General features: G+C 47.9%; 27 protein-coding genes and 3 long non-coding RNA genes across 62 annotated transcripts; 15 read left to right on the plus strand and 15 right to left on the minus strand.

Annotated features, from left to right (window-relative positions):
• The first annotated feature begins 5287 nt into the window (after nt 1-5287).
• On the plus strand, nt 5288-12565 carry zbtb38 (zinc finger and BTB domain containing 38). 2 transcript variants are annotated; one of them, XM_048980140.1, is made up of 2 exons: nt 5288-5504; nt 7617-12565. In XM_048980140.1, the coding sequence occupies exon 2, from the start codon at nt 7655-7657 to the stop codon at nt 11315-11317; it is 3663 nt and encodes a 1220-aa protein (XP_048836097.1). In that variant the 5' UTR covers nt 5288-5504; nt 7617-7654; the 3' UTR covers nt 11318-12565. The 2 variants fall into 2 exon arrangements, with proteins under 2 accessions (XP_048836097.1, XP_048836096.1); XM_048980139.1 differs by having other exon boundaries at nt 7655-12565.
• A 2342-nt stretch (nt 12566-14907) lies between these two features.
• Nucleotides 14908-38355, plus strand: rasa2 (RAS p21 protein activator 2). 2 transcript variants are annotated; one of them, XM_048980146.1, is made up of 24 exons: nt 14908-15038; nt 18473-18596; nt 19479-19582; nt 19680-19774; nt 20242-20318; nt 20526-20609; nt 20696-20768; nt 24797-24873; nt 25764-25862; nt 26569-26722; nt 26820-26968; nt 28870-28984; nt 29071-29145; nt 29289-29412; nt 31626-31732; nt 31820-31906; nt 32073-32150; nt 32255-32328; nt 32518-32621; nt 34366-34448; nt 34527-34732; nt 35277-35380; nt 35526-35712; nt 35834-38355. In XM_048980146.1, the coding sequence occupies exons 1-24, from the start codon at nt 14981-14983 to the stop codon at nt 35862-35864; spliced, it is 2469 nt and encodes an 822-aa protein (XP_048836103.1). In that variant the 5' UTR covers nt 14908-14980; the 3' UTR covers nt 35865-38355. The 2 variants fall into 2 exon arrangements, with proteins under 2 accessions (XP_048836103.1, XP_048836101.1); XM_048980144.1 differs by having other exon boundaries at nt 34366-34732.
• Nucleotides 38356-38507: 152 nt separating this feature from the next.
• LOC125711350 (uncharacterized) lies at nt 38508-43851 on the minus strand. Its single transcript, XR_007383001.1, has 3 exons — nt 43724-43851; nt 43025-43088; nt 38508-41096 (listed from the first exon to the last, which is right to left on the minus strand). It is a non-coding gene; the product is annotated as an uncharacterized LOC125711350 (long non-coding RNA).
• A 4253-nt stretch (nt 43852-48104) lies between these two features.
• On the minus strand, nt 48105-55987 carry atp1b3b (ATPase Na+/K+ transporting subunit beta 3b). Of its 2 annotated transcripts, none has more exons than XM_048980155.1 (7): nt 55604-55987; nt 51371-51499; nt 51184-51282; nt 50560-50747; nt 49881-49931; nt 48836-48922; nt 48105-48736 (listed from the first exon to the last, which is right to left on the minus strand). In XM_048980155.1, the coding sequence occupies exons 2-7, from the start codon at nt 51450-51452 to the stop codon at nt 48569-48571; spliced, it is 675 nt and encodes a 224-aa protein (XP_048836112.1). In that variant the 5' UTR covers nt 51453-51499; nt 55604-55987; the 3' UTR covers nt 48105-48568. The 2 variants fall into 2 exon arrangements, with proteins under 2 accessions (XP_048836112.1, XP_048836111.1); XM_048980154.1 differs by lacking the exon at nt 55604-55987 and adding an exon at nt 54512-55398.
• Nucleotides 55988-63676: 7689 nt separating this feature from the next.
• ece2b (endothelin converting enzyme 2b) lies at nt 63677-78696 on the plus strand. Of its 5 annotated transcripts, none has more exons than XM_048980147.1 (19): nt 63677-63922; nt 69577-69665; nt 71115-71257; nt 71336-71551; nt 72140-72264; nt 72453-72599; nt 72980-73045; nt 73129-73317; nt 73678-73820; nt 73911-74025; nt 74216-74326; nt 75362-75460; nt 76036-76113; nt 76236-76339; nt 76506-76616; nt 76711-76778; nt 76877-77067; nt 77155-77250; nt 77346-78696. In XM_048980147.1, the coding sequence occupies exons 1-19, from the start codon at nt 63890-63892 to the stop codon at nt 77520-77522; spliced, it is 2301 nt and encodes a 766-aa protein (XP_048836104.1). In that variant the 5' UTR covers nt 63677-63889; the 3' UTR covers nt 77523-78696. The 5 variants fall into 5 exon arrangements, with proteins under 5 accessions (XP_048836104.1, XP_048836106.1, XP_048836105.1 ...); XM_048980149.1 differs by lacking the exon at nt 63677-63922 and adding an exon at nt 64004-64025; XM_048980148.1 differs by lacking the exon at nt 63677-63922 and adding an exon at nt 67393-67524.
• Nucleotides 78697-79850: 1154 nt separating this feature from the next.
• Nucleotides 79851-93407, plus strand: ano7 (anoctamin 7). 3 transcript variants are annotated; one of them, XM_048980143.1, is made up of 24 exons: nt 79851-80096; nt 80904-81016; nt 81386-81440; nt 81529-81674; nt 82605-82712; nt 83027-83163; nt 83756-83813; nt 85421-85555; nt 85697-85862; nt 86017-86107; nt 86367-86463; nt 86550-86693; nt 87328-87465; nt 87635-87733; nt 87839-87941; nt 88146-88257; nt 88608-88662; nt 88777-88874; nt 90287-90444; nt 90970-91175; nt 91284-91423; nt 91590-91680; nt 91809-91928; nt 92344-93407. In XM_048980143.1, the coding sequence occupies exons 2-24, from the start codon at nt 80927-80929 to the stop codon at nt 92476-92478; spliced, it is 2682 nt and encodes an 893-aa protein (XP_048836100.1). In that variant the 5' UTR covers nt 79851-80096; nt 80904-80926; the 3' UTR covers nt 92479-93407. The 3 variants fall into 3 exon arrangements, with proteins under 3 accessions (XP_048836100.1, XP_048836098.1, XP_048836099.1); XM_048980141.1 differs by lacking the exon at nt 79851-80096 and having other exon boundaries at nt 80482-81016; XM_048980142.1 differs by lacking the exon at nt 79851-80096 and having other exon boundaries at nt 80482-81016; nt 85445-85555.
• Nucleotides 93408-94376: 969 nt separating this feature from the next.
• On the plus strand, nt 94377-97370 carry rnf168 (ring finger protein 168). Of its 2 annotated transcripts, none has more exons than XM_048980152.1 (7): nt 94377-94536; nt 94922-95281; nt 95500-95576; nt 96014-96199; nt 96274-96365; nt 96459-96510; nt 96610-97370. In XM_048980152.1, the coding sequence occupies exons 2-7, from the start codon at nt 94963-94965 to the stop codon at nt 97228-97230; spliced, it is 1347 nt and encodes a 448-aa protein (XP_048836109.1). In that variant the 5' UTR covers nt 94377-94536; nt 94922-94962; the 3' UTR covers nt 97231-97370. The 2 variants fall into 2 exon arrangements, with proteins under 2 accessions (XP_048836109.1, XP_048836110.1); XM_048980153.1 differs by having other exon boundaries at nt 96014-96184.
• Nucleotides 97371-97522: 152 nt separating this feature from the next.
• On the plus strand, nt 97523-103257 carry LOC125711349 (transmembrane 4 L6 family member 1). Of its 2 annotated transcripts, XM_048980157.1 has the most exons (6): nt 97523-98927; nt 99582-99760; nt 99912-99980; nt 100086-100240; nt 100357-100549; nt 101135-103256. In XM_048980157.1, the coding sequence occupies exons 2-6, from the start codon at nt 99584-99586 to the stop codon at nt 101147-101149; spliced, it is 609 nt and encodes a 202-aa protein (XP_048836114.1). In that variant the 5' UTR covers nt 97523-98927; nt 99582-99583; the 3' UTR covers nt 101150-103256. The 2 variants fall into 2 exon arrangements, with proteins under 2 accessions (XP_048836114.1, XP_048836113.1); XM_048980156.1 differs by lacking the exon at nt 97523-98927 and having other exon boundaries at nt 99492-99760; nt 101135-103257.
• Nucleotides 103258-104250: 993 nt separating this feature from the next.
• LOC125712362 (P2Y purinoceptor 14-like) lies at nt 104251-109043 on the plus strand. 7 transcript variants are annotated; one of them, XM_048982309.1, is made up of 3 exons: nt 105378-106451; nt 106816-106902; nt 107697-109043. In XM_048982309.1, exons 2-3 carry the CDS (start codon nt 106890-106892, stop codon nt 108680-108682), a joined length of 999 nt encoding a protein of 332 aa, XP_048838266.1. In that variant the 5' UTR covers nt 105378-106451; nt 106816-106889; the 3' UTR covers nt 108683-109043. The 7 variants fall into 7 exon arrangements, with proteins under 7 accessions (XP_048838269.1, XP_048838267.1, XP_048838272.1 ...); XM_048982312.1 differs by lacking the exons at nt 105378-106451; nt 106816-106902 and adding an exon at nt 104251-104628; XM_048982310.1 differs by lacking the exons at nt 105378-106451; nt 106816-106902 and adding an exon at nt 104251-104628 and having other exon boundaries at nt 107700-109043.
• A 3664-nt stretch (nt 109044-112707) lies between these two features.
• Nucleotides 112708-115308, plus strand: gpr171 (G protein-coupled receptor 171). Its single transcript, XM_048981768.1, has 2 exons — nt 112708-113026; nt 114025-115308. The coding sequence occupies exon 2, from the start codon at nt 114062-114064 to the stop codon at nt 115058-115060; it is 999 nt and encodes a 332-aa protein (XP_048837725.1). The 5' UTR covers nt 112708-113026; nt 114025-114061; the 3' UTR covers nt 115061-115308.
• A 1689-nt stretch (nt 115309-116997) lies between these two features.
• On the plus strand, nt 116998-120395 carry clrn1 (clarin 1). 2 transcript variants are annotated; one of them, XM_048981769.1, is made up of 3 exons: nt 116998-117677; nt 118724-118903; nt 119130-120395. In XM_048981769.1, exons 1-3 carry the CDS (start codon nt 117425-117427, stop codon nt 119393-119395), a joined length of 699 nt encoding a protein of 232 aa, XP_048837726.1. In that variant the 5' UTR covers nt 116998-117424; the 3' UTR covers nt 119396-120395. The 2 variants fall into 2 exon arrangements, with proteins under 2 accessions (XP_048837726.1, XP_048837727.1); XM_048981770.1 differs by having other exon boundaries at nt 118724-118900; nt 119106-120395.
• A 644-nt stretch (nt 120396-121039) lies between these two features.
• Nucleotides 121040-127480, plus strand: mindy4b (MINDY family member 4B). 2 transcript variants are annotated; one of them, XM_048981767.1, is made up of 13 exons: nt 121040-121084; nt 121452-121561; nt 121843-121870; nt 122664-122834; nt 123313-123432; nt 123617-123714; nt 123796-123952; nt 124260-124325; nt 124559-124629; nt 124846-124918; nt 125824-126000; nt 126275-126455; nt 126793-127480. In XM_048981767.1, exons 2-13 carry the CDS (start codon nt 121452-121454, stop codon nt 126933-126935), a joined length of 1395 nt encoding a protein of 464 aa, XP_048837724.1. In that variant the 5' UTR covers nt 121040-121084; the 3' UTR covers nt 126936-127480. The 2 variants fall into 2 exon arrangements, with proteins under 2 accessions (XP_048837724.1, XP_048837723.1); XM_048981766.1 differs by having other exon boundaries at nt 121040-121080.
• Nucleotides 127481-127611: 131 nt separating this feature from the next.
• On the plus strand, nt 127612-129458 carry LOC125711647 (E3 ubiquitin-protein ligase SIAH2-like). The gene is made up of 2 exons (XM_048980807.1): nt 127612-128292; nt 128782-129458. The coding sequence occupies exons 1-2, from the start codon at nt 127945-127947 to the stop codon at nt 129337-129339; spliced, it is 906 nt and encodes a 301-aa protein (XP_048836764.1). The 5' UTR covers nt 127612-127944; the 3' UTR covers nt 129340-129458.
• tsen34 (TSEN34 tRNA splicing endonuclease subunit) lies at nt 129427-131356 on the minus strand. 2 transcript variants are annotated; one of them, XM_048980808.1, is made up of 5 exons: nt 131245-131356; nt 130791-131083; nt 130572-130707; nt 129796-130068; nt 129427-129710 (listed from the first exon to the last, which is right to left on the minus strand). In XM_048980808.1, exons 2-5 carry the CDS (start codon nt 131064-131066, stop codon nt 129520-129522), a joined length of 876 nt encoding a protein of 291 aa, XP_048836765.1. In that variant the 5' UTR covers nt 131067-131083; nt 131245-131356; the 3' UTR covers nt 129427-129519. The 2 variants fall into 2 exon arrangements, with proteins under 2 accessions (XP_048836765.1, XP_048836767.1); XM_048980810.1 differs by having other exon boundaries at nt 131222-131355.
• Nucleotides 131357-131774: 418 nt separating this feature from the next.
• Nucleotides 131775-135150, minus strand: LOC125711649 (thioredoxin reductase-like selenoprotein T). The gene is made up of 6 exons (XM_048980811.1): nt 134963-135150; nt 133674-133784; nt 133241-133367; nt 132792-132879; nt 132294-132455; nt 131775-132175 (listed from the first exon to the last, which is right to left on the minus strand). The coding sequence occupies exons 1-5, from the start codon at nt 135097-135099 to the stop codon at nt 132331-132333; spliced, it is 588 nt and encodes a 195-aa protein (XP_048836768.1). The 5' UTR covers nt 135100-135150; the 3' UTR covers nt 131775-132175; nt 132294-132330.
• A 527-nt stretch (nt 135151-135677) lies between these two features.
• Nucleotides 135678-140757, minus strand: eif2a (eukaryotic translation initiation factor 2A). The gene is made up of 14 exons (XM_048980805.1): nt 140612-140757; nt 140066-140135; nt 139863-139934; nt 139626-139744; nt 139416-139515; nt 138889-138971; nt 138705-138778; nt 138468-138612; nt 138115-138231; nt 136857-137431; nt 136647-136760; nt 136435-136557; nt 136286-136351; nt 135678-136169 (listed from the first exon to the last, which is right to left on the minus strand). The coding sequence occupies exons 1-14, from the start codon at nt 140637-140639 to the stop codon at nt 136104-136106; spliced, it is 1752 nt and encodes a 583-aa protein (XP_048836762.1). The 5' UTR covers nt 140640-140757; the 3' UTR covers nt 135678-136103.
• LOC125711651 (uncharacterized) lies at nt 140350-142003 on the plus strand. Its single transcript, XR_007383082.1, has 3 exons — nt 140350-140465; nt 140915-141123; nt 141305-142003. It is a non-coding gene; the product is annotated as an uncharacterized LOC125711651 (long non-coding RNA).
• On the minus strand, nt 142003-149169 carry mmp23bb (matrix metallopeptidase 23bb). Its single transcript, XM_048980806.1, has 8 exons — nt 146430-149169; nt 145886-145992; nt 145418-145557; nt 145006-145173; nt 144482-144646; nt 144293-144403; nt 143943-144069; nt 142003-143811 (listed from the first exon to the last, which is right to left on the minus strand). The coding sequence occupies exons 1-8, from the start codon at nt 146544-146546 to the stop codon at nt 143616-143618; spliced, it is 1131 nt and encodes a 376-aa protein (XP_048836763.1). The 5' UTR covers nt 146547-149169; the 3' UTR covers nt 142003-143615.
• A 138-nt stretch (nt 149170-149307) lies between these two features.
• Nucleotides 149308-155820, minus strand: ap2m1b (adaptor related protein complex 2 subunit mu 1b). Its single transcript, XM_048980812.1, has 13 exons — nt 155668-155820; nt 154418-154531; nt 152909-153174; nt 152430-152512; nt 152300-152305; nt 152055-152190; nt 151806-151950; nt 151569-151583; nt 151175-151297; nt 150964-151099; nt 150784-150881; nt 150599-150710; nt 149308-150525 (listed from the first exon to the last, which is right to left on the minus strand). The coding sequence occupies exons 2-13, from the start codon at nt 154489-154491 to the stop codon at nt 150391-150393; spliced, it is 1329 nt and encodes a 442-aa protein (XP_048836769.1). The 5' UTR covers nt 154492-154531; nt 155668-155820; the 3' UTR covers nt 149308-150390.
• A 447-nt stretch (nt 155821-156267) lies between these two features.
• On the minus strand, nt 156268-166716 carry LOC125711642 (segment polarity protein dishevelled homolog DVL-3). 2 transcript variants are annotated; one of them, XM_048980801.1, is made up of 15 exons: nt 165698-166716; nt 162568-162637; nt 161636-161757; nt 160343-160446; nt 159866-159992; nt 159692-159785; nt 159532-159601; nt 159227-159366; nt 159047-159123; nt 158894-158961; nt 158620-158769; nt 158400-158531; nt 158140-158307; nt 157790-158002; nt 156268-157656 (listed from the first exon to the last, which is right to left on the minus strand). In XM_048980801.1, the coding sequence occupies exons 1-15, from the start codon at nt 165856-165858 to the stop codon at nt 157289-157291; spliced, it is 2064 nt and encodes a 687-aa protein (XP_048836758.1). In that variant the 5' UTR covers nt 165859-166716; the 3' UTR covers nt 156268-157288. The 2 variants fall into 2 exon arrangements, with proteins under 2 accessions (XP_048836758.1, XP_048836759.1); XM_048980802.1 differs by lacking the exon at nt 165698-166716 and adding an exon at nt 161341-161443 and having other exon boundaries at nt 162568-162588.
• A 422-nt stretch (nt 166717-167138) lies between these two features.
• rnpepl1 (arginyl aminopeptidase like 1) lies at nt 167139-175833 on the minus strand. 2 transcript variants are annotated; one of them, XM_048980804.1, is made up of 11 exons: nt 174522-175833; nt 173971-174111; nt 173496-173647; nt 173161-173277; nt 170050-170285; nt 169861-169974; nt 169501-169613; nt 169324-169417; nt 169019-169243; nt 168711-168850; nt 167139-168456 (listed from the first exon to the last, which is right to left on the minus strand). In XM_048980804.1, exons 1-11 carry the CDS (start codon nt 174969-174971, stop codon nt 168187-168189), a joined length of 2052 nt encoding a protein of 683 aa, XP_048836761.1. In that variant the 5' UTR covers nt 174972-175833; the 3' UTR covers nt 167139-168186. The 2 variants fall into 2 exon arrangements, with proteins under 2 accessions (XP_048836761.1, XP_048836760.1); XM_048980803.1 differs by having other exon boundaries at nt 168711-168853; nt 174522-175832.
• Nucleotides 175834-176041: 208 nt separating this feature from the next.
• On the minus strand, nt 176042-190102 carry abcc5 (ATP-binding cassette, sub-family C (CFTR/MRP), member 5). Of its 9 annotated transcripts, none has more exons than XM_048980794.1 (30): nt 189956-190102; nt 189225-189315; nt 188811-188994; nt 187599-187750; nt 187322-187477; nt 187088-187232; nt 184263-184496; nt 183845-184018; nt 183230-183377; nt 182993-183141; nt 182795-182902; nt 182320-182652; nt 182117-182188; nt 181876-182000; nt 181722-181794; nt 181430-181633; nt 181200-181343; nt 181026-181119; nt 180465-180649; nt 180230-180376; nt 179966-180095; nt 179594-179876; nt 179140-179326; nt 178963-179052; nt 178680-178869; nt 178379-178538; nt 178225-178303; nt 177762-177875; nt 177367-177531; nt 176042-177280 (listed from the first exon to the last, which is right to left on the minus strand). In XM_048980794.1, exons 3-30 carry the CDS (start codon nt 188928-188930, stop codon nt 177179-177181), a joined length of 4263 nt encoding a protein of 1420 aa, XP_048836751.1. In that variant the 5' UTR covers nt 188931-188994; nt 189225-189315; nt 189956-190102; the 3' UTR covers nt 176042-177178. The 9 variants fall into 9 exon arrangements, with proteins under 9 accessions (XP_048836751.1, XP_048836747.1, XP_048836749.1 ...); XM_048980790.1 differs by having other exon boundaries at nt 189160-189315; XM_048980792.1 differs by having other exon boundaries at nt 189150-189315.
• Nucleotides 190103-191625: 1523 nt separating this feature from the next.
• Nucleotides 191626-194380, minus strand: rpl35a (ribosomal protein L35a). Its single transcript, XM_048980299.1, has 5 exons — nt 194319-194380; nt 193786-193825; nt 192622-192774; nt 191977-192121; nt 191626-191687 (listed from the first exon to the last, which is right to left on the minus strand). The coding sequence occupies exons 2-5, from the start codon at nt 193794-193796 to the stop codon at nt 191664-191666; spliced, it is 333 nt and encodes a 110-aa protein (XP_048836256.1). The 5' UTR covers nt 193797-193825; nt 194319-194380; the 3' UTR covers nt 191626-191663.
• LOC125711422 (dynein regulatory complex protein 9-like) lies at nt 193687-197756 on the plus strand. 2 transcript variants are annotated; one of them, XM_048980297.1, is made up of 10 exons: nt 193687-193709; nt 194887-195010; nt 195151-195248; nt 195372-195500; nt 195580-195661; nt 195777-195938; nt 196144-196218; nt 196487-196618; nt 196696-196797; nt 196923-197756. In XM_048980297.1, the coding sequence occupies exons 2-10, from the start codon at nt 194888-194890 to the stop codon at nt 197022-197024; spliced, it is 1005 nt and encodes a 334-aa protein (XP_048836254.1). In that variant the 5' UTR covers nt 193687-193709; nt 194887; the 3' UTR covers nt 197025-197756. The 2 variants fall into 2 exon arrangements, with proteins under 2 accessions (XP_048836254.1, XP_048836253.1); XM_048980296.1 differs by lacking the exon at nt 193687-193709 and adding an exon at nt 194452-194723.
• A 1349-nt stretch (nt 197757-199105) lies between these two features.
• On the minus strand, nt 199106-206356 carry lrch3 (leucine-rich repeats and calponin homology (CH) domain containing 3). The gene is made up of 18 exons (XM_048980293.1): nt 206049-206356; nt 203806-203950; nt 203571-203697; nt 203343-203448; nt 202906-203042; nt 202712-202821; nt 202162-202255; nt 201755-201875; nt 201534-201664; nt 201276-201416; nt 201128-201175; nt 200982-201035; nt 200748-200781; nt 200499-200666; nt 200316-200407; nt 200095-200232; nt 199936-200013; nt 199106-199745 (listed from the first exon to the last, which is right to left on the minus strand). Exons 1-18 carry the CDS (start codon nt 206287-206289, stop codon nt 199551-199553), a joined length of 2160 nt encoding a protein of 719 aa, XP_048836250.1. The 5' UTR covers nt 206290-206356; the 3' UTR covers nt 199106-199550.
• Nucleotides 206357-207521: 1165 nt separating this feature from the next.
• abcf3 (ATP-binding cassette, sub-family F (GCN20), member 3) lies at nt 207522-214862 on the plus strand. 2 transcript variants are annotated; one of them, XM_048980295.1, is made up of 22 exons: nt 207539-207669; nt 207931-207998; nt 208101-208248; nt 208394-208470; nt 208637-208692; nt 208767-208864; nt 208956-209078; nt 209533-209799; nt 210082-210162; nt 210309-210368; nt 210456-210512; nt 210615-210637; nt 211388-211443; nt 211532-211732; nt 212390-212466; nt 212571-212615; nt 213013-213145; nt 213281-213369; nt 213455-213546; nt 213743-213875; nt 213984-214071; nt 214167-214862. In XM_048980295.1, the coding sequence occupies exons 2-22, from the start codon at nt 207959-207961 to the stop codon at nt 214323-214325; spliced, it is 2103 nt and encodes a 700-aa protein (XP_048836252.1). In that variant the 5' UTR covers nt 207539-207669; nt 207931-207958; the 3' UTR covers nt 214326-214862. The 2 variants fall into 2 exon arrangements, with proteins under 2 accessions (XP_048836251.1, XP_048836252.1); XM_048980294.1 differs by lacking the exon at nt 207931-207998 and having other exon boundaries at nt 207522-207669.
• A 789-nt stretch (nt 214863-215651) lies between these two features.
• On the minus strand, nt 215652-218407 carry LOC125711423 (uncharacterized). Its single transcript, XM_048980298.1, has 2 exons — nt 218271-218407; nt 215652-217564 (listed from the first exon to the last, which is right to left on the minus strand). The coding sequence occupies exon 2, from the start codon at nt 217525-217527 to the stop codon at nt 216526-216528; it is 1002 nt and encodes a 333-aa protein (XP_048836255.1). The 5' UTR covers nt 217528-217564; nt 218271-218407; the 3' UTR covers nt 215652-216525.
• Nucleotides 218408-218481: 74 nt separating this feature from the next.
• On the plus strand, nt 218482-223056 carry LOC125711425 (uncharacterized). The gene is made up of 4 exons (XR_007383015.1): nt 218482-218677; nt 218897-218943; nt 221975-222083; nt 222415-223056. It is a non-coding gene; the product is annotated as an uncharacterized LOC125711425 (long non-coding RNA).
• Nucleotides 219374-238262, minus strand: LOC125711418 (endothelin-converting enzyme-like 1). The gene is made up of 18 exons (XM_048980292.1): nt 238115-238262; nt 232343-233362; nt 231873-231941; nt 231593-231703; nt 229851-229943; nt 229396-229520; nt 224613-224835; nt 224179-224277; nt 224002-224076; nt 223548-223651; nt 223368-223426; nt 222380-222431; nt 222139-222206; nt 221915-222039; nt 221765-221830; nt 221553-221648; nt 221052-221128; nt 219374-220871 (listed from the first exon to the last, which is right to left on the minus strand). The coding sequence occupies exons 2-18, from the start codon at nt 233159-233161 to the stop codon at nt 220772-220774; spliced, it is 2361 nt and encodes a 786-aa protein (XP_048836249.1). The 5' UTR covers nt 233162-233362; nt 238115-238262; the 3' UTR covers nt 219374-220771.
• Nucleotides 238263-255211: 16949 nt separating this feature from the next.
• Nucleotides 255212-267443, minus strand: zgc:153039 (uncharacterized protein LOC767698 homolog). The gene is made up of 13 exons (XM_048980935.1): nt 266839-267443; nt 265951-266085; nt 265487-265624; nt 265108-265404; nt 264638-264745; nt 264434-264545; nt 261392-261549; nt 261232-261314; nt 260332-260456; nt 257715-257907; nt 257097-257271; nt 256870-257016; nt 255212-256790 (listed from the first exon to the last, which is right to left on the minus strand). The coding sequence occupies exons 1-13, from the start codon at nt 267053-267055 to the stop codon at nt 255937-255939; spliced, it is 2742 nt and encodes a 913-aa protein (XP_048836892.1). The 5' UTR covers nt 267056-267443; the 3' UTR covers nt 255212-255936.
• Nucleotides 267444-276269: the final 8826 nt, after the last annotated feature.

Consider the following 276269-nt stretch of genomic DNA (forward strand, 5'->3'; position numbering starts at 1 on the left):
TAGATACAGTAGAGGGTGGGTTACTGCTCTGGGGTAGAAGCTGTTCTTCAAGCTGCTCATGCTGCCATACAGGTCTCTACAACTTTTTCCTAAGGTTTCATAGCCCTATTATATTAATACTGCTATAATTAACCTCAATATAATGGATATATTGAGTTTCCTGTACAGTTTTCCGCATTTGAGATGACTTTCTCTAGGATCTTTGATTAATATTCTGTTCACAGATATATGAAGTGTAAAGGCAGCTGTGGTGATGCCTCATGACAGGATGTGACCGTCACGCGTTTTCAAGACTGCATGTGCTTTTGGTTGGGACCTAGTTGTGCAATTCCAGACAGTTTTGGAAGCAGATGGCTGGAGATCCCAGTGAAATCTTCAAGCTTGAGATGGAGGCCCCAGCAAACCTGGATGTCTGGGAGGTGTTCTTCACTAATAAGTGGCGGGTGTAGTAGGAGGGCAGTCAGGGATGCAGTCAGCAGAAGTAGCCATTAATAGCCTGGGTCAGACTGGGAAGGGACATTATAGCCATTAATAAATCATCTGCAAATGCACATCATATGATGCCTAAGATTCATTTTTAGATCTTAATGCCTAAACAGTTACATTTTCCATAGTCTATCTTAGAAGAGCAATAAGACAAGCAAGGCTAGTTTAAGTTCTTTGTTCCTTTATTCTTGGCTGGAGGTGCACAGACACTTCAGACAGCCCCCCACCCACCCTCCACCCCCCGTTGGGAGGGAATCCTCCCTTTCTGATACGCTAGCTGCCTGTTTTATCAGTGACCTTGCTCATACTCCTTTCCTACCTCATCTCTTGGTTATTTTCTCATCAGAGAGTTCTACCTCTGCTTCCTCTAATCTGATAGATTTATTACTGCCTGTCTGACTTTTTGATTTATTCCGGATCTTATAGTCAGAGCATGAGAGACTTCAAGGAGTCGTGTGTCTTTTCTCAAATCTAACAAACTACTTAATCCAAGCTCTGCTAAATCCATTTTCTCTCTTAGAGGCAGTTCTCTCTCTAAGGGCCAACTGCATGCTGTATCCTGTGCTCATTAAAGAAAGAAACCAATCCAGACTGAGTACAGATGATGCTCCCTTTGATCCCATTATGTAATTTTGCAGGTTTGAGTGTCTAGTGTCCCAAGGTCCCACAGGACAAACCTGCCACTCACAGTCCTTATACTATAAACATTTAATATTTTGTAGCATGTGGCAACTTTAAGCAGATACCATTTTCCTTCCCACAAGCCTCATATTAAACGCTGCATCACAATGAGTGTGGACCGTATCCCAATGACCTGATGCTAGCCTTTCACAGGACACACACTCACACAAAATTACACACTAAGTTTATCTTACACACACATAAACAATAATCTGCGGTTAAATTTTTACACTACATCACGGTCAGCATCGCGAGGGGGAGGGTGGGGGCATTCGCAGGCCAGACCACCACCACCCCTCCCCACATGAGTCATTGTGAGTTTATTGATGATTTTTCCTGTATGTATTCTTGCAACATTGTTTCAAGTTCCAGCTATCAAGCTTTACATTTCCTGAACAAAATCCAGAGAAGTTGAGATATTTGAGATCATTAAAATTCAAGTGAATCGAATCTGATGTTACAAGGGACCAAACAAGGGAGCTTTATACAAATGACCATATCATAAGAAGCAAATGTTCTGTAAGCAAAATACTTTAATCATGAGTTTTTGCAAATTCCATCACTTTTCAGATCAACGACAGAACCTAAACTTAAAAGACTTTTGTTTTTGTTAAACAGGCTGTCAGACCTCTAGGGAGCATGGACTCCGATTAGATCAACACTCCACACATGATTTGAAATAACTAAATTAGGAATAAATAAAACGTACTGACATTTTACTTTCTCTGCTAGTATAAGTACAGTTGTGTGTGAATGTACACCCTCTGCTGGAAGTGAAAGGCACTGCATTCTTGCGTTCACTCCATTTTGGAGGACGTCAACTTATACGCAACATGTTTTTTTTTTTTTATTGAATTCTTCCCCAGGGGAGATTAACTCCAGCTTAATGTAATAATAAAAAAAAACTCAGCAATCGTATTTGTCATGAGATCATTTTAATTATTTTTTTTTATTATGTGTTTTCTACATTGTATATTCATTGGGAAGTTTGACAGTTTATATAATTTACCTATTCCTGCAGTCCATCACAGACCATGTACATGTACTGCAGACCTCTAATATGTACTTTTTCTTAGATATAATGTTGAATTTTTGCAATGAATTATGCAATGTTGATATTATGTAGCATCATATTCATATACCCTCACTGGCCACTTTATTAGGTACACCTTGCTAGTACGGCGTTGGATCCCTAATTCAATAAGGTGCTTGAAACATCCCTTAGACTTTGGTGAATGTTGACATGATAGCAGCATGAAGTTGCTGCAGATTTGTCAGCTGCACCTTCATGATGCAGATCTCCCATTCCACCACATCCCATAGGTGCTCAATTGGATCAGGTAAGATCTGGTGACTGTGGAGGCCTTTTGAATATGGTGAATTCATGCTGGGATGAGCTCTGCATTACCCTGCTGGAAGTAAAAATTCAAGGTGCTAGGTACTGGGCGAAGCTAGTACACTGTGGTCACATGGTCAGGAACAGTACTCACGTAGGTTGTAGCTTTTAAACAATGCTCCTTTGGTACTAAGGGGCCAAACGTGTGCCAAGAAAATATCCTCCACACCATTACACCACCAGTAGCAGCCTGAATTGATACAAGGCAGGATGGATCCATGCTTTCATGTAGTTTACGCCAAATTCTCACCCTACCATTTGAATGTGGCAGCAAAAATCAAGACTCATTTCACCGGGCAAAATTTTTCCAATGTTCCATTGTCCAGTTTTGTGAGCCTGTACCCACTATAGCCTCAGTTTCCTGTTCTTAGCTGACAGGAGTGACACTGGGCGTGATCTTCTACTGCTATAGCTTCGGCTTCAAGGTTCAAAACATCGTGTGTTCAGAAATGCTATTCTACATACCTTGCGTGTAACATGTTGTTACTTCTTTGGGGAAGATGGTGGTGAATTTTTCAGCATCCAGATGGTTCCTTTTGACCCTATCAAAGTGTCCTTGAGCAATCACTGAACCCCAAATTGCTCCCGGTGAGCAGGTTGGCACCTTGCATGGCAGCCTCCGCCACCGGTGTGTGAATGAGTGTGTGGATGGGTGAATGTGAGGCATGAAATGAAAAGCGCTTTGAGTACTCGTAAGAGTAGAAAAGCGCTATAATGAATGCAGTCCATGTACTTGAATTACACTTTCGTTTCATTCAGCTTGAACCAAGATGGCCACTCTTCTCTGACCTCTGCCATCAACAAGGCATTTTCGCCCAGAGAACTGCCGCTCACTGGATCTTTTTCTTATTCAGCCCATTCTCTGTAAACCTCAGTGAACCTCTTTTATTTGAAAATTCTATTATATCAGCTATAGATAGATATTGGCTGATTAGATGTTTGTTTCAATGAGTAGTTGAACAGGTGTAGCTAATAAAGGTGGTAGATTTTGCAGTTTGGTGACAGTGTACTGACAGTTTCTAATTCTGCTTCCTTAATTTCACTGTAGAGTCAATGCCTAAATGTCATTAACCCAGAAAAAGCAGTCAGTCCCGTTAATAGTCTAACAACCAGGCCTCTGCTCTTCTTCCCCTATAGTTAAGTGGACAAAGGACACAGCTGGACTAACAGAGGTCAAACTAGAAAAGCAGGTTGAGCAGGAATGAAAACAGTAGGTTACAGCTGCTGGCAGGTAGTGTGTGTGGGTTATGTATATATTACATTGTGGGGACCAAGTTTCCCAACCATGTGACAAAGACCTGTTATTTTGACGTTGTAGGGACCATTTTTCTCCACAAAGGGAAACTAATTTTTACAAAAATGTTTGACTACAATAAAAAAAAAACTAAAAATGTCAAAACACTTGTATTTTGTTTGGTTACTTGTGGGTAAGATTAGGGCTAGGTGGAGGGTTAAGGTTGTCATTGATGGGATTAGGGTTTTGCCCAAATAAATGAATGGACAGTCCCCACAAAGATATAAATACAAACATGTGTGAGTGTGTGTTCGTGATAAATGTGTATCTGTGAGAGATGGAGACTACCATCATGACTGGTCATTAAGATGTCTTGAGTTAGTCATGAAATACTGAAAAGTACTTGGACTGTCCCACGTCTTTTTACCAGTAGTGGCGGGGCTGCCTGTGCCATTTCATCCTCAGTTAATCCTCTGCTCATACTCACAGAGCCATACATGGCTATTGTGCGTAAGGCTATTAAAAAGGCAAGCTGGGAGATCAGCCCTGCCCTATGACCCAGGGCACAAATGACCAATTTTATGTGTCAGTGGCAATCAGTTACTCTCTTACGTCTCTCCAAGTCTTCTACCCTTTTCCCCAGAACCAAAGTCAGATCTGTGACAATTTGTGATGTGCAGTTTTGTATGCAGTAATCTACATCAGTTGCTATGGTGACTGCTAAGTCATGGACTTGTGCTTTATGGTTTTGGCTGCAGAGTAACATTTGCTGGGTGGTTCCTGTGTTTAGGGGTGCAGATTAAAAATTTCCAAGTTGTCTCAGCGTTTGGGGCTGCAGTGCAACGTTTGCTGAATTGTTCATGCGTCTGAGGCTGCGGAGTAACATTTGGCGAATCGTTTCTGCAATTCCGACTGCAGAGTAATATCTACTGTGTCATCTATGTGTTTGAGGCTGCAGAGAAATGTTTGCTGAGTCATTTCTCCATGTATGGCTGCATGCAGAGTAATGCTTCCTAAGTCGTTTCTGTTTATATGACTGCAGAGTAATATTTACTTCGTTGTCTATGCGTTTGAGGCTGCAGAGTAACATTTGCCGAGTCGTTTATGCGTTTGAGGCTGCAGAGTAACATTTGCCGAGTCGTTTATGCGCTTGAGGCTGCAGAGTAATGTTTGCCAAGTCATTTCTGTTTCTGTGGTTCTGAGGAGCTCTGACGCCGCCGCTGCTGCATGATACCGCGTAACCTTCTCCCCACACGGCGCTGATGTGATGGAGAAGCGAATCACTCGCTTTGCGTGCAGCAGTGCATCATAAAGCTCTCACTTCCGGCTCAGCTGCAGGCAGGCTGAACACTCCATGCTGCTATTTTTACCTGTCCTCTGGCACAGCCTTCGCACTGGAGCAGCAAGCGGGCAGCAAGCGGGCAGCACGCAGGGAGCAGGGCACCGGGTAGCTTTAGGATTGGAGAGAGAGTGGAAGGAGGCTGAAACAAGAATGCTGGAGAGAGAGGGAGAGAGAGAGAAGGTCTGCATCTAACAGTACCACAGAGCAACAGCAAGTCCTGTCAAAAAAGCCTTCCACTTCTCGCAGTTTACAAACTGTTTATTTTTTAAGGTAGAGAACATAAAGTGTAGCAGAGGGACCCAGCATGATCTCTTTCTTAATTTTTGCTCTACGGCGTCGTTTTCACTGATTTTATTTCTTTGCAGGTATGTTTTGCATGTTTTTTTTCACAATGAACTGTTTTCAAGCCAAAAGTGCCAATGGCAGCTGCAGATGATGTGAATGGATTTATCCATGTGCTCTTCACTTAGCAATCGATTAACGATGTCTCCGCTGATTATGTGACTGATTATATCATACCGTGCCGTTTGTTACACTTTGCTGTGGAATGCAAAAGGGGAATTTCAATGTTCCTTTGAGTTATTGCTATTTTAAGGCGCGATATAGGGTGTGGCCAATAGCATTTGATGATGAAAAATCAGAAATTTCTGTTAAACAAAAGGACGGTTGCATGCGCAGGCAAAAATAAGGCGCATAGTTTTCTAAACAACCAACGATGCCTGGTGTATGAATACTGCGGGTGGAATATTATGTTCGAAAAAAGGCAGAAAGCAGAAAGATGAACATGGATGAAGCCAAGCACGGTTGGCGTGAGTGGCGAGCTCAGCTGCGGTCGGACTGTCTCGCTTTTCACGCAGCGCACAGACACACGCGTGCAGACAAAGCCGTCCCTCCACGGCGGGCAGGTGGACCTCCTCGTTCCCACTCACCTCAGGCTGCAGCGGCTGGCTTCCCGCAGCAGCGAATGGGAACAGATCCCCGGACAGCCGAAGCCGCTACTGCGATTCAGCCGCGGCCGAATAAGTGCTGCGCCACAGCATGTTGCCTTGGCAACCAGGCCTGTCGCAAGCAGTCAGAGCTCTAAGGTTTATCAGCAATCAGCTGGGTGGCAGCACTGACTCAACATAACACTGATTAATAATTATACGAAGAAAAAGAAGAAACTGGTTTCGAAATGAGCCCCATTATAAGGCGCGTATGAGTCTGAGCGTCGGTTTCATACACAGGGGTTTGCCTGTATCGTTAGACGCTAACACTGAGTCCACAGTAGCAGCGTCGACCATATTAGGCTGCTCAGAGCCCATTGGGTGGAGGCTAAGTGGAAATTCTTGTTTACGGTTTTCTATATAATTCATCCAGAGCTTCTTAGCATAATCTTATTTTAAGCAGAGGAACATCTGAGTAAAAATGAGATGCGGTTTTGACTGCTTGGAACGGAAAGATATCGTAAGCGGGCGGGCAGGGCTCTTCGAATATTACCAGACAAAAAGCCTCCTCCCCGGAGTCCATCTTGCCGTCTCCCCGCTCTGTGAACATGTGGGTAAAATGGCTGCCATGCTCTTGGGCGAAGGGCTTGCAGCAGCCCCTGTAGCAGAACAGCGCCCCGCGTATTTATCGAGACCGTCCGCGGTTACCGTTCGAGTCACAGATGCAGCTCACGGCCGAGACCATTTCATTAACCATTATGACGTCTGTTTTCGTGTAAAACATGACTTGCATTACTAATACCAAATAGTAAACATACTAGAAAATATTATATTTGCATACATAGATCGTGAATCTGGCAGGAACTCTGACCCAGTTGTATTTTTCGCCATAAGCGAGACACAGGAAGTGCCTTTTTAACATTTCTGCTTGCTTACTATGATGCACTAATGGGAAATGCACAAGCGGACGCATGTTACCGTAAGCAAATGTGCAAATATTTATGGGTATTCATGTAAATTCGTAGCATTACACAGATATTTGCCTTTACATAAACAAACGTGCCCAGATAGAACAGGCCCTTTCATGTAGCCTATGCATGTATTCATGTATTGAGAGAATCACAGACAAAAAAAAGTGCCTTTGGGGGCCGTATTGTGTGCTCACAGATGATATCACAGAAAGAAACTAGCTTAGAGGTGTGTGTGTGTGTGTGCGTGTGTGTGTGTGTGTAATAAAATTGTGCTTTAATGTCAGTGTCTATCCACAAGAGGGGGACAAAAATGATCAGAATAAATAGCAGAATAAGAAGATCTATACATTAGAAAATGCATTAAAATCAACAATATTCAAATGTTAAATGTTAGAAAGCTCTATTAAACTATAGTTATACCTACAGTGAATTATATCTAATTATAACAATATATATGTACAGTGATTGGTAGATGAACTGCACTTTGTGATGGTTCCGATACCTTGTGTAAAGTATTGTCCTTCATTACCAGTTGCCTACACAACGTACATAGACAATACTTCCTCTTTCTGATTTGCAGCCTTCTTACTAACACAGCTCGTGCTGCCCTCCCTGCAGATGACGGTGGTGTCGGTCAACACCAAAGACCTGATGGACAGTGTCCACGCCCATGCGATTCTCAGCTCGCTGAACGAGCAGCGCACAAGCGGCTTGTTCTGCGACGTAACCATCGTGGTCGAGGACATCAAATTCAAGGCTCACCGCAATGTTCTGGCTGCCTCAAGCGGATACTTCCGGAGCACCTTCTCCACTCCCGAGCCTGGTTCATCGAGCCAGGTGCTGGAGCTGGTGGATCTCAGGTCCGAGGTTTTCGCCTGTATCCTTAACTTCATCTACAGCTCCAAAGTGGCTCCTACGGGTGTTGAGGATATCAGGCTGCTGGTGGCCGCAGGAAAAAGGCTTGGCATCCCCTTTCTGGAGAACATGGTGGAACAAGAGAAGCGAGGCCCCAGTGTGCCCGCCTGCCAATCCCGGCAGCCAATCAAAGCAGCCAGTCCAAGCAATACCCCTACGTCCATCAATCCTCAACTGCTGAAGAACGAGACAGCCCGGGCCGAAGAGGTGGAAGGTGCCAGTGGTCCCCGGATCACCAATGCTTTCTCCATAACAGAGGCAGGAGCTCCCTTGGGCCTGCGGGGCGAGGGGAGACGACCTGCCGAGCCGGACCTCCTCCTCACCCAAAACTCCGCCCCCGCATTATGCGAGTCTGTGCACAATCTCTCCGAACACTCATATGCTGTGAGCCAGGGAGGTGAGAAGGAAGGCGTGGCTCCCTCTCTGGCATTGCCCAAATCAAAAATATACCAGAGCTCAGGGCCACTAAAGAAACGGCACAGGCCTGCCACACTCGCCCTTGGCACTCCTGTGCCGGCCAGCGGCGACTGCCAGATTTCAACTGCCGCTATGGCCACCCCTACAGCATCCACCCTGACATCCATATCCTCAGATACCAGCGATCAGGTAAGCAGCACAACAGAGCTACCTGTGAGCGAGCATGCCTCAGCACGAGTGACAAGCCCTCCGTGTCCATCGCTGCTGTCCTCCCGCTGCCATTCCTCCCCAGAGACACTCGGCAACAGAGCAACTCCCAGCAGACACTCACAAATCCCCAAGAAGAGGTTTGCAAGGTATTTGTTTTGCAAGTTCTGTTGCAGAAAATTCATGCACCTGAAACGACTGCGCAACCATGAGCAGGTGTGCAACAAAGACCAGACGACTGAAACCGAGTGCGGCCTCAGGGGTACAGAGGACATAGATAGGTCTTCTGAAGGTGATGAACAAAGTACAGTTGAGAGGGAGATCTCACTGCAGCCATCTTTCTGCTCAAACGACCTCTCGACTTCTAAGGGGTCGACTGAGGAACCGCAGGAGTTGGATGGAAGAACCAGGAAGGTGAAAGACAAGAGGGTGTACACATGTGTTGTATGTAAACGGGCCTACGTGACCCTGTCCAGCCTGAGGAGACACGAAAACGTGCACTCCTGGCACAGGGCTTACCCGTGTCACTACTGTGACAAGGTGTTCGCCCTGGCCGAGTACCGCACCAAGCACGAGGTCTGGCACACAGGGGAACGCCGCTATCAGTGCATCTTCTGTCTGGAGACCTTCATGACCTACTACATCCTGAAGAACCATCAGAAATCCTACCACGGGATTGACCCCCGGATGGTCGTCAACAGGAAATCGGCCAACGGCAGTTTCAAGGGCAGTATTTATCCCATTAAGCTCTACAGGCTTCTACCGATGAAGTATCGAAAGAAGCGGTACACATACAGTCACACCTTCCCTGAGGAATCCCCCAACAAGACCTTCTCCCTGGGTTGCAGCTCACCCACGGTCTCTTTCGATGAGAATGGCACAAATGTTGTCTGTTCGAGTGATTCTTTGTTCAATACGCCTGTAACATTCATGGCAACACCTAAAGTGATCGCATCTGTGACTCCCCACATCACTTTTGATCAGCCTTGTGACCAAGATGTAGTTCAGCCCTTGTCTTCCGAAGGAGTACCTTCACTGAGACCAAGGCCTTCAGTGTCTTCCATGAAGGAGGTGTGCACCAACTTCACTTATGATGACAACAGTGGCCCATCAGTCATCAGATATGGTTGCATGCCTTCCCTTGCATCAAATCCAGCTAATAAAGTTTCTTCTGTGATTAGGCAAGGCGATGATAATTCCCCAGCAGCACTGAAGATTTTCCAAAATGACAAACCCTTCCTAGATCAAAACCATGATAGATCTCTTAACTTAGAGAACCGGCTGGAGACCCTCACTGGTGCTTCCCATCATACTGAAACTATGGCTGATTATCTTCTTGGGAGGGATCAGAGGAAAACCGAAACTTACATTGCCAAGCCTGCATGTCCAGGACCATCAGAGGGCAGTCGGGTTCTTCCTCTCTGCCAGATCACAGTAAAGATTGGTGAAGAGGCCCTCGTCTGCAGGAGGATAAGAGGTTCTAAGCTTTTTTCAAGAAGAAGGAAGAAGAGCCATTGTCAAGCGGACAAGGAAGACCTGAAGAACAACATAGAAAGGAGTGGCCATTGCCCAGACCTACGTCTAAGAACTGGGGTCACTTCGCGCGGGGAAACAGAAGCATACGATGATGCCACTGACCATGACACGGCAGACCAACTTTGGCGTCCATACTATTCCTACAAACCTAAGAAAAAACCAAAGAAGTTGAGATGTAAGAGAAGACGGAGTCATAGCAGACATGTGAAGGGAGGCATGAAGGTCCTAGAACCCAAGACTCGGGGGAGCTGCGTGGATATGGGCTACAGCCTAAACGACACGACCTCATCAGACAAAGCGGAGACTAGAAGCCAGTCGAAGACCAGTGGTGACAAGATGACTTATACGTGTGACACCTGCAGTGCCGTGTTTTTCACCTTGTCCTCGCTGCAGACACATGTGATTTCTTGCCGCCCCTGTTTCTGCCGGGTTTGTGGTAAGCTGTGCACCTCTAGGGACAGCTTCGATGGCCCCGAGGAAGACAAGGACCTCGTCTGCAAATCCTGTGTGGAGAACGGCACCTGCTTCGAGAATACCACCAGGGCTGTGAGCACGGAGAAGCGTTATCATTGTGCCTTCTGCCCTCAGCGCTTCCTGTATCTCGCCACCAAGAGGAGCCACGAGAAAAAGCATATAGAGAAACACAGCAAGGGCTACAGCTGCTACTACTGCCCCAAAATCTGCAAAACGACCATTGCTCTCAGTATACACCAAAAACGGCACTTAATTAAAGCTGAGTTTGGAGATGGTGATAGCAAGTCACCACCAAGGACTACATACGCTATACCCGGAGCAAAGCGAGCTCCGAAACAAGAGGCTTGGGAGCTGAACGTAGATTCATCTGTAGCCCTTAAGCTAGAGGAGCAGGAGCGGGTTAACAGCAATGACTGTTATCAAGAAGTCAAACAAGCCCGAGAAAAAATGCTGAGATCGTTTCGCGACAGCCCCGTGCTCCCGTACCCTGCCGAAGAGGCCGTAACCAAGGACAGAGTGAACGAAGTCGGTCCAGAGAACCTACAAAGCCAGGCCTGTGTCTATGAGAGGGACCTTAAGGATGGGCTCAGCTACAACAAGAAAAGCATCAAACCTCCCATGGGAACAGATCACAAAGCTGGACTTCAGTTCCTCTGCAAGGAGGAAACATCTTTCCACCATGACCCTATGATATGGCCAAAGGATCCCAGCAGAAATGGACCCCTGGGTTAGGTGGCAAACCACGCATTTACCGACTCCCTACTTCTGCATCTATTGATGATTTAATTCCCTACCTGAATATGATAATGTACACCTATGTAGATTTTTTAAATAAAAATATTTATGTAAATATAATATATTTTTCTTCACTCTAAAAATAATTGGTAGTTTTTCATTTTTTTAAAAGATGTTATTTTTATTTTTATATTTTTAAATTTCCTTTTTGGGAATAGCTAACAAATAACTTCCTCCTGCTTTGTGGTAGAATCAGTATCCATCATTTCATTTCTTATTGCGAAAAATAGCTGCTAAGCGACGGTAGTTTCTCTATGTTTAACGCCTTTAAAAGCTTTCAGTATGTTTGCATTAATACGAGATCTATGTATTAGTATGCTTTTAGAAGTGCCATTATTTTCATCATACGGCTGATTAAAGTTTCCACATTCATACAATATTTAAAGTGTAACATATGATGATTTAATTCTTCCACATTTCTACCATGTATAATTCCACAGTAAACTGCAACGTCGTAACAAACCTATGTCACCATACGAGTGCTTCACACGTAACTGTCGTTAAACACAGTAATTAAGGAAATGAATAAGAAGGGATCAACAAACAGAAGGCATGCATATATTGTGTGATTATGGGGTAAATCTCTGGTGAAGAGGGGGGAGAAGTATATAAAAGGCTGGACTCAGAGCCACCTCTAATGGGGTTCCTTTATTCACCGTGGGACACAAGGACAACCCCGTATCACCGCAGACATTACCATGCTTCAGATTTACAGACTGCAGCCATTTGTGTCACACAGTCAGGCAATTAAAAATCCATTGTTTTTGCTAAGGTTGACCTAGAAGATGGGCAACCTTATAATACCAACCACTAGTACCCTATAATAGATTTTGATGACCCGGGAGAGAGGGCTTGGTAATTTTTCGCCAACCAGGGCTTGAGACAAATTTTGAGGGGGGGTTCACTGGTCATTTTACTAACTGGTCATGTGCCTGATCGGTGACAAAAGATTGCGGGGGCTAGGCGGTTAAACCTATTATCAAACTACATGGGCTATGTATCTGAAATGGGCTATTTTTATTTTGCTTTCTCTCCCATTAACATTGTTTCTATTTATTTTATCTGATGGGATTTGATTATTTGGATCATTTTAATCTATTACTTTGTCAGTCACCTTCCAATCAACACCCTGACACAAGTTCCTGCTATGAAAACATAAATAAATTCAACAATTTGTCGCTCTTACACCTATTTGCCTTTTTTTTGTTCGGAATAATATTCTTGGTCACAAAGCTTTACAGGTTACATTAATCTCACATCCACTTGGATAATGAAATTAAACCTCATACATCTTCCTGCATTCATCACTGTGGAGAAAAAACGCAGTAGTAGAGCTGTAGTCTCTACACGTCTGTAAAAGCCAAAGTACACGCCCCCTTCTCGTTCGCTCGGATTTGCATTGTATACCTGATCCTGAAGGGGGCAGTGTTGCATTCTCATCAACGTGGGACCGCGTTCCAAGTTTCTCTGGAACATTGACACAGCAATGAGCCATAAAGTGAAGATTGCCAAATCAAGTAGTAATAACTCTTCAGCGAGATATTTAACCTGAATGCCTTCAGGATAAAATATTCAGCGGTATAAAATATAAAATTTAAGTGATATAGGTATATACAAGTAACAAAAAATACCTTGACATAAAGAAATATGTGTTTAAAATATAATATGTTCATGAGAAGTGGTTGGAAGATAGAATGATGAATGAAGATCATAAAAATGTTCAATTATACTTCTACAATTTGCACTGTGGAAATATATTCAAGGTAATAGATTCAAGTGGCCACGTGAAAAATACGGTTATTGAGGTTTCTTAGAAAACGAAGCTGCCCCTAATCTGCTCTGAAGAAGGATTCAGTAAAATCTGCATTTGTTGACATCCTCCAAAATGGAGTGAAATCATGAATGCAGTGCCTTTCACTTCCAGCAGAGGGTGTACATTCACGCATATCAATGCTAAACAAAATTTAGCTGAGAAAATTAAAAAAATGTAATAAATAAATTTTATCTGTCCCTAATGTAGCCATTTCAAACTGTCTGTAGACTCGGTCTAATGATAGTCCAAATATGTGCGAAACATCTATCTATTTTTTTTTTTCAATTATAAAACCACTTTACACACACACACACACACACACACACACACACACAGGGGCGGCATGGTGGTGCAGTGGTTACCTGTGACCCAGGTTCCAGTCTCTGCCTGGGTCACATGTGTGTGGAGTTTGCAAGTTCTCCCAATGTCATCGTGGGGTTTCCTCCGTGTACTCCGGTTTCTCCCCACAGTCCAAAAACATGCTGAGGCTAATACACACACACACACACACACACACACACACAAACACCAACTGTTGCTCATTAACCCATGTCATCGCTTTAGGTACAGCTCAATATTTCAGGTGGTACAAACATAATTTTGACACCATACACTAATGCTTACAGTTGGACTGAGATTTTACGTACATCGCACTTTTATTTAAACTCATTATGCTACATCTCATAGTAAAAAAAATACGTAACGTCCCCTGAAGGTAAGTTTGAAATCCTATTTCTTTTACAAATCCTTTGCTTTAAGTTTAGCCTGCTGTTGGTCTGAAAGGTGATGAAATTCACGATTCATGATTCACACTAAAAGTATTTTGTTTACAGACCCTACGCATCTCCTCACAGTCAATCGTATAAAGTTCCCTGTGCATAAAAGATCACCAGATTCACATGAAATTTAATTAGCTCAAATATCTAAGCTCCCATGCATTATATTGTGGATGGATACATTAAAGTACTCAGGTTAGGCAGCCAAACATTCATCCATCCATTTTATGTAACCGCTTATCCCATTCAGGGTCGCAAAGGGTCCGGAGTCTATCACGGTGGCTACAGACGCAAGGCAGGAAACCACCCAGGATGGGGTACCAACCCATCGCAGGGTACACTCACACACCAGTTACTCACAAATGCACACCTACGGGCCATTTGGCAATGGTAGCCCAACAGCTCCTGTTATATAGCACAGCTTCAAATTGAAACCTGTCCTCTAGATTATAAACGATTATACCCAGTGTAGCGACGCCGGAGGCCACCTGCTGGATATAGGATGTCACAGTTCGCTACTTTAAAATTCAGCGGTTATGAATTTCAGGCAAATCTTAACTACTTCATTCCACGGCAAGCATAAACTTGAGAAAAATCTTTGACTACTAAAATGTTACTTTCCAGTGCTTGCCTGCCTGTGTGTATATTCATCAGCATTGCCGATTATGTGTGTTAGTGTTTATTCGTATGTCTGTCTTCCATGCCTATTCTTTTTATGTTTTCTACCTGGTAAACCGTTCTGCAGCCTTCCGCACGCAGCCATGCGTCCCCTTCCCTCCCAGGCAGATCGCCACCGATCCGGCCCGGTGTCGCGGCGCGGCGCGGCGCGGCGCGTTACGTTTGCGCGCTCCAGTGCTCTCCACCAGGCGTGTCCCCGCGGGCCGATTCACACGGAGTTCGCGGTGTGACGTCAGCGCGCTCGGCCAATCGCAGGGCCGGCCCTGCACTCGCCTTTTAAACGGATGTCAGAAGTAGTGAACCTACTGTACGGCCGTGCCTACCGCTCGGACCATGGCGGAAGACGACGACACGAAAATTCGGGTTTTGCAAAGTCTCCGGGGGAAGATCTGTAAGTGTGGGGCGCCAGCCCGGGGCCGCATTTAAGCGCCAGGAGCGGAAAAGCTCCGGACGCGGAAAGGGGCGCGGTGCGATCGGTGTTAACAGGCTAATGAAACGGGCACGGGGGGGGATCGCGCTTTGTTAGGGTGAATGGATGTTGCCCCGGGCCCCGCCAACTCACGGCTCCCCTTCTGCACAATTTGCTCCCCCGGTACCGGGGAGTTTCGGAGCGCGGCGGTGGTCCCGGGCGACGCGGTGAAGGGGACGCGCATCGTGCGGAAAGCGCAGCCCGGAGCGGGCGCACCGACAGCCATGTCACACGGTGCCATGTTCCACGGCCAGCCGCAAACTCTCCCGCATCATTTCGGTGCGCTTTCCAGGGAGTAAATTCACAAGTGGCCGCACACTTTGCGAAAGAGCAGACGGCTAACAGCAGCCGTGGGAGAGGAGGCTTAAGGAACCGCGATGTCCCGAAATGTTATAATATCACTTCTCCGTTGAAGTGAACTTGCGAAATGCTGCTGGCAGGAAGTTGTCGCTCGGCGTAGAGTAACTCCAGCAAAGTGACTCCTGTCCGGCTTTAAAGCACTTTGCAGGCGGCCCTGGTCACTCCGCTCCGGCTTCAAAGTGCCGTAGGAATCCCCAGAAGGCCTGGTGTCCATGATCCCGGCCGACATGGTTTTCTAATGGAAACGGGTGAGAATTCAGTCATCCAGGTTGCTGTTTTTTAGGACTGAATTAATTTGCTCACTTAGAGAAGGATAGAAATGACCAGTTTTTGGTCTCCAGCTTGATTGCATATCACCTACATGCACATTTTTCATGTATTTTATTTTGGATACACGCTGAAAACAAAATGTTCTGATCGCCTCAAGAGCTCTTGCGGTTAAAAGCAGTTAATTAAATTCCCTGACAGGCGCTGTAAGTTTACATTGGTTTAATTGTTTCCGATGTACCATAATAGATTTAACCAGTCTCACCATGTTTACACTTTAGTGACATTTCCTTAATAAGATGATTTATTGAATGATCCTTCATTTGACTTGTGACTTGTTGATTATGCAAATGCATGCGCACTTCCCTCGTGATTATAGGTGATGTTTTCTTTAATATCATGGACGTTGGCTTGCTTTCCCTTTAATTATTTAGTTATGTCTGGTTTGTACACATGTAATTATACATTAAAGGAGAACATGACTGTGGGTCTGTGTTACACACCTGCACAGGCAGATTCTGCGAGTCTCTGGCAGATAATACCGCTCATCGGGGTGGCGGGGGCGTTTAATAGGTTTCTCCGTATATAGGTGCCGGTGATCGTTGTGAGGCCGCGATACTCGGATGCCTGGGTGGTCATGCTTAAGTCGTGTTTGTTTGTGTGCATCGCAGCTGCTTGAGCCTCGTCCGATTCCCTTGATCGGCATCTCGGATCCCCGTAGGCAGGATGGGACACTAACCTGCAGTGGGGCGGTGCATGTGCCCTGCTCGCGTTACCCGCGTTCGATGAAGATGCATTAAACCATAGATCCCTGCAGGTGGACGGGGGCGCGATGTGGGGAAGCGCCTGTCAACAGCTGAGTAAAAGTGCACTGGTCTGCTGTCTAAAAAGCGCACTTATGCCCCGTGTACCACCACACTTGATCAGAATCTCTCCTTCTTCCAGGAAGTAAGCCAGACAGTATTTGGTTTTATTTTTTAATTTAGTGTGTGTTTTTATTTTGTTGCTGTAGCCGAGAAAATATACATTGAAGGAGTTCAAATGATATATTTCTAATGTGATATTATCTGAACTGCAAGGAGTTAATGGGTATTATCCTACTGTGAGCCGATGATTAGATTGATTTATGCGTGCAAGTTTCTTATTTTTCTGGGGGAAAATATATTATCAGCTGATATTTATATAAAATCGCTAATATCACTTCTGAAGTCTGGGTGGAGTTTTGAAGATGAATTATACCTTTTTAAGTATTAATGTTGCATTAATTGGAATGTAATTATAACGTATTTGTCTGGTTACCTGACCTGCTGAAAAGTGAAATTATCGTGGTTATACTTGGGCCTTAAAATTGGTTGGCGCTGGGGCCAGTTCATGAATGAGACGGCGGTGCTGAGGATGATGACGACAACAAATAGGCTATACAGTTAGAAAATACAGTAGAAATGCAGCATAATTCTTTTTGTATAATGAAAATTTTAATGGGTTTTTCTGGTGTTTTAAGATGAAGTTTCTTGGATAGCATCTTGATTTATTGTTTGTTTTTACGTTTAATAGTGGGGAAGATGATCTGCAGGTGCTAATTAAACAGACTCTTTAACTGTCAAGTGTAAAATGTCTTTTTCTTTTAGTAATAGTTTAATGCTGCTGCTGTTCAGTCAGAGCCTATGATCAGTTATTTTTTTTTGTGTATGTTTTGTGCGATTATACTAGATGTAATTCGAGATACAGAGCGAAGCCAGTGGACCGTGGCGGGATATGATGTACTCTGGTTCCGGGGTCCACACTGGCTGGGCAGGTTCTGTCTGACTGTCTGATCGTGGGTCAGCAGGGCTCTCTACTCCGCGATGTGACACATTTCCGTTTTGGTGGACCCTGCTGCCCCGCTGCAGCAGAAGTCCTACAGGTGGCGCTACAGAGCAGCCTTTCTCTGGAAGTCTTGCTCTGCTGGATGCTACTAGAATTTGAACGAGCGGTAAAAATCTGACGAAGTTCTTGTGTTTTTTTTCCCTTTTTTTCTGAAGCACGAAGCGTCGACATGAAATCAAAATGAGCCTAAGACCTTAAAGTTTAAGATTTGCATAGAATCGCATTTTTTAAATGAATTGTTTAAAATAATTATTTGAAAAAGCTCTTTATGAGGGCCTGACTCCAGAATTCAAGAAGCTTTTTTTTTTTTTTGTATTGAGGTTTTCTATTCTAGACTGAATGAAATGGATAGACTAAGTTTCGGAATAACTGTTTCATAAAAGTTATTTAACCAGGTCTCACATCAAAGTTCAAGTGATGAGTTCCTTAGGGCGGGCCGGGGGTGTGAGTATGTGTGTGTGCCTGTGTGCAGCTTCTTCATTGATTGAGTAAAAGCGTGTTGGGAAACGGCTTGGTGCTGCTCTGTGAATCAGCGCTCTACAGGAAGGCCAAAGCATGCTGGGAGGAAGCTGACACTGCATGCTTGTAACCACATCTTATGTACATCTCCTCTCACCCTCGCCACATCCGCTGATCAATGCCAGGACCCCACACTGGACTCACACATAACATAACGAAAGATCACAGAAAAAAATAATTCAGAAGACAAAATTCAAGATATGTTATTTAAAAAAATATATATCTTTTTTTTTTTTTGAGATTTCTGTATTGCCCCTTTCATCTTTATTTGTTGTGTTGAGCTCAATGGGTCGCTTAGGCTGAGCGATGTGTGACTGCTGTTGTCGTTGTGGTTTGACTGACAGGTGAAGCGAAGAATCTGGGTTCCTGTTCCGGGCCGAACTGGCTCCGGGATGGCTGCACCTTCTGCACCATCAGCCTGGATCAGGAGGAGGTGTACCGCACCAAAGTGTTTGAGAAAAATCTCAGGTAATGGGGCATGCTTTCACTTTCCCCCTCTGCCTCTCGATAAGCCTGTCAGCCTGTATGGGTGATGCGATTGGCTCGTCAGGGGTCACCTGATTGAGCCGTCATTGGTCCTGCAGTGTGGATTTTTTTTCCATCTCCCTTTATCAGGTTTTACTGACGTAGTAAATCTGCCAATTCTGTTTCACCTGATGAGAGATGGGCTCATGACTGTTCTTCATGCTCATAGACCTTGCTGTTCCCCAGTTGTACAGACTTTTAAATTTTTTTAATTTTTTTTAGTGTGTGTGTGTGTGTGTGTGTGTGTTTGCGTTTCAGCCGTTCAGATTGTCAAAGAAAGCGCACCCAACCGCATGCCATTATTTGTCTGTAAATACATAGTCATCCCTTGCATTCTCTCATACCTCTTCCTGTCCCCCACCCATTTGCTGCCCATCCCCTCGTCACTCTGCTTATCAGATCGGCCTATGGCCATTCACAATCTTTCATGTAATGGCTGAAGGTAGTGAAAAAGCCAAATGCTTTTAATATCCTCCATTCAGACGTGGTGTTTTTTTATCATCTTTCCTTCTGGCAGGAGTCTTACCTAAATAACATAAAAAAAAAAAAAAAATCCCTCTTCTGACATTGCTTTGGCTGTGGTGCGTGGCTCATGGAGTGACCGGAAGGTCGCTGGTTCAAATCCCGTGGTCGGTAGAGTGATTTTATTGTTGTGCCCTTGAACCAGGCCGCTAACCCCCAGTTGCTTCAGGACCTGCCGGACCCTGTTGTCACTATTGTGTGTCGCTTCAGATAAGAGCGTCTGCTGAAAAAAAAAGTAAAGTATAAACAAAAACAGGCGAGGGATTGATGGGTAACTGTTTTGTCCCCTGCTGTGTTTTCCAGTCCTTTCTATGGAGAAGACTTCTATTTTGAAATCCCGCGGGCGTTTCAGTATTTGTCTTTCTACGTTTATGCGAAGACTGTTTTCCAGAGGGACCTCCCTGTAGGTAAGTCTGCACGTACAGTCGTGCACCCACCGGCATGCCTGTTAACATCTGGCTCCTTGTGAATCCTGGTCTTGTGTGTCTGCGCGTGTTCCTCCAGGAAAAGTGGCGATTCGCAAAGAGGATTTGAGTAAGTACAGCGGGAAGGAGCACTGGTTCGGCCTGCAACCTGTGGATGCTAACTCCGAGGTCCAGGTATGCGGCCCCTTTTGCATGCGTGTGTTTAATTTTAACACTAATTCACAAGGCGCTGGACTCGTTAACACCCGTTTAATAGCTCAGGTGTGATACAGAGATCAGCAGCAAGGGTAGCTGATGGAGGGAAAGAACTGGCATTGTCATCTCATTAGCATAATTACTTGGCAGTTCGTTACCGGCAGTACTGTGTCTGTCTGAAGCCAGCATGCTACGGGGTGTTTTGGGCACGGACAGAAAACCGCTCCCGGTAATTAAGCGATTGGGTCCTGGAGCTCGGCAGTCACGTATTTTCCTTGGATGACAATGACAAAATAATAGGGCATAATAAGTAACGTGTAGACAATGCAAGAGTATAATGTGCTCCAGAGTGAGTTTTGCTTTTGACGCCATCTCTTCAACCTGATTGGCCCCCCTGATTGGGTCACATGATGAGCATCCTTCCTCCTCTGCCCCGCCCCCTTCAGGGAAAGGTCCATCTGGAGATGCGGCTAAATGAAGTCATCACGGATAACGGATCTGTGTGTCAGCAGCTGGTGGTCCGGTAAGTGGACGGGGATCAGGGGCTGGCGGGTTGGGGGGGTTGTGCACGGGGTGGGGGGTGGCTGTCATCCTGCAGGAAGGAGTCCAGCTCCCGTCCGCTCCACAATGTTTATGTCTGTTCTATTAAGAACTTAAGCAGGAAATGTAATTTGATGGTTCCCTTGCATCGCACAGAACGTTCTGCTTCATTAACGTTGTCTTCCTGCAGCATCATTGAGTGTCAGGGTCTCCCCTTGGTCAACGGGCAGAGCTGTGACCCCTACGCTATGGTGTCCCTCATGGGACCTGCCAGGTGAGCTGGAGGCCCTCGCCCTGCCATGCGTGTAGCGTGCGGAAAAGCCCACGTCTGGGTCCTTCACCCTCCACTGTAATTCTCAGATCTGACCATAAGAAGACCAAAGTGAAGAAGAAAACCAGCAACCCCCAGTTTGGAGAGACCTTCTACTTTGAGGTACAGACTGAAGCTTTGGGGTATTACTGAGAGGTGGTAGGCTAGGCTATACATGCACTCATCTGTGTTAGTATATATACCAAGAGAAGTTAAGTGTATATACCCAGTATGGTATATAAACCAAATTCTGGCAAAAAAATTGATATACATAAATGCTGACCCAAAATGCTGAATGCTTTGAAACTTAGATTAAATTTGAATATAATTTTCTCTGATTTATTTTACGGCCTTATACAAAAACTTTTATTAAATAAAATGTTTCCATCGGGCCCGGACATAGGCATGGGCAAGGTGGGGCAATGCCCCCCTAAATGCTGTGACTGCCCCCCCAAACGTGAAGGCATGCAAAATTCCGAATTTCATAAAAACTTTAAGTAAAAGGGTCAGAGCGCTCTCTGCTCGCTTTCAAACTAGCTACTGATTGGTAGATGTAGGGAGGGAGTGGCTACTCACTTCATTTGCTTGCTCGTCTCACTTGCTCACAGTCACGGCACGACAGAGCTCAAAACTCAAAAAAAAAGACATCGTTCTAAATCTTTTCTTTCGCGGTCTCTCACCGGAATTATTTAATTACTATAACTCTGTTCTTCTTCTCTATCTTCTCTCTCTTTCTCCTCACTCATTTACAATTTGTTGAAGTGAATCAAGTAACGAGTCGACAATGCACAGATTTCTGGTTGCTAAAGCTAAACCTAGCAGTAGCAGCGGAGCTGCCAGCAGCAGTGCTACGGATTTAGCAGCAGTGGAGACAGAATCATTACCCGGTCCCGGCTCATCGGGTAGTACTGCTTGTGGACTCGCCACAAACCATTGTGCCCGGTCCAGTACCAGTACAAGTTTTTCTAGCTGCACAAGCACCACAGCCCCCGCTGCCCCCACCGTTCGCAGTCCAGTGGCCGCTGCGGATGATGTAGACATAGGCTTGAACACCATAGCACCGTCACAACCCATAGCTCTTGTTTTCCCCAAGCGTAATTTTGGTAAAAATGCACGCTCATTCTGCCCAGGCTGGTATCGCGGGAGACCATGGCTCGAATATTCAGCAAAGCTTGATGCGTGCTTTTGTTTCCCATGTCGTAAATTTGGCGGGAACAATGACTGGGATTTGGTTTTTACAAAACAAGGATTTAATAATTGGAAAACGGCATTGGAAAAGAACAAGGGACTCACAAAGCATGCATCAAGTCAATGCCACATAAAAAATGCAAAAGCATGGTCTGAAATGTCCCAAAGAGAGGCCACAGGGGAAACTATTGGTAATTTATTAGGGCCAACACAAATGGAAAAAAATAGATATTATATAAAAACAATTGGAGAAGTAGTTCAGTTCCTAGCAGTAAATGAACTTCCACTTCGTGGCAGTGTGGAGAGCTCAAATGAAGATGATTTCTCTGCAGGACTGTTCTTAAAAATGGTTGACTACACACTAGCAAAGGACCCCAAATTTAATGAAATAAACAAACATATCCCACTAAATGCAAAATACACCTCTCACAACATACAAAACGAAATTATTGATACTCTGGCCAAAATGGTATTGAAAAAGATCAAAGATAATTATGACAACGCAGATTACGCTGGGTTTTGCATTAAAAGTGATGGAACTAGGGACAGATGCAATGTGGAGAATCTGTCCGTCATGGTTAGATTTGTCTCTAAAGGCATTCCAGAGGAACACCTGATTGGTCTGCTTGACCTCAGTCAGTTAAATGCTGAATTTATTACCACCCAAATTCTTGAGCATCTTTCTGACTCGGGCTATAGAGCAGCTGAAATTATCAGTCAGTGCTATGATGGAGCTGCTGTCATGAGTGGAGTCAGGGGTGGGGTTCAGGCCTTATTGCAAAAGAAGGTAGGAAAGGATATTCCTTATATCCACTGCTATAACCACCAGCTGCACTTGGCAGTGGTCCATGCAATGCAAGCAGAGCCATGTGCAAAAACCTTTTTTGATCTATCAGGATCACTGCACTCATTTTTTCACCGTCATTATGTGTCACAGAACTATAATGTTCCCTCCCTTAAACGACTGTTGGAGATCAGGTGGACAAGCCATCATGATGTGACCAAGTGCCTTGTGGAGAATCAGGATGCTATTATGAGTATCCTGTCAGAAGTTACAGAGGACAGAGCCGCTGCTATTGATATCTGTACAGAAGCATCAGGGTTATTGATAATGTTAAGGAGGCATAATTTCTTTGAAATAGGAAAATTTCTCCTAAAAGTTCTGGGTTCGTTGACGTCTGCAAATGTTATGCTGCAGGCTCATTCTGTTGACCTGTGCTGTGCTTCAGAAGTAGTCAGTGCATCTCTACGGGCTTTGAAGCAGATGAGAGATGAGGAGAGCGAGGCATTAACCAGCATGCCTGCACCAGGTGCTAAAAGAAAGAGAACAATGAGCTCACTGCTCACAGATAGTGTCACTATGTCCACTGTAGGCCATGCAGACGACTCCATGACTCCTTGCCAGGCTCTGAAGAGAGCTCTTCTCAACATTTTGGACATAGCCATTGTAGAGATGGAGACAAGATTCTCCAAAAGTAATCTTGATCTCATGAAAGCAGTTAATTGCCTTCAACCTCAATCTCCCTCTTTTCTGGATGTTGCCATGTTAAGTCCTCTGCAAAAAATGGCGGGAAGTGACAGTGACAAACTTTCCAATGAGATTCTTGTAGCAAAAATAATGTTGGAAAAAGAATTTAAAAAGACTGATGATTATGGCAATGTAGAGTTTGTAGACCTCTCTACCGTTTGCAAATATCTACACGGTTATAAGAATGCCTTTCCTCAGCTCCATCGCATGTATGTGACCGCCCTTGTGATTGGAATATCATCTGCATCATGCGAGAGCTCTTTCTCCACTTTGTCTCGTGTTCTTACTCCCTTCCGCCGCACTATGCTACATGAAAGAAAAAGAAATTTAGTTATTCTGGCTCACGAGAAGGCCATAACCACAGGCCTAGATATGGATGCATTTGTTAGTCTTTTTGCACAGAAAAGCAGACGACTGATGCTTTAATGATTGTTAAGCCATGCTGTGTACAGAACTAAGAAATAAAAACGACAAAAAATACACAAGAAAATAAAGAAATAAAAAAATATATAAATTAAATAAAAGACAAAAAAATGAAAGGAGAGATAGATAGACAGACAGACAATCAGACAAAAGCAGACAGACAGACACATTTAAAAAGTAAAAAAAAAAAAAAAAAATCCAAAAAATAAATGTAAAAAAAAAAAGAAAGAAAACACAAATGCAGCCTCAAAAGGGTGCAATGATTGCACCCTTTTTGTGCCAGTCCCAAGCCTGGGTAAATGCAGAGGGTAGAGCATCAAACATAAAACCTGTAAGGCAAATCAAATGAGAAGATAGAGATATGGATAGGGGGACTGATATGACGACAGCATAGTTAGTATAGTTTTCTTTGCATAGATGATTAGAGAAGCTCACACTCGCCCCCCCCAATATTTTACATGCACCCCCTACTGGGGCTGGCTAAATCCGGCCCTGGTTTCCATGTTTATGCACATAGTAAGGAAGCAAGTCCTGATTTACTGGTGTTCAAATTCCTGCCTGTATTTCCCATCAGAATCCCAGGCAGTCCCTGGTTGAGCCGAAGTAACATAGAAGCAGATCTTACATTCAATCCGTTTTTATTATTATTTTACCCATGAAGATTTAAGATTTTGTAATATGTGAGAGATCAGCCCAGGAGTGTGTTTGTAGCGTGTTGGTGTGACGATGACTTTGACAGGCCGATCAGAGGAGCTGTGTGGGTGGGATTCGTACTGACTCAGTGTCGTGTGTGTTTAGTCAAATACTTTGGCAGATGCAGTGGCTGGCTGACATCACTGCCTGTTTTTACAGTTAAATGAGAAAAAACAATAAGCGTGGCATGCAGGTTAGACGGGCACCAAACCAGGAGTAAGATAACGGGTCACCAAGATGGACCAGTTACTGGTTACTAAGCGCGTGATGGCGGATTGGTTGTTTTTTCCTGTGTCACATGACCCGCTGTTGTTGGCAGGTGACCCGGTCCAGCAGCTATACTAAGAAGTCTCACTTCCAGGTGGAAGAGGAAGACATCGACAAGCTGGAGATTAAGTGAGTCACTCCTCTTTGGAGGGAGATGCTGTAGAGACATCTGTCCACCGGCATGCGGCTGGGGCTGAACCGAAGCTGGGTTTTTGGCAACCATTTAACACTGTCGGTTTGGGCCTCGTCTGCATCAGTGACTTGAGACTTTTCTCCCAGAGGGTGGAAGTGAGACAACCCACCCAGTCATCCATCCAGATAAATAAACTTGTAAAATAAAAAATAGGAAATGTGTCTACGATAAATGATTGTACATGAACCACATTTTCAAATATAGCTGCAACATAGTTAAGTTTTATGGAACTTTAGGTTCAAATAGCTTTTCCATCTGACCAGTAGGGGGTGCACTTGTGCCTCTGGTAAAACCACCTACACATAAGCGTCTTCAGAGAATGTTGTAGTACGAGCAGCGTGTAGCAGACGTGGAGAGGCGGTCCTTGGGGTGGAGCTACAGTAAACGTCACGCTACGATTGAGAATGAAGTGGTTCTGTCCGAATGCCAGTCGGCCGCAGGCTTCGTCTTACAGTGAAAGCGACGGTTCTGTCGTGGTTAGTAGAGCGCGAGGCTTCAAGTAGTCATCAAGCACCTCTATTAACGATGTATTTTTAATTGTTTTGTTTGCACGCTGGTTTTTCAGCAAGGTAGGACTAGCCTGGTGGACAAGGTAACACCGTGGAGGTCTCCAAAGGTTTCGCATGTACACTTTGGATGGGTGGAGATGTCTTGAACTTTTTTTTTTTTTTTGTATTTTTGAAGACCTGCTGTGTTTGCTGTTCTGCTTGAGACCTGTGTGGACTGTCTCTTCTGCTGCTGTAGTCGTAGTTTTTCCAACTTAAAGTTCTGTTTGTGTGATTTGCATTGTTGGCCTTTTGCTCTCTCTCCCCCCCCCCCCCCGCAGGGTCGACCTGTGGAACAACAGCTTGGCCCAGGATGTTTTCCTCGGAGAGACTAGAGTTTCAGTTAAGATTCTGCGCAGAAACTCTATTCACCAGGCCTGGTGAGGATAAGACCCCCCCCCCCACCTGACGCAGATGTGTTTGTATTCGTATCTTTGTGGGGACCATCCATTCGTTCCTATGGGGAAGACTCTAATCCCAACATGGCAACCTTAACCCCTACCCAGCCCTAACCTTAACCATAAATAAACAAAATACAGATAACTTTAGCATTTTTATTTTTCTGATTGCAGCCACAGATTTTTATGAAACTGAGTTTCATAAAAAATTGTCCCCACAATGTCAAAAGGTTTTTATCACATTGTGGGGACATAATACACATACACACATGTATGCATAACACACACGCACACACACCCCGTAAGAGCTTGTCACCATGGAAGGTGGTGGGAGCTGTTAGTGAGATTTATCATTTAACATATTTCAGCCGATTTTTCTTAAAATTCAAGACGCCAGCGGCAGTCTGTGTTAGTCTAGGTCTATATTTTCGGCAGATATTTAAACTTCAGTCAGTATTCAGACTTGACACCAGGGCTAAAGATACAACTGCTAAAATAATGATTTAAATCGGACAATCGGGCATTTTTTTCATAATGGGTCATTTCTACATCAGTGCAGCAGTAGTGACCTCTGTTGCTGGTCTCAGGACTTGCCTTAATGTCACGTCTGCCTGTGTGGGGGATGTAGCGGCCTCTCTAGTTGTTTTATACCTGTGCGGGACCTAACGGGGATCTTTTTTGGTTTCAGGTACTTATTACAACCGAAGGGCAACTGCAAGACATCAAAGGTGGACGAGCTTGGATCCCTACGCCTGAACGTGACCTACATCGAGGACACGGTGCTGCAATCAGCCTGCTACGAGCGGCTCCGTGCGCTGATGCTCAAGTCCCCGGATGTGAAGGTACCCAACGGGCCACATCTTGGCCTGCGCCTCGCCTCAGCCATCCCAGCCCGCTCCATGCCGGCGCTGACGCTCATCCCTCGTCTCCTTCCTCCAGCCCATCTCTGCATCGGCAGCCCACATCCTGGGGGACCTGTGCCGAGAGCGCTACGAGGCCGTGCTGCCCATGGTGCGCCTGCTGCTGCACCACAACAACCTGGTGCCTTTTGTGACGGCCGTGGCGGCACTGGAGCTGGAGAACACGCAGTGAGTGCAGTGCAGCGCCGCGGCTGGCCACTACGTGCTAAGGAGCTAAAATGCTAACACCGCTCTGATTTCCAGCCACGCTAAATCAGTTGCAGAGGGGACTGAGAAAACGTCGCACGTCAGTCTTTCAGACCCATGCAGCCTAGAGCTCTTGGGATCTGGTGGCACCATTAAGCTTTTTGGTTTATTTTATTTTCTTGTTTTTTTTCCCTTAGCAGCCCATGCTAAGTTTATGCTAATCATGCTAATAATGATAGCGGCCCTCCGAAATCCTCATTTCCCCACCGGTACATTATTCAGGTCGATGGTGTTTTCCGTCCTCGGGGCGTGTAGGATTAGACCCTAATTCACAGGTAAGACCCAGCTGAGAATTTCTGAGATTCATTAGCAGTCGGAGAGCTGCGTTCTCCTGTCAACTAGTCATTAGCCGGCAGTGTTGCAGAACTCGGATCCCATCATGGATTTGAAACCGGTGTTGACCATTGTTTTTTTACTTACTCTGTCTTCTCTCTGAATGAAAAGCATTTCTGCTCAGTGCTGAATCGGTCTTTGACTGCAGCTTCTATGGTTCAGGCTCATAAAATTGCCCATTATTCAGAATTATTGTATTGGTTGCATAATGCAGTTATTTTATTTACTTTTGAAAAAACTGTCCCAGAAAGCGCTACCTTGGAAATCCCTTCATAACAGGCGAGATGTTAGTTTCAGTTGTTGTTCTGTTTGGCTACGTGAGTCTCAAAACTGATGCAAGCGCACTTTTCTGTACAGCGAGCTTTGACCTGCTCAGTCTAATGGACATTATTAGAGTCAGAATGAGCATGATCACCACCTGCGTTTCACATGGTTAGTTCTCCCCAGAAACTCTCGCAAGTTTTGTAGATATTTATGTTAATGGTTTTCGTGCCGTTCTTTGATGGCTGGGCCCCCAGCTAGTGCATTCCCTCGTAAGCCTCGTCCGGGATCCGCGAGGACAGATTTGGAATACATCGCACGAGTGGGAAAAGCAGGCATACTCAGATGTGTCACATCTTTTCTCGCCCTTTGTTTCTCCACCCTGACTCGTCTAAAACATTACAGAGCTTATAAAGTTGAATGGGGGGGGGCTCTTCTGTTCCGAATGGTTACCATGGAATCATCCCTTATTAAATAATGAAATGCCGCCTCACTTTTTGAACCAACGCGATTTGTCGCATACGAAGATATTGTCGGAGCACGTGGTCAATCCCACTTCTTCCTAATGACAGTTTCTGGTGTTTATGTTCTTCTACATCTCAAATGAACAGGCAGTATAACCAATGAACTTGCTTTGACTTATTTGTACTAGATCTGGCATGTCTCTCACCCTGAAAAGTGGCTCACGCGAAAATTTGATAAGCAGTGGTATGGTGTTGGCTATTTGACATCAAAGAATTGCTTAATAATAAAATTTTACTTTTAAACATTAGCAGTGACGATGATAAAAGCAAATAAGGATAAAATCATGGATATAAAATCATGAACTTTTTTTTTTTCCAGGTCTCAGGCTTGACTAGGTCTCATTACTCCCACAGTTTTGGTCTCGACTGAGACGTGCTATAGGTGGTCACGTCCCCATCACTGTTGGCTGGAATGAATAGCCACTAGCCAAAAGAATCCACAGGGTAATCTGGCCAAATGCGATAGCTGCTATTCAAAGCCACCTCCCATAATAGCAATACCGAAAAGCAACCGATCAAAATCTGATCATAAATAATCAATTAAATCCTCAGCTAACATTTTATTAATGTGCTTTTTGTGTTCAGTTTAAACGATCTCTTTAAGCAAAAAGGTTACTTCCCCATTACCTTCACGGCTTATCGATGACTGGATAAGTGTCACCTACTATCTGAATCTCTCGACTGCTCTGATGTTTCTTCATCCAGGGAAGCAAACACCATATTTCGAGGCAACTCGCTGGCGACGCGCTGCATCGACGACATGATGAAGGTAGTGGGCCGAAGTTACCTGACCATGACCCTCAAGCCTGTCTTGGAGGAGGTGAACCTCACATTCACATCAGACATCAAGATCATCAGAATCTCTCCTGACCTGTAGAATTCAAGATCAATTATTGTTTTCCATAGATCTGCGACTCCAACAAATCATGTGAAATTGATCCGTTAAAACAAAAAGATGGAGACAATCCAGATGCCAACAAGGTAGGTCTGTCTGTCTCGGTCTGTCTGTCTCGGTCTGTCGCTTGCTCTTTCTCCCTGTCTGTCTGTCTGTCTGTCTCTCTTTGCTTTTCTTTGCCTGTTTGCTTGAGCCTGTCTGCTAATGTTGATGGTGTGTCTTTTTGCAGGAGAATCTGCAGCAGTTCGTGCAGAAGGTCTTCTCCTCCATCACGCAGTCCAGCGTCAGCTGCCCGCCCATCATGTCTGATGTCTTTCGCTCCCTAAGACAACTGGCTACTAAGCGTTTTCCCGGTGAGTCTGGCTCTTTTGACCCGGTGCATTTGTCCTGTCGAGTATTGACTTCAGCCATACAAAAACAGCACAAAAATTGACCGAAAGTTTTGTACATGGAAAAGGGGGGAGAGTCTTGAGCATTTATTTTAATATCCTCTTTAATATATTACTGTAGGTTCTGGTTGCACATTGGTCATAAATGGTTTTTCCATTGTAATTTGGTCCACTATGCATAATCATCTACAGAAGTAAATCGAGCTAAATATCTAACTAATTCAAGAAATACAAGCTTAAATTGCATGTGAGGATCATCTAGTTATGCCTTAATCTATGACGTTCATGGAAAACATAAAGCAAGTGAGCATGGATAAAAAGTAGTAAAATCACACTGGGGGGGGGGGGCACTTTCAGTCTTACAGCCTTCAAAAGGAGGACAATGGAGACAAGTAATTTGCATATTTCATCACAGGGCTGGGTTGATGGTGATAAAACATTATATTGAAATTTTGAATATTCATATTGTCGTCATTTTGAATATCTATATGATATATAATAAAAGTGTATGTATGACACATGTTGCATGATTAATGATGATAATTAATTATTTTTAAACAAATTCCATCAAGGTATGAGTCATTGATCATTATGCTTGTTACTTCCTACATAACGGTTTGTAAAACGATTTGTTCATCATAATCGGATAAAACTCAATAGAGTGAACATTTTACTGTTGTCTACATATGAATTTTAGAATATTTAAAATAAATCTTGATATTGCGAAAATCTCCGAAAGTATCATGATATAATTTCAGGGCGTATAGCCCCATCCCATCATCACACAGTGAATCTGAAAACTGCTTTCATGAATGAAACCACTGCAGTATATCTGCACTCGCTCACAGTTTGTGCACGTTTGTCATAGGAGTTTAACTCGGCACATTGTTTTTAGATTCAGTTTCTGCTTCTAACCTCTTGATTCCTCTTTCTGTGGTTTGTCATATTCTGCATGCGCTCTGATTAGTGCCGTCGTCATTTTGAAAGTAAAATCAATAGACTGTTCAGGCAAGTCTCAGAAAGCAGACCGTCACTAACTACTGCAGTTTGCATTTCTGTCCGGCTCACATCCCTAAGTAACTAGTATCTCTCGAAATGACATTTTACTTTTCAAAGAAATAAAAATTGTATCACAAACGTTTTGTTTTGGACTTTTGGCACTCGGATGGAAAGTCAGTGTTTGGCTTAGCATCTGGTGCGGCGTTAACATGGATAACAGGATAAGAGGTCTGGTGTCTATAGAGAATAAGGTGTTTAATGGAAAAGTAAGTGGCTGGGTACCTGAGAAGTGGGACCAGCAATTTAAGGGTAATGACAAATCCTGACCTGGATTTTAATTAAAATTTTTTTTTTTAAAGAACTTGTAAGTGGACTGGATTTGTCCAGCAATGCAGAGAAAACCACACATGTGTAGTGTGCCCCCCCTCCCCCCAAAAAAAGTCCATACTTTTAAAAAAGGGGGTTGGCCAGCTCCCTCTGCCCCTTATACTTCCTATGACCATGTTTCTGTCGTCTTTGAAAAAGCTAAAACAACAGCGCTGGAGAGTTTGCAAGCTAAGCTATTACACAGTGGCTGCCATGCCAGGGGGGGCCGGTGGGCTTCGTATGAAGACACTGCATCACCAGAGCATCACTCACAGGCCGTTGCTAGGGAACGGTTAATCGTTTGCCACCTTCAGCTACCGAAAGCTAATTTTTAATGAATCTGTCGCTCAAGTCTGAGCAGCCAATTACATCTTGAACTGAAGTCAAGTCAAGAAAGTAATCCAAAGCAGAATGTGGAGGAGAGGCAAACATGCTCTGTCGGCCTTTCTAAACATGTTTTGGGTGCTTGTTGACCACAAGGGGGCGGCAAAGTCTCAGTACACGGGTTTGGGTTGCTTTGGACAGCAGTGACCTCTGTCTCTAACTCCAGGTTACCAATTCAAAACTTTGAAGTAGTTTAGTAAAAATGATGATTTCTTTAGCAGGTTGCATTTAGTTACTCCATCTCTGAGGAAGGTGCTGCAGTGCTCATTTTTTCATTGTATGTAGCTGACAGAGACATTTCAGTAAGTTCTAATAAATATTTTTCAGGTACTGTATCACAGTACCTTTCCTGTCTTGCAGTGTGCCTACAGCCTTGTGAGGGTGTGATAGGATTGTTTTTAGAACCCGTGTTCCTCTGTCCCTCACAGACGATCCGCATGTCCAGTATTCGGCGGTCAGCAGCTTCGTGTTCCTGCGCTTCTTCGCCGTCGCTGTTCTGTCCCCGCACACCTACCAGCTCCGCCCTCACCACCCGGTACGCCTTCCCGCTCTCTACCGCTCTGCAGTGGCTCCGGCCTGGTTTCTCTGTGTGCCGTTTCGGGAGTGACGTCGTCTTTTTCAGGACAATGAGCTGACCCGCACCCTGACCCTCATCTCCAAAACCATCCAGACTCTCGGCAGCTGGGGCAGCTTGTCGAGGAATAAGCTGGTATGGATTCCAGTCTCCTTGGTCGCTCATCAGACACTTGCATTCAAATCCTTCACTGTATATATGCTGAATTTATAACTGTAAATCTAAATTAAAGAGCCTTTATCATGTTTTGTGTTGTTCAGTGCATTTGTGTCTAATTTCCTCTTTTTCTCCTGCAATGCAGTCCAGTTTTAAGGAGTCCTACATGTATGAATTCTTCAAATCATTCCAAGAAGAGAAATATGTTGAAGAAGTTAAGAAGGTATTTAACGTTGATGGACCTTGTGCTTGTGTGTCTTTATCTTGGACCTTATGTAAGGCTTATTTCCGATACTGCGTTTGTGCTGAATTCCTGCTGCTCCCCAGTTCTTAGATGAGATTTCCTCCAACGTGAGTAAGGGCTCCGTCGGGGTGGAGGACGCCTTGGTGCTGAGAGAAGGGTGAGTCTGTCGTCCCATCATGAAATGAACGGAGCTGAATGCTGGAGTACATGGGGTATGCAACCAGACGGCTGCTTCCTGGCCACGTTTTGAGCTCGATTTCGGTGTCCTTCCAATGTTCTACGTCCGCAGTGGGTTCCAAGACTGATGCTAGTTCTGGTCTCTCTACCCCCCCGCCCCCCCCAACAGGGAGGTACAGAAACGAGCACAGGGCAGGAAGCGGATTGGCAAGAACTTCAAGAAGCGTTGGCTTCGTGTGACCAATCGGGAGCTGTCTTACCACAAACATAAGGGTGAGATGGGCGTCACCACTCTGGGGCTGTGTGGTCGTGGGCACTCTCAGAACTTGGCGTGGCACATGGCAGGCATCTAAGGTCTGACCCCTGGGGCACTCGGCTGGTTTAACGCCAAGGTGGGGGCAGGGGGGATTTGGGTGGTGAAATATTTTATTTATCCAAAGCGGCATGCTTTTTTTCAGAAAGCAGGGAGGTCCTTGCTCAGGGGCCCAATGGTGACATCACTCTGCCGACTCTGGGATTTGAACCAACGACCTTCCAGTCGCTGGCACAGTGTCCAAACATGCTGAGCCACACTGCACCCCCGACAGCTCAGATGTCAGACCACAGGCACCCAGCTGTCGTGATTCATCATAGTTTCTCTCCTTCAGTTTACTTAACCCCCAAAGCAAAATAAAGTCCCCATTGAGTCCCAGGTTCCAGTATGGGGGGCGGTTTGTGACTCAGTGAGTTAAGAATCTGTGCCTGAGATCGGAAGGTTGCCATGACTGTTAGAGTGATGTCACTGTGGGGCCTTTAAGCGAGGCCCTTAACCCCCCCGTGGCTCCAGGAACTGACCCTGCCTTCTCAAAAATGCATGCTGCTCTGGATAAAACCATTTACTAAATAAATGTATGCACATGTATCACTTGGGTCTGTCTGCCATCCTCTTAAAAACAGCCCTTCCAAACTAGCTGCTTATTTTCTCAGTTACACGCCTGTCCTTTTGGGAAGTGTAAGCCTTTGATAAGGACTTTGCTGCTGTCCTCACTGGCAGAACCCTCTTTCCTGTAAATACTGTTTTGCGCCCATTTTCCCTCCCCATCAGCATTTTTGTCGGTCCACCCTTGTGCGACATCTGCCTGATGTAACACGTTGGGCGCCGTGTCTCCCAGCACTGGGATGCTGTAATACCTGATGTGCTTCTTCATGGAGATCATAACAATGTTTGACCTGCAAAATACGGGCAAAATGTTACCGGTGCCTATGCCAGGGGTGCGAAAAGCGGTTTTATTGGTGCTTCTGAGTAGCCTGGCTCCAGTTTTTTTGTTTTTAATGCTGCTAGTAAAAATGTTTTGCTTTAGAAGAACTTTATGTGCTGAAGAGAGAGAGCCATCAACAGCGAGCTCCAGTAGGTGGCAGAACTTCAGCTAAACTTTATGGTCTCATTAGACACGAAATCTTTGAGGTTTTCACACAATGTAAAGTACTAGTCATCAAAGTATACAATGATCGTCTGAGAGTTTTACCCGTTTTTCTGAATTTAGAGTTTTTTCAAAATGATAGCCTACATGACAGAATGATAAATTTCTGGAACATACTTTCCCCAATTGTGTGTCTGTATAGTTATATTATTATTGCGCAAGTCTTGTTAATTTTTGTAAATATCCCAATGGCATTAAATAAGAATTTTTCAGTGCAGATTTCAGCTGGGCTTTATTAATCTCACCCGTGTGCCATGTGTCAAATCTGTATGCATTTGTATTTTAATGTTGTGTTACAGAAGGTAGCTGTTATGTGAAGCTTGTCTGTCTCTGTCCCGTCTGTCTGTCTCTGTCCCGTCTGTCTGTCTCTTTCTTTCTTTCTTGTCCTGAAGTACAGAATACTGCAGAGAAAGGCTTTGACCCCAGATTGAACAGATAGCTGTGTCTCTGGTCCTCCCTTGGCTTATGCTCCAGGGAATCTCGGTCTTCCTGGTCAGAGCAGGCCTCTCTGGCTCAGGATGGCTCCCCATAGCTCTGAAAATATTCCCGCTTTGCAGGAAAGGAGCCTCTGTGTGTCATTCCAGTGGAGGACATCCTGGGGGTGGAGAAAGTGGATGACAACGCTTTCAGTCGGAAGAACGTGAGTGTCGCCCGACCCCCGCGGCAGAACGGCGGGGTGTGGAGTCTCCGGGTGTGTGATGGCCTGTTCTCCTCCCAGATGTTCCAGGTGATGCTCTCAGAGAGGCCTCTCTACATCCAGGCCAGTAATTGCGTGGAGGTCTGCGAGTGGCTGGAGGTGCTGGGCCAGGTGAGCCGCTGTAACCCGGGGCGACGGAGTCACCACCATCCCTCTGCCTACGTGTCCGGGGCTTGGCTCTGCTGCCGCGCCCTGAATGAAAGCCACCCCGGCTGCAAGCCTTGCACGTAAGCCCACCCCTCCCCCCCCCCCCCCCCCCGCTTGAAGGCACTCCCTCATGCTGAGGCTGAATACGCCAGCTGATATGGTTCCTATGGGGTGAATCTCAATTCAGAGACCATAGACTCTACTTGTGGTCTTGGCAAGACCGGCCTCGCTAACTTGCCTCCCAAGAACCAACTTGGGACGCAACGAATCATGGGATTGATCTTATTGGGCAAGGATGCGACCAATGCATGCTTGATATTTGGGGTGGAGCATGACCAACATCCAGGGACTATTACCATCCTCTGTATTCTGTTCTTAGTACTGGAACTGGTCTTCAGCAATGGGAGATGACGTAAGACCAGTACACAAGAACGCAAATACGGTCAAGTACGCATATTGAGATTCACCCATCTTTTTTACCCCCATTAGCTACCTACTGAACAATGGAAGGACTGACATCTTTGTGGATAAGCAGCCAATCAGCATTGACCGTTTGGGGAAAAATGTCTCTGCATGGTAAAATTTGACGATCGTAGAGGTTTTTCTTCTCCTTCTCCTCCCCAGTCCCAGCCTAGCCAGCCTTCAGCTAGAGATCGACTGTGACCGAGAAACCGAAAGGATCTTCTCCCTCTTTTCTGCCAACTATTCTAAGCTGCAGAAAATGGAAGGTAAGCCGGTTGCCTGAATGACTTTAACTGTAGATTCCGTTGCTTTTAGCAAAGCCGTACCGAGTGTTTGGCAAGTGATTTAGCAATGATATCTTAGTTTGGAAGGTGCGCTGAAGTCCTGTGTCGTGTTTGCGTGTCCTGACAGATGCCTGTGCCAGCATTGCTGTGTACCAGGGTCCTCAGAAGGAGCAAGAGGAATACTCTCTATTCACCATCCAGGACCCCAAAGAGACCTTCCGCACCATCCAGGAGATCCGTGCAGTCCTGCAGGACTTAAGGGAGCAGCATGAGGCCACTAGGAACGCCCTAGGAACTGCCAAGTACGGCAGTCAGTAAGTGTTCGCTTCCATTGTAGCGTTTCCTGATCTAAAAAAAATATATATAAATAAAAATTTGTGTGTATTTTTTCCTCCTATCTAGTAATCTTTAATTTTTGTTTGTTTGTCTTTTAAGGGAAAACCCCATAGTTGGAAAAGGTTGTTAGCACATGGCCAAGACTGCGATCAGCCATTGCGATCAGCCATGCGATCAGCGTGACAGTCGCAAGTTTAACACTGGAGCAACACGGAATCAGAACGTACACTGGGAATGCTGCTCGCCGGGGATGGAGAAATGGCCACACCTGATTTCGAGATGTAGACAGAAAGGTGGGACCAGGAAGGCAGACGTGATGTTTGCCTGGTTTCTTATTGGTTTTTTTCTCCAAAGCCAGTCCGGAAGCTGTTTTGTGTTTCTCTTTCCTCTTCAATCGGTTCTTTTCCAGTTTTTTGAGGGAAGTCTTTCAGGAATCCTTTAGGTATGAGTTGCCGCTGAAGTTGAAATATGTTTTGTGGTTTCTTTAGCTGTGAAAGCAGAACGTGATTTCTGTAAATAGTCAAAATGCTTTCTTGGAAATTTTTGATTTTTGTCGTTCTTGGTCAGTCGGCCGCGGTCTTCCCGCGCCTTTCTGTTGTGCCGTCTCTGACGTTCAGACTAGATATCTATCAACACCTAGGAACGTCTTGGTGGAGGGAACATTCTGCATGTCTTCTAACATACTTTCATTTGAGTGATTAACGGGCGTTTCCTTGTTTCCTTTTATTTATAGATGTACATAACTTTTTTTCCTTTTGTCATTTGTGGGGGAGAAATGTTTGAAGCACTTTATATTTGGAATATTCCAGATTGAATTATTTCGATACTTAGTATCATCTTACTCTGTATTGATCAGTTAAATGATCACACCAGATTTTTGTAATTCTTGTGCAGTGAGGATTTTTTTTATATTTTCTGACACCAAAGAACTCGAGGTCAACTTGAAAAGGAAAACCGTATATTTTGGACGGACATTTTAAAAAGTGGAAAAAAAAAAATCTGTTATGCTGTTTTCACTGTGTGTTGTATGTGTGTTGTATGTGTGTGTCTACCCAAACACTCCTGTTTTTCACATTTTGTCACCTTTCTCTCTGACCCATGGCTGCAGGTCACCGTTAATATCATGATTGTGTCCAGTCTTAGCCTTTTGTTTATACGACCCCAGGTTGAAGGGACCCGCTTGTGCCTCATTTTGTGCCTGGGGCCATTCGCTACACTGCTGATGCTTATGAGACATTTGCCTCACCTCCAACTCCCCCCTCCCCCCAAGATGTTAATCAGACGATGTTTACGTAGTCATGTCATCGCTCTAATATTGGTTTTACCCATAATTTGAATTAAATAATATTAACGGCGGATATAAACTTGAACTTCAGCAAAAAGTGAAACATTTTGTCTCTGGAGATGTTAGCAATCGGTCTGTAGGATTGTATTTCTAACGCGTTGTATTTTTAATTGTGCAAATCGGTACTTTGGATTTTACTCTTCAAACGAAGGTACTTCAGATGGTTGCAGTAAGTGAGCGTGTTGCTTGTTTGTCGAATAATGCTACTGTACTGAATTGTGTGAGGGGTTGAGATGTGTGTGAGGGTGGTTCATACCGTTGCCTTGTGGTACTTTTTAAACAGACTGAACCGTACAATATTTTATTCATCTGCCAATCCAGCCATACTCACCGTACGGTACTATTGTATGACTATACCGTATGTTACTGCGCGCTTTTTCCAATTTTATTGCACTGTACTTCACTCCCATGCCAGTTTAAACAGTCTAGTACTGTTTACTATACAGTACTCATACCCTGTAAGAAAGTGCTGTGCGGTACTGTATTTAAATTCCATAATCTCTCCAAGTTTATGTTCCTGTCACATGGCCTTTCAGTTTGTTTGCTTCTACACGTGTTTAAATCATGAAGAATTCTTAATATCGTGGGTTCAATCTTAATGTTTGTCCACTGATTATTTTTTTAGTTTTTTTTTTTTTGTTCGTTTTGTGTTTTTCCTCATAAACGAGGGCGGAGATTTCAATGACGGAAAATTCGATCACTGAATATTCTAGGGAAGTCAGTCATGTCGAAGGCCTTGTTGACTTGTCATGGGCAGCTTTCAGCATACGCTCCAGTCTGGTATTCATTGTCGTTTTACACATCTAAGTTACCATATACTACTCTGCTAGATGGCGCCCTCTGTATCCCAGTGTGGCGAGCTCACTGCCAGTACCAGAGGATACATTAGGCACAACCTTTGAGATCAGCTCCCTGGCACTTTTGAGTAATGAATCAAGATACTGCCCCTCAGATCTGCATGACTTAATGCAGTTCTTTCAGATCTGTGACCTCTGACAGCAAAATGGTATAGTTCAGCCAGCGCTGTGACCACAGGATGATGCGTTTCGGAAAGTACCATTAGATTAACGATGGGGGTGGCGATGCTTCTCTGCCCTCTCCACTCTTTCTAATCGTTTCCCTAATCACAGGAAGAAAAAAAACTAGTTGACTATACTAAATATATTGGAATGTTTTTGTTTTATTTAAACTTTTATAGTTTTTTAAAACAAATTAATATTCTTTTTATTGTTGCTGGAAATATTTTACAATAAAAAAAAAAATGTTGTCGGCTCTACTGCTAGCTGGAGTCTCATTGTTTGGCCGTTATTTTTAAAGGGAATCAACGCTAAGAACCTTGTGGTCTTACAGCCTTGCATCTTGTTCTCTACCCACATCGCACACATGCTACACCGATACATCCAGACAGGGCATCTCTCTGTCACAGTTCTGTCCTACATGAGAAGACCCTGCTAAAGGCATTATGGGAAATGTCAGCGGAATGTGGAAGATGCATCTCCCATGTGTGGATCTGCAAGTGATCGGAAGGTTGCCAGTTTGAATCCCACAGCTGAAACAGTGACCGCTGTTAGGCCATGAGCAAGGGCCTGAATATATGGGTCAAGTGCTAGATATACTCAGTGTAGGGAGAAAATAGCTTCTGGTTTAAGTACAGTCTACATCTGAAATCGAACGTATCCATATATAATAAAACTTGTTACAGAAAGGTAAATATGATGCATTTGGGTCTACATGGGACTGGTATACGCTTGGCCAGTCACCTTTTGTCTGGGCGCGCTTTCTTATTAAACGTAATTTGGAAAGGCGGACAACATATACAGCAGAAAAGCTTCAGGACGGAGGTTTGCTGAGAACATGGAGGTGGGTTCTCCACTGTAGGGGTTTCTGGCCCACGGTTCGGAGAACCTTGGGAGAGTGTGGTGTTCTTCGGAAGACTCCAAAGACCAGACAAAAACCCAGTAATCTTTTAGTATTGACATTGGCTGTGACCGATTTGGTTATGGTTTTCCTGGGATTCAGTCCGTACCACCAAGAACTCAGAACAAAGGCAGACTGGTAGCGCTGGTGTGTGGATAAGCAGGTGGAGACTATAGGCGAACCCCACAGTAGTCGCAGACGATCCTGAGTTACATATTTAACCATTAAATCTCGGAGGATGGGAAGACGCCCCAAGAGTGATTTGTCGTTCTTTGGTTGCTCATTCCTGGGATTTGGCAGACATGTTCTAGCTGAAATGTGGCCAAGGCTGTCCCAGCGCTCTGCTCCAGGAAAAACAGTCCGGCGTGGGAGAGGTGAGAGGCAGGTGTTGGTATGAACATGTTGTCATCGGCAACACTCGACATCCATTTTTTTATGCTACAAAGCTGAAATTACAGTAAAGCACAGTATGACGGTGAGTAGCACTACTTATATCCTCTTGTTCAGTACATCCCGTAATGCGTTTCTTACTGATTTCATTCTGAATGAATGTATGTTGCATTTATATAGCACTTTTCAAGATACCCAAAGTCCTTCACAGAACCAATGGGGAGCCACTTCAACCCCCACCACTGTGCAGCCCCCACCTGGATGATGCAGCGGCAGCCATTCTGCACCAGTACACTCACCACACAGTAACTAAGGTGGTGAAAGGGCAGGAGAGAACTCACCAATGAGATACAGGGCATGATTAGGAGGCCGGATTTGAAATGGCCACAGTGGGTGGTTTTAGCCAGAACATCAGGGTACCAGCCTTACGCCTTCTAAAGACGCACAGGGGTCTTAGAGAGTCAGGACCTCGGGTTTACACGTCATCCAGAAGGACAGCACCATTTCTACAGCACAGTGTCCCCATCACTGCACTGGGGCATTGGGATCCACACAAAGAGCAGGGTGGGCTAATCTGTTAGCCACACCAGCATCTCTTCTAGCAGCATCCTAATCAGAGAGACGTCTTTAACTGCTGGCAGTTGCGAGCCGGTGATGTTTTGGGCCATCTTAGCCCAAAGATGCAGTGGGGGAGATGGAGTCCATGGTGTCGGGGGGGGTACAGGTGAGATGGCTGCCTGCGTGGACCCCGTATGACGAAACGGTCTTTCCGAGAGAGACAGAGAGCGAGAAAAACAGAACCGCCATGTCTATTCTGACTGCATGTACGGAAGGAAGTCTTACTATGGGAAGTTTGAGAACATATCTACTGTCGAAGAAGAACTGACCACTCGTGACTTCCTGATCCCCAGCATGCGACTCATATTCCCCGCCTGATCCGTATCACGTGACTTGCCATCCCCTCCTGGACCTCATCAGCTGAATCACTTCCTTTACCTGGTCCTTGACGCTTCCCAGAATCGCAGCAGTGAGCCCTCCCAGGTCAGCTCTGCTCACCCACTAACTGGTAGTGATGCTTCAGATACCCACCACTGACACAAAAACTAGGAGCTTTGAGCTCCTAGCCTCTGACAGACATCACTTAATTTAACTACCAATGGCACAACATTGGCATTTAAGCACCTACAGCACCAACTACTGCAAATGAAGTCAGTTTTTAATTTTTTTTTTAACTCTTATACTGGGTGATACAAGTAGTATTGTAAGATGCCTGTAACCAAGAAGTCTGGTAAGGGTATTACTCTGACCTTTGACCTATGACCCCACTCACTTGGCGCAGTTGTACAGGTCACAGCAGTAGCAGGTACCACTCCGCACACTCGTGTGGCGTGACTGCATCAGGCCCTGACATGGCACCTGCTGATGAGGGGGGAACCAACTGGTGCAGCATCACTGCACACAAAAAGTTACACAGCATCTGACCTAGAACACAAGAGACCCCAGGAGACAGTCCGTAAGTACAAAGTGGGTGATAATGGAATCAACACTAATGTCTAATGACATATGCCCACCATCATCATTTATACATGCAACTTAGATAAGTATTCGACAGTACTATAGCTGCCACTTGGCAGGGCTTCCAGAATGTTCCACCAGACTGCTCAACTGCAAGCACAACACGAGCAGTCTGCAGGTGCAGCAAATCCAATTCTAAGATGAAAAAAATGCAATATTAAGTAGCAGGAAAATACAGTACTCATTCATCAGCCCACCTGTTGATTCATATCAATCCATAGATTTAATTGGAATCAAACAGATACATACTGGAATCGCAACTGGAAAATAGATAAATTACTGAGAGAAGTATCAAGTACAATTTAATGGCCAATAGCCAAAACTATCTATCTTAAGCACATGTGACATGCATTGACCTCTTACATATAAGAACCTCCTGTTAGAAAATGTCACACCTGATAAAGTACCAACAAGTCTACTGAGATATAGTACGTTTCATAGATGTAATCATTTCCACAGATACAGAACTTGCACCACCCAGCCATGAGGGGGCACATATCCTATAGAAAGAATGTATATCTTTGTATGGTTACTATGGCACAGCCTGGGAACTGAGCCAGTAGCTTTCGATTTATAAATCCGTGTCCTTAACCACTATAGATGAATATGTGTAATAACCAAATATACAGAAACAGTCACATGCACACTGTGAAGATTACCTACTGTATATATGCATGCAATTTTCTAGCTAAACGTAATTCTAAGCACAGCAATCCAGCTTGCAGGGTACTCGCAAAGCTCAAATCACCAGAAAGAGAAGGGAGACAGTCGAGGCAACAAGCTGGAAGACACCATGAAGACACCATGAAGTTTTGCTCCGGAGCTCCCACAGTCGCCTACATTGGCCAAGTTGATGTTCCTATGAAGTTAATTCCATTTCATTTGTTGTTATTTACTTGACAGGGAACTGGCATGGAACTAGGGCTCCAATAAATCTGATGTGTTTTGATTTTGTAGCAAATACCTTTTCTACAAGAGCGTGTTGCAAAAATGTTGTTACCTATTCTATATGAGTGTGTTGACTGTTCTGCATGTGTAGTGCATGGTCAGTCCAACAGCTCCTGAATTCCAGTAGCCCAAGCTACAACGCGGCCTTTAGTATCTCTCTGTCGTGTTGGAAGGATCTAAACAGATCATGGAGATTATGCTGGATGTACTCAGCACACATTCTCCCGTAACAACGCACGACGTCCTACAGCTGAAATACGTCATCTGTCCTTCAAATTAGAATCTCGTCAATTGATATGTATGTATTCAGCGTCTCTCCCTGAAAGCCAGCCCTGTCTATCACAATTAGCACCCCTGATTTTATTATGACACATTTTTGCCAATTTAAAACTCCTTGTTCTCTTTCCAAGCCTACCAGCCAGTGGGTGGCGCCCTGAGCCCTCTTATTGTAATTCCCTAATGTGCTATCCAGCTCTTAATAATGCACTCAAACATGGTGAAATCTTTTTGAAAGGCATATAAACTTTTATTTGTCTTGAAATTTGGAAAATCTTGCACGCAACAAAAACCATTGTAAAAATGTTTTCTGCCAAGACCTAGGCACAAGAAGCCTGTGAACAATTGCCAAAAAACAAAATGTTCAACTTCATCTGTCTTTATACTCCATTTTCGACATATATTTCACATTTTTGTTTATTAAAAGAACATCTCATATTTAACTGCTAACTGCTTTGTGAAGTCAACGGGCAAAGCAGTTACTGCATCATCCAAGCTGTCCTCCAAAAGTATGGACTACAGTACCCATACTGCACTTCCTCCTGAGGACTACGGGGATAATGTGACCTTTAACCTCCCAAAGCAGACACATTTTCTGCCATGGTAGCATCAGAAACATCTCCTGATGATTTCTGGGTTGAAGTCATTTACCATTGGCCAAAAAAAAAGATGGTAATGAAGGACAATTATTCACAGTAAAACAGAAATGGGGCACTGAGGAAAAGTTTGGAGCCAAATTAGGCCAGAACTGAGCCCAAAGTACGGTGCTACAGTCATACTCCCTGATTTATTTGCTGCTACAAACAGACCTACATTACAGTCCTACTCCTTGCACTTACCAACTGTTTGTGATTTTTCCTGAAGGAAGAGTCCCAAAACGCCTAAGAAAGATCCAAACGAGAGCTGGAAAAGACACACAGGTAAGACCCAACGCAAGTAACTACAAGTGCTGCTTATGATGGAAAGAAATTGTTTGTCAAACCATCCACTGATCCATCCATCCATCTATCCATCCACTTATCCAGCGTATGTGGGTAGTGGTGGCTTAATGGTCAAGGAAGTGCACTCATGATTCAAAGATTGCAGGTTCGAATCCCTGACCAGCAAGGCACCATCACATTGTCGCCTATAGCTTAAATGCATAGAACACATTTCATTGTTGTGCACCAACGTGACAACTAAATTCTATAGGGTGAAACCCGGAGCTTATGCTCCAGAACATGAAACAAGAGATCCCTGGAGGACATGCCAACATGTTCCGTACATCAAAGACAGACATCACTTGTACTTTGTTCATTGTAACTTAAATTTGTCTCACTGAAAGCCTTTCCATTCATAGACTTGTGCTGCATGCTGATTTTCCGTTTCATTGTCACAACATTTTTTTGTGATTTAATATGAATAGGGTGCATTTCATGTGGATATTAGAAAAGTAAATATTAGGTGGATCCTGGTCTGTGAAGGAGACGTGGGTTTGTGTAGACATTTAAACACATACAGACGTGATTTATATAGATACAGGCGTAAATCCCACTCACAACGACTTCTGGAATGTAGCCAGCGATGCTGATGTTCTCTATGCGGGTTGCACTGTAGACCCCCAGGGTAACAATGATCAAGAACAGGCTGAACATGGCCAGCACCAACCCTCGCGCCTGTCTCTTCCTGTTCTCCATCAGAACTGGGCACACGGGATAAACTTTGTGTTATGACGTTAGCGTCTTCTCTGACAATCTATTACCAAGATTGACACAGATATGTTTTATATCAATTGTCAGGTTTCATAAAGACCGGAATTAATTTTCTGGAACCGAATACAAACATCTCATTATTATTAGCTAGATTAATAGTCATAGTAAGTTTGTAAATGATATTCTTGTTTTGTATAAGGTTATGCTTATAAATGGTGTTCATATAATTGCACAGAATAATCATGAAAATATCTCGAGATGTTCAGCTTCTCTTAAGATTAAAAATTCCAATCATTTAATGAAATGGGGAAATTCTAGTCATCTCTGAATTCTTTAGAGGAAGGTATACAAGTATATTTAACTAATTTAAACGTAACGAAAAATGTCACGCATGATTCTTCTCTATTAACATACTGCATCACGGTTTAGGCTATTTATAAATATTGTTTAATCAAGGGCATTATGTCAATTAAAAGCGTAAGTGTGTGTTATTTGATACAAGCATCGACGAGAGAATGTATTCAATGTGCATTTCCTTAACCACAAAGAAATATGTTATAGACTTGCAATATTTGTATCTTAAAGGCTCTCGACCGCAGAACTAACATAAACTGTATAAAAACCCTAACCTTCCTGCTTTTCCAAAAAACGACATCAGTGCGCGATTACTTACTTGAAATGCTGCTTCTCGGCGCTGTCCGTGGTCGGTCCTGTGCGTGCGGCGCGCGCTGCGCTCAGGCGGGGCTCCCTGTATCTCTACGTGACCTTACCGGGGACTCCGGCATTTTATGCTGTGCTCGTTTGTTCCGTGTATTTCCAAAGACATAACTATTCATACATGATGCATTCATGCCGTGTTTGTGTGTGCATAGTATTTTCTAGTTTTGTCATTTGTCACAGTTGCAATTTGATTGCAAAATCATTGCAAGCTATCTAAATACAGATGTTTCTATAATTTATGGAAATGTCATGTTTCCTATAAGGTGCATACCTGTGTGTGTGTGTTGTATGTGCGTGTGTGTGTGTGTGTGTGTGTGTGTGTGTGTGTGTGTGTGTCTGTGTGTGTGTGTGTGTCTGTGTGTGTGTGTTCCCTGCAATATGCTGACATCAGAATTGTGCCATGCTTATGATTCTAAACACTAAATGCAACTCGTTGAAAATTAAACTACAATAAAAATACAATGGAATAGTGAACAAGAAGGATTCAAAATAAAAACCAAAATATACCACTTGAAGGTAAGGTTTTCCAGTCCTTTGTAAACATGGACTGCATGCACAAAACCGACTGTATGTTCTAATCAGTGGAGGTTTCTTTAAGACATTCGAAAAAGAAAAAGTATCATTCATATCACAAAAATCTTCTAATGCCAATATATAATCACAGCGATTACAAACTAAAAAAGTGAGACCGGTTCAAAAATATCTGACAAAGTACTGTGCGAAATAGCACCGTCAACTTGAAAAGGGGAAGCAAAAAATTTCAGTGAAGCAAAACATTATCAGTCTCACTAAGCTAATAGACTTCGACATATTTCTTATCAACATCTATTTAGCAATTGATTGGTTAGTTAGAGTCCATACGAGCTGGCGTTGTTAAGAAAGTTGACAACAAAGAATGCTATGTCCGCCGGGAGTTGGCCTTCCATCGGTTTTACTTGTATTTCTATACTGCCTCTATTTCAGAAAAGGATGCACCAGCATCGCACTGTAAGCATCGGCTCACCGGGCTAATAATCACGTAAGTTTCGGAAATCAGACTAAACAGTCGGGCTACACTGGACTGAAATTAGTAACCAAAGGAAAATGTTTAGGACTATAGTGCACTGAATATTTTAATATTTACTATAATGAACTGTCAGAAAAAGTACTAATTTGTACCTTTGAGGGTACAGTTACTTGTCACGGGTTGTACCCTCAAGGGTCTGCCAGTTGTACCTTTTAAGGTACATTTACTCTGATTAACGTTTTTTGTATAATTGGGGGTACATTAATGTTACTTGTACCATCAGGTACAAAACTATACCAGAGCTATTCTGTTCTTTATAACATTTATGATCAGGTCAGAAATTATACGGGGAGGGGGCGGGGTTGCTTCAGAAATTCTGGTCACCAGCTGTCATTGGTTCTAATGTTTTTAATGCGAACTCCTGCTCATCTGTAACATGCAGCCTATAGTCAAACTGGTGGTTTTCAGATGGCTGCAGCAAGGTTGTGTTCGATATATGATGTGAGAAGCAGAGGATGAGAAGGCATGTTTATGACTGTCCGAGCTGCAGCTCAGTAGTTCCACTTTATCCGGTGCCTGGGGAGTAACATGAATGTGCTGAGTAACTGCAGGGAGGTGCGTGCACACCTGACCCCTTTCACCTGAACGACTGAAAGTGCCCACCTTTTATGGTTCTGGGTACCCCTTTTTCGACAACCGACGATCAAGCAAAATTTTCCGAGGAAACTCGAAAACATTCACCAAGTGGGTGTTCTCCCCCACAAGGGCCACGCCCCTCTCCGTTCGAGTACCCACCCCCTTATGGGCGTGGTTTGGCGAGGGGGCGGAGAAAGGCAATGCCTCCCCAGTCGCCAGCATCGAGCTGTGTTCTATGCGTGTACTTTGCACCTTTGTATTAGCGGTTTGTTGATTCCCCATAGGTAGACAAAATAATAGGTTATGTGTGCATCAGCGACGTGCGTTAACATATAAAGTAAGCAGGATGTGGTTTTTTGCCCCTCCCTTCAAAGTACAAACATCGAACTCCGCCTATGCTACCCTTCTATGCACAGCATTGAACGTATGCATACATTACTTCCATGTTACTACAGAAAGTCATTCAGAGAGTTTGCTCCCAGCGCCTATCCAACACCCCCTGCTGCGAGGTGTTTAAGCATGAAACTGGATGAGATTTTCTGTATCTGCATATATTGTAGTACTTGGTCAATTTGTTTGTTATTTTATTAACTAATGACTGATGATTTACTAGTAAATGTATTACCACTGGACATATTACGGAACGAAACTCGATCTTTATATTTTTCCAGATAATGAGCCTAAGCTCAAGTAAATCTATGAGTTCCCTACAGTACAGTGGTGAACCAGACAAGATGTGTGTTACGTTCAAAGGATGCGGAATATGAACATTAAATTGACACGCATTTTGTTTCAGGGACTTGGGCGTCTTTGCACTAACGCTGCGCAAATGTGCCAGTTCTGAATCATTTGAAGGTTTGATGCCACCCTGTGTTGGACTGGTGGTACTACACATGGTCCACGGGTCCGTCCATTTTGATTCAGCTGTTTCATCGACATGGCGGAGGTGGATGAGAGAGACCATCAAACACAGAACACAGAAAGTCAAGTTTTTTCCCCACACAGCGTTTTTTTTCACAGTTATATTCGGAAACTACACGTTTTTGTTTAATGAATGCAATGTGATGTCAGTGCGGCGTTGGTTAACCTGCAGTGTTACTGGATGGAAGTCATGTTATAACATACAATAAAACGCAAAATTTACTAGATAAAGTCGGTGTGTTGCCAGGTAGGTACGGTAGTTTCCGTTAGTTATCCTGTAATATAAAATCACATCTAGCAGCACCACGTTAAATGATCAGTAGTCTTTACTTAGATAGTCAGATGTCCTGGAGTAACATTTCAAGAACCACGTTACAACTTAGTTCAGTAATTATGAGTTCCAATTATTAATCAAACAAGTATGTGTAATTCTGCATACTTGTAATTAATCTGTGAATAAATATTCAGCATCTATGTCAACATCTACACATCAAAACAGGATGGGGTAATATCTCTTGCCATCTTTAACATTTCCGGTAACGCTTTGAAAAATAAACTGAAGATCCACAATAAATTGCTTTAATGTGATTTTAAAGCATTTAGAACTCAAAACAGCAGAACACGCGCGGTGTTCAAGTATGAGATTAAAACGCCCTTCGGTTTTGTGTCTATGATTCATGTCGTGTGCGTGTGATATGAAATGAGTTGTCATACGTTGTCAGAGTGAATAATGTTAACGATAATGCAAATATATGAAAAGCAGTTCAATAACAGCAACGTTACATTAATATGTAAGAATCTTCTTCGTGTTTGTGCGGGTGAAGAATACGAACCGCAGGCAGCAGGAACAGCGATGCGTGCCTGTCTGCCCCCTGTCTGTACCACCGCAGACCAAACGGCGTGCGCTTTATCACTAGAGGTGATTGCAAAAGACACATAACTTGCTTTTATTAAAATGGATATTTTTTTTATTTCACAAGTTCTATTTCCATACAGGTCTTAAGGCATCTGCACAAACCACATTTTGCAGAAGTTAAAAAATCATTTTCTTCTGATGGCAGCCCAGTATAACTGTTTTTTAAAGTTCTTTCTCTCTTTAAATAATTCATATTGTTGCTTAATTTCTTCCTAAGATTTATTCCAATGGTCAGAAATATCGATTAAATATGTACATAGATAAACACCACTGATACAACAGGTCGCACATCACAAAATTGTAAAGATCACAGCGAATGGCAGCACCAGACACCTATATACAGGGTCCCTAAAGTGGCACGCCATCCTGATGAGGATTTTGGCCTTGTTCAGGTGGCTAGGAGGGAATAGGACTGTTCTCTGGCAGTGTGTGAATATGCGAGTGTGTGTGTGTGTGTGTGTGTGTGTGTGTGTGTACCTCCCGGTGGTGGGTTCTACTCTAGGACCTTCACACGGAATGTCACGCGGCCCAGGAACTTGTCGCGGTCGTCGTTGTTGCGCAGGTCGCTACCTTCCACCTTGCACTCCACCACCAGCTCCGTGTTGAACTCCTGCTTGGTCAGGAGCAGCTTCACCGCCACCAGGGGCTGGACATATTTTGGCTGTGGGGGGAGGGGGGGTTACACGGACACTCAGCTCACCCACGTCACAAGCTCCTCCTGGGCGTGGCTAAAAAAAAATCGCGGAAGAGAGCTACTTACGTGAGCCTTCTTGCCATAGTAGGGAAAGTACATCTTGTCGAACCTGCCCTCTCCGGGAAAATACTGCATTTGCACTTCGGAGTCTCTCTGTGGAGGAGAAGGGGTAAGAGCAGAGGGCCCATCTGACACGTCCAAAAGCAGTTTGGAAGCGATTCAATCATAGAGAGCCTTAGGAACGCAGATCCCAACCATCTTTGCTGAGATCACAGATTCCTAGAATGATACTACTTCAGTTTGATGGTATTATATACATTGACGTGCAGATAGGGCGTTTAATATCAAAATATCTACAGAACTGCAGAATAAGAATCGGAAGAGGGTGGAAATTAAATTATTTAGATGTGGACAGCTATGTGGTAGAAGGGCAGCTCTTTACTGCCGGTGCTTTCAGCTAGGTTTGGAGGTTAAAGGTCGTGTGTGTGTGTGTGTGTGTGTGTGTGTGTGTGTGGATTAGGTTTCTATTACACTGTGGGGGGCCAACTGTCCCCCACAATGTAGTAAAAACTTGTTATTTTGACATTGTGGGGACCATTTCTTTGGACCCCCGCAAAGATATGTGAACGCAATCAAAAAAGTAAAAATGCCAAAGGTCTCATAATTTGTTTGCTTACATATGGTTAAGGTTAGGGCCGGGTGGGGGTTAAGGTCGCCATGTTGGGATTAGAGTTTTCCCCTTAGAAATGAATGGAGAGTCCCCACAAAGATATAATTAGAACCTGTGTGTGTGTGTGTGTGTGTGTGTGTGTGTGTGTGTGTGTGTGTGTGTGTGTGTGTGTGTGTGTGTGTGTGTGTGTGTACACCCAGTAGCAGGGTTGACAAATAAAAATTTAGACATGCAAGCGAAGAACAAACCAGACTTTACACACACATCAAAATACCAGACAGGACAACAGCGAACATCTCACATCCATGTCCCAAAAGGAAATGTGTTATGTATTACCATACATAAGTGTAATTACTGAGTACATCCACACATTTGCTAGTGGGAGAGGGGCGTGAGTCTTTGGTACAGAGCGTGTGTGTGCACGTGCGTCATCCTGCTTACCTTTGCAGTGCAGTTGATGTACGGATCACCTCGTGGCTTCAAACCAATGATCTGCAGAGAGAGAAAATTGCAGAGATATTTCTAGTTGTAGCAGCAGGACAGACAAGGCAGGCAATGGCCTGGGGCCCCGGGCTGAAAGGGGGCCCCCGAGGGTAGCCATTTACATGGCACATTGCAATGACAAATCTGCTGTATTTGTGTATTCTGTTTTTAGCAAATAAAAATAAATGATGTGTGTTTAATTTAGACTTGATGCTAAAATAATAGTGATATATTTTACTATATCGGGGGAGGGAGAGTTAAAGGGCCCCATGGAGTTTGTTTTTTAGGGCCCCCGAGTCCCTGGTAACAGTGCTTTGTGTGTAGAATGAGCAGGTGTTTCACTGTTGGAGGCCAGTTCACTGATAATGAAGTTCTCCTCCACAAAGGTCCCTCAAGGAGCTCCAAAGCCCTGACACTGCATCTGACTGCATGCCGGACTGCTGCCATGTCCCACGTTCCCCAACAAGCCTGATCTCATGACTCCTCTGATGAATGAAGCGGAACAGAGAGGGCCACAGCTAGCGGTGACCATGCGAACAGGTGCTCTGAGACCTGCATGACCCCCAGCAGATCCAGTGGCTGGGGAAGAACCGCAGATATACACTAAACAGAGCTGGAAACTAGAGGAAGGACTTACCCTATTCATCTTCACCAGAATGCAGGGTTTCCCCTCAGCGTAGCCGAAGCTGGGGTCCGACAGGCCCGAGCACTGTCTCAACGTGCTCCGTCTGAACAGGCAGACCTTCTTCTCCTCTTCGGCGTCCTGCTCGAAGTACGTACCAGACGGGCACGCCACGTTCTTCTCCTGCTCTGTGTCGTTGTACTCTGGGGGAGGGAGGTACACAGGAGCAGAGAGAGAGAGACGTGCCCGTCACGCACGCAGTGTGTCGGCCAGAGACGTGCATTCACCGTCACATACAGAGAAGCTCACCCTCACGTGCCCTGGTGAAATATGTCTGGATAGTGAATACCTACCTCAGAAACCAGCATGCAGAACTGCACTGGATGCCTGTGCCCAGACTTGGGTAAGATGGAGGTTCTTTGCTGAAGTGTCTGCGATGCAGTGGAGAGTCAGTGATGCAGTGGAGAGTCGGTGCTTGGGTATCTGCGATGCAGTGAGTATTCTCTGCTAGAGTGTCTAGGATACAGTGGGGGTTCTGTACTGAAGTGTCTGTGATGCAGTGGAGGGGGTATGCTGGGGTGTCTGTGCTGCAGTGTCTGTGGTGCAGAGGGAGGGTGTCAACGTCACGGAAGGGCTTACGCTGCAAGAAAGACTCCAGATTATTGACATACTGATTGTAGCTGCTCTGGACTGTCCGGTTGAAGACGATCTCCATGGATTTGGGCCGGATCACCAGCCCTGGGAGGCAGAGAAAGTCCCAGCAGAGGTTTACAGATGTGATTCGTTTCACCCTCCTATCAATCTTTTCTGCAAGCCATTACTCTACCTGGATTGGCCACTCTGTCCCGGTACCGTGGAGTGTAGTCATCCAGTGTCTGCAGCATGATCCACATCGTGAGACTGAACATCCCAGCCAGGAAGCCATAGAAGACCAGGTAGAACAGGAGGATGAGAGCTGGAGAGCAGATGAGAGAGCTAACGCATCATCTCGGAACGCTTCCTTATTCCTGGATGACAAACAAAAACTTACTGCAGGCTGATCACCTAGTTCTTTTGGGTACCACCTTGTAGATTAAGCTAGATACAAAAACTGAAAAGAGGAAAGAAATTACAGAATCATTGGCCAAAAGTTTCCTCCAAGCTGGCCAACAAATCATTCATTATTCACCTTCCTAGCCAGCCAATCATGTGACCTAGCAGAGGCCATAATACCACCAACTAGCCAATCAGCACTCAAGAGACAAATGAGTTGTGAATATTCCTCAGCCAAACACATACACACCCTGCGTAATCCATTGTCAGTCAAATACATACACCACATTCGAATTTGATGTGCACCAAACACACACTCCATCGCTGTCAAACACACCGACTCAACCCATCTAATCAATTTCAATCAAATCCACACACACCCCCATCTAATCCATTGTCAATGGAATACACACATTCCTGTCCAATCTACTGTCAATCAAACACAGAAAGACTCAATGGCCAAAACGCAACATGATTCTGCTTTTCCCCTCCACTTTAAAGCAGGCGCCTGCAGCCATTTTATATGCCTCTAAAGAGAAGCATGGTCACACGTGTTCCGGAGAGGCCATGCAGGATCCGCATGCTAGAAGGCTTCTTGAATATGTCAAGCATTCTGGAAATGCAGCTGATCTGAGGACTGACACGTCTGATCCCGCTCTTGCAGCAGATCTCATTAGTGCTCGGGTACATAGAAAGACGACTCAGCCCATCAAGAAGAGAACGAGATCAGCCACTTCCCATGTCAATGCGAGAGATCAATCAAAACCACAAGGTTTCATGAGACTCACGGTTTCGCCATCAGTACTTTCGTCAGAGAATCACTGTGTACTTGTCACACCAGGAGCAATTAAGCTGGGAGCACAAGAGAGGCCATAATTGATACGGAAGGGCCAAGCTTATCACTAACCAATGATATGCTTTGAATCAGCAAGTGACAAGAGAGGAGGCCTTTCAGAGACCAATCAGCTTTCAGCTGGGGCCAGTGCCTCTGTAGCCCCGCCCCTGTATACATCCCAGGGTCACACACACTTGCCTCGGGGGTGAGTGAAGACAGCAACATTAGCAATGATTTTACTTCACTATGGTACCAAAAGCCATGACACAGTAGCACATGAGCGATGCCCGGGGGGGGGCAGAAAAACCTCCTCCCTGGGTCCATTTAACATGAGATCATACACATGTGTAAAAACTACGAGACTTGTAAGTTACACATAAGTTGCTTATGTGTAACTTTCTCACAACACCTGTATGAACAAATAACTCCCCCACCTAATATTAATTACTCATCTTATGTTTATTACTAACATGTGTTTACCTACAGCCCATCGCACTAAATTTTGTTTCTTCCCTGGAGAAGAAAATAATGTCTAAAATGACCTTCTCCGTTTCACCAGTACATAACACTATGTGCATCTCAGGCAGTATTTCATTACTACGTTTCCCATAAAGCGTCTGCGCTCTCTGGGAAAACCCGTTTGACCTTGAGATGGCGCCGCGCCTCGCTGCTCCAACTTTACGCTAATTAATCGTTTCGGCGGTGGATTGCTTCATATTACAGTGTAATGTTATATCAATATTGTATGGGCGGAGTACCTCCACCGAAGATAATAAATCTTCCAAGGCTTCTTACAAGTCAGTTTTTAATAATGCATTTCCGTTGATTATCTGCAATCCAATATCGATTAACGTCCTATTGATATGAGAAAAATGGGCATTATTTTGACAGATGCCTTCCGTCACATTTCGCGTGTGTTGCACGTTTGATATAAAGATTGGGGGTAGTGGGGAATCGGCAGATTTATGCACATTATAGATGGACGTGGAGTCCGTCACTGGGGACACGGATGCTGCAGTCCGGTACAGTCAGACCGCTATAGCTCCATACACCTCGCGAAACATTTCGCTACCAAGCTTTGCTAGTTATTTATGAAAACTTAGCATCCACCACGAAATCTGTGGTTTCCAATCAATGCCATGAAACCCACATCTTGGATGCGGATGCCAAAGATAATCGGTCAGGAAGTTACATGCGCATTCGCATATATGACATTTCGCCCGACGGTGCCTTGGTGGTGTCACTAAGCAGGCATGATGACATTAAATATCGCCGCACGTCCAGCCCCGTCCCCTTCATGCGGGTCCTCCTCTCAAGACGAGCCTGCTTAACACGAGTGACTCAAAAGCACATTTAACTGCACTGCGGTGACACTGCTCGTTATATCTACCCCCCACCCCCAAGCAACATCTGAGTCTCACCCTCTTTGATGCTATCAGCTCTTGACATGGAAATGCCGTATAAATATTGCTGCGTTTCGTCCATCGGTGTGTCATGATGAATCTCATTATTAATCTGATCATTATTCGATTTAAAAACCTGCGAGAATGTGGCGCGATGGAAGCGCCCGTCTGATCACGCTTCGCTACAGCTGTGTACGGAACGGCATTAATGCCTTGGCCATTCGGTCCAAAGGAGTCGAACCATTCAGCAGCGCTTCTGTCTCATTTATCTCTTTGCAACGCGTTCGAAGCAAGAAACAATTTACAGAAGAAAATAATGAGTGAGGCTGCTCTGTTTTCTGGGTTAAATGTCTCATTTTAACATATAATTGCAAAAAGACCGCAAGATTTTCAGATATGAGGAAGCGATTTAGATGTAGTCCCCTATATAGCTAGCCCAAGGAAAGCAGTTTATTAAAAAATATCCTTATAAATAGCCCAAAGACATCTCCCTAAACGGATTAAGAGAAATATTTTTTCTGTTTTATTTTTTGCATTGTACTGCATTTAAAAAGCAAAAGGTTAAATGAATGAAATCGGCACGTTTCTATATATTTCAACTAATTCCATGTCGGGTTTCTTGCCATATAAACCATGTCCGTATCGCTGCCCTTCTATTTCATGACTACATCTTTCTTCACATGAACCGGCATCTTACCCCAGCTGCTGGCTGTCCGACCCATGAACTCTCCATTCCGCGGATTATAGAAAAAATCTTTCCAGCTGGACTGGTTCTGTTCTTCGGTTTTCTCCTCCTTGTTCGACATGGCTTCACTCGTGTTTGGCTAAAAGGCGTGCGGCTGACAATTAAGAATAAGGTTTGTCAGGTGCCAGTGCGGCTGCAGTGTTTAATGGAGAAATCAGGCAGGTCCCCAGCGGCGTCGCTTCTGAGCGCACCGAACCGCACCGGACCGCAACGCAACGCAGCGCAGCGCAGCTCAGAGTCGGCGAGTCCGAAGGAGGGTATATGAACAAGCGCAAGCGCAGTGTGTCCATCCCCTACCCCTGCTCTCTTTAAGTCATTGGATTAAAAATATTATCGATGTAATTTCAGCATCCTTCAAACTGGGAGGCAACAATTGTGTTTCTGCCTGCACTTTTTGCTTTCTACATTGGGGGTTTCCGAATACCAGTCTATTTGGCTATTTAACTCGATCAAAGTTTTCCAGATTTTCAGCTGGACTCATCAATCCATCCTATATTAGTAACCTTATACCAAAACAGGGCTGCAGTGAACCACAGTTAGATAGATGCCAGCACTGGTCACCACATAGAGCTGTTTGCTGATTTACAGACAGTATTTAGATTATTACTGTTGATCTAAATGACATTCATCCAACCACCTATCTTCTAACCACTGGTCAGGTTCATGTGGGATTAATTATGTCATGCAAATACACTCTCAGAAAGAACGGTACCAATTTGTACCTTTGCTGTCACTGGGGCTGTACCCTCAAGGGTGAATGTACCAGAAATGGAATCCGAGGAACATTTTTGTACCACTGGGGGTAAATGAATGTTGTTTGTACATTGGGGATGTTCCTCGGAATCCATTTCTCCTTAAAAATAACCTACAGCTAAGGGTGCAATTGTCAGACCCTTGAGGGTACAGCCCCATCGACAAGCAAAGGTATAAACCGGTACCCTTTTTACGGACAGTGAATGTTTGCTTTCCATCAAAGACATTCAATTCATTTGAGCAAATAGACCGGAACGCAGAGGAGAATTCTGCCCTACTGATCACACATACCTACTTGTGACTCACCCCTCAGGAATCAATTTTGCATAATCAGCAAACAGCAGTTCCCTCTGGATTGAGCTTAATGTGAATGTCGGCGAGATAATGGATTTGAAACGTGCGGAATGGAAAATCCCTCGTCTATATGAAGAAGATGAGAGGATGCTCGCAGGTCTGTCTACTTTACCAGGCAGAATTTCTCATGTCCTTTAACAGAACATATTTCTCTTATTTCATCTGACTCGTCTGCCGCAGATTATGTGAAGAACTTTCATATACACATACTCAGTCCCCTGGTCATTCCTGTAGGACCTTCTGTAAACTCCATATTCATTCCAGACATTGTACCCTGGCAGCCACTGCATCTACTCATATTATTAGAGAATACATGCATCATACTGTCATGCCACATTTCCATTCTCAGTGCACTGAATCCTTTCTGGTCATGAAGGAGTCCAGCACACAGCTCTCACCTTCAAACCAAAACCCTAACAGTTTTAATAAGTTACATTTTTACTGTGGACAAACATGGTGAAATGTTTGGTTTGATGATGCGTGGGATGTGCATTGCCTCGAAATACCCTTTCCACCTGCAAATGGACGAGATCCCTAATACAACAGCTCTGCGCTTGCTGTCCTGACTATACTTGCAAACGCCCTTCAGCTGTGACCATTCGCGTGTCTTATCGGCTGTGTGCATTTATTAACAGCTGTTACATCACACCATCTAACCGTAGGCCTTAATAATTTACATTTAAGCACAACTCTGTTTTTCGTACAAGGAAATACAAATGTTATATCAAACGGTAATGTGACTTTTATATATTTTACTGAAAGAGTGCGGAATGTATGAACTGGAATTCAACACCAGCAATTTTAGTATCTGAAGGGGTTTTTGAAGTCTTCTATTTTTTCCTAAGCAGAAATGTGAACAATCTGTGGGGAACGCAGTTCCTAAAAGCTATCTTTGATTTGCCTGCCGTATATTGTCATGCACACACAAGGCTATGGATCGCCAAACGGCACCGTGCATTGAGCTGATCGTGGAAATATGATGGGCCACAGGGGTTGAACTTGCTATGTTCTTCAGCAATTATCCACTTTAGAAAGAGAGTCGTATGTAACACGTAAAATAATCCTGATGCAGAAGAGAGCGAAACAGAAAGACCAAGCTGAAGGAACCCGCGTGAATGTGTGACCGGAATCGCAGTGATTCTCACACGTAACGTTGAATAAGCCACATGAACCCGGATTCAGCGGCTGGGTGGAATTCCTGACCGGCAGGAGCCTGCAGGTCCTTCAGTGCCGCAATTAGGCTGCGTCAGCAATTTGAGCTGAACAGAGCCAGCAGCTGAGCCACAGTAGATGAGAAGCGGCGTGAATCTTTATTGATTTTTTAAAAGTTTGCTTCCATTTGTTACTGTAGCCGGCACCAAGCTGTCTGCATTCCCACAGCACTACTCTCAGTGAAAACTCTGCACTGGAAATGTAAAAAGCTTTTACAACAGGCTGGTTCTGAGGTTTGTAACTGAGGGCTGCACACCGGCCTCCATATCTCTACCCATTACCCTGTTGCAATTTGAATAAATCTGCTTGCCAGGCTGGGGCAACCATCCCTGCACAAAAAGGGGGAGCCGGTTATTACGCTCTTAGCGATCACAACACACATGCTGATGCTAATGGTATCCTGGCCCGCGGTGTATTAACACACATGCTAATGGTATCCTGGCCGGCGGTGTATTAACACACATGCTGATGCTAATGGTATCCTGGCCGGCGGTGTATTAACACACATGCTGATGCTAATGGTATCCTGGCCGGCGGTGTATTAACACACATGCTAATGGTATCCTGGCCGGCGGTGTATTAACACACATACTGATGCTAATGGTATCCTGGCCGGCGGTGTATTAACACACATGCTAATGGTATCCTGGCCGGCGGTGTATTAACACACATGTTGATGCTAATGGTATCCTGGCCGGCGGTGTATTAACACACATGCTAATGGTATCCTGGCCCGCGGTGTATTAACACACATGCTGATGCTAATGGTATCCTGGCCGGCGGTGTATTAACACACATGCTGATGCTAATGGTATCCTGGCCCGCGGTGTATTAACACACATGCTGATGTTAATGGTATCCTGGCCCGCGGTGTATTAACACACATGCTAATGCTAATGGTATCCTGGCCCGCGGTGTATTAACACACATGCTAATGGTATCCTGGCCGGCGGTGTAGGCTTATCGCTTTCTTGCTAACACTGATCATGGCAATGCTCCTACATTCACATGTATTTAGCAGGCCCTTTATTCGACGGCAAAATAAAATTGTGAAAACATGCTTGTCCACTCCCTGGAGCAACCGGGGTTAAGTGTGAGCCATGTCCTGCCCAGTACAGGACAGGAACTGGTGGCGCTCCAACACTTTACCTCACAGCATTCTTGCCAGGATTGCCATATTTGGTGAGACGAAAAAGAGAGAACACTGTCACTCACAGAATGTGACTAAAATATAATGCCAGCTGCTATAGTTGTAAAGTACGAACAATTTATAGTAAAAAAAGGAGGAAAATTTGTATTTTTAAAAGCTACAAAACACTAAGCGAAGGCCTGCTAATCTTTCAGCAAGCGTCTCGATTCACTTCACACGACTATGAAGAAGAGTGTCAGTGGTATCTGGAAGTTGACGTCATTTGTGAGCAGTGGGACATGCAGGGGTATGCATACCAAAAAAGGGGCGTGCATATCATTTGATTTCTGAAGTAAATGCGTGCGCAAGCCTTGCCGACGCCGCGGGATGAGCCTGAGCGGCTGCTGTATATTGAAAATTGACGCCTTTTTCCTCCTTGCAGCACTAAACCCAGACAAACCGCCGATTTTTGAAAACCGCCTGGATACGCGGGCAGGGACCTAAATAGAGGGTGTGTCTGGTGAAAGACTATTCTTATTAATCTAGTCACACTAATTCATAGCACGCATGGCTACTAACGTTATCATGGTCCTCATGTTCTCTAAATTCATTTAAAGTGATTAATTGCCACAGAAATGGGCAGTCAGGCCAAATTCTGTAACCACACAACATCTCTGCTACACTGATACATTAACTTGTGGATTGTGCATTGAGGATTCCAAAGGTCCACATTTTGTGCACTTTTTGTCGCTTCATGTTGCACTTGGTTCATAAAAGGTAATAAAAACATGCAGAATTCCACTATAATGTACTGCATGAAACATGCAGCCATGCTTCAGGGGAAATTTTCCATCAAATAATAATAATTGTCTCATTTTATGTACTTCAGTACATAAGCAAATAAAACTGGACAGTCTCTGCCACCAAAATATCAACAGTCACGTTGCCGCAGTCCAAAGGACACGGCACTGCAGGATGCAGCCAAGAGGCTTTTGGGGAAGCTGACCGGATCGACAGCTTTGGGAAAAGGTGCGAAAAGAGGGACCCAGCTGCCGGACGTGAAAGCAAGCAGAACAGAGGACCAGGGAACAGAAGCTGGAAGAAAAAGCAAGAAAACGAAAATGAAAGCCTAGTAGAAAATGTCGCCTGAACTAAACTGCGAATCTGAAAACAAGACACCGGAAAACAAAACTGCGAAGCCGGAAACAGGCGAGACAAGACGCAACCTAAATGAAACCACGAAGCCGGAGACGAACTGCCAGTATACAAAACCACAAACTCGTAGGAGACTCGGGACTCCGGCAGCCGAGATGCAAGCTCCCTAAAGAGGACAAGCAGACAAAATGCTGAGCAATGCCTGAGAAATGTGAACTGCTTTCATGGGAAAAACTCTTGTTTTGGGAAACAGTATCAGCCAGCTGATAAGAAGTGATCAAGGTGCACAACATCTGCGGTGTAGATTTACACAGCACACTGGATTCGTGAAAGTTTTGTGAATATTAACAGTGAAACACATCCTACCTACATTTGTGACAAAGCACTTATTTTTGGCAAGCACTGACATAACATACAGACCCAAGAAGTAGAGGATATATTCAGAAACCAGCACTGTCTAACCCTGTTTGCTCAGTCCCATGTCACTTTGAATAAAAGCAGTTGCTAAATAAATTAAATGAGACTGAATCTCCACAGCATGGACTCCAAACCTCTATCCCATGTATGTCGTGCCAAAGACCTTCTCCATACCTAGGACTGTACCAGGTGTCCCTAGATGGACGGATAAGATCGAAGACTGGCACCTGGCTATTTAGGAGCTGCCTTTTAACTGTGGCATCCCGGAGCCTGTCTTTGTTCTGTCACTCTTTGCTTGGAAACTTGACACCCTGCCAGGTATCACTGGCCGAGCACAGAGGCCGTCCTGCGGCTAAGCCAAACAGTGGATGAAAGCGGGGCCTCGTTTATAAAGCGCAGTCCCACTTTTCCCCAAGTGCCCCAAGACAGGGCTTGCCTTTCAAAAACATGCCCAGTAGCTTGAGCAGAAGTTGTCCTAAAGCAGAGTGCATGGCAAACGGGCATTCGCTTTGCTCCAGCGACTTGTCAGCGTAGTATGAAACTCCTGAAAACAAGTGCATGGCTATACAGTGGGCTAGACGAAAAATAGTCAGGCAATTTATGAACTAATTCATATTCTAGAACAATGGTGCCATTCATCTTCAGATACAACTCTATCAAGGAGCTTTGATATCTCCACAGCAGGGCTGCATAAAGGGGCGGGGCCACAGAGCGGCTGAAAGCTGATTGGCCCCCGGAATGCCTCCCCCCGTCACTCATACATTTAAAATGTATCATTGGTTAATGATAAGATTAACCGCTCTGTAAAAAATGATGCCCCCCCCCCGCCAATTTGGAACGATGCTGTGTCGCCAGGCGTTGAATTTCACTGTAATACTGTTTTCATCCGCACGGTGGTGATAAAAGCAGCAACAGGAATTGACAAACATTTCGCCGGTGAAAGCAATGCGCGTGGATCTCCGCGTTGGACTACAGCGTGTTGTGCATGAACAACATTTAAAATTTAGTTATAACAAATACATTTATTGTGATATCTTCTAACCTGATTAAACAGTAAACAAGCCATACTTAAAAATAAGACCACATTGCATTAACAACTACTGCAAAGTTGCAGCATGAAATGGGACGCAGGGTTAACACAATTCATGGAAGCACCGTATTACAAATAGACTCAAATACTCAAATACATGTAATATAGGAGCACATTAATAGTCTGGGTGAAAATGCCAACAGAAGACAATAGAAAATGAAAAGCAAGGCTGTCTGACCCCCAGGCATTGTGAGCAAGTACAATTCAAAATAAAGCATCAATTTGAGTTATTTTAATAGTGTGAAAGTTTGGGCACTGAGTTTTTTTGGACTGCTTAGAATGATTTCTCAAGCAATTACTTTTTACTATGCTAATGACAAAAAAACAGGGTTCAAATCCTACACAGCATCATCAGATAGACCACAACAGTACACAACGTGGCCATTTGGAAAAAAAGGACACACATGACCCAGAAAATACAATTTTTACATAATAAAGGAATTTAGGGCATTATGGAGGGCAAGAATCTTTCCTGAATTGGTATTTTGCTATACAGTTTAGATAAACAGTTTGCCAGAAAATTTCCCAAAAAGATATTTGTACAATCAAAATGTTGGCATCGAATTTGATGTATGTACAGTAATTTCAAACACACACATGCAGCCCCAACTGCTTGTGTAGCAAATACAGGATAAAATGCAAAAAGAAAACAACTTGACAAATCTGCAGCTGGGCATTTAGTACCTCCTCTTCATCCTCATTATTCACCATGAACCTCCACCCTCCTCTAATCTCTGGAGTGGCCTTCGTAGTGCTGGAGACAGTTGCTATGGAAATACTATGACAACGCCTCTGCTCATTTCTTTGGTGATGTCAGGACCATAACATAAGACAAGCATTCCTGGAAGACAGGAAGAGGCCAATTCTACATTTATGTGTGTGCATGCATGTGTGTGTGTGTGTGTGTATGTGTGCGTGCGCGTGTGTGCACCGCATAAAAAAGAATATGTTTGATGGAGAGAGTAAAATGATGCCCATAATGCAAGCAGATAGCATGAACCTTCCTGCTCCTGGACCTTACTGCTCCTGAACCTTACTGCTCCTGAACCTTCCTGCTCCTGGACCTTAGAATAGAATAGAATAGAATAAACCTTTATTATCCCACGAATGAGAAATTTAGGTGTTACAGAGCTCTTGCACAAAAACGTAATATAGAACAATAGGAGCAGGTAGATACACAAAGATATAAATACAAATGTACAAAAAGTTTTGGAATAAATAAAGATGTACAGAGATATGTACAAAATGTACAGAGATATGTACACAAGTGCGGGGGTGGGGTGGGGTGTGAATGATCCTGGTTACAGCATGTGATATGTCAGTTAAACATATATGAGTAAAAAATACTCACGCTAAACTGTTATAATGTCTGACAGCCGCTGGTAGGAATGACCTGCGGTAGCGCTCCTTCCTACACTGTGGGTGTAGTAGTCTAAGTAGCCCAGCTTACTGCTCCTGAACCTTACTGCTCCTGAACTTTACTGCTCCTGAACTTTACTGCTCCTGAACCTTACTGCTCCTGAACCTTCCTGCTCCTGGACCTTACTGCTCCTGAACCTTACTGCTCCTGGACCTTACTGCTCCTGGACCTTACTGCTCCTGAACCTTCCTGCTCCTGGACCTTACTGCTCCTGAACCTTCCTGCTCCTGAACCTTCCTGCTCCTGAACCTTCCTGCTCATGATCACTGTGTCACATGCTGGCTGTCTGCTGACATCCTCTTTGCTTCTTCGGTATGAAAAATTGAGGTAGGCGTCTCATGGTAAATTAAAAAAGAGAATAAACCTCCTGAAAACTACTGCATGTATAAGAGTGGAGTGATAGTGGTGGAATATAGTCTTCAAATACAGCTCTGCTTATATGATAACAGAATATAAACATTTACAAGGATTTAGCTAATGATGTCACCTATTGCTGCCCCTCCCCCCCGCCTTCCTATGATTGATACCCAGTCTAGGTCCATTGTTTGTTTTTGGTCTTTCAGACATTTGTGTTCTTTTGCTTTGTTTGTTGCACAGCCCTGAGTCTCCCCGGACCATAGAGTATTTTCATTAGCTGGCAGTTGGTGGGGGGGGCTGTAGGGCATTTGGCTGAGAGGGGGTCAGCCAGGGAACTGCCACACGTTCCCCGAGGGTCCGCGTCTGCTTAGTCTCCATTTTGATGCCACTTGGTGTCTGTACACAGTTTGTGGCGTCACTCAGTGCTGCTGCTGCTGCTGCTCTTTGTTTATTAAGTGCAAATAAAGTATGAATCACACAAACGATGCAATTTTGACATTTATACAACACAGACTGCACTACTGTCAGCCAGGCATACATACTGGACTTTTACGCCAAGAGCACAACCTCCCGATAGCTGACGTCCGTGCTAGTCCGCGTGTCCGTGTCTCAGCTGAAAATCGATCAGTGTGTACGTTTCCTGAAAAAACATCTGTCAGTACATCTGTGTCTTGAACATATTTACTTGTGTCATTATATTATATTACAGTCGAAGCCGATGTAGAGCCCTAGGCAAATTTAACCGCTGGGGCGCCGGCAAACATCACCGCCCAGTTTCACTTTGGCAGCCGATCGGTAGTTCAGCGGCCCCTCAGAAGATGGCGCTCTAGGCGTTCGCCTTTGTTGCGTAAAGAATTGACTGGCCCTATTATATTATATTATATTATATTATATTATATTATATTATATTATATTATATTATATTATAAACGATGCAAGAAGAAGCAAGATTTCCACACGCACCTCAGTCAAGGTTAAGTATCAGTTATTTGAATTTGGCAAAAAAAAAAATAATCTCAGAGCTTCTAAACCTCATCATGAAAAGTCGTTTTTCAAATTTAAATATTATAATATTTTTAATTACACTTGAAAATAAACCGAAAGTACTCTCTAAAGGAACCGTGCGTGTTATTCAGTGTCATATACACATTGTTTACTCGAAACCAGGCGTCCTTTTGCTTTGCGACTAGCCCACTAATGTTTCCTGATGTAGCCCATCCCGTCAAACACAATGCATCTGCCGATGCCCCCTCCCCCAACGTGTCCACACCTGACGCCAGGCGAGCAGACGCACGGAGGTCTGTCCACTGCCTCGTTTTGCGCTTCTCTTTAATGGTCGCTTTTCGCTCGCTCTGCTTGAAGGAGCAGAATGAGGCATCTGATCGCTGCTGATGAGGCGGAGGAGACTCCGGCGGCCGTACAGTGACCGGAGCCGGGCGCACGATGAGCGTGGCGCTGCAGGACCTGCGGAACGAGGTGAGATCATCCCGGGATGAGATGGGGTCCGCATCGCTCCGGGGTGACATGGGGGTCCTGCCTGCTCCCCGCGTGCATGACGCTGGAGACAAGGAGATGACAGGTTAGCTGTAAACGTGCTGCCCACGTAGCTGTTTTGCAAGGTTTTGTTACCGTCTGTTATTTTTTCTGGGGGGGGGTAAACGGCCTTTTCTGCGTGTTAGTGAAACGTGTTGCGCTTAAAAAATATTTTTTATTTAAATGCATAAGCTACAACTAACCTGGCTCGTGGGATCATGCAGGTATTTTATCATTTCATCTTGAGCATTTGAATGTGACTAATGTGACGTCCTAAGGGTTTTTGTTAAAAAAAAAAAAAACGGAACTTAATTCAGATGAAAATAACCACAAACATAACAATCGAACACACACACATACGCGTGCGTACATATATATATACTCACACACACTCATATGTGGCCATTTTCCTAATCATTGTGAAAATAGGTTCGTATCTGATGTGTTATAAACCTGTAGTCTGTGGTATTAGTTTTCTTTATACATTACAAAGTTAATATTTCATAAACGATTGTTAATGATGAGTTGCTTAATACACAGTTAAATTAGCCGCAGTCTAACATGGACATTTTTTTCTCTGTCCGAATGAGCATCTTCGCGTCGTACTAGCCCGTTTTTTCATCTGTTTTCAGCGGCATTTGCATGTATTGCGATTCATGCGTCCTGTAGGATTTCTGTGTACTCGGTCATCCATATTTGCATTAAATTTGGGTGGGGTGTCGTAAAGCTCCCCCAGGTCTTTTATTCTTTAATATTATTTGTATCGGTACCTCCATCACAGCGTCGTGTTTCTGCTGCGTAGTAACATAGGCTGAAGCAGTCATCGTTCTGGAGCATGGGGTTTCCATGGTAACGCCTGGGCGGGGGGGGGGGGGGGGGGGGGGACGACACATGTCCGTTGACGCTGATAGTCTCCCTTTAAATGGACTAAGCTGTCATTTCACTCATGCACTGGGAAGACTGGACTTTTGTCATCAGTTTTTCAGGATAAGCAGGAACAGACCAGGGTTCATGATCAGCTATGTGGTGAATTTACCAGGAAAGATAATTATGGCATTGTGATAAAAAGCTTTCTGTTGCATCGAAGCCCCCTAGTGAGCAGCCCTGCAGTCTGCCTGCTATTTATGTTGGCCTTTTATTAATGTCATTCTAATATTTAATAATCTGCTATGAGTGATGGTATGACGTTGTTCTAAACCTGTGTTTTGGTCAAGCATATTATGGTGTGCATAAGCACAGCAACAGGACAGGCAGGGCAGGCAATGGCCTGGGGCACCAGCTGGGAGGGCGCCCCCCAAGGGCGGTCGATCACATAGCACATTATAGCAACAAATCGGTGTATTCTGCTTTCACAAAAGTGAAAATAAAGGTCTTGTGTTTATTACATTCTCTTTGCTGACATTATTCATTTACACTTCACAGTAAAATAAAGGTAATTCATTTTGCCATGTCAGGAGAGGGGGGCCCATGGAGTGTTTTGTCTAGGGCCCCCAGAGTCCCTAGAATGTCCTCTAATGGTGTGTTAACTGAATGTCGTGAGTAGATGGTTGCAGTGTGAGTAAATGCAGACTCTGCTCCGTATGGCGACTGTCTGGACCTCTCCTGAAGTTTGGGTGCTGCCTCAACACGAGGTGGCATGACCTGCGAGATCCACGAGGAGAAACTCAGGACGAGGTGCAGCTGTGTCACTGCAGTGAGACGGGGCGAGTGACAGAATCTGTGACAGACACAAGCAGCTGGCAGCTGGCCGGGCCTGTCCAGCACGTAGCCGCCAACGGCACTCCAGCGGGGATCTGCTCGGTGCCCCTGACCCCACGTCTTTCGGGTCTTTAACATTCTGCCAACTCCGCACTGCAGTGGCCAGGAGGCGGAGGAGAGAGGGAGATGGGAGGAAAGGATGGAGCGGAGGAGAAAGAGGGACAGAGGAGTAGCGCGAGAGGCGGACCGAACGACGGGAGGCAAAGTTCAGCAGGTGTCGCGTTCGTGTCGGCTTGTTGGTATATCTGTTTGTAACAGTCGATTTGTTTCCAAAGATTTGCTCACCTTGTTAGGAGAAATGGCGATTTGAGAAAGCAGGCCGGAAGGAGCCCACAGCCGGGCGATCTGCTTTGCTGGGAGGATACAGGATAGAGGGAGGGCAACTTTTGTGCCAGGCGCATTAGAGAATGAGCCGCATGAATGTGTAAGGAGTGTGCAGCACACATAACAATGCTTATTTCTGATTATTAATAATCAAGCCTATTTCGATTATTCTCTTCACCTGTCTCATCGCAGTTTTCTGGCATCTCCTTTTCAGAACATTCAGACCCCCTCTGTTCTTCATCTTCAGTCTTCCTCCGCTTCTCCCCCCTGCCCTTTCTTCCCGTGTCCCCCTGGCTCCTCCACACCCCCCCCCCGCCTTCTCTCAGGCGCCCCCCTCCCTCCTGTTCCACTCCTTTTCCCTCCTGTCCCACGCCTCCTCCCTGCACTCCCACGCCTCCTCCCTGCGCTCCCACGCCTCCTCCCGTCTATTTCCTTGGCGTCTCTCACCCTCACCCTCTCATCCTCTGCACATCCTTCCTCCATCTCACCCCGGTCAGGTTTGCTGGGGGGGCCTGGAGCCCATCCCAGACAGCTCTCTCTCACTCTGCAGTTTTGCTTATTTATGACGTAAGTCGGGGGGGGGGGGGGGGGTTGCTATGGGAGGAGGGAGAGGGAGAGACTATTAATGAGCACTTTGTTCTGAGCTCAGTGATGTCATTTCTGTCACCTTCAGAGAACATTCTCTGTCACACACAGATTGATAATCTCAAACGAGGACTGCACACACACACACACACACACACACACACACACTTTGAGAATATCTTCCACAATCGTCCTCATGTAAAGAGCTGTCTGTACAGCAGTTTGTCACTCTGATGATGAAGGGACAGCAGGCCTGGTCATTCACAGCCGGCCACTCTCTCGTTTATCCGTTCTAGTGGCTAGAACATCACTCCAACAGAGAATAGAACGTTCTCTTCATGTTGCGTAGCATTTGGCAAGGGAGGATGCCCCCTAGTGGCTACCCTTGAAACTCCACATTTATTATTGCCTGCATGTTTTTACGGGTAAGATCCTTCTGCAGTGGAACGGCATCGTTTTGTTCACCTTGACTGCGGCTCTCTTTAATCACAGACCTGAAGATGGCAGTGTTATATTGCTGCATGAGTGAAAAATATGATTTCATTCGAAGCTTTTACTGACGTCATTGCACACTCTGAATTTGTGGCCAAAGGTTATTGCTGTTTTAAATAAACGGTGACCCCTTCTTCCCTCCTTTGCCTTCCCTCTCGCTCTCTCTCTCTTGCTCTCATTTTCTCTAAGGAACAGGGAAGAGGGTTGGGTGTTTCCTCTTCTGGTCTGTATTGTAAAACACTCACAAGTGTGCCCCTCCTCCCCTATTATAACATACAGGGTTGAGTATGTGGTCTTTAAAGGAGTAGACTCTACCACGTCCAAGCAGCTCCATCCTTCTTGCAGTCCATTTCACTGTTGCTGTGCCTCCACTCTCCTTTGCGCCTGTAAGTTCTCGTCCCTCAGTAGCCGTGCGCTTTGTCTGTTGCCCTCTATCCTGTCCACTTACTGTCCCTATGGACTCCCCACTATCTCTCAGAGGGTGGTGTAGGGGAGCCCTGTTCTTTGCAGCTACTTCTGTTCTTCCTTCTCTGTGATGTGCAGTGAACCTCCCTCATTGTTTACAGTCACTGCCCGACGACTGTAGCACATGGAGAGGGAAGCCCGATATCTAAGCCAATGTGTAGGTCTTTAAGGTAGGTGAGTAATATCCAACCTGCCTATCAGCAGCTCTCAAGGTCAAGCGTGTGTCGTATTCTTAGTTCATTATTAGTTATTCTCACAGCTAAACAATTGCATTTGTCTGTTGTTTAATGGATCCATTTCTGTAATATTATGTCTTGCTTTGGGAGTAACTGAAATGCTGCTCCAGTCCAAGCACTTCGGAGGCGATCAGTGTATTTCGTTAAATGTAGGTGTGTAGATGTGCATTTGTGGGACCCCGCGAGTGTGCCGCATGTCTGAAGAGATCAGGGCTGCGACGCATGATCTCAGATCAGTAAATATCTCCAGTGGGAGACTTTTGTTTACTGATCAGAGATAGGTCTGACTGAAAGAAGCGCAGAGCTTCCATTTAGCAGTGGATCTGTATTTTGCCAGATTCACTGACCACTCTTTTCCATAATTCATCCTCAACAAACACCCTTCAGAATCTTTCCGGTTTCATGGTACATGTTACATGTCCACTTTTGTACAACTGCAGACAGAGTGTATAATGGACAACCACAATGTCCTGGAACATTGTTCACCGACGGTGTGGAAAGGAAAACACCTCTTGCACAAAAATGTTATTTAAGCTTTTTTTTCCTGTATTTCAAAAAGAATCTGTGACAGCAATGTAATGACAGTGTAACTGTGGGGGTAGCAGGAGGCTCAGTGAGCCAAGCCTGTGTCTGTGATCTGAAGGTTGCTGGTTCGAGCCTGGTTTCAGCGTATTTGTGGGTCATTGAGCAAGACTCATAACCCCCCAGCTCCCTGGGTGCTGCTGTGGGTGGCTGCCCTTCACAGCCAGCTTGCTCTCACCTACAGAGAGCAAGTTGGGGGGGGGGGGGGGGAGCATAAAAAGTATTCCCCCACAGGGATCAATAAAGTACCTATTATTTTTATTATGATTTCCTGCCCCTTCCTCCTCTGGGGTTAGACTTAAGTTTTCCCACAAATGTTCCGTTTCATTTTATGATCTGTGATGGACTAGAATACCTGTGAGATGACTGACGTCCAGAACACCAAGTCCACTAAAAGCTTTGCTGCATTATCACGCGTGTGGAGATGCTTGTGTGCCGGGACTGTGTGTGAAAGGAAATGCGCACGTCTGCCACACACATCCCTCCTCAGAGCGTCGCCGTCAGCTTGGGGATCGGGGTTTCGTCTCCCCATGCCAGGCAGAACACAAAATGCTGTTTCCTTCCAATAACACTCAGCAGGAAAGCATTTCAAACAGACACATTCCACGCAGGGAGAGTTTCAGCTGTCGGGAAAACCGCTCCCTTCCTCTCGTCACCCTGCAGAGGGACTTACAGACACAGCGCGGTCACACCCTTACCAGCATCTTGGGTTATTGTCAGTGTGGCAGAGCTGCTATTAAAGCATGCTTGTGTGTAGTCTGCTGGAACAAGCATGATAATCTGGGAAGTCCCACGAGGGCCCAGATGCATTCTGGGATACCTCTGCCCAGGGCAGCTCACAGGACAGTGGCTGGCTATCTTTGACACATGGGTGTCCCCCAACGAGCCTGGGGTGTTTCTGGGCTCCAGGCCAGTCCGACCAGCCGCCTGAATGCGTCACAGCTTACACTCCTCCTCTTCCTCAGTTATCGTCCCTTAAGTAATACAGCAACTGCACACTGAGGCTGAAATGTTATGGCAGGATAGTCCAGATACTGGTCAGTACAGCACGGTGTGCATTTGCAGGCTGCGCCTTGCTGAAGGTTGTACCTTCTATGCTTCTCTCCGCTCCTCCCTCTCCATGTTATCCTGTTCACTCTCCCCTTCACTCTGCAGATGTCAAACTACAAACGAGCAACGTTTGAGGAAGACGACGTTGCAGATTTCCCGACTGATGGGGCAATCTCTCCAGACTGCGTGGAGGTCAGTGTTACAATCTGCACATACACAATCCACACCGATCATGAACACAGACAGTGAAATAAAGTCCTGAATACAAGATCCCGTATCCGCAATCTGTGGTTATCAGTTGTCTAAACTAATTAGAGGCAGTGTCAACTTCTCGTATTTCTTACTGTGGCTTTTTTGCTTGCTGGAGAGTCCAATTACGTTCTTAAATATAGTAAGTCGGTCTGTGCATTAAACGAAAGAAAGATATTGTCAACCTTGGATTCTGATTTCTTCTGACAAACTTTAACCCCCTAATCAAACCTTATAAATCAACATTATCATCTTCAGTCCTGATCGCAGACCCTCCCCCCTTAATTACGCTCTCTGGTTCAAAATCGTTAATTAACAGCTTAGTCGGGAAGCGTCGGCGCCTCCGAACTGGTCTCTGAAATAAGCCTCATCCATAATGTTGGTAAGAACTTACTCTTATTCAGTTGAACGAAATATTCCTTAAGCTTAGAGTATTTGTTTTGCACTTTGCATTTTCTCCGTTTTCGCTCTTTAACAGCAAGGTCGCTGGTGAACTTAATATCCTGGTTAATCCTCCGATGTATGCCGTTTGATTTAACGTAAAGACGGTCTGTAAAGAGCTCCCTAAATTAAGTTAATTGGATATCTGCTCTTCAAACTGTGTCATCTGCTCGTAACACAGCGGAGTAAACCCCAATTTGCTTGCTGCAAGTAGAGTTTTGTTAAGAGAAAGTTAACAGTTGCACTAAATGAGTTGCAAATCATTGTAATTTTATCTTCGTTTTTGTACACGTTTTTTTTAAAATATATATATAATCTGCCAATGTTGTCCTGTAATATTCTGTTGGAATAAAGCAATGCCTCACGTAATTGCGTAATCGCCGTATACTTGGGCTCGGAAAATGTAATACATCGTAGAGAAGGCAAACTGTTCTATAGAATGATTGTCTAATAAGCCATTTGTAGGTGCTTGGTAACTCTGTACCAATGTAACAGTGTATGTGTGTCAGCGAGTGTATTCAAGCATTAGCCCAAATCATGCCAGATGCCTCATCAACCACGGCTGGATGAGCTTGAAAGTTGCTTTTGCTCGCGGAATCCTCCTCTTTCATCACGTTCATCAGAATAAACTAAACCGCGGAGGCAGGAGTTAAATAGTAAAGTAGTATGTGAACATGGGGTTTGTACAGCCAGTCATGGCGAAATGGCGACCGGCAGTTTTGCACACTGAAAGGGGGGGGGATCATTAATTTATTGATCTCCGCGTAGAAGTTCTCTTTATGCCTCCCCCAACTTGCTATCTGTATAGGTGAGAGCAAGTGCGTCTGCAAATGAAAATGAGCCCATGGTGCATGGCCAAGGCTAGATAATAATAGATTGAGAAAACTGGTGGTCAGGCTGCTATGTGATATGCAGAAGAATATGTGAAACTTTGCTTCCTTCCACAACAGGTGGGGGTTCAGGAAAGGGGGGGTCCAGTTCCTGGGTCCACTGGGCCGGAGGACGCAGCTGGAGGTGATTCTGTTGGGTTCGTTGCTGGTGGCTGCTTTAGCCCTTTTTGGCTGTGTGGTAGCCCTAGGGCTCCAGTACAGCACAGGTGAGCGTCTGCCACGGGCCGCTCTCGCGTCTGACGGCCGCCGGAGTGGAAAGTAACCGTATTGCCCTTGTCCCGCAGAGCCCAGCCGCACCCTGTGCCTGTCCGAAGCCTGCGTAATCGTGGCCAGTAAGATCGCGGAAGCCCTCGACCGGCAGGTCGATCCTTGCCAGGACTTCTATCGGTATGCTTGTGGGGGCTGGATCCGCAAGAATCCTCTGCCCGACGGAAGGTCACGCTGGAGTACCTTCAACAGTATCTGGGACCAGAACCAGGCCGTGCTGAAGCACTTGCTGGGTGGGTGACTGCGGTGGTGCTGCTGGAGTTGCCGCATTGCCCTTAAAAACAAATCTGCACCCCTGACGTTAGATGTGAAGCTCGAATCCTGCGTTTGGTTGGCAGTACTTCAGTGTCATTGTTGCCGTTACATAAGTCAGTAGGCAAGAAGCATTGTATTATGCGACTTCTGGCTTGCCTTTCTGATAGGACGGTTCCCCCGCGTGGGAAGGCAGCGCTGTAATCCGTTATCCATACTGCTGTTTTTGCCCTCAAGGAACCTGCTATAATACATTCTACCAGCAGAGGGAGCTGAGTGGGAAAACTTGTAAAGCAGACCAGTAGCTATTGTAATAGGCAGTTTTTCTACGTGTGAACTGTCCCTCTGGGCTCATGTGTGCTGGGCACATGTGGTACCTTTTTCCTTTTTGTAATAAATATACAGATATGTAAGAAATGATTGCAGCTTGGCAAGGGGTGTTGGTTTGGTGATTTGTGCTGACTGTTTGATGCCGATTGTGCATCTTCCTATAAATTAGATGTATTGCCCTATGTGACACTGTCCTTTCCTCCCCCCCCCCCCCCCCCCCCCCCAAAAAAAAAAAAAAGAGAACGGCACGTTCAACTCGAGCAGTGAGGCTGAGAGAAAGACTCGTCAATACTATCTGTCATGCCTGAATGAGCAGCGTATCCAGGAGCTGGGGGCTCAGCCTCTGATTGATCTCATCAGCAGGGTGGGTTGTGTGTCGTGTGCATCATGGCTGCCCTTCTTTCAATGTGTACTGTTGACCTTCAGCATGGATATGCTGTTTTGACCACATGGGTGACAGTCATGCAGACTCGTCAGATTTTTCCGTTTGGAGGGAAGTGCATTGTGGGGTTTGGGGACACCTGGTGACGTCTTCATCTGGGCCCCGTGCAGATAGGTGGCTGGAACATCTCTGGCCCTTGGGACAAAGACAACTTCATGGAGGTTCTGAAGACTGTGTCTGGCCCATACAGGGCCCAGCCCTTCTTCAGCGTCGGAGTCAGTGTGGATCCCAAAAACTCCAACAGTAATGTGATCCAGGTCAGGTCGACCTACAACGATGACAAACTGGGTTGCCGTCCTTGTGTATGTTCTCCAAAAGTGTAACTGCAATCATGGTTAGTTGGAACTATGTGACTAAATGGTCCCAATTATATTGGGCGCTTCTGGGAAACGAACCCCTTGTTGGGGCCAAATGAATGTTAATGATGAGGGTGTGGTTGTTCTATTATCATGTAGCATCATTGTGCTGTTCTCAGTCTTTTGGACCAGTACTTTCTGGGGGCTCTGTTATCCATTCTTTTGATCCAGCCTGTCGTAAGCATGGATGAGCCTCAGCTTGTAGGTAGATTTGGGGAAGTAGTCATAAGATGAGTAGTCATCCAGCTGTTAATTAAATGGAGCCATGTATAACCTTTCAGGTGGACCAATCGGGGCTCTTCCTGCCGTCCCGTGACTATTACCTGAACAAGACAGCCAATGAGAAGGTGAGTTGTGTGTTTGTGTATGGGCACACATTCCTATATCTGTGTGCACATATGTTTTGTCATTGTTTGCATGTGCTGCTCAGGTACTGAAAGCATACCTGGACTACATGGTGGAGCTGGGCTGCCTGTTGGGTGGTGACCGGAACTCCACCCAGGCCCAGATGCAGCAGATCCTGGAATTGGAGACTGCCATCGCAAACATCACTGTCCCTCAGGATGAGCGTCGTGATGAAGAGAAGATCTACCACAAGCTGACAATCGCTGACCTGCAGGTGCACCTGCGTGCGACGTCTATAGAGCTTAAAGCCTGTCTGCAGGGTGACCTTCATCTCCATCAGCTGTATCTCAGGGCATCCTGTGGAAAGCCTGTAGCTGTTCTGCTCTCTATCCCTCTCATCCTCAAACCTCCTACACTATTTATTTTCCAGCTGAATTCATGCACTAAGACTTCCGTTTCTGGTCGGCCTTTATTACCATTTCCCCAAGCTTGCTCAAGAACAGGTTTTTTCCACTCTTGTGGTGACAGATTGAGACACTGGTTGGTTCTGGGAGGGGGGGGGATTAAGCTTCCTGTAGGTCAGGTGTGTATTTCCATGTGTCTGCACACATGTGACCTTTGAACCCTCCCCCAGACCCTGGCCCCTGCAATCGAATGGCTCGACTACCTGTCGGCAGCACTGTCCCCGCTGGAGCTTAATGAGACTGAGCCTGTAGTCATCTACGCCAAGGAGTACCTTCAGCAGGTGTCCGACCTCATCAACAAGACGAGTCACAGGTGAGGTGGCTTTAGATCTGCTGCTGCATCTCTGTGCTTCTTGTGTGAGACTTTTTACACCCCCTCCCCCCCCCCCCCCCCCCCCCCCAGCCTGCTCAACAACTACATGATATGGAACCTGGTTCAGAAGGGAGTGTCCAGCCTAGACCAGCGCTTTGAGAACGCCCAGGATAAGCTGCTTGAGAGTCTCTACGGGACGAAGAAGGTGCGCGTCTGCCCTGTGAGCGAGTCTGTGAGGGTGCCCGGTGGCTGTGTGAGCGAGTCGTCTGTGAGGGTGCCCGTCTGCCCTGTGAGCGAGTCGTCTGTGAGGGTGCCCGTCTGCCCTGTGAGCGCGTCGTCTGTGAGGGTGCCCGTTGGCTGTGTGCTTGTCCTCACTCAGCTCATCCCCTCCTCAGTCCTGCACGCCCCGCTGGCAGACCTGCATCGGCAACACCGACGACACTCTGGGCTTCGCCCTTGGGGCACTCTTCGTCAAGGCAACCTTCGATAAGCACAGCAAGCAGATTGTAAGTAAATGCAGCTCCGCAGAGGCTGCAGGCATCACCTGCGTCGTCAGATGTCAAACATCCAGTTAATGCAAAGAATATTCAAATTTAGTTGAGTCAGACCCCTCATGTAACAGGTTGCGAACAACATGCTCCTATCATGGGGACCTTCTCTTCTGTGTGGGCGTGGCTTGTTTGCCTGCTCTCCTTGCCATATGATGGTCTGTATGAAGGGTATGCATTGGCAACACCTTCCTGCTGGAACACGCCCCTTCAGACGGACTGAGTGGCAGAACATGCTGCAACGTGGCAGATTTTAGTCTGGGAAACTGCAAAACGAATGATCACCTGCTTAAATTGCAGGCAGTTGAACTCAACAGGCATCTGTACAACTTCAAAAAGCACCAGAGGACCATAAGCATTGACATGTGGCCAGGAATCAGGTTTCCTGACAACATATAGTTTGTCAAAACTTTTTAAAGTGATCTGTCCATTTGCCTGCCTGTCTGTTCAACCATGTCGTAATTTTTCCTTAATGTCTGATGTAATGACACACCTGTGTATTACATTATTACATTAATGGTAGTACATTATTGGCTGCTACAGCTCATATAAGGAAAACAGTGTTAGCTATCCAAGATAAACCCAATCTCAATATCCCCCATATAAGGCTCAGCAGGGATGTTTAATAAATGTTAGCAAAACATTGTGTAACTAATGTAAATGAATGATGCTAAATGTTTTATATGTAATCAGTACAGTATATAATTTAAGAGATTTTACCCAAAAATCTAATAACTGACATGAAACGACAACTGCAAATCCACTTCTTGCTGTAGATTGCAACTTATTTGTTTCAGTCTGTAAAAGAGAGAGAGCGAGCTCCGATTTCTTGTTAAATCGATTTGCACAATCAGTTGCACATCTGCACTTTCCCGTTTTTGAATATTTTTGAGGCGTCTGAGCCAAACGCTAACTCGGTCTTTGTGCCGCCCAGTGGGTATAACGGCAGGTACTTCCGCCAGTTGTGACGTTATGCGCTTACCTTCTGTACAGGCTGAAGGGATGATCAATGAGATCCGTACAGCTTTCAAGGATGCCCTGGATGAGCTCTCCTGGATGGACTCCCACACCCGACAAGCGGCCAAGGACAAGGTGGGTGTGTGTGTGTAACTTGCACCCTTTATACCAGTGGTTCTCATTTTTTGCACCGCAACCCAATTTTTACCAAGTCAGCTGGGTCACGACCCTCTATCAAGTATAGGTGTAAATTAACGCTAAGATCAAGCACACAGTGCACTCTGCAATTTACGCCAATCAATGCCTATCGCACAAATGATTCAATGTGCCAGTGAAATTTTAAATTAAGCATCTGTGGTTTGGCTTCTTGGATTGGTTGACTGTTCGCTAGTTATGCGCTAAGCAGCTGCAGACCCAAGACCTGTTTATTTAGGTTAATTCTAGGATTGGGGCTGGGAAATCCTGATCGTGGATCAGCATAGGAGCTTTCTGGTTTTAAAATGCGTGCGTTTCCAACTCTGCCTCGTGACACTTTCAGAACTTGTTGCGATGCATGTGTTGAAAATCGCTCCTTTATTCTGCGTTAAGATCAAAGCATTGAGGGTAATTAATGACTAAAACAGGAATTTGTTGGACGTTCCCACTAACGTAGCTCTGTGTGGTTCTTGTTTGGCCTGCTGATTGTTGACCTGTTTCTTCCTCAATTACAGGCAGATGCAATCTATGACATGATTGGATTCCCAGACTTCATTCTGGAGAACAAGGAGCTAGATGATGTTTACGATGGCGTGAGTAAAAGGGGTGTGGCTTATCCCACGCACACTACATACTGCCATGTCTTTGTATAAATGCTGCACTCGCCGCCTGTATTTGTTGCATAAGGTTAAAATGTCCTTGTCGCCTTCTGCAGTATGAAGTCTCGGAGGACAATTTCTTCCAGAACACACTGAATTTTTACAACTTCTCTGCCAAAGTGATGTCTGACCAGCTGCGCAAACCCCCCAACAGAGACCAGTGAGTCCTTCCCCTGTCGTCGTCCTCCTGCATCAGTCAGGTGTTCCTCATCAAAGCTGCAATGGGAATTTGGGTCTGGTTTCCAGAATTGGGTGTCCATGAGTCAGAGGAGGATCTGAAACATTCGGGTCATGTGGAAGGTTGTGGTCTTGCACTTTCCTCTCAGGTGGAGCATGACGCCTCCTACAGTCAATGCCTACTACATGCCCACGAAGAATGGGATCGTCTTCCCTGCCGGAATCCTGCAGGCACCGTTTTATGCGCGGGATCATCCCAAGTGAGTGACCTCCACTCTGCTGATTTGTAGCGATTTCTAGCCCCCTGGCCTTGATAGCCCCAGACCACTGGCACTTTCTTCTTTCTCCCTGCAGGGCATTAAACTTTGGGGGAATTGGGGTAGTAATGGGCCATGAACTCACCCATGCCTTTGATGACCAGGGTAAGACACTGACTGACGTCTCTTCCCCATCGGCCGCAGGAGGTGAGCGTGGTAAAGATGTAACTGTACCTCACTGGATGTGCTCCTATTGCCCGCAGGAAGGGAGTACGACAAGGATGGAACCCTTCGTCCCTGGTGGCAGAACAGTTCAGTAGAAGCTTTTAAGAACCGCACGGAGTGTATGGTGGACCAGTACTCCCAGTATGCCATCAACGGGGAGCACATCAATGGACGGCAGACACTGGGAGAGAACATGGCAGACAATGGTGGGCTGAAGGCTGCCTATCATGTAAGCGGGGTGGTTGTATAGATGCTACGCAACAATCTGAGGAACCCGGTGGGGCTTGTCGTCATGGCAACTTGATCATCTCCACAGGCCTATAAATCGTGGGTACGGTCCAATGGGGAAGAGAAGAGGCTGCCAGCCCTCGATATGACGAATGACCAACTCTTCTTTGTGGGATTTGCCCAGGTGAGGTATCTTGCATGCGTCTGGGTGTAGTGCCGCCCGCCCCGGTGTGATCGTTTGTGTGTGTGTGTGCCGTTAACCTCTCCCCCTCTCCCCAGGTGTGGTGTTCAGTGCGCACCCCAGAGAGCGCCCACGAGGGACTCATGACTGACCCCCACAGCCCTCCACGTTTTCGTGTCATTGGCACGCTTTCCAACTCCCCCGATTTCGCCGAGCACTTCAACTGCCCTGTCGGCTCCTCCATGAACCCCGGGCAGCGCTGTGAGGTGTGGTAGAGGACGAGGAAGAGGAGGGCAGCCAAATCCAGGGCTTCAAGAGTCTGCCTCTGACAATGGCTTTCTGTGTTTGAACTCCTTTAGGGAGCAGCTCAGGGGGATGGAGTCACCTCTCCTCCCTCTTCTGCTTCTGTGTCTCCTGAGTGCCCTGTTTACAACCTCTGCTTTCTGCAGCAGAGGAAAACCACTGTGAAATCACAGGAAGTGACCTCACAGGAAGTGCTTGTCTGGACTGCCCACCACTTTTTTTTTGTTTTGTTAGAATCTCTCATTTTCACTGCTTTTTGCCAAAGAAAAGTTCATTTCTGGTGTTTTTAGTATTTATAAGAGATGCTTTTCACAGAGTTATGCCAGTCAACCAGCCCATAAGACGGTGTGCAATTGTCTAGATGAGGAGTGGGTGATGAGTAGAGAGCTGCCTTCCTAAGGAGGCTGAACGTTTTCTAGCTGAGACTTGCCAGTTCAGTCCTGCTGGATTTGCTTTGGGAAAACTACCTGTTAATATCACTCCATTTTGCTGGCTGTATTTCACTCAAGTTATATTTTAGTCATTTCCCATGTTGCAAGTACCTTCCGAATGTAACGTGATCCATGAGAGTTAAAATTTGCATTTGCAAATGCGTTGGAGGTTTCTCAGCACGAAAGAGTAGTGCACTCGCATTATGCCTTGATCGTCTTGTGCCTCTAAGGAGCCTGGTGACTGCAGGCATCTGTCTGACGCGCGTGTCCAGGATGAAACTCCGGCATCAGATTACGTAGATCTTGGAGTTGGGCTCGGACGGTGACGTATTAAATGGCCAGCTTGAAACGTTCTTTCTTGGGCGCCGGTTTCGCTTCGTCGACGCATCCAGCTCACATTCTCTCTTCCCGTTCTTGCTGTCCTGCTGCCCACAGAGCAAGTAACCAGCCAATGACAAGTGCTTATTTCCCAGGCCAAGCGTGTGTGGGTGTGTGTGTGAGGGGGGTCCTCTGTAAGCACCATTCCTCCTCTTACTCAGCGTGCATCACTCCTCTTGATCTGCTTCTGCCTTCCTTTGAATTGTGTGTTTATTTTCTCTCTCTCCTGCTCTTCAGTGTGTTTTTGTATCCTTTTGGATTCTGCCTGTATGGTAATAACTGGCTCTGGGAGGCATTTCAATGTAGATTATACCCAGAAATAAAGTGTGTATATCCACCTGTTGGTCATTGTGTCACATGCTCTTCCTCTCTGCTGCCTTAAGCTGCACGACTTCATGGGTGTGTGGTGGAGTAAGTAGGACAAGGGTGGGTAACCCTGGTCCTGGAGAGCCGGTCAGTACCTAGCGGGTTTTTCATCCTACTTCGGTTTCTGATGAAGCTCACCAGATCTTGGGCAGAAAACAACTCATCAGGCAGGATAGCAAAGCTGCTGGGGTCTGGATGTCCAGGATCAGGGTTAGCCCTGACGTAGAAGGGCAGAGGCCGGGTTCCTGAAGCTGTTCTGGGACTTCATTTGTCATTTTAAATGGAATTTAAGACGTGTACAATAGAAACTGATGCTCGGCAAAATCGTAGCCCCCTACAACAGCTAGTGCTGCATTATATTCAGCTTTGATAATCGCTTTTCCAGATATTGATAATTTGGGAGGGGGGGGTTTGAATTGGTATTCAATGAAAATTAAGTTCTGTTAAGATCTGCCCTCTTTCCGCTAAATGTTCTGCAGACTTCTACACACATTTAAGGGGCATCAGTAAAGGTCAATTTTTTTTAATTATTAAAAAAAATGGGATAAGCTATTACCCCCCCCCCCCCCCCCCCCCCAGTTTTAGAACTTAAGCCGAGTACCTTAACTCGTTTAACGTCTAAGATGCAGCTAAGCTAATAACCAGAGGCTATTGCTCTGTCAACAATTAGCCATTTCTGAAAAGATTTCCTGGCAGAACAGCAGAGGGGAGTATTGTACCCACTTAATTGATGCTTTCACAGAGTTAGTCTCTTATACTGAATGCGTATTATAGGTATATGCAGTCGCTGTGCACTGCTTTTGGAGTGATTACTTCATAATCAGCCATGGACACAGCTTGTCAGTGAAACAGAAGTACGAGCATGCAGTCGTTTCCCTTTTCCTCTTGCATATACGACGGAGGACTGCGCAGACATGGTTATGCCTTAACGCAGGAGGTCTGGCTGCACCCGTAAGAAGGCCTTACCTCTGTCTCTGGACATGACAGGTGGTTGTTTTGGCCTGGAATGGGTCAGGAGCCAAGATCTCCACGAGACCTGCCGTATGTGCCTATTAACTGAAAGGGTGGAGCGAAGGAGAGACTGAACTCCACCTCTGCAAATATGTGCTCTCTCCCTCTCCTCCCCCTCTTTCTCGCTGGAATGCTCCTGTAAGGAAGTCCTGTAACTCTGCTTGTCCTCACTGGAGCAGATGAGGGGCTGTGGGCGCTTTCCGAAACAGCCGTTGAAACTTCTGGGTCCGGTCCGGGTCCGGTCCAGGACCGGAATCAGGTGGCTCATTCTTAGCGCTTGTTTTTTTGGGGGTTCGGGACACTGGATGGTGAGAGTGTGAAGTCACAATCAAGAAAATCCTCTGGGGAGGAAAAAGTCAGGTAGGTGGGGGGGGGATAAAGCAGCACCATGTCAAACAAGGCTGCTGCAAGTGAGCCTCACACATCAAATAAATGGGAGCTTGCTAAAAGATGAGAGAAACTCGAACAATGTATATGCCAAGAATATATAGGCGTAAATAATACGGAAAATGATTTGGTTGACATATCGTGCAATATATAAATATTTCTGTTATATAATAGTGTAAGTGCATACTGTATCTTTAATATTAAAAGTTTTATATATATATATATATATATATATGATCTATGCATCTCAGCTCAGTCAGAAACAAGCCTCTTGAATGTTAGCTGTCTTGTTACTTGTTTATGTTGAATCTCACGTTCCTTGCCGTACATTTTCAGCTTTTCCATGCCATTACTTTTGCATTTGTAAGGTAGCGTAGCCTTCCCATTGCTTCTGAAAGTGTTCCTGTGATGACTGACACAAGAACTGGAACTGCAAGATAAGCTTCACAGTGTGGTGCTGTTTGTTTTGAAATTTGTAATAAATAAACTGATGCTGTCGGTCAAGCAAGCAGAACGATATGGGCTGACGTTGGGGAGGGAAGGGTTATTGACATTTGCAGGGATCTTTTGCCGTTAATCGTCACAGATGTGAAGAGGTGACTGTACTCTTAACCAGTTTATATACTTGGCCGTAATAGTGGGATGAAGGTGGTATGTTCAGTAGACAGGAAGGTAAGGTCTGGGGGGGCGTGAAAACTCGAGGCTCTTCTGTGGAGATGGACACCCCCAAACTGCTGGCACAGGGCTGGCGCACAGCCTCACCACCCCGTGTGTCACCAGGACAACTTCCGCAAGGAACCAGGATGAAGAAAAGGAGGGTAGAAGAGGACAACCACACCCTCATCGCTATGGAGATGCCAGCAGAGCAGAGCTATGGCAGCATGGAAGCTGGGGTGAGTTCACCCATCTGCCACTGGCATCCTGTTTGCAGAGGTGAAGGACGAGAAATCCATTAGGGCCATGATTAAAGGCGGCATGAGCGATGACAAGTTAACAGTCACTCCCTTGAAGTTCTCACCAGAATGTGACCTTTCTCTCACCCCTCAGACTGCATCTCAGAATGAAAATATAGCATTTTCCTGCAACATCAATCCTGGCCACTACGATTAACATGATCATTGCCAGTCTGGTTCAGCAATTTGTAGTTTCACCAATGTGGGAAAATTGACTGGTGTATCTATGCCAGATATACAAAATGTCAGCATGTCAATTTTCAGGCACCTAACAGCGGTGCTTATCAATGTGTCCATCTCCCTTTCCAGGGCCGGTCCAGTCCTACACACAGCAACACATTCAGCGATGGCACCACCCCAGTCGGTGAGCACTACTGCCTGCACTCCAATGAGCTTCCTGTAGCCCCCATTGCCTCTTTAAGCTGGAAGATGTGACAGCTCTATGTTTACAGACTTTGTGTTGGTGTGGGAGGAGCACCGGACACAGCTAACAGATGGACTGGCAGACAGGAAGAGTCCCCAAATCTCAGACTCCGATGGCCAATCACGCGAGAACTTCCTGTCTAGACTACAGGCGTCGGGGATTCTTCAAGAAAAGGTAGAGAGTGCTTATGGGTAGGAGGGCATGGGTCAAGGGTCAATCGCTATTTAATGCTCATCATGCCTCTGTTCAGGATATCTGAAGTAACATAACTATGTAAATATTTGAACAGTATTGACTCCAATGAGTAGGGTTGTCCATGACATGTATTAGTGTTAACTTTAAGTTTAGGGTAATAGTTGTTCACAACCACTTAGACTCACTGAATGTCAGAACTTTACATTGTACTTGTGTTTATAATTACTGAAAAACAGTAATTATGGAGCTTTTGCACTGCCACCTGGAACCGAGCCATACCCAGCCCATTCTGCGAACTGACAGTTTTCCACTGCGAAATATGACAGTAATACCCGACCCGTACCCATGCAGTAAGCAGGGCGGAATGTGTGCCTAAACCAAGCTGGACAGGTGACCACCATCTCATTCGTCAAAACGCACGGAGACAGCATGGATTACCTTTAGGACCGGACTGCGTATTCTATATATTATTCATTATCACTAATATCACACATCGAGATGTATTAATACATTCCCGATAACTCTACATTCCGTCTTTAAAAAGTATGACACACAGTGAAATAACAGTATAATAATTGTACTTGCTGATAGTAAATCATGATGTGAACCGTGAATAAGTGGCTCTCGGGTTTTACGTCGCTGTCGCTCCCCAAACCCGACGACGCCTTCACTGAGCCCCCCCATCTGCAGTGGAAAACAGAAGTGAGCTGGAACCAGCTGTAACTAGGCTGTCTTCGCGGTACAGCTCGGGCATACGTCACTTCCAGCATGTCAGTGGAAAAACACCATTAGATGATAACATAATGAAAAATAATCGTATTGCTGAGAATAATAACAATTGTTTTAATTAAGTCGTATCTGTGCCATATCTGGCTACCTGTCTCACCTATGCATCCTTCTGCCTTTTAGAGGGTCGTGGACCAGGAACAGACACAAATCACCTATTTGCTTCTCAGCGCCCCTTGGAGTGTCTTATGCTATTATGCAGAGGAAATTAGCCTTAGGGTGCCCCTAGAGGTCAGTCTGTTGTATGACACTCCTTACAAAACTGACCCAGAAACACCCACTAAAAATTACTGTACTGTATTTTTCATACAGCAGTCACATGACTTTGTTTTTTTGTGGCACTGTAACATGATATATTATAATTATGTTTTGTTAAAATGCATGAAAATAGTCCCTATGTCTCCGACCAGGATAGGCAATTTCAGTATGGACAGTTTAAAAATGGTATCACTTGTGTAGATTTTCAGCCATGATTGGCTTAGAAAAATATGTTTAGATATAAATATGACAGACATATTCATGCCAAAGTGATGGGTCTTATGCAGGACGTCTCACACACAAGCCTGCACGGATCAGAAAAGATCTTAAAGAAGCTGTCTATCCCAAACCTCATGATTGAGGAGGTTCCCAGCCCACCAAGACATTTCTACACCTGTCAGTTTCGCACCAACAAGCTCAAGAGGTGAAGTGTGTGCACTGTATCTAAGTGCGTGTGCTGTAAGTGTGCACTGTATCTAAGTGCGTTTGCTGTAAGTGTGCACTGTATCTAAGTGCGTGTGCTGTAAGTGTGCACTGTATCTAAGTGCGTGTGCTGTAAGTGTGCACTGTATCTAAGTGCGAGTGCTGTACGTGTGCATGATTTGTGTGTATGATATGTGTTTGCACTGCATGTGTGTAAAAATTGTGTGTACATACTTGCATTGTATGTGTACCTACTGCAAGTGTGTATGTACTGTTTTGTTAGTGCAGAGTAAGTATCTACACACTGTATGAGTGTGAGTCTGAGTGTGAATACGGCATTCCCTCTTTATGGTGAACTGTGACCGCTGTGTCAGACAGAACGCACCTGTGTTTGCAGTCAAGGTGTTGTCAGGAACCGGGGCAACTGGCAAACATGCCACACTGCCATATACGCACTGGCCCATACTGGGAAGGATTCACGCACATGTGATAATGAGTCATTCCTGGAGTTCCACGTTACAGTTTTCTTTGTTTTGTCTCAGCAATCCATATCATTATGCACAGTGTCAACGTGAATTTGAACCTTTCTGCAGGTTTCTGGGGAGTGACAACAAAGAGACCTTCTTCAAGGCGACCCAGAGACACCAGATTGTGAGTCTGCTTCTCTCTGATGGCCTGCTTTTCTCTCCATCTGACTGCCTGCTTTTGTCTACTCCTCTTTTTGTCTGTTTGCCTGTGTCCTTCTGTCTGTTTGTCTGTCTGTCTGTCTGTCCATCCTTCTGTCTGTCTGTCTGTCTGCCTGCCTGCCTGCCTGCCTGCCTTTCTTGATGGTCTGCCTGCCTTTGTCCTTTTTTCTGTCTGCCTATCTGCAGCCCCTTTCAGACGTGAAATTTTCTAGACAGAAAAGGAGCTATATGTGTGAAGGTAAATCCGAATCAGTACCCGACTGTTTTGGTAAACCTGTCTACAACTATGGCTAAACATACAAACTGTTTAAGAGTACAGGTACCCCTTGTCATTAGCGAAGATCCCCGCAAATGTGAGGATCCCCGCAAACGGAGCTAATCGGTAAACAAAATATTCATATAACTTTAAAATTGTATAACAATGCTTCAGAATGTTAATCAGCGAGTTTTCTCACACACACGATAGACTGCGATTGCTCTATCACAGAGGAATGCACAAATACACAGCACACGCATCAGTGTGATTGCTTGTCATCTAGAACTGAATGAGCGCAGTGGGTGGTTCTACGACTAATTGCTTGCTATTGCTACTCACTGGAGGTTTCTCAAACGATAGATGTTAGAGAAAGAGCAGACAGGACTAGTAAAGTCAGACTGCTTGTACAGTTCAATATACTATTTATTATTTATTTTCTTCTTGCAACGTCAGTAATAAATTTATCGAGATGATAAGACTTGAACTCTGTCATCATTTTTCAAAGTTTCCTCAGAACGAGGACAAAATTAACTGGTCTTGGGCATAAAACTTCCAGCCTGAAAATGAGTCACACTTTGAGGCTGCACCTATGTGAAAGGGCGGCTCCAGGAGATGTGCGGACCTGATTCTCCAGACAATGCCAATAGAGTTTGAGACAGGTCACATGGACAGGTCACATGGACAGGTCACACTCCATCCCAGTAATATTACATGCTGCATGGGCAAACTAAAGATTATACTCATGCGTGATCCCCTAAAACAGGATAAGAACACTGATATTTTCATTAAGTTTAGTACTTAGTACTGTTTATATTGCTAATTTTGACACACAGTGTATTCTGCATAACTGCCACACTGCGAAACTGTACTTCATAGCTTAGCATGTCATACCAAAGCTCAGCTTTTGTTACATGCTGCACCTTACATAACCGCTTAGAGATCTCACTATTTAATGCACTGTCTCACTTTGGTTACAACTAGTTTGTCTCGACAACTAGAACATATATATTTCCGATTTGCAGTATTTCAGTAGAGTTTTGTTTATTACCCGATACCTGTATTTTCTTTTATGTTTACTTTATCTAATTATTTAATGTTTATTGTCTTGTTTGTACTGGAGAGAAACGTCAAGACAAATTCCTTGTGTCACCTTACTTGGCCTATAAAACTAATTCTGATTTCTGATGTGGGAAAATGGCTTGTGTCTCTCTGTCTGTCTGTCTCTCCGTCTGTCTGTCTCTCCGTCTGTCTGTCTCTCTGTCTGTCTGTGTCTATCTGTTTTTTTGTCTGTCTGTCTCTCTGTCACATCAATAAAGTTCTCTCTCCCACTATATGTGAAGCTGTATGAGATTCTGGCTCGGACCCCATATGGGTTGATAAACAGAGGAGAAGTGGGGGTCGACAGGTTGGTCAGCGAGAAGGTCTTTACTGCTGCATACCCCCTGCATGAGGTGAGACCCCCGCCCAAGATAATCTTTATAACACATAGGCAATTTACAGCATCTCCCCCCACCGTCAAACCTTACATCCATCTGGTCTGCTGGGGAACATGGACCTGCTGAAAGTCTCTCTGTTGCACTGCCGCGCTTCAGGGTCCATTTGAGGTGGCAGGAGAGCCAATGGTGCCACAGTCACTGGGCCTGAGGCAGATTCTGTACCAATACTGGGCCCGCTGGGCTTGCTGGAGACGCTATCAGCCCCTCGACCATGTCCGCGAGTACTTTGGAGAGAAGATTGCTCTCTACTTCGCCTGGTTGGGTATGGAACTTATGCCCTCCTCTGTGACTCCCTGCAGTATAGACACTTAAGAGCACATTTCTGAAAAAATGATTTTCAACTGGATCTTCATGTGAGGAATACTGTGTGGGGGGTATTTGCTGTCATTGAGGTCCTTGCCGTTCCTCCGCTGCAGGATTCTACACGAGTTGGCTGCTGCCTGCTGCTGTTGTGGGATTACTCATCTTCCTGTTCGGGATCTGGCTGATGAGCGTAGATGTGCCAGTGTGAGTGGGCAGGGGTCAGCTTTGCTAACACTGTTAAAACTTTGCAGACGCCCGCTGGCAGTGATACAGAAGAATTCACAGGAGCAACACAAAGCCCTTATTCAGAACTATTTACAGGGTATACGGAAGATGGTGTCTCCAGGAAAAGTACACAGAGAAAAACCACGTCACAGCCTTTAGTACACATGGGCTGCAGTTCTCAGTGAGAGGCCAGTGCTTCTGTATTCTTGTGCCTGACATGGCTTCCTGTGCCTTGCAGAATGGAGGTCTGTGGCAGTGGGGATACCTACGTTATGTGTCCACTTTGCAACATCTGCTCCCAATGGAACCTGTCCAGCATCTGTGTCACCTTCAAGGTTAGTGCACGACTTCTCTGTTCATGAGCATGAGGCACACGCTGGCCTGTCCAATCTCAGACTGACTGTGTCTCTACTCCCTGAAGTTGGGCATACTCTTTGACCATGGTGGCACGGTGTTCTTCAGCATCTTCATGTCCCTGTGGGCCATCACCTTCCTGGAGTACTGGAAACGCACGAGCGCAGTGTTGGCCCATCGCTGGGACTGCTCTGAGTTTGAGGAGATTGAGGTAATGAGAAGAAGAGAAAGAGGGAAGCAGGACTTCAGCGCACGCAGAAAGAGGGAAGCAGGACTTCAGCGCATGCAGAAAGAGGGAAGCAGGACTTCAGCGCATGCAGAAAGAGGGAAGCAGGACTTTAGCGCATGCAGAAAGAGGGAAGCAGGACTTCAGCGCATGCAGAAAGAGGGAAGCAGGACTTCAGCGCATGCAAAAAAAGGGAAGCAGGAATTCAGCGCATGCAAAAAGAGGGAAGCAGGACTTTAGCACATGCAGAAAGAGGGAAGCAGGGCTTTAGCGCATGCAGAAAGAGGGAAGCAGGGCTTTAGTGAATGCATAAAGAGGGAAGCAGGACTTTAGCGCATGCAGAAAGCTGCTGTAGACTGATGCCTGGTACCCTGTTGGGTGGGTGCATGTAATAGGAAACTGTGGACCTCACCCAACTGCAGGAAAAATTCTTTGTTCTAGCTAAGCTTTACTTGAGATGGGAAAATTGCAGCAACTCTTCTGTCAACCCATTTTATCTAGCATGATCTAAAAGCATGATGAGAATTGTGTGGATTTATCATCATTACTTAGGAGTCAAAACACTGGACGCCATGAGATTCCTGAGGACCACAAATCTCTTTACTTTTTTACGAGCCAGGAACGCCCAAGGCCAGAATTCACCGCTATGGCGCCCATGACCATACGCAATCCCATTACAGGCGCCGAGGAGCCCTACTTTCCAGAGAGGCGCCGGTTCAACCGCACAATAACAAGCTGCATGGTCATCATTGTTATGGTGAGATGCTGTTTGTGCGACATCATCACTGTGGTAAAATGGCTACCAAGGGCAGAGGCAGTCTCAATTGTGTCAGTGGCTAACAGACCCTCCTTTGATATGCTTCATGGCTGCCAGGTCACACTGTGCTCTCCCAGGGCTCACCACGGTCACTTTTTGTCCCTCTCAGTTGGCTATAGTCCTGATTTTCCTGATGGCCATAATCCTGTACAGGACCATAGTCAGCATCATCATCTATGGGTCCAGTAATCCCTTCTTCATCTTCGCTGTGAGTTATCCAGCCTTCCTAAGTCTAATTGATCTAATTGAGTCTAATCGAGTCCTTTGAAAATCCAACCCTTGCCGTGGTTCTCGTTATGTGCTCCCCCTACAGGCCGGGAGGATAGCGAGTCTCACTGGCTCTGTGCTCAACTTGGCAGTGATCCTGCTGTTATCCAGGCTCTACACTTACCTGGCCCAAGTTCTGACTCGTTGGGGTGCGAAGAACAAACTCCAGAAATTCTGCTTATTTTGGCATCAAACCTATAAATTCTTAATAGATTTTTTTGGTGTCGATGGAAACACTTCTCTGGTTATATAGTTTAATATTTTTGTTCCTGGTTGTTTACGTACATGGGCTGAATGTGCAGCTCCTGGTTTCCTTTTCTGCTTCAACACATTTATCTTTTTTTCCATATTAGAGATGCACCGCACTCAGACTGAGTATGAAGATGCATTCATTCTGAAGGTCTTCATTTTCCAGTTTGTCAACTTCTACTCTTCACCCATCTACATTGCTTTTTTCAAGGGCAGGTCAGTCCACCACACTAGGACATGGCCGACTTATGGTCTCCTCCGGATATTTGACCCAGTCCGACCAGCATGTTAGTCCGGTCAAGATATCTCCCAGCTTCCTATGACTGATTTATCCATTGAATATGGACAACCACAGAGTACAGCAAGAAGGACGTTGAGTCCTGTCATCCCCCTTGTAGACTTCACCGGGCTGCAAATTTCCAGACACACCAACGCCTGTATAATGTCCTGAGTGTCACATTGAAAGCTAAACAGTTGTGTGAAATTTTGGAGACCTTTCTCACACCAGTGATTATAGCGAGGGACAAAATAAGCACGACTCTCACAAAGTTTCCTCTCATTCACAGGTTTGTTGGTTATCCTGGCAACTACTACACATTCCTGGGATTTCGTAATGAGGACGTGAGCTCCGACTTCTATCTGTTCCATGTTCAGTGTGCAAGATTTGTGTGACTGTATATTTGTGACTCTCATGACTAGCGTGCTTAGGCCATGTGATTCCCATACTGTCTGCAGTGCGGTGCAGGAGGCTGCCTTATTGAGCTGGCCCAGGAGTTGTTGGTTATAATGGTGGGCAAGCAGGTCATCAACAATATCCAGGAGTTTCTTCTTCCGTGAGTACTGTCTCCTCGGCCAACAGCTAAACCACCTCCACCCACACCACCCACCTCCACCCACACCACCCGCCTCCACACACCGTTAACAGCCGTGCCGTTAGTTTTGTTATCTGTTTTACACATTTCCAATTACACACTATGTGGACAAAAACATTGGAACGCATGCCCATTCCACTTACAAGAATTTGCATGACATCCCACTCTAAATCCATAGGCGTCAGTATGGAGTTGGTCCCCCCTTTTGCAGCTATAACAGGTGCCACTCTTCTGGGAAGCCTTTCCACGAGATTTTGGAGTGTGTCTGTGGGGATTTTTGCCAATTCATCCAGAAGAGCATTTGTGAGGTCAGGCGCTGCTGTTGGACGTGAAGGCCTGACTCGCTGTTTCCGTTCTAGCTCATCCCAAAGGTGGGGTTGAGGTCAGGGCTCAGTGTGGGTCAGTCAAGTTCTTCCACACCAAAATCTCCCAACCATGCCTTCATGGACAATGGTTTGGGTACTGGGGCACAGTCATGCTGGAACAGAAAAGGGCCTTCCCCAAATCGTTCCCACAAAGTTGGAAGCATTGAATTGTCCAAATTAAGAGTGCCCTTCACTGGAACTAAGGCGTCTAGCCCAACCCATGAAAAACAACCTCATACTATTATCCCTCCTCCACCAAACTTTTCAGTCAGCACAATGCAGTCAGGCGGGTAATGCTCTCCTGGCATCCACCAAACCCAGACTCGTCCATCAGACTGCAAGAAAGAGAAGCATGATTTGTCACTCCACAGAACACATTTCCACTGCTCCAGAGTCCAGTGGCAGTGTGCTTTACGCCACTCCGTCCAACATTTGGCATCACGCTTGGCAATGTGAGGCTTGCATGCAGCTGCTCGGCCATGGAAGCCCATTCCGTGAAGGTCCCGGTACATGGTTTTTGTACAGGGATTAATGCCAGAGAAAGTTTGGAACTTTGCCGTTATTGAGTCAACGGAATGTGAGCAACTTTTACACACTATGCGCCTCAGCACTCGGTGACCCTGCTCTGTTACTTTACGTGGTCTGACACTTTGTGGCTCTGTTTGTCTTTCCTAAATGCTTCTACTTGGCGATAATACCACTAACAGTTCACAATGCAATATCTAGCAGGAAGAAAATTTCACACACTGACTTATTGCAAAGGTGGCATCCTATGACAATACTGTGCTTGAATTCACTCAGCTCTTCAGAATGACCCATTCTTTCATAAATGTTTGTCAACCTGACTGCATGGCCAGCTGGTCCATTTTATACACCTCTGGCAATGGGTCTGAATGAAGCCCATGAATTCAATGATTCAGAAGTGTGTCCCAATACTGTTGACCGGATAGTGTACATTCACACGGCTTCTGTTTTGTGCTTTATCTACGGTCCCTTAACTCTGTGTAGAAAGCTGCAGACCTGGTGGCAAAACCGGAAGCTCCATCACCATGGAGAAAATGATATGGAGGGCGAGAGGAGCCTGAATAAAGAAATACCTACACCGTGGGAAAAAGACTACCAGCTATTGGTGTGCGAGGGATTGTTCGAAGAGTATCTGGAGATGGGTGAGTGGCAGTCTGAAATAATGTAGGAAAGTGTACTGCAGTGAATCTGTGTGACGCAGATTGACATTATGATGCAATGAGACATCATGATGTATTGTGACATGGATAATGTGACGCAGTTAGTTAATGATGCAGTGAAATGTTGCAATATAGTATGGCATGAACAGCGTGATACAGAGAAACGATGCAGTGTGGCATGGACAGCATGATGCTGTGAGGTGTCATGTTGTTGTGAAATGTGAAGCAGTGTGATATATAGTGTTCTGCAATAAGACATCGTGATGCAGTAAAATGTGAGGCAGTGTGACCTGGACAGTGCAATGCAGTGAGCCGTAATGTTGTGAAATGTGAGGCAGTGCAACATGGACAGTGTGATTCAGTTGGACGTTTTAGGGAATGGAAGACGGTTTGATGCTGTGACATGTGATGTAGTGAGACGTCAAAATGCAGTAAATTATGAAGCAGTGTGACTTGGACAGTGTGACTCAGTGAGACGGTGATGGAGTGTCTGTCTGACTCTTGCAGTGCTTCAATTTGGCTTCATCACCATATTTGTGGCCGCCTGCCCTCTGGCTCCCCTCTTTGCATTGCTGAACAACTGGGTGGAGGTGCGTCTGGATGCACAGAAGTTTGTGTGTGAGTACCGGCGGCCAGTGGTGGAGCGTGCCCAGGACATCGGGATCTGGTTCACCATCCTGCACATCATCTGCCACCTGGCAGTCATCAGCAACGTGAGACACTGTCGCACGTCTACTTGCCGCTGTGGGCTTCGTGCTGCTTTTTACAGTAGAGGGGAATTGTTGCCATGGTAACGGCTGTTTCCATTGTTTCCACGGCAGGCCTTCCTTATCGCTTTCACATCCGACTTCCTGCCACGCCTGTACTACAGATACACCAATGATGGGAGCTTAGAGGGCTACATCAACTCCACTCTGGCTATAGCTCCGCTGAGCTACACCCAGAACCAAACTCTGTGCAGGTAGACTGCACCCCCCCCCCCCTTTCCCAGCATAAAATGTCAGGCTTTGTGTCAGCAGAGACTCCACACCTACTGACCAGTATTACCAGTGCTACAGCATCAGCTGCTGCTGCTCTCCAGTGCCTGCACATTTCTAAGAACTCTCTCTGGTTTCTAAAACACCCAGGTACCGAGGCTATAGGGACTCCCAAGGACATTTCCTGCCTGAATACTTCCACCTTCTGGCCATACGTCTGGGTTTTGTCATCATTTTTGAAGTCAGTTTAATTTTGATAAAAAGCAATCGAATGTACCACTGGTGTTAGATTATGTTGTTCTGTGGAAATGCAGCATCTATCTTTCTAAAGACTAGTAAAGCGAGTCTCCCCACCTCTTTCTTCCACAGCATGTTGTATTCTTTGTTGCCCGTTTGATCGACATGATGGTTCCAGACATTCCAGAGGAGGTGGAGGTCAAAATAAAAAGGGAGCACTACATGGCCAAAGAGGCGCTGGCTGAGAACCAGGTGAGACGGGCACTCCCACACGATACCCACATCACTCCCACACGATACCCGCATCACTCCCACGCGATACCCGCATCACTCCCACGCGATACCCGCATCACTCCCACGCGATACCCGCATCACTCCCACGCGATACCCGCATCACTCCCACATAATGCCCATGCCACACCCAAACAATGCCCATACCACACCCATACGTTGTCCGTACCATACCTGCACAATGCCCATTCCTCACCCATATGATGCCCGCATCACACCCACACGATGCCCTCACAATACCCTTCTTTCCCCCATGCATTCTTGTACTGTTTTCTTGTCTTCTGTTGCCCATGTGAGGAACAAAGATGTATAGCAAACTGTCAAAAGCCTAAAATTGCTCCTTTCTCTCTATCCTCTTTTCTCTCTCATTCTGTAGTCCCTGGGCAAGAAATTAGTCTCAGAGGAGATGCAAGAACTAGCACAGACCTTGAGGCACCGATGTAAGGACTATGAGCCCTCCTCAGCCACGCTGCCCTCTGCTTCCGAAGATCATGGCCAACCTTCTATCTGACTTCTAACCCCAGGTTCTCAATCGATCAATACATATTTGAACTTCGAAGGCGATCCCCGCAGAGTCAAATCAAAGGTCACTTTCTGTGGATATGCAAACAAAACTTTTTTCAGGACCTGCCAAGAAGGACCCCCTGCCGCCCAGCTGGGGCATGTATATTATGTGGTGGGACCTCACTGGCTTAACAGCACCCCCTAGAATTATTACAGAGGCAAGCTTTGTTATGATTCATTGGGTCCTGTTTACGTTTTGGCTGACGGTATCTTCCCACGCACCCTGTTCAGGTTTACATCAAGCCTGAATTTTTGATGTAAGGTTTACATCAGACCTGAGAAGAATGTTAGTTTATACTAAGGGCACTTAATCTTAAAAAGTAATATTGATCATCTAATATACACGCCATATTTATAATATATATTATAATATATATTAATCTGCCTTTGCTTCTGTCTTAGTTATTTTGTACCCATGGCACAAAAGTTTAAAAATAATTCTTTATTACATGTGAAAGTTTTCCATCCATTTCTCACCAGCATGAGCTGTTCTTGTCTGGGGTTTCCTGTTCATTTTGGTACCTGGGTGCAGATCACTGGACTTCTCACCTCGGGACCGTAGGTGAAGGAAGACAGGTTTTCATCGTTAGATAAGAATGAGGACACAGTACCGCAGGCTCATCACTTGAGGCCTGTCATTATAGAAATATTACAACAAGTTAATCAACTGTTTCATTTCAGAAGTTTAGGCTACACCCATACAGAAATAATAAATGTACTTTTTAAAAGTCAGTTATGGTTAAATTGTTATTCACAATTCATACAATTCACAATTGTTATTCATCTACTCATATGCTATGAATCTGCATTTGTATGAGCTTCTACAATTTTTTTTAATCCAATTTTGTTTTTAGCCAATAAACTGTTTGCGCTTCACGTTTGACTTGCTTATCGTTCATTCACACAGAATAAATATTTTGATAAAGGTTCACAGTAACACTGAGCATTATTATTATTTAGAAACGAATAAAAACGAAGCAAATATTTTTAGAAAATCAAATGATGTGTCCAGTGGAGTCTGACATTTGCGGGACCGATTTTAAAATAATCTCGCAATAATAAAGATGTAATCATTTTCAGTAAGACATATCCATGTATGAAAATAATGTAAATGTCCATCCATCCATTTTCCAAACCGCTTATCCTACTGGGTCGCGGGGGGTCCGGAGCCTATCCCGGAAGCAATGGGCACGAGGCAGGGAACAACCCAGGACGGGGGGCCAGCCCATCACAGGGCACACTCACACACCATTCAGTCACACAAGCACACCTATGGGCAATTTAGCAACACCAATCAGCCTCAGCATGTTTTTGGACTGTGGGGGGAAACCGGAGTACCCGGAGGAAACCCCACGACGACATGGGGAGAACATGCAAACTCCACACACATGTGACCCAGGCGGAGACTCGAACCCGGGTCCCAGAGGTGTGAGGCAACAGTGCTAACCACTGCACCACCATGCCGCCCCCTAATGTAAATGTAAATAAGACAAATCCATGCATTTCCATGTTTAGATTACAGTTTCACAAAAACATTAAATATAACTGATTCATGATAAAATATTTATCTGATAAAGGACTACAGTCTTTATATCTATTTAATATTGCCGATATCGCGCGCCCACCCCCATCCCCCTTATTTCAGACGCCCCTGGCTGTGTTTAGTGTCATTCGCCTGAACAAATCATACATGCATTCTTTATCCGATTCACTTAATCAAGTCGGAAGTCAAATAATATGTGTATCTTGTTTGCTGGACACTTATTATATTGAAACCAATTATTCAAAAGTATTATTTCATAACACTTCCCGTGTGTCATCCCTGCGCGACACAGGGTGCGCACGCGCGGGAATCCTGAGCGCCAGAGCGCGCACATGCGCGTATTTACGGCGGAGCTCCGTAGGGTAAGAGGCTGTGTTTCGGATTAGAGTTAGGGAACTACTTGTTGTTTATTTTGTAGACGCCGAATTTAATTTTACTTCATTCGATGGGATATCGCATGCGGTGAGTCGTCTTGTTGTTGTCAGGTAGTTAGTTCACAGATTTGCGGTGAATAGGCAACTTCGGAGTAGAGAGGCTTTAGCCGGACCGATTCGGGGCGGGTCGACGTTCTCTATTCAGCCAGTAGATAAGGCGCCTTTATTAGCACCTATAAATTTGCAGTCGGTTGTTATGATTATTTCATAATGTGTCACCAGTACGTATAATCTGCCGTCTCTCTTTGTAATTATACGTATACCCTTTAAAATCACCGTCACGCTTAGCTCCCCAAAGGTACAACAGCGCAGCTTTCCTGTGGGCCGAGTCGTCGGCCTGCGCAGAAAGACTGTGTTTCTACCAGGCAGTCGAGTGAGCGCCGTTTTACGGTTCTGTGTCGTGTCCCTGACAGTTTGAGTACTGGCTTCTGGACGACGAACTAGCCGGGCAGGGATGCCCCCGGTGGCGGAGGCCGAGGGGAGGCCGGGGGGGCTGTCGCGGGCCGACTGCCTGTGCCCCATCTGCCTGGATATCTTCCTGGAGCCGGTGACGCTGCCCTGCAGCCACACCTTCTGCAAGCCCTGCTTCCTTGAGACGGTGGACAAAGCCAACCTGAGCTGTCCCCTGTGCCGTAAACGCGTGTCCAGCTGGGCGCGTCTGCACAGCCGCAACAAGACGCTGGTCAACGCGGAGCTGTGGAGCCGTGTGCAGGAGGCCTTCCCCGCACAGTGTGAGCAGCGGCTCAGTGGCGGGGACGCGGGGGATATGGCAGGTGCGGCCCCCCTGGCACTGGCACATCAGCGGCATCAAAATGCTTACTGTTAGACTGACTGACATCCATATTTTTCCACATGATAAAGTGACTCAAGCCTTTGCCTAAAACCTGCATCCATACCTGCATCCATTCACACTTGTGCTGTTATTTATGGTAACACTGTAGTTAAATGAACTGAATGTATAACTGTCCGGTTTGCTGTCCTGTTGGTGTAGCACCAGCCGTCAGTAGCAAACCAAGAGTGAGCCAGCCTGGAGAACTGCGTAAGGAGTATGAAGACCAGATGAGCCGGGTGAGGGGTGTGCGTGTGTGCGTAAGTGTGAGGGAGAGGGAGAGAGAGAGAGAGAGAGAGAGAGAGAGAAAAAGTCTTGTGAATGGCTCCAGACTTTTAGGAGTTGACAAACACCATCCAATCATGCCTGAAAGCATACTTCAGGTGTAGATGAAACATTAAAGTTAATTTAAGCTTCTGAGGTTCAACAAGTACAGCACAGTGCTAATGATACAAAGGTTGTGGGTTTGAATCCCAGGGGACATGCACAAATGGTAACCTTTCCTTCTATTACAAGTCGCATTAGATAAACATGTCGGGTACTTGATGATGACATTATTTGAATAGTAAGTGTCAGGTGTTAATCGGCCAGTGCTTGTTCTACTTGAAAGACATGAGTTTCCCTGTGGGTAACTTGCATAGTGAGCAGAGTTTCCACCCTACCTGCTACGACCTAGCTGGCTGCAGAGAAGCAGGCACTAGAGGAGGCGGAGCAGGCGGCCAGCGAGCAGTACATCCAGCGACTTCTGGCCGAGGACGAGGAGCATTCGGCAGAGGAGTGGAGAAGGCAGGAGGAGAAACAGCTGGAGGATGACGAGAAGCTGGCCAGGATGCTGAGCATGGAGCTGGTAGCTGGGGTGGGGGTGCGTTGGGACAGGTTTGGCGCGGCTTGTAAAATCTTCGTTTGCCTAAATACACGGGGGGGGGGTGTCTTCAGAATTCCAGCCCAGAACCTGAAGCTCAAAAACAGGTGCGGTCAACGAGGAAGATATCGGCCAAGAAAATTACAAACACAGGAGACATAGAGAGGTGAGGCCATGTAGATTGTGTATGTGTGTGAGACACACACACAGTGTGAATGCATGACTGTTTATGTCTTAGGTTCTGATGTCTGATTTGTAGGTTTTTGCAGCCACTTGCACAGATGGGTCCCATCAGCAGTTCTGCTAAAATGGTAGGTTACATTCTGATTTCAGTCCTGAACACTGTGCCTTAGAGCTTTCTGCATGTGTGGCTGCTTGATGTGTCGGAAATGTCTCATTGTGGTACAAAGGAGCGATCTAGGCTGGATGTGTATGGGTGGAATGAGGCTGAGAGGGGAGAACCAGACACTCGAGTCTCCCGGCCGGAACAGAACGACAGCACTGCAGCAGCTTCCTGGATGGAGCAAGACGGAGACTCGGGAGATCCTGGGATCATGTGGGTAAGAGAGCAGCCCCCTGGCAAAAGAAAGAGCGCCGAGGTCGGACCTGAGGCTGCAGACAGCCTTGCCAGAAAGAGGCCCTGCCACCCCAACTTTCTGGTGGACCTGGAGGAGAAGCTGCAGAGCCAGCAGCAACAAGAGGAGGAAGATTGGCAGCTGGCCTTGAGACTGCAGCAGCAGCTGGACCGCGAAGAGGCCCTCCGGGTTGTGAACCGGCGCAAGGGCTCCCCCGACCAGTACCAGCTCCGTCAGCGTCCCAGCAATGTCCCAGCGGACCCCGCCAGCAGAGGGCGCTCTCATTCTGTACCGGAACAGAAGCAGGAGAAGCCGAGAGTGAGGCAGCGAGGATCTAGCTGTGGGCCCCCCCGGGCCCAGAGGGGGGAGCATGCCTCGGAGTCCCCCCTCCCTGTAGTACACAAGGCCTGCAAACAGAGCACCCTGACTGAGATGTTCCCTCCCCTGAACAGTTGAGCCCCGAGAAGCCCTGACTCTGCAGTGTCATGCTGTTCATACCCTTTTGCCTATTGATTTCTTAGTATAACCTTTTTTTTTAAAAAACAAAAAAATGAATGTAATATTGCAGTTGTTAAATAAAAGGAAGTATTGGTTTATTTTGCGCCATGTGTGTAATGTTGACTGCGCCATGTGTCTAACATGTCCAAATTATTTTTTGGTTTTGCTGTGGGATATCTTTTATTTAGGTTTCTGTTGTCCTGTAGAGGGCGCTGCTAATTTTTTTTGTACTTAGTCTCAGTCCGTGTTTGCAGGACATCTGTGGTGCGTCATACTGATTTGCTGGCAGCCAGTGCTGACTGTGTTTTCTATTGATTTTAGCTCTGACCCTCATATAAAACAATTCATTTAGTGCATTGTCCTGACACTTTCTTGGTTAGAGTATGGTCACTAATTCATCTGTTGTTCAGTAAGGTTGTGCTGCTTTTTGCATTAAAGGCTGTATGATGTGTCGTGGCATCAATGTCAGCTGAAGGAAGCACTATGCCGCATTGTGACTAGTTTGCCCCAAAAGTGGCCTGTGGAGGATTTGTAGTTTTTCCCAGTTAGGTTAAGACTCATAGGCTGAAGCAGTGTGACTTGTGGTTCTCTGAATAAGCACATGGGCTGCGATGCTGCGTCTTCCTCGTGTCATTGTCCCTTGTGCCTGGTCACAGTTTCCCCACCCTGCCCACGTCCTCGGTATGGATGCTAATATTATCTCGTGAAGGAAATATGGAAATGAAACAGACTATTTTTGCTGCCGTGTACCCCCTCTCCCAGAGAAACAGAGGAAATATTAATGGTAGTGCGCTGATGATTACACTCCCTAAGGGGGAAGTAGGACATTCTAGAAAATCTGCCTGTTTGTGCCAACAACTGGCCTGTGCATCTGTCATCACTGTTGTGGTTTGTGCATTTTCTGTGTGATTTAGTTTGACAGCAGCCCGGGAGGGTCACATGTAATAACCAAAACAGCCATATTTGGTCAAGTGTCCAGTGTAGCTTTCCATTTTTTCTCACATTCTGGTGACATATGACTTGGTCATGTGATAGCCTCTTCCTGCTAGCTTTTTCTCATGCAGTCGAAAGAAATGCTGTTAACAGAAAGGGATAAATCATGAGCTATTTCCTTGTAACAGTTTTCTGGGAAGGCATCTGGTATTTGCTGTGATTGTTTCACAAACACTTTTCTCAAGGTGGCGCAGCTGTCCATGATGGCCTATGTAAGGAGTTTGATGCAGTAATAAAATTGAATTAGCGTTACAGGGCTCATACACTGGCCACCAGCAAAGCTTAATACTGAAGTGGGGGCTGGAGTGTGTGTCCCATGCATTTTACAGATGTACAGACCCTGTGTGGTTCCTCTTCTCAGTCCCAAAATAATCCTAAAAGCACCCTGTCAGAAGAGGAATTATCCTGCCGCTCATTTCCAACGAATACTCATAGAACATGAAAAACATTTCGTAATCTTGTGTTTTACTTTTTGGATCCTTAAAGATGTAGTGGAATGAGTTGATCAGAAATGCGATTGGAGGCAAGCTGTGTGTGTGGGGGAGTGTGTGTGTGTGGGGGAGTGTGTGTGGACAGTATTTAGGATCAGAAGCTTCCTCATCCCTCTCAGTACACACACTTCGTCAGACACCGCAAAGCGATTCTGCCCATTTTCTGTTCAGGTAGGTGCTTTTACACTTCATCTTTGTAATGCCTTTTAAGATAATTTATTCGGCATTGCGTATCACTTTTATACAGTACTGTTCAAAGGTCGTAGACAGTCAAAAATGTTTAAAGCTATTTATGTGAGTATTAAGTGCACATTTGTGCACAGAACAAAAAAATCAATTTAACATAAGTAATGTGCATATTAAGACTTGACACGATAAAAACGAATAAGAATTTTTTTCTCATCCAAAAAGTCACTGATATCGAGTTGGATGGCTAGATGAACATCGCTTCAGTTCTCAAACCTCTCCTCAGTGGCACCTCAGCCATTCCATATATTTATTAAACTCCACCACCAGCTCACTTAATTAATTTCTTAAATTAGTTTAAGGAAAGCCAGTAGGATATTGATTAGCTATGCGAAGGGTTGCTGGTTGTCGAGTCAAAAAACACATGGGCTGTTTTGATTGGTTGCGGCAAATTCTGGGGTGAATTGGGTTGAAGTATTGGAATAGCTAAGCTGACACACTTTGACAGGCATAACATCATAGTTTTACACCAACATGAAGATCAGTTAAACATCATTTTGAAGTTTGACATGAAGTACAGTTATGTCGGGTATGAAGTGTGCCCAAGTGGGAAGTTTACTCCATCCCTGCTTCTTGCAGGAATGTGCGTCGGCCGCTGCTCCAGGATTGTGGGCTGGTCCCTGGTTCCCATGTCAGTCTTGTCTATGCTGATCAACACCCTGCTGCTGTTCCCTGACCTAAAGGCACGGTTCCTGCTGGAGGGTCATGTGACTCCTGAGGCGACCTGGAGTACAGGCATCTGGGCATCTGGGTTCCTGGTGAGGGCCTGCTGTGTGTGTTTGTGTGATTTAATCTTAATGTGTTTGCTTCTATAGGATTAATGGTCTCTTTCCCTGTCTCTTTTGTCCTGCGTATGTAAGTCTCTTGCTGTATCTCACTGTGTGTGTGCCTGTGTGTCTCTTCCCAAAGGTTCTTGTTGCGGCTAGAAGCTTCATATCCAACAGTCTACAGAGGAGTTGCTGTGGTTTCAGAATAGAGGTTAGCTGATCTCATGACATTCGGGCCCTGCTGGTAGTGTGTGTGTGTGTGTGTGTGTGTGTGTGTGTTTTGGTAATCTCTGCGTGTTATTACACATCTGTGCAGATGATGTGGCAGATTGGGACATCCGCCATAGCAGTGGTTGCAGCAGGAATCTGCTTCCTGATCAGCAGCGCAGGACTGGCATGTGGTCCCCTCTGTCTTCACAATAGCACTGAGGGGCTGACCTGGGATCAGCCACTGAAGAAACTGATACGCAGGTGTGCGCTGCCTTCTCTCCCACACACAAACACACTCAGTAACCACAAACCGGATTAGCTAGGGATGTCTTTGCAGATGTGTATGTGTATAAATCTGTGTGTGTGTGTGTGTGTAGGGGCAGCCCTTACTTCCCCATCCAGGCGTGGCAAACACTGACCTGCGAGGAGCCCAGCGGCGTGGTCCCATGGAACGCAGTGCTCTTCTCAGTTCTCATGGCAACCAGTGGCATCCAGGTGCTGCTGTGCGCCACACAAACACTCAACGCTCTACTGGGCATGCTCTGTGGACAAGGCTTTTGCAGGAACAAGGTATGATGGGCATGCCCATGTGTGTCTGTAGGAAGGTGACTCAATGTGGGACACCCCCTCCCCCCACTGCTGGATGGCATGAGTTGGTGTGAGGCTGCGCTGTAATGTGACATTATTCTGAGAATTGCTTATTAAAATTGCTCTGTTGATGTCCAATCAAACATAGCTTTTCAAATGTCTGTGAAGATTCTCAGTCTTCCTGGCGAATCTGTCCAGTGATTGAGTCATGCAACTGGACTTCTCTCTTGAAAGGTAGAAATGTTTGTTGGATGAGCGGTGAAACGTTTCTACCTTTCAAGACAGAAGTCCAGTCGCATGACTCAGCCACCCAGCTTTTAAAATGTTTTACCTTCGAATCATCGTAAAGAATTGAGCATTGAGTTCACTTGATTGGGCAATTAATAAAAGTAAAGAAATGTGATTGGCTACCAGTGAGTATCATTCATCAGTTAGTCTCCCCTCTGTTGTGGTAACAAGAACAGACTTTTGCCCAACTCTCCACACCAGAAAATCCTCACTCTTTTTCACCCTTGATCTGAGTGCTAATACCAGGGTCTGTAAACAAAAGCTTCTCTCCTACTACAGGTTAGCCCAGCCTGAGGACAGAGTTGGGGGAAGGGAGCCAAGCTTCTGCATCAGCATGGAACAGCTAAGCAGCAGCACATGCCATGAACGGGGACTTTCTGAGGTGGAAAAGAGGAACAGGAAGTGCAGACTAGTTAGTGAATAGAAAGAGCGCCATCTAGTGACTGGTGAGATAAGTGTCATTCTGCGGTATGTATTTCTGGACTCCACTGGTTCCTTCTTCCCGGAGATCTGCAGCTCACGTTCTTCATCTTTGGACATTTCCGTTAAGTTTTCTGAGGTCACTTTTCTCTTTAAATTATATATTTTCAAGATTTTTGTAGTCCTTCTCCTGTGGTCAGCACAGAAGTTATTAGGAAATAATTATATATTTATCCTTCTTATTATGAAATATTTATTATTCTTATTGTGATATATTAAACATTAAGTGATTTTGCTTCCCTTGTTTTTCAGCTGTTTATCTGCAATGAATGCAATGTTGCTGTATTCACTTTGTATTTCACTATATTACGTCTTGCTTCTCCATCACTCTCTTACATGAGAGAAATGCATTATGCTGCTGATGCTTCTCACTGGTGATCTTGTGCGGCTGTGGAGCTAAACTAAGTAATGACAGTGATAGTATGGAAGTCATGGGAAATGTGGCTGCGATGCAGTTGGCCTGTGGAAAGTTGGCTGTTCCTGAATGCAGCAGTCGGTGTTCGGATGCTAACAGAATGACTGAACATGGCAGAGCAGCCTCGAGGTTCCCCTGAACCTATGACCAGCGTAACAGATTTGAAGATGGGTGGATGGATCTCTTTCCACGACCCAAATACTCTTTCGTTTCCTCTTCCCTTGTGCTAATACCAGTTGCCACAGTAAAACGCACCTCCACTCCCGGTCCCAAATAAGGCAGCTGCTACTTCCGCCCATCTCCAGGTCATGGAATCTTCCGATGGCTGATCCATCATAGTCCATGATTCGCAAGAAATGATGACCACCTACTGCAAGATAAAACCTTATGGTTTTCCTTCCTTTGCCCCAGACCGCACAGCTCAGCAGAGGGAGGCAGGTTCAGCCAGACGCATCAGCAAGGCTGCACTGCCCTCCCTGCAGGACGTTTACTAACGAGAGTGCAGAAACAGAGCTGTAAAAAGACACATTACCCATTCAGCCACACTGAGTCACAAAGAGAGTAAGGACAGTGTAGGACAATATACACTGTTCAAAATAGTACAGATAGTTCAAAATAGTCTCGCAACACTCACGAGAGATGCAACCCGCCAAACAACTACCTCTTCAGCAGGCTGAGGTCTGAAAAGCACTTCTGCTGTCTCTCACTGAGAACTGAGAGGCTCGGAAGGAGCTTCTAGCATCCAGCCATCAGATTATTCAATACGCCTGCAACACTGATGATTTAGCACTCGCTCTCTGCATATGCACGATGCACTTTATTTCAGCCATCCTCCTTATCTCTGATCTTTTTTTCTTTTATTTTTCTGCATAACGTTTGGTTCCTTATTCATATTTATTGTCATCATTATTGTTTCACTGTTTTATTTCTATTACTTGTTTTTATTATGGAAGAGCTGATGGCTTTCCATCTCACTGCAGCACATAGTCTCACTGTATACCTTGAATATGACAAATAAAAAAATCCTTGAATACAAAACTTTAGATGGAGCATCATGACCCCCCCTCCCCCATTATCCTTATTTTGAGGGGGGGGGTGTCCAGTGCATGCAGAATCAGCATTTTTGATCCCCAGACCCATTTCAAGAGCATCTTAAGGACAACACCCCAGACCCGCTTAATTAACCTCGGACATCTGGTTGCCATGACGACAGGCCCCCTCCCCAGTAGCTTGATGTCATTTCTATGCACTGGGAACATGCTGGCTTAAACATTGCATCAAATACACGATGACCAATGCCACACAAAAGTCGCTAAATAAATGTCTGCGTGGGTAATTTCCTTGAACCGTTATCTTTGGAATCTAGATAAACTGTGATGTTAAACATGTGAAACGACAACAGAAGATCAATAACCAGCACCCAGCATCCGGTATTTCTGACTTGGAAGACAGATATAAGCTGGGTCCTGCAACAGCTTGCACTGAATAAGCAGGTGGTGTTTTCTTTAGACAAATATGGATTTCCTTTTTGTTCCCCGGGAGACAGTTTTATGTTCAATAAACAAAATGTATTTTTAGAATGTTATTTCCTTCTTTTTGTCCCATTTCTTTCTTTTAGATGTAAACATCCATTATTAACAGATTCAAGATGCAATTTCAGGTTCTGCTTCAGTGCTAACTAATAACTGCATGAATGTGATGACTATCATTATCAAGAATTGCCCTGCAGTGGGTCCTACTGTACTTTTGTGCTGTCATCCATCATTGGGGGTGTCATTACCGCTCTTGTTCCATGTGTATTGAGTTGCCCTGTTTCTCCCCCAGTCCAAAGACTTGCAATTAAGCAAACTGGAATCCCTACAGGTGGGAAAGGTAGAGTGATTCCTAAAACATTCAGAACATAACTGGATTGGTCTGGGTTGGGGCCCCAATGTGATATGCTTTCGTCAGGCCCATAATCTCTACCAGCACCCCAGACATTGTCCACGGTGTGTGATGTGTGTGTCCTGTGGAGGACTGCCATCTCGTCCAGGGTGTCCTGCTTTGCTTTCTGCGTCATTATGCCTGTATCAGAGCATCACGGCAAAGCGACTACAGAAGACAACCTGACTTCTCAGTCAGTGTGCTGAGCCCAAGACCATCATGCTAATGTGGCCGAATGTGCTGCTTTGTGGCACAGTGCCAGCCCAGCTTTGCAGTAGAGTTCTGAAGGAAAACCATTAGAAGCCACAATGAAGTAGAGACAGTAACCCAGGTGCTAAGGGGGCCACATCCTTAGTGCATGTTCACGCTCATTTAGGTGAGTAAGTAAACTGTTCCAACTTTTAGGTGCCAAGCAGCCAAATAAGCTGATTGTGTGTAGAGGACATCATTTCCTCCATGGGGCACTGTGGAGGACCATCACGCCATACTTCCTGCAGAGGAGCAGCAGTTTTTGCTGACACTGATGAGTTGAGACCTTCGCCCACATCTGGTTCCCCAAAGTTCTTCTGAACACAGAAGAACTTGAAAGACCAGAGGAGCCTCATCTCCCTCGGCGGAGCAGCAACTGAGCAGAGGAACTCTGCTACCCTGTTTCTTCAAGAAAAGCACTTGATCGCACAAAGGGCAGTAATGTATATTGTAAATATACACGGACATTTTTACAACAGAAAAAAGTTTCACAGTGTTGGTTCGTGTGTATATGTGTGCATGCGTGTGTGTGTGTGTGTGAGAGAGAGAGAGAGAGAGAGAGAGAGAGAGAGAGAGAGAGAGAGACATGCGGATGTGGTTATTTCCAACTGTGTTAATGTGACACACGCACAGACCCTGTAAGGGACACTGACGAGCAGCCGGACCCCCAGCTCAGAACATTTTTGGGAGAAGCACCTTCTTCAAGGTTAGTGATATATGGAAATCTTCGTACCCAGCAGTGGCTCGAATCACATGACTCAGTTTTTATAACTTGAGACTGTTTCCAACTTATGGAAAAGACTCCACTTCTATTTGGATATTGCTGACTACAAATTTGACTTAGACTTATCATAAATGACTCAAATTATAACACCGCAGTTAATATTACTTTCCATCTCCATTTTTACCATTGTCACCAACTCCACGATTGTGTTTTTAACTGCTCTTATCTTAATCTCTTAATCTGTGCTTCTTGTTCCCATAACTTACAGCATCCACAAGGTGGGCGATGAATTATTTGTTGATGGCAGGAAGCAACCGTGGCAGATTGGTACCTAAAATTCTAAACTTTGGTTACTGAAATTTTTACGAAACAGCTGACACACTGACGACAATAAGCAAAGTACAACAGTATGCAAAACGTGGGACAAAATATTTGACACTGACGACAACTTAAAATTTCATTCATTATTTCAAGACCCATAAACAGAGGATGGTAAACCAGCAATAACTTATCAGACGTGTAACTGGCAGCTTACTTTAATGTTAAATGTCCTAGTCCTTTTGTTTGTATTACATTAGTGATGTTGCATTTTTTTTTTTAGATTTCCTAACAGTGTTACAGGACGCTGGGGTTACGGTTACGGTCTTGAGGCTAAACTTTGCAGTGCTGGTTTAAAGTCTTGTACCCTTACAAAATTACTGTTCGGGATTTTTCATGCGTTCATATAGATTTTCCGATTGTCAACTGTCTGGTCTTTGATTTGTGGAAGATATTAGTGGTGTAATGGTATGTCCACACACGAAATTCAAGGTTCGGTGAAAATCTCGGTTTTGGGATCACGGTTCAGTTAATTAGAACTGCAAACAAACACAATTAGGAACGGTTGCAAACCAAAGGCAATGTGTCTGTATACGTGTTTGAATAACAAAATCAAAGAGATGGCCACGTGCACATTGTAAAAATAAATATGGGATTTTGTTTTTATCAAAAATATAATACCATAACAATATGGTGACCAAAGTCCAATGTACTGTTACCGAGAATGGTCCCATATCTGTTGTGAGTAACACCCTGTGGTCTACATTTCCTGGCAAATCGCTTTACTATAAGTATCAAAGGGAGAATTACTTGCAGCGGCTGTTCCTGCCTTGTTCTGGCTGTACCCACACTCGGATAATCTCAATGTTTGATCATTCAACCAACATATCCGATTTCGGTATAACAGATTCGATAAAGAATCTTAGTTGTTAGCAACTCTCTCCAGTGCACAGTAATTACTAGGAAACCAAATGTTCTTGAACTGCCGATTATGACCTACCAGCCGTAACATTTTACAGCCAAAATGAGAACCATTATGCTACTTGTGAACTTATTCGTTTACTTGCGCTTACTGAAACGAAAATGATTAACCGAACGATATACAACGAATACGTTACAGCCGTAAAAGACATGCACATATTTTGTCTTACGAAGTTGTGCTTAACCTTTACATCGTTTGTGTATTTAATTTTTGCTTGTTTTTTGTACAGTAATTCTGATGCGTGCAGTTATGTATAAGGGTTAAATTTGGTCAGCTGGCTTGCGTGAGATTTTCGGGTCGAGATAACCGGTTTACTGTATTACCTTGCAAATATCCTGTAGGGTTTGCAAATTACGACGTGAGAGCAAATTAGCAGATGCGTGAGAGCTGACAAACCTGACTTACTCCTAGTTAACAGATCTGGTGTATGGGGTTACTAAATTCACGACTTATTTAGTGTTACAATATCACTTGGAATACTACTGTAATATAACTTGAAATCCAGGTAATTTGGTGGCATATTAATTATTGTATGACGTAATTGGGAATGAACTTTCCCTAACTAAAACTAGTGTGTGAAATGATTTTGTAAAGCGACAGGAACTTTGTCATTAGTTTGTGGGGAGCAGCAGGATTTCGTGGTTTATCTTGTTTTAATCCATGCATTACGTCATTAGCACTACTGAAGTATATGACTTGTACCCTTATTTGTGTCCTTATTTTTAAAGTTGTCTGTATGTATTTTCTTTAGAATTGCGTTAGATGTGAATTGCTGAGTACCGTTAAAACGCAGTGGCAAATGTGCATAATTTAGGGTAAAAAAGAAATCAAAATATTTAATGTCTACTTATTTGAATCGTTTACTACAGAAACTCTTTCCTGATGGAGATGAAAATATTAGCACACGAAATGATTAGCTTTGAACTGACCACTTTTTAAATGAATGACTATTAAAGGTATTACATTATTATTCAATTAACCGCTACTACATTATCATAGTTACTGATGGTGAAATTGACGTTACTAATTTGACTTTCTTATGGCTGAGAAGCATGACTTGCTGACTGATGGTTAGCACTTCTGAATTCCTTGTGACTTTTGCATATGTGACTTAGTCTCACGTCTGTTTGCACCTCTGCATACAGAGGAGCTGGTGATATGTCCATGTTAAGTGAGATCTCACTTTACACTTTTTTTTTACGCAGATGGTGAGTGCATGTATGTTTGTGCATTGCAGTGAATGATGTGTTTTTGGGATACATGCACTTCTTTAGAATTATGACAAATCACTTTAATTAAGATGCATACTAAGTTTTTATGACATAGTATTTTATCTAAAACATCCTGTGTACTAGTCTTTAACAAAGACCAGCAGTGTGCTCGTTTTAGACTAAGACACACACAATGTGTGCTGGTTTTAATCTAAGACACATACCATATGTACTGGTTTTACTCCAATACGCATATGGTGTGTACTGGTTTTAAGATATGATACATACAATGTGTACTGGTTTTAATCTAAGACTCATACCATATGTACTGGTTTTACTCCAATACGCATATGGTGTGTACTGGTTTTAAGCTAAGACACTTGCACTGTGTACTGGTTTTCATCTAAGACACATACAATGTGTACTGGTTTTACTCTAATATACATATGGTGTGTATTCGGTTTAAACTAAGAGTTTGTGCAATTTGTTGTATTGGTTTCAGATTAAGACAATGAATACTGAGCAAATTCTCTCTTCAGCAGAACCAGTAAACATGAACTCCAGTAACACAAGCCACCTGTCCAATGAGACCGACCTGAGCAGCGTCTTCACCCGTGAGATTCGGCCTGCGCTCTACCTCCTGGTGTTCGGCGTGGGTCTGGTGCTCAACATCCTGGCCGCCTGGATCTTTTTCAGGGAGCTGGGAGGCTCAGGCTTGGTCGTCTACCTGAAGAACATGGTGGTGGCAGACCTGCTGATGCTTCTCGCCATTCCCTTTCTTGTTGCTGGTCAGCTGGGCATCGGTCAGTGGTTCGTGTGCCGGTACGGTGCTGTGCTCTTCTATGGCAGTATGTATGTCAGCATCGTCTTCCTGGGACTCATTGGCCTGGACCGCTATGTAAAGGTGGTGTGTTCCACCACTGGCCCTAATCGTTTCCAGGGGGTGACGTTTGCACATGTTGCGTCTGTACTCACTTGGGTACTGCTGGCTGTAATAACGCTACCTAACAGCATGCTGAGCAGCAACAACATAGCGCGTCTGGGCGGCACTGCAGACTGCATGCGCTTGAAGACCCCACTGGGAATCCGCTGGCACAATGCCTCTTCCATCACGTGTGTCTGCATCTTCTGGGTGGTCCTACTGCTGCTGATCTTCTGCTATGTCGCCATCGCCCGCCGCGTATCGCAATCGCACCAAGGAGAAGCCCGCAGAAAGTCCATGCGTAGCATCATCAGTATCCTGCTGGTGTTCTGCATCTGTTTCGTCCCATATCACGCATGCCGTGTGCCCTACACGCTCAGCCAGGGCTCCTCCACTTTCTACAGCCTATACACTCGCTACGTGCTCTCCCAGCTGAAGGAAGCCACACTTCTCCTGTCGGCCTGCAACGTCTGCTTGGACCCTGTGATCTACTTCCTCATGTGCTCAACCTTCCGGAAGGCATTGATCAGGAAGCTGTCATACAGAACTTCTCCAGTCAACAGCAGAGCCGTAACAAGTGCTCCAAGTGTCAGCAAAGTATAAAGGGGTCTCGGAGGCGGTGTGGGGAGAGGTATTGTGCTTCAGCCTGCGTATAACAGGACATGTGCCTCATGTTACCATAACCAGATAACAACAGACAGGCCCTCCTGCCTCTAAAGATTCCATCATTTAAGGAAGATGCAGGAAATGGACTCAGTAAGGGCGCTGTGTCCAGGGGAGACACAGGAAGTAGCTCTGACAGAAGGCTTCACAACAGGAAGCCGAGCAGGTGCTTGACAGGGACTTAAGCACGTTCACCCAAATGCCTTTTATCTACTTCCTCATCCCATCTAGCGGTTTTATCTCTGCTTGGGGTGAGAATATAAACAGAGCTGAGCAAACAGCACCTGTATCATGTCTATATCTGACATTGCTAAAAATGTCTTACATTCCAGTTCCGATGATTTCTGCTGAGCTGAGTTTCTTTTAATTCTGTTATTCTGAATAGGCAGTAGTTTCACAAAACTTTTTTTTCAGTAGTTTTTTTTTTTTTTTTTTTTTTTTTTAAATATATATATATATATACACTCTATTATTTTGTATAAAGATAAATATTATTTCAGATACTTGTGGGTCTGGTCATTATTGTGAATAGCAGGTATCTCCAACTGAAGCGGTACTGTGACTTTTACTCTCACCTTTAATGTGTTTTATAACAGACCAACTGCCAATTTTCTCTGACTTCTTTTTCAAGGAAGCAAGGTTCTCGAGGCTGGGGGCACTAGATAGGATGCCAGTCAGGTCTGTCTTTCAGCCTGGTCACATGATGCACCCTAATAGAGGGGAGGGGTTTGGACAGGGGGGTTCTTCCCATGAAAAAGCTGCTGAACAGTATAACCCCGTACTTACTGCAGCTATTGTGTGCAGTTCACAGAAATGTCCAGCATCACTAGACTGTTCATCAGGGGACAAAAGAATCCATTGGACATTGGAGTTTGGGACATTTCAATCTTCTCTCCCTTCCCAATATTATCCATTAGAGCAGAGTTTCCCAATTCCAGTCCTGGAGGCCAGAATCCAGCACAGTTTGCAGATTTCCCTGTTCAAACACACGCACTAAACCTAGTCATTAGCTGATTAAGTGTTTGAGCAGGGAAATCTGGCATCCCGGAGCGCTGGATTAGACAGCTCATACAGTGATGACCAAACTCCCTGGCTAGCGTAGTTGGTAAAACAGAAGAGGACGTCTTGTCACTCTCAAAATGTGACAGATATACAACATTTGAACTGACATCACCCGAGAGCAGTGTGACACGTAGTTAAGCGCATGTTATCTAAGTTTTTCCGTAAACGTGTACATGAGCCTTGCAAACGCTGTGTGATGACACTGAGCTGCTTGACAATCGGTGCCTTTTCCTTTGCTTGGTGCACCCCTGTAACTTGCAACACTGAGTCATGGGGGTTGCAGTACTATACCCAGATAAAGCGCCGATTTTTGAAAAACTGCCTGATTACCTGGACAGGCGTCCAAAAGGAGGACGTGTCTGGGAGACGTCGGGTAATTGGATGGTAGCCCTATACCTGGCAAACTGTCACAACTCCTGGGGGAACCAATGTCAATTAACCTGTTCCAACCCCAAAACATCTGATACACAGAGAAATCAACTGAAAATCTGTAACCTCAAGGAAGGCTATTAAATAAAGCCCTATCATATCTTAAAATATCACTCTTCACATTTAGTTAGTGGTCTCTGCAACCTCGCTTATCATCACATCAGACATAGACAAACGTATTAGGACACCTGGCCATTACACCTACAGGAAATTTTATAACATTCCATTCTAAATCCATAAGCATCAGTATAAAGCTGGTCTCCCCTATGAAGGTATAACAGCTGCCGGTCCTCTGGGAAGGCCTTCCATAAGATGTTGGAGTGTGTTTGGGGAGGGAATTTTTGCCCATTCATCCAGAAGAGCATTTGTGAGGTCAGGCACTGATGTTGGGCGTGAAGGCATGGCTCACAACCTCCTTTGTAGTTCAACCCCAAGGTGTTCAGTGGGGTTGAGGTCAGAGCTTTGTGTGGGCCAGTAAAGTTCTTCCACACCAAACTCATCCAACCATGTTTTTATGGACCTTGCTTTGTGCAATGGGGCACAGTCATGCTGGAACCTCCCCAAACTGTTCCCACAAAGCTTACCATAGCATAGAATTGTCCAAAATGTCTTGGTATGCAGAAGCATTAAAAGTTCCCTTCACTGAAACCTCACCAAACCCGTGGAAAAAAACCCCCCACACCATTATCCCTCCTCCACCAAACCTTACAGTTGGCATGACGCAGTCGGGCAGGTAACGTTCTCCTGGCATCCGGTGCACCCAGACTCGTCTGTCAGGCTGTGAGACATAAGAGGATGATTCGTCTCTCCACAAAACACGTTTCAACTGCTCCAGTGTCCAGTGCAGCTGCTCGGCCATGGAAGCCCATTCCACCAAGCTCCCAGTGCACAGTTGTTGTGTTGGGGTTAATGCCAGAGGAAGTGTGGAATTACGCAGTTGCTGAGTCAACAGAGCGTTGGCAACTTTTACGCACTATGCACCTCAGCATTCAGCCCGCTCTGATACGTGGTCTGTCACTTAGTGGTTGACTTTCCGTTGTTCTTAAATGCTTACAGTTTGAAATAAAACCACTTACAGTTTACCATAGAATATCTAGCAAGGAAGAAATTCCAGGAACTGACTCATTGCAAAGGGAGCATCATATGAGAGCACTAGGCTTGAATTCAATGGGCTCTTCAGAACAACCCATTCTTTCATTAATGTTTGTAAACCTGACTGCATGGCTAGGTGCTTGATTTTATATACCTGTGATGATGGATCTGATTGAAACACTTGAATTTAAGCATCTAGAGGCGTGTCCCAATACTTTTGTCCATACAGTGTACATAAGACTGCATGAGAATTATGAGATGATTATAACCATGAGTGATTATATCTTCACACTGAACAGGAAGTCTACATACAGCACACATTATCCAAAGATCTCTCAGTTTGCCTCAATCATAATGACATTTCATGATTTAAATTTTGTGCAGCATGCAACTTGCTTCTGTATCTACATCCTGTCACTGTGCAGGGTCCCCACTTGCACCTTTTTCTAAATCCCTGCTCTTTTCTTCATTAACTGTGCTGGTTTAGAACGGCTGAAGTGCGAAAACCGAGCTGGTCAGCTAGTAATAACTATGGGGAGATTTTCACGCCATGTGCTAATAATCTTCACCACTAAATTAAAGCCAAACATTCTCACGGCCCCCTTTCTGTGACTTTGCTCCATTATTCAATAGCATTTTGCTATATCTCTCCCCAGTCCGTTTTTCTTTTCATTTCTTCCCTTCTTTGCACCACCTCTATCCTTCTTCTTCTTCTTGCTGTCATTGTCCTTAATTTTTTTGTAACACATTTCTGCCAGTTAAGTTCATACCTGTTATATATTGTTAGCTGCAATTCAAGGCAAAGCAGGACTGTACCACTTGGGGTGGGGGGTGCTTGTTTACTTCCCCGAATTACTGTAAACAGGCTTGATTGTTGTCATGGATTGATGCAGTGGCTTTATGTGTGTGTTTTGGCTCTATGTGGGAGACGTCAAGGGTACGCGATTGTTCGTCTCTTAGCCGATCAGATGACACAGCAATCCGCTTCATATTAAACAAGAAAGTCCATATTGTTAGCAGACAGTAATCAACCTGAACTGGGAAATCTGATTACTACACTAACATTGAACAGACAATCACAGACACAATCACTCACTACAGGCAACTTACAAACAGCAATTCACCCAACAGTCTCCTGCTTGTTTTGCTTTACTTGTTTGTCCTGCATTAAATGTCTTGCCGCTGCCTAAGAAGCAATCATGGGCAGCTAAAATGCTTGAACATAAAGAGCAATTTCACGACGACATTTTCAGTAAGACCAGATCACTCACACCATATATGTCACTTTGTTTCCTATAAGTTTGGAAATGCAGACTGAGTCATTTCTCACTCTGGTGATTAATAGCTAACGTGGTTGTCTAGGGGAGGATAAGGAAGTGGCAGAACACATGCTCCGAAACATACTCACGCAACTAAAAAGCCGCTCGTTAAGTGTTGCTCTTCTGACGCCATGGCGTTCACATCGCATGAAATCCCATAACAATGAAACAGCAACAGAACAGTGCGGACATGTGATTGGTCTCTTTGAACACGAGTCCGATAATCTCTCTGTGACATCAATGCGATCAACTTAAGGAAGGAGACATCGCTTCACTGAAGAGACAGGCAGAGGTAGTAGTGGTTTACACAGGGGGGTTCATTTCCTGTCTTTCACGCTCGCCCGTGAAAATCCATATTTTCCTGCAAAACTCCAAGGACGAGGTGAGTGCCATTATTTTGGACCGTGTGATCTTCTCTCATCTCTTGACCATTTCTTCCTCTTGACGTTGCCGTGATCATACTCCACTTGTGGTTTGCTTACAGCAAAGCATATGTATGTAGTAAGAACATCATTTTTGGGTTGACTTGTCTGCCTAAAAATTCACTTTAACTGCAGTTATGTCTGTTTGAGTTTTGTTTGAAAATCTGGAGAGAGTCCAAGCACAGAACTACAGATCAATAGCTGTGACCTTTAAAACAGAAATTTGATTTATACCCAATCTGTAAGTCTAAACATTTACACGGTGCCTGTGATGTTTGACATGTACGTTTTAAAGTTAAATAATTATTCTGCAGTATTGTTGTAGAGAATATTTATACCTTTGTTTAGTTGGCCACTTCACAAAAGTGTTTGTGTTTGTGCGCTAAAAGGGAACAGAGAAACGCTTTTTTCTCAGATCTGAACCTGCAACATTTTAGGATAGAAGTTTTGTTCAAAACCTGCATTTGTCTTTTGTCTGATGTTTAATAGTAGTAATTTGCAGTATGATTATATCCAGGAGATGGGATTTCCCATGAGTCAAAGAGTGCTATATAACAGGCCCTCTGCCTGTCCACATGTCAGTCAAAGTAATGATATTGACTCATAAAACATGATGAAGAGGACAGCTTAGGGAAATTCTCTCTCAGCAAAAGGCAACACGTCAGAAGCAAAATAAGAACAGGAGCAACTCAAAACTGCAGTATGTAACAGGGATCTGGGCTCCTGAACTTGTTTCCCAGAGCCTGATACTCCTCGTCCCCATTCAGTTTCATTTCCTAAATCTGTCACACAATTTCCCTTAAAAACAAAAGGCTGTCATCTTTAATCCTTCATCAGACAGGCGTGTACTACAAATGCGTTGTCTTTTTTCCCTACAGAACAGTGAAAATAAAGACTTTAAAAAAATCAGTGTTACTATTTTTGCAGTATAACAGTAGGCTTCACTTATTTTTTGCAGGTTTTGATGGGCTTCTTCTACAATCTGATTCACCACCATGACACCGACCTCAGGTCAACTGCCCCACACAGATGGCAGCAACACCTCCGAAGACTGCAGGGTCAATGACCAGATGCTGCCCTTTACCTTCTTCTACTCCCTCATCTTCCTGATAGGCATTGTGGGCAGTATGCTGGCCCTCTGGGTGTTTTGCTACAGTCGCGACGCCAAGAAATGCATCAACGTCTACTTGATCAACCTTCTCACCGCCAACTTCCTGTTGATGCTGGCTCTGCCCTTCAAGATCACCATCGACCTGGGCGCGGCTACCTGGAATCTCAAGATATTTCACTGCCAGGTGTCTGCTGTGCTCATATACATCAACATGTATGCCTCCATCATCTTCCTGGCCTTCGTCAGCGCTGACCGCTATCTACAGATAGCCAAGAGCTCACGTTTCTTCCGTATCCAGGATGTGGGATTCGCAAGGATGATGTCGCTGGTGGTGTGGGCACTTGTGCTGTTCATCATGGTACCTAACATGGCCATTCCCATTAAGACTATTCCAGAGAAGCCCCATGTCACCTGCGCCGAGTTTAAGCAGGTGGTTGGCCTCCACTGGCACACGCTCACCAACTTCCTATGCATGGCCGTCTTCCTGAATGCCTCTGCAGTTGTACTGCTGTCCAATGGATTTGTGCTGAAGCGGCTCTGGGCCGGAAGAAGAGGGAATCCGGAAGAACAAGATGGAGCCCGACGTGCCACTAGGAGCATCGGCACAGTGACTCTGGCCTACATCATTTGCTTCGTACCCTACCACCTGGTCAGGACACCGTACACATTCACCCAGAACCAGGTTCTGAGCGGCTGCTCGCTCAAACGGCAACTCTTCCTGGCCAAGGAGTCCACGCTGCTACTGGCCGTCATGCACATCTGTTTGGACCCCATCGTCTGCTTCTACCTGTCCCACTCCTTCAGGCAGAAGATCACTGAGGCTTTTCAGGCAGGGAGGACTAGCTTCCCACAGTATTTCCTTTCCAGGAATGGATCCCCTTAAAACAAGACGGAGAAAAAATGGCCAGCTAACAGGTTGTTTCCAAAACGACACAAAGAGGACATTCTCCTTAATTCATCACGCGACCACCCATTCGCAGAATTAGTTCTATTAAAATGAATATATATATGCTTTTTGAATGAGGGCTTGATATAAGTAACTATATAAATCTACTTATTTTGCTAGGTTTCAAAGTACAAAGGTTTTACTGCTATGTTAAAATGCATTAAAAATTATTGCTTTGGTTAAAACCACCTGTTCCTCTTCCTGAAAACGAGAACATGCACAGAGTTACTGAATCGTGCGTCTAAGAAGCTAGACCACAAATAATGACGAGAACCAAGCCCCATGTCACCGCTGGTCACATGGTTCCTAAAGCACAACCGCTCAGAGTTTAGCTTCTCATAACCACTCACCGCCGAGCCGCAGCTCATAACCTGCAGTAGAAACATTTAAGGACGTATCAAGAACTCCCTCAACTCAGAGTTACTGCCATCTGCGTGTACTGAGCCCACCACAAAATTTTACTGCATCGGGCATGTTTACTGCTCTCAGTACTGGTGTAGGAAATAGATGAACTTTGAAAGTTACTCAGGTAAACAAATTTGAATGAACCTGCTGACAAAAAGAACTGAATACTGATCCCCCTATTGACACCTTGAGGAACTGCAGCCAAATGTCATTCTCAATATCAGTTTTTTTTGCTTTTCTTAAAGTAGGGTGTATAATTTAAGCAATTACTTACTAGAAGGAGTGCAGTTGTACTTAAATATGTCACAGTTATAATCCTGTTGCAGCCTCAGACTTTTATACGAGAGTTTATCGAGTAGCATATATAAGGTAACGGTAAATTTTGTTTATTTATTTAAACACTTATACAGTCTTGTAGACCTTGGCTATTCCAGATGCCAGTTTATTGAGGTAATGGGATGATATTTCACCCAGTGCTTCCTGAACCATCTCCCACAGGTTGGATTGGCTTGACAAGCTGCTCCCAAAACAGCTCAGCAAAGCTGAGACCCAGTGATCCATCATGCACAGAATACCAGCCGACTGCTTCTTCCCTAAATAGTCCTTGCATAGTTTGGAGCTGTGTTTGGGTAGTTGTCCTGTTGTAGGACGAAATTGGCTCCAATTAAACGCCATCTACAGAGTATGGCATGGCATTGCAGAATGGAGTGATAGCCTTCCTTCTTCAAGATCCCTTTCACCCTGTACAAATCTCCCACTTTAGCATCAGGTAGCAGCCCCAGACCATCACATTGCCTCCACCATGCTTGACAGAAGTCATCGAGCACTCCTCCAGAGTCTTTTCATTTAAGTTACATCTCACAAATGTTGTGATCCGAACACCTCAAACTTAGATTCGTCTATCCGTAGCACTTCTTCTGTCCAGTGTCTGTGTCCATTTGCCCATCTCAGTCTTTTCTTTTTCCTGGCCATTCTGAGATACGTCTCTTTCTTTACAATCCTGCCCAGAGGACAGGCATCCCCAAGTTGCCTCTTCACTGTTGGTGTTAACGCTGCTCTTTTGCGGGTACTGCTTAAGGATGTTAAAGACCTATTAGGCGTCTGTTTCTCAAGCTACACACTCTAATATATTTATCTTCTCGCTCGGTTGTGCACTGGGGCCTCCCTATCCTCTTTCTATTGCGGTTAGTGCCAGTTTGCGCTGCTCTGTGAAGGGAGTACTACAAAGCATTGTGCAAGACCTTCAGTTTCCTGGTAATTTCTCACACAGAAGCAGTCACCCGCGCACGTCTTGTACATGACACGGTGAATATTTGTAGTCCATATGGTCGAATGAATACGTTTACGGGAAAAAAAAAGAAATTATTACGAAACCTTTCCTTTTTAAAAAGGTCACTTTAATTCAAATGCAATAAAGTGCATTTATGCCTAAACGTATCGAACTGCAGTTCTCATTTTTTCCACTTCAATTACGATCAGCTAAATTGCGGCATAGGTCAAAACATGACATCTCTTTTCTTCCACGTAAAGAAACGACCCCGTGTGGCTGTATTAAACCCAGTGCTCCCATCTGTCCAATGAGGCTGGAGTGCCCTCCACGAGCGCGCCATCGGCGCGCGCTCCCAGTCCCGAGTTGCTTGGAAACGAAGTCCGCTGCAAGACAACGTCGTAACTTAAGACGATGCATTTAGATCCGTAACAGCGCTCATGTAGCTCGTCGGCAATGAAAGCATGTCACTTTGTGCATTAGGTGTAATGCTCTGATGCTGGCTTTTTAAAAATGCTGCAATATTCCATGCACTTGGGGTAAATTGGGATACTTAAGTACGGACAATGGTCCAGTTTTATATACACTGCTGAACGACTAGTGTACGGCCATCTGAAATCGGACCCAATATGTCAAATCGTCAAAAGAAATTCATATTTTGCGTAGGTGGAGTACTGAGTTTTGCTTGCGTCCTAGTGGTGGCGGCTGCAATGGGTACTCAGTTCTGGTTGAAAGGGACCGTCCTGTGCAAGACCGGCGCCCAGCTGGTGAACGCGACCGGACCCGAACTGGAGAAGTTCATGGGGCGGATCAGCTACGGTCTATTCCACGGACAGAGGCTGAAGCAATGCGGGCTGGGAGGGAGACCCCTGCGCTTTTCCTGTGAGTAAATGTGAGAGGACAGGGTAACAGTACATTTATTATTTAAAGGATACGTATTCTCCTACTATTAATTATTGAATAAGTCTAATTGTCTATTAAAAATAAAACTTGGAGTTGCAATGTGGACTTATACAAAACATCTATATCTGATACTGTTGATTAATACTTCTCTATTTTGAACTGATTGCCAGTGTGATTAAAGGCTACAGGAGAATTGTTTGCGAAATTGACGTTTGCAGCAGATGTGACCAGGCATGCATGGATGGGCTGTCCATTCTGCAACACGAGTCTCAGGGGAGCTCAAGGCGAATTATATAGCATTTTTGTCACATAAAGCTGTACCTCCAGGCCTGACTTATGTAGCCAATTTCCCGAAGAGTCGATGGGATCGTGGGTCGGCAAAATTCATCGTGTAGCCCCCCTACCTACATCGGTGCTCGGCAAAATTTATCGCCGGTGACCCAAAAGCCCAGCCCTGCCTGTGTCCGCAGTCTTTTCGCTCGTTAATACTCTTAACTGACAGACTTAATGAAAATGCACTCGCGTAATCAAACCCGCCCGGCCGTCTAATTAACAACTCATTAGGAGTTCATCATTATCGCACAGTATACGCCGCTGTCTAAGAATGGTGAAAGTAGACAGTCCGGGGTTCTGTTTTGCCTTAATGAGTGCTGGACATGATTCAAAGTGAAAATGTTTTCTGCCTGACTTGTGTCTGACAACGTGCTGTAGATAAGGATGGGGCGTTCTTATCAATGAGCGACTCATAACGGCGTCGGGACTCCCGACACTGAGGCGTTGGAGCAATATGTTCTGGTAGAACTTTTATACAGTTAAAAAATAATGATCAATTAATGCTGTGTATTGTGCAAATATTTAAATGGGTGTTGGTACTTGCCAATAGTTTTATGAGTGGTTCATATCTGTCCAGCCGATCCCTTATTGGAAATTCCTGTTTTGTAGTTATTAAGCTGGCTTCTTCCTACTGCAAACTGGGCTCTTCCTGATCTATTCTTCCTCACTCTGTGTTTTCTGTCTCCTGACAGTTTTTCCAGATCTCATAGGTGCCATCCCCATTGTCCTTCACGGCAGTGTACTGTTCTTCTGCGCTGTGCTCATAGTCTTCTCATCGGTGGCTTCAGCATTCTTCCTGTTCAATGCCTTCAGCAGACCCTATGAGACCCTGCATGGACCTCTGGGCTTGTACCTGTGGAACTTCATATGCTGTGAGTAGACCCCCCTATGCATGTGCAGGAACACGCAAAGATGTATGCATAATTACATACACATGCGTGCACGCATGTACACATACATTGTCAGAAATACTATCAACCGTCTGCATGTCGAAAAATGCATGTAATTGATATGTTCTCTTCAAAATCCTCCTATTTATTTTTCTAAACATAAACAAATATGTGAGAAACAAAGCTTACCCAGAATGCCGTGGAACAGGTATCTGCAGCAGCCTGGTCATGATACTTTTCGCCTCGGAGGTGAGACTCCATCGCTTGTCAGAGAAGATCGCCAACTACAGCGAAAGCAGCTTCGTCTATAAGACACACAGTGAGCAGTTCGATTACTCTTACTGGCTCATCCTCTTCACCTTCCTCACCCACCTGCTCAACATCCTTCTCATCCGCCTCGCCGGAATACAGTTCCCCTTCCAGGAAGCTAAACAGCCAGATGTGAGCAGTGGAGCCTCAGATCTTATGTACTGAGCATGCTCCGTGACGTTCATGCCCTGATTTCATATCATGTGACTGTGTTTGGTACTAAAAGAGCATTACCTTTACCTTTGAAACGAATATAGTCCTTTGTTAGAGAAACTGTGCCGATTTAAACCACCAACCTTCGAATAAAACAACCATTAACCACTTGGTAGCAATTTATGATGCTGACATTACAATGGCACCTTAACTGTTGGAGGAACGATATTAGTAAAAATCTATGGGCGTCCGACAGCTGCTTCCATATAACTTTACCTGATGAGCAATTAACACTATAACATGAGAGCAGCAACTGCACAGAAAAGTCCAAACCACTCTGACTGTTTTATATGGGTCGTGTCTTTCTGTTTAGCGTTCCTAATGCACACCTGTTAAAGCAGTAATTAGCACTGCTGATCTTACCAATTATCGCATTTTTATCGTCCATTATTGTGACTGATAGTGACAGATGACGTTTTGATATTGCGTGGATGGTAGATTTTAACAGGAAAACAGGAATGTGTCATGGAAACTTACTAACTGAATCTGCCTGCTTAGAAGTGTTCATTTAATGTGCCAAGTGTTAACTGGTGAAGAGAGTAGAACCGACCAGTTTCTTTACATTTTCAGTAAATATATTCCGTTTTAAAAGCAATTTAAGTTGTTAAGGACCTTTACAGACCAAGTAGCAAATCAGTGATAACCACAATTAAGGTAGCAGCCTCCGGGGTATTACAGACAAATGGTGTAAGATAACCTGGATATAGGTTACCCATATGTTTACCCAACATCTGTCCTGAAGACTGCCGCTGTACTTTACTGATGTGCTTTCATGATCTGGGAGGCCTTCAACCCTGTCCAAGGTCAGTGGTAGGCAGATGGAAGAATGGATCGTTAAATAAAGAGGTATCTGTGATTGTTGTTATGCGATAACTAACTCCGCTTGCATGGAATTTCATTAACCCGGTCAGAAAGCCACAATATTTATTTCAGCAATAAACAGTTCAATGGTTACATTTTCTCCTGGTTGTTTGTGAACTTCCTTAAAACGAAACCTCACTGCGAAGTCACCTAACCGCGCACCATTCCTAAACAGTACACATATATAAGTGCTGATAGACACTTCATTTGCAGTTTCAGCGTTACCAAAGGCTGCACACACCTGTCAGTCTATACCACACTTGACATTGCACGAACCTGTCGTGTGTGACAATAAACCGGAGGTGCCGATATAGCAAAATACGCGGTCCCTGCATAAAAACAATAGCTTGGTTTAACTACTAAAAAGGTTATAAACAGAGCAGAAAGGAACAGATGCAGAGGAACACGAAGTATGAGGAAGTCAGTGAAACACAGATGATATAAAGGCTGGTAAACAATTAATTTATCAACACTGAGAGCCACTTTACGGTCGCTTAAATCGTTAGAATAGATCAGAGAAGTAGCTGTATTTGTCAACATGGCGTTTGACCAAACACGTTGAAATAAAGAGTCGCCGGATGCAGGTTGTTTGTTCAGTAAGATCACTGGGTCGATATACAGTAGGGCTATTTAATTATGGCAAAACGCCTGTTAATTTTTAATAGCCTCGGGCGGAGCCCCCGCCTCCCCGCTTGTAGTCGCACCTGAGTCTGCGCTTCGTCCGAGCGCAGGACGAGGAAGAGGACGAGGAAGAGGACGAAGACGCTTTACTTTTGGTCTGTAAGTCTTAGACTATCTGTATTTTTGTTCTTCCCGAACGGAGTCAGATTAGAAAACTTTACGTATTGCTATAAGGTTATAAGGGATGTCATCTTTGCTCTTTTGAGCAACATAACTATGAAACGGAATAAAGCCGCATATCCTTGGATACAAATAAATATGAAACTGCCTGCAAACAAGTGCATTTTCAATATCAGAATAGGAAAGCGACCCGCTTCCCCCCCACTTTATGATCCCTCGTAATGATAAAAAAAAAATCACCGAGGTGCTTCAGGGGCGCTCCGGCATCATCTACACTGTAAAAAATGCTGTTAAGTGGTTTTTTAAGAGTTCACCTGAAGGAATCGTACTGGTTCTATGCACTCAGATGGAAGACTGCGCCGAGAATCGGTTTCAGCATGACAGTGAGGAAATGCACGACATCCTCAGGCAGATATCCGAGCTTGTCAAGTGGAGAAAAATCTTCGATGACCGCGGGTAAATGACAATTACATTAGTTACATTTAAAATACTCCACGATGTGGGAGTTTCTATGACTATACAGCACGAAGTGCCCACTAAAGCAGCCTTATGGATGAAATATGAATGACGCGTAATCGCTTGTTTCAGAGCCAGCCCCTAGGATAAGGTTTACAGCAGGCGCAAGAATCTGCAAAGTAAATTATTCAGACAGTCTGATTACTATCGTGTCTTGTAAAGGAAAACATAACCGTATCTCTTCCTTTCCAACGGCCCATCGACCTCCGATTGTGGTTCAGGATGGAACTGCGGAATTGTATCACAAAGGTAAGACTTTGTCATCAGTGCATTCAGACTTTTCTTTCCCGTAATCATGCACGCGCAAATTAAATGTCCCTTTCTTGTGTCCACGGACATTTAGATTTTAATTACTTGTAATTCTTAAAATTTTAATTTAAGAAATGACCAGTTCATTTTTTAAATTAACTCCCAAACGGGCAGCCAAACTACTACAGCATTATGTAGTATATAGATTCGGATGCCCTTTAACATAGAACAACCTTCTGATTTACAACTACTTTCCATTAAGGTCAGTAATTTGGTTAACATATAACAAACGTGGTAGACCGCCAGGCACGGAGACTCACATCCCTCCTCTGTGTGTGCAGTGTGTGGTTTTCTTGTTGCACTCGAAAGACATTCAGCTTGGTTAACTAGCATGTATAAAGTACACATAGTGCGTGATTCTACTTGCGAACGAGCTCTGCGATGGACTTGCATCCCGTCCACGGTGACCCCAACCTTGTGCCCTGGGACAGGCTGCTCGTGACCAGAATAGTGATTAATGGTTCAAAGATCGATAGATGTACGTATCGGCAGATGTGCTGCAGAGCGCCCCTGCTGGCTATGCGTGTACAGCCTCTCGTAACTGAACTTGATCTCCTGCTCATTGCCCCAAGTATTCGGTTGCGTTAATCACGCTATTCACCTCGTGTGTCAGGGTGTGTTTGTATGTGCGTGCCCTGGAAGCTGTTGAGCTCTCTGCAGTTGCGTGAATCCAGTGCGAGGTACAAAGTCAGCTGTAAATGACCTGCTGACTCCAGCTTGACTCTCCAACCAGACGCTTTCTGAGAGGGCTGCACTGGAAGGTGATGGAGAAGATGCAGCAGGCAGACATACTTACTGCACTCAGCGCCACTGCACCCTGCACTCCCTGCCCTGCCTGGTCCCACAAACCTTAGCTGCTTCCCCCAGTTTGGGGGGAGTCCCTGCCAGCCCAGAGCAGGTCATGGTGAGTCCTTGACATGAGCCCATAATCTGTCACTCCCCCCCCGACCCGTTCCTCACACAAAGCCCACTAACAGACACCCTCATTTATTCATGAGCTATCTACATGAGAAAGAGGTTCACACACTGTGAAGTGTGTGTTCGTGTGTGTGCGTGTGTGTGTGTGCTCGTATGTGTGTGTGCGTGTGTGTGTTCGTGTGTGTATGTGTGTCTGTGTGTGTGTGTGTGTGTGTGTGTGTGTGTGTGTGTGTGCACTTTTAACAAAGCATAAGCTGCTCAATCATTACTTTCTACACACTATATATGGCACTTGAGATCAACAAAAAACATTGTCCACTAAAATGTATAAACTTACAGGCATATAAATGGTTTCAACTTATATATAGACATTAAACTGATTTAATTATCGTATTGCTGAATGCCTTGCAGCTAAAAAATATTCATGGTTAATTTCTCCAAATTGTTAAATGTTCTCCTTTCAGAACCTCAGGAAGATTTTATTTGGGAATACCTTTAATTTCTTCAACTATGAGTGGAAGAAATCGGTTTTCCGGTTCAGGGATCCGCGCTCTGAGCTCTCCTACGCACTGCAAGCGGAAAGGGTGAGTCGGCCAGTCTGTGAGACTGCTGTTGAGGCCAGGGTGGGGCGCTATTGAGTCGAATGTTCAGTATTGATGCAATGTTGTCTCTAACACATGTTCCATGCAACAATCTGGAAATAAGTAACAGTAAAAGAAGGACATACCTGATGATGATACCTTAGCAACCAGTACTAACTACTTGCAGGGTGGACCTGGAGCCGTCCAGATGGTGGTCCAGGCCAATATCATCAAGTTCCTGCTGTTCACCTGCCAAAGTCAATGCAATAGCAACCAGCTGCACAGGTGAGGAATAGGCTGGGTGTGCTGGTCATAACAGCAAGAAGCACACCTGAGTCACGCCACAGTGTGTATGTGTCAAAACAGTCTGGGGGACAAGGAGCAGGAAGAAGCCTTGGCGTCTGCGCTGTCCGACATCCTGTGGATGGCAGGAGAGGAGCAGGCCGCCACTGTTACCCTGGTTACCTCCAAGCCCAGCTTTTTCACCCTGCCAGGACATCAGCTGGACAGCATCACTGAGAGGGCAAGTATGCCACACTCATGGGGCAAGGGCTAGGTACACACTTTGCCGACAGAGGTTACCGTAGGTATAGGTTATGCCCACAGAGCTCGCTGTAGGTACACGCTATACACACACAGCTGACAGTAGGTACAGGCTACACCCACAGAGCTGACCATAGGTACATGCTGCGCCCACAGACCTGACAGTAGGTACAGTTAATGCCACACAGTAGGTTCTTTTTTACAATTCATTAACAAGATAATTGATTTGACGTGGTTTGTAAAAAATATTTCTGTCATAGTAAATATATTTTATATTGTATTTTCAGTTGCACATTTTTAGCTTCGTCAGAAAAGAGGACATGTGGAAGTTCATCTACGAGCACATGCAGTGTGTGAGTACAGAGATAAACAGCACAGAAGACTTCATTGTACCTGACAGTACTTTTTGGTTTGCATCGATAGTCTTTATTGCGTTGACAGTAGTTTACTTATGGATATTATTGACTCATTGCCTCATAAACATACATGTACAGTGTAAACATGTGCTTTGAAGGTGCCTGTTCTCCTCCACTTTATACACAGCTATGTTCATGGTGTTAATCTTATTCTGGTTACCTATATCTAGTTTCAGGAGGAGGGCAGCCATGGTGTCATCCTGTTCCTCTATAGTCTTGTCTTCTCCAGGACCATTCACAGGTAGCCGCCGCCCCCTTCCCAAATCGGCCTATGGAAATGAGCGACGGGCGGGGCAATGACTGCCCAGTTACAAGTTGTACATGAGTATCTGCAGTACTGGGACCAGTGATTCTACTCCAGGCGTTACCAGCCTGCACTTTAGAATTCACCTTGGTACAAGAATGAGCAGCTAGCTGAAACAGCTAACAATTTTTATTTTTTTTTTTTTCCTTAAAGGTTAAAAGATGATCTTGATTCGACCACCTCACACCTCTTACATCTCAGTCAGGGAAACTTTGTGTGTCACCAGGTAAGCAGGCAGTAGCCAGCTGCTCATTGGCTGCTCATATTCCACAGTAACCAGGGCAACCACTGATGTAATAGATGTGGTCTGGCCGTTGCAGCAGAGGTTCATGGGAGTTTTCTTGAGAGAAACATTTCGATGCAAATTGTCACATTAGACTTGGCTGTTTGATGGGGCACTGAAAGTGCGTGGAATGTATCTCTTGGACTCCGCTTGTACGGAAGAAGTTAAACCAACACAAAATGTAGCGTTATGGTGAAATACCTGCAAATTATATCTGGGTGGCAACCTGTGTGTGTGTGTGTGTGTATGTGTGTGTGTGTGTGTGTGTGTGTGTGTGTGTGTGTATGTATGTCTCTCTCTGAGCTGCCTCGCTCCTCCTCTCCTTCCTATGTGACATCATAGTAAAAGTGAACCAGTGAGTCCTTTTCAAAACTTTTCATACTGTTGTCTCCTCTTACAGAACTGAAGATGACATTTTTGGGCTCTGTGCTTCAAAAATAAACCCGTATAATATTTTAACTCCAATATCATTGCTTTCTGCTACTGCACACTTCCTCGTTCAGAAGACCTCGTTACAATCATTTGTATTACCAAAGCACTGTAGCATTAAAACACCTCCCTGTTCCTGAAACACTGAGGTTCCGACCTGTTAATGCCACACAGGTCTTTACCTCACCAAGGGGGTCAAACCCATTGGCTAAAATTGTGGTGGACAAAAATGTCTTTCTAACATCTAACAGCAGAGAGAAGCATGTTGATTACTGCACTGTGAATGCTGCTGGTGTTCCAGCGCTGTGCTTCCTGAGAGGAACGGTGCCTACTTGCTTTATTGACACCCGTATTTATAAAAACCAGTTTTCACAAACTGCTTCACATCAAAGATAGAGCTTTCTCTCACTGTGTCCCAGGCCCTACTGAATCTCCTGCTTACGGGCCGGGCGAGTCCCAATGTGTTTAATGGCACTGTGCAGTTTGATGAGGCTGGGGCACCACTGCCGCAACCCCTACGGGGGGTGCTGGCACGCAGCGACATTGGATATCTCCAATGGAGTTGGGAACAGGGGCCACAAACCCCCCTACCTCAGGTACAGAGCTGCACCCCGTATACCTGAACATTAAGCTAGCAAGGCTAACAGCCAACATCAGCCAGCCCACATTTTTGCTCCCTCTGAGCTCCCTGCCAGACAGTCCACATTTTTGCTCCCTTCCAGCTCCCTGCCAGACAGTCCACATTTGAGCTGGGAGGGAGCAAAATTGTGGACTGTCTGTAAGTCCCTGAGGACCAATCAGGAAACACTGCACTAAAAAAAATCCTTCATGAAGCTTAGGATGTGTGGTGCTCTGGTCCTTCTCACCTAGGTGGGTAGCATGCTGAAGACCCCCAAGTTGCCTGTGTGGGTCTGCTGCATCAACGGCACCTACGGCATCCTCTTCAGCCCCAACCGAACGCTGCTCTCCAACTGGAGAACGGAGCACCTATTCGAGCTGCATTTCTACAACGGGCAGCCTACTCAAAGGAGAACCGCGGTTCTGACCATAGGTACGGGGACACGCCTGTCTGCACCTCCCATGATTCCCCTGCTCCAGGGTTGCCAGCTCTCACGCATGTGTCGTGACTCTCACGCTTTCAGACTCTCCCGCTCGCACAAGAAATTTTACAGGAAATCTATATTATTCGATTATATAGCCCAAATTAGCTACATTAAAAGTGCTGAGGTGGTTTGCAAACCCTACCATTTACAAGGTAAGAAACTGTTACATACATGTAAAATAGTGTGCAAACTCATCTCGAACTGAAAATCTCACTTCGGTCGGCTGACCAAACTTGGCAACCCTGCTGCTCATGCATCGCTGACCCTCCACCCTCACCATTTCAGACACACACTCACATCACTGGGAACCTCGGACCACGGATACCCAGGGGGACCTCGAAAAGAAGTTCCCATCAGTGGACATGACCATCCGGACCAAGTGGGAAGGGGCTGTTATTGACTGGAATGGGGTGGTTCCTTTTTTCTGATCTCTAGTATGTAATACATCTTACAGTATCACGTGCAATGTTGGGCATTTCAGGTTCAGGAACCACAAATCCAGAGCAATTGTTTCTACCAACCAGTTCAGCATAAATAGCCAGTTACAGAGTACTCAACTGGTTGGTAGAAATAAAATCATGGTCTGGCTTTTGACTTTCTGGATCTGAAATGCTCAACACTGATTACGTGGCAAAACTGTCCCTTTAATATTTACTTAAGATGTCTATCGCAAGAATTGTAAAAAAAAAAATAATAAAAAAAAGGGTATTTTAATGTAATTTAGTATGAATTCATCTCTGCTTCTAGTAAAACTTCCAGGAACAACTGAAACGAAGCAGTTTATCCTCTACAAATTTCCCAATTTTATGTTTTTATTACATGCTTAATTAATACGGACGTACAGATCAAAACTTAACATTTTCACTTTGGTGCAGATTTAATATTTCCGACCAACGCGATGGTATATTCAAACTGTTCAATGCATTTGTGTTCTGACAAACGTACGTTTCTATAATAAAATAATTCAAATGGACTTAAATTTCTCATCGAAGTTTCAGTTCATCAAATGGATCATAGAGAGATTTTGAAAACTGCACGTCATCATTTCAGGCATCTTAATTTACCAGATTAAAATCGACAAAAAAACGCTGTTGTATGAGTTAAAGCGAAGCAGTGTGTGGAATAAGACGCCGCTGTGTGTGCGCTGCGCTGCGTGTCATGTGTGTAAATGAGGGGCGGATTACAGCGGTTGCTCTGAGCGCAGACAACGGATCAGCACCTTTTATTGGCGGCGGGCTGTGAAAGGGAGCGGGCAATGCTGTGGGACACTGCGGCGTTTTAAGGAGGCCACATCCCGGAGGGGTTCAGGGCCGATCGTGCCTGAACCGGCGGCTCGGAGAAGCCAGCCGGCTGGTGCGCTCCCTGCGACATAACTATGTGCGAGAAGAACGCCGCTGTCATCTGGAGGAACCGCTGCTGCCGACTGACCGGGCGGCGATGAGCCGGCCATCCTCTACCGGCCCCGGCGCCGTTAAGACCGGCGCCAAAACGCAGCACGGTGCTCCCACAGCCCCCGGACCGGCCTCGGTGCGGCCCTGCGCTGCTCTCCCCGCAGCGGCAGCTGTCAGCCCCGCGCAGCACCAAGAGCTCACCTCCCTGTTCGAGTGCCCGGTGTGCTTCGACTACGTCTTGCCTCCGATCCTGCAGTGCCAGGCGGGGCATCTGGTTTGCGGCCAATGCCGGCAGAAGGTAACCTGCTGCCCGACGTGCAGGGGCACGCTCACCCCGAGCATCCGGAACCTGGCCATGGAGAAGGTGGCTTCTACGCTGCTGTTTCCCTGCAAGGTACCGTAACGCGCAGGGACCGGACCCCAGGCAGCCGGCATTCATCGCTAAGCGCTCGGCGTTTATCCAGCGGCTACCATTCCCCCACCCCCCCAATCTCCGCATTTCACCGGGTTATTGTCGGATATGAATCCCTAAGTATGAAATTCAATCGGCATGCAATGTCCGGCTGTCTGATGAGAGTTTACAACACCAAGCTGCCAGGCTGAGCATAAATGAGTCAGGAACAGGCTTGTCGGGAAAGTTCCATCCCGTTGGTGTAAGACTCGGGATCAGAGTCCAGATCAGATCTGCAGGACCAGGCAGTCCTTGTGTGAAGCAGTTGCAATTTCTGAAAATACTTATTTTATACACTATAAAAATGTCATCTTGTTGCAGGACACTACTTTTAAGGTGCATTCTCAGGCATTTTGGGGGGTAATTTCTAAATTCTGTACCTTTTGCTATTTAATGCCTGTGCCTAAATCGCTTCCCTCCCTCTGTGGCCAGTTTGCCTCCACCGGATGTGTGCTGACACTCCCCCACACGGAGAAGCCCGGGCACGAGGAGCTGTGCGAGTTCCGGCCCTATTCCTGCCCCTGCCCCGGAGCATCCTGCAAGTGGCAGGGCTCGCTGGACGCCGTCATGCCCCACCTGATGCACCAGCACAAGTCCATCACCACGCTGCAGGGCGAGGACATCGTCTTCCTGGCCACGGACATCAACCTGCCGGGCGCCGTGGACTGGGTCATGATGCAGTCCTGCTTTGGACGCCACTTCATGCTGGTTCTGGAGAAGCAGGAGCGCTACGAGGGCCATCAGCAGTTCTTCGCCGTCGTGCTGCTGATCGGCACCCGCAAGCAGGCCGAGGGCTTCGCCTACCGTCTCGAGCTAAACGGGCACCGGCGGCGGCTCACCTGGGAGGCCACGCCCCACTCCATCCACGACGGCGTGGCCTCCGCCATCATGAACAGCGACTGCCTGGTGTTCGACACGGCCGTCGCCCATCTGTTCGCGGACAACGGCAACCTGGGCATTAACGTCACTGTCTCCGCCTGCTGCCCCTGAGGAGCCTGTCCGGTTCGGCCCCCTGATCCCAAGTTCCTTCTACCAGCACATGTTTTGTACCGTGAATGACAAGTTTCCATCCGTTAATTTGCCATAAATAAATATTTTATTGACAATCAGCTTGTTTGCCATTGTAAAGGTCTATGGAGAGGTCAGGGTCGTAGTACAGCTGTGAAGGTCCTACACCATCCCACTCCACTGCAGAGAGGTATAGAGCACCTCCTCCGGCTCGGCCCCCGGCGAGCACAGCAGGACGGTCTTCTTCACGTTGGCGCCCAAGCGGGACAGGGCCAGGAGGTCGCACAGCGGCAGGGCCTCGTCCATCGGAAGGCATACTGCGATGAAGTGCGCGTGGAAGCGTAGGGGGTCACCTGGGAGCAGGTAGGCGGTCAGAGCAGAAGGGGGATAGTGACCCCTAAAAATTCACCTGGAGAATCCCCTGCCCAGGACACCAACCGGGATACACCAGGAAATCCCCGCCAAACTTCCCGCCGGTGGTGAGGTAGAAGCCCCGCCTCCTCAGGTCGCTGAAGACGCGGTAACGGGCGTCCCGTCGCTCATCCCGAGGCTTCAGCGAATCGGCAGCCAGGAAGTGCAGCTCCTCTGGGGCGTAGCTCATGCCGGCCCGGGCGGTGCTCAGCTGAACAGCCATGGCAGCGCGGGGGAAAGTGAAGCCTTGGTCAAGGGCCAGCAACTGCTCCTGTAAGGCCTGCTCACTCTGATCACTGCCTGGGGGGGGGGGGCGGAGTGACACGAAGGCAGTCAGCCTTCACAGTGACAGAATTGCAAAACACTGACTTCCATTAATTTCTCTAAATTATAACTGATCAGAAGCATGGACACTATTCATGATGACGCAGGATGGAGCCCTACATTTACGAACCAAGACTTCCTACTTCCAAATAGGAAATTATGCAGTATGAACAACAGAAACAGAAAATTAACATGGCGTTAAAGTTCTCACATCTGATTTCTGTATCAGGGCAAGGAGGCTGATTAAACAGGATTTGCTAAATAACTAAAATCTATATTCCTTATGACACGTGGGTCATGTGATCACCAATCACTGAACCTAGCTTAAAAAAATAACTTAAGCCTAAAATGTACTGGGAACCACACCATTTCACCAGTCGCAATGATTAGTGTCACAAATACGGGGTCTCATCTAGGGGAGATACTGAACATAGTCCCAGTCCAAGGGATATCAACAGCATGAGGTGGCACCTCCTCACCTTGCTTCTTATCTGCCATAACCCTCTGCAGCACAGCCTTCTTGTCCTGTTGTGCCAGTTGGCTCTGTTCAGAATAGCTCTGGTCCATCTGCTCCTGGTACCGTTTTATGAGCTCAGGGTTGGCCGCACCTGTGCTCTGAGCACAAGGACCTGTGAGCATGTTACGGCTGGGGCTTGCAGACCGCCTGCGGGGGACACATTCCGGCTGCTATTACCCACCTTCGGTTGCGATGACGAGAGAAGCACAGCTCGCCCTGCATCGGCCAGCAGCCGCGCTTCCTCCTGCAGAAGCTCCAGCGGCCGTCCCAGTCGGCAGTTTTGCCGAGGCTGCCGGGCTAACGAACCCACCAGAGTGCCCACCACGCCTGTCTGCCGTGCGGTCCTCACGTCCCCGGCCCGCCACAGCAAAGGAGCGGACTCGCAAAAACAGATAGCGACGGTCCCTGGATTGGAAGCGGGATCGGCGCCTGCATCCCCTCTCCCAGCGGTGGCCATGGCTGTTTATCGGAGGGCTGTATGTATTAAAAGATAGCAGGACACCGATTCTCCACTTTCATGAACTAGCGAGTTACAATCAACTCATACTAGTTGATTTAAATATATGGAGATAATTTAGCCGAAAATCTGCTATAGCATCAGGCGCCCAGTACCTTCACATGGCATAATTACTCACATGCGGGATTACTCAATACGAAGGATAAAGCTCAATAAGATTATTGCAGTCGAATCCCACCAAAAGTCTTAAAGCGGACGCAGGAAACACGTGCCGCAGCTTCTGATCGCGAGAGAAAATGCCCGCAGTTCATTGGCCGCTCGCCGCCAAGGGGGTGGTACTTCCGGGGAATCCCAGAAGTGCGCAAGAAACTACGCTGCAGCTGGACTAATTCGCATCATTCGGAAAGCAAATGATTCATTTTTTTAACGCATTTAATGTAAGCATACAGCTTCTCTGAATCTTTTTAAATGCAGCACTGCTGGCCTTTATTTGGAAAATTGTCACCAGGCCACCCAACAGGAAATCCCCTGACGCCGGCCCAGCACTTTAGATTCAATGACTCGCTTGTATTCAAACATTGCATGAAGCGGAGATTGTATATGGGCGGCGTGCTTAACTGGTCTGATAACCTTTTATTTACAATCTAGCAGTTGTTTTGTGTAGTTAACAGCAAATTGATTTAGTTAGAAAAATTGAGACCACAGGTATTCCATTATATGTAATCCACTTTAATATCATTTAAGTTCCTCTTTTTTTGCTATAAAAAGAAATATAAAATTACAGTAGCTCAGAAATTAAATTAATGTTAAATGCTTGTATGATGTCACTTTTAATCCTGCTGAATCAAATATAAAATACAACTGCCACTGACTTTAAGCTATATTTCGGCTCAGAACATAAAATGAATAGATTTTGCATTTAAAAATTGCACAAAAAAAACTACAATTAAGACTGTCTGGCTGCCACAGATCCCAGTCTGCTGCAGGGGGCTTGTCTAGAGGCTTAGAGGAGCGACGGTGTCTTCCAGTCTGTGCTAGCAGTCATCCTGCCTTCAGCACAGACCTTCATGGGTGTCGGTCCTCAGCCTGGGGACATGCTCACCTCAAACCTGCAAAACCGCAACAAGACAGACGCATCTGTACACAATCCTGACGTCTTTAACCTCTATTAGGACAAAGTGAATTCCACGACTAGAGTAACACGCAAGGCATAAGACGTAGTCATACAGGGGGGTCTCAGACCGCAGACGGGGACAGGGGGCCGTTACGAGCGCTGGTGTGAGAGGGAGTCCATATGCACGTTCAGCTTCATTTCATTGTCTAGGATCTGGACCAGCTGCTGCATGGAGGGCAAGTGGCCCGACTGTAGCTTGGACCACACTGGTACATCTGCAGGTAAAGTGAGAGGTCAGTGCTGCACAATACGGCAGTAATACACGAGAAAGACTGGAAAGACCATGCTCTGCCTTCTCAGATGGCCGATACCATCAGTTCATTGACAATGCAACACAAACGATATAACGATCATGTCCAAACTCAGATGACTTTAATTCTGCAATTATAAATCCACCATGGGCTCAAATCAAAGCCATGCTTGCCCCCCCACCTCTCAATCTTATTGACAGATTCCCATCTTCAGTAGCTACAGGACCATGGTTAAGTCAAGAATGAACCAATTACGGTCCATTTTCCCACATCCCAAAGTTTCGAAACACACAACCTTACCATTTAAGGTGATTTCAAAAGCTCCTGTAGACATACACTGGTTCTCAATCATATTGCTAAGGAAGAAGACCATCATGCAAGCATAGATCTGGCAGGAGGGAGAGAAGAAAAGACAAAAGGTAAGCATCTACAGAACTCTGCTGATGTTTAAATAAAGAATTAAAGATGAATTTGAAAGGATCTCAAAGCAGTCAGCATCCAGCATGACCACACTGGATCTTGGACACGTGTTCCCTAGGCAACTAGTAAGGCTTGGGTGGTATGAGAGCGGGGAAAAGAAGCCTCAGCGATCTCCCTTGGATATAATTAGTGAAGAAACATGCTCCCATGCAATAAGCAGAAGAGACTGTTCGGCTTTCCCTAAGGGGCCCCATTATATACCAGCAGAACAACAAAAGTCTACAGAAACCCAGCCTGCGTAGTAAACTCTCCTCTCTCTGTGACCTTACCTTATTCTCCTGTCCCCAGACCCAGAGTCTAGGGGTTTGCATACCAAAGAACATAAATGGATCCTTGCCCAGAATAATCAGCCCAATCACGGCGAGCTTGAAGATGGACAGGAAGGAAGCTATGTGTCTGAGGGGGGGGAACAAACAAAAGAAAATGCTCACGACTGAGCGTACAACAGTAGGCGAGCAAACAGGCATTTGCTTGTATGCAAGGTATATGTTACGCACCAAATTGTGAAATTTAGGGAATTCTTACATGTGAAGTTTTAAACACAAGACACTTGCCCAGGTGGGTTTATGTGTCGTTACACACAGAATGCAGGATATCTGGGCATTTGATTAATATGTACAGCAGGGAAATTCATTAATATGGCACCTCCCTGTCTTCTGATCCCAGCCCACAAAGAGCAGCGATGGATGAGGGCTCTCTTACCGGTAAATGGGTAGTGGCAGGTAACTCTCCCCTTCAATGCGGATGTCTGGGTAACGCTGGTTAAGAACCCGCGTGTACTCCTCAAACACCCGCTTGTAGCCTCAGGAAACGCTGCATTGGGGCAGTTTGTGGGAAAGAGGTATCAGCAACGAGGTAAACCCCATTCCCTTTCACAGATGCAGAGCTGCCAGCAATTGTGCAAGTATTTTATTACCTAGTAGACAGACTGTTGGGTTTGCAAACCACCCCAACGCTTTTGATGTAGCTAATTTTAGGCTTATTATGGAATAATGTACATTTCTTGTAAGATTTCTTGCGTGAGCATGACAGTGAAAGTGTGAGTGTCACGTCAGATGCGTGAGAGCTGGCAGCCCTGCAGATGCACACATCACTCTCACATGTATCAGCCTCCTTTCTCGATGAAACAGAACCTGGCAAGGCCAAGACTGTCAAGATAATAAAAGCACACGACAGTGAACGTAAACATTTACGGTTAAACGTATATTCCGCGCATATGATTAACTGCTACGTGAACTAGTCAAGCGAGACAAACATGTAGGTGACACTGTGCCAGAGAGAATCTCCTCGCTGGGTAATTTACGTAACTTGACACCCAAGTTATTGTGCAACTGTGCATGAGTAAAAAGGTAAGCTGTGTTACGCTCACTCACAGGAAGTTGCGACTGGGAACGTGAGGAGGTCGACAGAAAAATGGCATCCAATTGACCCCGAAATCCCCAGAGAACGAGCCAAAATGGCACCCAGTACACAGTAAACACCCCAAAGAGCCGTAATGGCACCCATTTAACTCAGCTGGCCAGCGAAAGAACCGAAACGGTAGCAAGTTAACACCCAAAGGCAAAACATGAGGTTAACATCAGACGGCATCTCAGGCGGCTACGGGTCTACCGCCATCCAGGCGGGGCTTCTGCACCTTGGCTCCGGGCTGCGTCATGGCGGTCCGCCGGCCTCGGAGACGCAGAGCCCGGCATCGCCATCGAGCTGCTCGGCGCCGCCACCGAGGTTTTATGGGTTAGTAGGAACGCGCGCCGGGCGAAATGGTTAAAAACGGGAAGCAGGTGGCTAACAGCTAGCAAGATGTCGCCCGACAAAGCTATCGGAGACCTAGAAACTGCAGCCCCGCGGTACGGCAGCCCTCCCCCACCCGATCAGGCACGGAGAGATCAGAACCCCGATCAACTACATTTAACCAATCGACCTTAAGCGCCGTCGGCCGGCTGTGCGGATGATAACCAGGCTGGACCGGCCTCCCGAACCACCTCACGTACCAGATCTGGAATTTCAGGAGGGGCCCGGTGGCGAACTGCATCTTCAGCTTTTTTACACCGCCGGTGTCAGCGGAAGCTCCGTACAAAAACAGGCCTCCGAGGAAGAGGAGAGCTAGCGACAACGTGCGCTTCCCCATATTGCCGCCTCGACTTCTGCGCTCCCCACGGCACACGGCGTATTATCGGCGGCACGGCCAGGCGGGGGCGCTCGAGCGCTCTGACGTGGGCGCTGGCTTTATGGGAAATGAAGTCTTCGGAATTGATTGATTTCGTTACAAAACGTTAAAAGCCTACACATCTCAACCCGTTTTCTATTAATGTTTTTATGCATTATCTTGTGAAAAAAATCGCCAATTTTTCCCGAATCTCTCAATGCGTATGTGTATACAACGGGTACCTTGAATACACAGACACAGACACACACACACACACACAGCACTAGACTTTGACACTGACACCTAAAGGTTAAGGCAGACTATGTAATGTCATATCGCATCGTCATCCCTTGTACCATCTCCCCATCCTGTACAGCGCTGAAACCAGAATCTGTTGACAGAATTAAGTATTGTCAAGGTAATCAAACATACCTGTTAGCTATACCTCCTAAATTCTATGTTTCAAAGCAAATGGTACAATGTTAAAAGCAAAAAATAAAAAACAAAGCAGTTTAAAGTCCATGTTATTCCACCTAAGCAGGAAAAAGCACAAATTACAATACTTTTTACCAGCAAATTTTATTGCCTTGTAGTAAATTTGATAGGAACATTACTGCTGGACTCTGGAACGATTCTCGAATTATATTGTCAAGTTGTCAAGGGCGATGTCCCAAATCGAGAAGCATTTGCTTTAAATCAGTTTAGCAAAAATAAACGGTCTTACACTTCAGGTCCCATCATCCAGTTCATGTTGCCGTTTGTCCTGTGTGGAGGCATTTGTACATTGAGAGATCCTTATTAGCTAAATTCCCCCTTGTGCTTAAGGCTAATGCTTATGGTCTAAACAGGCAAATGAGCAGCCAACCCAGCCCATCACAAATGCATATTCACCAAATTTCATAAAGGGAAAAGTAGGTAGCCGAGTGAGACCAGTATTCTCCCAGTACAGTTTGTGACATTCCCTTAACCGTCAACCATTATTCCATTCATAGTCCCAACTCCAGATTCTCAATCTCTTGTAACAGCTGGGGCTCCATCTTTATCTTCTCGACCTGACAATGAGAAAAAAAAAACTGTATTCTACAACATGTTTGTACACTTCATAATCATATTACCGTGCCTTTATAATTGTGCAAACAGAAAGCAAACGGAAATCAGTGAGCTTCACCTGGTTCTTCTGCAGAGGTCTGCCGGCTGCCTGTTGGTCCTTCAGCTGGCCAATGGCCTTCAGCTTCTGTGAATTGAAAAGCTTGTCGCATGACACCAAGGCTCAGCAGGTGTGATCAGAGACACCACCTTGATGCGGAATCACCTGACCTTCCTAAGGTTCCTTATCTTCTTGTCAGTTTCAGGATCTCCAGAGGTTGGAGTGGGTTGGTTTGGGGCAGAGTCAGCTGGAGCAGGATCCACGGGCTCTTCAGAGGCGTCCGACTTCATCTCCTGCAAGAACGAGCCGACAGTGAGAATCACACGGACTTCTGGGGTGGGGGGGGGTGGAGCAGAGCGCAAGACACCACAAAGTTGTCGACCTGCTTGGCGGCTTTCTTGGCCTCTCGCTTCCTCTGGTTCTTCAGGGCAGTCTTGGACAGCGGCTTGTCTCCAGTAGAACCCGGTTTGAGGTTCTGTGGTGGTTCTTCTTCGTGCTGGCAGACAGTCAAGAGTCAGTCATACCAAATCTCACTGGTCTGACCCTGACCTTCACCATACCTTCACCTGAAGCTCGTGCTTTGGTTACTCACCAGCTTGGTGATGGGACTGGCAGCCTGGTTACGGAGTGCGGGGGGGCGGTAGGCCTGTGCCGGCTTGGGCTCCGTGCTGCCCAGCTCGGTGGGCACCGCCTGGTAGCGGACCGGTCTCTCAGGGAAGGTGCCTTCCGGAAAGGGCTGCCACTGCACTTCCCACAGTTCCGCCCCTTCTGCCACCTGCTCCTGGTGCAGGACCGCTCCCGTGTAGTGCCAGATCCGGTAACCGTTACAGACGCGGAGCCGTGGGGAGCAGGTCGCCGTGACGATGTGCTCACCGTCGGGGCACCAGGAGAAATGGGTGGCGTCGGCCGCCTGGGGCTTAGACACCTGTTTGTACTTCTTGACGTCCCAGACCTCCATCTGACCACGCAGGTTCCCAAAGCCGGCGAGAACCAGCAGGTGGCCCTGGGGGCTATAGAATGCCGCGTTCCGGGGCCCTGTGCCGAAGTCGAATATTGGGCTGCACTTGAGGTTAAAAACGGTGGCCTTCGCCGGCATGAAGCCATACACCACACAGAACTCCGAGGAGCTGGGACTCCACGCCACGTCGTAGATGGGCCCGTTCTTCGCTGACCGGGAGAGAGGAGAGAAGCCAGGTGACTTCACCGTCAGCCTTAACCCATCACCACCATCTAACCTGCCAACTTCAGCATCACCATCTGCATCTACTGCTCCAAATTCCCAGCCTGCTAGGTCAAGAGGAGCTCATGGTCCAGTTATCAACCCAATGCAACGTCCTGTGACAATCCAATAGACTGTGAAACGTGCAGATCAAACAGTCAGGCAAGGGGATCCCAAAGTGTGGGTAGCCAGATGATTTCCTGAGTATGTTAACATTAAAAATGTGATTGTGATTAATTTCCTGAGGGGGAGCCCATCCCAATCAGTCAAATCTACCCAACCCTCCCGCAATCAACAAAATAGTGAGTCTCCACCACTTATTTTGGGGGTTGTAGGCTTAAAAATTTGAGAAACCCACAAGTTAAACAACAGCCAGGAAAGCCGAGGAAAGATGCTGTACAGCGGACTGAATTTCCCTGCTGTACATTCTACCGCTTAGTTTTACTGTAAATATTGCATCACACTGGCAATACCAGAATGCTTCAGTCATGCTAATTAAACCCACTTTGAAGAACAGAGATCAGACATTGCTTTTAAACAATGTTCATCTTAAACCTTTTAAAACTGCTCATCTATGATTTATGCACATTAATTGTTGAAACTCTGCCAGAACTTTGTGATGGCAACTCACGCAGCTGCACGACGGCACTCTCCCCGTCGACGGCCAGGTAGTGCAGGGTCTGCTCCCCGTAGTAGGAGGCGCCGGTCTTGTCCACGTCCGTGCTGGCCGTCACCAGCACCGCCGTCGCTGGGAAAGGATCGGATGGTACATGACACGTCACACGACGTCTACATGCATCATGGGATTGAGCAGGGGGCCTGATTCCTGGAGCTAAATACTGGCCAGTATCCAACAAAATATAGTTTTACACAGTTTTTCCTTACCTGTAACTTTTCTCATTTGTATATGCTCTACTCCATTCTTACATGGACTGTACCAACACTCTCCTAACACATCATTAGCTCAGTCCAGCTTCAGCATACCTTTCTTATTCCACAATAATGTCACTTTGTCCGCCTTGAAAAAGCTTCTGTTAGCCAGGGCGGAGGATGGGCCCCCAAAATTAGGGTATTGGTAGAGACGGACGAACGAGGGGGTGCCTTTGCTTCCTGGGACATAGACAGCAACCTTGAGTGGCAATACATTGATTCGTGTTAGTCGTGTCACCACAGCCATGGAAATGACAAAATTAGATAATACGGGAGGCGCAGTGCGAGGACCTTGCTGGGCTGGGGTCCGGGAGACAGGGCGAAGTCCGACACCTTCTGCAGGTGAAGCTTGTTGGCGATATTTTCTGGAAAACAGGAAGCAGCTCCTTACACAGGGTGACGTGGGCAGTTCACGGCGGAATACACACGCTTAATGCACAGCAGAAACTGCCGGGCAGCCAGCAGAGAGGCCTACCAAAGGCGTTGTTCTCGAAGAAGTGCAGTTCGTTGTTGACGTTCCGGACGGCGATGCTCTCGTCGTCCGACCAGATGGGACACCTGAGAACGGACGTAATGGAGGCGGTGAGGCGTCACCATGCCGACGAGCCTAGAGCGCCATGACACAAACCCACTGCTGATACAGCGTAGAGAGTAAAGTATATCTGTATGGAACGCTGACGGATTTCCGCTGGCCACACCCACTTACAGCCACAGGAGAGCAAAACTACAGAAAGACCCTATAGCTCATACTGTCACATGACCTTACATTAGCATGTGTCACAGTGAAGGATGATTTAGAATTCAACATATAATCTACAGCATAGGTAGTCTCGTAGCCATGCACCATGCCTGACACGCACCTCCCCAGGAACTTAACTACAGGCATCGGGCCACGACGTAGGGTGCACACCTATGTAGCTATCTGTGGCTTAGATTCTACACAGAAGTGTCAATCAGCCTTAAGTCCACGCCCCCTTGGCTAGCTGCCGGAGTGTCACCTACCAACCCTGGGCCTTCTTCTGGTAGAAGGACTTGAGTATGGCGCCAGAATGTAGGTTCCATAGCTGCAGGTTAGGTTCTCCCTGTGGGTTGTCCTGGGTTTCTGAGAGAAGAACCACCACAATGAGCTTCAAGGAGCCACAGAAGAAGTGCAGCAGCTATGCCAGAGCTCTGTAAAGCCAGTGGAACCTCAGCACGTCTCGGGGTACCTACTGACATAGGGCTGCCACGTCACCAGCACAGAACCCAGAGGCGAGAAGTCCAACATGGCAGTCTTGGGAAGGTCGAGCGACTGAAGATATGTGCCATCAGCCACCTTGACAATGCTGACTCTGCGGGGAGGAGATCATGTGACACGTGGTTCCATAAAACACTAAGGGCTGATGTGTGAACTATTTAACCGCATCCTCCACCCAATACCAGATTGGTACAAAACATCACATTCCTTACTTTTCTCCATTGCACCAGCCGAATAAAGAGCCATCTTTACTAAAAGCGATGTATTTGCCTTTCTTTGTGTCCCTGGAAACAAACAGAATAATCCAAATGACTTCCAGCAGTTTTTGGAGGTAAACTACACTGAGAACTTTCAGGGCTTAATTCGTGTAATAGTATGTCCATACAAGCAGAAAGTTTAAAATGACAGGATGCACCTTTGGAAGGATGATGACTGTGCACAGGCGGGGGGGCCGCATCGTAGGGATGTCCCGCTCGACTCGCGGACTGTTAGTCAGGAACATTTCATTGAAACGTATTACTTTAGGTGCAAAATGGCTGAATATGCACTTAGAGAATCTGTTGTTATAAGTCAGACCCACCACAAGCGGATACGGAAACCTACGTGAAAGTTCAGCGCAGACTTTATCTCCCAATTCAAACTAAAACCAAAGCTGGTGATTTAAAACCCATCGTTCTCCTACAGCCGTTTATTTTGTATGCACACTCGTGTCGGTATTTAAACTGTACTTAAGCAAACAGGCTGTGGTTGAATTTGTATTTGATTTTGATTGTATTTAGCAGGAGTGGAGCGGAGTTGTGCTACATGTGGACGGCGTGAGAATTCCGGAAAATCCGCTCAAATTCATCACATGGTCATAATTAACTGCCAGTCCTCTTAGTAACAATACGATCGGTGGCTTTTTATATTGAAATAAGCAGTAAAGTGCGGGATTAAGACACAGTGAAGCGGAGGAACTGACCTGCCAGCAGCGGAGTGGGGGCCGCCATCTTGTACTGGGAAGGGGGCGGGCGGGGGGTGCGGTGACGCGAGGCGTCTGCAACCAGGCAGCGGTGATGAAACGCACCAGTTCCGTTTACAAACTGACACACAAAGTCAAACGCTCCCGTATAGTCTTACACGCACCCATATGTCATACGAGTGCCAAATACACCTCATTAGCCGTACTAATGATCGCCGCCGACGTCGTTTCTCTTTGTGAAAATGTCTTTAATTCATTCAACTAGACAAGGATCTCAGAAATGTGTCAATGGTTTTACGACAGGTAATGAGCAAAACCGGCCCAAGGTAGTGACATAGTAGGAGGCATGCAGGGGAGTCATCACCAGACCAGCGCTCAATGAGGGAGGGGCAGGCCGTCGAGTGACCACGCCCCTCTCTAAATAACCACGCCCCGGATCACGCGGTCGCCACCAATATGCAGGAGATTGTATAGAAGCCACCCAGCAGCAGGGCTAAGGACAAGCACAGCAGGTCAGTCAGTAGCTCCTTTGATACTAAAATGTTGCATCACTGAACAAACCTAAACATGAGGACAGCAAAGTCATGCATATAGGTGAAACCTGTTTTTTGTAGATCATTGGTGGTTACCTGTAGTAGATGCAGAACCAGTGTACAGGATCTGGCTTATCTCTGTTACTTAACCCTCCCTCAGAAGCACACGCTGAAACAGGACTGGGGTAGGTCTTCCAGGCCATCCGCCCCCAGCAGGGCCCCAGCAGCAGCCCAGCCGACGAGCATGCCCCCCCCCCCCCCACTCCCGCCTTCACCAAGACCTCCCCACCTCAAAGCAACTCTCATAGGGCTCCTGCCAGGAAGAAGAACAATGACTGGACCTCCAGGCTCCATATCAACATGGAAGAGAAGGATCACGGGAAGCCCTTTCATGGCTCTTGTTGTGTTTGGCTTTGCATGTCCAGTTCCTGCAGCTGGACTCTCAACAGACAGATGCTGTTGATATGTGTGTCTCACTGTGGTTTGTTTAAGCAGGAATTCAGAACAGTGGGAGTCTTGGGGGGATGTTTCTGAATAAAGACAGACGTGTCACCACCACGGTGCCTTTCAGTCAGTACAAATTGTACTGTTGCTCTTCTATACCACGGCATTTTTGCACAAATAACCTTCACCTCTACCATACAGTAACTTAAATACTGTATCCAGACTGATCCCACCATTAATTTGCACTGTATGTTGTCTTGTCAATTTGTACTGTTATGCTTGTGTCCTGTCTGCACTTATGATGCTGCTCTGTCTTTGTCCTGCTCTGTGCTGCACCATGGTCCTGGAGGAACGTTATCTCATTTCTCTATATACTGTGTGTATGGCTGAAATGACAATAAAACCTACTTGACTTGACTTGACTTGAAATTTATTGTCCATGTTGTTTTCTCAACAACTTGAGATGTTGGGTGCCCTACCTGTTTGTGTCTGTTTTGCTCTAAAAATGATCAAATGTCTATTAGGTGTATATCAGATGATGGTAGTTTCTATGTTAAATTCTCTGCAGACTGTTTTTCTGACTGGTTGTTCTTCACCTGAAAGTGTGAGATCTACCCTATCTGGTTTGACCTGAATGATGAGACCATCATCCCCAAGTAGCTAAGCTTCTTGCACTGTGACTGGAAATAGATGCCCAACATGAAAGATGCTGCTTTATTTAATGGTTACATCAAGAGTTTAAATTAGCTAAGAAGGTTGTTTTGTGAAAATACATTTTATTTGATTCCTAATAGACTTTGTGATTGTCTATCCATTTACTGTGCCTGTTTGTCCTATGCTGGGTCGTAGGGACCTGGATCCTATCCTGGAAGTTATGGGCACAAGGCTGGGAATAATTAATGGGTGGGGGGGTACCAGCCTATTGCAGAGCACACAACCCATCTCAGTCCATGCACCATTTACACCTATGGACAGTTTAGCAGCTGCAATTTCACATTGGCATGTTTTTGGACTGTGGGGGGGAAACCGGAGAATCTGGAGAAAACCCCTCAGTGACACACGGAGTACAGGCAAACTCCACACTCTTATTCACAGAGGTGTGGGGGAACAGTGTTAACCACTAGGCAACCCCAAGGTTGTGACTGGTTTGTACACAGATGAGAAACCTGTATAAAAAGGCTTTGCTTCCAGTAGTGATGTCACTACTTGGATCAGATTCAGACAGTAGTATCCCAGTACAGTGAGGTTGCTGGACTCAAAGCTGAGGTCCTTATTCACCAGTAAAGACAAGCTGGAATGACACTCCTGATGCCTTATCATCTCTGGGGGCCCTAAGCTGACATGGGGAGGGGGGAGCTTTGTGCGAGTTCGCTTGGCAGTGAACAATCGGAGGACTCCAGTGGGAAAAGACAGCTGGGCAGCCTAAAGTGTCAAAGCTGCAACGGTCCATTACTTTGTCTGTCCTGAAAACTTGCTAAAAATTCAAATTAAAGACATGTTGCTATAATATAAATGATCATATTATGTTACATCCTTAACTGTAACTTCTGGAAATTCTGTCTTCATGGGACCCCTAGTTTTCAGGGGCCCTGGGCAGCTGCCTACCCATGCCTTATCTGAAGTTGGTCCCTGCTTATCATACAAAACAAAATCCCCTATCGAAATGTCCCCCACACAGATGGGAATTAAATCCAGTTTGGTTAGGAAAAGTGCTACATAAATGTAATATTTATTGCTGATGCAGTCAATTTAATTTTAGGAGAGAAAAAAGAGAATCTATAACCTTTAAAAATAAGTGTGACCACAGTGTTGTGTGATCATGTGAACACAAGCATTGCTGTAGGCTTACTTGATCAAGCAGCCACCAGATGTCCTACATGTCACGTGACCGAATGCTTTGTGTTCTGAGACATGTAACCTGATGCTGATGTTTCCCGTGTCGGTCATTGGTCCAAAGCGGCATTTCGGAGATCTGGGCTCGGCCAACGCAATGGAAAAACGCCGGGGTGGCATTTCCGTGCCCGTGTTCAACCGGGCTCACCAGAGCGCTCGGCCTTCAGGCGAATGGTCCAGGAGTTTGCGGAGACCACGTTGCCACGGCGGAGGAGTCGGCATGTGTATGTGCCTTCGTTGAATTCATTAGCTACGATCCGTAGCTCGTGGCCCTTCATGGCGATGTACCCGGGAACCGAAGACGCCAGCAGCTCCCCGTCTTTGTGCCACCTATTCGGAGAGAAAGCCGTACAAAGTGGCATGACGTAATGGGCACATGTACTGCGACGTGTAACAATATATGGCCGCGCTATGGGATTGCGTGATTGCTATATATACCAGAGCACGGGCGTATCCTGTACCTGACTTTGGAGGGAGTTTTGGGAGTGTTTGCACCGCAGCGGAACCGTATCACTCTGCCCCGGGGCACAAGTTTAACTCTGATATTGGAAGCGGGTGGGGTTGGCATGGTAACTGCATCAAGAGGCTCTGTGAGGATAGGCAAGGGTGGGGGGACAGAGGAGCGAATCAGTGCCACAGAGATGCATGAGTGTTGAGCAGACGATCTGGATGCATCTGGATCATCCTGGATGATCTCTTGGACGATGGCTGTGCCATTTTGAGGTTTTGGATTCTTTAAGGCACTAAGGCTGTTATAATGAAATTGAACCGCAGAAGACGGAGAAGTACCAGATCCAAATTGGACTCTCACCCATGCAGAGGTCGCACTGACGAGGGCAGTTCTTCTTCATGAAGCTCCTCCTCTGCTCACAGAACCCGAGTCGGGCCCACGGGTCACACACTCTCCGCTTGTCCAAGCACCCTGTGCATGTGCACATGGAGAATCAGGCAAGTCTTCTGCTTACTGATCCTGCCCAAACCTGTCCCCATCCCACGGTACCGTAGAGGCGCTGGATGGCCCACACGTCATCCTGGGCGACGTCCCGCTGACCTGTGTAGGTGGCATTGGGGTGCATCAGGGCCCTCGGATCCCTGGAGTGCCACAAACCGAGGGCGTGGCCAATCTCATGGGCAGCTACCTGAACGAGGTCATTGAGCCACACACCTGAACACGGGCAGGCGTCAGACACAGACACACACAGACACACACACACACACACACACGATTAGTTATCGTTAGGGATGCAAGATTCCGGAGAGTTTCCAACTTGGAAAATTTTCAAAATTCCCCAGCTTAACTTCCCATGGAATGGAAAGTTTCTGGAAAGTTTTCGCCCCTTTGCAACCCTAGTTATTATGATCTATAATTTCATATTAGCATATTGATTACAAATGTGAGAAGTCTATGAAGTCATGTGGCATTTATAATAATTCATTAAATGAAATTAAATTAAATGTTTTAATTTTCTGACACACTGAACTAAGCCTAGGGTAGTGATAGCTGCACGCTGTGGGTGAAAGGACCTTGTTTCCAGCTGTAGCGGGACCTGCCAAGTACCCAGAATTCATGGTTGTCAAAGTGGATCTCGCCACGGGGGGGCAGGAAGGCATGAGCTAGCTCCCCATTCACGCCGTCAAAGCAGGGATGCAGGGGGGCCCACCAGCAGTCTGTGTGGTTGTGGGTGTAGAATCCTGAGAAGAATCTCACACACACACACACACACACACACACACACACACACACACCACACACACACACACACAATATTTGTACATGAGAAACACACAGAGAAACACTGTCTGCTACAATCCACATGTTGCTAGAACCCTTTTGAAACGTTCAAATCTATGGCAGAGTCTAATTAAACCACGGAAATCGAAAAATGCCTGATTTAAGAACAAGGGTGAGCTTCGCGTCCCGCATGTCTGCTCGCACCGATGGTGATGTCAGCGCTCCTGCTGGGCTGGGTGACTTCAGTGAAGGACATCGGTGACACTTCACTCCACTTGGCAAAGGCGAGACTGATGGCTTTGCGTGTGTCTTCCTTGTTCAGGGTGCTGGGAAACCTAGTGATCCTGGTCAAAGTCGCGTTATATAGCAGCAGAATATCGGATTCCCACAGCTGTTTAAGCAGCATGTTTTAAAGTCAAATTTACATCAGTCATTATCTGTCACTTACATTGCAGCACATCAAATGACCTCTCTGCCCTCCTCACAGTATATATATCAAATACCATGTATCAAATAGGCGTCCCCATGACCTCTTCACCCTCCTCACAGTATATATATCAAATACCATGTATCAAATAGGCGTCCCCATGACCTCTCCACCCTCCTCACAGTATATATATCAAATACCATGTATCAAATAGGCGTCCCCATGACCTCTCCACCCTCCCTTACTTGTAGGTGATGTTAAAGTGTCCCCACTTATAGCCCAGAGGGTTGATGGTATAGCGTCTGGATCGGATCAGAACCGGTGCTGGCAGAACATCTTCAGAAGCAGAAACCTATACGAGGCAGGGAGGGTGACATGGGGATTTTGAACGGCAGAGTGTGTTACTCAGGCAAAAGCTGCTTCCCCTGATCCTTTCTCACACCCCGTCTCTCCACCCACCCCCACACAGAAATATCTACCATCCACATGTGACTGTAGCCCCCCTGTGACCCCCAATGTCTCCTCACATCTCCCTGAGTGCTTTCTCCTCCCGATTCTCTCTGCCCAACTCCTTAAGAAATAACTTTGGTTTATAACGTTTCTTAATGACTATATCTCTCCATTTGTCGTGTGCCTTGCAAGTATAATGGAGTGTCTCTGCGGGGCTAAGAAAGCGTCAGCCTCAGTCTCCCCTGATTTAACACCCTAAACTTCAACCAAGAAAGGACACGGAGAGGACCGTGTTCAATCTGCCATCTCTCTGGTCCCGGATCATTCTGCCCTGCTTACCTCCTGACCGGTCCAGAAAGGAGACCCCGCGGCCCAGTCCAGCACCAGAAGCAGCAGCACCACCACAGATTCCCGGAAAACGCAGCGTCCGGCTGCAGCCGACCCTCTGCCTGCCATCGGGGTCTGTCTTTCATCTCAGAGCCCGACGCTCTCCTGAGCCTCATCAGCAAGCTGCTCACCAAAGACGCGAAGCCCACCTCGACCCTCCTCTTTCTCCTCCTCCTCCTCCCGGAGCAGCAGAGTGTTCAGCCTGCTGGGTATTCCCCCACCGCCGCCCCCGGATTATAAACAGCCACACAGCAGATGCAGACAAACCCTTTAGACACTTTACGCTAAGCGCAGTTCCTGGGCCGGAAGATAAACCGGCCTTGGACTTTGGGGTCCTTCATGGTAATTTTTGCCAACCCACATATGCATCGGCCCACCAGGAAAGCGCCCGCATGCCAGATGGCCGGGCAGACTCTGAACTGGTCCCCACTATAGGAAAGGGGTCCACGTTTCATGCCAACAAAGTGCAAAGCAGAAGCATGAAGAAACATGTTGGAAATTCAGGCTGGAGCGCAGCATCTCACACACCTCTCTGCTACAGATGGTAGCCAGATGGAGTCTTTCTTTTTGTTTTTTTAATGCCTCAGTTTGAGGCCCATTTCTCTCAGAGGAGGAGGTCAGCATTCGTGGCATGCAAGGTGCCTCCGTCAGTGCGTGGCGTACCCACCGAAACATGCCCGAGGTTGCGGTGTAGCCCCTTAACAAGCAGCTATCAGCATGAATGACACTTCTGATGCCTAATTATCAGGGGTGGACTAACTTCTCTGGCATGTGGGGCGTGCAGATGTCACAGTCGCCCGATGCAGGGGCGCCGCTAAGGGGGGGAAAGTTGGGACAATTCTAAGGGCCCACGCCCTTTAGGGGCCCCCAGAGATCTGCTTTATTAATAATAACACTACTAGCAGTAAAGTAAAAGAAATAAAAAAATGTATCTACAAAAGAGTTACAAATAAAACAATATTACGGCTTATTTCTGCATCTCCAGTCAAATTACACCCCTCTCTGATTCACTGCATGGTTCAGCCCATCCTACCTAGCGTAGAGTGTCGCTGCTGAGTGAGAGCAGGTGCAGATATGTCAAGTTCAACAAAGAAGCATAAGTCCGGTCATCGGAAACGACAAGCGAGGTTACATAGAGCAGAGAGAGAGAAAACGGGCCGACAATTACTCACTAAGTTTTTCGAAAAGAAAGGTATTCACGAAGCTTCCTTTGATGTAATGTTGGCGCTACTTGCATAGCAAACCATTAACGTTATCTGATACTGAATAGAACAGGTTACGTTTTTCACCAATGAAAATTAAATATGTAATTTTTCTATTACATTTATTTTTGAACAATAAATCATCTGCTAGCTACAGCCATGGTAGGTCTCTGATTAAATACTGATACGGTACCTGTCAAAAGCAATAACAAAAGTAATAGGTCGGTACTATTATATTGCAGACAAAGATTTTGAATAGCTAGGTTGGCTTGTATGTTTTGAGCGGAATGGGTGTGGTAGGGGGGCCCAACCTCATATTTTGTCATAGGGCCCAAAATTTCTAGCGGCGCCCCTGGCCCGATGTTGGAACCAATGGACACGTGAGGCACCCACACACATGGTGAAGGTTCCGATCGCCCCAGACAGACCACACCAAAGGAGGATCGTCATATCGTTCGCCAAGCATTACAGAACCCCTTGACATCTGCGAATGTCTTCCAGACACAGGCATTGGACTCTCTAGAGCACCCTGTGCCCCCCCCCCCCCCCCCCACTGTGTCCCGACTGGCATCCGCCGGATTACAGGGTCACCATCCCAGGCGTAGGCTGCCGCTCACACCAGCGCAGAGACGGCTGTTTGGCGTGGTGCCGTAACCGGGAGGCATGGACTGATGAGCGGAATCCTAGCATGTTCAGTGATGAACCTCATTACCATGGATGACCGTCATGTGCGTGGCGGAGCTGAGGGGAGAGGACCGATCCTGCCGATGGTGTGGATTTACAGGCCGGCGTTACTGCTGGCATCATGGTGTGGGGAACCACAGAGTGTGACATCAGGTCATCTCTGGTAGTGACTCAGGGGAGCCTGACGACACAGCGCTACGTCAGTGACGTCCTGCGTCTGCCTGTCTTACCCCTCCTGGGACAGCACCCCGGTACAGTCTGTCAGCAAGCCAACACCCGTCCACACACGGCACGTGTGACTATGGGCTGCCTGCGTCATGTTGAGGTCCTCCTGTGGCCAACCAGGTCCCACGATCTTTCCCCAATGCAACGTGTGGGATCAGCTCAGACGTCAACTCAGTGCCAATCTTCAGGATCTCGATGGCCAGTTACAGCAGCTGTGGGCCGACTTGCCGCAGGAGAGGATACAACGGCTGTACGACTCCCTTCCGCACTATATCACTGCATGTATCCAGGCCCTGGGGGGGGGGGGGGGGGGGGGTGTGTGCCACACCCTACTGACATGGGGCCAGCAGTGTGTCCATACTTTATTATCCGTTTGATCTGCTATTATAATCATTGTGATAGTCACACAACCTTTCACCCCAAGCAGGTTCATTTCAATCACACCACTCTCTCTGGGTGCTTAACTTTTTTTTGTCACTGAGCGTATTTTTTATTTATGCAGCAGATGCTTTTTCTATCCAAAGTGATGGACATTTTTGAGAAAGTTGGGTCAGACAGCTCCTGGGGCAGCTAGAGGTTAAGGGAGTCAACAGCATGATCACTCTACCGACCACGAGGGGGGATTTGAACTGGCGACCTTATGAACACGGGAGCAGAATCCGAACCTGCAGTCACATGACCCAGCCCCCCAGAAAAGAACACACAAAAGCAGCAGGGAATCTGGTTATGACGTTTATTTGGGTTAACTGGACAGTCACAAAATTACCAAATGAAGACTGAACACCAAAGCAGGAAGGAGGGGGGAGGGGGCGGCACGTTCTGGGCCTCTCTCAGGATGCAGCAGGTGAGGGCAGTGGGGGCTTCAGGTGGTGTTCAGCAGGACTGTAGTGTTTGGGGAACTTTGTGCTGGGTGCAGCCATTCTCCCCACCTCTGGAGGCGCACCACTCTGTGCTGGAGGGGGGGTGCATGGCCGCTAAGGGCTATGAGGGCTGTGGGGGCCCAGGGGCAACCCCCCCCCCCATCTGCTTTCTGGGTTTAAAGGACCAACCAACATCCCCTGACGTCAGAAAATGGGCAGGACAGGGGCGTAGACTGAGCCAGTTGGTCTCCCTGGTGCCCCCTGAGAGATGCCAAGCTCACCCACAAGGGGGCAACAGCACACGCTAGCTGGACTTACACTTGGACACATACGCTACCACTAAGCGAAGCCGTTTGGATCTAAATCGGATTTTTTTTCGCGTCGCGATATTCGCATTAGCCGCATGACTGCTCCTACTGCTGCTTCGTGTTCCTTAACGGCGAAAGGATTTGGTCACGGGAACGAAACACTCGCAGGGAGATGGAGAGCAAGCAGAGTGGAAAGAGAAGCAGCACAGTCAGCGGCGAGCGGGAGCAAGGGGGGGGGAGGGGGGGCACAGCACACGGAGCGCACGGCGGTAAGAGAAAACCAGCTGACAAAACTCACAGGATATAATGAGCAGGGAGGCACTGGAGCCGACTATACCACTAACTTATAGGGGGAGAGGGAAAAGGAATGGTCCAAAGTGCAGGTGGGGGGAGGGGATATCAAAGGGCAAGCTTCAACACACCCCAACAGATGGGAGGGGGGTTCATCCCTGTTTCGAGTACATGCTTATAGACGCAGTGTTTTAACGCAGAAACCATCTCCGGTTCCCTCCTGCAGCCATCCGTCAGACACCTGAATATCACCACCATTACACGGCCACCAGCGTCGTCTCCTCAGGCCTCCTATTTGAGAGTGTGTCCCCCTCACCCCCGCCCCCCCACGGCTCCAGTAGCACTAACAGCGGGTCTCGTAGATGCCACTGCGGCCAATGTAGCGCACCCATTTGATGACATCGTGGTCGCTGTAGTTCAGCTTGGGCTCGAACACCTTGAGATAGCGAACCTTGAGTCCAGAGGGAGCGAAGGGCACCTGAGGAGGGCGGGGGGCTGGTCAGACCACAGGCGCACTGAGCAGGATGGCTGAGCGAAGCGGCCCAACTCACCTCGAAGTTCATGGAGATGGGGGGACGCGCCCACTTCTTCTTATCGTTTGTGGGCAGCAGCTCGATCTCGGCGCTGATCTGCGACTCCTTCATCCCGGCCATGCGCTTGATCCTGCAGAACATGCAAGGAGTTACTCGTGTCCACAAGGTGGCGCCGTCACCTCCCTACACACAGAGGTACTCACTTCCACACGATGGCGTTCTCACTGGCCTTGTACTTGGCTTTGCCCTTCATACAGATCACCTGCACCCCGCTGGTGTTGAGCGGGGTGGGGATTCGCACCTGAGGGGGCAGAGAAGGAAGGTTCTGCTTCATGTCCCAACTCCATGTGACATCGGGTCAGCAGCCCAGTCCCGATTCTCACCTCAATCTTCTGGGCCAGCAGGGAGGGTTTGAAGTTGGACTTGATGACCACCTTCACCTCCAGCTTGGTGCGGCCGACTTCCCTGACCAGAGGAATGACCCGGAAGGGCAGGATGATGTCCTTAGTGGTGCGGTACCTGCATACAAACCCACGTTATGAGCGTAACATCGCAGAGATGTGCAAGCGCGACCGCGACTGCGAATCCGCTGACCTCATGAGCTCGTACTCCCCGTCGGGCGGGATGAAGCTGATACTCCTCTCCGAGTCGAACTTGCTGAGTCGCACGCATTGGTGGAAGGTGCAGTCGTCGATGGCGATGGACTGCTTTCCACTGCTGGGACGAAGGGGTTGGGGGGGGGTACACAGTTTAACGGGAAGCCCCAGAAGAGCAGTGTAACAGAAACAGGATGATGGGGGACAGGCTGAGAGCAAGGAGACGTGGAGCAAGGGGACCAGCACAGTACTGACGGGTCCTCAAGCAGGGGATGGACTGAGTGTACGGGACAGACTGACACGGATAGAACACGTGGCTGACATACACAGACACGCATGCACTGGGGCTGATGGGTCAATATGAGACTCTGGCCAGGCGAGTTTTACGCTACCTGCCCCCTAATTCACTGAGGTCCAGCACAGAGACGGGAAAACGGGGAACAGATACAAAAAGATACAAGAACCACCACTTAGGAACAGAAACACGAAAGAGACTGAATTCAAGAAATAAACAAAATTTCAGCACAGAAGCACAGATCTCCGGCCACACCCTGAACCCAAACCAGCGTGTCGATGGCGCAGGGCCAGTGGCTCGAGGTCTCAGGTGCGAGCACAGCAGCGGGCCTCACCTCTTTCCCGCATCGTCTGTCGCGCCGCCCTTGCCCTGCTTGTCGATGACGATCTTGTCGTTCATGCCAAACTTACACTCGGGCATTCCGCTCAGGTAGCTCTTCATCACGACCCGGCCAGACACATGGGCACTCAGAACCTGGCCTGGGGGGAGGGTTTACATTACAACATCCAATCAGTGGGGAAATTAAAAAGATGACCGAGCTGCAACACCACCCCCCCCACCACTAGGGGCTGTCAGTCCGTACCTTGCGGGGACATTAGCAGGTTGACGCTCTCCAGCACATCCAGGAAAAGCTCATTTCTCCGGTACTTGATCCCCTCACGACGCCAACCGATTTGCCCCGTCACCTGGCTAGTGATCTGAGACTGCTCCTCCTTGGTCTGGATGGGGAGAAGAGGAGGGGCTAGCTTTATGGACTGGCTGCTGTCAGCCACTACGAGTGTCACTTCAACCGAAAAGGGAACTAGTTTGACACCGAAGAGCACTTACATGGTGCTTCAGTGTGTCAAGTCCACGGGAAGAGCAGGATCACAGCAACAGGGACAGAGAGAGGGAGATCGTCAGCCACGTGTGGCAAAACCTCCGATACAAGCCGCACCAAAAGCGCCCTGCCCCTCACCTGACTCTTAATGCCCTGCTGGGTGATAAAGGTCTTCAGGGCTCCAGTTTCAGAGTTCTGGGGGTAGCCAAAGTCCAGGATCTCTACAGGGGGAAGAAGGTAATCAGACAGGGAGAGATGGGGCTGAGCGCAGGTCGGGGAGTGTCTGTCATTCACAGCAAGAGAACACAGATTACGGCCGGACGGTGGAGGTCCGGGAGGAGCTGAGGGATCCACACTGAAGCCTCTATCACCGGGTGGACCGATGGAACCCGTCTGCGCTGAACTTTCTTTAGGTTTTGATTTTCTCACTAAAGGGCAAAAAAAAATCAAAACCTAAAAAAACCACAGCAGAGCGGAGTCAGCTGACGGAAAGCCAGAGGAGACCCCCCCAGGCCAGGGAGGCTCACGCGCAGAGGGATGGGTAGCTAAAATAAAAGGGCAGAAAGACAGAGACACCGGCGTGGGGTTAACGCGTGGATCCGGGGGGGGCACATTACCGTCCAGCAGCTCGTAGATGAGCACGAAGTTGTTCTTGATGTTCTCCTCGCTGATCTTGCCGAAGTAAGCGGTCATCACGTCGCACATCTTGTAGAGGAACTCGAAGACCATGGCGGCGTTGACATTCTGCTTGGTGACGGCCGCCAGCCAGATGTTGGAGCGCTTAACGTGGAAGAAGCTGGTGCGGGCGATGTTGGTGACGGGCGAGCGGACCTGCTGCCGGGCGTGGATCACGTTCACACGGAACGCGTCCACCGCATTGCGCCTGGACACACACACACACACACACACAAAGCGTAAGCATAACCTCAAATGACGGCTTATGTCCTCCTGACTGGTTTCACAGAACAAGACATCATGCTGTCTCAAGTCAAGGGAGCACATTATAAAAAATAAATTGAATGCTTAAAATTATACTATATCATACACAGCCTGCGCTGCACAACTGCCAAGTTGTTGACCATCCACACTTTGGATAGAAAGTCAATTTGCCTGATGCACCAAACCAACCAGGACTGGAAGCCATAAGGAACCAGTGTCAGACTGCACAGCCAGCCTTCTGGGCGGAGGACAAGAGGGAGAGGCAGCCTCTATGAGCTCAGTCTTGGCCACTGAAGAACTTAGGCAAATCTCCATAAGAATTTAAAGATACTTAAAAACAAAATTAGATTTTCAGTTCTTTCCGAGCCGCAGTCTCCTCTGGACGTAGCAAGCCTAGCAGTGCAAAAACGGACTACATCTTATAGACCATTAGAGATGTTTTCATCTCAGAAGCTCATGCAAGTCCAACAGCCAGCGACTGCTAAATGTCATCCTGTAGGAGTCTCCAACATGGCATGTCTTTAAAAACACACATCCAAAAATGTCTAGCAACCAAAAGGAATTACAAAGCTGCAAAAAAAAAGGTTATAAAAGAGGAGCAGACAACAGCCATTGGGCAGTAATGAATGGGGGACACAAGCGAGCGAGGCAGGATTCCAGTCAGCACCACCCCATACCTGCAGGGGGCGCAAGCACACATGCTTTGGGGCAGTCGTTGCTGAGCTGGTCTTACCTATTCCTATAGCAGCCAATGCAGTGATGGACATGGACAGAAATGGCAACAGCAAAAGGAAGACGGACAGGAAGAGAGAGGAAGGAAGAGAGCAGGAATAGGCGGGGGGCAAAATGGAGAGAGAGAGGATCAGGCACACAAACAGGCACTACACGATGATCCCGCTGAAGCCACACAGCAAATCCATCAAGGTACTATTCAGAGATATGATAGCAATGTAGAGCAGAGAGAGGGCCCACACAGCAGGAGGGCCACAGGGGAGCAGAAGGGTACTGCCGCGTGTGCTCTCTCTCTCTCTCCTTCTGAACAGAGAGGATCATGCGAAATTTGAATGACTGTTGAAGTACAAACCACCCCCTTATGTAAAACGTTTTAAATGCAAAGCTTAGACTTTTCACCAAAACCCCTCGTATCACACAAATCCCAGTCTCTGTTGTCTTCAGTCTTCACTCACCCTATGTCATCGCGGTACACCCGGGAGATCAGCACCTCCCCCTTGTGGTTGTAGATGAACAGTCCTCCAATCATGTTGGCAGCCGTTCAGTGTTGTCCTGCCATGACTAAATGCCTGTGGAGGAGTTGGGGAGAAATTAAAAAGTGTTCTCACGTGACAACATGACTGCCCTCTGATTCGCCGAAAGCACAGTACAGCCCCTGAATAGAAACCGAGACACGCAACACGGATCAAAGTAGGCATTCCTCTGCCAACCTAAACACCTCTAGACAAGAATGATGCTGTCTATCAGAGTGCATCTGTCCACATTAGACGCGATAAGCAACACGAAGGCTTCCGGACCGCCTGCCACCAGAAGGCCCCACCCATCTGAGGGTCTCGATTAGACCCCAAGCACCTCCTCCAGATCATGGATAAGTGAAGAGCTGCACTGAAATAGACTGATTAAACTGCTCCGTAAGGATTCCCGGGAAGTGCAATGTGTGTGCAAATTGTTACTGAAAACAGGAAGATGTTTAAGAATTTGACACTACAGAGACAGTCGTGGTCGGCTGCTATTTCCTATAACATACAGCGCCAGTCACTGCGGAAACAAACGGGCAGCCTTTTAAATGCGTTTACATGGCGTGCGCGGCTTTGTCACACAGACAACTTAAAACCCTCAGGTTTGGATGGATTTCATCGCCATCGTATAGCGATGCCTGCCTTCATTGCGACGTCCTGTCTACGCCGGTCTCTAGCATCACCTCCATAATTCCCTGAAGGGCAGTACAAGGCGGACGGAAAAATAAAAAATAAAAATAAGACTAGGAAACGGAACCGAGAATGATCCCAGCCGACTGTCCTTCCCACCGAGAAAAATAAGAATTGCTACTCGGTCCACCCACCGAGGAACATGTCACCGCCCTGCGAGAGCCGAAGACTGGGCGACGCGACGCGACACACACCCCGGTCACTGCGCAAACATCCGCAGACTCCCACGGGTAGACACCGTTACAAACACGGTCCTTATCTCACGGACGGACTGCAGTAGCCGCTTCGTCTCCATTTCCCGCAGTTTCCCCCGTAACGGACCAAGATGTCGTCCGCAGCGGCGCAGCCCGCCGATCCGTCCTTTTCTCAGAATGCGCCCCATCCGCCAAATATGCCCGTTCATTCACAACTCGGCCTTTCAGCTCGCTCTCTCACCCTTAAACCCGTATGCCATTATGCTCCATCAAGACCGACATGCCCAAGCCGGATGACCTTACCGCTCTCCTCCAGTCCCACTACCGCCGGACCGTTCCTGTGTAACCGGTGCCACCGCACTTCTCGCTTCTCCGATTCAAAATGTCTACCTCTCCTTCGCTCGGAGGCGACCGTCAGCTGACCGCGCTGCTGCGTCATGACGTCATCACGCACAACCAGAAGCCCCGCCTGTTTGCTGCCCGCCGGCTGGCACGGAGCCATTCTTCACTCAAATGTATTCGTACCGAGAGTAAACCTAGTTCAATAAGTGCTTCAGATTTGACGTGATTGTATTCGATATGTAGCGAAAAGAGATGTAAACAAAGGGTCATACTGCCGTAGCCGTAATTAATTTTACATGGACCAGCCGACATGCCCTACTTACCCGCCGAAGGGGCCGACGCTGCCCTGTTAGATTATGTGCGGCTAGAAATACGGCCGTCGGAGGAGCTCAAATTCAGTAGAAATTTAATATTCATGCATAGTACCGGTACATCCACCATTCTGACATTTTAGATTTCCCATGGGAAGGGGCAGCTGACGCCATAATTAAAATTAAATCACTGGATTAGTTAGAATCTACCATCAAAACTGGAAAAAGGAAAGTCACACAAACACGGTAATTTTAGGCAATAAAACTATGTTTATAAATAAAAACATTTTTCCATAAAACAGCATACCGTACAGTATGTATGAAATCGGATGTTTGTCGCTATACATTATCATCTGCTAATTATTAAAAACCAAAGATAAATGTAGTCAGGACAAAAATGCAGAAAGGCTTAATGTTACAAATGAGAAACGGGATACAGAATTTTAATGTTAATAATGAAGTATGCAGAAAGAAACAGTAAAACCTCCGAAATGTGCCGAGAGGGGAAAGGAGAAGTCTGGCATTCACCAACTTGCTCCTGCGGTCAGTCTGCGTGCTCTCCGTTATTCCACATGCATGTGGCCTGTGAAGGCCACATCGACGCTGTGGGCCGGACAGCATCACTCACACCCTACACAGATAAACACCAGCTGCCTGATGGCACATTACCATGGCAACTCACTGCTGGTTAGCAGAAAAAGCTGTTAATAGTACCTCATTCAGCCCAGAAAAGACTACCCTCTCCTATTCTTTTAATCCGGGTCTTTAGAGCAGATCAAACACAATCACCTTTACTCAGAACATCTTCCTCTCACCCCTAACATTTTTATGGAAAAATAAAAAGGAAACCAACAGGACAAAGTAAACCAGTCAGCTAGATTTATACCCACGGTGTCGTTGTGTTTAATCCGTCATGAAACGCATCACATTCAGTCCGTGAGAAATGAAAAGTGAAACTCTGCTTTCTCCTTATAAAGTGAGACACTGGAGAAGCAGGGACAGGAGACAAAAGGACAAGCGACATGGCAAAGGCTAGGGCCCCCCCCCTAGACACGGGACAGAGTGCTTGGCGGGAAGGACGCAGAACTGGTTCTTGGGGAAAGAAGGCTGGTTTTTTTGTTCTTCACTGAAGAAAGTAGCAGCCACAAGCTGCAGCCGGGGATGATGGGAAGGGGGCAGCGGCACAGACAACCGCTGTTACGCTCTATCCATCTCTCACACCCCCATCTCTCAGCATGAATGAGACAGGCCCTCTAGTCAGCTGACACTGATCACATGACATCCACAAAGAACTCGCTTGGATTGCCCATGGCCATGCGGAAGGACTGGCGTGAGGCTGTCAGCTCAGGGGGCACAGAGGCCAGATCACGGCCAGGGGGGGATCCAGGCAGGGCTAGGGAGACTGCCGTCGGGGGCTGTGGGGGCAGGCCAGGAGGGCCGTACGGCAGACTGTGAGCGTGGGAATGGGCACTGCGCACGCTGTGCTCACTGGGAGGCGCCGCAGAGCGCTCGCTGGGCGCCCTCTCTCGCCGATGCTCGGACTCACTGCCACTGCCGCCCGATTTGGACTCCGCCGCTCCTGCTCCCGGCTTCGTCTCCTTTTTGCTGCCGCTGCGATTCGAGCCACTGCTGCGACTCCCTGTGGAGGCAGGGGAAGGACAGTGTCATTGCTGCTGGTGCGAGCGTCAGCCCGCTCATTGGCTGGCCCGCATCTCAGGCTGCCAGCTACGACTGTCCAGGAGACTCTCACTGGCCTGGCAGCCGGATCTCACCTTCACTCGGTTGGCTGCCAGCACTGCCCCCCACTGCGGGAAATCCGTAGGGCTCCAGTGCGGGGTGCGGGCTGTAGGGCTGCGGGATAGGGTACTGGTAGGGAAAAGCCAGGGGCCAGGGCACTGCCCCGGGTACAGGGAGAGGGGCCAGAGTGTCCTGGTCTGACGTTCCACTGGAGCCATCTTGCTCTTGCAGGGAGAGGTGGGCCATGTCTGGTGAGGAGCATATAAACAGATGGATTTACACACTGCTTACCTTGCTGCAGTGACATCACATGAAAACAGTAAAAGGAAGACTGAGGGCGCAACAGCTATCACGAGACATCCGAGGAGTGGGACAGGTAACTCACTGCCACAAAGGTCCCCAAAGATGTAGTAGCACTGTTCAGAGAAGGTGATCTTGTTGACAGTGTGGCGGATGTAGCCGGCCTTCAGCAGGTTGCTGGCGTACTTGCGCGCCTCACGGCGATCGGTGAAGCCCTCCACGTGGCGAAACAGCCAGTCCACCACGTCCGATCCTGGAGCCCAAGACCAGCGTCTCAGTAAGCAGCATTTAAGGGAGGAGGACTCACTGCGCCTGTGGGGGGGGGGGGGCGCCGACACACTGTACCTATGAAGGCGTTTGGGATGGTGATCTTCAGCCACATCCTGTCCCGCACTTCCAGCCCTGACTCAGGGGAGGCCATCGCCTTGGCAACAGTTGCCATGTCACTGTGGATGGACAGGTGGAAGTCGTCGAAGCCTGGCAGGGACAGCGAAGCGTGTGCAGCATCAGCCAGGGCAACGACACGCAGGTTTCCGAGGGCAACGTCGGCAGGCTGGCCACTTACGCTCCGTCTCGGGGATGGAGCTGGTGATGGAGGAGCTGGTGGACGTGATGGTGCTCATGGAAGGGCTCATGCCGTAGACAGGGTATGCCCCCGTCATGGCAGCGGTGTGGGACACCCAGGCGGCCGGGTCAATGGGACGGATTGGTTCACCTGGAAAGAAGGGGGGGGGTGAAGGAGGCGTGGCTATGATGGTGGGTTTGACTTCAGGGATTCATTTACATCACTGTAAGGGAGCTGGAGCTAAGAGAAAAGGCTGCCTGGAGGTGACACTCACTGCGGGGCAGGGTGAAGCAGCCCCTGGGACTGGGGTCCCAGCACTTAGCCACAGTCAGCGTGATGGGGCTACAGCGAGAGAGAGAGAGGCAGAGTGTTAGCAGGGCGCCCCCTGCTGCCAGGACCATGGCCACCCCCACTCTCCGGCACTCACCCCGGCTTGTGCACGATCTCCCGCAGCACTCTCACCGCGTCATCGTTGCTCATGTTCTCGAAGTTAATGTCATTCACCTGGGGGGGGGAGGGGTATGGGAATAGCGAGGGCTGTGACGGTGGATGACTCAGTGACACAACCCCCCTCCCCGCTAATGCATGCATGCATGCGCGCACACACCTGCAGGAGCATGTCCCCGGGCTCGATACGGCCGTCCGCCGCCACCGCTCCACCCTTCATGATGGAGCCGATGTAGATGCCCCCGTCTCCCCGCTCGTTGCTCTGCCCCACGATGCTGATGCCCAGGAAGTTGTACTTCTCTGCAGAGACCCAGCACCCTGCTCACTCACTCAGTGCTTTCAGTCAATAATTCTCCTTATAGGGGAGTCTATGACAGACCTGTGCCTGCTTCTTGCAATTCCACTCCAGGACACAAGGTGTCAACATACTTCAAGGGACTGACTGTGCAACTGACAGACGCTTACCCATGTTTAAGGTGACTGTGATGATGTTCAGCGACATGGTGGAATCAGTGATGCTGCTGAAGGACGATGACTAGAGAGAGGGGAGGGGGAGGAGTGAGTGGGCGGGCCCATGTAAGCGCCAAACACGCCCCCTCTTCTGATTGGCCCGTCATGCTCTCACCCTTTCCATGCGGGGGGTTTTGGGTTTCCGTCGCCGACGGCGATGCCGCCGCATCAGACGGGAAGAGCTGCTCTGTTCAGTGGAGCTGCTGAACCTGGAGGGGGGGGGGGAGAGCGTGTGAGAGCGGGCGACCAGGTGCTAGCGGGAGGCTGTCAGCACCTCCCCCGCATTCACCTGCTGGCTGCGTCCTCCTCCTCCGAGTCCACGAAGCTGGTGGTGTCCAGCTCACTGCTCATCAGGGTGGAGGAGCTCTCATAGCCCCCCAGCTCCGCCCGCTGCGAGTGTCCATTCATGCGACCACCTGGAGTGCAGGGGGCAGGGTTTGAAACTTAGATACAGTTCCAGTCAATAGTTTGGACACATCTACCAATTTCTACTATTCTCAAAATTTTAGAATAATTATACAAGCATCAAAATTCCATGGGATGGGACTCAGAAGGTTGCTGGTTCAAATCCCATGTTCAGCAGAGTGATAGCACCTGGCTGACCCTGATATCTCCCCTACCCTAGTTTTATGAGATGGCTTTCTGGAATGTTTCCCCAACTGTCTTTGGCTTAGTGTGTCGAAACATTTGACTAGAACTGCATGTTTACAAGTAATTAAAGAGGAGCGGAGACTGAGAGTGCGGACAGCTCCACCCAGCTGCTTACTCGTGTCTCTCCGGCGAGGCCTCTCGCGCTCTCGCCGCACGCACGCCACCGAGTCCGTCTCCGTCTCATTGTCCAGGTTGTCCTGACTGGCTGCAGCATTGGCACTGGAGGTGGGGGTGTCAATCAGCAAGCTGCCTTTATTAAGATCTTGTTACTGTACAATCTCTTTGATACACACACGCGGGTCATAGCACCAGGATTACCAGACGCCTTCGTACTGTGCTTTCCTAGCCAGGCTACTGTGCGGCTGCACAACACATTTGCATAAAGCACCGTCATACTTCCCATGAACGCTTGCATACCGCACATATAAATCATGGGATCAAGTCCCAGTCTGCTTGGCAGGTGTACAAAATGTCCAGTTAGTCAAACAAGCAGCTTTGCATTATCTGTAGCCATTAATATTCCAAGTGACTATATATAGGATTTTCCATCTAAAATTAATTAAATGGCACAACAAAAATACCGCGTGTTTAAATTATATATCACCTTAATGTATTTAAGTTTATACGAGAATCTCATTACGTTGCAAGTTTTCGAATTACGCACTTCTATCCTGCTCCTGTTTTAAATTTGAGAACCCCAACCCCCCCGAGTCACGACATTGAAGATCTTTTTTTGGGTTGCAGTGGAAAAAAAACAAGCAGAATAAAGCAAGTCAGGGTTCTGAGGTCTGCTTTGGTCTTATTCTGAGGTCTGCTTTGGTCTTATTCTGAGGTCTGCTTTGGTCTTATTCAGCCATACGGACACTCCTCTACTTGCAAATGAGATACATTCCGAATGACCATTCGTAACTTGAAATGTTCGTAAGTTGCTATTCAATATCATTTTAAGGGTATAAGCAAGTACGAAGAACTAGGATGCTGGGAGTACGCACGCTACGCTGCGGCGCGGCGGGAGTAGCGGCCAGACGTCGTACTAGGCGGAACTGGAGGGCAGAAATAAAATTGGTGTTGCGGACAGGAAACAGGAGCCCAATGAACACAGTTTGGACTTACAGTCCTCTTCGTTTGTACGTCTGAAAGTTCGTAAGTAGAGGAGCGTCTGTACCGCGATGTGACAGGCCAAGGCAACGGCCGCTGCAGTGCTCACACTTCGCCACTAGAGGGATAGATGGTGCATGCTTAGCACAGGAGCACTGCACCTGCCCAAACCCTGTACAACAGACATTGTCAAGCAGACAGGCGGAGCCAGACACAGTGCAGCCTGTGGCAGACCTGTGCTGCAGGATGGATGGGGATGGGACTATTGTACTCAGAGGACTTAAAACACGCAGAAGCGGAAAATACTGACTGGAATGATGGAGGCCTGGAATCGCCAATGCCCCCGGTGCGTTCCAAGGGAGGGGGCAGGTCCAACTGGCTGTCAGCACACACAGAGCCACCGTCTGACTGTGCCCCATCCGCCGACACCAGCTGAACACAGAGAGAACATGACACAGTGAGGCAGAGCAGTAAGGTGACAACTAAAACACTCATGCATGTACTGACAAGGAGATGAGGGCACAGCTCTGGAGACCGAGGGGTCAAAGGCAGACAGGACCAATGTGGTACGAGTACTGTCAAGCTGGGAGTTTTTGCCATTACGACAGAAATATGTGCAAAATAACATCTAAAATCATGTTAAGGTCAGTAAAAAGACACAAGGCCCAGGAGGAGAGCTGTGTGGACCATTCAGATGGGGTGAAGCAAGAGGAAACACGCGATACCGAGCTGGCAAGCGGCGGGAGTTTGCCACTTTTGCCCGATTCGATCTTCTTGTTAGGCTGGGATATTTATGGAGCTTTCGCACAGATCCTGTGACTCCACTGCAGTACTTTAATCTGGCAGATGACTGCTCCCTCTTCCCTGAGTATCAAAGCACTCACTGGGGACCAGATCTAGCAGCAAAGCGCACATTCTGACCACCAGGGGTCACTAGTTTTCTGCTTCAGAATCCCGAAGGACTAGTACTGATAGGTAACATCTTTATAATTTAACCCCGCCCCCCCCCATGTTAATGTTTCAAATATGGGTTTTATTCTTTTTAATTGTGCATACCTGGATTGCTTCCTTATGTTTTACGTTTTCTGTGAACGTATGCACCAGTACTGCCAGATCAAATTCCCAGTACATGCAATTGTACCTGGCCAATGACGTGAATTCTGGTGCTATGTCTGTCTGGCCCACCAGCCCACACAGACTCCAGAAGCACACAAATAGTGGTGACTAGCAGAGGGCGCTCACCCAGCACACGACTCGGCCATTGAAGCAAGGCAGCTTGGCGTTGTCATCCGAGATCTCCTCCTTCACCACCCTGAGGAATGGACAGATAAGTCACACTCTTCTCCCACCCACATACACACGCACGCTTGTGTGTCTTACCACCAACACAGCGGATTCACACAAACAAAGGGAATAAACATCGCCTCACATTATAAGCAGACAGTCCCGTCAGTCAGTGAAACCCCCAGTCACTCTCAGAAGAGGTATCAACCCCAAGCGACCTTGTTGCCACAGAGCTGAATGTGAGCAGTGCTGGTGGACAGATGCCAACGGGGGACAGTGTAACAGCGCTCATTAAAACACTGGCCCATATGGCGACAGGTAACTGGATCATTATTCAAATGCTTTATATTTTTAATAGATTCCAATACGGTAGAAAATCGGTTCAAGTCAGGGTATGTCTTTGGTTATCAGGAGGCACATGGACAAAACATGCCTCCCCCCACCACACACACACACACACACACACACACACACACACACACACACACACACACACACACACACACACACACACACACAGGAAACCACCCTTACACATGGGACACACAGGAAGCAGGTTCATTCAGGTTCTCCCACCATGTAGCCATAAAAAAATAACAAACAGAGGCACTCTTTAGCCAGACAGCCTGCAGGAAACGCGCCCCTCCTGTCAGGTGACGCGACAGCGTCCAATCAGACCTGATTGCTGAACCTCCCAACAGTGCGCAGGAGCGACATGGGAGAAGACATTAAAAAAATAAACACCAAGTGGATAGAAACAGGGCCTCGCCCTGCATTCTGCAAGATTTGTCCCAAGCGAGAAAAAGATAGGAGGAACCCCTGGCTTCCCTCTATTCATTCTATTCTCTTCGCCACGGCCATGTTGGCTTTGAGTTGATGAAGCAACGATACGGTAAATCATACGCCTAAATTATAAACATGTGAAAGCAGTCAGCTGACAACACAGCGCCTTCGAAATGATCTGCAGCCCACAGCTTCTCAGCTCCAGCTTCGGTCAGCCATAACTTTGCTCACCCTGCAGTTTTCTTTCCCGTACAAAAGCAGGTGGTTTAGCTGTGTGTCTGTATATCGCCTACACTCTGCACGTCCGCTACGCACCCAGGGTGTCCCCAGCCTTGTGTTTTCTGAGGTAGGCCACAGGTTTCATGTGACTCTGTTGGATTCAGTTAAATTTATGACAGAGTAGTTAAGTAAATAAGCACAGTAATTTTGAGAATGGAGCCAAGCTGATGGGAGGGCAATCTGCAGGATGTACGGAGCGTGAAATTTATGGCCTGAAAGCACTTACTCTGCGTAGACTGGGGCTCTTGCACTGTTATAAGCCTTATTACAAGACTGTCACCCAGAAGAGATGTCCACATCCCAAACAGGTCTAAACCTTCTCATGAACACTTTGGGGTGTCAAAATAGACATAACAGTCAAGCTCATGAGAAAAGCAAATGGCAGAATAGGCTGATAAACTTCATTAATCCCAGAAGGAAATTCTTTTAGAAATTAAGGGTATGTAATCCCACTAAATCCAGGCTAGAATTATGCAGGAACAAATGCAAGTGAAGTCCTGTTTTAAGGCAGGTACACTTTCCACAGTTAGTGTACCCAAGCAGAATCTCTTCCTCTCTCTCTTGCTCACTCACACACACCCAGAAAATACAGGGGCAAAAAAAAAAAAGTAGGTCAGCCTCCTTAAAGGAAGCATTATTAAGGCAAAGACGAGGGAGAGTCAGTCGCTGTCAGGAACCTTGCACCCCCCACACCGAAGTGTTGCTTCACACACTGAGGAAGATTGCGGTTGCTGCAGATATCGGGTTAAGCATTGACAAACACCCAATCTGTTCCCCAAGGCAACCCACCAGCCCTCCACTACCAGCCGCCACAGACTGCTGCCTGAAACCAGTCAGTGCATACTCCCAGACACACGACGGTGGCTGCCCAGCTTCAGGAACGTCTGCTAGAATAGAGGAAGAAAGCTCAAGATAATGCAGCCCAGAGAGGCTGCTCTCCTTCGCTGTCCCTCACAAACGAGCCCAGAGACAGCAGCCAAGCCAGCCAGGAAATGGTGCACACACAAGTGAGCCCTTTACTCCCTAATCCAGTAAAGTAAACGATTTATTCATGGAAATCCACCTTTAAAATTACCCATGCAGTTTAATTTGGTTTTCTGTAGTCAATAATCGGCAACTATCCCAAATTCTGGGTAGAAGCAAATAGTATGTGTGTGTTTACGGGAGAGAGGACACGGCTTGTGTATTGAGGGCGATTAATACGAGAGCTCTGCTCATTGTTTACATGTATGGGGGGGGGGGTGTTGTAATCTGTAAAGGAAAAGTAAGAAGTGAAATGACAGCTTTTTGTTTGGCTTCGTTATCATAATGTAGGACACCCCCCGACACCCTCCTCGGAAAGCGGGCTGACCGGGTCCGAGGAGCACCGGCCCGAGTGACCGGGGACGGGACGGGGCACTGACGTCCACTTTAGTCTTCATTCCGTTTGATATACTGACAGATCCAGGACCGGGGGGGGGGGGGGGGGGGGGGCGCCAGCCCGTCCGCAGTGATCCGGCCAAAACGGAACCGGCCTGCGAGAAACCCACAGGACAAAAGGACCGCTCGGCCCTCCGCCCTCCGTCCGCCATTTTCACTCTTAAGCCCGGCCTGCAGTTCGGCCGAAATCCGAGGCCCCGGGGCGGCTAGCAGACGGGGGCAGAGCTCCGGAACAACCCAGTTCACCGAGCCAGACCCGGTCGGCCCCTGTGTAAAGCACCTACGGCAGCTGCCCTCCCCCGGCCCGGCTTCGTGTCCCGGGCCAACCTCCCCCCCCCCCCCTCTGCAGAAGCAGCCTTTATTTCTGCTTTACCATTTTATTACAAAAAGCTGAATAGTCCATAACCGTCGCCAAGATTCCCCGCATTTATAAAACGGACGTGGGATAAAAGCGGCATTTTATTATCCAGAGAGCGAGAGTGTCGCGTCCCCCCAGCTCGGTTCCCTCCAGCCCGGCGTCTGTCCTGCATCTGCTGCGCCCGCCGTCCCGGGCCAGGGCGCCCCGCGTAGGAGGGGGGCGGCGGACAAAGACGGGACGCGGTCTTACCCGAAATCATCGTCCATGGACTTGAAGAAGAATTTGTAGTTGGGCTTGTTAAGGACGTTTTTAAAGTCCGCCAGAGTGACCCGGTCGGCCGCGATGGGCAGCTTCACCAGGTAGGGGGTCTCCTGGTCGTCGAGGTGGTAGATAATTTTTGTCTCCCCCATGGCGGCTCGCTGGGGAGGCGCAGGCCTGGCGCATTCAGCCCAGGGTGGCGGCAGTCGGCAGCCCGGCGCCGGTTCCTGCTCAGCTTCACCGCCGCCGGCCTCCTTCTCTCCCGTTTAGCCGAAGCGCTGCCTCCGCGTCTCTTTGTCTCCGCCGCGGTGGAGGAGGGACGCTCTATTCCCCAGGCGGCGGTCCGGCAGCGGGCTTTGCCTGCCCCTCTCCCCCAGCAGCTGTCTGTCCGTCAGTCTTCAGCTCTGCGAGTCTTCCCAGGAACTCCCTCTACAGGCGGAGGAGGAAACGCGCAGCGACCCGGGCCGGTTCGGTTGGGCCCGGTTCAGGAGAACCACGCCGACCCGCGGTGGGAGACTCCGCTATGCACTGTCAGGGATCGCTGCAAGCGAGGACATTCAGCTCTTTGACTGACACGGTGCGGACTGCGATCTCACGGACTCGTGGCGCTGGCGATTTTGGACCGGACCACGCAGAGCTTTGGAAAGTATCGACTCCCCCGTGCTGACCCCGAAGAGCCGGGGGGGGGGGGGGGCTCCCTGTGCCCCTTTGCCTTAACGTTACGGCTGAACGGAGTGGCTGCGCCCCCTACTGGACACGCACAACCGGGCCCCCTTCTCCTCACTCCAATACCCAACTCGACCGGTTCGAAAATGCCAGCAATCGGTCATTGAGAATTCAGTAATATCGGCAGTACCGGACCGCCAGGAAACTCGCCTCTTTTTAAACAAACTGCCTCCACCATGTCCTCCAGCAATGGTACTGCCACATCTCGATTAAACGTGCTGGACATTAAATTACTTATGACAGGGGTGACCAATTTTATCTAGAAAAGGCCCCTGGGTATGCTGGTTTTCGCTGCAACATCCTAATTAGATTACTAATTAGTGCACTGATTGACTGAAGAGTCTTCACACCTGGGTTTGGACAGCTGACCTAAAGGTCACCCCAGAAACCACACACACTAACACTCTGCAGATAGGATTGGCCACCCTTGGCTTAGACGGATGTTGAATACAGATTGATACCCGTCCAGCTTTGAGGTAGCATCACTTGCGCAAAGAGCAGCTGCCCTCGGACACGTGGTGACTAGTTTCTCTCTTTCGGCAGTGTTAATCACCCGAATGCATACGCCCTGTTAGTTTGTGGCTTGTCTGCCACTCCTGCTAATAGGACAGATATACGAACTCATCGCACAAGCCTCTGTGCTGGGAGAAGGGCACAGATGAAGGACGGTGTGTGTTTGTGTAAAGATGTCACGCATGGCGCCCAATACACGGCAATCCTGTTTAATTATATGAACACAGCCAAAACGTGCTGGAGTTGCCATTTGTGCAAATCAACAAGAGATGGACTGGAGGAGCCCCAGGCTGGGGGGGGGGGGGGGGGGAAGAGTAGTAGCACAGCAGCTCAATATAACCTTCATTCCTTACATTATTCCACAAAAGAAACAGAATTAAGGACATTACTGGATTCAGAAGCTTTCACTTTCTCCTAATATAACGCGACTCTGCTCTCCCCCCATTATAAAAAGCTACATTTTCATCATCCAGTCAATTTCCATGTGACACTGGAGGCCTGTGCTTACAGGAGAACAGGAGCATAGCTTCACAGTGATCTGGGTCCAAAAGGCACTAAGGTGGTCAGAATCCTGCCCCCCTCCCCCACAGAGTAGGCTGCAGTTTCACCCAGAAAGAGGGCGTGGCTTGATCCCCGTGTTAATATACATCAACGTTCTAGTTACCCAAGGCACAGTGTAGTGTTTACCAGAAAATGGGGTCAGTCGATTTCTTTTAGCTAGAAGTGCCAAGTATGAAGATCCCCTGCTAGACAGAAGTACCATAATTGCCACCTCCCTCCACCCTTAACAGCAGGCTGCAAAGTGGTCCATGACACTCGGTCCCATTCCACAACAGGAAGCCTGCATCCTAATAGCAGCACGGCCAGGAGGTGGACATTTCAGGTCCAGAAAGTAAAAATCCAGACCATGATTTTGTTCCAACCAACCGGTTGAGTACTCTGTGACTGTGGCTCGTTATACTCAACTGGTTGGTCGGAACAAAATCTCGATCTGGATTTGTACCTTGTGAACCCGAGCTTTCCACCCCTGGGCATGGCCCAGCATAACACAGCACACACACTATCTCCAGGGACTGTGACCAAACACATGCGGTAAGGAAACCCAGAGGAGCTTTAGGGTTTAGCCTACGAGTGTCGGGTACAGGGCAATAAATAAAGGAGGACGAGTCTGTGTCACTAGTCTGGTTCGGTTTCATCCAATCAGGATTGCCTGTCCAGGACACATGACCAGGTCTTCTCTGTCAGGCAGACACGTTGACATTTCGCAAGGAGATGCAGCCTGTGCTGGGCATGTCTGTGGGGGTGGGGGCTGGTGCAGGGGAGGTGACGGGGAGCAAAGGCAGCGCAGTCCCAGTGGGAGGGGTGCTGCTCTGGAACAGGATCTGCTGCAGGGTTCGACGCAGGTTGGGGTGCATTCTGGCCTGAGTCTGAGAGAAGACCTCCGCAGCGAAGCATTTCATCACCCCAGCGCAGAGATCCTCGTACAGCGGGACCGTGTACATACGGGAGGTCTGGGTGGGGGGCAGGGGGAGGGAGGGAAGGAAGGAGGTGAAGTGGAGCTCATCAAAGTTGAGTTTTCCATCTTCACACATTCATGATTATAAATTACCCAAGTTATTACTGTGGACCAGAGCACCTGCTAGCCAATGTAGTAAATCAGCCAAGCTGGGGAGAACTCTCAACTATGGCATTAAACATGCACGCCACGCTACATCATAAATAACACGCGTGACACACTTCAAGAATCTGTGGTCGTCTCCCTTACATGTTTGTGCAGAAAGCTACGGACCCGGGGCAGGTCTGGGTAGAACCTGTTCCGCACCACAATCTGCAGCCAGCGAATTTGCACCTCGGCATTCATGCTGTCCAATAGTGCAGAGTAGCAGCACGAGAGGCGGGTCATCACTTCTGAGGGACACATGACAGCCAATCACAGATGAGGAAGGCAGGCACAGCACACGTCTACTGAACATGGTCATTTTGCCAGCGCGGGGGGGTCAGTAGAGGGGTACAAACATATACAGTGGTGGGGCAACAGAGGAGAGAGAAGCGGAGCATGGCTTTGGGGTGTACCTTGAGGAAGGGGGGATCGGTCCAAAAGGCGGTCCAGGAAGAGCACTGTCTGAAAGGTGCTCCAGGAGGACAGGTCAAAGCTGGCGATGGCCTGGGGTTCGGTGGCCTCCTCCCCCCAAAGGTCACACAGGCACTGCACAGGCTCTGTGAGAATCGCCCCCGCGGAGAGGTCCGGCTCGTAGAGAGGTGGGCCGCATTCATTCAGCCAGCGGTCAAACTCCAACCCTACAGTGAGACGGAGAACCGTCACCCCATGCTCATCTCACTCGGTACCTCGCTTATAGGCACTCGGGCCCCAGGCTCACCTTCCCTCTCCTTCAACTGGGGGAAGAAACCCAGGAAGAGGTCGAGCAGATCCTCTGCCACCACGCTGCAGAACCGGAACTGCTGAATGTAGCTCTGCGAGGGGGAAAGCAAGCAGCTAGTGAGGAATGAAGGGAGACGAGAGAGACTTTCTGCGTGTGCACGTGCGTGCCCCTTACCCTCAGGAAGCTGTCGAAGCTCTGCATGTCCCCACACAGGTGGGACAAGTAGGACACAAAGCAAAAGCCTTTTTCATACGTGAAGAGGTTCATCAAGCTGCTTGGATTCACTCCTAAGAAAATATACAGACTAATATGTTTACCATAAATAGACGTTTAACATTATTAAAGATACAGAAACACTTAGACATCATCATCTCACACGGAGACACTTGTCACATGACCTGGTATTTTATAGGGGCGCCCCTGTGCACTGAAAGGCTTCCCCTAGGAATTGGGCCTGTAACCTTCCATCCGCAGCCTTAAGGACTACGCCCCCTGCTGTCCATACTGCACATGGACACCCGTCGGCTGAAGTACCTGGTTCACACTTGACCTGCAGCTTGCTCATTGGGTTGCTGTCTCCCAGGAGCCTCATTTGCCGGTGCAGAGCGTCCAGACGGAACATGGTCTCCAGACAGGTGAAAGCCTCACCTGAGGAGCACAGACGGGTCAGACGGGGATAGGGGCGTTCCTGACAAGCGCAGCATCGACAAGCCCTGCGCATACCGTAGGCCTCGGTGGTAATGCGCCTCTGGGCGTAAGTGGCCAGTCCTTCACTGAGCCACATCTCCTCCCACGTGGCGTTGGTCACGGCATTGCCGAACCAGCCGTGGGCGATCTCATGGATGACGTCGATCAGGAGGAACTCGTGGCTCTCCAGGATGGAGGAGATGATGAAAGTTAGGCAGGGGTTCTCCATGGCAACGACAGGGAAGGAGGGTGGCAAAAACACGATGTCATACCTGGGGGGGGGCATGTAGAGCATGAGTAGTACAGGAGCAGTGACCAAAGAAAAGCACAGTAAAGCAAGAGGCACCTACCTGGGAGAAAAGTGTGCATATAAAAGCCGCCTATCAGTGTCTGCTATATTTGTGTGAGAAAATGACCAACAAAACTACTAACAATACTTATTTCTCTGTTGATTTGGAGTCATGGTGCAATTTCATATGAAATTGTGTGTAAAGTTTGACCTACACGCTTTTTGTGTCTCCTATGCTTATTTAACATAAAGGTCACAGCTCCTGTTGTGTGGTGGGAAAGCAACACACATGTAAGTGGCCAGGAACTACAACAGTTCCTAGTCGGGGTGGCCCAGGAACTCAGAACTAGGAACTAGGTTCCTGAACTTCAGTGGGAAAGCACCTACAGTCGTGGCCAAAAGTTTTGAGAATGACAAAAATATTAATTTTAAAAATTAGTCTGCTGCCTCAGTTTTTATGATGGCAATTTGCAAATACTCCAGAATGTTATGAAGAGTGATCAGATGAATTGCAATTAATTGCCATCTTTGCCGTGAAAATAAACTTAATCCCAAAAGGCCCATTTCCACTGCATTTCAGCCCTGCCAAAAAAAGAATCACTGAAATGATGTCAGAAGGTCCATCGTTAACACAGGTGCAAGTGTTGATGAGGACAAGACTGGAGATCACTCTGTCATGCTGATTGAGTTAAAATAACAGACTGGATGCTTTAAAAGGAGGGTGGTGTTTCAAATCATTATTCTTCTTCTGTTAGCCATGGATATCAACGTGTGCAGGAAACGCGTACAGTCATCTTTGTTTTGCACAAAAAGGGCTTCACAGGCAAGGATATTGCTGCTAGTAAGATTGTACCTAAATTAACAATTTATTGGATCATCAAGAACTTTAAGGAGAGAGATTCAATTGTTGTGAAGACGACTTCAAGGGGCTCAAGAAAGTCCAGCAAGCACCAGGACAGTCTCCCAAATCTGATTCAGCTGTGGGATCAGGACACACAGTGCAGAGCTCGCTCAGGAATGGCAGCAGGCAGGTGTGAGTGCATCTGCACGCACAGTGAGGCGAAGGCTTTCGGAAGATGGCCTGGTGTCAAGAAGGGCAGCAAAGAAGCCACTTTTCTCCAAGAAAAACATCAGGGACTGACTGATATTCTGCAAAACGTACAGGGACTGGACTGCTGAGGACTGGGGTAAAGTCATTTTCTTTCTGATTGCTTGGGGCATCCGGAAAAAAGACCAAGTGGGAAAAGAAAAGGTGACGCTACCATCAGACCCGAGTCCTGCCAACAGCATCCTGAGACCATTCATGTGTGGGGTTGCTTCTCAGCCAAGGGAGTGGGCGCACTCACGATTTTATCTAAGAGCACAGCCATGAATAAAGAATGGTACCAAAACATCCTCCGAGAGTAGCTTCTTCCAACCATCCAAGAACAGTTTGATGATGAACGATGCCTTTTCCACATGATGGAGCACCGTGCCATAAGGCAGAAGTGATAACTAAGTGGCTCGGGGAACAAAACATCAACATTCTGGGTCCATAACCAGGAAACTTCCCAGACCTTAATCCCATTGAGAACTTGTGGTCAATCCTCAAGAGGCGGGTGGACAAACAAAAACCCACAAATTCTGACAAACTCCAAGCACTGATTATGCAAGAATGGGCTGCCATCAGTCAGGATTTGAGGGGGGGAACTACAGAGGTCTTGGAAAAGAAGGGCTAGCACTGCAAATATTGACACTCTGCATAAACTTAATGTAATTACCAATAAAAGCCTTTGACACTTATGAAATGCTTGTGATTATACTTCAGTATACCATAGAATCATCAGGTAAAAAGATCTACAATCACTGAAGCAGCAAACTCTGTGAAAAGTTCACAAAACTTTTGGCCACAACTATATATATGCATTTTTGAAAAAGCAGTCCCTTGAGTGACAGGGGGCTAAGGACCTAACGGAGAAAGGCCTCTGCTGATGCTGCGATCCACTTATCTAAGAGGTCGGAAGTCAGAGCTGGGAATTATGTCACACCCAAGTTAACCGCGACCCATGCAAAAAGCAGGACTTGTTGCTTAACCGGATAACTTGTTAGATATAAGGCGCCTTTATCTTCATTCACTTACATTTAACCCAGACTACCTTAAATCCGATAAGTTATCCGGCTAAGCAAGAAATCATGCCTTCTGAAACAGGCCGCAGTTCTAGCCCACTTCATTCTTAGCCACTGTTAACAATATCAGTTGATAATGCATAAATACAAAAACAGTAGCAATGTGCACAGATAGCGCTTCGACAGTACTGTGTGTATGACTTGTTTAATGAGCCACAAATAAGATGCAAGTGCTAATAAACAGAACATAGCTACAGCTTTCCCTTCTGTTAATGAAGGGCGCAGCCAACTGGAGTTCAGGGATGCGGAGGTTCCTCTGACTTTCTGAATTGAAACTCTAAATCCATGGGCCGTTCGAGCTGAAATTTCCGACTTCTGAGTGCAAAGGGTACGCAGCATGACCCTGGGATTTGAACCAGCTGCCTTCTGATTACAGGCACAGCGTCCTACCCACTGAGTCACACACGACCCCCATTAATGTTTATGTGTGTAATGTTTCCATTACAATGCGTTTGCCTGTGTTCTCTCGCTCTTAGTGTCTGTTGAAGTGTGTGTGTGAAATCTGACCCTCAAGTAAAGTCATAGCAAAATACAAACCAGATAATCAGTGCTTTGACTAGTGTTGAGGATCCTGCTATTATGGGAGAACTGAGATCTCGATCCGAGGCAACAATCTCAGTTGTACATTAGTCGCTAACATCTGGTACTCAGCTGGGTTGGGAGACGGGACCCAGACCTAACAGCATCCTCACCTGCCCCAGACATAGGGTCCAAACAGCCCCTCCGCCACGGCCAGCCAGCGCTCCACACTGCCCCCTAGCTTGCTGACAGCACTAGTGAGGATGCATGGCTCTGCCCACACGCGGCTCCTAGGGTACAAGAGAGGGGACGTTTGTCCTGCTACTTATTTTCCCAAGGAATCCTTTAACAGCCCTGTAACCATAGCGATGCCCCCTCTGGAGTCAGTTGCCACCATGCCAACTTTTCTACTGGTTACCTCTGAGTGACTCTTTCCACTGATCTCCTACCCCTGGGAAAAGAACCACTAGGACCGACTATCGCCATGACAACCCCTCTCCCGTCTCACCGGGGGCCAATGTCGGCTGGCTGCAGATCTCCTGCCACCAAGGCAACCAGATAGGCCGGGACAGGGAACTCCATGGAAAACTGGAACACCCTGTCCTGCTCTGAGTAGGCACTGTGTGAGGCACTCATAAGCACAGTCACTCCCTCAGGAACCTGCAGGGGGAGCTAGTGGTCACATTTCATCCAGCTAACACACAGAGTTGCATTTAAAGAGCATATGAAGGGCAGCCTTCTTTGTGGCTGGGGGTCCACGGCAGAGTCTAAAAAAAGGTGGGAATCCGGCCCCATACGTCAGTAATTTGCATGCAGCCGTAGCACCCCAAGCCAAACCCAACCCATAATCCAAGCAGGTTAAACAATGCATGCAGAAATCCTGACAAAGGGGCAAGGGTGATGTTTAGGCCCTATAGAGAGGAACAATAACCAAAAAGAGGAAAGCAGCTGGATGCACCAGCGCCCGACAGGGCAGGACATACGTGGACCGTGGCGGAGTAGGTGCTCTTGACAGCTGGCGTGTCGAAGCAGGGGAAGAAGGATCGGTTACACACGGAGTGGCCCTGCGTGAAGACCAGCGGGCTCGTCTGCCCCGATGTCAGCCCCGCATCCAGCCACCATATCTGCAAAAAAAAAAGGGGGGGGGGTGCGGGTTAGGTCACAGTCAGAGCAGACCCAGAGTTTAATGGAGGGTACAGGATCGGATCCATGTTCTGGAGAGCAGATCCGGCAGGGAGGTGTGGGTGGGATGTTCAGCCAGCAGCGTCTCTCTCTTGCTCTCACACTCCCACACGGCACTAGATCAATCACTTGAGGGTCCGTAAAGAATGCAGATACTTCTGGGGGGGGGGTGTGGGGGGCAGGACTCAGGTCTCAGCATCAGACACGCACTCATGCTGGATAACGTACAGATCCGTACCAAGGCGCAGCCGAGGTCCAGTAAATATAATTGCCGTCGATATAATCGCTATTAACATGATTACGATTAGCATAATGTTTAATATCATAATAATCAACACCATGACAGCCCTACCGCTGGTCCGTCCGTCGTGGTATACCGGACCGTGATCTGTAAAGTCCGCCGCGGTCGAACCACAGCAGCCGGCAGGCTGATGATTAGAGACGAGCCGTAGTCGGTAAAGGGGTCCAGCCGGTAAGTGAGCGACAGGCAGCGGTCGGGAGAGCCGGCGGCCCCGGGCACCGTACAGTCTATGGAGTGGACTAGCAGGGACGGGTGCGCGTCCAGCACCAGAGTCTGCACCCCGGCCTGCAGCGGCACCAGGTCCAGCACCTGCCGGCCCGACATCTCCTTGGCGGCGAAGTCCAGCCGGAGGTCCAGGTGAAAGTGGCGGAGCCTGAAGCTGTGGAAGTTGGACGCCGAGGCGACATCAACCCGCTGACAACGTTCCGGACACGGACTCGGGCCGCCCTCCACCGGCGCCTTCCGGCAGCAGCACAGGGCCGGGCGCTGGAGGTCGGACATGGCGACTCCGGACGGGAGGATTAAATTAATATTAAAAGTTCAATTAAATTAAAAATAAAAGTCGGGAAAGCGCGACAAGGAGCGGCAGGCGGCATGGAGGCAGCTAGCCGGCTAACCCGCTAGTCTGTCCCTGCGGTCGCAACCGGAGCCAGACGTGCCAAAAAGGACGAAGTCAACATTATACTAAATTAAAAAGAGAAACCGGACCGTGAGGTCCGTGAGGGAAGGGGAAATCCGCGTAAAGTCCGCCGGACCCAAAGTCCAAATTGCGCATCGTGCTCCGTCCAGGCAAAGAGGATCCAGCGCCGGGGGAGACGAGACGAGAGAGCCGGAGGAAAAAAGGAGGAAAATAGGACAAGAAGAGAAGGAGAAACGAAAGAAGCCGAGCGCAGGGACTCCAGCCGAAAACAGGAAGTGAACACTGAGGAAATCACTCCGGGAGAAAGTTTTCGGGCTGAAGGGGGCGCTACGGAGGCGGCTCAGGGTCCGGCAGCGGTCGAAGCGATTTACCTCGCCTAAACCGGGCAGACCGGCAGCTTACCGACGCTGGCCAGCGCCTTGCTGAACAATGCGACAAGAAGCCGGGCGCTTTAGCTGTAGATAAATTGCGTGAGGGCAGCCGAGGGGCCGCTTCCTCTTTCACCCCGGGATTGGCGCTGCTACCCCTGTACAGCGGAGCGCCATCACGGGAATCGGCTTTGGTCTCTCCACCATTTTCAGCTCTAACTTCAGGCGTATTGGGTCGGATGGACATGGTGTTCCGTACGCGTGTTGTCTGGGGCTGGAAGCCGCTCCCGACTGTCACATGAGTAAGAGGGACCCGTGAAGGGCAGCGTCGTGAGGACGGCCGGAGAATGTCACCCATGCGGCGGGCAGCCATCTGCCGGCGTGCGTTGCTGTACTGACTTTCTTTGCGTGTGTTTATGTAGGTCTGTGCTGTTTTGTGCACGAATATTTCCAAGTTTATGTGACTCACTATGTTTCGGTGAATGATTGTGTCAGATTCGTGTGCAGGGCTGTGAATACATCTCCGCTGAATACTCATGATCAAACACACAAGTGCAAATGTATCCATAAAATAGGTTTATTAACATATCTTAAAGAGACATCTGCTCCCTTCTTGCCTCTTCAATGCGCTTAACGCATCATGCTAAGGCAATAAAACTAGGAAATACACAGAGACACACACACACACACACGCGTGTGCATACACACACACACACACACACACACACTGTAAGGTCCACCAGAGGGCTGTTGTTACAGCAGTTTCCCAGGCTGAAGCCTGGTAGTAGATGGCAGCCCTGGGTTAAGGTCCTGACATCACACACTTTTAGAGAGCCCTAACCCACCAGCTGGGGGAGCTCTAGAACAGGGGTGTCAGACTCCAGTCCTGGGGGGCTGGAGCCCTGCGTAGCTTTAGTTTTTTCCCCTGATCCACCACAAATGATTCAGCTCAAGAGCTGTGTATTAATTAACTCAAGGAGGTGAATCGGGTGTGATGATAATTGAGGGGAACCCCAAAAATGTGGAGGGCTCAGGCCTCCCAGGACTGGAATTTGATAGCCCTGCCTTGGAGTAAGCAGGCTTCCAGCAGCTAATTTGAAATGTGCGTGGAGCTGAAGGAACACAGGTTTGTGTGGCTTAACCACCTGAACAACACCTCTGCGCATGTGCGCACATCACCCTAGCCAGGGTCCAGGGTTTGAGTCACATGACAAAAGCATCACAGAGCTCTGAACACCATTAAATCGTTGAACGGTTTAAGATCAGACTACAATGACAGGTACACACATATGAAAATATACTAACATGTCATACAGTGATGTTTTACATACAAAGTCAGTACAAAATAAACCCGGCATACATCCTCTCCACAGTAAATATGTGCATATAGATAGATATCCTATAAAACAGACCCTTTTAAATGATTATAGCTACACATGTAAAGCTCTATTGTTCAGTACCAGTTGATCCCTGACCATCTGAGCCAAGAATGATTTCTGAGCAGGCTTCTCCCAGGACGGCCCCAGCACACGTCTAAGGGCCTCGCCAAGCTCAGCACAGCACCCCTGACTAGCAGTGCCTTGTACTGCAGGTGTCCATACAGGTGTGCAGTCGGAGCTGAGGCCAGGGCTGGAGCATCTGGGAGGGCGTGGAGGGGACTTTGAGCCCTCTCCAGTGCGGGTCTCCACCCGACGTCAGTCTTAGCCTCTCACGGAGATCTTGTTCTCCACCGCTGCCAGCATGGCACAGAATCGAGAATTTTCATTGGCCAGAAGTTTAGACGGCTCATCAAACTCGACCACCTGTAAAAGAAGGAGGGGGGAAATGACCTCACACCAGTGTAGGAAGCTGCCGGGGCTGTGAGCGGAGAATGTGGCCACTGCTGTACCTGTCCCTGATTGAGCACCATGACTCGGTCACAGTTCAGCACAGTGTGCAGCCGGTGTGCGATGGTCAGCGTGGTGCAATCCAGAAAAGCACTACGGATTGTCTCCTGGATCAGCGAGTCTGTCTCCGTGTCCATAGCAGCAGTGGCCTCATCCAGGATCAGCACCTGCCAAAATTGTGCAGGGGTAGGTAGAGCCTGTTAGCAAGGAACTGTGAAATTTCAGACATTCCTCACTTTACATCATTATGACTTATACACATATTTATATTGTGCCTTATAGTTTTATTTGCCATTCTTCCATTAGGTCTTAAGCAAAATCTAGGGATCAGGGAGCAATAGCATTTCACTACACGCCTGTGAATGTGACGGACTTGTGCAGGTCTGTGCCTCCGTACCTTACACTGTCTCAGCAGGGCTCTCGCTACACACAGAAGCTGCCTTTCTCCTACCGAGAAGTTCTCTCCATTCTCCAGCACCTCGGACTCCAGCTTCAGCGGCAGCTGGGCAACCTGGAGAGAACGGTGAGCATGGACAGACTCAGCTTCTCATTTAGTGAATTTAGAATTAAGTGATTGGCCTCAGCTCTGACTGCACACCTGCAGTACAAGGCACTGCTAGTCAGGGCTGAGGCCAGGGCTCTTGCTGTGTACAGACACCACAGTATACAACGATGAAATGTGTTCCCTGCATTTAACTCGTATGTGACAATGTGCCATAGCACCATAGCAGGGGGCAGCTAATTCAGCGTTACAAGTGCGCTTCCCTAACCATTAAGCCCCACTGACCGTATATGGTATATGGTGGGCTTATCCATGTTTTCCAGTGCATGACCTGTCACCTTTGACCCCTGACACTTACACATTCTTTCATGTGTGTCCTCTCCAGAGCATCCCAAATCAGGTCCTCTGCATACTGGTTGAAAGGGTCCAAGTTAGACCTAAAGAACAGAAGTCACCCAGGTCACCGACATTACACCAGCATACACACTCCTGCCACTGCACCCCCCCCATACCTGACAGTCCCACTGAAAAGCACAGGGTCTTGTGGGATTATGGACATCTTGCTGCGTAGGTCCGCCAGACCAATGTCACAGATGTTGATGCCATCAATCCGGATGGTGCCGCCACAAGGCTCCACCAAGCGAAAGAGCACCACGCCAAGAGAGGACTTCCCTGAGAGAGGACACACAACCAGCCAATCATAATCCAGAGAGGCACACGGCCAGCCAGTCAGCATCCGGACAGGCACACGGCCAGCCAGACTTCTTGGAGTTACATTAACGATGTTTCCAGGCAAGAAGGAGTTTGACGCACCTGAGCCAGTTCGACCTACGATGCCGACCTTCTCTTTCGGCCGGATGGTGCAGGAAAGCTTCTTCAGAACCAGCGGCAAATTGTCTCGGTACCTCATCTCTGTGTCATGAAACACGATCTCGCCTTCCTGGGGCCAGTCTGTCGGGGGGGCCTTGTTTTTGATTCGGGCAGGAGCCTCCAAGGCCAGGGACTGGTGGTTGAAAGGCCAGTTAATTAGAGTAGATGCACATTGCACAGGAATGGGACCCAGCTCACCTAGATGTAATGGGGAGATCCCTCTCACCTGGATGTAGTGGTGAATTCTCTCCACAGAGGTGAAGCGAGCCTCAGTCTCAGACGCCAGCCTCACGGTGAACTGGAACAGCCCAGTCAGCTAGATGGAGGATTGGGAGAGACGCACTGAGCGCTGTCCTGGTGGAGGTGGGTGGGCTGAGAGTGGGATTGGAAGGCAGAGCCTCACCTGCACAGCGTAGGATATGGCCAGGCCGGCGTACGCGGGGGAGATCTGCCCGTGCATGAGCACCATCATCAGCGCAGTGATGCTGATCAGAGCCACGCTGATCAGGTCTAGACGCACGGCCAGCCAGCGCATGGCGCAGCTGAACAGGTAGAATGGGGCCTGGTTCTGATCCAGCAGCTCCTGATACCTGGGAATGAACCCGACGTCGACTCATTAAGCACCAGAAAGGTGGGGACATGGGCAGGGCCGGGTTTGTTGTTTCTTCAGCCCCATGGATATTGTCACGTTGGGGCCAGTCTAGTGTAGTGACCATCTGTGTCCAGCAGGGGCTCACGAAACCTCAGGAGACGCGCATATATGCGTGGTTTGAGTGGTGGTCAACACAGTTGTTGGCCAAAAGCCCCGACCCAGTTGACCCCTGGGGGCCATGTCCCCCCCCCCCCCCCAAACTCACCTGTTCAGGAATTCCTCCCCTTTGTTGTAAGCATGCACGGAAGTGAGGCCCTGGATGCTGGAGGTCACGTGCGACAGGAAGGGTGACTGCGTGATGTTGTCCAGGCGCTTCAACTCCCGAATGAAGATGCGAGAGACGATGTGCAGCACCGTGAAGAGAATGACCAGGGGGCCCACAGATACCAGGAACCAGGGGAACACGCTGCTGATGACGCCCAGGCAGAAGAAGACCAGAATCACGTTCTGGATGAACATCTCTGCTTGGAACGGGAGGCGGGTGTCCACTGGGGGGGGGGGGGGGAGAGAGTTGTGTCAATACGAGAAACATCCGGTGGACGGACATGAGAAAGCTGCTAGATAGGCGTCCAGCTACCTTCATCCATGTCCTTAGAGAAACGGTTGAGGATGCGGGCTGTTGGCGTTGTGTCGAAGAATTTCATGGGGCTGCGTAGAATTTTCCGGAACAGCTCCTCATGGAGCTGGGTGGATGCTCGGAGAGTCCACTGAGCAGAGGATGGGTAAATGTACAATGTGTACACACACACACACACACACACACACACACATACACACAAAGAAGAAAGGGTATGTATACCATTCTATCACACACACAAAAACAAACCCGAGTGCTGCATACCTTGACAAAGGCAATCCCACGAACCACCTTAATAAGGAGCATGACGCCCATGGAAAGCGCGTAGATGGCAGCATAGTAGTGCATCAGAGGATGGTCCTTCATACTGTCACTCACCACAGAGCTGTTCCCCTGCCACAATGTCGCGTTCTGTACATTGGGGGCAGCAGTCAGTCACAGGCATGGAACTGACCTGATACTCACGTCTTATGAGTCACATACGAGGTGAGACACTGACCCCGCTGCCCTGTTTGATCCAGTAGCTGAGCCACCAGTTGCTAAAAGCCGTACTCCCCACGTTGACCATGAAAAGAGCCAGGATGAGCAGACAGACCAGCGGGCCGCCCGCTGCCGTCATATACACCCTGTAGACCGACCAGGGCACTGAGCCCCGCCCACGCTCCTCTACCTGCATCAGCTGACCTGCGTTGTGGGGAAGAGAAGGACAGGAATCAGACAGTGACTCATGGACAGTAGCATACAGGAGAGACAGAGACTCGGACAGACAGAGAGGTAGCGATTCACAGAGGAAGAGACCCAGTCAGACAGGCAGACACGTAAACTGACTCTCAGAGGCAGACCTAGAGTCATTCAAAGACAGACACAGAGAGACACAAACTCACAGACACTAAACCTCGCAGACAGTGAGGCAGAGAAAGAGACTTGCAGAGACAGACAGTGACTCACAGACAGACTCGAACTGTGACTCACAGAGAGGCAGACAGAGACACAAATTCACAGGCAGTAATTTATAGAGGCAGAGACACCGAGAGACTCAGAGAGGGACAGAGGGACTCACCGCTGTCCTTGTTGACGGGTGTGTCCTTTTTCACTGATCCTGCCTTTTTCTCTGGAGGTTTCTTCAGAGAGTTTCCGGAGGTCTTTTTCGTCACCTGACATAACAGAAGAGCGTTAAGGCCTCTCTCTCCCCGTGCCTCAGAGACATACATGTACGCGCTCGATGTCCCCTTGCCTCGACGCAGGGTGCCTCCCCCAGCTGTAGGCTGTTGAACATGGCCGCGTAATCGGCGTTGAGCCGCATGAGAAAGTCATGCGTCCCCTGCTCGGTGATACTGCCATCCCTCATGACGATGACGTCGTCGCAGTCCACCAGGTACTGAGAGAGAGAGAGAGACGCCACATGGCCATTACACCCAGTAAGATTCAGGCCGCCGCGCGACGGGGAACATGAACGCCCCACACCTGTAGCTGATGGGTGATGAAGAGGACGGTCTTCTGACGCAGCTGCTTCTTAATGGCGTTGTTGAAGATGTGGTTCCCCACGTGGGCATCAAGGGCACTAAGCGGATCGTCCAGGATGTAGATGGCGCGGTCACTGTACAGGGCCCGGGCGAGGCTGATGCGTTGCCGCTGCCCCCCACTGAGGTTGGCTCCACGGTCCCCGATCTGATAGGTCAATGGGGAAGGGGAGGATGGTGAGACGTACAGCAGAAAGGCACCCCCGCCTACATCTCCCAGAGGACATCAGTGTTACCTCGGTGAGGTCTCCACAGGGCAAGATGGCCAGGTCTGGTCTCAAGCAGCAGGAGCTAATCACCGTCTGGTATCTGAGTAGCATAAGGGGCAGGTCAGGCCTGTTCGGACCCATGGCAAGCCTACTTGTCCCCCTGGAAGTGACCTCTACTCACCTCTCTTCATCATAATCCTTCCCAAACAGGATATTATCTCTCAGCGAAGTGTTGAGAATCCAGGCCTGCTGGGCCACGTAGGCAAAGTCTCCATTTACAGCCACTGAGCCCTCCAACAGAGTCATCTGGGGGGGCAGCATGTCAGAGGTCAGGGCTGAAGCGATAGGCTTCCACAGTCCACAGTACCTGAATCAACCTGCCCTGAGAACAGTGTACCCCCCCCCCACCGAAAACAGGTTACCTGGCCCAAAATGGCAGAGATGAGGGATGTTTTTCCACTGCCCACGCTGCCGCAGATGCCCACCAGCTGGCCCTGCGTCAGAAAGGAGAAAAACGCAACACAATTCATTTTTATGTAGCACCTTTCACAACAGAGTCGCCTCAATGTCATCAGAGTGAGTAATGTCTCCAAAAGCTTGCTGGGGGGTACATCAGGGCTCAGACCTTGGGCACAGAGAGGTCGATGCAGTGCAGGGTCCTCTGGAGCCGCTGGCTGACTGTGGGGATAGGCGTAGCTTCGCCCTCGGGACCGGCCGGTTCGCCTTCAGCCAGGAGCTGTCTGCCAGGATCCTCTGACTGCTTCCCCACTTCCAGCTTCTCTGAAGACTTCTGGCTGCGCCTCTGGGTTAAGCCCACCGAGGGAGTGCCCCGTGGTGTGGGCTGGGCACTGTGCCCACTGGTCTCCCATGCGAAGCTGGCACTGCTGAGTTCGACAGCCACATGAGGGCGCTGTGGGCACGACTGGATTATTTCCACCTCCGGCATCATGAGCAGACTCTGCATGAGGGTGGAAGATCATGAAGGCAGGTATGCACACACACACACACACACACACACACACACACACACACACACACATATACAGGTATGCACACACAAACACACACACAATGCTTAGTCATCTGTAGGAGAAACCAACCTTAAACCTCTCCATGGCCACAGACGCCTCAGAAAGAGACTTGACAGAAAAGGGTGTGACCTTGAGCGCAAATGTCATGGCATTGAAGACGGTCACCACGGTAAATGCCTGTTGGGTACAAAACAATAGACGTTCTCCAGGAACCTCACCCTTCAAGACAATTCACATTGTACCTGCAGGGCAACTATGATGTCATACCTGGGCTGCAGTGAGATCATACCCCAGGAGCATATGGGCGGAAAAGGTGGCAACACTGGCTACTACCACGACGACTGGAGCCACACCCACTGTGATGCTCTGGAAGTATCCAGTCCATGCAAGGATCTTACGTTCCTCCTCACGGATGCCTGTGGAATGATACGTATGCTGAACCCATCTGCGCAGACAGGTGTATGCAAACACGCATGCAGACAGGAGTGGGACCCGGCCACTTACGGCGCACTTCCTGAGAGAAGGCTTTGACCCAGGCATACATCTTGATGAACTTGATGGAGTTGAGGATCTCGTTCATCTTTTGCACACGCCGGTCCGTCATGGTCACGCCTTTCCTCCTGAAGTAGGCCGTCAGTCTTGAGCTGAACATCTGGCACATACAGGCGACAAGTGAGAAAACTATCCTTCGTTTTTCAAGCCAAGTTAAGTCAAGTTAAGGTCAAGTGGGGTCTTTACTGTCACACCAACCATATTCAGTACACAGCGTACGGTGGCACGGTTCTCCAGGACCGCGGTGCTACATATATACATAAAGTGCAGAGAGAGACAAGACAAGTGCAAAACAAAAAAAGTATGACAATATTAACACAAAATGTTAATGTGAACAACGTTGGAATGTTGAGATTTTAGGCAAAGACGGGAGCAGTAGAGTTACAAATAAATAAATACATGAATAAATTTGTTCAGGATGCTGAAGCCCACGATCTGCTCACACTTTACTTGTGTTTGGAAGTATCTTCTCATTACGTGAGATGAGAACAGTGTCTGCCTGTTCAGCTGTCTGCCTACCCCCTTGCCCGCTCCCCTCCCACCATGCCCGCCTGTGCGATTGGTTACCATTGCAGGGTAGAAGAGGATGAAGACGGCAGAGCCCAGCAGGGATGTGGGCCCCAGGATGACCAGGTTGTAGATCATCCCCAGCACGGCGATGAGCGGCCCTCCAGCGAGAAGACTACCCACGGCGGCTGCCTCGAACATCCTCTGTCCATCACTGGAGCACAGGTTGATCAGCTGGGGACAGGAAAGGTGCTGTCACGTCAGCTCATGGGAGTTTTACTTACACAAAAATGTTCTGAGGGCAGGAGGAACAATGATTGGTTCAGAGAGATAACCAATAACATCGCAGATGAATCCGATTAGTTTTCTCTCTGAACCAATCATTTTTGTATAAGTAAAACTCCCACATGCTGTCATCTCATCATAGAGCACAGGAAGTAGCCCTTATGGCCCCCAGCCCGCCCTGGCTGCCCCTCACCTCGCCCATGGACTTGTCCTTCATGCTCCGCAGTCGCAGGATCTTGTGGAAGGCCATGGTTAGGATAGCACCTCGCAGGCGCGTGCCCGTGCGATAGTTAAGGGCCCAAGTGAGGGCCAGGGACCAGGATCGCACCAGTTCTGTGGCCAGCAGGCCCAGCACCAGAAGCAGGCCGTAGGGCAGGTCCGGCTCGGCCCGCTGCGTGTACTCCAGCAACCGCTTCACCACGAAGGCCTGTGGGCGAGGGGCAAGACAACACAGGCAGCGTGACTGGCCGCACCCCCACTGGCTGTCCCCGCCCACCCACCGCATCATCAGCAGCCTCAGCCAATCATGCCATTCCAGTGCAGCATCACAATATCCACTCTCTCCTCAGAAACAGTACAGACACGCCGCAATACCTCCGCTGATTAGTACCCGCGCCTCGGAAGGCGTACGCCCAGCGTTTACCTGTGCTGGCCTTTTTCTATTAAGGTCCTTTGGAAAAGAACAAGAGAAACAAATAAAAGCCGGCAGGGCCATTTTGAGACAATCATTCCAGCACATTCCACATTAAGACAATGACGACGGGAACAACATCTCTCCGAGTTTCAGTCCCACGGAATCAGCGACATCATACCTACAGTCACATGGCCGTGTGGCTGAGTGAGGAATCTGTTTTTAATGCCTGAAAACAAACATCAGCACTTTAATTACACAGAAAGTGCAGAATAAGGGGAGAGAGAAAGGGAGAGAGAGGGGGAAAGGGAGAGAGAGAACCAAAAAGTGATACAGCCATGAACAATGTCCACTCACATATCCAAACACACACTCAGCACACACACACACACAGTGCCAGTCCCACACAGTTCAAGGTGTCACCATCGTTTATTAGCATAGAAAATCAGGCTAAGTGTGAACCCAGGCAATCACAAAACAGGCTTCATTAACAACGCAGGAACAGAGCAGATGCAGTGAGGACCACAGTCCAGTCGCAGAGTCCCAGGGGGCCACAGGCCCTTTCCGGTGGCTTCCGCGCCCCTGCTTCCGGTGCCGCCGCTCGACACTCAGTTTCTCTGTCTCCTTTGTCCAGAGTGAGACATGGCACTAAGCAAAAGCAGCAATGTCTATCGGGAGGGTCCATCCTGCGCTTCCGTGCGCGGTGGGGGGGGGGGGATCCCGGTGCGCCCATCCCATGTCCACCCCCAGTGTCCCACACCCTTACATTCTGTGTCCTGGCCCTCCATGGGGCTTAGCAGTCCAACCATGGCACAAGGGAGGGAAAAAAAAAAATAAAAATAAAAAGCGTTCATCGCAGCCAAATATGGCCCCGGCGAGCGACACGGGCTGCCGGCTGAAGTCGGTGTGGATCGGCGTCGTCGCACGAAATGCGTGCGGCTAACAAGGACCAGACTCCTACCCTGTGCACGCCCTACGACACAGGCATGAGCAGACACCCATCATGTGCAGCAGTCAGACAGAGCTACAGCAGGAGAGTGCCCCCTGCAGGCAGCCCAAGAGAACGTACCCTTACCTGTCAGCTTTGGACGGCTCCGCGCCCCGCCTCCCGCGATATTTCCCTCCGCAGTTTAACGGACGGCCTGTGAAGTCTGAAGAACAGCCTCTGTCACATGTCCCTCCAGGGGGAGTGGCAAGCTGAGAGTCCAGCGCCCCCCACCCCTGCACGCATGCATGCACACACGCACGCGCCCGCGCGCACACACACGCACACATGCACGCACGCCTGGGGGGGGTTGCCTGTGCGGATGTATTTCCACCCCTTCTCACAAAGTTAGTTTTGGAAGCCGAGTCTGATTGACCGAGCAGTTTGGCCCACCTGTCGCGGTGGTTGCTGTAGCTTTGGTCACATTACTAAAGGCGTGGCCCTATCAGGGCCCTGTCCTGAGAGACCTGCCAATCACATGTAGACACATAGGTGACCTTGAGGTTACCTGGGGGAGGGGCTGTGGAGCAGGCAGACAATGCAGGACAGAGAAGCTTGTTACATACCCCGCAGAGAGACAGTGACAGAAGCTCTCCTTGGAAAAAGGCGTTGCGTTAACCCTGAAAGCCCTGTCCTCTTGCACACCTGCAGACACCTGCCTAAACCTACAGAAAGGCTACAGACCCAAGCAATTCAAAACAGCAATGCTATCTTCATCATCAACATCATCATCAAAACAGTGTCCTGACAACCACAGAAAGCAAGGCTGATCACATAGGGGGCTCTTAAGTTAACTTAGAAGTCAAATGAGGTACTATACATCAGAGGCCAGAATAATGTGTGACATTGTGGTACTAACACAGAACTGCACTCAGGCATGCTGTGGACAAGTGTTTAGTTATGATCTCAACTGTTCTATTGGCCCCGCCCAGTTGGACCCTAGTCTGGGCCACTACCAATGAGCTGCTGGCACTGTCCAATGAGCTTCTGCTGCAGGGCTCCTGTAGTGTTCTGACATAAAGGCTGTAAATGGTCAGGACATGTGCAGTCTGGACTTCCACAGTCCCTAAAGGAGCAACATCAGGCTGGCTAACACTAGGCATTGATCACCATGTTTCGAGGCCTGAGACAGGCCACCATCAGGGAGCTGATGATGTAAAGTCCTGTAATAGGACCATACCATTACGCCCCTACGGGGGTCTGCACTGCAAGGCAGTGTTGCATTTCAGATGATGGTGAGACTGAGGTAGGCTTTGTCAAGTCCAACCGAAAAACTCACCTGTAGACTTCGCAAGTGGATCAAAGTGTGTGTGTCAGAGAGAGAGAGAGAGAAATAGGGAGAGGGAGAGAGTATGAGAGATAGATAGAAAGAAAGTGAGAGAAAAAGATGGGAGGCACTTACTGGACCACTGAAGCCTGCCAGCTGCGTGACCATGAGGCAGACGATGGAGAGCAGCAGTCGTGTGCGGCAGAAGGTCCAAACCGCACGGCACAGAGAGGCCTGCGCCCCGCACACCTGGAGCTCCTGCTCCCAGAGTGCCGTCAGCCTGGGGGGGGGAGGCAAGGACACGTCCAGGGTCACTTGATAGTATATAGTCATATCTGCAGATGCGATATGGTCTTCCCTGCCACTGACCTCTTACGGTTAGTCTCTCCACTCTCCCAGTGTGAGACAGGCCACACATCCCCCAGGAGTAGCTGGCCCTGCCGGTAGGCCTTCAGTGCAAGGGGCGTTAGCCAGGACAAGGTCATGAAGGAGAAAAGGCCAGCATTGTCCACTGGGTGCTGGTGCCTGGGGTGAGGGGAGAGGTTAGGGGCGGAGCCAGACATGGAGTCAGAGGCTGAGAAAGAGCTGTTCTAATCTAGCCAGAACAACAGCCCAAACCGGTGACCTTAAAAGATGAGTGACTCACTTGCTGGTGGTGCGAAAGGGCTTCAGCATGTTCACGGTTTGCTGGTACTTCCTCCAGCCAATCACCTCCTCCTCATCCTCGTTCAGGTGGGTGGTGCTTCCTCCTTCCAGAGGGAGGCCTCCCTCCGCCCGCGCAGCTGTCTCCAAGGCATCCTGACGAGACACACCACAGAAACACCGTCAGTCATGTGATCTCACACCTAAGCACAATCAGCTTCCAAACCATCTCAGCATTGTTCCAGGTAAAAACAAACAAAGAAAAAAAAACTCAACGTTATTCATATGAAACGAAGCAGGACTCAGGAAAAAAAATACTGCAAGAATTACAGAGGCCGACGTGTTTACAAAGTGCTAAACCATCAAGCCGGCTCTGAATAAACAAGCTTGCAGCCTCCACAGCACCCCCATCACACGTTTGCCTGCTAATCTCACGTTGCACAGACATGCTAACAGCTCAGAGGCTACGCTACCATCCAGCCAGTAGAGGGCCCAAAGAGCTCTGACGTCACAACAGATGGCTATTATTGGCTACCCCTGCTGGCCGAGCAGCCAATGAGACGCTCAAGGTTATATAAACAACAGAAGCCAAGCATGGGGTATGCTGGGGAACAGCCAATCAGCTACAGGCACTGCTTAGATACTCTCTCTTAGGAAAGGGAGGGGGATGGAAGGAGAAGCTGCTCTCATTCTGCTGACTCAATGCGGAGAGGAGGGAGAGAGAGGAACAAAAACACAGAACACACACAAAAGCTTGCGCACTGTCTGAACAAAACAGCTGCTGTTCGACCATTTTGGCTTTAACTGCTCAAGGTCTCTCACTGCTGGCATACCCTTGTGTGGAAGGGAGGTTGGCAGTAATGCAAGATTCTACAAATCAAGCTAAAAATGGACATTGTGATCTGAACAGGATGTACACTGCAACAGCACAGTCAACAAACCCCCTCCCCCCCCCCCAATCACTACCACCTCCAAAAACCCCAGAATGAGCATGCATTCCCCTTCTGTGTCATCAGCCCCCTTTTGCACCCTTGAAATTTCGGTGAGAGGACAGCCAATTTCTTCCTTGTCTGTCAGGCAGGAGGAGGGAATGGGGTTGACTGACTTTAGACTAGAATGACACACCTGTGATTCACATGCCAGACAACCAAGTTGGAGGCAGCTTACAGCTCACACCCTCACTGTAACCCCGGTCAAACTCTGGGGCTTGACCTACCTGCACCTTGGAGAGCTGATACGAGTCGGTCTCTGGGCCCGGTGGAGCATCTGCACTGGGCACGGTGCGATACCCTGGGCCCACACTCAAGTAGTCCTTTCCTAAGTCAAGGTCTTTCATCTTCCCTGCACAACATAAGGCTGCTGACCACTTCTTCAGCAAAAGCAGTCTTCAGCTGAAATTTCTAGGAAGACACAAAAGACAGGCAACTATTTAGAAAAGAAGAGACTCCTAAAATAACCTAAGCATAACCGACTGGGATAGGAGTACTTCTACAGAACCATCCTAACTAAAGGCGGTCAGTGCCGAACTACAATCATGTACAAGAAGGTGCAGCACCTTATCTTACCATCCGACTTATTTGATACTTTATCTCTATATAAGAGCTTTGGGGCATCAATTTCTCCGATATACCGGACAATATCTTCACAGAAGGGTAGAACAGGTCCAGATGGTACGTCGAACAGGTGAGCAAACGAGTCGCGTTGCGGCTCCTCTCACGTAACTGCCGAAGATACGAGGCAGGTCGGGTACGGAGATCGGGAAGTGGGACCCCGTCAAAACAGAACAAAACAAAAGTGAACCCGATGTTTGTCCTTCTGTTACACGTCACATTTCAATACGGCTACCGACCATCCAGAACAAATGCATTTTTGTGTTGTGGTGTTTTGCGCGACGTCCACCACCCGTCTGTCCCATTCCCAAAGCGCCAGCAGTGTCCTGCTGCAGTGACATAGTCTGACAAACTCATCACACAACGCCCAGCGACAACCCGCATCTAAACGCATACAGGAAGCAATAAAAACAGACGCCTCCTTTATAAGGAAAAGATATGCTAAAGATCAAATACATCATTACCCAATATGTGATATTCACGTCTCATCCGTATATCAAGAACCAATAAGTATCATAAAATATCGCCGGAAATTATTTAGATCAGCGACCAATAAAAAAAACCGTTAAATCCCCTTTTATACGTCTCCTTACATGGGGTTACTACATAATCGCCTTTATTATAACGTTTTAAATGTTAAGAAATGAAACGGGATGACGACGAGTCATGTTTATTAAAATAACTGATTTTCTGTGTTGAGATGTTAAAAATAATTTAAATTTAAAAAATCTCCCTGGCAACAGATACCTACGTCTCCACCTTGTCAGTCCGGAGATCCAGATCAAGCGCTGCAGCAAAAACAACTTCTTTATAAAGCAGCTTTTTAAGGCGAGACACGGGGATGCGTTGTAGGGAATTGTAGTTAAAAATCAGGATGCTAACAGTTTATAACGAAAGGACCATGCAAAAAAAAACTACAGTTACCGTGACTTTATGCGGTAAGGGAGGGCGATTTGAGTCTGGGGGCGGAGCGTACGCTTTTACGTATGAATGCGTGCGCGCACTTTCGGTGACGAGCTGAACTGACATCTGGAAATGAAAATTTGGTTTACCAGCTGTAGTTTCTTGTCATAAAACATTCATTGTAGGTTATTAATATACGAAAACGTCCTTATCATAAAATGCTAAACACCAAACAAGCGGTTATTCTTGTATGATGTTCCCGTAATTATAGTTCAGCAGGTAGTGTGTCTTTAGCAGATGCAGTAAAAGTGTTACTTTCAGGGCAAAATGAAAATAGTCGCCTCTCGTTTAAAACGCCTTTTACAGTAGTCGTGGCGCGTCGTTTATCTGTTGGTTTTCACTGTCTACGTCATTGTAAGAACGCTCGAGGCCGACAGAACAAAGCCAACAAGCACCCCACGATACGTCAGGTTTTGTAACATATGTAATATTTGTAACTCTTGGTCAACATACCAGTGACTCACGACACACAGTCAAGTAACTCAAAGAAATACTGCTTGCAGGATTAAAACCTTGCTTCTTTTTATATGTAGAAAGTGCATTAGTGTTTCTCTATCTACTCCACACCCTGAACTTCATAGCTTTGATAAACTAGATACCAATTACTTTATTAGCTGCACCCAAGTTAAAAAAACAGTAATTATACACTAGACCCACGTTTCTTGATGGCTGCGGGCTTAACCACATACTTCCCATTCGTTTGTGACATTCCACTTTCTGTATAGGGCACCAAATAAAAGCAATCTAAATTTTCAGTACAGAGGACAATTCAGGGTGCTGGTCTGGTGACCGGTGTCAAACAGTTCAAATACTTAACTTAGGACTTACTTTCTGTTACAGTAAGTAGCTAGAGGTAAGCCCACCTCAAAAATAAATGCAAATTAAACTGCAGTAAATTAAATCTAACATGTTTCTGGCTAAGTAATAAATCTTCTTTATGAAACAGGTCCCTGGTATCATTTAATGGCTTTCCGACTTGCTGTACTGGAACAAGGTTAATTCGAGTGTGACATCATTCCCAGCTCCGTGTTCTGACCTCCAAGGTAAACGGAATGCAGCGCAAGCAAGCAATTCTACAGCCCAATGCATGATGTGAAGACAGTGATAAGGGCCCCAACCCTAAGGAATAGCTTGCAAAAACAAATGCAAGGCCCTGCATCTCATCTATATTCAGGGCTTTCCAACTCACCTACTGCATTTGCAATGACCTCTGACCTCGAAGAAGAAAAAGGATATAGTTGCTTAGCAAACTCTTTTTCAGTTCAAACAGCTGTACATTTTTTTGACCTCAGCCACAAATCCTGTGAAAGTTGGAGCAACATGCCCAACAGTGTGTTGATGCGGTCATCCACAAGTACACAGGGCCACACCGACATAAAGAATCACATGTGAAAAGCCAATGAACCAACAGTGACACCCCCCATTTGCCACCCCATTGACTGCTCGGGCACACGCTGCTTAGGGATTGGACCACTTTATTTAATGTACACAAAGGCTCACACACGTGATGGATACAGCATCTGGAAAGAAAGGGAGAGAGAAAATCTCATTACATTAAGTCACCTGCTAACACTTAATGGCCACAATGATATTTAAATAATATTTAGAGCTTCATTCACAGGTAAATAATGTTAGACAGCCTCCTAATATAACCTGCAAGGTGGGGAGGTATGGACTCTCTCACAACCACCCCCCCCCCCCCCCCACAAACCTGGTTTTCAGGCCAAAGGAAATGACACTTTCCACAGTTAAATCTGCTCACACTGAGTTAAAACATTAGTTAGTGGACAAACAGCAGCTGACACTCACCACTCGTACTCTGTGTCCGATGGCTTTAGCGGGCAGGTTGCTCCTGAACTTGGCACGCACCATCCCACTGCTGCCATGGGCACGTGTGATCTTGCCCCAGATGACCCTGGTCTTGTTGGGCTGGCCACCAGGGGTCATTGTGTTTCTGCGGGACAGAATGAGAACTTCAATCTCAGCAGAGCTGGCAAGTAAACGGGGGCCACGTCGGGCACAGAAGACTGCAGCAAGATGGAAACCACAAACACGGGATGTAATTGTCTTGACTAGAGACCACTGACAACAGAACAAATGATCAGGTCGATGTACAAGGTGAAATAAGCTGCACACACGGGACAGGAGGTACGCTCAGGAATATCTAAGGAATTGATAGTGCATTACTAGGCATTTCAGCAGGCGGAATCTGTCGGTCCGGTGCAAACTAACTACTGTACGCATGTGCCAAGTATGTCTGTATGCATACACAGACAATGCTGTATAATGTATGTACACACAAATGGAAGCATGCACTAGGCGTTATAGGACCATCACTGCCTGTCATACATTCACTCGCCAATCAGGGCACTTAATAGCCCCACCAGAGATTGAAGCACTGAAACACGCACCTCCTCACTGAGCACCAAACGAGGCCGCCCAGTTCAAACTTACTTCTTAGCCTTGTAGACGTAGGCACAGCGCTTGCCAAGGTAGAAGTCTGTCTCTTCGCGCGTGTAGACCCCTTCCACCTTCAGCAGAGCCGTGTGCTCACGCTGGTTCCTCAGACCACGCTTGTAGCCTGTGAAGATGGCCTTGCTCCACAGTCTGGAAAGAACGGGAACATGGCAAGTTGTGTCATCTCGAGTGTCACCTACGTGCAAGTAAAGGTCGCAAAATTCGGGGAATTTTTGAAAGTCAGAAGTGGGAATTAACAGGAAATTTGCAAAATTGTAGGTTAGCCTGTAACAGACAACTTAAATGGAGTTGGAAGAAACAATTTTGATGGAACTAATAGCGATATCGTTATGTATCCAAGTGCTTGTATGTAACTGTGTGGAAAAACACCCCAAAATAAGTATCTGCATCAAAATGCACTGCCTATAAGTCATATTCACTGTTGTATTATTCATACAGCTTGCTTACTTCTCTGTATCTGACAGCTCGCATGGAGTTCCATATTTCCAAAATTCCCCAGCTTAACTTCCAATGGAAAGTTTCCGGAATTATTTATTATTTAATTCCACTTTGCAACCCTACATGCAAGCATACAATGGAAAGCTTCATGCTTTCAGGACCACAGTGCAACATATGACAAGGGAACAGAGGCTATGCGTGCACAGCACCATGCAGTGCAAATAATCTGAAGGCAACTAATACATCCAACATTAACTGTATCAGAAACAAACGATTCTGGAACGGAATCTGGCATTTAATACACAGACGGTTAGTATGTATACATTCCCAAAGAAACAGTGTACCTTAACAATGAAACAGCGAAAGTTTATCTACGTATTAACACCTTAACAGGCACCGGAAATCAACTGTAAACAAATTAATATTCAAACACACTTATTACACTCCCGCTAAAAAAAAAAAAATCATGAAGAGCTGTCAGAACATTCACCGCAATCACTATGGGGTTGCAATGACCCTGCCGCCCCCAGACACGTGTGACGGGTACAGGGGCTACAAACATCACCGACACCCTCTGACGGTGTCACTACACACGCCGCTGATATACCGGTACATCCATAGCCACGGTAATGAGGGGAAGAAGCCGAAGCGCACGAACTGCTAATACGACGATACGGGCCGGGCTGACAGTGCTCTACTCACCTTCCGGGCATTATGATCGTCAGGCGTCCGGCTTCGTAACCTGGAAGGAAAAGAGAGAATCGTTAGGAAAGGATCCGCATTATGTAGAGGCTACGGACCATCCAAGAGAGCCGCTCTTCCGTTAACGTTAACACTCAGACGGCCATTTTGTACCATTAGCTACACAGCCAGTTGGTTATACACTAACCTATGGCGCTGAGGTATTCTTTACGGGACACCCTCTACCTCAAAGCCACATATCGTATTGCACGGGACACCTTAATCGAAACCAGTTTATTCAGAACTGCATTTAACAGTTAGTATTAAAGTAAGAGTTAATGTGAATAGCCGGTATGCTGGCAGCTCACGGTTGGCTGAAGCAGAACAGCCAACATCCACTAAATATCTTTGTCATCCTAGTCTCTTTTATAAACACATCGTAGAGAATATTAAGTGGAAAGTGTTTTCTTTATGAACCAATAAAAATCACATCCCAAATTCGTATAACGAACGTTGAAAAACCTATTTATATTTGGGTTGTTTTCGTCTCTCACCTGCACAGATGTAAAAAATGGAGGAAAAGGATAAGCCCAGGGCATGCTGGGAAATTAATGCCATGTGTGACCAAAGCGGCGCCTGATTATAAATATTTTATTTATTTCGGAACATGCATGTATATTTTACATTCATGACACAATGTAAAGAACAGTGTGTTTATCGTGCTTTGTATTGCTACCTTTTTTTAATAATTTGATGTCAGTGTTATTCTCTATACCAATGTTATCTAAGAAATATCTAACCATGAGACCAGACTACTACAAATGAACTTTTTATTTATTATTCATGTAATTGATTTTCTTTTATTTTGTACAATTTAATTTAATGGAAAGGTCTGTTATTTGCGATACCTTGTTGCCATGGTTACGCAAGTTTACACAAGCGGTAAACTAACGAGCAAGGTAAGCGGCATGTGCGGTTATAATTGCTTTCCGCAGCTTTAATGTGCTTCGGACTTGGAGAATGTAATAAAGATATTGGAAGATCCACATCCATAGAGCAGGTGCAAAAAAGCTAGCGTGTTCCGGTAACTTTATTTTTTCCGTTTTGCGGGGACACCGGCAGGATGGCGTCGCCTTTCAAGGCGGTGGAGCTGCTGAGGATAACCACGGTACTGGAGGACTGTGCTGATCAGCTGGCCATCCTGGGAAACATCATGCGGGCTCGACAGGGTCGTTCTGCGGAAGAGGTGTCTAGCTATTTTGCCTTTTCGTCCTGTAACGTTTATGCATTGCACTGTTATATCTGCCCCCCTCTGCATCGTTGAAACGTATCGCTTATATTCTGGTTTTTGATTCGTGCATCTTGCCTGCTCTCTCGGTCTGTCAGGCTGCCACAGCAGACATTGGGGATGTACCACATAGGTCTCACAGAGAGTTGGGAAGTCCCGTCTTACCTGCCTACCTGTCCAAGGTGCAGCGAGACAGGTGGGTACAGGCACACTTTCCCATGCATGCACACTCAGCAACATGCTACCGACACCATGCAGCATAAAAACACACACAGCCGATTCTCTCAGAGAGATTGCAGATTTTCTATGGATTTCTCAGGGACTATGTGGACCAAGCAATCACAGCCTTGTTGGAAGAGCTACAGGCAACTGGGACATTCAACAGTCTGCTATGCATCGTAGATGAAGAAGAGAAGCGGAAAAACCAACTACAAGACGTCATCCTGAAGTTAGAACCGTACTATGTGGTAACCGGCTCAGTATGTTGATGTCACGTGACTGTGCACAAACTGTACTGTGTGTGGCAGGGAGGAGGAGGGCAGAAACAAGACCAAGGTCCTGCAGAGACAACTGCAGGATATCCGAAAGGAAAACGCCCTGAAACTACAGGTAAAGGAAGCCCATCGCATTCATCACTGGCAGGGATAAACAGGGTCCGTGGGGGAGCAGGTGCTAGGCTTCCTTTGAATATGGATATATAATGCATATAGCATTCTCTTTCCAGGACCGAGATTGTTTCATAGCTCACCTTAAAGACCAGCTACAGGAGACGAAAGCCAGGACAGCACTGGAGAAGAGCTATGTGACAAAGTGTTCCAAACTGCTGGTCTATCAGGGGCAGAAGCTCAATGCATGTTCTGAGAAGCAGCTGCTGGAGATGATACAGGTGCCTCTGTTCACACATCAGTGCCAGTGTTGAGTGGCTGTAGACTGACCTTTGGAAATCTAATACTCATGAATCACAAGCCAGGTCAGGCAGACTTGACCAAAGGAAGAACTGTCCAGGGTCATGGGTCTCTCATGCCAGGGCACAGAAAGCAGTCATCCTTTGTAGGTTTACGAAGATCTTCATTTGCTGCTTTTGCTCTCAGTTTCTTCACGACAGGATGGAAGAGGAAAAACGAGCTCGTGCTGAGATGGAGGGATTTCTTAGGAGGCACCAGGCAGTACGAAGCTGAAGGAACCTGGGGTTTGACTAGCTTTCAGTGTGCAGACACTGTGTTATGGAGTATAAGTGTAATAATGTGAATTGTAACCCTGCATACTACCTTGTATGAATAATAATGGATTGCCAGACACTTTTGTGTGCCGTGGGGCGACTTTGTTGCGAAAGACGCTATATAAAAAAAAAAACGAATATATGTCACATATTAGAAGAATACGTTGCCCGATTAGTATGCTGTACATGAGAATGTGTCACCGGATGTCTCCAAGCACCTGGAGGAGAAGCTGGAGACGTGGATGGAGCAATATGAAAGGGATATGGAGGAGAAGCAGCAGGAGATCAACACCCTCAGGAATGCCAGGGCCAGCAACCTCCTGCAGCTGCAGGAACTGGCCAGGAAGGCAAGTCTGCCGGTCCCACAGGTCTGCCTGCTCCTCTTCCCCCTCAGAGATCTGACCAGGCTACCACTGTGTTCTAGTACCAGCACAGCGAGCAGGTGGTGAAGGAGGACCGTGTCCAGAAGCTACTCCTGCACCAGCAGCTGGAGACGGAGCGGAACCAGAGGATCGCTGCCCTTAAGGTCTGCTATGGGGCTGTATGACATGTGTGCTCATGCCCTTTCCATGAATGTGCTGCTGGTTGTATATTAGGCCTCAGGATCCCTCCTCTGTTCCCTTATGCCCCCCCCACCCCTTTCTCCCCCAGATCCAATCGTGGTGGAGAGGCACTCTGGTCCGCCGGCAGATGGGCCCCCACAGGAAGGAAAAGAGGATGACGACAGCAAAGAAGAAGAAGAAGAAAAATTAAATAAAGGGAACTAAAACGGCCACCATGTGACCATCTGATCAAATGTTCACATGACCAGTTTGAAATGGGGGCAGGGGTTAGAAAAAAACACACACTTAGGCTGAATGAAATTCATTTATTTATGCTCTTAAAGTAACCAAATACCCGCTAGAAGTACTGTCAGCTTTCGAGTCCAAACTATGCCGTTTTCTGATATTCATATGACCTATAACGAGGAAGTTCATAAGAAGCGGCTCCATGAGGACTTGTGATCATAAACGTACGGAATGTACTAGAGTCACTGTGGTGGCCAGCCCTGTCCTCAGGGGAGGAGAACACTGCACGAGGACAACTATGTCACAGTCCGTGTCAGCAGACAATAAAGAGGTGGCTGAATCAGATGTGACTCATTCCCTGCTCCGAATGTTACGGTGGACACGACGCGTCAGTCAGGTCGCAACGCAGCACGGCTGTTCCGCACGTTTGCATCATCTGGGAGGGAACAAACCTCACCTGATTTTTCAGCCTTAACCGGAGTCACATCACACCTAAGTAGGATTGCATTTGCCTGGGAGGGTGCGTGACACCGAAATCAGTTACAGTACTGCTAGAAATGTCGCTCACCTACAGGACCATGTGAAGGAACAGCGCATCAAAATGATAAAAGCAGGCAGAAGTCCGTGCAGCTGGGCCAAACTCAAGCTCACCTGGACGGCTCGGACTGGACCAGACCTCTTTTTCATTAAATACCATGTCAGGAAAAGAAAAAAATAATCTGTACAGTAGTGTTTGTCTCGACTAAATTTAATAGCAAAACTACTGGTGTCTGACCTACCCAGAGTCTCCGGCCTGCACTCCAATGGAAGGACGGACAAATTAAGAAATATAAAAATCGTAGTGTGCTTGATTAGACTTCTCCAGAAGAAAACATCTCCTTCAAGTGCTTTCCTAATTTTAACTTTAGGGCACACTACTAAACCGTACTGCAGCATTTTGCATACCTTAAAAAAAATGCAACTGTTACATGTATTTCATTTCATATATCATACTAAATGTAATACATATGACAGTTTCAGCTACTGATCAGGAGGAGGACCAAACTACCCTGCGTTTGGCTCCACCTCGTGGTCATTTACGGGACTGCAACTCCCCACACGTCAGTGTAAGAGCAGAGTGTGGGTGCCCCGTGTTATACCCACGCTTATGCCCTATAGCTTACTGCATACTTCAAAATATGCTGCGGGTATCATGAGAAAAGGTGGACAAGCATCACATCCCACACGGACCATGCAGACAACAACAGTTACTGCACAGTCAACGATCCCTCAAAGGGACCAGACCCAGAAAGAGAATAATAAGACCTATCTATGAGTCATAATGATTTAACGTTTGTTTTAAAGTAAGTTAATGAGGTTTTTATAAACATCTCCCTGTCCTCTTGACTGGTTTTAAAGAGTTTGTGTCAGTCAGTTGAAAACAGCTGCTGGGACAGGTCCGACACTGCCCCCCCCCAGGAAGCTGATTGGAGGTTGTATTGCAGCTGACATTAAATCTCCACCTTTGGCCAGGTCCCATGGTGTTCCACCACCTCTTCCGGTCACAAAAGTAAAGATTTTGGTTGGGAGGGTGGGTTTCCTGCAATGATCCATCCAAGCATCAGTCCTATATGGTGACCACAGCAGCCGGAGAGGTGGGGGGGTGCTTTGGGGGGGCTAGTTCCAGCAGAGCCTGCACTGTGCCTGCTACTTGGGGCAGCCCACTCTCTTCCAGAATGTGCAGGGGGAGGCAGAGTGAGGCCTGATGGGAAAGGGGCATGTCCAAGGCCGCGGGCATGGTGGGGTGGGGGGGTGGGATGAAACACAGACACATCAGTGGATGGAATGGAAACAGGATCATAACGAAATGAACACAACAAAAAAAAAAAAAACAAGAATACAAAATAAATTCAACATGGTAGGTGTTACAGAAGCAGGGAAGGGGAGGGGGGCACTGAGAGTGGGAGACACAGCAACCAACAGCAGGATGGATGGAGAGCACCGCAGCGTGACGGCTTACACAGCATGCGAGTGTGTGTGCGTTCAGCAAAGCAAGACATGGAGACGAACAGTCTGACTTTTATTAGGAAAGTGTGTAACTGTAACAAGCGTGTCAGTCAACGAACCAGGAAATTAAGTGCACTGCTGGGAGACAGGAGGTAGAGTCTAAATCAGGGCCATTTCTCTGTTCCTGAGCACCTGAGGGCATCTGAGTGATTCTTAAATAAAGGTGTACAGCCGTAATCAATGCTGGGCCTGGATGCTGATCACTGCACTTCACTGTGTTTGGGATGTTACACACCTAACTGTGCTTAGCTGGACAAAGGCACACAGAGTCACTGATTCCAGGCACGAAGGAGACATACGTCATTTTCTCACGTACCCTGCTCCCACATAAATTTCGCAGAAGACGTACCAGATGAGCGCACGCCAATTTGTGGGCATCTTTGGAGAAACAGTACCGTGCCAGAGTGTGCGAATGGCCGCGCACAGCCAGCCCAGGTGTGACAGTTCAGAGGCAGGGCAGCAGGTGGCAGTACAGAGCACACAGCACTGACATGACGGACAGGTAGAAAAGTGCAAAGCCTGCCAGGTGTGCTGGCGGAGCAGACCGGAGTGGGGGACCCAGTGAGAGCAAGGCCTTCACTGTGCCATACACGCCCACCCCCTGTGCGCCCAAAACATCCCCCACGGAACACAGGTGCTCCTTCCACAGGCAGGTATGAGATAGGATTTATGACGAGGGTGCAGGGAGGGCAGTGGAAACAGAGTAAACAGAAGCGGGTGGTTAGAGAAGAGGGAAAAAGGGAAGAGAAGAACAGGCCCGTTAGCAGCAGAACATGGCTGTTAGCTGTTTGAGCTACAGGTCGCCTGACCAGGGCTGAGGGCAGCCTCACCTGCGGGACACCCATCCTGCGGCAAGCCTCCAGGAAGTTCTCCACGTTCCGCCGGCACTTAGCCATGGTCAGTTTGGGCTGTGAAGCGAGGGCGCCGGCACGGTCAGATGGGGTGTGCGCACACACTCACAGACAGACAGCCAGACACAGGCCACTCACCACAGCTGGCGAAGGCACGTGAATACTAGGCACGGATCTGGGCCGCACGTGATTGGCCAGATGGCACAGCACGACCCCATCAGTCAAGGCGGCGCCCAGGTCGCTCGGTAGCGACACCTTGAGGCGAGTCTCGATATTCTGTGGGTTAGAGTACCGGGGTCAAACAGAGGTGAGCGAGACCGCAGAGCTAGCGCGTCACGGTGCCAGTGTGCCGTTCTTGCCTTGCGTAGCTGCTCCACCAACTCCAGCTCTTCTCCTACGGGACCGGAGGGCGACTGTGGGACGGGCTCCAGCGACTGAGGAGCCCCCTGATCTAATGGGGGGAGGCAGCCAAGTAGAGGGGCGTCACATAATGAGCATCCTGCGGGCCTGCAGGAGAGCGAGGCGGCTCGCTCAGCACTCACCTCTCCTCCGCTCCTCTCTCTGGCTCACGCGGAAGAGGAAGCTGTCGGGCCGCGAGGTAGGGCCTCGGTGGGAGGGCGGGGCCAGAGGACCCCGGTGGGAGGGCGGGGCCAGAGGACCCCGGTGGGAGGGCGGGGTGACAGGGCCGGCATAGGATGACGACTGGTAAGCTGGGGGGAGAGGACAGAAATATTAAGACCTCCCTTGTGATTAAAAACATAACGTGTTACAGGGTCAGAGGTCGCACTTACCTGGAGGAGACAGCGGGGACCGGTCTTCACCCAGCTAAGGAGAAGCAGGAGGGGGAACAAAGGGAAATTAGGGAACAAACGTAATGAATCAAGTGATATCGCTGCCATGGCAACATGACAAAGAGACATGGCTAGCAGGGGATGGTGACTGATAGGGAGGGCAGCCAGCGGAGACAGCCAATGAGAGCAACGCGAGGCATTGGGCAGGGGCCCAGATAGCTCAGGGCCTCTTACCACGAAAAGCGCAGAGTCATCCGTGTGCGTGGAGCGCCGGGAAGGACACTGGTTCTGCGGGAGATGGGGAACAAGCACACGTGTGAGCCGGGAGAACACGCCAAAGTGTGAGGGTGAAGATCGGGGGGGAAGGGGGGACCGCTCACCTCGTAGTCTGTGGGGCTTGACTTGCTGGGATTCTGTGCTGCTTTGTGCTGAGGATGGAAACAGATCAGTGATGAACTCGGCCCCCTTGAAAGCCAACCGGCCAACGCTCTCTCATCGTGACTCAGCGTCCCCACAGACTTTGCTGACCTTGACGTAGCTCAACGGCGCCTCCCTCTGTGCGCAGCGGCCTTTCTGTCTCTCCTCTTCGTAGCGCTGGGCGGCCAGCTGGGCTTCCCTCCTCACACGCTCCACGGTGACCCCTGACATTGCAGCATCGCATGCGCCCGTCTGCATCGCAACAAGGACAGGGAGACGCCTCAGACGGGTGGCACATGGGGGCGGGATGACGGGCGCAGCGAGGCGGGGGGGTATTCAAATACACGAAAGGCTCACGGGAACACTGACCTCCCGGGTGATGCGCCGCTCAATGTAGGCCATGAACTGTGAGCTCAGGCTGAGAGACCTCCGATGACCAGGCTCCTCCTCCTCCCCTCCACAGCTGTCAATGTAGTCTATCTGCTCTAGCTCAGACTCCACTGCGAATGAACCAGAGAGGAGTATGAGGGAGGGAGGGAGAGAGGGAGTGGGGGCAGAAGGAAGAGGGCCGGTAGAGGAGAGGCACTCACGAGAGCCGTTGGTCACTGGGGGTCCGCAGCGGCCCTCCTCTCTCTCCCGCTCTCTGCGTTGACGCTGCTGTTTGGTGATCTCGGCTATGCGCAGGGGCAGGTCAGCCAGCTCCTCTGCAGGCTAGGGAGGAGGGTGATACAGAGTGAGAACACACTCCAGCAAGCATGCTGTGAGAGCAGAAGGAACATCATTGGTTCCAAGAGAGAACCAATCAGATCGTAGAAGAGGTGGGCCCAAGCAACCAGAACAAGTGGGACCATGACATCTGATTGGTTGGTCCCATTTCCTCTCATTGCTTGAACCCACCTCCTCTACAATCTGATTGGCTATCTCTCTGAAGCAATCACTTTTCCTTCTGCCCTCAACATTTTTGTGCATGTAAAACTCCCATGAGCGTGGCTCTTACCTCATTACCGGACCACCGCCTGTAGCCGCTGTCCACGCTGTTGAAGCCAGAGTCCAGGGCCCCGTACGGCCGGCCGGAGAAGAGCTCCTCAGCACTGCAGGGAGAGACAGACACTCAGCCACGGCACGAGCAGACAACTGATGACAGACAAGGAGAAGAGCCAGGCGGGGGCTGGGGCCGGCTGCTGAAAGCATTAGATGAGATAAACACAGGGAAGGAGTTCTGGCCACCACTCAGATTTACACACTGCCAACGAGACGCTCCCCTCAGTGAGGTAAAGCCCTGTAATGCAGTGCGAGTCTAGCATCCAACAAAACATCAGTGACCTTTTGGAGAGCAGAAGAAATTCCTGTCGGTTTTTATTATATCTTATTTTGCATATTTTCTGATGTTACATTGTGTTTTTGTGTTCCAAGCACATATACACTTACCACCTAGATAAATAACGTACACACTTCCTTTGACTGCCTAAGACTTTCACAAAGTACGGTACGCAGTAATCAAATCACGGAGCCACAAGTATCAGTCCCATTCGAGCGAGGAGCCTCACCAAGAGCCAAAGGGCAGCGTTCTCCTCTCATACTCCGGCAGCTCTGGTGCTGCCTTACATGCCTCCATATTCAGGTATTTGAAGATATGGATCTTGCCCTTCATGCAGATCTGAGACACACGGAAACAGGAAGCTTGTCACGGCAGTACAGTGACACTCCCCCAGGCCCCACTGGTGAAGGGCCTTAGTCTCACCTGCGCTGGAGGGCTCTGCAGTGGGTTGTTGTCCAGTACAATGCTTTGCAGGTGACGCAGGTTGCGGTAGCACACAGGGATGGTCGTCACCTTGTTACACGACAGGTCCAGGCGCACCAGTGGCAGCTCTGCTAACTCTGTATGCAAGGACATCACAGCCAGTATTAAAGAGGGGGAGTGGGGGGCCGGGACAGGCAGCTGGGCAGGGTTACAGCAGAGGGTGGGCGGGGTCAGGACAGACGGCTGGGCAGGGCCACAACAGAGATGGGCGGGGTCAGGACAGACGGCTGGGCAGGGCCACAACAGAGATGGGCGGGGTCAGGACAGACGGCTGGGCAGGGCCACAACAGAGATGGGCGGGGTCAGGACAGGCAGCTGGGCAGGGCCACAACAGAGGGCGGGCAGGGTCAGGGCTGAAAGTCCCTGGCAGGTGGTACCTGGAGGCAGCCGCACTAGGTGGTTCCTCCGGATATTGAGGTCCCGCAGAGCCTCCAGCTGGCCAATCTGCGGCGGCAGCACCTGGATCTCATTGCAGCTAACATCCTAGGAGGACCATCACCACAGCGAAAGCATTTTAATTTTTTTTCAAAAGATAAGGCAACATGTAAAGCCCACACTTCCGCATACGTGAAGGACATTGCGAGTCACGCCGCATGGTAACTCACCAGCTCCGTCAGCTGCCGCAGCTGGCCCAGTTCCTCGGGGAGAGACAGCAGCTTGTTGTTGCAGGCTATCAGAACCTTGAGGGGAAGGCTACAGATGGGCCCGGGAAGCGTGGACAGCTGGTTCCGGCTGGCGTGAGCGATAAGAGACACACACTCAGATATAAGTGACTGGGAAGATACCGACTCTGCCGCTGCCCAGTTGCCGTGTGTCTGCATCTCACGGTGTGTTCATCACCTGATGTTGAGGTTCGTCAGTGCCTGCAGGTTCACCAGGTTCTCCGGCAGTGAGCGTAGGCAATTCTGGTAAAGGTTCAGGCTCTCCAGAGAGACCAGCGTACACACCTCCACCGGGAGTTCGGGAAGCCGATTCCGGGACAGGTCTGCACTCGCACAGGGAGGGCAAGAGAGGATCACAAACTGGAAAACCCACGTATCTAATGACACGGCCGTTAAAGTGCTATTAAGCTCCCCCTCGAGAAAACACACACACACACACGCCTACATAAGGACGGCATATACACGACAATGGCTGTGAACGACTCACTGTACAAGTCAGTCACCACCCCACCATGGCAGGTGTGCAGAGGTCATTGTGAAGATTGAGGCCCCACTGCAGGATGCCATCATCATGCTGTAATGTGTCACATAATGAGGCATGAGATGCACCACATGGCATATGAACCTGCCGGGTAGGGGATGGCACATACAGGTGCGATAGGACTTATCCAAGGCACAGCAGGGAGTAATCGGCTATGACAGCTGCCGTTAAGCCTTCACAACCCCCCCGTGCCAAAGAGACATGCGTCCCTCAGCTTCTCCAAGCGGGTCGTGTAATACCGGGTGTAAAGCGCCAGGTGTCCGGTCCTTCTGAGAAGACCCAGCTGTCCAGACCACAGTGGCTGCCGAGGCCTTAGATGCCTCTCGTACGCTGCAGCTGTGATCTGGGGTCAGGGATACAGGAAGCCTGGGCTCGAAGCCGTCCACTTCCTCACCAATAACATACAGTCAGCGTGCCTAGAGGCAGGACCATGGCTGGGGGGGGGTCAAAGAGTTCCTCCTTCATCTGGCACAATCTAATCAAACAAGATCTACAATAGGATTGCCGGGCATGCACTAACTTCTTCCAGTGCACAGACTGCTGTGGAGCCTTATACCAGAGATAGTCACAGCCAGCAGAAACACATTCAGAAAGAGAAGAATGATGCCCCTCAATCACAGAGGGGAGAATATGTACCTCTGTGCTCAATGGACAGACCTCCCCACTGCACAAACTACACAGTCTTCCTTGAGCCTTGTACATTCCTGACACACCAATCTGCCTTACCCCTACCCCATGTCCCCTGCTCCCCCTACCCAGCTGCCTGTCACACTAGCAATTACCTTAACCAGACCTTCTTAAACTCATCATTACCTTCATCTGACACCATGAACATACAGTTACGTCTCCCCCAGTGCTGCCTCAATTGCCTTTCTGGGGTCTCCCCAGTTCTCTGCCCCTTGATAGGGTGCCCATGACAACATCCTGGCTACTTTGCTTGCTCGCTCTCCCACCCTCCATCACAGCCTCCCTTTCTGACAGTCCATTTGCCAATTTCACCTCTGCCTCTTTTCCTTCCTCCGAATGACCTCTGCATTTTCTAACCTTGCCTTCCCGGGACACATAAGGGGATGGCCCATTCTCTGTTTCCACGAGTTTAGAAAGGATGACACTTGGAATAACATTGAGTGGAAGTATCTAATGAAATAAACGAACCCAGAGAATAGCAGCACAAACCTGTCACCAAACATGCATTAAGTACGGACGTCATTGTACAGTCAATTGCATCTTCCTCCTACTCTTGTACGTGTGAGCCCAGCTGGCTCTCAACTTAAACTATATACAGAATTCAGCACGGGTGACGAGTTTATGACGAGCGGGTAGCAACCGCGACAATGAATGTGTGAGCGTTTGAAATTGAGAGGGAGGAGAGACCGCGAAGTGAGCAGGAATGCACGACAGCCCAGCCCTTATCTTCCTAAGATCGGCCATCATCTCCACAACAGAGGAACAGTACACCATAAAAAACCTCAAACCGAAACCGGCTGCGGTGTACGGGGTCGGCCGCGGCCGGGTAGCGTGCTGGTGTGGGGCTGTTTTAATCTGCACGCCTCGCTGTTCTAGACTTAGGCGGACGTTTCCCGCGGTATTTATACGCGACACCAGCGGCCCTGTCGTATACTGCTACCTCAACGACAACCGTGGGGTTTCTCCGGACAGGAACAGGGATTTCTCACCCCCCTAACACAGCCCCCAGTCACGGGCCTCGTACTTCCAGGTGAAGCCTGGCAGCCTCCCAGAAGGGCCTCCTTCCTTAACACGTAAACAGCTGTGCCTCACACGCCCCTATTTATTCCCGGTCGCTCCATGGTCCAGTAGAGTCCCCTCCTTTTCCCGGGATCACCCTGACTACACGACGCCCCTTTCCCGGCCTCGCTCACCGGCTCGCGTAGTGTCCGTAAGGTCGTGGTTTGAAGCGCACTTCGGGAACTCCTTCAGTTTCCTGCCGCTGAGGTTAAGGTAGCCGTTAGCCGCCGCTTCCTCCAAGGCCCTGTCCAGAGACCGGTTCCAGGAGGTGACGCCCGCCGCCCCTACTCCATTACCGGGCGCGCCGGCCGCTCCGGCGCCGACTGGGAAAACGGGTCCGGGACTGTCTGCAGACAGTAACAACGCAGCCGCCATTACAGCTAACTCCCACTGTCTTGGTCCTAGGCGTAGTGGACCGACCAGCTATGCGCATGCGCAGCCAGCGAGGGCTGCCTGCAATGACAGGCAGGGGAGAGGCCGGAAGAATCTGAGCGTGCGCAGTGCGGAAGGGTGACGCCAGTCGGCAAAACAAACCGAGCGCGTGCCATGTCATGATGTTGTGATTTATTATTGAATCTGAAGAAGATCAATACTTGAAAAAATGGGGACGCGTAGGATGATCAGGCGTAATAAATTACACGATTTATAATGAAAGCCAATAAAATCGTTGCGACAACTTTATAATTGTAAATATTTGGTATACACAACAGGAATTGTTAGTATTTGTATACTGAGTTTTGTTTATGACAATAATGTTTCTCAATCGGAGATTAAAATGGAGGATTTTGACAGCATTTCATTATTTTTAAATAGTTATTTTAAAGATCTAATTGTCTATGAAACTCATGAAAGTCATCCATCCACTACAGGTGAAATAAGACGCTACATACTGTCCATTCATCCATCCTTACATTTTCCAAACCGCTTATCCTTCTGGGTCGCGGGGGGTCCGGAGCCTATCCCGGAAGCAATGGGCACGAGGCAGGGAACAACCCAGGATGGGGGGCCAGCCCATCACAGTATTCATTATATGGTGATAATAATTTTTGGCACTCCAGTACTGATGGTTCTTGGTGATACGTATTGAGCAAACAACACAGAGTTACAGGTGACCAGATTCTTTGTGCACAAACTGGAACGTAATATTCTGACTTATAGAAGTGACATGCTTCCAGATGAGGGCTCACACACTTCCCTGAGAAGTATGTGCAGGATCCGACTCTTTTTAAAATTGTTTTTGTGTCTTACTAGTTCATTAAGTTATGTGCTTAATTATGCATGTTTTGAAAAAATACTATTTGAATTTAGACTCACTACAGAGACCATCTTTGCCGACTGAGTCTGACTTCTTTTGATCACAGCTTCATGTACCTACATTATGTTAGTATGACGCTGAGCAGGATAAACAGTTGAAGAATGGATGACTTTCATATATAGTATTCTCTGTACATTTCGACAAAATAACATATCTCAGGTATATATACAGTGACATTATAACCATAGGTTACTTCAGGCTACTAAGCAAATGTACAGCAATAATACAACAAATATACGCTGAAGTACATGAACAGCCAGTGGGCTATTTATAAAAACTCCATATCCCACAATGCTGTGCACACGGTAATGCGTCAAACCGCGTGGCCGAAGAGCTCATGCGCGTTCCTTGACGGGGCCGGTGTATCATGGCGACGTACGTGGATATTCTTAAGAGCGAGTTTCCTGAAATTGACACCGAAGTCTTCGATTATATCACAGGTGAGAAGGACATCGGTTTCTTCCATGCGTCTAAAACAAAGTAAATGGTACACGATTAATTCAGTATGGTATATTTGAAGGCTAGATAAGGAAAAGGAGCAGTTTGAATGGCAGAAGCGACCAGTCATCGCTGAAGACAACGGGGTTGGAAGGGGAAACGTAATTTACAGTTGCCCTATTAGCGTTTTAAAAGGAACAGTCTTTATATTTTTTATTGATTGATCCGTAATGAATTCTAGTGGATTTCTTGCGTTTTATTAGGTGTACTGGAGAGTTGACTTTACGGTGCATGGCCCATTTGCCTGGGTGGGATATGATGCCCCCTTCAGGTCAGGAAAGAGAGACTGCCCCTTAAACTCCCCACGCGCTAACATTTAGCGTGTGTGTTTGTTTGTTTGATTGTTTTTTGTTTGTTTGTTTCCATGCGCTAGGTGTATTGAACTGCGGAGGATCTGATTTTGAGGATGGAGAGGAGGTATTTGACGCGATTGGAGGGGTCCTACAGGAAGTGTCGGGGGACTGTAAGAATGAAGAGGACATTCGAGGTATCTGTCTGCAGATGTTCAACACGCTGAAGCTGTGAGTACCCACCAGGGCTTAGACTGGCCAGCATGTTGACCAGGGTGGTCTTGCCAGAGCTGTTCCAGCCAGTCACCTCCCTTCTCTTCACACTGCCTTCTCCTACCACATCAGTAAGAGCCCCTGCTTTTATATTTCTCTGCAGCAATAGCTGCCATCAGGTACAGAGGCAAGTCCTCTTGGATGCCCCCGTCCAGCTGTCCCAGATCTCCGCAGAGTGCGGTAAGGCCCACTGTAGTTTTCTTTGCTTACTCAGGCCCCATAAATTATTCTGAAATCCCCACTTTCTCTTCCATGTTATTTCTTTTTTGGGGCTGCGTGTTTTTACGTTTCTTGATTTGAGCCTGTAATTTTCACACGCTCCCTTTGCTGGTGTGTCTCTCCTCAGAGAGTGCTTCCAGTGATGTCCAGGGGATCTGGATGATGAAGCGCGGACAGAACACGGTGAGGCGTCCTCCCCTTCCGTGCTCGGAGGTGTAATGGGGAGCTGTGTAACCAGGTTTCCGCTTCCCCGACAGACTGTGGACGCCAAGAAGCTGGAGAAGGCAGAGGCTAAGTTGAGGGCCAAGCATGAGAGGAGGAACGAGCGCGATGCCCTGAAAACTACGGCCCCACTGTGAGCTCCTGTCCTCCACAGCCTGACACTAACCCCTTGCCTGTTGTTTTTTTCCCTGACTGGCCTGTGATTGTGGCTGTTTTTGCACCAGGGTTCTGGACGAGGCATCGGCCAGCCAAGCCAGCAGTAAGAAGGACAGCCGTGTGGACCAGTCGGGGAAGAATCGGAGCTATGACATTCGCATTGAGAACTTTGATGTGTCATTCGGGGAACGGTAAGCACAAAGGGCCCAAGGCAGGGATGGGAACAAGTCACTCCTTCGTGTGTCAAAATATTACAGGTGTCAAGTCATGTGCCCTCAAATCCAATTTGAGTTCAAGTCTTTCCATCATCATTTTCTTTCAAGTCATCAAATTTGTGACTCGAATCCAAGTCAAGTTGTGAGTCATGTAACTTGAGTCCCTACCTATGTCAGATTTTTTTTCCTTTATTGAATAAAACTTGCTGCAGAAAAAACCCACCACAGTAAGAGGAGGACACAAGACTCAAGTCTTAGACTCAAGTCTTCTCGAGTCATAGGGTCCAAGTCTCGAGTCATTATCCTCAAGTCCAAGTCAAGTCCAAGTTTTGTGGCTCCCTTTGTGAGTCCCCACCTCTGACCCAAGGGGCACAGTGTGTATCAAGCCTAACTGGCTGCGGGTGTTATTTAATGAGGCTCTGTTCCGCAGGTCCCTGCTGCAGGGGGCGGAGCTGTCGCTGGCCAGTGGGCGTCGGTACGGCCTGATTGGCCGGAACGGCTTGGGCAAGACCACCCTGCTGAAAATGCTGGCCAGTAGGAACCTGCGTGTGCCCGCACATTTGTCCATCCTGCACGTGGAGCAGGAGGTGGCCGGCGACGACACCACAGCCCTGCAGAGTGTGCTAGAGAGCGACAGCGTGCGTGAAGGGCTGCTGGCCGAGGAGCGGCAGCTCAACGCTCACATTGCCAGCGGCACGTGAGTCTGCCGCCTCTAGGAACGGTGCCTCATGTGCAAAATTAGCCTGAAGATGCAGGCCGGTTGACTGATGGGAGCAAATGGGGGTGACTGGCGGAGGGCCTTTTGGGCACTAGAGGGCACAAGATGCACTCATCTAACGGGTCCTGTGTCTGTAATTTGTTTTTCCTGTCCAGCATGGCCATCCCCCTTCTCACTTTATCTCTAAACAAGTTTGTCCTTAACCTAAAAGGCAGAACGATGATTGAGATGTGCTTTCCTTCTCCTGCGTTTCTGTCACAGGGCTGATAGCCAGGACAGTGTCCGACTATCAGAGGTATATGCTAAACTGCTGGAGATCGAGGCTGACAAGGCCCCGGCCAGGTAAGTGTGTAATGAGTAATAAAAACCTGTTAAGTAATAGGTCTGTAATGAGTAACATTGAACAAATGCAGCTGAATATTCTTTTAGCAGCCAGACATCAGGCCAGTCGCAAGCACACATGACTCATCCTTGTTCTTCTGTTTTAGAGCCTCCGTCATCTTGGCGGGCTTGGGCTTTTCTCCCAGAATGCAGCAGCAGACGACAAAGTGAGTGCTCCCCCTTGTGACTGAAGTGTTGGCATGCAGGTATTCCGATATGTTGGAGTGAATTATGGGTGCATTCCCTCTCTGCAGGGAATTTTCTGGAGGCTGGAGGATGAGGCTGGCGCTGGCCAGGGCACTGTTTGCCCGGTGAGTTTCCCTTCGTCTTTATTCCTGTTTTCCCCTTCAGTCTGATCCGTGTTTTTTTTTAATTTTGTAAATTCACCCCTCCATTGTTTCTCTGTTTTTCAGGCCTGATCTTTTGTTACTTGATGGTAAGTAGACCTCCAGTTTTATCGTGAGGAGAACTGGATGATTGGATTGATTCAAATACAGACATACTAGTATTATAACTAATAATACTAAAAGTATTTCTGCTACTCATTAGTGTTTGGGTTAAATATTTTTCTCATGGTCCCGTAGCAGGGCCCGCTTCGAATGTTCTGGTGCCTTAAAATCTAAGGGTGTGTCCGAGATTGCATCCTTGTTTGTTAAGTAGTAGGTGAAATGTAGTATGTGAAATAAGCAGTATGTACAAATCTTTAGTATGGGTGAACTGTACCCAGATGTCATGCTACATTCTGTGCAATTCTGAAGTGTGCAAATGATGGACGCTATGCTAATCTGCAAGTCTATTGTAGTGGGAAAGAACATTGCTTGCTCCAAATGTTTTGTCAGTATGGCAGTTGAAGTGCCATCACTGTACAAATTTAAGTAGAACATAATGCACGGTAATATAAGTTCACGCATATGTGATTTTTCCATTGATAACTTTTGCTGATGTCAAGCTATGCTATTGGTAAACATCCATGTCAAGCAATATGAAAGTTGCCGACTGCAGTGAACCTGGCTGCATGCATAGTATCATGCACTGATAAATACAGTATGTACTACATTATGTACTGTACATTAATGGCTGTATAGTAGGCTTCTGATCAGTATCTATTTTGGACACACCCTGAGACCTGCTCTTTACTGCTGTACATCACTGTCACGATTTCTGACTCTGGTCTGCTCTCCATCAGAACCCACCAACATGCTGGATGTCCGGGCTATTCTCTGGCTGGAAAATTATCTGCAGGTCTGCCTCCCGCATTTAGACATGCACGCTGGTCCTCCCCCTTGTATCCCAGGAGCTCACCTCCCCCATCTCTCTTGCCGATGTGCAGACATGGCAGTCCACCATTCTGGTGGTTTCCCATGACCGGAACTTCCTGAACGCCGTGGTGACTGACATCATCCACCTGCACTCCCAGCGGCTGGAGAGTTACCGTGGCAACTATGAGAACTTTGTCAAAACCAAGGAGGACCGTTTGAAGAACCAGCAAAGGGAATATGAGGCCCAACTCCAGTACAGAGAGCATATCCAGGTAACACTGCGTAGGTTATGGGTTCAAATCCCAGGGAGCCAAACATAAATTATAACCCTTTCCTCTGCAGTCACTTTGAGTTTAAATGTCAGATAAATGAACAAAAAGGTAATATTATGCATGTTTAGACACAGTGAGCCATTTCCAGGTGTGTTGTGTGTTTTGTATATGTACAGGAACACTAAAAAACCTGTACTTTAAAAAATAAAGGCAAAAGTACAAAGGATAGTCACATACCCCATCTAACTGTTAAGGAAAATAAACAGATTAATATATGCAGATGATAGCAAAACTTGAGTGTCGCATAAAGCCTTATTTTTGGATTATGGTCCTTGCTTAACACTGATTTGGTTACTTGGTCAGCTGTGGGATTCGAACTGGCAACCCTTGAACACAGAGCCAGCTGAGACACATTGTCCATTAGGGTCAAGTAGTGATGGCCAAAATGATGCTTTGTGAGCCATTTGCTATATTTTCTGACCCCACTAGATGGTGCTCTTGGTTTACTTTGGTGCATACGCTGAGCGCCATCTAGTGGAGACAGAAAATACAGCAAATGGTTCATGAAATTTTGTCTTGCCCATTACTGCAGTCAGGTGTAAGCACACCACACGCACAAACGCACAGGTAACAAAGCTTTGTGTGCCCATCTCGCAGGTGTTCATTGACCGCTTCAGGTACAACGCTAACAGAGCTGCACAGGTGCAGAGCAAGCTGAAACTTCTGGAAAAGCTGTGAGTCTCCTGTTGGTCCGTCGTCCTGTCTGTTCATCTTTGGGATATTTCAGCTTCATCAGTGTTTTGCACATTCGCTGATGCTTTTTTTTGGCACCTTACAGCCCTGAACTGAAGCCGATTGAGAAGGATTCGGAGGTGGTTTTACGGTCAGTGTCTACATGCCGTGCTCTGAGCCAGAATTTTCTAACATATTCCCATTTGTGCACTGAAATGGTTTCATCTCATGCTTCTTCCAAACCATCTATAGCACTGCCATTGCACATACAGCATACCTCCTCAAAAAAACCTTTTGTAGAAGCAGTGTGTGATTATGGAGTTTTACAGCCAGGGAATGTCAATGCTGGGAGAGCGGAATTGGTACCTGCTAAGGGTCCAGTGGCCACCAGGGGGCCTCACGCATCTAATCATCCTCTCAGAATGGGAAGAAAGGTGACATATGATGGCTAGGATGGCCCTGGGTATGAAAACTGATGTACGTGGAAGACACTGGAACTTCATGACGTTCTTTTCTATAGCCGGAGCGGTGTGTGTGTGTTGCTGCAGGTTCCCAGATAACTTCGAGAAGCTGTCTCCCCCGATTCTGCAGCTGGATGAATTGGAGTTCTACTATAGCGCTGATCAGCGTCTTTTCTCCCGGTTGTGTGTGTCAGCTGACCTGGAGTCCCGCATCTGCGTGGTGCGTACCGCTAACGCTAATGATAATGCTAACGCTAATGCTAATGCTAACGCTAATGCTAATGCCGCCGCTACGTCGCTAAACCAGGAAGTGTGGCAGCATCATGAACTGTGCTCTCTGTGCAAACCGCCTCAGGTTGGTGAGAACGGTACAGGGAAGTCCACCATGCTGAAGCTGCTGTTAGGGGACCTGACACCTGTCAGTGGCATCCGACACGCCCACAGGTGAGTGCGGGGCCTGGTCGCACCTCAACGTGTGCCCCCCCCCCGTGGTCATAGGGGAGAGTCAAGATGGGGCTTTGTCTCACAGGAACCTGAAGATTGGCTACTTCAGTCAGCACCACGTGGACCAGCTGGACCTCAACGTGTGCTCCATAGAGCTTCTGGCCAATAAGTTCCCAGGTACGACCCCCCCGATCTGCAATAGCACATGTGGAATTGGACCCTGACCCGCCTGTGAAACGTGCTATAGGGCGGTGTGTTGCTCTACGGGTTAGGATCATTGGTCTTTGGTTCAAATCCCGAAGACCTTGCTTTCTCAAGAGAAAGTAAATGTATGCAGTGCCTGCTACATCCCCGTGACTCCTCTTTACTTCAGGCCGACCGGAAGAAGAGTACCGCCACCAACTGGGGAGGTATGGCATCACGGGCGAGCTGGCAACACGACCCGTGGCCAGCCTGTCGGGGGGGCAGAAGAGCCGCGTAGCCTTCGCTCAGATGACCATGCCCAGGTGATCCCTGCTGCTCAGGCATCTCTAGACGATCTCAGACTCGTACACAGACATACTTATTAGCCCGTGCTTGTGATGTGTTGACTTCTGTTCTTTTGTGTTTCGCAGCCCCAATTTCTACATCTTGGATGAACCTACCAATCATCTAGACATGGAGACAATTGAGGCTTTAGGGAAAGCACTCAACAAATTCAAAGTGGGCATCTCTTCTGGATGTGCATCGCTGCCTCCTGCTGGTAGCTATGTGAGTCTGACATGTTGTAAATTCCATCTTCCCTCTTTCCGTTCCAGGGCGGGGTCATCTTAGTCTCCCATGACGAACGACTCATCCGCATGGTGTGTAAGGAGCTGTGGGTGTGCGAGGGAGGCACAGTCAGGCGTATGGAGGGGGGCTTCGACGAATACCGTGACATCCTGCAGGAGCAGTTCCGCAAGGAGGGTTACCTGTGAGACCGGTGGGATTCTTTGTGCCGAAGGACAAAATCATGATCAACTGATCTGCTGGTCCACATGACTCCCCCACTGCCAATCAGCACCCTCTGGGGAAGACTGAACAATTTGTTTGATAGGTTCTCAGCATCCCTGCAGTTCACCCCTTCCCAGCTCCATCCTCCAATCACCTGAAACTGTCGCAGTCCGTAGCCCCGCCTCCTGAATGTGCTGATTGGACTACAGCACAGCTGTGACAGGCTGTGGGAGGGGCCAGCTCTCCCAGGAAGTTGCTGTTGGTTGCTTTGTTTTACCAGTGTGGAGGCTGCTATCCTCCTGGACGTGTGGCCTGGAGCAGATTGAGTGCTGTTTTTACCCCTCTGAGCCACCATCAGTTCACCATAAGCATGGTGGGAGGAATCTATATACATTCATCCATATATAAAATTATTATGAACCTAAATCAGATTTTGCCCATTTTCGATGCTGTACCTAACTTATAAATAGCTGTTTTGAATTATTCATTACAACATGCTAATAAATGAATAAAACACAAAAGTGCAGTTTGAGTCGTGGTTCTTCCAGGAACATTACGCTTCATACGTGTGGTTGGTGGAGTTAATTATTAGCACATTGAGGGCCAAACTCTGGATTTATTATAAACTTTATGCCATGGGGGGGTCATGTTTGTGACGGCTGCTTTCTGGCCACATGAGGAGTCAGGACAGAAGTCCTGTGAAGTTCATGTTGCTGTTTTCTTACACATTTTTCTCGGTTGTGATAAAAAGGAAACTGAGGGAACACAAAACAAGCCAGAGAGGTTGGTGTTACTGTGATTTGTTCTCAAGACACAGAGTGTGGATTTTGTTTAAGGCTTCACTTCAGGTTAGTTGGGCGGGGAACCGTAGACCCCTGGATCCAGTCGGAGTCCACAGGGACTTGTGGGCAGCTCATGAGCCGAATCCATCATCCACATAAACGTGCTGGGGAATAGACTCACCGGACACCTTGTGTCACATCTGCAGAAGGAGAAGCAGGCAGATCATAAACTCTCTGGTCTCAGCTCCATCTTCTGCAGAACAGGTCATTTAATTCTGCTGACATTTCTGCAAAGTGTGTCGTTTTACTGTGTACCCAATGTTCTGTCTGAACCAGAACGTGGGTGTGTTCTTCGTATAAAATGAAATGTGCATATCCGAGATGACCCAAATAATGAGTGGGCTTGGTGAAGCCATCCCTTCTGGTGAACCTGAGCTTCTGCAGTAACGTAGCTTCATGGCTAATGGCCTCATTTTCTAGTTCCTAGGTTTCTGAAGAATTAGCCCAATTATTCACAGAATCACAATGTTCATTCAACACCTTTATTTGTTTTAACACATTTGACAAAAAAAGTACGAGTGAGAGGAAAACAGCGGATCAGAGACCAGGACCGGCCAGCATCCCTGAAGCAGTTAAGGTTAAAAGCCCAACAGTGACATGACTATTATGCCAGATGTGGGATTCAAACCCAGAACCTTCTGGACAAAGGCACAGATCCCTCGCCTGCTGCGCTACATTCACCTTTTGTGATGCTCTGGGGCTTCCAGAACATTCTAATCAATGTTTCTATGTTTTCCAGGCTTGTACTTTGTCATTTATTGAATGGCAGTAAAACACATGCAGTCGCTGTAGACGAAAACAAAGGCAGCATTAGGTGGCTATGGATGGGGTCTCACTTTTTCCCCCAGACTCCTACTATTTTGGAGCAACTCTGGCAGAGAACTTGAGCATTTCAGCGTCTGAGGCTGCTGGGCAGGAGGAGGGACATGTGTGTTTGGCCCTGAATCCCATCACACAATGTGCTGCATTTTTACCCGGACTTCCCCGTCATGCCTGACCCCACATATCACTCGCAGGGGTCGAGATTAATCTGTCCGGCCGGCTGTTTCAACACCAGGCAGCTGGTGTTTATTCCAGTTTTCTGTCACAGTGGTATTTTTTAAGCCAGTGAATGTTTTCAAACAGTTACAAGTCTTTGTCTTTTGGACAATGCAGCACCACTGTCCAGATGTGCAGAAGTCACGAAGGAAAAGCCTACTCATGGGAAGACGCCCCAGGATGACCACCAAGAGCTGTTTATTCTGCATAACGACTGCACTGTTTGTTGAAATGTCAGTGAAGGGTGTGGTTTCACTGACTTATGAATTAATCGTTTTGTTAATTCCTTAATCGTCCCACGGCTCTACAGCTCGCGCTGGAAGGCCGGGTTCACCCGCACATGTGGCACCACAGCCTTCATGTAGAACATCTCCAGCTTGTCCTCCACAGATGCCCAGAAGTGAGGGTCAAAGGTCACGGGCACTATAGCTGTCTCGCGCTGAGTGTACACCACAAAGTCGGCCTTGTGGATGCCCACCACGGCCATCTGGCACTGCACCTGTGTGTAGTAGCTGTGCTCTTGCTTCAGCTGGTAGGGGCACGGCCCGTCCGCCAGCTTCAGGCAGAAGCTGCGGTCCTCCCGGCAGGCCTGTGCCACCGTGTTCTCCCGGTGCTTGAATGGACACTTGATCTCCAGCAGGAGGCGCTCACTGATCTGCGGGATCTCCACAATACCATCGGGGCTGGCTGCCAGCCAGGATTTCTGCGGGTGGATGAACAGGCCGCAGTCCCGGACAGAGACGGCCCGGCGCAGCTCCTCACTCTTCAGCTTCTGGTACCTCCGAGCTGCCACCGATTCCTTATTCACACCCCAGGCCATGGCCCGTGTCATCACATGAGGGCCGTCCCCAACGATGGAGGCCAGGTAGGAGGCAGGTGGGGTCTGACTGCTCCCAGAGACGAAGCGGCTGTGGGAGACACGATGCGCGATGGAGGCCGTGATGCGGTTCTTACGCCAAGCAAACCACTTGGGGTTGTTTCTTTGTCCCCGCGTCAGCTTCTCCACGGCCTCCAGCTCAGTCTGCTTCAGCGTCACGCCCAGAACCACATCCTCTGGCTCGGGCAGCGGGGGAACAGAACCTTCTCCCTTCTTGGAGCTCTGGCTGGGGGTTCGAGCTGCACCTGCTGCTCCCCGCTGATGGCTCAACTTATCTGCTTCTCCTTCCTCCTGCCTGACTTGTTCTCTGCTACCCCCCGAGGTCTTCGAGGGTACAGACTGGGATGTTTTTATGGCTGGTCCTGCTGAGGAACCAGTCGAACCTGTGCAGTTGCTCTTGTTTTGCCTTCTTGTTTTGTTTTTCTGCATTTTTGTCTGGGTCAAAAGCCTGGGATGGGAGAACAAGCTAGAATGACACAGAAAAGAGGAGCTTTGAATAATCTCACTTCAGTCAATAACAACTAGTTTAGAGCAGTTACTGCCTGCTTTAGTGGAATGTACTAAACCCAGTAGCCATCGCTCCCAACTGTGGATTCCTGTATCGGCCACACAATTAAAACATCCTTACCAGACAGGGGCGTTGTTAGGCCTATTTTAAGGATGCTTTAGACCCCAAAATAAATGCTTATTTATTGGCTTAAGTCATGCATAGCTTCTTTTTTTTATTTATGTCTGCCATAGCCCCCCCAATAAAGACTCATCCCCCGTGATCCGTTCATCTCTTACCTACGACTTGTCACCAGATGTCCCTGCCTAATTCTTTCCGTCATTACTGTTCCTTGAGTTTAACATCAACCTAAAGTTAAGTACTAAAGCTGAATACGGCCAGTACGACCACACTCAGAAAAGCTGAAGAGACCAGTAACATAAATGTGAGTTCGATTTCGGTGGTTAAAATAAAGCATTATGAAACGTGAATTCCACGTAAATATATTTATATATATACATATATATATATATATTCAACAGGTTCGCAGAAAACGAAACTAATCTGTCTGCTGTCGCTACATTTCGTATTAATAATCACAACATTTCTATTTGAAGCACAATTACCGGAGTTAAAGTACCAGAATAGCGAATGTGAGTCCAAACACGCTTTAAGAGACACTTACCAGAGTGGGTCCTGCCGGCTGAAGGTCTGCGGAGCGAACGCGTATATACGAAGTCGGCAGGATGTGCTGCGGCATGTTCAGGGCAGTCCCTAGGATAGGGCTGTCACGTGACATGTGACGAGCCGTCACGATGACAACCGCACTAAAAACAAACACGGTGTGCCGTATATAACGTATAAAATGCACACGCGCGCATCATGCACAATGAAACGCGTAGAATGCATCACGTATATACCATACAATGTAATTCCCTGTCATAGGAGGGATTCCCATGCAACATAGCCGTTTTAAAGTACTATTGTACTAAACACCCACAAACTGGGTCTATCTGTTAGACAGAAGTAGTAATATACCAATAAAACAGTAACGTGTTTCATATTCAGAATACGACACTGTTAAGTAGAATTGTACGTTTTGTTTTTTGGTATTTAAAGCAATCTGTTAAATAATATATAATAATAATTCAAATGAATAGCCAGTTAATAGATCTTAGTAATAATTGGTATATTATAAAACATATAATTGAAGAAGCAATTTTGATTTGAAATACATTCATTTTATTCAAATAAATCGTGTGCTACGCGTGACTGATCTTATAAGTGAAAGCTGATGTTCCGTCCCTCTAGTATGACCTGCCAAAACGCCTTGGAAAGTTTGGCTGAGGAACAACACGGTGAGTCAGTCTGTGTTAGTCACTGTCAGTCTGTGTCTGTTGTGTAAATTTTCGTCTAACCTAAGATGTTTTTCTCAAGGTCAAATTTACGAGAAATCAAGAGACACACCCTAAACAAAAACACACACAAATACATTAGGTATCTTTTGGTCTCCATGGATATCAGCAGTTGTATGCATGGTTGCCCCGGGAACCCAGTGTGCTGAGCCCCCAGCATCCATGTGAAATGGACCGAGCCGCCTCAGGCAGAATCGATATCTGAGCTTGGGGATGCTGGCCGCTAGGTGGCAGTTGCGCGCAGCTAAGTTCACTGCTGTAACTTCATATGAGCGTATTAACACACAAACGTGTTACATTGAATAGCTGATGTTATTCATTACCGTTTCATAAAACACATGCCCCGAAACACAAACACGAGACAGACACCAAATGACTGATACCTCACACAGTGACCCCCTGTATTTTCTTCCCAAAAGACACAACAACAGGACATATTATTTGCAGCATTAATGAGAATCGTGGGAAATGAACTCCATCGATCTCAGGGTCTCTTAAAACAAATGTGGCGTAAACATCAGAGAGAAACATGCTTAGAAAGAGGTGTACAATCATTTTATACATTTATATCAATACAAAGCAATTTCTGCACTTTTGTATGAGTAATTCTTTATACAAAATTAAATATTTTTTTCATATTCTGTGTATAAATGTATGGACTTTTTTATTAGATAATTTATCTGATGTACTATTCATAATTAAATATATTGATATTGAAATAAAATTAAGATTTATAGAAAAACAAGTACAATACAGGTGAATATGAACTTGTCCAGCAGGACTGGGGTCGGGGTCCAGGGGTCCAGCCTTAGCGTAGGTCGGGTCCCATGAGAATTCTTCTTGACCTTTGCTGTCTAACCAAAATGAGCCATCAGTCATATATGGGACTGTCATGGCCCACCAGTGTGTCTTTGGGTCAGTCTTAAGCTGCTGGAAGTGCTTGACCCCCCAAAACAAACAAGTCACAAAAACAAGACCCCAGTGCCACAGTTCCCTGTCTTTTCTGCATCGGGTCCTCCAGCACGTGCATGCTGTTCATACATTTATCACTAGGGGGACAGGCTTCTATTACATGGGTTCAGTTCTGTGCCACAGCTCCAGATCCTTACTGACTGTCTACTAGTGATGGCCAAATGAAGCTTCGTGAACCATTTTCTGTATTTTTTGACCCCACTAGATGGCACACTCAGTTTTCTTTGGGCCATGCATTGAGCCCTTTTTAGAATAGAGAGCGCCATCTACTGGTGTCAGAAAATACAGCAGATGGTTCATGACGCTTCATTTGGCCATCACTGCTGTTTATGGTGCCTTGGGCTGGGGCCAGGCCAATCACAACCAGGCCTGCCTGGTTTGTTTGCATCCTGGATGTACTACAGTTTCTGTTTTTTTTTTGGCAAGAAGCCATCTCCATGACAACATATCTTGTGCATTCTAGAAAAATGTGTAAAATATACTAATTATGTAAAACTACAAAATTATTGGAAAAAAAACATATATTTATGAGTGTAAAAGTATTTAACTCTAGAGAGATATGTTAAAATGAAAACCACCTGCCTACAATTTTAAGGTAGTTAGCATTTTAATCAGAGTTGGATGAATCTAAAATGATGTAAATAAAATACTGCTGGAGAACAACAATATTTTTTAGCTTTTTTTTTTTCCTGATTTACCAAACAAGACACAATTCCCACCATGGACATGCTGTGGACACTGGGAAATAACAGTTAGGGGGCGGAGACAAGCTGGAGGAGGCGGGACTTCAGCTCGAAAGTCACCACACAGAGCACTTCTGGACAGGGTGCATGGGGGAGCCTCTGGGGCAGTGAAAGACTCTGCCAAACTCATCGAACTGAGATACGCTACCAATCACCCTGCAGAGAGGTGAAAACAGAGATGAGTCCATCCAATCACAAGACTGCAACACTCATGAACTCCTGTTCTGGGGTCAGAATAAGAGTCTTCACGTTAGACGACCCCTCTACCAGCTGTCTGGACATCACACTCGATGAGAGTGCTGTGTGAACGAACGTGACGCGGGCGGGTGTGATTACCTGTAGTGTTCAGGTGCGTGTTTGTCTGTTAGCAGCTGCAGGTAGATTGACTGAGATCGCCTTTTCATGCACCAGTTCTGTCAGGATAAAGCACAAGATGGCTGCTTGTCAGCTTTAGGAATGGAGAGGTAGGGTTAAATTAGGGGTAGCGTCAGGGGTTAGGTCAATAGCTGAGCAGACCCGGGCTTAGGGTACGGATTAAAATGGCAGGACCTGAGTGTTAGGGAGTGAATTAAAAGGTCAGTTGTTGAGCACAGTGGCAATTAGGGAGTGTGTTAAAAGGTCAGCACTTGAGCAGATGGGGTTAGGGAACAGGTTAAAATGTCAGTAGCTATGCAGACTGGGAGTTAGGGATTGTGTTAAAAGGTCAGTAGATGAGCAGAATGGGACTTGGGGTGAGTTAAAATATCAGTAACAGGACAATCTGGGAGTTAGGGAGCGGGTAAAAATGTCAGTACCTGAGCAGACTGGGAGTTAGGGAGTATGTTAAAAGGTTAGTACCTGTGCAAAGGCTATGAACAGCAGCTGCTCGTGGGTGTATTTCAGTCCAGGGAGAGGGCGCTCTGGTCCATGTTCTCTGACCCATTTCTGGTATGCCTAAGGAGAAGGGGGAGGAATGATACACTGGGGTTTTGCAAGCATGCAGCTTGTTGTTTCCTGTCAGTCATGTGACCAGTTCTACACATAGTACTGTTTTTACCGTAATGACTCACATAGTAGGACAATTTCAGGCCTCCCATGTCGGCGATGTTCTCTCCCAGTGTCAGCCGTCCGTTCACCTGCAGACAGAGATGCGAGATGCCGTTGGTGTGCAGCCTTAGCAGGCAAAGGGCCGCCGAGCACCTGAGTGTGTACCAGCTTACTCTCTGGTTGTAGACTGTGAAGTTGTCAAAGAGCTTGATGATGCACTCCGCTTTCTTCAGGAACTTCCGATACGACTCCTCGGTCCACCACTGCTTGAGGTTGCCATAGCGATCATACTGCCCTCCTGGGAAATGCAGTGAGAGGCCGACACCTTAACATAGGCTACAGGTGAGAGCGGCCAGCCGTGTCAGTTCTTGGTTATTTTGACGGAGTCCCTTCTCACCCCAGTCGTCATATCCGTGTGTCAGCTCATGGCCGATGATGGCGCCGATTCCCCCATAGTTTAAGGACCTGTAGGGGACACGCAAGTTGTTGGGCTATATTTTCTCTCTTTTCTCTGCAGTTACACAGGTTCCACACACGGTGGCGCCAAAATCCCTTGTATAATCTTTCGGTATAAAACACCTTGGAGAAATGACTCACCGTGAGTCTGTGTATGTTTTTTTGTCTGTCTATGTACTTACTGTGGAAACTCTGGATCGTACAACGTTGGCTGCAGTATTCCAGCTGGGAAAACTGAGAGCCACAGAGGAAGAAAAGAAGTATGAGGCAAAAGCGGGTGGGAGAGGCAAGAAAAAGGGATCATTACAATAAAAATGATGGCTGTGTGCACTGAGGGACTCCATCCCTCATCTCTCCATTCTCTCTCTCTCTGTCTTTCTTTCTTTGTTTTTGTCCTCTATTACTATAAGTGGTTCTACTACTTAATTTAATTCAGACTCAATGGAGAATAAGAAATAAGGGCTAAGGAGAGGAAATTGTGTCTGTGTGTGTCTGTCTGACTGTCTGTGCGTGTGTGTGTGTCTGTCTATCTATGCGTGTGTGTGTCTGTCTGACTGTGCGTGTGTGTGTGTCTGTGTGTGTCTGTCTGTGTGTGTCTGTGTGTGCGTGCGTGTGTGTGTGTCTGTCTGTCTATGCGTGTGTGTGTGTGTCTGTCTATGTGTGCATGTGTGTGTGTGTGTGTGTGTGCGTGTGTGTGTGTCTGTCTGTCTGTGAGTGTGTGTGTGTGTCTGTCTGTCTACGTGCAGGTTTGTATTTCCTACCACAATGTGGTAAAACCTGTTTTTCTTTTTAGCTTGTCGGGACTTTTTTCAGGTCTCCACAATATATTCCCCAATTTCATAAAATTCTGTGAATGCAATTAAAAACACTAAAACACCGAAAAGTCTTGTACTTTGTTTGGTTACTTATGGTTCAAGTTAGGCCTGGGTTAGGGGTTAAGGTTCTCATTATCGGGAGTAGGGTTTTTCCCATAGAAATGGAAGGAGAGTCCCCACAATGATAGGAACACATGAACTGTGCGTGCATGAATGTGCAAGAATCAAGTATTTTTTTGTTGTTTGTGTATGAAGTTCTAGCTGTTCTTGCTTTTTGTGTTTGTGTATTTTGTGTGTCACTGTGTCCTAAGTCCTAAGTGTGATTGTTCGGCTAATTTATTACGGACTCACTCACCCATTTGATTCTTGTTAGGAAGATAATAGGCATTCAGGGCTTGAGGAGGAAGCAGCCACCTGTAAAACCAGGCAAACATTATACACACACACATACATACACACTCACCCAAGAGGCCTGCCCACCCCCAGAGAAGCCCTGGGTAACTATGGAGGGGGGAAGTTGCCCATCGAGACTCACGCTGTCTTGTCCACCTCCTCGTGGATCTTCTTCACTGACAGCTTAATGTTGTACCTGATACTGTTGAGGATATTCCTGAAGTATGTCTTCTCGTTCACATAAAACTTGAGGCGGTTAAAAGGTAAAGTAGATTTAAGTAGTTTTAGAGGAGGCACGTTGGAAAAGATAACAAAGGTTAACAATGGTCTATGGCAGTGTTTCTAATTTTTCCCAGATAAATTCCACACTGGAGTGGAACGGATTACTAGTGATGGAAAAAATGGCACTTTATGAACCATTTGCTGTATTTTTTGACCCCACTAGGTGGTGCTCTTGGTTTGCTTTGGACCATGCTTGTTGTGCCCTTTTTTGTACAGTGAACTCCATCTAGTAGGATCAATAAATACAGCAAATGCTTCATCAAGCATAATTTTGTCCAGCACTACTGATCACCTTACTGGCAGTTCTGACTCACCCCGTATTCCTGGTCAATGAGCTCTGGTTTCAGCAGAAAGTCAGGATAGCCTGTCATCACCATCATATACTGCAGCTGAAGGGAGGAAGAATGGAAATCAGCAAACCGGAGTCCCTAAGAGACAGGAAGGAGGTGCAATGGCTGAGGATGCACTACTGTCTATTGAAGGTCGTGCACCTTGGCCCTGGCTGCCTCCTTGGTCTTTGAGTCCATCCAGTCCAACTCCTGCAGCCGCTGGTCCAGCACATGTTTGATGTCCTCCATCAGCTCCTGGACCTTTTTTTTTGGGGGGGGGGGGGGGCAGTCAAATGTCAGTGCATCACAGAGGCCTTGTCAAACGACACTTTCCTTTGTCACAGAGGAATATCATCCCCCTCTTCATGAGATTGCCACATTTGTCATGCTATTTATGCGACTTACTGGCATACTAGACTGTGAAGTGAATTAGGAAGGGGGCGAGAGAAGAGAGGGTCCTATTTCAAATAAAATGCATAAAACATACTCGTGTTTTGGAAGGATTTCATACATACAGGAGTTACAGGAGAACGACACGGGGGCGGGGGAGACAGGGGAGGGAGAGGGGGCAAAGGCGGGGGGTTGGGGGAACCTGCCTTGGCTTTGCTGTGGGAGGAGAAGTGCTCCTGCACAAAGAGAGCCCCCAGCGCCATGCCAAAGTGTTTGTTGGCCTGGGTGAGGCAGAGCCGGCTCCGGTCCAGCTGGCGCTCGGTGCCGTCGATCTCCCGCGAGAACTCGTGGATGGTGTCACGGAACGCCACGGACAGGTGCTCACTGAGAGCCACCACCACCCGCCAGAGCATGTAGTTATGGAGGACCCTGGAGAATGGGGGGGTTTCAGTTTAGCACAACAAACAAAGCACCTGGGGGGGGGGGGTCTATACATGCCATTATGTTCACGACAGGAAAACAATTAAAGATGCTTAACAGATTGAGTGCGTGGCCACAGTCTCAGCACACACCTCCAGGGGGCAGTGTTTCATTTCCATTCCTTGATTTCTATAGCATTCCTCAGACATGTGGTCTGTCCTGATATATCCATATTTGTGAGTCTTTGCCCTAATTAGACAGTTAAACTATATTGAAACTAACTATTGCTCTCCCCAACTCTGTATAACAGAGCTTCTCACACATTCTGAGTCCAGTGCCGCTTATATCATCGCCTTAGCAACAGTAGCAGACGGAGCAGCGAGGTGCCCAGAGATCACATGGTCACCCCAGGCTGACTCTGCAAGTCACAACAGGGACTCCACAATTTGGCATGAAAGCGGCGAGAGGGGGATGGTGGCCCCATGATAAAGCCCAGGGTTAGTGGGCTGTGAAGTTGGGGGGGGGGGGACATCCTCCCTGTGAATGACTCTAGTCCAGGGCTCTGGACAATGCAGCTGTAAACTGTTCAAGACCACATTTCAATGCAGGATGATGGGGGAGAACCCAGCAAAGCAGAATGTCAGACACTGGGAACGACGAGCCAGAGATGGAGTATGGGGGCACCTGGCTGTAGGGCCCCTAGACAGACCAGCGTAAGCAAAGGGCTCGTTCTGACAGCACCACTGTGGCTCTGTGCTTTCCGAACGTCTGTGCATGTGTGGGCTGGCAGGGGGGGGGGGTGTGGCAGTGAGGTGCTAATGAAGGGCTCGTTAGTCCTGTAAATGAGATCGCTGGGCTCACATGTGGCAGGATGAAGTTCAGATGCAATGAGATGTGAATGACACCTACTGGCAGCCAATGAGCAGCGAGAGCAAGAGGAGGAGAGCAGGAGCAGAGACAGAGACCTTGGGTAAGACAGGAAGACAGGGAGGGTCATGGCGCATATGGAGGAGAAAGACAGGGACAGAGAGGGAGACAGGGAGGACATGGACAGGAGGAGAGAGAGAAGGATGATAGGGTGAGGAAGGGAGAGAGACAGGAGTAAGGACATCGGGATAGAGGGAGATGGGGACTGGGAAAGCAGGAGAGAGTGACGGGGGACAGGACAGGAGGAGAGAAAGACACAAGGGGGATTAGGAGAGAAGGATACAGAGACTGGGCGACTGAGACAGGAGGATAGAGAGACCAGGCAACTGAGACAGGAGGATAGAGAGACCAGGCGACAGACAGGAGGATAGAGAGACCGGGCGACAGACAGGAGGATAGAGAGACCAGGCAACTGAGACAGGAGGATTGAGAGACCAGGCAACAGACAGGAGGATAGAGAGACCAGGCGACAGACAGGAGGATAGAGAGACCAGGCGACAGACAGGAGGATAGAGACCAGGCAACTGAGACAGGAGGATAGAGAGACCAGGCAACTGAGACAGGAGGATTGAGAGACCAGGCGACAGACAGGAGGATAGAGAGACCAGGCGACAGACAGGAGGATAGAGACCAGGCAACTGAGACAGGAGGATAGAGAGACCAGGCAACTGAGACAGGAGGATTGAGAGACCAGGCGACAGACAGGAGGATAGAGAGACCAGGCGACAGACAGGAGGATAGAGACCAGGCAACTGAGACAGGAGGATTGAGAGACCAGGCGACAGACAGGAGGATAGAGAGACCAGGTGACAGACAGGAGGATAGAGACCAGGCAACTGAGACAGGAGGATTGAGAGACCAGGCGACAGACAGGAGGATAGAGAGACCAGGCAACTGAGACAGGAGAATTGAGAGACCAGGCGACAGACAGGAGGATAGAGAGACCGGGCAACTGAGACAGGATGATAGAGAGACCGGGCGACAGACAGGAGGATAGAGAGACCGGGCGACTGACACAGGAGGATAGAGAGACCGGGCGACTGACACAGGAGGATAGAGAGACCGGGTGACAGACAGGAGGATAGAGAGACCGGGCGACTGACACAGGAGGATACAGATACCAGGCGACTGAGACAGGAGGATAGAGAGACCAGGCGACAGACAGGAGGATAGAGAGACCGGGCGACTGAGATAGGAGGATAGAGAGACCGAGCGACTGAGACAGGAGGATAAGAACATAAGGAATTTACAAATGAGAGGAGGCCATTTGGCCCATCAAGCTCATTGGGGAGAACTTAACTAACAGCTCAACCATTCATTTTCCAAACTGTTTATCCTACTGAGTTGCAGGGGGTCTGGAGCCTATCCCGGAAGCAATGGGCACGAGGCAGGGAACAACCCAGGATTAGGGGCCAGCCCATCGCAGAGTACACTCACACACCATTCACTCATTCATGCACACCTATGGGCAATTTAGTAACTCCAATCAGCCGCAGCATGTCTTTGGACTATGGGGGGGAAACCAGAGTACCCGGAGGAAACCCCACGACAACATGGGGAGAACATGCAAACTCCACACACATGTGACCCAGGCAGAGATTCAAACCCGGGTCCCAGAGGTTTGAGGCAACAGTGCTAACCACTGCACCACCATGCCACCCCCTAGGTAAGGTCTTACCAAGGAATTATATAATTGCAGCATCAACTCCCTTGACTTAAACTCCACACACCTAGAGATGTAACCCAACATCCTACCGGCCTTTTAAATTGCTTCCCCACACTGGCGAGAGTGGGACATGGAAGCATCAACATACACACCAAGGTCTTTCTCATAATCAGCTACCTTTTTATTTCAGTGGATCCCATAAAGTATCTGTACTAAATAGAGGGATAGAGAGACGGGGGGATTAGGACAGGAGGATAGAGAGACTGGGTGACTGAGACAGGAGGATAGAATGATGGGGGGACTGGGACAGGAAGATAGAGAGACTGGGCGACTGAGACAGGAGGATAGAATGATGGGGGGACTGGGACAGGAAGATAGAGAGACTGGGCGACTGAGACAGGAGGATAGAATGATGGGGGGACTGGGACAGGAAGATAGAGTCAGAGGGGATATAGACAGAAAAGAGAAAAACGCATAGGAACAGAATGACAGGGGTGAATGCTTGTGGTTCCTTTCTCCTTATTCCTTTTGTGGAGTGGGGGGGGCATACAAACTGACAGAGATGAGATAACGCGGCTATGAAATCACATCTTTGGCCTCTTCTGAGGTGATGCGTTGAAATGACAGCAGCACAATAAATGTCTTTATGCTCCTCCCCATGTCTGATGCAAAAGTCTTACCATGCTCATAAAGCATAACGATGAAGACCAGACACTGAGTGATACAGACAGAGAAGGGGTATAGAGTGACAGCAGGGAGTGAGACAGAGATAACAGGCAGACTGACTGTCAATGAGACAGAGATAACAGGCAGGTTGACAGAGTGAGACAGAGATAACAGGCAGACTGACAGAGTGAGACAGAGATAACAGGCAGGCTGACAGAGTGAGACAGAGATAACAGGCAGGCTGACAGAGTGAGACAGAGATAACAGGCAGACTGACAGAGTGAGACAGAGATAACAGGCAGACTGACAGAGTGAGACAGAGATAACAGGCAGGCTGACAGAGTGAGACAGAGATAACAGGCAGGCTGACAGAGTGAGACAGAGATAACAGGCAGTCTGACAGAGTGAGACAGAGATAACAGGCAGGTTGACAGAGTGAGACAGAGATAACAGGCAGGTTGACAGAGTGAGACAGAGATAACAGGCAGACTGACAGAGTAAGACAGAGATAACAGGCAGGCTGTCAGAGTGAGACAGAGATAACAGGCAGACTGACAGAGTGAGACAGAGATAACAGGCAGACTGACAGAGTGAGACAGAGATAACAGGCAGGCTGACAGAGTGAGACAGAGATAACAGGCAGGCTGACAGAGTGAGACAGAGATAACAGGCAGGCTGACAGAGTGAGACAGAGATAACAGGCAGACTGACAGAGTGAGACAGAGATAACAGGCAGGTTGACAGAGTGAGACAGAGATAACAGGCAGACTGACAGAGTGAGACAGATAACAGGCAGGCTGACAGAGTGAGACAGAGATAACAGGCAGGCTGACAGAGTGAGACAGATAACAGGCAGGCTGACAGAGTGAGACAGAGATAACAGGCAGGCTGACAGAGTGAGACAGAGATAACAGGCAGACTGACAGAGTGAGACAGAGATAACAGGCAGGTTGACAGAGTGAGACAGAGATAACAGGCAGTCTGACAGAGTGAGACAGAGATAACAGGCAGGCTGACAGAGTGAGACAGAGATAACAGGCAGGCTGACAGAGTGAGACAGAGATAACAGGCAGGCTGACAGAGTGAGACAGAGATAACAGGCAGGCTGACAGAGAGAGACAGAGATAACAGGCAGACTGACAGAGTGAGACAGAGATAACAAGCAGGCTGACAGAGTGAGACGGAAAAACATCAGCACCAATTAAAATCTCACCCCTTGCAATTCTCTTCTTCACCCATCCCTCTTTTTCATTTCTCCCTCACCCTTGCTCTCATCCCCCTCTCTCACGTTTATCCCTCTGCCCCCCCACCTTTTTGATGTGGTCTTGATGATCTCTGAAACCTTCTGCATGTATTCAGTGGCGAGCACCACAATCTCCTCGTCCTCCGAGAAGTTCTCATGGAATATCCGGTCCAGCAGGCGTTTCCAGTAGATCTGGGTGGCAGTACAGAGAAAGACGGACCTTTCAGTCGGCTTGGCTCTACTGCTCTGCTCCTCCCAATCATCTTCTCTCACACACATGGCCTTTTCCGTCGTCTCAGGTCCAATTTCTGAGTGACTGAGCGGCACCATTTGCTCTATCAGCCCCCCGATGGGCAGATCTGTCCCACAGCGCCAACCCAGAGCCTCTCGGCTCACTGCACCATGTAGGTCAGGGTCTTTCGGGGGCTGTACCTTTAACCTACAGATGCCCCTCGCCCTCTGTGACCCCCGTGGTGTGTGTGTGTGTGTGTGTGTGTGTGTGTGTGTGTGTGTGAGACTCACACTGGGAGCGATCTTCTGAAGCTGCCGCAGCGTGAGCCTGTTGTACATGCTGCTGATGTCCTTCCTCTGCTCGTCGAACTCTGACATCGTTATCTAGGGGGGACATTGGAGGGGGGGGGGGTTATCAGTTCTCACAGGACAGATGGAGAGAGGAAAGTCAAGAGGAGCACAGAGACAGAGGGATCCTTCAAAGTTTGCGGAATACACACACACACACACACACACACACACACACACACACACATATGCATTCATTTCTGTGGGAAAAACCCTAATTCCAATTACGGCACCTTTAACCTCTACCCATCCCTAACCTTAACCATAAGTAACCAACTCAAATACAAGACTTTTGGCAGTTTAACTTTTTTGATTGCATTTACAGATTTTTATAAAACTGAGGTTAACCAAATGGGGACCTCAAAATATGTCCCCAAAAGTAGGGAAATGTCAGGTTTTACTGCACTTTGGGGACAATTTGGTCCTCAAATGTTATCTATGCAACCCCCCCCCCCCCCCCCCCACACACACACACAGATAGATGCACATACCCTGATACATACAGATAGATCGAAAAACACAGGGATGTATCCACAAAGACACACACAGACAGACAGAGATTTATACACACACACACAAACACACACACACACACACACACACACACACACACAAACACACACACACACACACACACACACACACAAACACACACACACACACACACAGATGCACTCAAATGTAGGCAGCTCTTGACTTGCAGATTAATTTGTTCTACAAATCCTTACGTAAATCAACTTTAATGTAAGTCGGACACCTTAAAGTCGGGGTTGCTTCCCTGTAACCCTCAGCAATCGAGGACGGGACAAATGTTCACTTTGGAAAGCACAGGAGCAGGGGAGAAGTGACTGATATGTCTGTGGCAGATGGTGAATAGAAATGACTCACGGGAAACCACAAAGGAAGCGAAATGAAAAAGGGCCACTCACATTTCTTATTTTTTTATTTTATCAAGCTGTTATTCATGTTGGTACGTGTTTACATTAACATCGGCTAAAAATCGGCTGTTATGCTTAATTTGGTGTTTACACAGGCAGCCTAGCCTGGAACTTACGGAAGGATGTTGGCATTGTGAAAGTCCCCCTGTCAATCCACGAGGACCCGACTAATGATGTGCAAGGAAGCACAGATATCTTTAAGGCCTGAGGATGTAAATGCCTGCTTAAGGAACGGTGAATATAAAACTGCCAAACAAAGGGGAATCAGATATTTGTCCTTTTCCATTGTAAGGGATGACAATAGGAATTACCAAGCCTTTGCCTGATGTAACAGACTCTTCCAGATGTGAGCAGAAATGAGACTTAAAATTCTGTCCCATGCAGGTCTCTCCTTTATAGCAAAAAACACAGAAGCCAAGCATATACCATTAATAAAGAATACATATTAAATAAATGAAAAGATAAAGTTTAAATATATCTTCAGTGTATATCCGTTTCGCATTAGTGCTTCCAAAAATTCCAATCTCGAATATTTTTCGCGTAGTTTCAGATCCGCATGAATCGAGAGCTGCCGATACATTGATACATACACTGATCCAGGGATACACACACACAGACACAAACGCATCCCCAGGGACACCCACCCTTTGTGAGTGTACATGGTTACATAGATGACAGCTCATTGAGACAATGAGACTGTCGTACTACAGCTTGGCCACCGGGAGCGCTGTGGCTCCATGCACTCACATTGGCGAGGCGCGTCTCCAGCTGCAGGATCTCGTGGGATTTCTGAGTGGCATTGTGAGCTCCCAGCATGCTCAGCAGCCGCTCCATCAAAGCCTTGTACGCCGCCAGAATCTGACACCCGGAGAGGAGCATGGAGTGACATCAGCAGGAAGAATACAAGGTGATGTCATCAGAAAGGGACAGGGGTGACATCATATAAAGGTCATGGGGGTGACATCATCAGTGTTGGGACATGTATGGACACTGGACAGAGAGAATTAAGTAGAGTCAAACATAGTACCTTCACACTGTCTTCATCCTGGCCCAGGTAGAGAGTTCTCTCAGGTAATGTTAGCCCTTCCTGGTCAATCTGTAAGGCAGGGCACACAGAGTCACTCACACACACCCACACACACACACACACAGTCACACACAGAACAATCTCAGAGCTGGCAGGCCTGAAAGCTGTCTGCTAACTTTGGTGTCACTTTGAAAGTCAGTGTGGATGAAAGTGGGGGGGGGGGGGGGGGTTAATGGTAATGTGTGCCGAAGAGGAGTCCCTGTCGTTACTCCAGAACCATCCATCTCTCGCATTTTTCACCCGGAGTCCCAGGAAGCTGGATTCTGTCACAGACCATTATTCTCACCGAAGCCTGACTGTGGCCAAGCTGGGGGGAGATGGGCTGGGTCTCCGCCGGCCACCTCGCACCCTGAGACCCCAGGACACACGGAACACGTCAGAACGCATCACGCCGACGTTGCCCCTCTTACCCGAATAGCGTTGCGTGACGAGTTCTTGTCGTCCACGTTGACGGTGAGGGAGAAGAAGACAGCGGTGCTATACACCCCCTGCATGCGATACAGCAGCTCATTGAAGTCAGGCCTCTGGGGTGCGTTGCCGCTTTCCCAGCCAGCTCCACCAGGGGGCACTCCGGCCAGGTCCCAGCCACCGCAGCCGTCGATGACCTCGGCCATGGGTGCTGAGCCAAGTCGGTCGATCTCCTTCAGGTTCATGCAAGAGCGGTAGAAGTCCTTGACCTTGCGCTCGGCGGAGTCGGGGCCACGCCGGCGCACGGGGAGCAGCAGGAGGCGCTGCAGCTTCTCCTCATTGTGCTCGCCGATGGCTGTAATGACGCCGTAGCTCAGCTTGTCCTCGGGGATGGCATGGCGGCGCAGCCAGCCACCGCAGGCGAAGGAGTAGAAGTCGACGCAGGGGTCGATCGTGGGGTCGGTGTTGGCGGCGATGAAGCGTGACGCCTTCAGCAGGACCTTCCTCTGCTCGCAGTCCTGCCTGCAGGGCCCCTCCTGCTCCAGTGCCAGGTACTTGAGCGCCAGCATGCAGCCCAGGATCACGCAGAGTCCCGCCGCAAACACCAGGCCCGACAGAAGGCAGACCTCTCGCCGACTCCAGCGAGGCAGGCCACCGGTCTGATCACGGCCCCGCCCTCCCCGGCCACGCCCACTTTTTTCGGTCCCGCCCCCCAGCTGCAGGCTGAGCCCATTACTCAGGGTGTTGCTAGTGTATTTGCCGCCCTGCTTCACCTCCTGGAACTCATCGTAGTGCGCCGTCAGGGAGTACGTCTTCTCCATGGCAACCCCTTCGACGATGTGGCAGCGGGGAGGGGGGTGTGGGTGACAAAAATTAAAAAGTGGACACCGCTTTCCAGAATGTGGCCATCTCCTCCAATGAAGGCCAGCTGACCACACAGGCTTGATTCAGAGGCTCTGGCGGGATGGTACCCCCTGCTGACATCTGTCTCGCTCGCTCTCAGTGGGGGGCGCTGCGTGCTCCTGTGGGGACGACATGGGACATGAGCCGTACGACCAAACCGCAGAAGGACCCTGGAATCATCAGGACTCATCCTGCATTCATCCATGCGGGACAAAGACAATGCATTTTCTGTGACTCATTTTTATTGATCTCAGAAAGATGTAAATGGAGCGGGGGAGGCATGGGGGGCAGCACAGGCAAGCGAGATGACATGATGTCAGGAGAATCAGATCCAAATGTCCCCCCTCCCCCCTCGGAAGGCACAAAGAATAGATAAAGCCCCCACCCCCAGCTCACAACCAAGAGCCTCTTGCCCTTCTTAAGTGAAAGCCTGTTACAAACACTGCTAAAGTGGATTTCAGTCCCAATTTTAACAACTAAACTTATTTTGCTTTCATTCTGAGCTTCATCCATTTAGTGGTTTTAGTCAGCTGGAGCCCTTAAGAGGGTCAAAACCTTTAAGAGCACTGGAGCCTTTAAAAGAGCTGAAACCTTCAAAGCCTTTAAGACAGCCAGGGCCCTGAAGCGGGTTGGAATCTCCTTTCGACCCAAACGGAATGGCATCACCAGGAACTAACCTTTCCTAGCCGTTACATCACGTCACCATAGTAACCCGTCTCCTACTCTAAACGGCCCAAATAGGAAGCATCACTCAGCTGAAAAAATTCCTCGTGAACAATTCAGTTCCTGAGGACGTAGTAGCCAATCCTAAATAGGCAGCGTGTATTTTAAGTAATAATATCACAGGGAATACTGAAAATATATACCCCAGAAACATAAGGAGACTTTGAATTCTTTATCACATTTCTGTCACTGTGTTCGAGTTGGTCTTTTTTATCATATAATCTCACTCCTTTTCTATTTATTTAGCTGCCATTTCATTGAAGCACCTAACAGTGAGAATCTCAAGTGCACCATTCTGCCCCATGCTGGAACTCAGCTGCTTAAACATTTTAATACCTGTACCATTTGTCTGGAATATCGGTTTGTGGTACTTGTACCACCAGACTGTGACACCTGTCTTTAATACCCAACTATTATACCTATCTGTGGTACCCAGCTGTAACATCTGACTGTGACACCTCTCTGTGATACCTGTCTGTGATTCCTGACTGTGACATTGTCTTTGATAACTGACTGTGATACCTCTCTGTGGTATTTGACTGTGATACCTGTCTGTGGTATTTGACTGTGATACCTGTCTGTGGTATTTGACTGTGATACCCGTCTGTGGTATTTGACTGTGATAATTGTATGTGATACGACATGTTGGAATTATGAGGTATGTTTCTAGATCTTGGTAAAAAATAACAAGCCTTCAATCCCCACTGCTCCATTGTGTTAAATTGCATTGTACTGTACCGTGAGGTATTGTACTGTATTGTGAGAAATTGTATTGTATTGTATTGTATTGTGAGGTAATGTATTGTATATTTGTATTTATTCTATAATTCCTTGCCCTGACATGCATACATGCACATTGCACTTTTTCTACATTTATGAACTATACGTGCACACTGTATACATCAGCCAGACTATATATGACCATTGTCTTGTACTGTCTTAAATATACATCTACACTATTTGGACAAAAGTATCAGGACAACCCGCTAAATCATTGAATTCAGGTGTTTCATTCAGACCCATTGTCACAGGTGTATATAATCAAGCACCTAGACAAGCAGTCAGGTTTACAAACATTTGTGAAAAAATAGGTCATTCTGAAAAGAATTCAAGAATGGACCTGTCATAGGATGCCACCTTTGTAATGAGTCAGTTTGTGAAATTTCTCCCTTGCTAGATGTTCCATGGTCAACTGTTAGTGGTATAACTGCATAGTGGAAGTGTTTAGGAACAACAGAAACTCAGCCATTAAGTAGCAGGACACATAAAGTAGCAGAGTGGAGTTACTGAGTGTGTAAAAGTCACCAACTCTCTGTTGACTCAGTAACTGCGCAGTTCCCCGCTTCCTCTGGCATTAACCCCAACACAAAAACTGTGCACTGGGAGCTTCATGGAATGGGCTTCCCTGGCCGAGCAGCTGCATGCAAACCTCATATTTCCAAACACAATACCAGGCGTCAGATGGAGTGGTGTAAAACACACCACCACTGCACTCTGGAGCAGAGGAAATATGTTCTGTGGAGTGATGAATCACACTTCTCTGTCTGGAAGTCTGCTGCACGAGTCTGAGTTTGGTGGATGCCAGGAGAACATTACCTGCCTGACTGCACTGTGCCAACTGCAATGCTTGGTGGAGGAAGGATAATGGTACGGGGTTGTTTTTCAGGGGGTGGGCTTGGCCCCCTAGTCAAGGGAACACTTATTGCTTCGGCACAACATTTTGGAGAAATCTATGCTTCCAACTTTGTGGGAACAGTTTGGGGAGGTTCCAGCATGACTGTGCCCCAGTGCACAAAGCAAGGTCCATAGAGACATGGTTGGGTGAGTTTGGCGTGAAAGAACTTAACTGGCCCACACAAAGCCCAGGCCTCAACCCCAATGAACACCTTTGGCATGAACGACAAGAGGGATTGCGAGCCAGGCCTTCACGTCCAACATCACTGCCTGACCTCACAAATGCTCTTCTGGATGAATGGGCAAAAATCTGCACAGACACACTCCAACATTTTGTGGAAAGCCTTCCCAGAAGAGTGGCAGCTGTTATAGCTGCAAAGGGGAGACCAACTCCATACTGATGCCTATGGGTTTAGAATGGGATGCCAGAAAAGTTCCTGTAGGTGTAATGACCAGGTGTCCCGATACTTTTGTCCATATAGTGTATGTACTGTAACATCAGAGTCATTGACAACTGGAGAGAAATTCCCTGTGAACATTCTTGTCCAACAAACCTGATTGTGGTTCTAATCTGATTCTGAAACAGATGGATTCGCATCCAATCAGGGGCAGCTATTCTCCGCTCAGAAACCTTCTCTTGGAATTCGCTGGTCTAGTATCGTATCCAAAAAGCCGGTGTGATAAGGGTCAGCACCTGTACTTGTTTCCACAGGTTTGGGTGCTTGGGGCTCAGCCAGAGCTTAATCCCTCTGATCCCTTTGCAGGTGCGGTTTGGCGTATTTGTGAGACAAGGCGTGATGGGGTGGTGTTAGATGTGGTCTGGTCATCCACATTTTCATTTACATAGACAGACAGGATGGAGGGATGGAGCACAGTCATTAGCAGCACAGGTCTGCGCAGTTTGGCGCAGGGATTTGGAACACAGGCTGGGAGGGGGGCTGCAATTTGGCAAAGGGGTGTCATCTTGATCTGTTTCACCTTCATCTAAAAGCTGAATCACAATAATGAATCTTCCCTTCACACGGTATGATGGCCACCACAGTGCTTCCAAAATGATGTTTTATGGGAGAAAAAAAAGCTTAAAAAACCGCGCAGCTGATTTTAAAGAGAGAAGACAAAAGCGGCGATGTGATGAAGAAAAATACTTATGTTAAGAGACGTTTAGAAAAGGGGACCAACAGGAGGGCAGCCGGGGGGAGAGGAAGAGTGCTACACCCAGGGCAGATGATGGGGGTGGTGTTCCTCCTGAGAATGTCATCCTCCATGCTCTCCATCATCCATCACGTTCTGCCAGAGCGGGGCACACACACACAGACACGCGCGCACACACACACACGCACAGAATCAGTGAAATTCGGACATAGCCAGTGGCTGCCGGGGCTACGTTTCTGTTTTGAGTATAAGCTACTGGGACGTTTATTGTTAGTTAACTCTCCTGTCGGTATTTAACCTCTCTGCCCCCCAGCACACTTCATACGTCTGCGGCTCAGCAATTCTCATAACTCTTTCCCCCCTGCCAAACAAATTGTACCTGGATACAGAGCAGCACACCCTGGACGGGTGAATTAAGTTGTTTGTTAATGCACTTTAGACACGTACACGCCCATCTTTACGCCTCGGAGCACCAGGCTGGGTCTTTAACGCTAAATCTGTAGAACCATAAATCAGGAGGCCGGTCAATGGACTGATGAAGAAAGCGGTCAGGTTTCGGGTCCGTTGATACGCGTTTTCACGCCGTGTGGAAAGTGGAGCAGACGCCCCCGCCCCCCCCCCCCCCCCTTCACGGCCATCCACACTCCGGAGCCCCCGCTCGGCGTCCCAAATGCGTTTATCATCCCTCAATCGAAGCGGTCACGGAGCCCTCTGGCTCTGACATTTCTCGCTTATTAGAGATCCCCACTCTCATCATGGTGCTGAAACACACACGCCTTTCACTTTCGCCGATTGCTCTTCATAGAGTCCGACTGCGCGACTCCCGGACCAGCTTCCTACGGTAATGAAGGCAGAGATGCCGATAAATACTCCTGCTCACACAATTCGTGAACATCAATGAATCCACTGCCACGTATTGTTATGGCCAGTTTAAATCGACAATTTAGACGATCTTCTTTCGAAGCATTTAGTATGCCTCCAAAACTTCAACCGTATAACATGATTATTTCACCCTACGGATAGCTGAACTAAACAGGACCATGAATGTGAACTTTAACTGGTCTGACGGGGAAAGTCGTTTGTGTGCAATGGACCCCTTGATGTCTTGATGAACCAAACCCACCGCAGGAAGACCGATCACTGATGCGCATCGGAGAAAGACAACTTTACTTTCAACTCAATAACCCGAGTGAACCCACTGAGTGTGGTCTTATTTTTAGGTACAAGAGAAAACTTTCGTGTAATTTAATCAGAACAACTATGACGATCATCCTGCTTTCGAGGGGCGTAAAGGAAGACGCTCAGAAGGCGTCGTCACTCACCGCTGACGGCTGCAGATCCGGACACCGGTGAGCTGTGCAAACCCGGAGCGAAGTGAGAGAATGTGCGAATGAGAGGAGAGGAGAGGAGAGGAGAGAAGGAGAGAGCAGAGAAAGAGGGAGCAAGGTGGGGACTAGAGGGACGCGTCATGATGAAGCGCCACCCCAGAGTTCGAGCGCTGGGATTGGTACCGTTACTCCATCCAGAGAAAGACCAAAAACACAAAAACACAACAATATGAGCGCTCCCCAGATCTGATGGAGTGTAAACATTAACAGGTAGAACTTGTAATGTGAATGAGTTCACTTAATGTCATGTCATTGAGTCTTACCTCATAGCCCGATTGCTGGACCGTCTCCGCCGCCCGGTCCAGGCAGACTCACCGGAGCCATGCGGACAATGAAGTAACAAATTGTCCTTGTCATCCACAGCCCTGTCCGCAGTCCATGATGACTCCCCCTAAGGCACATGTAGCAAAGCGCGTTGTCGCCTGCTGAAATTATATCTGGTAAAACCGGGTTAAATTTTTTTTAATGCATTTTCCTCTAGATCAAGTAGAAGAGGTGCAAGAGCGGAGAAACATGAGGTGGAGAGACCGAAGATCGGGCTGAGTTCCGAGGGAAGCGGCACTTAGACGAATTAGACCGCGGACAGTCGCTGAATTACAAAGAGCCCGGAGCGGGAGGGACCGGCGTGCAGAGGACCGGCGCTCCGCTCCTCACCGCCACGGAGCCTCTTTGACTTTCTGAAGTCCTTCCTTGCCTGCACAAGTTCAATTTCATCTTTATTTTTGCTGTTCATAGCGGCTGAACGATCAGCCCTGTATTCCCTCCTGACTTGTTTAACTTAAAATAGAGCGAATAAATGGGACCGGGCATCTCACTGAGTTTCGTTAATTACTACGAAACGGAGCAGGCGAGTAAGATCAACGAGTGGTTCAGCTGTCGCTTGAGCTTAAAAAAAAACAATTTGATTTTATTCATGGCGGTTTAATGTAACCGCACAGTTCAGACTGGAAGCAACAGGGGGCAATAAATTAGCTGCCTCACCAGACAGAAGCAAGAGAAGATGGAAGAACACGAAGGGGATGGAGGTATTTTGAACTTCTGCCCTTCATATACGTTATATCCTGTTTTCTGTTACTGAGAGTGGCTCTGCTGTGTGGGCAGTTCGTGTGCAGTGAACACTGAAGCTGAGCCTGAAGACTTACCTACGACACACCCACAGAATACACCGTCACTTTCGATCACGTGAAAGCGAGGCGCCCCCACACAGGACCTCCTGTACTTCATGTGCATCCTGCCACCTCAGGTCACAGTGTCCTGTTGCTCTGCTTCCACACAGGTGCCTCACCATGCTGGGGTGGAGGGGGGGGGGGGATCTCCCTGAATGACCGAATGCTGATTTAGAACAACACCCAAAACCCAAAATGCATGACAGAACCTCTGTGATGCAAAGAGCATCTCAGATCCAGAGGATATGAATAAAACACAAAGCCACAAAGGCCCCCCCCCAGCTGTCATTAAAATGATGTATCTAACTTGAAAAGCACCTCAAACACACACACACACACACACACACACACATTATTATAACATGTAATTATATCTTTGTGGGGACTCTCTATTCATTTCTATGACGACCTTAACCCCTACCCAGCCCTAACCTTAACCATAAGTAACCAAACAAAATACAAGAGTTTTGGCATTTTTAGTTTTTTGATTGCAGTCATAGATCAATGTGGGGACCTCAAAAATGGTCCCCACAACGTAAATGTCAAAATAACAGGTTTTTATCACGTGATAATTTGATCCGCACAATGTAATATAAACCTAATCCACACACACACACACACACACACACACACACACACACACACACAAATGCAAATACACACACACACACACACACACACACATACAAAAGCCAGGGGAGCAGCAAGTAAGGCAGCACCACACAGAAACGGTCTCTGGGGGAACATGAAGGGCCAGAGCATTTTGTCTGAAGACGGCGTCTCTTATTAAACCAGTAGCACCCCTCAAGCGCCAACCCCACCCGGTCCTCAGTAGCAGAAACACCATTACTGTAATTAACACTTAGGCTGTATTCAAAGCTGTCCCGAGGGTGTACAGTCAGAGGTCCACCGAGAGAGGGGGTTCAAGGGGGGGGGAGGGGAAATCATATAAGATGTAAAAGGGTGGGAGGGGTCAGGAGAAAATGGAGTGCATGGGGGGGGGGGGGGGGGGGGGGCTGGGGGAGAGAGTGTGCAAGACACAGGTGTGAAGCAAGGAGCAGAACGGGTTTATAAACAGGCAGGAGCTGCAGGCTGCTGACACTCCGGAGTCATAGCACCCCAATGGGCTGAGAACCCATGACCATCTGAGCATCTTCCTGGGACGGTTCTGTGCTCCAGAGCCAGAGCACCATGCTGATTTAGGAGCGCGACCGCTGCTCTGCACCCCCTCCTCTAAACGCCATCAGGCTTATTTAATATCTTTAAGTGTTTATGGCGGCGACCTGCTCCGCTCAGGCAAATAAATCAGCACAATAATAAATGCATAATAACAGCGTCACTTTCCTCCGGCTCTCCTCATTGGAGAAGCTGCAGAGGACCTGGGGAGGGGGAAGGGGGGTGCTGGGCTCTGCACCCAATTAAAAAATGAGTTTCAGGACTGAAAATAAAGCATTAATATTGGGTGGAGATTCGTGACTGGCCTTTTTCCTTATGCAACCTACATTGTGAAATGTGCTGCTATTACCCAGAATTCCTCGCTCATACTGCAGATCATAATTAGCCACGAACAGGAGCACAGAGACCTGTCCATGACGAGCGGGCAGTGAGAGCCTGGGGGGCGGGACAGCCGGAAATACGGGAGACTGATTGGCTGTGATTAGAGGGAACTCATTGCCCAACTCTGAGTGGCATTAAAACACAGGCTGTTTAATGGGTACCTTTTCGTTGTTGCCAAGCCCTGTAATAGGAGCATTTTTGTGGAGTCTTGTTGATGGGGCGGGGTTTGTGGAGGTGATTAGTTGATGGACAAAGAAGCTGTGGTGTGGAGGCGGGGCTTGGAATGGTGATTGATTGATGAGAGGTGAAGCTGGGATGTAAGGGTGGGGCTTGGAATGGTGATTGATGGAGGAAGAGAGGAGCTTAGTTCATCTGAGGGGGCAGGAGGCAAAGGGACTGATCCCACCTGAAATGCCAAACTCTAGATCAGATGATTAAGGGAAGCAATTCAGCTGGTCATCTTCATGCCCATTTGGAGAGAGTGTAGTAGGGATATGCAAATGTTTGTGTGGTTATGTGTGTGTGTGTGTGTGTGTGTGTGTGTGGGCGGGGAGCTCAACACCAATGCACCCCTGGGTCCTTGTGCCCTTCCCACCAAAAAGACACATTTTATTATGGGTCTCAATAAAAGACCGTGAAATGAAAACATAACTGGGATTTAATTCCACAGTAAAGTCCCAGTCTTCATAGGCTCATTAATAATGAAAACTTTCTGTCCAAACAGGTTAGGTCTAATGGAATCGCAGTGTGATTTGCGAGGCTGTGGTTGTGCGTGGAAAGGCCTGCCAGCGGACAGACAAAAGTTCAGGCGAACAAACCTGAAACAAGCACATAAACACAAACAAACACGTAGATATGTAAACAAACAGATACCAGCATTCTGTCCTTCAAGGACGTCGCACAGCGAGGCATGCTTTTCTTCAATGGAACCCCCCACTCCCTCGGCCTCCCCAAAAACAACACCCTCCACCCCCCCCCCAGAATTGCACTCGCCCCTGTTTGCTCCTACATTCGTTCCTCCCTTTAGAAAAACATAAATACCATTTTCCATTACATCAGATTTATGAAGCGTGCACGCTGGACAGGATTGCATTACCACCGGGAACAAATGAATTGCGTATAAGTGTGCGTGTGCACGTGTGTGCCTGCGTGTGTCACTTAATTCATCACCTTTTATTAGCCTCGGTGGCCTTTGCCCTCGCAGAGATTTGAAAGGATGCGGTCGGAGTGTGTGCAAGTCACATGTTAATGTGGAGCTCGTCTCACAAACGCGTGTGTGATTGACCAACATGCCCCCTGCTGGAGATACCAGGAAGTTTCATCACTGCAAAATGAAACCTATAATAGATTCTCAAAAATGATCTGCAGTCAGTCCTTAGCCCCTCTGCTGACCATCCCACAGAGAATCAGAGAGAGACCCCCTTGTTTCCTCTATGTAGGGCCAAACCTTGGGGTTTTGCAGGGAGGGGGAGGGGCTTCTGCTCTTAATGCCCCGCTCCACCAGGCCTCAAATCTGCAGTTTCCATCTGTAAGGAATGCTGACATTTTGGGGAACAGACCACCGCTGTCATTGGCCTGCCTCCCTTAATGGGATGAAGCTAATTGCGTTGTTGCTGTGTAATTAAGGTGGATTTGAAATGCCGTTTCCCACATGTCCGAAAGAGAGACGCTCAGGACGATCCAGGCAGCAGGACCTCCGGAGCGTGTGGCTCACGGTCGACATGAACCGAATCACGTCGGTGTGTGTTTGCGTAGCACGAACGGCGGCGATGAGCAGCTTTCCGGCGATATCCTTCATCCTCCACTCTCACCTTTATTTTTCTTTATGCTAAAATGGGTCTAACGGTAAAAGTTCTTAATATCTGTGTTACCTTTCGGTCAAAATAAACCAATCAGATTCTTAACCTTTGGAGCTCAGCGGTGGGTTTGCCAGCAGAGCCTTGAGAGGTGGCCACCCAGAAACACACACACACGCGCACACACACCCATAAAGCACTTCGGGGTGTTAGTGCCAAGCTTGGCCGTGACGTGTTTATACAAAACCGTGTGGTGAGCGCCGGTCCTCTGCGACAGTGTGCGATGGTATTCCCGTCACGCCCTCCGGGCTCCGGAGGGAGATGAGCCGGAATGGACACCCACTGTGTCTATAGCCTGCTTTTCTCCCAAAGCTTTGGCATTATTATAGCCCCAGGACCCCCCCCGCCCCCCCCACACACACACACACACACATACACAGCTGTGTGGGAGTCAGAGTGGCTTTCAAAGCACAGGGAATGTGTATGCGTGTCCGTATTTGTCTGGGAACAACATCACCGGATTGGCATCAGAAAGCAGGCAGGAGGCCCGCCCCCAATCCGTGGAGAAGTGGGGGTCAGAGGCGCTCATGTAAACACAAGCCACGGCTGCCATCTCCCCCCCCCAGCACTGTATGACCACACCCTGTCAGAGCTGGCACTGTCTGCAGTCAAATCGTAAAAAGTGCTTCACTGGCTGTGGAAGTGTCACTGCATCAGGGCCATAGGGACCAGCAATGGCCGAATTGCCAGACAAACGCCCCCTTCATGCATGCAGACCCGGCACCACTGCACCACCTCATGGTCGAGTCCCGGCAGCACAAGACTGTTGTAGATTCTTGCCCACATCCAACCTCGCAGGGAGCCATAATTACCCAAAGCAGTTTGCTGCTACTGGAGTGTTAATCTAACCCCCCCCCTGTAGCCCAGCCCCACCCACCACATGACATCCCAGCCCACCAGCCCCCAGAGCCAAGCTCATCGTGACCCTTTTCCATTAATCCAAAATCGGTTTGGACCCCATTAGATAAACCAGAGGGGAGAGGCATCTACATGAGCGAGTTCCTTAATTAAAGACACATCATTCACCTGAGAGTGTTATTGTGCACTTCTATTTACCGTCTGTGTCTCTGTCTGTCACACACACACACACACAGATTACATATTTCTATCTTTATGGGGACTCTCAATTTATTTCTATGAGTGCAACCCTAATGTTAACGAAGACAACCTTGACCCCCACCCAGCCCTAACCTTAACTATAAGTAACCAAACAAAATACAAGACTTCTGACATTTTTAGTTTTTTCAGCGCAGTCAGAGATTTTTATAAAACTGAATTTCCCCTTGTGGGGAGCGACAAAATGGTCTCCTGTGACCATGTCAAAATAGCAGGTTTTTATCACATAATGGGGACATTTGGTCCCTACAATGTAATATATACCTGGACACATACACACATGCACGGCTAAATGGACTGGACTGAATACTGGAGGACAGCCAAAAGTTCAAAAGTTCTCAGCCCAAGAACAACAGCACGAGTGGCAGACAGGCAGACTGACAGACAGACACCGAGACTGACAGACAGACTGACAGACAGACACAGAGACTGACAGACAGACACAGAGACTGACAGACAGACTGACAGACACAGAGACTGACAGACAGACACAGACTGACAGACAGACACAGAGACTGACAGACAGACCTGCCCTCACCCTGCCTTTGCCCCACCCACATTCCACCTTGACCCCGCCCAGACCACACCCACAACCCGCATCTCTGAAAGACACATACTCCATTGTGGCGGTCCAAATATGCCCTCCCCCACAGCCACTCAGCAGCAGCCCCTCCTCCACTCTTCTGGCCGCTTCTAGATCTTTCCATTAGTGCACGTCTCGCAGTGTCTCCCTGGCCCCTGTGCTGTCATCATTCATGATGGGCTGATTGACAGGCGTCCAGGCAGCTGTGTGCGTGTGTCTGTGTGTGTGTGCGTGTGTGTGCAGGTGGGACACGGCATCCAGCACTCACTTTGTACCCTGAGAAAGCATCACGGTGAAGTTCTGCCCATTCTATTCCCTCCATCTTCATGCATCCTCAAGCTCTGAACCGAACAAATTTGTTAAGCCATTAATCAGCAGGGGAATTCGGGTTTGCAGCATAATAACAGAGCTTAAGGGAAAAAAAACAAGAAAGGGAGGAGAAAAGGAAGCCTGGCAAGCAGCGGGAGCCACGAGCCGGCCCCGCACACGCTCAGTAGGGGCAGCCGGCCCCGCACACGCTCAGTAGGGTGGCAGGCCCCGCACACGCTCAGTAGGGGCAGCCGGTCCCGCACGTGCTCAGTAGGGGCAGCCGGCCCCACATGCACTCAGTAGGGTGGCAGGCCCCGCACACGCTCAGTAGGGGCAGCCGTAGCCGCATGCCGACTAAATGACTACAATCTGCAGAGAAAATGCGACTGTGTTTAAAATCTCATTTGACATTTGGACCTGTGGAAAGGCTAAGCTGGGGGGAGGGTGGAGCGAAATCACACTGTGATGAAAACCTGGCAACAGGAGGGAGGGAGGCAGTAAGGGAGGGAGCGAGGGACAAGGAAGACAAACGGACAGGCAGGTGGGCAGACGGACGGACAGGCAGAGCGACGGACAGCAGCACAATCCAGCCCCTAATGCAGTTTGCAGGCTGCATGATAAATGAAAGTATTTCATTACTGGGCGCTCGGTCTGTGTTCCAGGACGACAAACTGCTCTGAGAGTGAAAGGGTTGATGGGAAGAGAGACAGGGAGAAGCGGGCTGTCACCCATACTCCCCCCTCCCCCCACCGCCACCCCCCACTGGACCCTGGCACACGACAGTGGGCCACAGATTACAAATTCCAGCCACGGCTGCTTACAGTGAATTACACGCAGGCACTCAGAGACCAGTATGCATAAATAACATTCCCCCCACACACCCCTACATAATGCATCTCAAGCTAACAGGGTTAGCCTGGTCTGCACTGGCCCTGGCAAGCTGCACTGCGTTAGAGATGGAACGCAGAATCGGGCCAGAAATACAGGAGGAGCGATGAGGCAGGCAGACAGCAGATAGTCAGACAGCAAGACAGACAGACAGACAGTCAGGCAGACAAACAGAAAGACAGTCAGTCAGACAGACAGGCAAGCAGATACACAGACAGACAGACTGAAAGACAGACAGACAGTCAATCAGACAGGCAGGCAGACAGACAGACACAATCAGTCGGACAAGCAGGCAGACAGACACAGTCAGACAGAGAGACAGGCGGGCAGGCTGATACACAGACAGACTAAGGGACAGACAGTCAGTTGGGCAGGCAGGCAGACAGACAGAGACAGACAGTCAGTCGGACAGGCAGGCAGACAGACACAGTCAGACAGAGAAACAGTCAGACTGAGAGACAGACAAGCAGACAGACAGTAAGACAGTCAGTCAGACAAACAGAGAGACAGTTGGGCAGGCAGGCAGTCAGACAGATGTGGGCAGGGTGTGACTGAGGGGATAGGAATTAGCCTCATGCATGATGAAGGCAGCCAGTAGGTTATCGGTTTGCAGAGGCACAGACTTAGCAAGTGAATTTCATTTCATTTTGTCTCAAACCGTGGGTGTCAGTGGTGAAGCTTGTCTTGCTTTTTCCAGGACTGACAGCGCAGGTTTGTGACCTAGAAAAGGGGCAAAGGCATCAGATAAATGGCCAAGTAGCTGAATGGGTACATAAGGATGGACGCTGTAACTAATCCTAATCCTGACTATAAGCCAAACCATATCCCTAACTTTAACCCTAAACCTAAGGTTAAAGTTAAACCTAACCCTAACTCTACCATGTTCAGACATGGTGATTTACAGCCTGGGATGGAAACAACCAACATACCACGAACTGAAGACCTCCTCGTTCTGTAGGCTGTGGGGGCATCCGGAGCTCTAGAGCTGGGCTGTACTGGGAGCCTGGGTATGGGGGGGGGTATTCTGGGGTGCTGGCTTCGCTTTCGAATAGCTCATCTGGCACTGAGGGCCAGGGGCGATGGGAGGGACAGTGGGTCAATCATTTACACACTGATTTACTGAAGTGTTTCTTAGTGAAGTGGCTGTAATGAGCAGAGAGGAGGTGACGCTCCCCTCAGTGCCTGGAGATCATCACGCTTGTAGGGATGGATTTTGGGAAACTGTCTCCTGAAAATAGCCACTCCGGGAAGACGGATGCAGTTGGGGTGTCTCTGCAGGATCAGAGAGCCTTTTTTTGGATCCGGCTGCTTTTTAGGAAACACACCCAACGAGTCGCCCCAACTGGCCTCAGCTTATAATTATCTGTGTACGGCTCTGTAACCTGTTGATGTGTGGAGTCCTTCCCTGCGGGGGTCTCTCTCTCTCTCTCTCTCTTTCTCTCTCTTTCTCTCTCTCACTCTCTTTCTCTCTCTCTCACACACACACACACACACACACAGGTTTATATTAATATCTTTGTGGGGACTCACCATTCATTTCTATGGGAAAAACTCTAATCACATGACATTTTTACTTTTTTAATTGCATTCACAGATCTTTGTGGGGACCTGAAAAATGGTCCCTACAATGTAAAAAAATGGGTTTTTATTACATTGTGAGGGAGATTTGGTCCCAACGAAATAATATAAACCTAATCCACACACACACACATACACACACACACACACACACACACACACACACAGATCACATCCTGCCTCACGTGCAGCCAATCCACAGCCCAGCAGCATGGGGATCGAACCCAGACACATGGCCATCGCGTTTCCAGCAACTCGAACCCTGGCAGGGCACCTGGAGGCTGCTGTCAGCAGGAGAAAGCTTCGTATCTCCTGAGATTGGACTGGCGTGCAGGCATGGGGGTCAGTACTGAGAGTTCCTCCCCGCAGGCTTCAGCTCTGATGGAGGACGAGCCCCCCCTACCATGTGCTGGTGCAGGGTGTCACCACATGCTACATTTTAATGCCTTTCCCTTCTGGGGTGTCACATGTCACGGGGCAGCTACTTGTATGTCCTACGCTCACGTTACACGTTACACGACTCCAGAAGCACTTTCACCTGAAGGTTCTCCAGAACCTTCTCCTGATGCTCTCCGCCAATTGTAAACTAGCAAAATCGCAGCAATATAATTATACGAGTTACAAAAGCAATTTTTATTTCGTAATGGAGGTTTCCATTTACCCACTTATGCGAGTTACATTGTTTATTACTTCTGAGTCTTACCTTTAGCCCTCTCGGCTGCCCCCAAAGGATCATGGGAGTGCTCCCAAAGGATCATGGGAAAGTATTTCTTCATTGAAAAATCCCACTCCCTTCCCCACAGGTTTTCCCTGGCTCCAGTGTCTTGCATGGGGGGACTTTCATGGATGGTTTGTATATGGGAGGGGGACCCTGATGACTTTCCCAGTTCAGTCTATGCAGGATATTTGGGGGGGGGGGGGGGGGAGGGCACCCGTACATGGCTTTAATTAAAAGCAGCAGGCCGAGTGCACAGTCTAGACTGATGTTATTACGGAGTTACTGTGATGTTGCTGTGATGTCAGGCCGGCTCAGGGGACACACAGGTACGCATTCACAGGGCAGAGTGCAAGATCCGGAGCATCGAAAGAGCTTTTTAAACGAAGCTGCGGTTTGTCTGGCGTTACTCATTCCGCAGACCAAGTGCTTTCTGCTCCACTATGTAGGTAAACCAGGCGTCACAGGATACATGCCGATAGAGTGTGCAGAACTTTCCTGACGGATTTTTCAGAACTTCCGTTTCTCTGCAGAAGGTTATTAGTAGGGAGGCAGTGGAACTCTTAAAAAATGCTCATGGACTGTTCCAGAAAAGCTAAGATCCCAAATAATATCGATGAAGCTGCAGGGTTTTCAGTTACCAGACCACAGGAGGAACTGAAATATTTCTGTGTCTCGGTGATTGCCACCTGGTTTCAGGGTCTGTGTTCATAACCTTGTAGCCTGATGGCCCCAAAATCTCTTCTTCATCCATGTTTAATCCAGTTTAAGCGACTTCATGCTTTTTTCCTGTTCTTCCATCATGTTCTTGCCCTGTTATTTTGTAATATATAAGGCTTGCTTCCTTCATTGCTTCAGCATAAATAATTCTGTCAGGACGACTAGAAACCTATAGTCTAAAAAGACCTATAGCCTATAAAATCACACTGTATTCAGGCAGGAAGGCTGCAGACCTACAGTTTAAAAACACACTGTATTCAGGCAGGAAGGTTGAGACCTACAGTTTAAAATCACACTGTATTCAGGTAGGAAGGCTGCAGACCTACAGTTTAAAATCACACTGTATTCAAGCAGGAAGGCTGCAGACCTACAGTTTAAAATCACACTGTATTCAGGCAGGACGGCTGCAGACCTAGAGTTTAAAATCACACTGTATTCAGGCAGGAAGGCTGCAGACCTACAGTTTAAAATCACACTGTATTCAGGCAGGAAGGCTGCAGACCTAGTTTAAAATCACACTGTATTCAGGCAGGAAGGCTGCAGACCTAGTTTAAAATCACACTGTATTCAGGCAAGACGGATGCAGACCTACAGTTTAAAATCACACTGTATTCAGGCAGGGAGGCTGCAGATCTACAATTTAAAAATACACCGTATTCTGCTAGAACAAAAACAGCATTACCCTTCCTGTAACCTTGACACAATTACATTCCCTATAAAACAGAGCTAATAGCAGCTCCAGAGCTGCTCTGGAGGAGGATATGGGCTTCATCTGTGCTGGCAAAGTGGCGGGTGTCTCCGCAAAGCCCTTCTGGAACCTGACTGATTCATTATTGGATTGTCGATGAATCAATTCATCCTTCATAAGAAAAAGTGGCTTGGGAAAGCATACATGAGAGAGAGAATGGGTGAGGAGAGAGGGAGACGGAGAGAGAGAGAGAGGGAGAGGTTGAGGGAGACGGAGAGAGAGAGAGGGGGGGAGATATGGGTACAACCATGGGCTCACGCGGAAGGACAGAGGGTAGTGAGAGTACAACTGTGCAAAATCTCTGGTCCCCAAAGTCCTGAAGAGACAATCAATCGTTCACAAATTTGCTTAATTGAATTGTGCCCCGTTTGTGTTCTGGGGGAGGGGAGGGGCTTTTGTGGCTCTGAGTGGCTAATGGAGTCTGTGGTTTGTTTATAACATGGTGTGTTTAGCATGTAGTGTGTTTACTACATTGTGTGTTTATTGTGCGGCATGTTCACCACGTGGTGTGTTTAGCATGTGCTGTGTTTACTGTGTGGTGTGTTTACCACATGATGCATTTACCGCATGATGTGTTTACTGTGTGGTGTGTTTACTACATTGTGTTTATTGTGTGGTGTGTTTACCACATGATGCATTTACCGCATGATGTGTTTACTGTGTGGTGTGTTTACTACATTGTGTTTACTGTGTGGCATGTTCACTGCACTCTGTACACTGTAAACTGAAATGCAGGACAGCGCCGTTCATAAGATGTGAACATGGAGTCAGGCTGTCCTGCACCTGTCTCCCAAAAAGGCACTTTGCAATAATACACTTGAAACACACTGAACCCTTCATCTGGGTTAGGGCTAAAGCTACTAATATTCATTTTAGGCACTAGAAGCCATAAATCCTCTTAAAGAAATGAATCTCAGAGAGCAGCACAGACACACACACAACAGGATACAGACACGCATCACTACAGCTGGCAGCAAATGAGATGCGTGAAGAAGCAGGCGGAGTGAAAGAGAGGAAATGGCAGGAGAGGAGTGAGGAGGAGAACAGAGTGAACGAGGGAAGACAGCAGTAGAGGAGTGAGGAGGAGAACAGAGTGAATGAGGGAAGACAGCAGCAAAGGAGTGAGGAGACAGAATAATTGAGGGAAAACAGCAAAGTTACTGTAATTAGGGGAAATAGCAGCAGAGGAGTGAGGAGGAGAGCAAAGTGAATGAGGGAAAATGACAGGACAGGAGAGAGGAGAACAGAATGAAAGATGGGAAACAGCAGGAGATGAATCAGAAGAAGAACAGAATGAACAGTGGGTAACAGTAGAAGAGGAGTGAGGAGGAGAACAATGAATGAGGGGAGATAGTTGGAAAGGAGTGAGGATTAAATGAGGAAAAACAGTAGAATGAATGAGGAGAAATAGCGGGAGAGGAGCAAGAAGGCAAGGTGAATGAGGGGAAACTGGGAGAGGAGTGAGGAGGCAGAGTAAAAGAGGGGAAACTGGGAGAGGAGTGAGGAGGCAAAGTGAATGAGGGGAAACTGGGAGAGGAGTGAAGAGGCAGAGTGAAAGAGGGGAAACTGGGAGAGGAGTAAGGAGGCAGAGTGAAAGAGGGGGAACTGGGAGAGGAGTGAGGAGGCAGAGTGAATGAGGGGAAACTGGGAGAGGACTGAGGAGGCAGAGTGAAAGAGGGGAAACTGGGAGAGGAGTGAGGAGGCAAAGTGAATGAGGGGAAACTGGGAGAGCAGTGAGGAGGCAGAGTGAACGAGGGGAAACTGGGAGAGAGGAATGAGGAGGCAGAGTGAAAGAGGGGAAACTGGGAGAGGAGTGAGGAGGCAGAGTGAATGAGGGGAAACTGGGAGAGGAGTGAGGAGGCAGAGTGAATGAGGGGAAACTGGGAGAGGAGTGAGGAGGCAGAGTGAATGAGGGGAAACTGGGAGATTGTGGATGACAATAGAAGGCAAAGCTCTTGATATGCTCCTTTTTTCTTTGTAATGGCAAAACCACAGGAATGTCAGGCGACATTAACTCTCCTTTTGTTTGTGTTAATTATTACTCTGTGTTGCCAACTAAATCAATCAGTGTAAAACATGACTAACAATGAAAATAGGAAAATAGAGCCCCCGCCTGTCCCCCACACATTCAGCGTATGGCCCAGCCCTGTAAACCCCGAATTCCCTGCTCTGGGCTGTGGGAGCTTGGAAGGGGGGGTGTGGTGAGAAAAGCATGCAGCTTATCAGAGGCTGCAGAAAGCGTAAGGAGCCGCTACCACTACAGACAACAGGGGAGAGACACTAGTCAGGGAGGAGGAGGTAGAGGCAGCATGGGGATGGAGGAGGGATGGAGAGAGGGAGTACAGGAAAGTAGGAAGGAGGGAGAGAGGGGGCAGAGGAAAGTAGAAGGGAAGAAAAGAAGGAGCAGAGGAAAACAGATGGGAGGAAGAGAGGGAGCACAGGAAAGTAGGAGGGAAGAAAGAAGGAGCTGAAGAAAATAGACAGGAAGGAGAGAGGGGGCACAGGAAATAGGAGGGAGGGAGAGAGAAAGTACAGGTAAGGAGAAAGAAGGGAGACAGGGAGCTGGAAGAGGAGGAGAGAAGGAAACAGCACAGGAGAGAGAGAGAGCACAGAAAGAGAATGGAGGGAGGGAGCACAGGAATAGTGGACGGAGGGAGAGAGGGAACACAGGAAAGTAGGAGGTAGAGTGAGAAGGGAGCACAAAAAAGGGGGAGGAAGGAGAAATGGAGCAACATGACAGTGGAACTTTGCAGACTCAGAAAGAGGGGGCCCTGCTTAAACGTGTCACTATTCATGACAAAATGATGAGGAGCCACAGAACTAAGGTGTAAGTGACCCCCGCTACCCCCACATGCGGGAGACGCTGTCACTGCGAGCTGAAAAGCACAATGGGTTTGTCACAGGATGGCCTGTAAATCAGCCTCCTTCACTCTGGGCGGGCCGAGGAGGTGCGGAAGGCACACCCCCAGGATGAGAAACGCATCCCCAGAGAGAGGAGGCACGACGGGGACACGCACAAAAACACCCGACAGAATTCCAAATCACTGAGTGTCTGTCCAGTAGGGGGCAGGATGCCACCTATCAGTCACAGTGAAACTGGAGCTCGGATAAGCACTAAAGGCCCGTGACGGAGCAGGCATGCATGCATGCATGCATGCATGTGCAACACCCACACGCGAGATGCCCAGGGAAATGCTTCACCATGAGCATGTTGGTTCAACAGCAGTTACTGCAGAGAATGGTTATGTCTGTTGTACCATTATGGAGCCTTTCCACAGAGGGGGGGCTGAGGGCTCACTATACTCTGTCTCCGTCTCCTCACAGCCATGGTCCCTTGACTTTCTAATGGGATCTGGGGGGGGGCACTAAATTTTACCCAATTACAGCCTGCATTGAACTAATTACAGAGCTAATTACAGAGCGAAGGAAGGAGAGGAAAACGTACACACACACACACACACACACACACACACACACACACACACACACACATATACACATACAAGACCATGTGTCAGACTTGCCGACTGTCTCTATCTCTCGCTCTGCCTCTGACTCTCTGCGACTAAACGCAGGTCCCTGCTGTAAACTCCCTCTCCGTTTGTGATTTATCTCAATGCCACGCCTGAGAAGATTCAATCAGGAGGAAGTCTTTGTTTTTCTTGGGTTGTGCCCCCCCCCCCCCCCACTGCAGCCAAATTGCTTTTGTTTAACTGCTTTGGATCCTGGCTGCGAGTGGAATGTTGGGGCGATCCAAGCGGACCGGTGACGGAGCCTGTCGGAAGAGGAGAATCCGCTGGAGATGGTGTCGGACACCCGTCAAGACGGAACACCACGGAAACATCCAGACACATACACATTACTAGAGAATAGGTTTGGAGGCTACAGTCCACTTGTCCCACAACCCGTACGGCACAGGGTGTAAAATACTACACCATCGCTCGTCCTGATTGGACAGTTTGGAGATTTATTCCATGACCTCCCCCCCCCACCTACCCCCTCATAAATCGCCCTACGCTTGCACCTGCCCGACCACCGGCACAGAGATCTTGCCCTACAGAATGGAGCTGATGATGGATGGTGTATACCTATAACCCACACGCAAACACACACCTGGCTGAATTCTGTCCTGCAGATCAGAACCGCCTGACGCAGTCAGGTCACGGTCTTGGAATCAGGCACGTTGCTCACAGAATAGGTCTGCCAGAGCTGTTTCTTTATAGAGGCGCATTGGTCCAAGAGGGAAAGAAGTGCATGATGGGAAATCGACTGGCGGAAGTCATGGAAAAATGGAAGGAGAAAAGAGATGTGTCTATATCATTACTGAAGCGCAGCAGGTCGTATCGGCTATTCCACATAACAGCCCACCGGCCTTAATGGAGAGCAGCACTCGAAGATAAAACACCCAGCATCTCCTGTGATGTGTAGCCAAGTAGTAGGTCTTCAGAGACAAGGACCCCTGGGCTCCTCCCACTCCGGGGGCCACGTGGAGGTCAGTCAGCCTCAGATCAGAGTTTCAGGTGTGAGAAACAAACACACTACAGATGTGGAGCGGAATGAGGAGGAGAAGAATAAAAGGAGAATCGGTAGGGGTGGGAAAGTGGGAGAGATGTTTCAGCCATCTCAGAGATTGTGCTCAAAGCCCCAAGGAGGAATGCAACATCAAACCAGCACTGGAAAAGAGCAGCTCTGCACTGAAATCACGCCACAAAGTCCTTCTAGATAAAGGCTTCGTCACGGGAGCATTTATTAATTCACCAGGAGCCTTTATCCTCAGGACTAGAGTAGTTGGATTTTGAAGAAAAACAAACTCCAGTAGCAAAGGTATGAGGAGAAGTTTACTCTTGGACAGCTTTAACACGGCTTAAATCTCTGTGACGAAACTCCATCACCTTCCCCAAATGGCTGGACAGTACAGCAGAACTGTTACGTGCCCCCCAAGAGAGAGCCTCCCTCCCCCCCAAACCCATTGTCTCGATGTTACCGGGTTAACCACACTCTTGTGCACTATAGGGAAGTTAGACAACCTATCTGCCCCTGGTGGTTTCCCCCAGTAACTGCGGCTTCCCGTTCCATGGAGACAGAGCTCGGGAAATTACACGGGACGAGTTCGTTTATGGGCGCCGATCAAACGCGGCACAGCAAACGGCGAAATCGATGAACTCAATCGTGATGGAGAGCTTGCCGCCGCTGAATTACAGGCTCGGCGGCGCCCGCGTACGAAGCTCGCCTCGCCCGCGACCGGCTCTCCGCAAACACGCGCGCGGAGACATTTCACAAGCCGCTGGAGACACAGAATTACACCTTAAATCTACAATCCCCTGCATACATTAGTGGCGGGGGGTGGAGGGTGTTGCCTTTAGACGAGCGCATGAAACCGGATCTGTTGAAACGGTGCAGCGCGGATACACTCTGGCGACCAGACGACCCCAGCAGTTCTGATAAAAGCAGAACGGGCTTAAATGCGAAGCCATGCTCTGGTCGGGGCCACCCTTTCACGCTCGACCTTCATCTGGACACACCAAGTAACGGCAATATCACGGCTGACGCTGGATCAGCCTGTCGCCATGACGATGCCGTAGAGAGAGCCCCCAATACGCCGTGCCGGTCGACGACCAGTATTTCGGGCAGCTGCAGAACGCAGGGGGTTTAGCAAAGGGTTGATTAATTTCCAAAAATAAACCATATATTGTCATTTTCTTATGACCCCTCACGTTCACGCATTCTGTTCGCATGTGAGAAAAGGGAAACATTTGGGGACCTCCTGTGATTGTTTGTAATCGCCAGCATCCTGCCCCCCCTCGGCTGTGCTCGCAAACCAAGGTCGCTTCGTTACACCGCACCCGGATGTCACACCCCAACGCACCACACTGCGCCTGGCATCCACTCGCCTCCCACCACTGCTGGCTGGCGAAGTCCAACGGCGGCACATTCCGACCAGCGAGACGGAAGAACTGAGTATCGTCATAAACTGCCCCCCCACCAAAACAGCAGCTGCCCCCCACACTGACATTCTGCTGCTTGCTATAATAGACTTTCTGCACCCTGCTTGGTTAAAGACCAGCTACGATCCAATTCCTCACTCAGTGTTTTTTTTTTAAATATGAATCACAAACACACACAGAAAATCCCAGCCCTGCACACAGACCTCTGCAGTTTGAAGTCGCCATGGTTCCCCAGATCACGGACCCCGTAACCATAGAAACCACCCAGAAGAGAATTAAGCACGATTCTCCAAAAAAAAAAAAAAAAAAAAAAAAAATTACATTGAATTTAATACTCCAAAAATATTTATAATTGAATAAATAAAAAAAAAAGAATTTATTCTTTAGTTTTTTGGGGTAGGAACAGGAAACAATTCGTGTTAAAACGCATTCTGTGTGTGGAGATAAAACAGGGGAAAAAAAAAGTGTGGTCAGTTTACAGTTTAAAAGGATCCCAACGTACCATGTAAAGCAACAACACCAGAAGGCACCAGAACCGTCTCACATTAAGGGTGACACCATTACGTGGTCGGGGGTTAGAGGTCAGTGGTGATCACTGGTGTGATGCCGTGGATCAGCAGTGTGGGGCCCAGGTCACGGGTCAGCAGGTCCAGCTGGTGCAGGTAGGTCGGATAGCGATGGGTGTCGGCTGGGGGGCGAGGCAAGTACAGGAAGCGAACAGCAGGGGGTGGGTCAGGCCGCTGCAACACCAGCTGGTTGACGGCCCGGATGTAGTCGTCCGACAGCCGCGTGGCATTGCTGGGGAAGCTGTTGGCGTAGTCCTCCTCGTCCTCCGCGGCCGGACCCGGCACACCCTGCCGCTGCCAGTGCAGGGCCACCACGTGGTCCCAGGGCACCATGAAGACGTCGGCAGACATGCGCAGCTCCCGCAGCAGCTGGCCCAGCTTCTCCTCAGGTCCCTGTGGGCTCCGCCCCTCCTCCACACACAGGAAGAGGCGGAGCCTGGCTCGCTTCCACGCCCGCGCCATGTTGAGGACGCAGGCCAGCTGCAGCAGGAAGAGGCTGCACGTGTCCACGTAGCTGCTACTGTCGGGCCGCAGCAGGTTCAGAGGCCACACATCCACGTAGAGCGACCCCCGCGGCTGGTTCAGCACATCCGCGCGGTCAAAGTGGCCAAAGTATCTCGCCAGAGCTACGTTCTTCAGCATCTTTACAGCGTCCACGACGATGGACACGTATTCCTGGGGCCCTAGGTCACGGTCGCCGGTACGCAGCCCGGGAAATTGCAGCCCCAGCAGCTCCTCGGAGTCCTGAGAGGGACCCAGGCCATCCACAGCGGCGCCCGAGAAAGCCGGGGCGTCCTGCAGCTGGTCTTGTGGCGTGCAGTCGTCATAGAAGCCCAGCACCAAGGTATTGGGCCTCATCCCGCCTACAGAGGGAGAGGAAGGAGAATATTTAAGAGCGAACGTGACGCGAGCTCATGCAGGCGAGTCCGTGGCAGCACTGACCCAGGCCGGAGATGAAGAGCAGGTGCTGGACCCCGTGCCGGACGGAGTCGGCCAGCGTCAGGTTCACAAAGGCCTTGATGTTGAGCTGGTCGACGAGCGACAGCCAGGAGTCGTAGCGCGACTGCAGGGGGTCCGACGGTAGGGACTCTGTGGGGGGGGGGGGGGGGTAGGACAGTGAGACCCGACACCCAGCTGAACACCCCACCCCACCAGGAACAGGCCAGTACCCAAGTCCCCCAGCGTGATGTGGCCCAGCACGTAGAGGCCACTCTTCTTCATGTCATTGATGAAGGTGATGAGGCCCACACTGCCACGGGGGTTGGCCACCATCAGCAACACCTGTGGCCTCCAGAACTTCACATGGTCCTTCCTCACATCCAGCATCAGTAGGTATTTCCGCACCTGTATGGGGGGCAAGGGGGGGCGTCACAGCATCAGTGCACCCCCACACAAAATAAGACCCCACCACAACACACCCACATGTAAAGTGCCTTGGACAGACTATTGTGAAGCTCGTATGGGTCTTATTTACACAAAGATGGGCAGATGGAAATATTATTGGTTCAGAGAGAGAACCAGAATGTAGGGAAGGTGGGCCCAACCAACTAGAGGATGCGGGACAGACATCTGATTGGTTGGTCCCGCCTCCTCTAGTTGCTTTAACAGACCTCCTCTATAATCCGATTGTTTCAGAGAGAGAACCATTCATCCTTCTACCCTCAGAACATTTTTGTGTAAATAAAACTCCCATGAACTGCAGTGAAAGGTACTATATAAGAAATGAATTGAATTGAATGAAATCCAATCAGAGTGGACTGGACAAGCCCCAGAGGTGCAGCTCGTACCTGGTGGAAGATCAGGGCTTGGCTGATGTAGCCCCAGCTGCTGGTGGGTGACAGATAATGGATGACGAGGAGCAGCAGGAGCATGAAAGCGATGCTGGCCGAGGCGTAGATGGCATTGATGAGGAACATCATGACACCGCAGCCCAGGATGCCCAGAACGCAGGTGTGCCAGGTGAAGTAGCGGAACGTGGGCCTGAAGGGGGGTGTAGGGGCCGGGGTCAGAGGGCAACCACACCGCAGGGGCTCCGCCGAATCTGCACCCGCAGCTGGAGAGACTCAAGTGTGGACCCCCCAACCCCCGATGCAGAGAACATGCCAGAAGCGATGGATGAGCGGCATGCGGAGCGATGAGCAGCTTAGCCAGCCGTGAGTGCGGAGGTCACTGGTCACACGCCGGCCCCTCCCCCAGCTATGAACATTAAGCGCTTTCGCCTTTGTTGTAATTATCATTTAAATGAGTCATCGGCATCGTCGCCAAAACCCAGCTGGGAAAAAAAAAAAAAGCACCTACAGGAACAAAAGCCGGCAGCCGGTGCCTCATACGCACAGGACGTGGTGTTTAACGCCACAGCCCACCCCTCCACCGCCACCCGCCCAAGAGAGGGGTGACGGCAGGGCACAGAGACAGCAGCAAGGTAGGCCAGCAGACGGGCGCATGGACGCCTATAACCGCTCACTCCCAGGCAGGCAGGCGCATGGACGCCTATAACCGCTCACTCCCAGGCGGGCAGGCGCATGGACGCCTATAACCGCTCACTCCCAGGCGGGCAGGCGCATGGACGCCTATAACCGCTCACTCCCAGGCGGGCAGGCGCATGGACGCCTATAACCGCTCACTCCCAATACTTTTTCCTTTTTAAAAATTTCCTGTTCAGTTTAATTTTATTGATGTCTGCTGCCTTCCCCACATGCCTCTCTCCCCCTGTCTTCTTGGGCTTCACCCCCCATCTTTCTGGGTGTGTAATTATGCTGAAAGCTGGCCCACAGCCACCCCCCCCCCGTGAGTATCTGATGGCTTCAGTGATAGTGCATTTCTGAAATGGGTCCCCCAATGGCCCAGTCGCTGATGTCACTTTGCTGACATTAGCAGGAAATTGTGCCAAAGTCCTTGTTCAGGCAGGCGGAGGACAGCCTTGCTGGGAGCGAGGGGGCCTGGATGAACACCGAGCGCGTGGACACACCATGCTGAAGCTGCTTAATGAGGACTGATTAACGAGGGCTGGCTGATTACACTATGACCCCACCTTTAGCTGTCAGGTTACAGGACATCAAAGCCAGTTCAGGGTCTAAAAATTAAATAACTAAATAAATAAAAAAATCCTGAAAAGACTACAGGCTTGGAGACTGACGAAATGGGTTCACGTACAGGAAAAAGCCAGGATGGATCACAGACCTACATCCAAGGAAAGCCAGACCAACCAACTGACCGAGTAGAACCGCTTTCCGTCTGCCATCCGAGTCCAACAACAACAACACAGCTGAATTTAGGCAAAAAGCAAAAATGTTTCTGCTAAATTAGTTATGCTAATTACAGCACATTTCTCTAAGGACACACGGCTAAATGGGTTTAATTCTGTTCGCCTCAAAAGACAGGCGAGGGAAAAAAAAAAAATGGCAAAGCCAGTGAGGCTGACAAACAACAAAGTGTCGGGAGGGGGAAATGGGCTGGCGGGGGCCCGCAGGAGCTGGGGAGGGGAGTTCTTATCAGCTCCGAGCCGAGCCTGGAGCGCGGAGCATGGAGCCCAGAGTCGGCCCAGGCTGTTTACCGCAAACACTGCGATGGTCACAAAGGATGGCGGCACAGAAAATCCCCCCCGGCAGCTCGGGGGGCTTTATCAGCGGCAGAAACGCACACGCCGGCCTGCCGGAGCTCAGCAATTAGCGTGAAAGAGGAAGAGAAGGGGACATGAAAGCGGCGAGAGGCTAGGCGCTAACGAGCATGTTCCTACACGCGCCGCATAAAGACCGACATGCTCTGATTAACCCGTGACTGATTGCTGTCCACTGCCCCCCCCACCCCAGGCCTGTGACAGATTCATGCAGGAAAGCTGGGACAGCAGTCCCCTCCTATGTTTCTCTAGTGAAGCTAGAGGAAGCTGGAACCTACAGCTAGAGCCCAGCCATTCCAATCCCAGTCCTCCGGGTCTGAGCCCTGCTGATTTTCCAGCCTTCCTTTACCTGGAAACCAGATGTGACGCTTCTGGCCAATCAGAATTTATTATTATTAATAATAATAATAATAAACTAGTAACATGGGAGAACTGAAAACAAGGCCTGAATTTAGAATTGAGGTCCAGATTTGAAGAGCATTGACCTAGAGGGTTGTGGGTTCGGATCCCTCCTCTATTCCGTGCGTGAAGTTTCATAGTAATTGGAATAACTGGCACCTATATTGCCCATAACTTGTACACCCCCTGCCTTGTGGCCTAGATTGTCTAATACAGACCTCAGGCCTTCCCATCATGACCATGTTAGAGGACAGAAGAGGGAGTTTCTGACCCTGCAGGAGGTAGGCCTGCCTATAGAGAGGCCTCATCTTCGAGCAGATTGTCCTGGGGGGCCGTAAGCTGTGCAGCATTTCAGAGGAACTCCCAGGTCATCAGTAGGCGGGCTGTACCTGAAGTTTGGAGCAGAGGCCCACTCGAGAGCCAGGCAGGCGAGGTCCACGGCAGCGTAGACCAGCAGAAAGAAGATGGTCACAATGCTGGCGATGGTGTTTAGTTTACCGGAGAAGAGAACCAACTACACAGGGAAAAACAAAAACAGGAAAGTTCAGTATGCGCAGGTATACATTAATATCCACCCTGATACTACTATTAGTAGCCAAAAGGGGGAGCCATGGAGCAAAAATGCATGTAAAACCACACACACACACACACACACACACACACACACACACACACACACACACACACACGAGAATAGGTTCATGAAGCCAAAAACTCCCTCATCTTAACCTGTGCAAATCGACCGTTATTACAGAGCAAGAGACAAACATCTTTTCATTTGTTTAATGATTCTTTGTCTGATTCTAATTGTAACCATCACTATATTGGGCTTGACTGTGCTGTTGTGACAAGCAATGGAGTGTGCACAGCAAAACGCAAGTGGAGCGTGTGTGCACACGTGCATGCATGGGTACACACAGTCCCCAATACATCGTCCCTGGTTCTGCTACTGTGGACACCTTCCAAAACCCAAACCACTGAACTCAAGGAAGCTCTACAGTGTCGAATGACTGGCTGGCTGGAGCCCAGACTGGACCGGCCACGGTCAGCATCACAGCGAAAATGGTCGGGGACAAAAGACCGGGGGAGGGCGAGAGCTGCAGATGGGAAATGCTGAGATACCTTTGTAACTGGTCTTTCAGAGGCCAGAGCTGCGTATGAGGAGACGTGGCAGCCATTAGCAACGTTGTGACAGGACAGAGCTTAAGACTGGAGCAGAACCAACAGCTCGCCCAAAGGGCACCCCCCCACCCCGAGTGCTCCCCCCCCCGAGCCCAGGTCTGCCCCACCTGCACGAGGAACCAGGAAATGAGCACAGACGCCCAGGGGTTCCCGCTGCGAGATGTCTTCTTGGCGGGGGACAGCACACGGCCTGTTGAGGGGGGGTAAATAGGAGTCAGTGAGTAGTACACTGCCCTCATGGGGGGCGGGGGGTGGCAGGGACCTTACCAAAGAGCTCATCTCGTGCCAGGGCGTATAGAATGCGAGATGCCCCGATAAGGTTGCTCATGGCCGCAGACAGCGTGGAGGAGTACACGCCGATGATGACGAAGGGGTGCCACAGGTTAATGTCCTGCAGGAAGCTGTAATCTTTCTGTAGCAAAAGCCTAGAGGAAAGAGGGATTCAGCCAGGAGGTCAGTGCACGGTCATCTTGAAGGGGGTGGGGCCAATTATTATTAATCAATGAGACAACCAATAAGAATGAGAGCCTGGGGTGTGTTGAAGGTGGCGCTCCCCAGCAAGGAATTACCTTGATTACCTTATCAAGCAAGTATAAATTAGACAGGAGGGCGGGACCTCAGGACAGACCTGCAGGGGGCGCCATTTCTCCCTTAAATCCTGTCGAGCCCCGGTTGATAGCACCCCCCCCCCCGACTTACAGCTGAAGGAAGCGCACCCCAGAGCCGCGAGACTCCGCCCACCGCCCAGCGGCAGCCCCCTGCCAGCGCCTTTGGCGGTAATTAAGACTCCCATCATGAGTCTTTCAGCTTGAACAGTTTTAACACTCATCATCAGAGACCTATTACCATCCGGTCGATACCATCATCTGAACACACAGCACCTCTACCGCAGACGGCAGCTTTCGGGAGTCTCAGAATCACCCGGGATAATGAAACTGCCATTCAGTCGACGGACGGACAGAGACAGCGAGCGGGAGGCGGCAACCCAGGGTGTGTGTGTGCATAACGTACATCACACACGCACTCTGACACGTTCCATCGCTCGCATTAAACCCATAATACGAGTCACTGATTGGATCACAGCTCTGAAATGAGTTGCAGTAAGTAAATAAATAAAAGGCAATAAAGGAGAGATAGATGAAAGGGGCTGTCTAGGGATGTTTAAATGGAAGAAGAAAAGTTTCAAAGTGCAGTGTTTTCACTATAATTATTTTGACCCTGGTGAACTATGACCCCTGACAAGCTGGTCACATGACAGACAGAAATTACAATGTATATGTGCATACACACACACACACACACACACACACACACACACACACACACACACACACACACACACACACACACACACGACGGATGGAGACACGCAGTCCAGACTGACAGAACGGTGCCATTAGACTACCTGGAGCCACCAGCATCCCAGTATCCAGCTGGCCAAGTTCCCCATCCTCAGAAGGGTTCCAGCAGCTCAGCGGAGGACAAAACCGGCCAGCAGCTCTTCAGGTTCAGTTAAAAGCTGGTGAGCAAATGCTGCTAGCGCACCTCGCTACACGCCACTGGCTTGGCCAGGATTCCGGCCGGCGACGGGCTTCGTCTGAACACGAGTGGGGACACCTATGTGCTGCATGCTCCGCAAGCCTGCGCTGGACAGGAACCAGCCATGGGAGAGAGTCACGTACTCAACTTCAGAGTCATTAAATGACATCGAAACCAACAAGCCTGGTGGAGATGCCATCGGCCAGACCCAGGTGGGTTCCAAGAACCACTGGCAGACAGAGAGAGGGGAGGAGTTTCATACTAGCTGGATCAAAACGCACCACAGAAGCATGACAGCCGGCTGAAGCCCAAGGGCACTGATCCCACACGCATTAAACCAGAAAAGACAGGAGATAATTGAACGTTTACAACTAATTAATACATGATCTCCCCTAACGAATGCAATTCACGGTCATCGCCTAGGAATTGTAACGTACACCGACACACACCCCACACACGTACTGCTTCTACTCCTTGGCAAAAGTGGCAAGTTATAACCACCTCGAAGTTGAAATGTTCATAAATTTACTTGCAGAAAGTGAAGAGGATTTAATGAGGACAGCAGCAGGAAATAGGAAAGCCATATTATTCACAAAAATGATAGCATGACCAATATTGGACCAAGAGATCAACATCACCCTCTGGTGGACTGAAGGGCAAACTGCAGCCTCAGCCAGCTGCTTTTTCTTAGAGCACCATGAGCACAACACACAAAGACACAGAAAGAGGCACCAGCTGCCTCAGATTGTTTAGACCAGGGGTTTTCGTCTCCGGTCCTCGAGAGCCACAATCCTGCAGCTTAGTTCTCTCCTAGCTGTTCCACCACACCTGATTCAACTCAGGAAATGGGTGGTACTTCTCAGAGAGGTTGGATCAGGGCTGTTAAATGTGGAAAAACACAGAAAAGAGTAGGGCTGGGGGTCCCCTGGACTGAGCTGGACACTCCCTACTTTGACTAAACTTGGTCCTTGAAGAAACTAAGGTTAACCGTCGCCATCTAATGGTCACAGCCAGTATTACACATTTCAGGCACAATCCGTCTGGGCATTTTCACAGGACTGCGGTTTCCACAGGTCTTTCGCAGCTGATGTGACCCCCCCCCCCCCCAACTCTGTAAGGAGATGCCAAAAATGGAGGAAGAATGGGAGTGTGTCACAGGCATTGTGCAACGCTGCTCCTCCCCAAAGCCTTTTATCAGCAGGGGGTAGTGATCGCTTCCCCTTTTAATGCTCGCTCCTGTTCCAGCTGGCGTCACATGACCATGTTGCTGGTGTGGATAAGGGAAGCAAGCACTTCCCAGGTGGACCCTGCCATATCTCGAGCGCATGCAGCAAACCCGAGAGGCTCCGTTGACCAATCGGTGCGATCGGGACGGGGACGTCACAAAAGGCAGGCCGGTACCCGTCAGTAAAACGGCACCAAACCGCCAGGCGAAAATGCAGATGTGAAACAGAAAGGATGGCAGAAAATTCCCCAGAGTGTCCCAGGGGGGCAGAATCAAACAGGCAGTTGTGGCAGCGAAGCTACACTTCCTCTGAGCGTGTCCACATCACACGACCAAATGGATCACATGATCGATCACACGCCATGTTGGATCCAAGCAACCGTGTCGAAGAGAAGTCCAACCTCAAGACCTGCAGCCAGCACAGGGAAGTCAGGAACTCCAACTTGTAGCTCAACACCAGCAGGCAGGCATGTATGAAAAAAAAGTCACATGATTACACTGGGATGGATGTGGCGTGGAGGGGATTATGGGGGGGGGGGACTGACCGCTCACAGGAGCACGCCACCAACACACTGAGCAGGGTGTAAGTGATGAAGGTGAAGATGACCGCGGTGATGGTGCCCCTGGGGATGGAGTAGCTTGGACTCTTCAGGTCTCCTGAAACAGAACCGCCCATGGAGAACGGAGACTCAGGTCACCGGGAGCACCGAGAGGGGGAAGGGTGTCGTCACCCTCAGCCCGCTGCTTACCGGACATGTTCGAGCCGGCCATGATGCCCGTGCAGCCGTTGAACATGACCGCAAAGACCGTGGCGAAGGTCATCATGGTCCCGGTTGTATAGTCCACTGTGTAGTCAGCTGCAGAGACAAAAATGTGGCAGGCGATGACCAACCCCGACCGGGTCGACCGCGGCATGACAGGCAAGCAAACAAAAAGGCACCCTAACCCTGACCTCCATTTCCAGTCTGATTCACACGAGTTTCCTTTAATGTTTTGCTCATTTTTCCCCTCATGTGGCTGAAATACAGCTATTTAGAGCTGAGAGTTTCAGCCATCTGTACCTGGACTTAACGAGGCATCATATAAGATAAAATGATAAAAGAAAATCCTTCTCAATACAACTGCCTTAGGTGCTCTGTCGTTCTTCTAGAAAATAGGACACTGGAACAGGATGAGCGCCGAACTTTGTGGAAGCCCATCGGGCCATAAACATACGCACCGTTGAGATTGCCCAATAGCGTGTCCAGTTTGAACCCTGTGAAATTGGCACTGTGCACTCTGGAGTAATTGGACACAGGTAGTTGTACCACGTGGGGTCGTACGGCGAAAAAGCTGATGAAGACCGTGGCCAGGACCAGCATGACGATGAGGAAGATGAGGAAGGTGGCCCTGGCGTAGATGTGGGCACCCACTAGGCACACCAGCAGGCACACCAGCAGGATGACCGTGCCGTAGAGCAGGGACCACCAGTAACCGACTGGCAGGACGTGCTGGGTGCTGGAGAGGCCAGACACATCTGTGGGGAGAGGCGAGTGAGGCGGTAGATGCACATCCCTCCGACAGCAGAGCCCTCTTTCATGCAGCAAAGCTTTCCATACCTTCCTGAACACCGAAGGTGGAGAGCACCGCCTCAACCAGCCCCAGCACGTAGAGGGCGCTCCCGCACACATTGGCAAAAAAGAACATGATTCCAAGGCTGCCGCCAAACTCGGGTCCCAGGGCTCGGCTGATCATATCTGGTGGGACGGACAGTCAAGGATGGAAACAGTGGGTGTATGGGCAAGGGGAGCGAGGAGACTGAGGAAAGGAGTAGAAGTTAAGCTCCAGAGTCCGGAGGCACTGTTCCTGAGGAGAGACGCCGGCGAGACCCAAAGCCCGAGCCAGGACACCCTCGGACCAAAACCAAAATTTGTTGAGCAACTATTCAATGAAACTAACATTAAACTAAAACCTCACGTGACAGAATACATGTGGATTAAGCAATGCCACAAACCCTCAAGGTCAAAAGAGAACACTGTTCAGTGATATTGGCCAGTGACGGCGGCTGACAGACACAGGATACAGTAGGCACCGCCCGCGTCCAGAGCCCCATTGGTAGAGATGGCGCACACGGACAGCACGGTCATGCTGATGATGAAGTAGGCCACGAACAGCATGGCAAACGTCTGGTACAGGCCACACTGCCCCACCACGAATCCTGCAGACACAAGCACAGAGCCACTGGCCCTCAAATCACTGCATAGCAGTGACGTCTGATTGACAGATAGACCATCAGGGTCAGCGGGAGGTCGCATATACAGTGATATCTGTGGGAGCATATTAATATTAGTGTTATGATTGTTTGCCATGAAAAGAACTGGAACACACCTCAAGGAACGCACACTGCTAAAAGAAGATAAACATTAACAAGCTGTTGCTTACATCCGAGTAGCACATTCTTGGTAGCGCAGCATGTGCACCGGAAGGAAGGATTAAAACCAATCAGGGATTTCCTCTCACATTTACTCTAGCAGGCGTTTAAAGGATCAGAGAAGTTTATACATGTTACGTATAAAACGGCCGGCATTTTCAGCAGATTAAGGACAAAAAGCAGGCAGTTGACACCTTATAGGATCGAGAAACAGAAGCCTTTTAAAAGGACTATGACCCTCATCTGCGCGGTAAGTTATTTACCACTGGCTTCCAGGCTGTCATGTGAGAGATTAATATTAACCTCGGGGCTGGATCATAGACTTACGACCGATCGGCCCTCGGTAAGTGTCTCACTTACAGAACTGCCTAGCGGAGTGACCGAAGCCCGCCATTATTTATAATCATATCTACAAGGCAATACATCACGACAGACCCAGCGATGCCAGGCTGGACAGAATGCGCCACCAAACACAGCCAGCCTGGCCGGATCTCCGTCTGCAGACGGGAACCAGAAACAGTCCGTACACCGGATCCTCACCAATACGCAGGAAGACAACGACGCTGAACATGGATAACAGCGTGGGGATGACCACGCCGAAGAAGGTGGACAGCTTCTGCGGTCGACTTTTGGACGCCTTCCTCCGGGACGCCGCCGGGATCCGTTCCACCGCGACCCCGACGGGACTGGAGCGCTGCTCCGTTTCATTGACGCTGGTGGACAAGCGATAGTGCAGCAGCGGCGTCCGCTCCGTCATGGTGACGATGGGCCGAACCGATCACCGCGTCGCCCGCCCGCGCCCCGTATACGTGCAGTTGTTGCCGGTGCGCGCTGAGAACAGTGGAAAACTGAACGATCAGAAGTGAAATAAACGAGTCGCCAGCTGCCCGGCGACGAAACGAAGAAATAGGCGGCGAAGACGCAAAACTCAGCCGCCAGTGAGTTCAGAGCTCCTCCGCAAATTTTAATCGCGCCCGTTTACCGGAGATTTAGTCGGGATGATCATGTGACCTGTACACGTGGGCGGTTCCTCGTGCGTCCCGTCACATGACTCAGCCAATCAGTGACAGATGAGCGTTCGGTGTCACTCCGGTGATACCTGCTGGATGGTGCCCCGCCGGTATACATATTGTGACGCTCTTTTCTTGACTGGGGTTCGTTAGGCTTCGGGGTTTATTTAGGAATGAGGCCGGAGACTGTATAGGGATGTATGTGTGTGTGTGTGTGTGTGTATATATATATATTTACTCCCCTGATATAAAATAACAAGAACATATAGCTCCGCTCAGCGCTACTTATTTCCCGCTGCTTTTCTTCTCCCTTCTCCAGCGCCAACTCTCTCCTTTTATTTCCTCCGTCACCTCATCTCACCCCCGCGCTCCATCCGCGAGCCCAACAACGCAGACCCTCTTCCCCCTCAACACCAAATTACTCTTACATTATCAGCAAATAACTTGCGATCAACAGGCATGAAAGAACGTGCATAAACACGTTGTACGGTATTAGCTACTGTATGTTTTCTAAAACGGTTGAAATTGGCTTACAATAGAGAATTACAATATACGCATTTGTGCCCTCAAGCCATCTTCCAACCGGTTATCCTAGACACGGTTGTGGGGAGGCATGATCGCCAAACATACGTTATTATAGATTCTGTGAGGTCCCGGCCCGCCCTATAGGCGACATAGGCATCGCCTGAGGCGCCATTTAATTAGGGGGCGCAAAAGAACGTGTGAGAAAAATCAGAATACCTCTAATTACATTCCATGATATTGCAATTATTTATTTAATATTTACCTACTTTTCCTGTGAAAGATATACCAGCTAGCTGTTTAGCAACCAGATACCCTGTGCTACTGAAATGCTTTTTAATATAAATGAATAATACACATTTAACAGTTTATTAAAAAGTTCTAACGATATCTCCTACTGACTAAAATGGGGTTTTTATATTTAAAGAAACCACACCTTCAACCTTCACATCCAAATGTAACGAGACAAAAGCTTATATCAAAATATAGTATTCAATATTTATGTGTGCCAGTATCATCTTCCCTGACTGTTTATTCAGTTCAAGGTCACACAGAACCTATCCCAGGAAGAACAGTGTTGGGGAGACCCTGGACAGGATGCCAGCCCATCACAGGGCATAAACTCACCCAGTATGGGCAATTTAGACACCAATACCCCTCAGCACATGTTCTTGACCTCTAGGAAGAAACCGCAGTATCCAGAGAAGACCCTTCTAAAAGCAGGAAAAACGGCAAACTTCACAGGATTAAAACCAGCAGCACTGGAGATGAGCAGCGCTAAACCACCGTGCCTCCATCACTATCAGTATAAAAATGTAACGCTCTCCCCAGCACCTCTTACACAGGAAGATTTTGCACCCACACCCTTCCGATGCATTCTTTCCCATTCTGTGGGGACATTTAGCTTATCCGTCATTGTTTCAAGTGCACAGATTCACATTAGTCTCTTGCTAGCCTGGGTGGAGGTAACCAGCAGCATGCGGATGTGGTCTAGATTAATCTCCTCATTAAAGGTTCACTGTTCCCATCCACATGACTCCTGTGGCCTGCACTACGAAGCGAGATTACTGGCTTATCAGGGTAACTTGTCGGATTTAAGGTAGTCTGGGCGAAATGTAAGTGAACGAATACGAAGTCCATTTAAACTGTGGTACCTGAAATTCGAGAAGTTACCCGGCTTCATAGTACAGACCACGGATCTCCACCGTGCTCAGGTAACTTCAGCGATGAAGGCACAAGGAGGGGAACCCCAAACAGGGGGTCACCTAGCCAGACTGGACCATTCCTGTGTGTGACAATAGAGGTCAGCTCTCCTCGTGACACCAGGCACTCAGCTCCCCCATGAGCCACTCCAATTTGCCCCTCAGGAGTCTGCTGTAATGCCCCAGGATGTGCCCCAGGTCTTGAGTGTGCCGCAGCTGACAGGAGGTATCGGCATGGTGGTATTCACCCTGCAAGGGGAGAGCAAGCGACATGGTCAGTCAACAGTGCAAACGTGCGTGTGAGTGGCAGAGCAATGGTGTCTGTTTATACCTGTGTACCTTCCCCCCCGAGGGGGAGGTGCGCCACTATGAGCAGATGATTGGTCACACTGTGTTCCAGCTGATCCAATAGGACAGCAGGACACCCAGGCTGGCTGTGGGCCCTGACCACTCTTACCGCTTCAGCCAACATCCTCAGAGCTGCCTGGACCTCATCCCTTTTCTTCTGAAGCTGGGAAGAAGCACAGATAAAAGAAGGAGTCTTTCACTGCCCATGTGCAGGCATGTCATCACGCTCCTGAACCCCAGGCTCTCACTAGGAGGACTCACTGGCTTTTTTTCCCATGATGCTTTGTGTATCTTGACGCAGGGCAGTGGGACGAGCGATGGGAGGGGGTTCGAACCCTGGCACTCACTCTGACAGGGAGACCATGGGAAATAAGTGGGAAGAGAGAGAGAGATTCACACACGCAACGACCAGGCAGTGGTTCAAAGCCCAGGCCCACCGGCAGGCAGCCAACAGCTTTGCACCAGCAAATAATCTGTCTTACCATGGCTGCCTCCAGGTCCTTCACTTTGTTCATCTCCATCCTGGCATGGTCACTGCACACAAAATCGATTGGTCGGGCCTGAGTAATCGGCACTTTGGAGGCAGCCATACATAGCAGCAGGAGCAGGGAGCCTAGATGAGCACAGAGGCGATCGATCAACGTCAGCATCTGCCCCATGACCATCACGGTGTCTTCACACCAAGCAATCTGCAGCCATTCAGTCTACTGCGGCGGGATGAGTGGGCGTGGGCCCACCCAGATGGAACTCATCGGCACTTTACAATAAGGCCACCCATATAAAGGGTTTGTGAACGGTTCATAATCTGCTTATTAATTAGCTTGTAACATGTTTTAAATTATTAATGGACAATTTTAAACACGTTATAACAGTTTTCGTTTTACTAATGAGTTACGGCCATTTACCAGTGGCAGACGGGAGCCTAATTGTAAAGCGCCCCCCACAACTGTAACATTTTCGACATTCACGTAGTTGCGTTTATAGTATGATTTTGCCGCAAAGTGAATTATGGGACTGTCCCACCAGATTCCCTGCCGACTCCTCCAGGCTATGATTTCTGGATCCACTGTTGCATTCAGTATTCAGCATTTGTTGTGTGACTCATTCCGGAAATTTTAATAAAGACCCAGCCAAGGAAACAGAGAGACATCAAGTTATGGCACTAGTTCTGGATGAAGGGCTTTGATGAAATGGTACAACAAGATGTTGTACTCTTAAGATATGACGAGGCTGAAGTTGGCTCCTTATTCGCAGCTCCACCTTAAATGCTGCGCAGCCGAATGCAGTGACGCGATTGCGCCTGTAGGGGGACTCATTTAACGAGGCTTACCTTCAGAACTTCATTTGGCTTTCGATTCGTATTAACTGAACAGGAGTCTACTGACTTCTTATCACTTTGAGGAAAGGACATATCTGGGCAGTTTCAGTAATAGTATGTGTGTGTTTTATCAGAAAATGAGACAAATGCAAACATCTTTCCACTCCCAATCAGGCAAACGTCAGAAAAAGTGACATTGTCCTGGGACAGAATAAACCAATACTTTAAAAATCAGGTGGAAACATTATCATACTATTATGCACAATGCTGTGAATAAGAAGCCAGGTTTCCAGATTTTGAGTAAAATCTGAGAAATCCCCATTGTGCACTATAGTGAAAGTGAGTGATTATTTGTCGTTGTGAACACAGCAAAGCACAGCACACTGTGCACCACAACGAAATGTGACCTCTGCTTTTGACCCATCCGGGAAGGAGCAGTGGACAGCTGACATGGGCAGTGCTTGGGGACGGTACCTTGCTCAAGTATGACCTTGTTTCCATCTGATTTTGACCTTCAAATGAAGTTCTGAAGGTAAGCCTCGTTAAATGAGTCCCCCCTACAGGCGCAATCGCGTCACTGCATTCAGCTGCGCAGCTTTTAAGGTGGACCGGAAAATCCGAATAAGGAGCCAACTTCAGCCTCGTTAAGATATGACGGTACATTTTCGATTGCAGTAGTTACCCCCCCCCCCCCCCCCAAACTATGCTAACTTACGTTTCTGCAAAGTGCTGTTTGGCATTTTAGGCTAGATTTTTTTAAGGAAACTTGTCAGCAGTTGCCTGTCGTCTTTTAATTTTACCTCTTGATCTCTGCGCTCCTTGTGCTTATGAAATCCTGATTTTAGTTTAGGATTCATTCTAAATTCATAACATGTGAAAGCAACTGACGGCTCACCGGTGGATCAAACCACTTTTGCTTTTGAGGGGGGGGGGGGGGCGCGTGGGGGCAGAAAGCAGGTAGATAAGCAGGACTTACTACAGAAGTAAACAATAACTTCCATGATAATAGGAAGTATAAAAAATAGAAACCAAAACAAAGTTATTTCCGACGCTTTTGGATGCCCCCCTGCAGACAGGGCCCTGGTTCGTCAGGTGCACCATTGCACAAGGTCCGACGCCCCTAAACGCAGCAATCAGCCATGAAGTCCAAGAGTCTGTATTCTAAAGGAGTATTTGCCTTAAAATTCATTGTTTCCAAATTCGGAGAAACGCCGTAGCGCGAACTACAAGGAAATCGGCTTCAGATCGATGTATCCGCTGATCAGCCAAACATTTCATACTTACATGTTATGTTCCTTATATAGGTCTAAAGGAAAACTATTCCTTATAGTTCAAACTACAAACAGATCTGAAAGCACTTCACACAGATTGTGGGAAACCTCACTGCCTTTTTGTTCACTTGCCTAGGCCTACATCACCTTATTTTTCCAAAGTGACATTTTTAAAATGCGAAATTGGTTGACTAGCATTTAATACATTTATTGCACAACCTACAGATCCGAAAGCGCGAATTAGATTTTGAATAAAAAGCGGTCCACTTTAGTCCAGCGCAATGCACTGAAAATGTTGCAGGAGAAAATAGGAGACAATATTTTGTTTGCACAAAAAATAAATCAGATTGCAACCTGCCAAGGTGCGTTCATTCGCGGGCGGGAAGGCAGCACCGGTATAACACCTGCATCAGCGGTCGCCGCAGCGCTATCCATCACTTATGCACGCATCCGTACCTTGTGCCGCCGCCATGACGTTAACCACTTCTTACCTGTGACCGGCATTATTACCACTTTAATATCGTCCAAAATAATTAGGTTTGACGCATATTTAATATATTAATACGGAGGGTTAAGCAGACGCATTGCTTAAAATGTAGTTAACGCGTTACAATGAGCTTGCAACATTCATGCATGATTATAATCATAGTACTGAACGCACGAAAGAGTAAAGTTCAGATACTCACTGCTTATATCCATAACCTACTCTGTCACAGCGCTGCCGTTTCCATGTTTCGCAAACAAACTTCCCATTTAAATGAATGGGTAAGGCGGATTCCCAGAAAACTCCGCACGCTGGCAGTACTCGAATCGCTCACCGACTAAGTCCCACTCCCAGTCTCCACCCCTGGTCCATTCCTTGTCCCCGATCCTGTCCCTAGGCGATCGACTATGTCACAGATGCGAGATTAACGAGCAGGGCCCTTGGGATTCCTGTTATGTAACATTCCCGCAAAGGGCACTGGAGGACAGCGATCTTAAACGTCAAAAGCGTTCTGCTAATTGTCGCGGTTCGTGATCTTATTGAGTATCAGCGACTTGTCAACAGCAACAATTTACTTTAGTGCAAGTTTGAGCAATGCAAAGTAAACACCCGGTGTGACTCACAAAGTTAATGTTTCACAGACAGGATCCGCGCCGCGTCCCGCACGCCTTGTTTACCCAAACGCGCTGCCGACGCCGCCTTCACCCCGTTACCGTGGCCGGACCAGAATCAGACGTCCGAGCTCATTCACACGCACCTGCACAGATTTCGCCCGCATCCAGTCAGACTTTTGTATTTTTGCAGCGGTTTAAAACATCTGGCTCGACTGGTGAGACCATTAAACCCCCTTCTGCCCGGGCTGCATCCTTTATCTGTGATCTGTACATATGCAATTATGCTTTTATGTCCCTTGACGGAGTGCTTGTTTATTTAAATGCTTGGTAGACTGGTTCTGGACTTTAAATTGTTGTATAACTTTCTGGTGTAGTAGTAAAATAATTTCTCCTAATATAATTGTTTATACATATACCAGGATATTTTACTGTTCCTGCGTTGTATAGTCGAATGGGACTGTTAATGCCTTAAACATCACTGTAAAGCAAAGACCCAAGGCATGTAGGGGCTTGTATTTTCTATAGGGTAAAGACGCGTACTGGAGAGCATTCGATAATGGTACGTCTTAGACGTGAAATCATGCTGCACATTTTGTGAAACCCCAAGGGGGTTGGGCGCGGAGCTCTCGGGTAGATAGACTGGACTTTTTTTTTAAAGAACGCAACCAGCACAATCTAAGATGAATTATACGTAGGGGGACTAGAGCAGCTAAACATGGATACCTTGAGGGGCGAGAAATCAGTTCCCAGCCAATGACCAGTGAAGAGAGGAATACAGACAGGAACTACAAAAAGGAGAAAGCTGCCCACATATTGACCGACATGTACATATTCATCCCTGTAAACAATTGTATAATAATTCATTTTTATTATACATTATTATGAGTGTTGTACTGCATTTAACTGTATAATCTGCCTTTACATGTACATGTACAGACCTCAACACAGTAAAGACTAAGGAGCTTATGCTGGACTTCCGAGATACTCACCCCAATGGGACTTTGGGTAGGAGGCATCTCCAGCTTCAGGCCTCATCCCTGAGGGCATCTCCTGAACTATTAACACCTCCACTGTGGTCAGAAGGGCACAGCAGTGTTGCTACTTCCTGAGGCGACTGATGGAAGCATTTCACCTCTGCTGGTGCATCATAGTGAGCATCTATGTACCATCTATGTAGCATCAGCGTACCATGCTGTGGCATAGCACTAGTCCGCTCTGATTGAAAAGCCCTGCGACAATGTCAGAGTCTGTCTGCTCTGCTGAACAATGCTGTGCACAGATTTTTTCTGGAGGCAAGTTTTTTTGAGCGTGGCTTACGATGAATTTTGCCAACTCGAGGGGTGGAACCCCTTCTGTAATTTTTGCCGCAACATCGGTTATTGAAATGAGGGACATGGAATATCAAAAATTGAGCACATTTGGCATGCCCAGCCAAACCCCGCCTCCACGTTCCTGTTGGGCAAAAACATAGGATCTAATTAAAAGCAATCTGACCTAATCTGATTCTAATCTGATTCTAATCTGATTCCCCTTGGCTGATCTTCCTTCCATGCTCTCTCTGTCTCCCTCAACGCAGAGCTACTGTTGTGCTTTTATGCTCTACACCTCTGGAGAAGTTGTCTCCAGCATGCCCCCCCTGAACTATGCACCTCTAGCAGTTCTTGTTCCATACTTCAGCTGATGACGGCACCTGGTCCTCCTGAAAGGCTGGAAAGTCGAGCAGCGAGCCCCAGGGAAACAGACTTCCTCCCCTCTCCGTGAATCAGTCTTTGATGAATGTTTAATGGATGTTGAACAAATGATAGGTGACAAATCTTTTATTTGCCGTTTGCACAAGTACGACTGCAGGTACATTGGATTGCTTCCCTTTGTCTGTCCCATCTTGCTCCCCAGAGCTTGGGGGTCACAATACGGGGTCAGCCAACGTGCGGCACCCCAGGATCTGGGGGTTAAGGGCCTTGCTCAAGGGCCCATGGACATGTGACTGTTTTGCTGAGGCAAGGGCTCGAACCGGCGCCCTTCCAATAATGGGTACAGAGACGTAGCCCAGATAATGATAACAACAGACCGGACTGAGAAATTAGTAATATTAATAATCTGCATGGTCCAATGGTTTCCTTCATATGAAGACATCTGGCTGAAAAAAACGAGTGAATGTCGCCGTTGGTAGAACGTCTGCAGTATTAAAATAGCTAAAATAGCCAGTGTTTTCAGTTCGTCTGAAAAGCCCGAGTGCGCGACTCGCCACAAGGGGGCGCTGTGGGTTTGTGTGAAGAATCGATGGGACAGTTTATGTCAGTCATCAGCCACAGAAATGCTGTGTTTTATTTTAATCTCTTCTTGTAGGGGAGTTTACTCTATGAGAAGTACCGAAGTCCCACTTCAATAAACTGAGTGTGTGTGATCTCTGTTATTGTTCCCCCATAGTCCCATATGTTGCTCAAGTAGAAAATTCTGCAGGCTTTTTTTTATGTGTTGAAAGTTTACAGTGAGCTGGCTGAATGTGTGGCACTGCGCCCTAACCCCCCCAGGCCCTGCACGCCGTACATTCTCCCACGGTTCACAGTGACGCTGTCCCCCTGCCTGCCTACGGCTCTGACGCCTCTTCTAAATCGTACGCGGTAACCCAGCCTCTCCCTTTCTCATCTCCTCCTTTGGTCTGAAGTTCATCATCTGTTCATTGGGACCAAGGACTCCCATTCTGGCTTGGGAACAGGGAGTAACACAGACCCCTGACCCCCTCGGTATATGCATGTCCAATCAGTGGGCAGCTGATGTACAGTTATTATTATTATTATTATTATTATTATTATAGCAGACACAGAAAGGTAACAGTGGGTGCATGCAGGGGGATGTGTGTACCCCTCAATATTTAATTTGTATTCATTCATCCATCCCCCCCCCTTCCCCAAATAAACAGACCTTTGTATTTAAATTAAGTTGTGTCCTCCTCAATATCAGACTCTCTCCTACAGTGTTGGGTACAAGGTTACCTCTGACCCCTGGAATGGTTTCTGAAGTTTAATTTTCAGCTCCAGTCTGCAAGGCCATGAGCCCCAGTCTTTCCTGTCGGGCCTTGGGCTGAAGACGGCTCAACCCTGGGTACAGACACTGGGCAGTCAGGCGCTGAGCTTCCACGGCCCGCTCACCCAGAGGGCCCCCGATTGGGCGTGAGTATGCCCAGCTCACCCCAAGTCTTCCA

Source organism: Brienomyrus brachyistius, chromosome 17, assembly GCF_023856365.1.
Source record: "Brienomyrus brachyistius isolate T26 chromosome 17, BBRACH_0.4, whole genome shotgun sequence".
Classification (NCBI taxonomy): domain Eukaryota; kingdom Metazoa; phylum Chordata; class Actinopteri; order Osteoglossiformes; family Mormyridae; genus Brienomyrus; species Brienomyrus brachyistius.

Coding starts and splice junctions, on each gene's coding strand:
- mindy4b (XM_048981767.1), top strand. CDS start 121,452: ATGGAAGACTGCGCCGAGAATCGGTTTCAGCATGACAGTGAGGAAATG. Junction 121,562..121,842: donor AAAATCTTCGATGACCGCGG/GTAAATGACAAT, acceptor ATTGTGGTTCAG/GATGGAACTGCGGAATTGTA. Junction 124,919..125,823: donor GAAACTTTGTGTGTCACCAG/GTAAGCAGGCAG, acceptor ACTGTGTCCCAG/GCCCTACTGAATCTCCTGCT.
- ap2m1b (XM_048980812.1), bottom strand. CDS start 154,491: ATGATTGGAGGACTGTTCATCTACAACCACAAGGGGGAGGTGCTGATC. Junction 151,100..151,174: donor GGGGAGTACGAGCTCATGAG/GTCAGCGGATTC, acceptor GTTTGTATGCAG/GTACCGCACCACTAAGGACA. Junction 150,526..150,598: donor CCATCTCCATGAACTTCGAG/GTGAGTTGGGCC, acceptor CGCCCTCCTCAG/GTGCCCTTCGCTCCCTCTGG.
- eif2a (XM_048980805.1), bottom strand. CDS start 140,639: ATGGCGGCCCCCACTCCGCTGCTGGCAG. Junction 138,972..139,415: donor CAGAAGAAGGCCCAGGGTTG/GTAGGTGACACT, acceptor GTCCGTTCTCAG/GTGTCCCATCTGGTCGGACG. Junction 138,779..138,888: donor CTTCGAGAACAACGCCTTTG/GTAGGCCTCTCT, acceptor CCTGTTTTCCAG/AAAATATCGCCAACAAGCTT.
- rasa2 (XM_048980144.1), top strand. CDS start 14,981: ATGGCGGAAGACGACGACACGAAAATTCGGGTTTTGCAAAGTCTCCGG. Junction 18,597..19,478: donor GTGTTTGAGAAAAATCTCAG/GTAATGGGGCAT, acceptor TGTGTTTTCCAG/TCCTTTCTATGGAGAAGACT. Junction 34,733..35,276: donor CCCGGCTGCAAGCCTTGCAC/GTAAGCCCACCC, acceptor TCTCCTCCCCAG/TCCCAGCCTAGCCAGCCTTC.
- atp1b3b (XM_048980154.1), bottom strand. CDS start 54,620: ATGTCGAACAAGGAGGAGAAAACCGAAGAACAGAACCAGTCCAGCTGG. Junction 51,500..54,511: donor TCGGACAGCCAGCAGCTGGG/GTAAGATGCCGG, acceptor TCTGCTCTCCAG/CTCTCATCCTCCTGTTCTAC. Junction 48,737..48,835: donor ACTATGGCAAGAAGGCTCAC/GTAAGTAGCTCT, acceptor CTCCCCCCACAG/CCAAAATATGTCCAGCCCCT.
- LOC125711423 (XM_048980298.1), bottom strand. CDS start 217,527: ATGCAGAAAAACAAAACAAGAAGGCAAAACAAGAGCAACTGCACAGGT.
- LOC125711642 (XM_048980801.1), bottom strand. CDS start 165,858: ATGGGGGAGACAAAAATTATCTACCACCTCGACGACCAGGAGACCCCC. Junction 159,367..159,531: donor CACAGTCACCTTAAACATGG/GTAAGCGTCTGT, acceptor GGGTCTCTGCAG/AGAAGTACAACTTCCTGGGC. Junction 158,308..158,399: donor CATCCCAAACGCCTTCATAG/GTACAGTGTGTC, acceptor CTTGGGCTCCAG/GATCGGACGTGGTGGACTGG.
- lrch3 (XM_048980293.1), bottom strand. CDS start 206,289: ATGGCGGCTGCGTTGTTACTGTCTGCAGACAGTCCCGGACCCGTTTTC. Junction 203,043..203,342: donor CCTAGTGCGGCTGCCTCCAG/GTACCACCTGCC, acceptor CCTTGCATACAG/AGTTAGCAGAGCTGCCACTG. Junction 200,782..200,981: donor ATGACTCTGCGCTTTTCGTG/GTAAGAGGCCCT, acceptor GCTTCTCCTTAG/CTGGGTGAAGACCGGTCCCC.
- abcf3 (XM_048980294.1), top strand. CDS start 207,597: ATGGCGACGTACGTGGATATTCTTAAGAGCGAGTTTCCTGAAATTGAC. Junction 208,693..208,766: donor TGAAGCGCGGACAGAACACG/GTGAGGCGTCCT, acceptor CTTCCCCGACAG/ACTGTGGACGCCAAGAAGCT. Junction 209,800..210,081: donor GCTCACATTGCCAGCGGCAC/GTGAGTCTGCCG, acceptor TTTCTGTCACAG/GGCTGATAGCCAGGACAGTG.
- gpr171 (XM_048981768.1), top strand. CDS start 114,062: ATGACACCGACCTCAGGTCAACTGCCCCACACAGATGGCAGCAACACC.
- zgc:153039 (XM_048980935.1), bottom strand. CDS start 267,055: ATGACGGAGCGGACGCCGCTGCTGCACTATCGCTTGTCCACCAGCGTC. Junction 264,546..264,637: donor GGCCGGCTCGAACATGTCCG/GTAAGCAGCGGG, acceptor GTTCTGTTTCAG/GAGACCTGAAGAGTCCAAGC. Junction 257,017..257,096: donor CATCACGCTGGGGGACTTGG/GTACTGGCCTGT, acceptor CCCCCCCCACAG/AGTCCCTACCGTCGGACCCC.
- mmp23bb (XM_048980806.1), bottom strand. CDS start 146,546: ATGGCAGGCAGAGGGTCGGCTGCAGCCGGACGCTGCGTTTTCCGGGAA. Junction 145,993..146,429: donor CTTTCTGGACCGGTCAGGAG/GTAAGCAGGGCA, acceptor TGCCTCGTATAG/GTTTCTGCTTCTGAAGATGT. Junction 145,558..145,885: donor CACTTTAACATCACCTACAA/GTAAGGGAGGGT, acceptor GACTTTGACCAG/GATCACTAGGTTTCCCAGCA.
- LOC125711418 (XM_048980292.1), bottom strand. CDS start 233,161: ATGGAGAAGACGTACTCCCTGACGGCGCACTACGATGAGTTCCAGGAG. Junction 224,836..229,395: donor ATCAAGACCACATCAAAAAG/GTGGGGGGGCAG, acceptor CCCATTCTCCAG/GGTCCTCCATAACTACATGC. Junction 220,872..221,051: donor CACGCACCTGAACACTACAG/GTAATCACACCC, acceptor ACCTCTCTGCAG/GGTGATTGGTAGCGTATCTC.
- clrn1 (XM_048981770.1), top strand. CDS start 117,425: ATGTCAAATCGTCAAAAGAAATTCATATTTTGCGTAGGTGGAGTACTG. Junction 117,678..118,723: donor GAGACCCCTGCGCTTTTCCT/GTGAGTAAATGT, acceptor GTCTCCTGACAG/TTTTTCCAGATCTCATAGGT. Junction 118,901..119,105: donor GTACCTGTGGAACTTCATAT/GCTGTGAGTAGA, acceptor TGAGAAACAAAG/CTTACCCAGAATGCCGTGGA.
- rnf168 (XM_048980152.1), top strand. CDS start 94,963: ATGCCCCCGGTGGCGGAGGCCGAGGGGAGGCCGGGGGGGCTGTCGCGG. Junction 95,577..96,013: donor ATGAAGACCAGATGAGCCGG/GTGAGGGGTGTG, acceptor GCTACGACCTAG/CTGGCTGCAGAGAAGCAGGC. Junction 96,200..96,273: donor AGCTGGTAGCTGGGGTGGGG/GTGCGTTGGGAC, acceptor GGGTGTCTTCAG/AATTCCAGCCCAGAACCTGA.
- rnpepl1 (XM_048980803.1), bottom strand. CDS start 174,971: ATGTCCGACCTCCAGCGCCCGGCCCTGTGCTGCTGCCGGAAGGCGCCG. Junction 169,614..169,860: donor GCAGGTCAAGTGTGAACCAG/GTACTTCAGCCG, acceptor ATATTTTCTTAG/GAGTGAATCCAAGCAGCTTG. Junction 169,244..169,323: donor CCAGTTGAAGGAGAGGGAAG/GTGAGCCTGGGG, acceptor GTCTCACTGTAG/GGTTGGAGTTTGACCGCTGG.
- ano7 (XM_048980141.1), top strand. CDS start 80,777: ATGTTCAGTAGACAGGAAGGTAAGGTCTGGGGGGGCGTGAAAACTCGA. Junction 86,464..86,549: donor GCATCTGTGTCACCTTCAAG/GTTAGTGCACGA, acceptor TACTCCCTGAAG/TTGGGCATACTCTTTGACCA. Junction 91,176..91,283: donor ACCTGGCAGTCATCAGCAAC/GTGAGACACTGT, acceptor TTTCCACGGCAG/GCCTTCCTTATCGCTTTCAC.
- ece2b (XM_048980147.1), top strand. CDS start 63,890: ATGAGCGTGGCGCTGCAGGACCTGCGGAACGAG. Junction 69,666..71,114: donor TCTCCAGACTGCGTGGAGGT/CAGTGTTACAAT, acceptor CCACAACAGGTG/GGGGTTCAGGAAAGGGGGGG. Junction 71,258..71,335: donor AGGGCTCCAGTACAGCACAG/GTGAGCGTCTGC, acceptor CTTGTCCCGCAG/AGCCCAGCCGCACCCTGTGC.
- abcc5 (XM_048980794.1), bottom strand. CDS start 188,930: ATGAAAGACCTTGACTTAGGAAAGGACTACTTGAGTGTGGGCCCAGGG. Junction 183,142..183,229: donor CTTCTCTCAGGAAGTGCGCC/GTAAGTGGCCGG, acceptor ATCATTCCACAG/GCATCCGTGAGGAGGAACGT. Junction 182,903..182,992: donor ATGATCTCACTGCAGCCCAG/GTATGACATCAT, acceptor TGTACCCAACAG/GCATTTACCGTGGTGACCGT.
- rpl35a (XM_048980299.1), bottom strand. Junction 192,122..192,621: donor TACGTCTACAAGGCTAAGAA/GTAAGTTTGAAC, acceptor TCTGTCCCGCAG/AAACACAATGACCCCTGGTG. Junction 191,688..191,976: donor TCGGACACAGAGTACGAGTG/GTGAGTGTCAGC, acceptor CTTTCTTTCCAG/ATGCTGTATCCATCACGTGT.
- LOC125711647 (XM_048980807.1), top strand. CDS start 127,945: ATGAGCCGGCCATCCTCTACCGGCCCCGGCGCCGTTAAGACCGGCGCC. Junction 128,293..128,781: donor CGCTGCTGTTTCCCTGCAAG/GTACCGTAACGC, acceptor CTCTGTGGCCAG/TTTGCCTCCACCGGATGTGT.
- LOC125711422 (XM_048980297.1), top strand. CDS start 194,888: ATGGCGTCGCCTTTCAAGGCGGTGGAGCTGCTGAGGATAACCACGGTA. Junction 195,501..195,579: donor CTACAAGACGTCATCCTGAA/GTTAGAACCGTA, acceptor TGTGTGTGGCAG/GGAGGAGGAGGGCAGAAACA. Junction 196,798..196,922: donor AGAGGATCGCTGCCCTTAAG/GTCTGCTATGGG, acceptor TTTCTCCCCCAG/ATCCAATCGTGGTGGAGAGG.
- LOC125711349 (XM_048980156.1), top strand. CDS start 99,512: ATGAAGTACAGTTATGTCGGGTATGAAGTGTGCCCAAGTGGGAAGTTT. Junction 99,981..100,085: donor GCTGTGGTTTCAGAATAGAG/GTTAGCTGATCT, acceptor ACATCTGTGCAG/ATGATGTGGCAGATTGGGAC. Junction 100,241..100,356: donor CTGAAGAAACTGATACGCAG/GTGTGCGCTGCC, acceptor GTGTGTGTGTAG/GGGCAGCCCTTACTTCCCCA.
- zbtb38 (XM_048980140.1), top strand. CDS start 7,655: ATGACGGTGGTGTCGGTCAACACCAAAGACCTGATGGACAGTGTCCAC.
- tsen34 (XM_048980808.1), bottom strand. CDS start 131,066: ATGGCCACCGCTGGGAGAGGGGATGCAGGCGCCGATCCCGCTTCCAAT. Junction 130,708..130,790: donor TCTCGTCATCGCAACCGAAG/GTGGGTAATAGC, acceptor CCTTGTGCTCAG/AGCACAGGTGCGGCCAACCC. Junction 129,711..129,795: donor GGATTTCCTGGTGTATCCCG/GTTGGTGTCCTG, acceptor ACCTGCTCCCAG/GTGACCCCCTACGCTTCCAC.